This window comes from Pinus tabuliformis, chromosome Q (assembly GCF_031772625.1).
Source record: "Pinus tabuliformis cultivar Carrire ecotype Pingquan chromosome Q, CPIR1, whole genome shotgun sequence".
Classification (NCBI taxonomy): Eukaryota; Viridiplantae; Streptophyta; class Pinopsida; order Pinales; family Pinaceae; genus Pinus; species Pinus tabuliformis.
The window spans coordinates 1,059,419,831-1,059,708,188 of NC_142296.1; the positions used below are offsets into that span (position 1 = coordinate 1,059,419,831).

The following is a 288,358-nucleotide window of genomic DNA, read 5'->3' on the forward strand; positions in this document are numbered from 1 at the left end:
CATCCATGCATGAAACTAGTGTACTCCAGATAACTGAATATTCTCTCATAAATGACTCATGCATGTCAGTTCAGAAAAAGACCCAGTTGAGATTAAAGGCAGGGACAGTGTATTATCAGTTGCAAGAATTTTCCTATAAGAAAATCTCTTACATGCAGAAGGAATTCATTCCTTGAGATTTGCGCAGTTTTACAGTGCATTCGAGCAGTGTGTGAGATCAGTGTCACACAAGGTTACAGCTGGAGCACCCAGGGAAAACTGCGCAAGGAAATAGGAGGCTTGGAGGACAGAGGAGAAGGCATATGAGTTGTCTATTTTGTCTATGAGTAACAGTGAGGGATTGTACTGAGAGCTAGATAGTTGTGAGAGCTAAAGCTTTGTGTAATCTTGAGATATTTCCACTTGTATGATAATACAGATAGCGAGGTTTTTAGCTGAGGCTTTCCCCAGATTATTCTTCTGCTTTTCATGTGTATTGATTCTTCTTCTCTGTTATATGTGTTCTGTTTGATCTTGCTCAAATCGATTAAGCTTCCGCAAGTTTGATTGTAGAAGTAGATTAAGTATTTTTCTTTAGTATATTGCATAATCAGGTTAATCTACAGTGAGAATTTTTACATGGTATCGGAGCAAAGGTGATCAGAGCTGTGAACAGTATACTAGGAAGGGAAAATTTGAAGTTTGAAGTTCTTGATTACAGGTACAAAATAAAATTCTTATCACACCTCAAAGTTCACCAATGGCGTTCAATGGCTTGAGACTCGAGTATGCACTGGATGGAAACTCGAATTACATAGCATGGAAGGATCGCATGGAAGCGGTATTAGAAGACAATGGTTTGAAGGATTTCATTGATCAAGAAATCCCCAAGCCAACTGCAGCTAATGCACAAGAATTAGCAGAATGGAAGAAGTGTGTGGCGAAGGCGAGAAGGATTCTTCTGGAGGGAGTTCGAGACCATATTGTCTCGAGTCTCCATGGGAAGGAGACTTCGTTTTCAATGTGGAAGACATTGAAGGACCTATATCAGAACAGTAGCGACCAGAGGAAACTGGCGCTCAAGGATAAGCTTTGGAAAATCAAGTGTGAGAAGGGCGACACTATTTCTACATATCTGAACAAGCTCACCACCTGCAGAGATGAGCTTGGTAGTGTGGGAATAACGACAACCAATGATGATATGGTGAACCTTGCTCTTCTCGGTCTTCCAAAGAGCTGGAATAGCTACCAGGACTCAGTGAATGGAAGAGAGAAATTGCCAGATTGGGAACGACTGTGGTCGGATCTAATGCAGGAGGAGCACTAGAGATGGTTCTTCATCTAAGCATGATGATGAAAAAAATCTAGCCTTAGCAAGTAAGGCAACGAAAGGGAAAGGGAAGGTTTCCCATTCCAAATCGAATTATTCTCATGGAGGGAAGAAGATTGACAAATCTAAAGTGAGATCCTTAATTGTCACGAGGTGGGCCATTATGCAACTAATTTCCCATTGAAGAAATCCAAGAAGGGATCCTCGAAAGGATCATAAGGTGAAGCATTAGCCTCTCAGTTCGAATTGGATTTTACCTTGATCGCATGCATGGTTTCATCGATGGTGGGTTGTGTTTGGTATCGGGACAGTGGAGCCTCATTCCACATGACCGGTGATAAAAGTTTATTCAGTACCTTGGAGGAGAAAGACCTCAAGATGCACATAAAGATGGGTGATGATGGAAAGTACTGCGTTTTAGGAGAAGGCACGGTTGCTTTTCAGAGGGAGCATGGAGCTCCTCTCACCCTGACTGATGTAAAGTATGTGCCTAGACTGAAGAAGAACTTGGTATCGGTCATGATGTTGGAGGACAAAGGCTATGATGTTGTCTTCAGTAAAGGAAAGGCGTTCCTGAGACACATAGCCATGGGTCAGACCAAGAGGATTGGGATTCGAGTGAAGAATATCTATAAGCTAGAGGTAGATGACTGTGCTGCATTGAGTTCGAAAGCAGAATTGGTGCAAAGCCAAGACATTGGCGAGTTATGGCATAGGCGGTTGGGCCACTTGCATCATGGGGCCTTGAAGATAATGTAGCAGATCTCTATTGGACTTCCCAAAGGTAAACTTGAGCAAGTGGACACATGCAAAGGTTGCACCTTGGGAAAGTATGCCAAGTCTTCCTTTCATGATCGAGATAGTCGAGCTGAAGCAATCATGGAGCAAGTTCATACTGATGTGTGTGGACCATTCTCGACAGCATCCACCGCGAAACAAAGGTATTATGTGATTTTCATTGATGATTTTTCTTGTAAATGCTGGATCTATTTCATGTAGAAGAAGGATCAAACCTTCTCAAAGTTTTGTGAGTTCAAAGCTTTGGTTGAGAAAGAATCAAGGAAGAAGATCAAGGCCTTGAGAAGTGACAATGATGGAGAGTATGTCTCTCAAGAGTTTAAGGACTTCTGTGCAGTGGAAGGAATTAAACGGGAGTTGACGGCACCTCATAACCCACAGCAGAATGGGGTGGTTGAGAGGAAGAACAGAACGATTGTAGGGGCAACTCGGGTGATGCTGCATGACCAAGGCCTACCACTTCATTTGTGGGCTGAGGCATGCAACACAATGGTCTATTTGTAGAATAGAAGTCCACATCGCATTCTTGGGATGAAGACACCAGAGGAAGATTTCTCCGAGAAGAGACCAAATGTGGGTCACTTCAGGATCTTTGGCTCATCGATATATTTCCATGTAACCAAGGATGCCGGGAAGAAACTTGAGTCGACAGCTGAGTTGGGGATACTTGTGGGGTACACTGATACACCCCACAACTATCAGGTGTACTTTCCTAACAGGAGAAGGACAGTGGTTCGCAGAGATATCAAGTTTGATGAGCAGAAGGCCATGTGAGTTTCCCTTGAGATGGAGCTCCAACTACAGGATGTGAAGGAAATTTTGGTTCCTAAGGAGGAGGAGCCTCAGACTGATGTGGAATAGCCGCATGCAGAGGTTCCAGGAGTGGAGACATCCACTCAAGCAGAGTCTTCCAGAGAGGGACGGAAGTGCACAAGAGAAGCTGACAGATTGTTTTCAGATGCAAGAGAGAATGTGGGAGAATCATCTTCTCAACGCAGACAGAGGAGGTCACCTGATAGGTACACTGGATACATGGCCCTTGTTGGGGAATGTGTTGAGACTGAGCCATCTTCCTTTGAGGAAGCAGTGCAGCAACCGATTTGGGTTGATGCTATGGTGGAGGAGTATGACTCCATAGTTCGGAACAATGTTTGGGATGTGGTTCCAAGACCGGGGAACAAGTCAGTTGGTGAGCACCAGTATTGCAGCAAGAATGCTACAACTCCTGGGTTGCCTACTTTACTTTTATCAACTCGGTAGTTGGTAACAAACTTGGAAGCGTCGGTGCTATATGCACAAGTACTAGCTCTCACTGTAGGTTGTCAGTTGGTCAGCTTGCACAAGATCACTGGGAGCTCAAGCCAACTTCTATAGATTTCATAAGAAGCTCTATGTGTGATGAAAGGAAAGAAAGATTACTCTACAGATGCTATTCTAACTGCAGAAAGGAGAAAGACTGGAATGTAAAGCAAAACCTAGTAAACCCTAATTAACAAGCTAATTCTACTTTTGCCAAAACACTATGAAAACCATGAAAGAAATGCCATTACCTACTCAAGGAAGTAAGCAAAATCTAACCATGCTATTTCTGGAATTAAATAAGTAAAAAACATATTTTTGGATTTTTATGTGTCCTTATGTGAATTTAACATGCATCTAATTTATTGTGTGTGAGTGTGGCAGTGAATAAGTGGCGTTAGAAGGCGGTTTTGGAGCTTGGTAGGATGTAGGATGGTGTGGATGGGTCCTAGGAGGTCTTAGGTGGCCTTCTGGAGGCTTTTCCCACACTCGGCCTTCAAAAGAAAGCCTACAGGAAAAACTATAGGAGGACACAAGAAAACTACAGGAGGAAAACAAGGAAACTACAGGAGGCCAAGAGAAATTTTCGCTATTTTGAGGGTGTGAGAGTGGGTGGAAAAGGTGGATGAAGGTTGGAATGAGGTGTTAGGGTGCCTAAGGTCTACCATGAATCACCAGGAGAGAGAAAGATGATTGGGTTTGCTCAAGGAGAGAGGAAGAAGTTCTATGAAAAATGAAGGAAACTAGGGCAGAATTGAGGTGAGGTTTGGGAGACCTATAGGGCATGGATCAGATGGAGGGTGTGATTGCTGGTAAGCTGGCCTACTGCTGGAAGAGATCTGCTGCATAGAAACTGACAGTCAACCAAGAAAATCAAGCAACAATTGAAATGAGTGCATCCTAGGAAAAAACAGAGTTTTGCATTAAAGTGGCCTAAACTATGATGTATAGAAGGAAATGTTGGGAAATGTTGTAAGAAAGGAAAGCATGCAAAAGGACTATTGCAAATCAGGAAGTGAACATGATAAAGAAGATCTAAAGCAAAGCAAAACTTGGACTATCAACCTACTAGAGAGCTGCAAACACTAGAAGTCCTAGGAATAGGGAAATTCTGTGTTTTGGGGGCAGCAAGGGAGTCTTTGCCTCAAATCATGGTCCCAGAGGGAGGAAGAGAGGCCAAGGCACTGTTGCTAGCCTTTTGAATCTTCTCTAATCACTGCTTAACTTGCTACAGAAAGAACAAATGAAAGTAAACTACTAAATCATCAAAAGCAACCTATTCTAAACCATAAGAGAAATACATCTAACAACAAACTAATCTACAAACTGAAGTAAAGCATACAAATACAAGTAAAGAGGAGCTTGGTTGCTTAGATTGGGCCCTAACCCAAGAGCTTCAGCCCTCTGAGGTAACTCAGTGCTGGCTCAAAAAGGATTCCATCTTCATTATCAAAAAATAGCAAGATTACATAAAACAGTCATAAAATAGGATGCTCGAAATTTGAGCAGAGTTTACACAAGCAAAAAATCCGACCCTAGTGAGGCCCTAGGCCTCTCTACTTATACATCTGAATCTACCAATAACTTCCTTAAAATCAGGGAGGCTTGGCTCCCAAAACTCGAGATAACTATCAATCATCTTCCACTTGCTCAACTGCCTTCTAGTGCATGATTCGGTTGCTTGTACTCCGAGCTGAATGAAGGGGAATTCGAAGTAAGGAGCAATAAATGAGGGGGATTCCCTCCTATAAGTCCTCTCGTCTATCCACTTCGAGTTACTGTTGCAGTTTGACCACTAGATCCTTGACTTTGACCTCGAAATCCATCAATAATCTACATTAAATACAAGTTAGACCACATGGAATAATAACTAACTCAACTCACCCTATAAGCATATATATAATCAGAAAATCATACATTAAGCTAAGAGAATGGTTGATTTGACTAGGTTAGGAGATAAAATGAGCCCATATAATTACCCATTTATGAGGCTCATCATCACCCCCCTACTGAAGGTGTTGCTCATCCTCTGAGCAACCTAGTCAATCTCTTCGTCTTTCATGACCCTGGTGGCCTCCCTAGCATTCCAGGCTTTTGATATGGTCTGCTCATGTTCTCCATAAAATCCTGCCTTTCTGTCTATGTCCTTCCACTGCTCCTCCTCTTCTTCTTCTCTTCTGCCTTCCAACATGCCTAATATGAGTGGAGGACTTAGTTTGAGGCCAATCCAGTTGACCTTCAGCCTTTGCATGGAGTGCTTGTACATTGGCACTCTTTTCAATGCCTCCTTCAGCCTGATTAGGGAATGGTATTCTCTGATCTGCAAGCTATGGGGTAGGGTGTTCCATCTTGTTCCTGATTGGCTAGATATTTAGGGGAAATCTGAGGGTCATTGGCAAGCAGGTTGTGTGTGCTGATGAGTGCCATAGGATCTGATGGCTCAGCTCTTATCATCAATGGTTCATTCTGCTCTTTTATTAACAATCTTTTCATTTCTGCTGCCCTCAATTCTTCATGGTTCATCCATGACGCCATGGCCATTAATTGCAGATCCCCTAGCTTGGCATTGGGGTCCCACACATTCAGGTCTGTGAGGGCCATGTTGTGTTGATAGAATTTTGCCATCCTTGCTTTATCCTCGAGGTGCTTTGGTCACACAAATCCATGAATTGCCTGTAGTCTTGGAAAGGCATTTTTCCTCTTTGTGCCAAAGTTTTTGTTTGAAATTGAAGCCATTGATCCTCCAGATAGAGGCCATAATATTTGGCTGGTGTTCTGCATTGTAATGCTTCTATGGATAAGCTGGCAATGTATGCCAAACGAGTCTCTTTCTCCTGCAGCTGCCTCCTTAGTATTTCATTCTCATTTTCAAGGTGGCTTCTTGTAATGGCTTCTCTATCTCTGAGAGCACTCAATTCCCTGCCCATTTCCCTGAGTTTGTCTTCCATGTGGCCAATATCCTCAACTCCTTTGGACTTGGCTATCTGCATCCACCTATGCGTTCTCACTCTCTCTTTTTCCAATTCGAAAAACAGTGGAATTACAAATTTCTGTGGAATTATCTTGCCTCCCTCAAGTAGTCTATAATAGGAGTCAAGATTATGCTGGGGGTGAGGTCCTTGTAGCTCTTGTGCTTCCTCTTTCACCTCTAGCTGTCCTCCTATCTTTGCCTCAAGTTTTTGTGTCTGCTGTAGTTTGGACAATGTCTCCTGTAGGACTATTTTAGCCTCCTGTAGGTCTAGTTTGGGGTCCTGTAGAACTTCCTTTCCCTTCCATGTAGTAGATCTTGTAGTCCCCCTTTCATAGGTTATGGGTGTCTTAGAAGGAGATTCTTTCACCTTGGCAGATGGTGAATCTGCAATGTCAATGGGTGTCTTTGATGAGGGCTGAGGTTTGCCTATTTTAAGTCTGGTACTCTTCCTTTCCCTGAAATACATGGAGTTTTTTCTTTTCCTCTTCAGCTTCTGCTTGACTAGTGTACTGAGGGCAGTGAGGGCAGCTTCTACTTCTCTTTCCAAAGTTTTAGGGGACTCTTCTCCTTGCTGTGCCCTCTCTACCTCATTTTCTCCTTCTTCTGTCTCTTTTTCCTCCTTTGCTCTGTCTCTACAACTCTCCCCTCCTCTATTTCATTTCTTTCCTCCTTCCTCTCTTGCTCTGCTATGTCGCCACTTGCTTCATCTTCTCCTCTTTGCTGTTCTCCCTCCTCACTGACAGCGGGACTGACATCATAGGTTAATGCCTTGATGTCATCCTCAATTGTCATATTTATGAAAACTTCCCATGCTATAGGGAGTGTAAGGGTATGGAGGGCTTCTTCTACTAGGATCTTGATTAGGCCATGGTGAGCTAGCTGCTATGAATTTCCTTCTTGTACTTTGGTGCTGGAGTCAATGAGTGACTGAAGGAGGAAGTAAGGGATACTGAGCTTTTGAGGTGCTGGGGTATCCATGCCATACCTCAATTCTTGGAGGATTTTGAAATGATATCCATAAACAATGTTGTACCTCCCCTCACAAGAAATGTATTTGATCACTTGGTAGCTAACCTCATCCCAGGGATATGGTATACTAGCCCTAATAATTCCATTTTTGTCTTCAACAAGGGTTTCATTATCTTGGAAAATTTTCTTCTTGGCAACCTGGCCAATTGGTTTCTCATCTTTACTCCAAGGCAGCCCAAGAGGAAGGGTAGTGACCCTATTGATCCGGACTTAAATGGGAACGCAACAATTTACAGAGATAACCATAAACACAGATATGCAGCGGAAATAATACTTCATTTCATTAATGTAAAACTCTGAAATATGCTTACAAACAGTAATGGAAATAAACTAGCTAGGGCGATAGTAGCTTATCTCTGAGAAGAGATGTGGTGGCTACATGCCTATGAACTGTGTTACAATGAGGCTCGAAGGCCTATTTATTGTTGAGAAACAATAGAAAACCCTTAACATCACAAAACCTAACCCTAGAAGATGAAACGCTAAATTGTGGGCCCTGTTTGGGTAAATTGGTACATCAATTTCCCGGGGTCGTAACTTTGGCACACGATCTCCGTTTGACGCGTACAATAGCTCGTTAGAAAGATCTATCCGAGAACTACCACTTTGGGAAGGGAAACACCGGTCCATGGAACCATGTTGCCCCCAGATTTCCAAAAAAAAGTCGTTTAGGGCCTCAAAACGGTTCCGGAAGTTCAAGACCCAAAAAACTGCTAAAAATAGTAAATTGTGTTGCAATTACGGAAACTGAAAAATTGAAAGAGACAGTTGTGGGGGTCCAAGTGGGATAGGTGGGTGGCCACCAACATCCACCTGGATCATTCCTCCCCCCTTAGGAAGCAATGGTCCCCATTGCATTGAGTTCCTCCCTAAGATGAGGAAGCGTCTACTGAGCTGGGTCTCTTCTGAGCTATTCTACAATCTCTAATGTGTCCAGAAATGTTGAGAAGCATGGTCGACGACGGTCCACATTGAACACTCAGTGCAAGCGAAGGAATGGAGGAATGTTGTGCTTCAAAGCATTGTTGCCCATAGCCTTGGTACTGGTGTAAGGACCATGTCGGAGTGGTCTGAGTGTCTGATGGGTTCTGGTAAGGCGTTCTCTCTGCAGATGTAACCAAAATTTGTTTCCCACCTGAAACTTGTGTGGTACCCCTATGGGTGACGAAAAGTTGTTCCTGTGTTCTGTCATGACCGTATCCCTTTGCTGTTGCTGCTGCGTGGAGGAACCCTTTGCGAGGGTCATGGATGTAGCAACGATCTTCCCCTTACTTTGGGAGCAAACCAGACAGATGAATTTCCTAGTCTGGGAGATGAGCTTGCTACCTTTCTTAGCAGTGATCAAAGAGGTGGCGGTATGTGGGGCTACCTCCGGTATCCTGTATACTGAATCATCCAAAGAAATAATAATAGCGGGAGGCCTTGACTCATACACAGCATGTCGCCTCCACAAGTATGGCTGGCCTAATAGTACATCACAAACATCCAGAGGTGTAACATCACACAATACCTCGTCTGTGAAGGGCTTGATGCTGTAGGGAAGGCGAAACTGCTGGTGGACTTTGAGATCTCGTCCTTCATGAAGCCACCCGTTGTTGTACGGCTGCAGGTGTGTGGGGTAGTCGATAGGCCAAACCGCTTCATGACCTCTGCTGAAACGAGGTTCTTCTCGCTCCCACTGTCAACAATGAATAGTAGCGGTGAACCCTTCACCCGCATGTGTGAGTGGAAAAGGCGCTCCCCCTCCTCTGGGTCTTCAGGCTCATTCTTCTAGATCTTGGTGGTGGCAACAGTGGCACTGGGCTCCGCATCAATGATCTGCTTCCCTTTGCCATTCCCCTTGTTGGGTTCTGGCTCAGGGTCGAAACATGCATCTGATTCGGAAGCCTTCAACTCGGCCACCAACGACTGCTTGGTCCGACACTCACTTGTGTTATGAGAGGGACTCTTGTGGAACTCACACCACTTTCCTGTGTCCTTCTTCGGCTTCATGGTGTTGTTCTTTTCTTGCGGCTTCGACGAGTTGTCTTGGGTCACCCCGCCTTGGCTTTGTCCTTTGGGCTTCGGATTTGCAGATCCAAAGTCTCGCTTCTTCTGTTTAAACTTCTGCTCGACCTTGACGGCATATCGGTATGTTGTGCCGAGCGAAGAGATGTTCAGGAATTCTATTTCTTCCTGGATGTACTTGTGTAGGCAGTCGCGGTATTTGAGTATCAAATTATGCTCTGAATCCTTGATACCCAACTTTGTGCGAAGGGTATGGAAAAGATTGGTGAACTCCGGCACGTCTTGGTCCCTTCCCTGCCGCAGCGTGGTCCACTTTATGTATTCATCCTCATAGCTTCCGACAGGGTAGTACTGCTCCTTGATGGCATCCCGGAATGAATTCTAGGTGGGTGCGGTTGAAAATAGTGAGCCGGTATTTTCATCCTTCTGCTCGCAGTAGGTTTCCCATCAGTCCTTGACGTGGGGGGCTGCTTTGAGTAAAGCGAAAACAATCTTTTCCCGACTCGAAAATTCATGAACAGAAAAATAACCCTCTAGCAAATTTAATCATTTATCTACGGCATCTGCGGCTATCTGACCCTAAAATATGGGGATTTCAAAATTAACTTGTACCTTAAAGGGCGTGGCGTTTCCAGAGTAGCTGCTGGAAGCCGATGCATCGCTTCTGGGTAGCCGCTGAAGGAGCTGGGCAAAGCCGTCCATCATCGCGCTCCATTGTCGCTCAAGGGCTTCTTCGAGCAAGATTTTGATAGGATCTCTTGCCCCCTTGTCTTTCTTCTCATCCGCCATGGCAGGCCGTCGGGATTTGCGAGGCTGGTCTTGCAAAGGTTCGACCAGTTCAAGCCCTAACTCCTTATATCTCGCCCTCGTTGGGGACATGCAAAGAAAAAGAGAGAAAAAGAAAACCTCTCTGATACCACTGATCCGGACTTAAACAAGAACACAACAACTTACAGAGATAAACATAAACACAGATATGCAGCGGAAATAATACTTCATTTCATTAATGTAAAATATTGAAATATGCTTACAAACAGTAATGGAAATAAACCAGCTAGGGCGATGGTAGCTAATCTCTAAGAAGAGATGTGGTGGCTACATGCCTTTGAACTGTGTTACAATGAGGCTTGAAGGCCTACTTAATGTTGAGAAACAATGGAAAACCCTTAACATACAAAAACCTAACCTAGAAGATGAAACGCCAAATTGTGGGCCCCGTTTGGGTAAATTGGTACATCAATTTCCCGGGGTCGTAACTTTGGTATATGATATCCGTTTGACGCGTACAATAGCTCGTTAGAAAGATCTATCCGAGCACTACCACTTTAGGAAAGGCAACATGGGTCCAACATGGGTCTATAGACCCATGTTTCCCCCAGATTTCCCAAAAAACATCGTTTAGGGCCTCAAAACGGTTCCAGAAGTTCAGGACCCGAAAAACTGCTAAAAACAGTAAATTGTGCTGCAATTACGGAAACTGAAAAACTGAAAGAGATAGTTGTGGGGATCCAAGTGGGATAGGTGGGTGGCCACCAACATCCACCTGGATCATTCCTGTCCCCTTAGGAAGCAATGGTCCCCATTCCGTTGAGTTCCTCCCTGAGATGAGGAAGCGTCTACTGAGTTGGGTCTCTTGTGAGCTGTTTTGCAATCTCTAATGTGTCCAAAAATGGTGGGAAGCATGGTCGACGACAGTCCACATTGAACACTCGGTGCAAGCGAAGGAATGGAGGAATGTTGTGCTTCAAAGCATTGTTGCCCGTAGCCTTGGAACTGGTGTAAGGACCATGTCGGAGTGGTCTGAGTGTCTGATGGGTTCTGGTAAGGCGTTCTCTCTGCAGATGTAACCAAAATTTGTTTCCCACCTGAAACTTGTGTGGTACCCCTGTGGGTGAGGAGAAGTTGTTCCTATGTTTTGTCATGATCGTATCCCTTTGCTGCTGCTGCTGCGTGGAGGAACCCTTTGCGGGGGTCATGGATGTAGCAACGATCTTCCCCTTACTTTGGGAGCGAACCAGACAAATGAATTTCCTAGTCTGGGAGATGAGCTTGCTGCCTTTCTTAGCAGTGATAAAAGAGGTGGCGGTATGTGGGGCTACCTCCGGTATCCTGTATAATGAATCATCCAAAGAAATAATAACAGCGCGAGGCCTTGACTTATACACAGCATGTCGCCTCCACAAGTATGGCTGGCCTAATAGTACATCACAAACATCCAGAGGTGTAACATCACACAATACCTCGTCTCTGAAGGGCTTGATGCTGTCGGGAAGGTGACACTGCTAGCAGACTTTGAGATCTCGTCCTTCATGAAGCCACCCGATACTGTACGGCTGCGGGTGTGGGATAGTCGGTAGGCCCAACCGCTTCACGACCTCTGCTGAAACGAGGTTCTTCTAGCTCCCACTGTCAACAATGAATTGCAACGGTGAACCCTTCACCCACATTTGTGAGTGGAAAAGGTGCTCCCCCTCCTCTAGGTCTTCAGGCTCATTCTTCGGGATCTTGGTGGTGGCAACAGTGGCACTGGGCTTCGCATCAATGATCTGCTTCCCTTTGCCATTCCCCTTGTTGGGTTCTGGCTCAAGGTCGGAACATGCATCTGATTCGAAAGCCTTCAACTCGGCCACCAGCGACTGCTGGTCCGACACTCACTTGTGTTATGAGTGGGACTCTTGTGGAACTCACACCACTTTCCTGTGTCCTTCTTCGGCTTCATGGTGTTGTTCTTTTCTTGCGGCTTCGACGAGTTGTCTTGGGTCACCCCGCCTTGGCTTTGTCCTTTGGGCTTCGGATTTGCAGATCCAAAGTCTCGCTTCTTCTGTTTAAACTTTTGCTCGACCTTGAAGGCATATCAGTATGCTGTGCCGAGCGAAGAGATGTTCAGGAATTCTATTTCTTCCTGGATGTACTTATGCAGGCAGCCACTGTATTTGAGTATCAAATGCTGCTCCGAATCCTTGATACCCAACTTTGTGCGAAGGGTATGGAAAATATTGGTGAACTCCGGCACGTCTTGGTCCCTTCCCTGCCGCAGCGTGGTCCACTTTATGTATTCATCCTCATAACTTTTGACAAGGTAGTATTTCTCCTTGATGGCATCCCGGAATGAATTCCAGGTGGGTGCGGCTGAAAATAGTGAGCCGGTATTTTCATCCTTCTACTCGCAGTAGGTTTCCCACCAGTCCTTGACGTGGGGGGCTGCTTTAAGTAAAGCGAAAACAATCTTTTCCCAACTCGAAAATTCATGAACAGAAAAATAACCCTCTAGCAGATCTAATCATTTATCTACGGCATCTGCGTCTATCTGACCCTCGAATATGGGGATTTCAAAATTAACTTGTACCTTAAAGGGTGTGGCATTTCCAGAGTCGCTGCTGGAAGCCGATGCGTCGCTTCTGGGTAGCCACTAAAGGATCTGGGCAAAGTTGTCCATCATCGCGCTCCGTTGTCGCTCGAGGGCTTCTTCGAGCAAGATTTTGATAGGATCTCCTGCCCCCTCATCTTTCTTCTCATCCACCATGGGAGGATGTCGGGATTTGCAAGGCTGGTCTTGCAAAGGTTCGACCAGTTCAAGCCCTAACTCCTTATATCCCGCCCTCGTTGGGAACATGCAAAGAAAAACAGAGAAAAAGCAGACCTCTCTGATACCACTGATCCAGACTTAAACAGGAACGCAACAATTTACAGAGATAACCATAAACATAGATATGCAGCGGAAATAATACTTCATTTCATTAATGTAAAATACTGAAATATGCTTACAAACAGTAATGGAAATAAACCAGCTAGGGCGATGGTAGCTTATCTTTGAGAAGAGATGTGGTGGCTACATGCCTCTAAACTGTGTTACAATGAGGCTCGAAGGCCTATTTATTGTTGAGAAACAATGGAAAACCCTTAACATCCCAAAACCTAGAAGATGAAACACCAAATTGTGGGCCCCGTTTGGGTAAATTGGTACATCGATTTCCCGGGGTCGTAACTTTGGCATACGATCTCCGTTTGACGCGTACAATAGCTCGTTAGAAAGATCTATCCAAGCACTGCCACTTTGGGAAGGGAAACATCGGTCCATGGACCCATGTTGCCCCTAGATTTCCCAAAAAACGTCGTTTAGGGCCTCAAAACGGTTCCGGAAGTTCAGGACCCGAAAAACTGCTAAAAATAGTAAATTGCGCTGCAATTACAGAAACTGAAAGAGACAGTTGTGGGGGTCTAAGTGGGATAGGTGGGTGGCCACCAACATCCACCTGGATTATTCCTCCCCCCTTAGGAAGCAATGGTCCCCATTGCGTTGAGTTCCTCTCTAAGATGAGGAAGCGTCTACTGAGCTGGGTCTCTTCTGAGTTGTTCTGCAATCTCCAATGTGTCCAGAAATGGTGGGAAGCACGGTCAACGACGGTCCACATTGAACACTCGGTGCAAGTGAAGGAATGGAGGAATGTTATGCTTCAAAGCATTGTTGCCCGTAGCCTTGGTACTGGTGTAAGGACCATGTCGGAGTGGTTTGAGTGTCTGATGGGTTCTGGTAAGGCGTTCTCTCTGCAGATGTAACCAAAATTTGTTGCCCACCTGAAACTTGTGTGGTACCCCTGCGGGTGAGGAGAAGTTGTTCACGTGTTCTGTCATGACCGTATCCCTTTGTTGCTGCTGCTGTGTGGAGGAACCCTTTGCGAGGGTCATGGATGTAGCAACGATCTTCCCCTTACTTTGGGAGCGAACTAGACAGATGAATTTCCTAGTCTGGCAGATGAGCTTTCTGCCTTTCTTAGTAGTGATCAAAGAGGTGGCGGTATGTGGGGCAACCTCTGGTATCCTGTATAATGAATCATCCAAAGAAATAATAACAGCGCGAGGCCTTGACTCATACACAGCATGTCGCCTCCACAAGTATGGCTGGCCTAATAGTACATCACAAACATCCAGAGGTGTAACATCACACAATACCTCATTTGTGAAGGGCTTGATGATGTAGGGAAGGCGACACTGCTCGCGGACTTTGAGATCTCGTCCTTCATGAAGCCACCCGATACTATACGGCTGCGGGTGTGGTGTAGTCGGTAGGCCCAACCGCTTCACAACCTCTGTTGAAACGAGGTTCTTCTGGCTCCCACTGTCAACAATGAATTGCAGCGGTGAACCCTTCACCCACATTTGTGAGTGGAAAAGGCGCTCCCCCTCCTCTGGGTCTTCAGGCTCATTCTTCTGGATCTTGGCGGTGGCAACAGTGGCACTGGGCTCCGCATCAATGATCTGCTTCCCTTTGCCATTCCCCTTGTTGGGTTCTGGCTCAGGGTCGGAACATGCATCTGATTCAGAAGCCTTCAACTCGGCCACCAGCGACTGCTTGGTCCGGCACTCACTTGTGTTATGAGTGGGACTCTTGTGGAACTCACACCACTTTCCTGTGTCCTTCTTCGGCTTCGTGGTGTTGTTCTTTTCTTGCGGCTTCGACGGGTTGTCTTGGGTCACCCCGCCTTGGCTTTGTCCTTTGGGCTTCGGATTTGCAAATCCAAAGTCTCACTTCTTCTGTTTAAACTTCTGCTCGACCTTGACGGCATATCGGTATGCTGTGCCGAGCGAAGAGATGTTCATGAATTCTATTTCTTCCTGGATGTACTTGTGCAGGCAGCCGCGGTATTTGAGTATCAAATGCTGCTCTGAATCCTTGATACCCAACTATGTGTGAAGGGTATGGAAAATATTGGTGAACTCTGGCATGTCTTGGTCCCTTCCCTGCCGCAGCGTAGTCCACTATATGTATTCATCCTCATAGCTTCCGACAGGGTAGTACTGCTCCTTGATGGCATCCCGGAATGAATTCTAGGTGGGTGCGGTTGAAAATAGTGAGCCTGTATTTTCATCCTTCTGCTCACAGTAGGTTTCCCACCAGTCCTTGACGTGGGGGGCTGCTTTGAGAAGAGCGAAAACAATCTTTTCCCGGCTCGAAAATTCATGAACAGAAAAATAACCCTGTAGCAGATTTAACCATTTATATACGGCTTCTGCGTCTATCTGAGCCTCGAATATGGGGATTTCAAAATTAACTTGTACCTTAAAGGGCGCGGCGTTTCTTGAGTAGCTGCTGGAAGCCAATGCGTCGCTTCGATCAGGCTGGTCTTGCAAAGGTTCGACCAGTTCAAGCCCTAACTCCTTATATCCCGCCCTCGTTGGGGACATGCAAAGAAAAACAGAGAAAAAGCAGACCTCTCAGATACCACTGATCCGGACTTAAATAGGAGCACAACAATTTGCAAAGATAACCATAAACACAGATATGCAGGGGAAATAATACTTCATTTCATTAATGTAAAATACTGAAATATGCTTACAAATAGTAATGGAAATAAACTAGCTAGGGCGATGGTAGCTTATCTCTGAGAAGAGATGTGGTGGCTACATGCCTCTGAACTGTGTTACAATGAGGCTCGAAGGCCTATTTATTGTTGAGAAACAATGGAAAACCCTTAACATCCCAAAACCTAACCTTAGAAGATGAAACGCCAAATTGTGGGCCTCGTTTGGGTAAATTGGTACATCAATTTCCCGGGGTCGTAACTTTGGCATACGATCTCTGTTTGACGCGTACAATAGCTCGTTAGAAAGGTCTATCTGAGCACTACCACTTTGGGAAGGGAAACATAGGTCCATGAACCCATGTTGCCCCCAGATTTCCCAAAAAACGTCGTTTAGGGCCTCAAAACGGTTCCGGAAGTTCAGGACCCGAAAAACTGCTAAAAATAGTAAATTGTGCTGCAATTACGGAAACTGAAAGAGACAGTTGTGGGGGTCCAAGTGGGATAGGTGGGTGGCCACCAACATCAACCTAGATCATTCCTCCCCCCTTAGGAAGCAATGGTCCCCATTGTGTTGAGTTCCTCCCTGAGATGAGAAAGCGTCTGTTGAGCTGGGTCTCTTGTGAGCTGTTCTGCAATCTCTAATGTGTCCAGAAATGGTGGGAAGCATGGTCGACGACGGTCCACATTGAACACTCAGTGCAAGCGAAGGAATGGAGGAATGTTGTGCTTCAAAGCATTATTGCCCGTAGCCTTGGTACTGGTGTAAGGACCATGTCGGAGTGGTCTGAGTGTCTGATGGGTTCTGGTAAGGCGTTCTCTCTGCAGATGTAACCAAAATTTGTTGCCCACCTGAAACTTGTGTGGTACCCCTGTGGGTGAGGAGAAGTTGTTCCTGTGCTCTGTCATGACCGTATCCCTTTGCTATTGCTGCTGCGTGGAGGAATCCTTTGCGGGGGTCATGGATGTAGCAACGATCTTCCCCTTACTTTGGGAGTGAACCAGACAGATGAATTTCCTAGTTTGGGAGATGAGCTTGCTGCCTTTCTTAGCAGTGATCAAGGAGGTGGCGGTATGTGGGGCTACCTCCAGTATCATGTATAATGAATCATCCAAAGAAATAATAACAGCGCGAGGCCTTGACTCATACACAACATGTCACCTACACAAGTATGGCTGGCCTAATAGTACGTCACAAACATCCAGAGGTGTAACATCACACAATACCTCGTCTGTGAAGGGCTTGATGCTGTAGGGAAGGTGACACTGCTGGCGGACTTTGAGATCTCGTCCTTCATGAAGCCACCGGATATTGTATGGCTGCGGGTGTGGGGTAGTTGATAGGCCCAACCGCTTCACGACCTCTGCTGAAACGAGGTTCTTCTGGCTCCCACTGTCAACAATGAATTGCAGCGGTGAACCCTTCACCCACATTTGTGAGTGGAAAAGGTGCTCCCCCTCCTCTGGGTCTTCAGGCTCATTCTTCTGGATCTTAGCGGTGGCAACAGTGGCACTGGGCTCCGCATCAATGATCTGCTTCCCTTTGCCATTCCCCTTGTTGGGTTCTGGCTCAGGGTCGGAACATGCATCTGATTCGGAAGCCTTCAACTCAGCCACCAGCGACTGCTTGGTCTGACACTCACTTGTGTTATGAGTGGGACTCTTATGGAACTCACACCACTTTCCTGTGTCCTTCTTCGGCTTCGTGGTGTTGTTCTTTTCTTGCAGCTTCGACGGGTTGTCTTGGGTCACCCCGCCTTGGCTTTGTCCTTTGGGCTTCGGATTTGTAGATCCAAAGTCTTGCTTCTTCTGTTTAAACTTCTGCTCGACCTTAACGGCATATCAGTATGTTGTGCCGAGCGAAGAGATGTTCAGGAATTCTATTTCTTCCTGGATGTACTTATGCAGGCAGCCGCGGTATTTGAGTATCAAATGCTGCTCCGAATCCTTGATACCCAACTTTGTGCGAAGGGTATGGAAAAGATTGGTGAACTCTGGCACGTCTTGGTCCCTTCCCTGCCGCAGCGTGGTCCACTTTATGTATTCATCCTCATAGCTTCCGACATGGTAGTACTGCTCCTTGATGGCATCCCGGAATGAATTCCAGGTGGGTGCGGCTGAAAATAGTGAGCCGGTATTTTCATCCTTCTGCTCGCAGTAGGTTTCCCACCAGTCCTTGACGTGGGGGGCTGCTTTGAGAAGAGTGAAAACAATCTTTTCCCGACTCGAAATTCATGAACAAAAAAAGTAACCCTCTAGCAGATTTAACCATTTATCTACGACATCTGCGTCTATCTGACCCTCGAATATGGGGATTTCAAAATTAACTTGTACCTTAAAGGGCGTGGCATTTCCAGAGTAGCTGCTAGAAGCCGATGCGTCGCTTCTGGGTAGCCGCTAAAGGATCTGGGCAAAGTTGTCCATCATCGCGCTCCATTGTCGCTCGAGGGCTTCTTCGAGCAATATTTTGATAGGATCTCCTGCTCCCTCGTCTTTCTTCTCATCCGCCATGGGAGGCCGTCGGGATTTGCGAGGCTGGTCTTGCAAAGGTTCGACCAGTTCAAGCCCTAACTCCTTATATCCCGCCCTCGTTGGGGACATGCATAGAAAAACAGAGAAAAAGAAGACCTCTCTGATACCACTGATTCGGACTTAAACAGGAACGCAACAATTTACAGAGATAACCATAAACACAGATATGCAGCGGAAATAATACTTCATTTCATTAATGTAAAATACTGAAATATGCTTACAAACAGTAATGGAAATAAACCAGCTAGGGCAATGGTAGCTTATCTCTGAGAAGAGATGTGGTGGCTACATGCCTCTAAACTGTGTTACAATGAGGCTCGAAGGCCTTTTTATTGTTGAGAAACAATGGAAAACCCTCAACATCCCAAAACCTAACACTAGAAGATGAAACGCCAAATTGTGGGCCCCGTTTGCGTAAATTGGTACATCAATTTCCCGGGGTCATAACTTTGGCATACGATCTCTGTTTGACGCGTACAATAGCTCGTTAGAAATATCTATCCGAGCACTACCACTTTGGGAAGGGAAACATCGGTCCATGGACCGATGTTGCCTCCAGATTTCCCAAAAAACGTCGTTTAGGGCCTCAAAACGATTCCGGAAGTTCAGGACCCAAAAAATTGCTAAAAATAGTAAATTGTGCTGCAATTTCGGAAACTGAAAAACTGAAAGAGACAGTTGTGGGGGTCCAAGTGGGATAGGTGGGTGGCCACGAACATCCACCTGGATCACCTACTAATGAATTCAGGGGTTATTTCAATGGAGAGGCCTCTAATGGTTACAGTAGCATGGATTCTTGTGTGAGGGATGAGAGAGAGAGCAAATTCATGGGCAATTTTATCATCAAACCCTCTAAATTTCTCAAAGAAATTCATCCAGTTTGCCCTTGTAAATATTTTCACCACTTGAGGATGTGCATGAAGTCCAGTGGAGTTAGTGGGCTCTTTTCTCATAAACCCCCCTTTCATACTGCCTGTACTCCTTTTGACACCAGATATGGAGGTGGAGACAAAGAATTTTGAGTGAAATAGAAAAACAGAGGGCACTGAGTTTTTTTAAAAAACAGAGTTTTTTTTTTTTTTTTTTAACCCTCTTAAAGACTCGTTTTATCTTCAATTCAAGACCAATTGTTTCACAATTTGATATTCAACAGAGGGCATTCATGAACCCTACCTCTTCAGACTGAAATACGTGCCCAAAATCACATTTCCTCCCTTCAAAATGACTCACTGCCCCTCCTGTAGAAGCCTGTTGTCCCTCCTGTAGATTTCCTGTAGGTGCTCCTGTAGAAAATGCCGACAGAAAAAATATGGAGGAAATCGATGGAGGATGGTGGATACGAGGCTGTGGGGGCATATGAAGACTGCTGTGTGGTGGAGTTACGAGGAGAAGCTGAAGAAAAGGTGGTGAGAATGCGTGGGAGGAGTGCTCATTACCTTTTATGGGTGTTTCCAGTTAGGAGTGCTGAGCTGGCAAGGTGTACGTTGCCTAGATTAGGACCGTTGGTCCCCACCTGCTTGGTCATCATGACCCCACCTCGTAATCATCCTCTCATTAATGCATCAGAGTTAACTCTTCCTCCCACTACCTGTCCTTCACATCTTTTGCTTTGAGTTGATTGTGTGCACGTGTGAGTGACATCTCAGTTAAGTGGAGTCAACTAAATGAAGGTGGCCAAGTTAACTGGCCACCTTTCCCTCTTTCAGTTTCAACCATCTCGTTGCCTTCGTATGATTCCTAATTACATAAATGCATATAGAGAAGTGACTTAGCTACTTACCTGTGATCCAAATGCATTTGCTGCCATCGACTGTGAGGTGTTGTGGCTTTCTCTGTTGCATGCCTTCATTCCCTTCATGCATGTTGTCTCTGCTTGCTGATGGGTTGTTGTGTGTTGTTACAAGTTCTTCTTTTGCTAGAGTTGAGCTGCATGTGCTGTCCCTTGTTGTTGGTGCTGGACTTCTATGGGATCAGCTGCTACAGGAATTCCTACAGGAGCTCTTGTAGCTGCTTCTCCCCTTGAAAATTCAGTTATTTCCCTATGATTGGAGCTCGAGAATAATGCCAGAGGTGGAGATGAATGATGGAGAGATAGAAGGTAAGCTTCAAGTAAAGTTAATGGTGCCTTTTTCTCCTTTTTTTTTTTTCAAAAAAAAAAAAAAAAAAAGTTTTCTATGTTTTTTTCTTGGAAAAAAATAATAATAATGATGCTTGGAGTGTGATGCAGGCTTGGAAATGATGGCAAGAAGGTTTGAATATGGTAAGAGGGATTATAGGTTTCTCATGAAGTTGTTCTTGTCCCTCAAACTGCCTTTTGTAGACACTTTTGGCTCTATGTAATTCCTACAGGAGCCTTCTGTAGAAAACACAGTTTTGGAAGAAGAGGTACAGTGGGGTGAAAGAGATGGCAAAAATGATGGAGGAAGGTGTAGAGAAGATGATATGGATGCTAGTATGAATGTTAGGGTCCCCTTGGCACCTTCTTCTGCTCCCTGTAGTCCTCCTGCAAACCTGCAATGCAATAAAAATTCATTTTTTCTTTCTCCCTTTTTTTTTTGAAAACAACTAGGGCGCCTCAGAGAGGTTTTCACCTTAATTGCCTGCCCTGGGTGCCTCCAAGGGAGGTTTTCACCCAGGTATCTTATTCTTTTCCCCATTTTTCTTGACATCATTAGGTCGCCTCAGAAGAGGTTTTCAACCCAATGATGGGACTCAAGCGCCTCATGGAAGTTTTCACTTGAGTCCTTATTTTTCTTTTTTCTTCAGTGAGTGGGCGAAGTGGAAGCTAAGACATGCTGCACTACCATCACCATTTTATTCAAACCTTCAATAAACTCTCGCTTGGAGAGGGGTTTCTTGTAGACTTTCAACCGATGTCCATTGATAAGCATGGGGATGGTTTCATCATCAATGGTTCTAATCAGAACTGAGCCATTGTCATTGCATTTCTCCACAGTGTAGGGTCCTAGCCATCTTGTCCTAAGCTTGCCTTTGAAATCCTTGTATCTTGAATCATAGAGTAGTGCCTAATCTCCCTCTTGGAATTGCTTCTCCCTAATATTTCTATCATGCCATATCTTTCTCTGAAGCTGAACTACCACTATATGGAGAAGGTCTTGCAATCTGTATTCATCCAATCCATTGAGCTTAAGTAATCTCTCCTTCTGTGCATGGCTGAGGTCTAGGTCCAGCTGAGCTGCCATCCTTAGGGTATTGAATTCAAACTCTATTGACAATCTTCTTCCCATAGACTAGTTCATCACACTCGGTGGTGGTCTTCCATGTTGTGTTGTAGGCCCAAGTGGCCTCAACTAATCTGTCTGCCCAGTCTTTTCTGCTGCTGCTCACTACCTTGATTAGGATCCCTTCCAATGCTCTGTTAGTGACCTCCACTTCCCCATTGGCTTGCGGATGGTAAGGGGTGGAAGTCCTGTGCTAGATATTATGATGTGTGAGCAGGTCTTCAATCAAGTTGGAAGTGAACTGACTGCCTTGGTCTATGACCAACTCTCTCGGATACCCAACTTGTAGAATATGTTTTCCCTCAAAAACTCACTGTCAAAGATGGGATAGATGAATCCTACATCAAGCAATTTCTGCAGTTCTTCCTTAACAATATCTTTAAGTGTTGGGTTCATCCTCCTTTAAGACTCCCTGACTGGCTTGCAATCTTCCTTGATGTATATATGATGAGTACATACTGAAGGGTGCACTCGCTTCATCTCCTTATAACTCCAGGCGAAGGCATCTAGATGTTTTCTTAGTATGCTGCATAGCTCCTTCTCTTGGGAAGTAGATAGGGATGGATTGATTTTGAATGCTCTTTCTGGGCCGAACTCTATATTTTTAACACGGAGAGAAGTGGGGTCAGCCACATAGAGATCAGTTGAGTGGTTGTTTTGGGTTTCTCTTACTATGCCTTCTAATGGTGATACACTAGGAGGTGGATTCTGAATCAAATTTTCAATCATATCATCCTCATCTTGCGGTTTTCCCCCCATGGCGATTTCTAATGTGCAAAGAGGTGCAGAATAAACTTCATCCTCATCCTCCTCCTCCCACCAGAGAGGTAGATCATGTTCTAGCAAGGTTTGGGTAGGAGGATATAGGATTAACTGCTTGGACATGTGCCCGTTCTTTATGGTCATGTTCCCAACTTAGCAGCTGATGTAGGCATCAATTGTAGCCAACCAGGGTCTTCCCAAAATGAGAGGATACCCAGTGAGCTTTGCCTTTGGCTGGAGAACTAAGAAATCAACAAGGTGCTCCCAAGAATCAATGGAAACAATCACATCTTCCACAATCCCCTCAGGGGTCACTGTGGAACGGTCTACTAGTTGTAGCATTGTCGTGGTCTTCCTCAAGGAGCCTTGGAGGTTAAGTTTGAGCATTGTGTCCTTTGTCATCACATTAATGGCAGCTCCCAGATCAATCAAGGTATGTGGGACCATTGTGCCATTGATGTGGACATCAACTACTGGGCTTCCAGGGTCCAGATATTTTGGACAGATTATCTGCCCCAACATCAGGTCGGACAGTTGTCCTATGACATTGATGGTTGGGGCATCTCTCTTGCACCTTCCTAGATGCCTAAAGCACTTCTCTTTGATCAACCTATTGTAGATAGGCACATCTTTTATTCAATTCTCCCAGGAGTTCAGTCTCTTCTGGGGTAGGCTAGATTTTCATGGCTAGTCTCTCAAGAAAGGGTGGATTTTCTTTAGGTTCACTTTCCTCTTTATCTTCTTCAACCTCCCTGGGTGGAGGCTATCTATCTGGGAGAACTTTCCTGGATCACAAGTTAATTTCTTGAATCTCCACAGCATAAGTTGGGCATGATGGTTCCCCACTATACACTTGCTGAACCTGTCCGTTGTTCGGGTTCGGATTTGGCTGGGCAAGCATTTGGGGTTGCTTTGGTGGAGCAGAAGGTAACGGTTGTGGCTGGGCAGGTGGTGGAGGCAGAAGAGCGGGAAGAGAGTTGTATTGGGGCCTCCACCCCTGATGAGATGCATTCCACTGAGGTTGTGGCTAAGCATAGGATTGAAATGAATGGGTGGCTGGTTGGGCATGATATTGAGATGTGAAGGACCAAGGAGGAGGTGTGGACCAGGAAGGATGAGCAGGGGGGCCCCAAGAAGGTATGGAGGTGACTTGGTTGGGGTTGTAGTATGCCTGAGATGTCCCTTGCATCCCCTGCTGGTATGGTCTAGGTCCATGCGGCCTTCTTTGGTTGATGTAATAGATTTGTTCAGTGATTCCTTCGACCCCTTGGAATACAGCTTTAAGTCCGGGCAAGGAAGGGCACTTATCTGTAGAATGATCTTCTTCACAGACTGAACAAACCTCTATAGAGTTCAATGGGCATTCATTCCTAGGATGCCTCCTGGTGCATCTAGGGCAAAAAATGGCTAGAGCCCTCTCTGCTTCCTCTTGTTTTCTTTTGATATGTAAGGTATCCATTTACATGGCAAGAGTCTGCAGCATCTCACTCTTGAAGTCTTCCAACATGTTTCCAATTTCACCTTTAATGGATGAATTGGAAGAAGAGGTACTGGCTATGGGTTGACTCCCCCTACCTTTCTTTCTGGCTGCTCTAGAATGATTTCTAAAAACATTCTTTATGTCCTCATAGGATAGTTGGTAGATGTCTCCCCCAGCCAGTAGATGGAGGGTGTTTAAAAGGTCTTCCCAAATTCCCCTGAGCAGGACCAACTTCAGAGAATCGAGGTCAAGTGTACACCTGGCCCTTTTGTAACTGAGCTGGAACCTCCCTTCATAGTCTTCTAGGGACTCATCATTTCCTATGGTCATTCGTAATATTTCTTCTTTAGTATCTTTTGACCTACAATAGTCTCGATACTTGTTGTTAAAGGCCTGCTGCATTTGAGCCCAAGTTGTGATGTTATTGCCAGGTAATCCCATGAACCAGCACAGTGCTGCATCCTTGAGAGTAGAAGGGAACAGTTTCAACTTTTGCTCGTCTTCTGCATAGTCATAAGTTCGACAGATGACAACAAACTCGAACAAGAAGGTGTCAGGATCTTCTGTAGTTAGACCATGGAAGTGAGGTAGGGCTGAAGGACTTATATTCTTCATTTTGGTGTCCCCATTGGTCTCCCGAATGGGGAAGGTACCCTCTATTCTCTCTCCATTTCCCCTAGCATTTATGTTTTCAGCCATTGGCTCCAGAGGAATGTTTTCTTCTTCTTCTTCCCCTATAGGTTCTTCAAATATGTCTGGATGTTCACCTAAGGGTTCTTCTTGATTGCAGCCACCGAAGAAGAGAGAACGTTGGCTATGCGAAGCAGTGGGGGTGTTGGGAAAAAAATTTCCTAAGTTATCTCTACTCCTACGAGGCATGAAAAGAAATATTTTTGGTTGGTTTTTTTCTTTTTCTCCACACTGAAAGTACCTACAAAAACTGAAATTGTGATTGAACAAAAAAATTGCAACTAGTTGAAATGAACTTGCTGAATGGAAATTTGCAGAATTGAAAAGAAAAGCAAGGAAATGCAGAACTAAAAGAAAAGAAATGACTAGTCTACTTTTGCCAAAATAAACTATTAGCAGAATGTTGCAATAGGAAATAGAAGAAAGCAGTAATCACAGAATACTCTAACGCTTCCCTGGCAATGGTGCCAAAAAGTGGTGAGAACCAATATTGTAGCAAAAATGCTGCAACTCTTGGGCTGCCTACTTTACTTTTATCAACCCGGTAGTTCGTAACAAACTTGGAAGTGTTGGTGCTATATGCACAAGTACTAGCTCTCACTGCAGGTTGTCACTTGGTCAGCCGGCACAAGATCACTAGGAGCTCAAGCCAACTTCTATAGATTTCAGAAGAAGCTCTATGTGTGATGAAAGGAAAGAAAGATTACTCTACAGATGCTATTCTAACTGCAAAAAGGAGAAAGACTGGAATGTAAAGCAAAACCTAGTAAACCCTAATTAACAAGCTAATTCTACTTTTGCCAAAAACACTATGAAAGCCATGAAAGAAATGCCATTACCTACTCAAGGAAGTAAACAACATCTAACCATGCTATTTCTAGAAGTAAACAAGCAAAAAACATATTTTTGGATTTTTATGTGTCCTTATGTGAATTTAACATGCATCTAATTTATTATGTGTGAGTGTGGCAGCGAACAGGTGGCGTTAAAAGGCGGTTTTGGAGCTTGGGAGGATGTAGGATGGTATGGATGGGTCCTAGGAGGTCTTAGGTGGCCTTTTGGAGGCTTTTCCCACACTCGGCCTTCAAAAGAAAGCCTACAGGAAAAACTACAGGAGGACACAGGGAAACTACAGGAGGAAAACAGGGAAACTATAGGAGGCCTACAGGAGGAGGCCGAGAGCAATTTTCGTTGTTTTGAGGGTGTGAGAGTGGGTGGAAAAGGTGGATGAAGGTTAGAATGAGGTGTTAGGTGCCTAAGGTCTACCGTGAATCACCAGGAGAGAGAAAGATGAAGAGGAAGAAGTTCTATGAAAAATGAAGGAAAACTAGGGCAGAATTAAGGTGAGGTTTGAGAGACCTATAGGGCATGGATCAAATGGAGGGTGTGATTGCTGGTAAGCTAGCCTACTACTGGAAGAGATCCGCTGCATAGAAACTGACAGTCAACCAAGAAAATCAAGCAGCAATTGAAATGAGTCACTACAACAAAACCCTATGATTAACATCCATTTTTGCTTCCTTTTTTGCGTCTAGAGACCATTTTTGGTGCTATTTGTGTCCATTTATCAAATATGGTGCAAAACTTGATGCAAGGTTTTCACCGAGTTTTGCACCAAGTCTTGCATCAAGTTTAGCACCAGGTATTGTAATAGGTTTTGCACCAGATTTTACACCAAGTTTTACGCCACGTTTTATGCCAAGTTTTGTGCCATCCTTTGCACCATGTTTTGCATCAAGTTTGGCACCTAATTTTGTTTCACTATCTTTTGCATCCTCTATTGCATCCACTTTTTGCACCTACACTTGCATCAACTTTTGCATGATCTCTTGCATCCTCTTTTGCATCATTTTTTAAATCATTTTTTGCATCCCCTTTATTCCAAGTTTTGCATCGAGGTTTGTATCTAGTTTTTGCATCTAATTTTGTTGCATTGACTTTTACATCTTGTTTTGCATCCATATTTACATCCTCCTTTTCATCTGTTATTATGTCCACTATTGCATCCATTTTTCTTGTTCCATAATTTGCACCTAGTTTGACACCTCCCTTTGCACCCTTTTTTGTTTCTAAATTTACATCCACGATTGCATCCTCATATACATCTAGGTTTTCATAGACTTTTACATCTATTTTTAATCCCTTTTTATATCCACTTTTGCGTCAAGATTTGCATAAGGTTTTGTGTCTCGTATTGCATCTACTTTTGCATAGAATTTTGTTGCATCATATTTTACATCCATTGTTGCACCCATGTTTGCGCCCACTTTTACATCCCTTTTTGCATCCTATTTTTCATCTTCATTTGCTTCTTTTTTTGCATCTATCATTACATCCACTTTTGTTGTGACACAATTTGTGCCATGTTTTGTACTTACTGTTGTACCCACGTTTTCTTTCAATTTTGCATCCTATTTTGCATAAAATATTGCATCTATTTTTGCATCCACTTTTGTGTGGGTTTTGCATCTCCTTTTGTATCTTTTTTTGCATGTACTTCCATTGCATCCATATTTTGCATCCAATTGTGTTTCTCATGTTGCACCTGTGTTTGCATCCACTTTTACATCCTTTATAGCATCTTGTCTTGCATCTAAGTTTGCATCTTTCTTTTTTTGTCTATTATTACATCCACTTTCTTATCCACTTTTTTTTTGCTATGATTTGTGCCATATCTTATGCCTATCGTTGCAACCCACATTTTCTTCCACTATTGCATCCACATTTGCATCCTCTTTTGTGTCCAAGTTTGCATCAAATATTGTTTATGTTTTTTGCATCCCATTTCGAATCTACTTTTACATCTACTTTTGATTCATCCAATTTTGCAACTAATTTTGTGTTCACTATTGCACCCATGTTTGGCCCATGTTTACATCCCTTTTTTCATCCAATTTTTCCTCCTTTTTGCATTCAAGTTTGTGTCTTTTTTTTTTTACATTCATTGTAGTATCCACATTTGTTTCACCACAATTCATGCTAAGTTTTATGCCTACTATTGTGCCCGTGTTTTCTTCCACTTTTTCATCCATGTTTGAATCCTATTCTGTGTTCAAGTTTGCATCAACTATTGCATCTACTTTTTCATCCAGTTTTGTGTCAATTTTTCTGTCTTGTTCTGCATCTACTTATGTTGTGTCCACTCTTCATCAAAATTTATGTCTATTTTTACCCCCCATTTTTTTTTTTCACTTTTGCATCCCTTTTCCAATACACATCATATTTTTTGCATTGATAATATTTCTTATGACATTGAAAATTATGAACAACTAATGACAATGTCAATAATTATAATGACGATGATAATGAAGATGATGACGATGACATGAATTGTGATTGTTATGATAATGATAATGATGATAAAGATGATGGGAGTTACAATGACAATGATGATGATGATGCTAATGATCTTGGCCATTCTTACCAATTTTTAAATGTTGTCATGGTCAAAATCATAATAATTATCTTTGGCATCATCTTCCAAGTCATCATCATCTGATCATCATTATCATTATTTTCATCTTGGTCATCATCAAGAACAATAATGACATGAATGATGATTATGATGTTCATGATGAAGATGACAACTATTATTATAAAAATTATATTAGTTATGATGATGGGGATGAAGACAATTATAATGACGATGATAATGGTAGTAATGATGATGATCATCGATCATCTCTAAAAAATAAAGTTGTTATTTTTCTTGCATATATCATGTGTCCTAACAACCCTTTTCGAGCACTCGTAACATTTTTTAGGTTGATGATATTTCTTATGATGCCTATAATTATGAACAATTGATGACAATATCCATAATTATGATGATGATGATGAAGACATGAATGGTGATTATGATGATAATGAAATGATGACAATAATGATGAAATTGATGGTGGTGATGATGGCGATAATGAAGATGATGACCCTCCCTCTAAACTAGGGAGGTACTCATAATAAGACAAAAAAGTACTCTCAAGTTTAAATATTTATATAATAAGGGATCTGGATTGATAAGAATCAATGATGATTTACATCATCATAGCCAACATTGTCAAAATAGTAAGGCCTTGAATAACAAGTTTATCTCTCCATTAGATCAGAGCACAATGTTGGGAGGCATAAATTTGGACACCACTGCCTCTCTAGGCACTTACCCCACCAGGATGTTCACCAGGTAATCATTTCCTAATCCACTATCATAATATTTGACACCAGGAAATGTCAATCCTCATGAATATTCTTATCTTGGATTAATGTACTTGACTTATGGTGATTAGTCCTAGTCAAAGTCCAAATTCTCAAAGAATATTGGTCCTAGATGTTTATCCAGTCCACCATTCTCCCTACTAGTGTCTTTACTAGGCTTACGATTGTTAGTCCTGGCCATAGTACATGACACATGGACAATATGGTGTCTACCCTCATTCCTTCTCAACCAGAGAGGAGACATCCACAAGCATAAGATTTTCTCAAGAATACCCATCATTTTCATAGAGAATAACATCATTAATTTGTTTTCATCACATGACGCCTTTATGATTAAGCATTCATAGATTTGTGGCAAAATATTTCCCCTTTTGTCATTTGTGATGAAATAAAATCAAAAAGTGAAAGCCAAAATCATTAAAGATACACTATATTGATTTATCTAAGTCTAAACTCTAAGGTTGAAGTGAAAATTCATGTAAATCTTATATCTATGAGTTGTGCCAAACTTATGAAAACCTTATTCCCTAAGTCCTATATTTAAGAAAATGAAAAAGAAAGAAAAATAAGGGCCAATGAATGGTAACTCATATATTCCCTCCGTCTTTGGAAAATATATGCATATATACACTCCTAGTCACACTTGATCACATGTTTGTGATGGTTAAATCATGAATTCCTCTTTTCTCCTTGCATTTTCACTTCATCATTTAAGCACCTAATTGAGGATCTAGGGAATGTTTGTTGCCTATGGCTTTCATGTCTACTCTTGGTTTACTTATGTCACACTATTGTCAATTTATGTGATGGAGTGAAATACATAAGTTTGTGGAGTTATTAGAGCGGTGTATTAAGTTAGTCACCACACACACATGTATTACATCTCATTGATCCACATGTGTGGGTTGGAGACTCATTGCTTGACAACTTTAATGGAGACTACTTTATGGCTTTAATGGTATAGCTTACAAAATATCTTGTTAAACATTGCGATTCATCCTTTCTTTTCCTCGAGACACTTGATAATATTGAAGTCACTCCCAATAATCCATGGAGATGGGGAGTATAAATTGCTTGTGTTAGAAATAGAATTGAGAAATAGAGGTTTTCCATTCACGATATTGGAGTCATAGACATTGGATACATGGTAGTAGTCCTCGATGTCAATTAACTAAAATTGTATTGTCATAATGCGAAAAGAGGTAAACATATTGGTAACCTTGATGTCTTGATCATTTCAAATAATAACCATTCCACCCAAGTATCTCTAAGCATTAATCACTACTACTTGGAAATTCCTCCCCCATTTTCTAATTATATGAGGTAGAACCTCACTTAATATTTTTTCTTCTTATATCAACATTATTGATGGGTGCTTTGCATACCATTTTTGTTTTAGGAGTCTTTGTTTTCCTTTACTATTATGGCCCCTCATGTTCCATGAGACTATTTTCATCGAGAATTCACATAGAAAGGAAGTATAATGTGACTAAAAAAACATGTCTCAAGATTTAAGTGCTTGGACAATTCCACTTCATGACTCCCATATTTCCTTAACCTAGGACCGAATGGTGAACTTGATGGCCTTAAGGGAAATTGACCAATGAAAATCTAAAAAAGAGGTGACTTTTGACTTTATCACATACAATTTAATATAATAAAAAAAATATCCATAACAATTTCATCAATCAATGAATCATTAAAAAAAATATCCAAAACAATTTCATCAAGCAATGAATCATTGCATTATAAAATACAATCTATAAACATTTTGGGAACGTTTTGCTAAAACATGCTCAAAAACCAACATATTTAATATTAATATTTAACAATAATATGGACAATAACACATTTTGATAAATTAAATAACATATTATCAAGCCTAAAAAATGTCACTAACAGAAAACTATAAATCATGCAACTAATGGAAGTAACCACTCAAGGCCACCATAAGACAATTAATCTACTAAGACCAAGATTAATGGGGACAAAGATCTACAAAGGACAAAGGCAAACCTATTTTAACTTTATTGTTTTATTAGCCTGGTTCAAGATGAACATTTCAAGATATCATGAAGAACATAATTAGTTTTATTGCATTAAGAAAACCCAAGCACATTCTATAACTTAGCAGGGAAGAAATGTATAACACCCATCTCAGCGACACAACACATGGCATTGAGTTACTTTTTTATATATAATTTAAACTCCTATCATAAAATCACAAATTTAGCATGAATGGAACGTTTAAAATCTATTTTTATAAAAACAAAATATAAATTTTCTTATAGAAAAAAAATACCAAAAACTAAATATTTTTTTTTAGAAAATAAAAAAATACTAAAACTAAATATATATTAAAAAAAACTAAAACATAAGCAAACTAGAATTTGAATTTGACACTCTTGTTCACTTTCAGAAACTCATATGGTGGAATGTGATCTCTTTATCCTCATCTTTAGCTTTTTCCTAAAAAATAAAAGCATACAAAAGCGGGAAAGAGCCATAAAGCATCGGGAAGATTTTTCCTAAGCACAAAAGCATCTAAAAAGTGGAAAAGGCCATTTTTATATGAGGAAACATTATTCACCCAAAAGATTTTTCCCAAATTGAACTAATGAGGAATTTGGGAAATCTTCATAGCCTTCACTTTCCTATATATTGGAGGCTTGGCCATTGAAAAAATGATGGGAATTCTTGTATTGTCACGCTGTTAAGATCTATCTTGAGAGGGAGAGTTTTGGAGCTACGAGTTGGGGGAGGTGTTGTTGCAACTACATCTGATTGTTGTAACTTTCCTCCAACTCCTTTATTCATATAGATTAGTTTTTCTTCCTTCCATATGTTTCTATTCATTCTTTACTTCTTCTATTTAACTAATGGATGTATGGAATTTTGGTTTGTATTTATTTATTCAATAATATTTATATGTTTCTGATAGTTTCGATTATCAAGATATTATGTTGTGAAGGTTGCTTTATTCTCTCTCTTATGTGTAGGACCAAGCTTTGGAGCTAGCTAGGAGCGCTTCCTAGCTATACTAAAAACTCCAAGAAGATCTGCATGCGAGGAATCACAAGAATTCATTCTCTTTTTCTTAATCTATACTCTACATCTTGATCTACTAAGAATCCTAAGCCTTAGAACAACCTTTCTCTTAATTGGTTTGTCCTAGGTTTCTGGGATAAACTGAGAGGGTTTTATTTTCATCTAACCGTGCATTAAATCCTACAGCAAAATGATATTTAGAAACTTTAATATATTTCACTATGTAAATGAACTTAGTAAAATGAACCCATAGAGGGGGTTATAAATGGAAATAAAAGTAAAACTCTAAACAAGAAGCCAAAAGTGGATTTAACCATGGATGCAAAATTGGGTGTAGAATTGGATGTTAAACTAGCCATCAAAACAAGATGAAAACAATGACACAAAAAGGGTTTTAAAGTAAAATTAAAAAATGGTGCAACACTAGACACAAAGAAGGGAACAAAATAGGGCATATGAAAGGATACCGAATTGGGCGCAAACAAGGATGCAAAAATGGACACCAAAATGAGGATTCAAATAATGGTGTAAAATTAGGATGAAAAAAGGATGTAAGAAAAGACACAAAACAAGATGCAAAATGGGACTAAAAAATGGTGAAACCAAGGATGTCAAAAATGATGCATAACTAGATGAAAATTCAAACTAAAATCTAGGTGCAAAATGAGATGCAAATGTGGACACAAAATGTGGCAGAAAAAAGGATGCAAATTTGGAAGCCAAAAAGGATGAAAAACTAGATACCAAAAAGGATGCAAATTTGGACATAAAAAATGGTGCAAAATTGGACACAAAAGAAGAAAAAATGGTGCAAAAATGGGCATAAAAATGGCTCAAATTTGGATGCAAATTGAGATGCAACATTGGATGTAAAATGAGGTGCAACAAATCATTCAAAACTTGGTGCAAAAACAAATGCAAAAGTAGACGAAAAATGGCTCAAAATTGAACGTAACAATAGACACAAAATGGGATGCAAAGGTGGATGCAACATATGGTTCAACATAGGATGCAAATTTAGATGCTCAAAAGGACGCAAAATTGGATGCAAGAAATGGTGTTAAAAATGATGCTAAATTGGATGCAACAAATGATGCAAAATTAAATACAAAATATGGTGCAAAATAGGATGCAAAAAAGGGAGATAAATAAAACTCAAAAGTGGATGCAAAAAATGGTGCAAAAATGCTTGTAAAATTTGGCACTAAATCAGATTCAACATATGGTGCAAAATTGGATGGAAAAAATGGTGTAAAGAAAGGCAGAAAAACTGGCACAAAAATAGATGTAAAAATAAGTACAAAATTAGAAGCAAAAAATGGCATAAGACCAGATGCAAAAATTGGCACAAACTGAATGTAAAAAAAGGCACTAAATCAGATGCCAAAGATGGTGTAAAAATCGATGCAAATTATGACACAAAACTAGAAGCAAAGAATGCCACAAAATAGGAAGCAAAAAATGATGCAAAAATAGATGCAAAAAATGGCACAAAACTAGAAGCAAAACCTGTTGTAAAACCAAATGAAAATCTTGGTGCAAAATATGATGCAAAAAATGATGGAAAATTTGGCATAAAAAAGATGCAAAATTTGGTGCAAAAAAGGATGCTTTAAAAATTTTACAACAGAGCCAGATTTAGCACCAGGCTGCTCATCCCAATTGAGAAAAAAATGCACTAAAATCTAGTGCTAAATCTGGTGCAAATTCACTGTTTTGTTGTAGTGAGTGCATCTTAGGAGAAAACAGAGTTTTGCATTAAAGTGGCCTAAACTATGATGTATAGAAGGAAATGCTGGGAAATGCTATAAGAAAGGAAAACATGCAAAAGGAATATTTCAAATCAGGAAGTGAACATGATAAAAGATCTAAAGCAAAGCAAAACTTGGACTATCAACTTACTAGAGAGTTGCAAACACTAGAAGTTCTAGGAATGAGGAAAATCTGTGTTTTTGGGGCAGCAAGAGAGTCTTTGCCTCAAATCATGGTCCCAGAGGGAGGAAGAGAGGCCAAGGAACTGTTGCTAGCCTTTTGAATCTTCTCTGATCACTGCTTAACCTACTACAAAAATCACAAATGGAAGCAAATTACTAAATCATCAAAAGCAACCTATTCTCAACCATAAGAGAAATACATCTAATAGCAAACTAATCTACAAACTGATGTAAAGCATACAAATACAAGTAAAGAGGAGCTTGGCTGCTTGGATTGGGCCCTAACCCAAGAGATTCAGCCCTCTGAGGTAACTCAGTGCTGGCTCAAAAAGGATTCCATCTTCATTATCAAAAAATAGCGAGATTACATAAAACTGTCATAAAATAAGAAGCTCGAAATTTGAGCAGAGCTTACACAAGCAAAAAATCCGACCCTAGTGAGGCCCTAGGCCTCTCTACTTATACATCTGAGGCTACCAACAACTTCCTTAAAATCAGGGAGGCTTGGCTCCCAAAACTCGAGATAACTATCAATCATCTTCCACTTGCTCGACTGCCTTCTAATGCATAATTCAACTGCTTGTACTCCGAGCTGAATGAAGGGGAATTCGAAGTGAGGAGCAATAAATGAGGGGGATTCCCTCCTATAAGTCCTCTCCTCTATCCACTTTGAGTTATTGTTGTAGTTTGACCACTAGATCCTTGACTTTAACCTCGAAATCCATCAATAATCTACATTAAATACATGTTAGACCACATGGCATAATAACTAACTCAACTCACCCTATAAGCATAAATATAATCAGAAAATCATACAATAAGCTAAGAGAATGGTTGATTTGACTAGGTTAGGAGGTAAAATAAGCCCATATAATTACCCATTTATGAGGCTCATCATCAGTTGTGAGTTCTCGTTGGCTTTACAAGGTAAAGCAAGTTGCTGATGGTAGTGTGGAGAAACATAAGGCAACATTTGTTGCCCATGGTTTCTCACAGGTCGAGGGGAGCGACTATGATGAGACTTTTGCTGCTATAGCAAGGTACTCATCTATCATATCGATGTTGGCACTATCAACATAGATGGGTTGGAAGATCCATCATATGGATGTGAACACTGCATTCCTCAATGGCAAGATTGAGGAAGAGGCGTATATAGAACAACCGGAAGGTTTTGAGACCTTCAATCGTGAGTCGCATGTGTGCTGACTCAAGAGAGCTTTGTATGGGCTGAAGCAAGCACCTCATGCTTGGTACACCAGGATCGACAACTACTTCACTGGGTTGGGCTTCACAAAGAGTGAAGCAGATGCGAACCTGTACCACATCATGGTAGAAGGTAAGCAGTTGACCATTGTGTAGAAATTCCCAATGTAGATCAACAGATTATGCAATATACTAAAGCAAAATACAAGATCTACTTCTAAAACAACTTTGTTGAAGCTTAATTGAATTGAGCAAGATCAATGAGAACACATATAGCTGAGAATGAGAAATCAATCACACATAACACAAAAGAAATAACCCGGGGAAAGCCTCAGCCTAAAACCCCAATCTCTGTATTATCATACAAGTGGAAATATGTTCAGATTACAAAAAGAATCAGCTCACAAGCTATCCTGCTCTCTCTGCAATCAAACTGCTGCTCATAGACAGCCAAAGGCTTCTCCAAACCTTCTCCTCTGCCCTCCAAGCCTCCTATTTCCTTGCACAGTTTTCCTTGGGGTGCAGTGCTGCCACCTGTGTGAATTGGCCTCTTCACACACTCATTAACCTCTGATCTAACTACGCAATCCTGAAGGAGATAATTCCTTCTGCATGGATGAGTTTCCTTTATAGGAAAAATCCTCCAACTGATAGTACATTGTCCCATCCTCTAATCTCAACCGGGTCTCTGATTGAACTGACATGCATGAGTTATTTATGAGAAGATATTCAGTTATCTGAAGTGCAGCAGTTACATGCATGCAAGCATTAACTAACTGAACTCACAATTAATTCAACAAATTGTTGGAACTAATCTAACTAGACTTAACTCAGTTAATTGAGCTAACTAATTACAACTCATCCTTATCTCTTTAACTAAGGGATAAATTCCTCAATCAATGGGATAACTGTTGCATGTCCTCACATAGACTTCATGTTTGATTTTCTCCAACTAATTAACTCAAGATGAATTAATTAATTATTTTACAAACAACTGCTGAGATCAAATTCCAATTTTACTTCTCAATTTTAGTTCAGGGACTAACTAAAATTGGAATCCACCCTGAAATTCTATTTATAGCAATGTTATTTTTAGCACTTCCATTTTTCATTCCTTGTTGCTAAGTCCAACACTGGTACCCGAACTGCTATTTATAACAATGCTATTTTTATCATTTCTTGTTGCTATTTTCAACACTCCTCTCAACAAGAAAGGCATTCAACTCGAACCCGATCCTGAACCTTTGGAATGTTCTGCATCAACACTTCTCCCAAGTGTTGTTGCTCCAGCAACTCTAGCAACAAAAATTCTCCCAACTGACATCTCTGTTGGGCTAGAAACATCCTCTGATGTTGAAGCTCCCTTTACCACTAACAAGTGCTCCCTCTGTGACCTCTAAGCTGCTGCAACACTCCATGCATCTCGCACTGTTTCACACCTCTCTGTGCCATCCTGCACTGGTGCAACACTCCTGTGCCTCTCGCATTGTTGTAGCCTGCTAGCTCTGCACTATCTTGGGATTTCTGCACTGTAGCTCTCTCTGCCGCTCCATCTACATCTGCCTCTACCCACTCAGCCAGTCCTGCTACTCCTCGTCGGGGCTCCCATAGCAAGGTCTAATTAAAGAGGTTAGGTACCTCAATGATCTTGCCCCTATTCCAGCCTTCTTGGGACTGTTACTCCACATCGCCCCACCTCTGACCTGGAGGTATGGATACATGTGATCCCTTTGCCCACTTGGCTCGAAATTTCACCCTACTAGAGGTCTCTGCATGAGTAGATGTCTCTACTCGATCTCCTCTCGACTTCTCCAGTTGTGGCTGCTCCACAACCTCCTGAAGCTGCTTCACCAATTGTGGCTCCTCCACAATTGTCTGAGACTTCTTCTAGCGCTGCATGTTGAGAGGTAATGTACTCTCCCTCTCAACCACCAAGTCTCCATCAGTTGCCTTGCTCCTCAAGGCTTTGCATGCATCTTGAACCTCAAGAGCATACAGGTTCTTGACTTGTGAACCGATCTGCTTCACCTGTCTAGTGGTGATGTGTCGAAGGAAAACCTTTCCCTTACTGAAGACTACATCATAGCCTTTGTCTTCCAACATTGCGATTGACACCAAATTTTTCCTTAGTCTTGGTACATACTTGACATCGGTCAAGGTAATGCGAGCTCCATGCTCCCTCTGAAAAACAACCGTGCCTACACCTGAGACATTATACTTTTCATCATTACCCATCACTATGAGTATCTAGAGATCTTTCTCCTCCAAGGTACTGAACAAACTCTTGTCGTCGGTCATGTGGAAAGAAGCTCCATTGTCAAGAAACCAAGCACATCCCACCACGGATGAAACCATGCATACGAAGAGGGTGAAATCCAACTTGAACTGTGAGGCCAATGCCTCACCTTCAGATCCTTCGTTGGATCCCATCTTGGATTTCTTCAGTGGATAATTTGTAGCAAAATGGCCCACCCCATGACAATGAAAGCATTGCACTTTCGATTTGTCAAACTTCTTCCCACCATAGGAAGAACTCGATTTGGGATGAGAATCCTTCTCCTTCCCTTTCTTTGCCTTACTCGCTAAGGCGTAGTTTTCTTCATCCTCCTTGGATGAAGAACCATCTCTGGTGCTTCTTCTTATCTCCTCCTGCATCAGATCCGACCAAAGTCATTCCCAATATAGTAGTTTCTCTCTTCCATTAACCAAGTCTTGGTAGCTATGCTAACTCTTAGGAAGACTGAGGAGTGCAAGACTCACCATGTCATCATCGACTGTCGTGATCCCTACACTTCCAAGCTCATCCTTGCAGGTGGTGAGCTTGTTCAGATATGTAGAGATCGTGTCACCCTTTTCACACTTGATTTTCCGAAGCTTGTCTTTCAGCACCAGCTTCCTCTGATCGTTGTTGTTCTGATATAGATCTTTCAATGTTTTCCACATCGAAAATGGTGTCTCCTTCCCATGGAGACTCGAGACTATGTGGTCTCGAACTCCCTCCAGAAGGATTCTCCTTGCTCTAGCCACACATTTCTTCCATTTCGCCAATTGAGTAGCATCAGTCGGCTTGGGGACTTCTTGATCAATGAAGTCCTTTAGACCATTATCCTCTAATACTGCTTCCATGCAATCCTTCTAGGCTATATAATTCGAGCTTCCATCAAGGGCATACTCAAGTCTTAAATCGTTGAACACCATTGGTGAAATTGAGATGTGATAAGAACTCGATTTCTATATTCAGGAACCTCAAACTTCGAACTTCTCCCTTCTTGTATATTGTTCTTCGCCTTGATCACCTTTGCTCCGATACCATGTAGAAATTCCCACTGTAGATCAACAGATTATGCAATATACTAAAGCAAAATACAAGATCTACTTCTACAACAACTTAGCAGAAGCTTAATCAAATTGAGCAAGATCAATGAGAACACATATAACTGAGAATGAGAAATCAATCACACATAACACAAAAGAGATAACCCGGGGAAAGCCTTAGCCTAAAACCCCAATCTCTGTATTATCATACAAGTGGAAATATGTTCAGATTACAAAAAGAATCAGCTCACAAGCTATCCTGCTCTCTCTGCAATCAAACTGCTGCTCATAGACAGTCAAAGGCTTCTCCAAACCTTCTCCTCTGCCCTCCAAGTCTCCTATTTCCTTGCACAATTTTCCTTGGGGTCCAATGCTGCCACTTGTGTGAATTGGCCTCTTCACACACTCATTAACCTCTAATCTAACTGCACAATCCTGAAGAAGATAATTCCATCTGCATGGATGAGTTTCCTTTATAGGAAGAATCCTCCAACTGATAGTACATTGTCCCATCCTCTGATCTCAACTGGGTCTCTGACTGAACTGACATGCATGAGTTATTTATGAGAAAATATTCAGTTACCTGAAGTGCAGCAGTTACATGCATGCAAGCATTAACTAACTGAACTCACAATTAATTCAACTGGACTTAACTCAGTTAACTGAGCTAACTAATTACAACTCATCCTTATCTCTTTAACTAATGGATAAATTCCTCAATCAATGGGATAACTGTTGCATGTCCTCACATAGACTTCATGTTTGATTTTCTCGAACTAATTAACTCAAGATGAATTAATTAATTATTTTACAAACAACTGCTGAGATAAAATTCGAATTTTACTTCTCAATTTTAGTTCAGGGACTATCTAAAATTAGAATCCATCTCGAAATGCTATTTATAGCAATGCTATTTTTAGCACTTCCAATTTTCATTCCTTGTTGCTATGTCCAACACTGGTACCTGAACTGCTATTTATAGCATTTCTGCAACACATTGTCTTTATGTTGATGATCTCATATTGACAAGTGATGATCAGTTGATTATGTCTTGCAAGGAGGACCTTGCAAGAGAATTCGAGATGAAAGACATGGGTCTCATGCACTACTTCCTTGGCATGGAAGTGTGGCAGAAGGATGGGGAGTTGTTTATGTCTCATGGCAAGTATGCCAATGAGATACTCAGGAGATTCCACATGGAGAAGTGCAAGTCCATGCAGACTCCTCTAGTAGGTAACTGGAGGAAGGAGGATGCCACTTCAGGAGAAGTAGTAGAAGCTATTGTGTATCAGTAGCTTGTGGGTTCACTGATGTACTTAGTGAACACACAACCAAATTTGTGCTATGTGGTGAACCAACTGAGTCAAGCTATGGTTCAGCCTACCAAGATGTTTTGGAAGGCAGTGAAGCATGTTTTGAGATACCTCAGAGGCACATCTCAGTATGGATTATGGTACAGACGGACAGAGGGAGTGAAGCTATAGGGCTTCACAGATGCAGATTGGGCAGGGAGTCCATCAGATTGGAAGAGCACATCAGGAGGAATTTTCAACCTTAGGTCAGTTGCAGTTTCTTTGTACAACAAGAAACAAAGGTCGGTTGCACTTAGCTCAACAGAGGCTGAATACATGGTTGCAAGTTAGGCAGCATGTGAGGCCATTTGGATGCGGAAAATTCTAGTTGGTTTGTTTGATCAAAGGATGGATCCAACTGTGATCTATTGTGATAATTAGAGTTGTATCAAACTCTTTGAGAATCTAGTATTTCATGACAGGTCCAAGCACATCTACATTTGGTATCATCATCTCAGAGACTGTGTGGTGAGGAGGATCATGTTGTTGCAGTATATTTCGACCGAGGAGCAAGATGCTGACATTTTGACTAAGGCATTGTCAAAGTGTAAATTCGAGTTCCATAGAGACAGGATCGGGATGACAGATAATCCCTTTCTTATTGAGAGGGAGTGTTGAAATGTGGCAACAAGAATATTCCAATTTTAATTTGTCCTTGAATTAAACTTGAAAATTAAAATTCGAATTTAGTCTCACCAGCTACTTGAAAAATAATTAATTAATTCATCTTGAGTTAATTAGTTGGAGAAACTCAAGCTAGAAGTCTTTGTGAAGTCATGCAACAGTTATCCCTTTGATTGAAGAAGTTATCCCTTAATTAAGGAGATAAGGATGAGTTGTATTTGAGTTATAATTAGTCAGCTCAGTTAACTAAGTTAAGTCCAGTTAAATTAGTTCCAAACAGTTTGAGGAACTAATTGTGAGTTCAGTCAGTTAATGCATGCATGCATGAAACTAGTGTACTCCAGATAACTAAATATTCTCTCATAAATAACTCATGCATGTCAGTTCAGACAAAGACCCAGTTGAGATTAAAGGCAGGGACAGTGTACTATCAGTTGCAAGAATTTTCCTATAAGAAAATCTCTTGCATGCAGAAGGAATTCATTCCTTGAGATTTGCGCAGTTTTACAGTGTGTGAGATCAGTGTCACACAAGGTTACAGCTGGAGCACCCAGGGAAAACTACGCAAGGAAATAGGAGGCTTGGAGGACAGAGGAGAAGGCATATGAGTTGTCTATTCTGTTTATGAGCAACAGTGAGGGATTGTACTGAGAGCTAGATAGCTGTGAGAGCTAAAGCTTTGTGTAATCCTGAGATATTTCCACTTGTATGATAATACAGATGGCAGGGTTTTTAGCTGAGGCTTTCCTTAGAGTATTCTTCTGTGTTTCATGTGTATTGATTCTTATTCTCTGTCATATGTGTTTTGTTTGATCTTGCTCAAATCGATTAAGCTTCCGCAAATTTGATTGTAGAAGTAGATTAAGTATTTTGCTTTAGTATATTGCATAATTAGGTTAATCTACAGTGAGAATTTCTACATTATATTCATTAATTTAAAAATATTTTGGTGAATGAATCTTACTACATGAGACTTCATTCTTCATAGAATCTACGGAGATAGGACAATCACGTCTTAACTAAGGATTTATTCTTTTTGTATGTGAAATTTTTACAACCCGCTCTATAGTTGATGTTTTATTCCTTTTTAGCATGCCTTCCATGGGACATAAATTTCAAATATCAATAAATCAAGCTCCACTTCACAACTAGAAATAACAAATACATTCATTGGCATACCAACGCTCTTTAGCTATTTCTCTCATTTGGTCGCAGAAACAAAGTTTTTATCTTGTAATTCACCCAATAATAAAGAATTTCAATTAGATTCAACCAAGATTAAACTATAGTAGAAAACATCAGTTACCTTACAAGCTCACCATTACCCAAGAGTCGTTGTGAGTGCCATCCCTGCATAGCTCGAGCAACTGCATCTCTTCTAGCTCTTCCTAAGCCTGGAACTTGTGTGGCACATGGCTGGAACAAATACCAAACCCAAACAAGGTTTAAAACTCCACCTAATTATCAACCTCACAAAAAAGTTCAAAACTTCAAATATCATTAAAACTTGTAAGGCAACTTTATCAACTTCCTCAGTCCTCCATTGTTTCTCCATAAACAAAAAAAAAATCTAGACAACATCCAATATAGGGTTATTGAAACATACATTGACAAGTTCATACATGTTCAAAATAACACCAATGTACATTTTCATAACCCATAAAATGTCTTTTCCATTAGTTGATCTTCATTAGGTTTGGATCTGGTTTCAAAACTGGATGCAATGTTCAATTCGTGGAAGATTCCTATCATATCTACTGTTGTTGTGACATGTTACATTGACAACAAAGACACAATACAATACGAGGACACAAACATGGCTTTTAGCACATGTAGGTAGCAAACCATCTGTTTGGACATTAGGCATAACAACCCCACCACCACCACGACCACCACTGCCACTGCCACCACTAAAACCAACACCACCACCATTAACACCATGTAACTTGTGCCTTTCATAGTCAAGAAGAGCACATATGTGACTAGTTGTTGGCACCCGAGTGTGGATTCTTTTTCTAAAAATTATTTAAAGGCACTTTATTAGAAGTTTCATAGAGCTAAATACGGTCACAAAATTTAGCTCTAGAAAGCTAATTACACTCATAACAAGCTAACAAAAAAAATAGCTCTATAATGCTAAACACGCTCAGAAATAATTTGCACTTATTCACAAAGGAAACATACAACTCTGAAGGCATCAACGAAGAAAACATACTAGCAAATGAAATACATACTTGTTGCATGCTAAAAGACACCACCTCTTCGACGCAGAGAGCTGATGCTAACAATCCACCACACTAATTGTTTGGAAGCAGGAATGAGATATTTGACGCAAGAGTCAATAATAACACTGGCGCAACACGTGATCAGTTTCCTATGATTTCAAAAACCCAAAATCGAACAAAATTTTAAATGCAGATCATGGGTTGAATGCCCTATTGAATGTTGGATTTACATAACGTAAATGCAACGCACCTCCAACTAATGGCAATTGTACCATGGCATTGGCTTAGTTAAAGCTAAACTTTATCAGATTTGTAATGATTAGATCTAAGAAACTACACTTTTGAAAGCTCACATTCTTGAAATATATTTTGATTCTATACACACAAGCGTTGTATAACAAATATCCCTCACCAAATTTGTGTGTGTTTTGTGCACTTCAAAATTAACGTTGAAATTATCACGTCTTTTAAAACGTGTAATGGACTGTCAACCACAAAATTTTTGCAGTTATCATGGTATATCTAAATACTCACAACATACAGACAATTGGTTCGATCCCCATATTTTTCTTTATTTTGTTCGTACTTCATTGTTTTAATGAACTTTCTTCGATATTAGAGTCTAAAAACATTAATTTCTTAGTTTTCCACGAACAAGTAACTTTTTTCTTACAACTTTCTACTATCTAGAATTATTGACTTGCACCCCTAGAATCTATAGTCGCAAGTCACCTCTGATAGCGATTTCGACAAAAATAAATTGACGAAATTATTATCTGCAACTACTTCCTTTTGGGACTTTAATATTCCGAAAAACCGATCGGCATACGAGACATGTTTGGTCATTTTTCGTGGGATTGAATTTTGGAATGTACAAGGCACTAAAAGGATGCCATGTGAATTCATAACTTTGTTTATCAATCTGTATTTGTTACAGAGATTAGCTCTGGCTACCATAAATGCAACATTTACCAAGGACAATATGTAATAAATAGAAAAAAAAACCGCTACCACATGGGGATGACGTACACCCTTGAAACCAATAGCCAAGAATGCGGCGATGGATTGATGTCATTGAAAAATTTACCCAAAAAACTCAATGTTAACTATATAAAACATAAAAAAATTTCTATGATATAATCAAATTAATTAAACTCCATTAATCCTAAATATCATTGCACAAACAATAACATAGTAAACAAATAATGAAACATAAACACTTCAAATATTATAAATTAAAATTATAATTAAACATTCAATAATGATATCTTAAATAATTTACATCACAGTAAAAGAAAAATGACAAAAACACCCAATAACATTAACCATTGAATAATGATATTTTAAAAAATTTAAATCCATGAAAAATGACAAGACACTCTATCGTGACTTTCCGGCAACCTCAGATGATCACTTGGAATATAAATCCATAACACAATCCTGAAACCCATAAACTACTATAAATTACAAATGATGAGATTTTCTTCCATCCTTTTTAATTAAAAAAATAAATAAATTTGGATAGCCCCGCAGTGTTAGATCTCTCTCCCTTTATTATGGAGTATCACGCGTTTTGGATATACTTCTTTTATATAAATATTTATTATATCTTTCAATCCATGAGGCGAAGATTAGGTGGCCTGAGTCCGTTAGGGTATGAATGGTGTTCAGTTTTATCAAATTTAAATTTAAATTAGGAAGTGAGGATAAAAGTCATTTAAAAAAAAATTAAACTATTTCAAAAGTTGACATTTAGGCATAATCCTGATAATAACATATTTAGTGAGGATAAAAGTTATTTAAAAAAAAATTAAACATTTTCAAAAAACAGTTAGGCATAATCCTGATAACAACATCTTATCAAATTAAGTTGAAACTCACCTAAGTTCCGCTAATCACATTGTATATATATATATATATCTATATATATATATATATCACCAATAATCAACTGTTTTTTTCTTCCGAAAACCCTTCCCACCCAACTGTTTTTTTCTTCCGAAAACCCTTCCCACCCTTACACGACATCCGTACAACGCGAACTGCCATTTCTACTTTCGCGAATAACATTTTGCAAATTTACTTGAATAATTGATGGAACGAGAGAAAGGGATTTGGTTTGCACCCGAGGTAGAGCCTGAATGACAAAAAATTCTTCATCGTTCTTGCCCTGTTTGTCTGTGTGCATCTACGATGTCTGATGTTCGAATCTTCAAATGTCTAATTGTCGAATGAGTTCTTCTTCATAGGGTTTCTATAACCAGAGCAATTCAGCCTGGAGATGGCCCACGGAAGTGGCATGGAGTGGTCTGGCAGGATCAAATGCTCATATAAAACGGCCACAATGCTTATATGCGCCGGCAATTTGGTAGTGGCTCTTTACGTTTTGCATTCTTTGCTCACTCCTCTATACATTGTAACATCCTCTTCTCTCGCCGGCCCCGCCAATGGCGCTCATAATTTATTTCAAGGTAGCTTCTTTTAACTGGCTAAACCGATAAACACAAGAATCTGTTTTCTGCTTGGATTGGTATTTTCATTTTCGCTGCCCAATGGGCACGATTCCAACATTCCCGGTCTTTTTAAGGAAATCATTTGAATTATATGTGCGTATTCAATTTATGATACGGGCTTATAACTTTGCTGGATCAGCTGCTAAGTATACAGAGGACGAGGTTAAGCGAATGAGAGAAGCTATTAATGTCCGGCAAGCGTCACAGCCTGTAGATCTAATTCGAAGGGTAAATTCCCCAGATACTGAAACGATAGCATATTTTAAAGATTTCCTTTGGTCACAATCAATTTGCTAAATTGATGTAATTCAATATGTTTGGTTATCCTGTCCAAAACCTCAAAATGACAATGTTTGTATTTAGGTAAAGGAAATTGAAGAGGAGTCTTATTTGGAAGATGTGAGGGAGAAGCGATTGCAATCTACCACGGAGAAGTTCGCACAAGAGCTCCTGCAACGTTTGAAAGAGTTTAAGGGTGATGGCGATTCAAATGAACAACAAGGTACTTTTGACCGTGGCTGGGAAATGGGTTTTGTGACCTTTATCATATGTGCTTTTGATATCTGTACTTCCAATTCCATTTGATGTCATGTTCCTTCGCCCCTGGAGTTTGGCAAGCTCCAACTGTAATGTGTTTATCCGATGCGATATTTTAGAATTATCTGATGTATGGGATTTGATGTCTGTATAAATGTCCGAAAAATGATGTACTAGAACACCAAATGCACGTGATGGTTCAGAAATGCCTGTAAAGGAAACTTGAGATTAAGAGGACGCTTTGGGAAGACAATGCCATTTTTCTGAAGCACCTAGGGGACTTGAAGCACATTCGGAGCTTTAACAATTAGAAAAATTGCGTAGAAATGGCTGTTGGCATGGTTTCCAGAGCTGCCCAATATAGTCTTGAAAACTATTGACACCAGGAAGTCTCATCAAATAGTAACATAAATAACAAATTGGAACTTCAATTTGAAGAGTGAACTGAAAGACTGAGATCGCAAATGAGGAGAAATAGAAGAAAGTTAGACGAAAACTCCTGATGATCAACTCAATTGGAGGGCTCGAGACATTGAGACAAGATATATATTCACTGGTTCATATCCAGCATACATACAATGAAAACTGAAAATATGAAGAAACCTTGTATTTATAAATACAAGAAACAAAATGGAATTGAAAGGGGTGACTTATGCTTAATTTACGAAGAAAATGCTAGGTCGAGATGGAAGGCAGAAAAGTCTGAAAAGAACTACTCACTTGCGTAAACAAGGTAAAGGAAGAGATACCTTGTTACCCACCAAAATGGGTAACCCCATAGGAGAAGTGATATCTAGGGCTTTGAAACCTAGGGTTTAATTATTCCCTTACTCCTTGCCATGATTTAGCAATTCTTTCACTCCCATAGATTCCATCACCCAAGGACTAGGCGCTGGCCTTGGTCACCTTGTTGATCATCCATAAAAATCCCACTAAATCCCATTTGCTCCCTCTCAACCTGATTTTTGGTCCCTCACGGATAAGCTACTAGCTAGGGCTAGGGCACAAATTCAACTAGGGTTGAAACTTGAAATTGTTGGCTTGTGAGAGGATTCAATAGTGGAAGGAGAGCTGATTGCCTCAAAATCAACTCCTTCTAGTTGCTAATTCATCCATTCTAAGGTTAAAATCTTATGCCCTAGGTAAAATTTTCCCCAATAAATCCCTAGTTTGCCCTAGGCTTAAACTTGAGGCTTGTTGAAGGCTTCTTGTTCCATATATTGAAGGTATTCATTGGTTGGAAGCCTTTTCCTTGGCCATGTGTATTGAGAAATCTATAGGGCAATGATTATAGAGATTTCTCTTTACTTGATAACTGCTTGTGATGTCTTTTTACTTATTAGCTTTGTTACTTATTATTATATGTGTGTATCATCAAACAATTACCAAAAAGAAGAAGAAGAAGAACACATAATATACGCTGCAAGCCAGGGCCAAACCTCTCCACTTGAGAGGAAAACCCACAAATCTCTTCTCTTCCTTATAGATTCTTCAATTGACGAATTCCAAGACCTTAAGATTGACTTCAAAACCCTCCAAGACCAAGACCAACCTCTCCGGATGATGTGCTAACCTTGATCCAGTCAAACCCAGTGAAATCTCTTCTAGTAGCACTTCTTTGACCTCCAACTGCAGAATTTCGGCCTCCATTGCAGATCTGAAATTTCGCCCCCTTAGCAGTTGCTGCTGCCACACGTGTGAGCTTTGGTTTGCCTTTTGAACCTTCCTTTGACCTTCGCTTGACCTACTTGTCCTCTTTTCTCCAAGATCGAACTTGTAGATAGAAATCCCAGATCTTGTTACAGAAACCTTAGTTCTCCTTAGCACGTGTGAGAGAGAAATAACCCAAACAAAGATCTTCTTCGTCCTCTTCCTTCTTCACTGCCTTCTTCCTTCTTCTTCGCTAGAGTGAGAGATGAGTGAATGCGTCTTAAGGAGGACGAGTTCCCTCTTATATATATGCTCTTCAAGGTGGATGTGACTCTTCCTTTTAGGCTGACTTGCCAGTTGCTAGGCCAACTTGATCTTGGAGGGTATCTGGACACTTTTTAAGACAAAAATAATTTTCTTTACAAGTTACAATGTGCTCGATGGGGTCTTCAACTTATGACAATGACTCTTTTGACTTCTTGACCTAGGACAAACCCTAGAAGCACTCAATGGGTGCTTGACCTATAAAATAAAGACCTTGAGCATGAAACACATGCTCCAAAAATAATAATAATAATTTTTCTTTCATTTTACACTTTACAAGAATCAAAAGTACATTTCATCTATATGAAGACCGAACCTAGTTACACATTTTTCAACACTCCCTCTTAACTAGGGAGGTATTCATATATGGTACATGGACATTCTCAATCTGAAGAGATCTCATAAGAAGAGTTGGATTGGTAACTCATCTATAATAGCATCATACCAACCATCATTGTCACATAGCAAGGCCTTGACTAACAACTCTATCTCTCCACAAGATCAGAGCACAATGCTGGCGAGACCAATGATTTATAGACACCATCATCATTGTCTCTCAAGGTACATACTCCACCCGGGTGTTCACAAAGTATGACCTTCTTTGGACTATTCTTATCTTGGATAGCCAGTCCTCAAAGAATATCGGTCCACGACTACTCTCATCTTGGATGCCCTACCACATCCTCAGAGAGTATCAAATGCCAGATGTTTACCCAATCCTCCATTTTGTCTTCCCAAGTGAAGACAAGAATGATGTATCTATCTCTCCCTCTCAACTAGGGAGGATATATCAATCAAACCAAGCTTGTCTGTCAAATACACAAGCTTCTTATTAGGAAGAGATTTTGTCAATCTGTTAGCTACCTGCTCATCAGTGGAGATATACTGTAGCTGCAATACACTATCTTGTACTAGCTTCCGAATATAGTGATACTTGTTGTTGATATGCTTTGTCTTTCCATGAAATACGTGTCTTCGGACAATCATATACAATTGATGTTATCACAATGTATCACTGTAAGGTCCATAGGTCCTGCAAATAGGTCGGATAACAGCTTCCTTAACCAGATCGCTTCTCTGCTTACTTCACAGGCTGCAATATACTCAGCCTTAGCACTACTCAAAGCAATTGTATCTTGGTTTATGCTCATCCATGAGACCATGGAGGATCCCAAACTGAAACATCCTCATGTAGTGCTCCTTCCATCTTGCTCATTGCCTCCCCAGTCGGAATCTGTATATCCAATTAGTTGGACATCATTCCTTTTATCATACTTCAGGCAGTAGTGGATGGTTCCTCGTAGATATCTCAGAATATGTTTTACTGCTATCCAATGATCATGCTTCGGGTCCACTTGGAATTAACTGAGAACATTTACTGCAAAGCATATGTCTGGTCGAGTATTCACCAAGTACATTAGTGAGCCAATCAGTTGTCTATACTTGGAAGGATCTATTGGGCTCAATTTGGAACTCCTTAGTCTTTTCAAGTTTGTGATCATCGAAGTTGTCATTGGTTTGCAATCCATCGTGTTAAACCTCTTCAACATTTTAATCACATACTTCCCTTGACCCAGATAAATTTCATTGGGTCCTTGCTAGACTTCTAGTCCCAAATAGTAATGCATCAATCCTAGATCCTTCATGTCAAATTTTACTGCTAATTGCTACTTACGTTCTTCAATTCAACCTTCTACACCTGTAAAGAGAAGGTCATCTACATACAAAAGAATGATTATTGGTTCACCCTTCACAACCTTAATATAAAGGTTTGGATCAACATAACTCTTCGCGAAGCCTAACCTCTGAAGGTAATCATCCATTCTAGCATACCATGCCCTTGGTGCTTGTTTGAGGCCATATAATGTCTTCTTCAATCTACAAACATATGCCTTTTTGTCTTTAACTTCAAATCCCAAGGGTTGCTCTATATAGACTTCCTCATCAATTGTGCCATTCATAAATGCAGTCTTGACATCCATTTGGTGGATGTTTTGTCCCATCGATGCTGCAAGAGAGACCAACGAACGTATAGTTGTATACCTTGTTGTCGGAGCAAATGTCTCTTCATAGTCGATGCCTTCAAGTTGAGAGAAACCCCTAGCCACAAATCTTGCCTTATACTTGTCAATACTTCCATTTGCTGCATGTTTGATCTTATAGATCCATTTGGAAGTTACCACAGATTTGTCATCGGGCCTAGGCACGATCTCCCAAACTCCATTCTTCATTATAGATTGATATTCTTCATTCATGGCATCCTTCCATTCTTGATGATTGACAACTTCTTCAAAAGTGGATGGCTCTGCTTCTATTAGTTTGTCATGTAGGTTGCATACCTAGAATATCGTTTGGACTTCTTGCTTTCCTTGAATGAACCCTGAGTTGCTCCATGACCTTCTGCATCAAGTATTGTTGACTTCAACCAATTAGGTCTCTTTCTTGATTCGGGGATGACCACAGGTTGAATAGGCTCATTGGGACCTTCATCTTCATGGTGAGATTCTTCTTCTTCCCTGTCAACTTCCTCTTCAAATACTGGAATTTCTTCATCATCCGAGTCCATGGGAAGTTCATTTGATTTCTTGAATGCAATTATGCAATACTTTCATCAAATGACATCTCGACTGATTTGTATATGGTGTCCTTCCTTTATGTAGATTCTATAGGTCTTAGAGGAGTTGCTGTAGCCAACAAATGTTCCTCTTATGCCTGATGGATCCAACTTCTTTCTTTTGTCCTTTGGTATATGAATATATATAGGACAATAAAAGATTCATAGATGATCTACAGTTGGTTTCTTCCCAGTGAATACTTCTTTGGGAGTTTTGTTATCCAGTGACTTGTGGGGACTTCGATTTTGAATATATACAGTTGTCTTTGTGGCTTCTCCCCACAAAAATTTCTGTAGATCTTGATCATGCAACATTGCTTTTACACTTTCTTCAATGGATCGGTTCTTTCGCTCTGCAACTCCATTTTGTTTCGGATTATATGGGACTATCAACTCCCTCTTAATCCTAGATTCCTTACAGAAAGCTATAATTTCCTTGGATGTATACTCTCCTCCATTATCGGATCTTAGTATCTTGATTTTCCTTTCTGTAAGGTTTTCCACTTCAGCTTTGAATTCTTAAAATTTTGTAAATACTTCGTCCTTGGATTTCATCAAGTAAACCCAAGTTTTCCTCAAATGATCATCTATAAATGTGACATAATATAGATGAACTCTAAGTGATTTTGGGGTCATAGGACCACAGACATCAGAATGAATAAGATCCAAGATTTCTTTTGATCATGAAGCACTGCTTCCAAATGGTCTCTTGGTATTCTCACCCAATGCACATCCTTTGCATACTCCTTCGTGATCTTCTTTCAATTTGGGATTCCTTCTACTATAGAACTTAGAGTTGGAAGGATTTTGAAATGAAGATGGCCAAACCTTCTATGCCATAGTTCACATGGGCTAATTTCAATGTGAACCAAAGCTTGTGCAAGAGGAGATATTAACCTGTAAAGCCTTCCTTCTCGCGCATACCAATTACTCTAGCATTCTCTATGCTTGAGTTTTTACTCCATACTACAACTCTTCCATCAATGAAAACTACTCTATCACCCTTATCTTCTAGACTTGAAATAGAAAGTAAGTTCTTATGCAAACTTGGAACAAATAGGATGTTGTTGAGTCAAGTCTGCCAATTAGTGAAGGGTTGTGTCCCTTGGGTTGTCACACCCCTTTGACATGTATAAATAATATGATGTGACATCTCATTTGAATACTAAGCGAGAACAAGTCTCTCTCTCTTAATCATTCTACTATCCTTATTTTTAGAAGCTGCACATGTAAAGAAGAATATTGAGTTGACTAACCAAGTTGACTGAATTCTTGACCAATTGTGGCAGGCCGCACATGTGAAGTATGATTGTAGTTTGACCATTGATCAGCTGCAGATTAACCACAGGAAGGCCGCATGTGTGGGTTGCGTATTGATTGTAGGGCTGAAGTTGACTAGGTCGAGTTGATTGCAGAGTTTGATTGTTTGACCAGAGTTGATAGAGCTAGTTTGATTGGTTTTGACTAGTGTTATCTTACCGTTGTCTGACTAGGTTTGACTGGTATTTTACTTGGATTATTGGCACAAATCTATAGACAAATTGCTGATTTGTAAACCTCTCTGAAGAATAATTTCTCCTAAAAAAAGTTGCTGGGTTTTCTCCCAAGGTCGGGTTTCCTAGGGTAAAATTGTTGTTTCTTTTGTGCATGGTTGTCTTTCTATGATATTTACTATTTTCGTTGCATTTTTTGTCGAGATTTTCTAAGTATAATTATTCAATAATAATCGTGGCATAAAATATTGTTTGAAAATCATTAGGAAGTAATTATCTGGTAGAAAATTGCATTCTATTGTACTTGTCATAGAATTTCAACAATCTTGAATCAAGAAAACTTCCAGATCCTTCAAGAAAATGTGAATGAATACAAGAAGTTTTGTAGGCAGTTGATTGAGGATTGCCGTGATGTGAATTTCCTATTGAACTTGCGTAGTGAGGGAAGCAAGGGATTTGATGAAACTTTGCTTGAGCACGAAGAAAATCCCATAGATATCCTCCTTCTAGAACTCACTTACAAGTATTATGCAATGAACATTTTATGTGATGCTGTCCGGAAAAAAACATTGTAATCCTTAGTAGGGCAAACAACGGTTTTACTCCATTCTAGGGTTGCAGGGGAGCGCCCCCCCCCTCTCGCTCCCGCTCACAATTCGCGCTCCTGAAAATGCTCCCGAGGAGGGAGCGTTTTCGGGAGCGCGCTCCCTAAAAAAAAACGCTCCCTGCCTTTTCGGGAGCGTTTAGCGTTTTTTGTAGTAATGTTCCAAATGCAATTTTTTTTCAAAGAAACAAATAAGTTTTGAGTGGGGTAGCTTAATGATCAAGCCTATGGCCCTAGTATTGATATGCGATTCATGGTAATGTTAAATTCTTAAAGTAAAAGTGACATTCTCCTTAATCTTCATTTTCATCCTTTTACTTAAATTTTTAACATTACCATGAAATGACTCAGGATATTTGAGAGTGGTTCAGGCCTCATTGGATTCATATGGAGAAAGTAGAATTTTAGATTTCATTCAAAATCCAGTAGACTTATCAGTTTTTCAGGATTTCGGGGTTGGGGGATTGCAATGTTTCCATTGAATTTGGTCATGTATTAGGGTATGGAACTCGTATTTAATCAAGAGCACCAATCCCTCTATGTACCTTGATGTTAGTGACATTGGTTGTCGAACTCCTCTATCATGACCCTCCTAAAAATGTACGCATCACTCAAACAAAATCTTGACTTGACATGCTATGCTTTTTCTATCTTATGTTAATGCTTAGAGGGTGATATTAATGACAAAGATCCCTATACATATACCTCTAGATATTAATGCTTAGAGGGTGATATTAATGACAAAGATCTTGATTTTCCAACAAGACTAAAAAATTAGACATTTCTTGTGGTGGCAAGAGGCCCAAGCATAAGCAATAGATAATAGATTTACTTGTCTTTTCTAGTTTCTAGTAGTTTTTATAACTATTGACTCTTTCATATTTATTATGATATTTTTTTAAACAATATATGACAATTTAAGTTTGAAGTTGGCAATTATAACTCATTAGTAATGAATTATGAATATGATGCTTCATGAAAGTTGAAAGTTGTTTCATTTCATTTCATTTTATAACATTTCATTTCATGTTAGATATTATTTGTTGTAATGGTTACACTTAGCTTACAAGTACAACTTTGGTGATCAATGATGATAAATGTTATATATTGAATTTTGAAAGCTTGAAACTTTAAGATTGATGAATCATGAGACTCAATATGTTGTATGTTACTATGTTACTAACTTGTGGACGTGGTTGATGAACATTATAACTTCTAGATGATTGTTGTTATATGGTTCAATCTATGTGTTTTTATGTTTTTTATATCTAAGTCATCATTCTACATGTTTTTGTTGGCATCTATGTATCAAAATATAAAAAATATATATATTATATAAAAAACGCTCCAGGATTCGCTCCCAAACCGGGAGCTTCTAAAAATGTCGTTCCCGCACCTGTTTTGGCTCCTGCTCCCAAGTAACACTGCTTCATTCCCAAAGGAATTCTAGAGCTTGATCAACTAGAAGAGGCTTGGGGTGATCCCATAGAAGCCACAAATGTGGAAAATCATTGTCCTCTTGACACCCAAGCAAATGTTGAATGTATGGAGGAATTTTGCGATGTAGATTTGGTAATTGAATATGAATATGAGGTTCTCCATGATAACCAAGAGGGAGAAAGTACCATAGAATCCCTGAATAACAATGAGCATGTTGCTAAAGATCAACATGAGACATTCCTATGTGCGCCAAATCATGAATATAATCATGATGAATGGGAAGGTCTTCTACATGTTTCATTATCATGATTTTCAGCCCATCACAGGTGTCTAAAATACCTAGGAAGATTTTGATGCCCATCTAGAAGAGTCTCTTGGCAACCTTGATATAGTAAAAATTGGAGAATAATCTCAACCCCATGATTCCTTTGAAAAGAGGATTTTCTTCATGTTTGACCAAGACATCCCTAGATGTAGCATTGAGGATAGTGGCGGAGAAAAAGAGGCATGTGTTGCTTATGATCAAGAAGACCATTAACCTTATTTGAAGGTAAAGCTGGCTTCCCTGCTTGAAGACAAGGGACTGTGGTTCTTCTCGAGGTATGAAGATTTTTCCATGCCTTGAACTTCTTGTTATGATCAGGAAGATATGATTGTCGATGTGTTAGAGCCATCCCTTGGTCTTCCTTTTGTCATCCCTCAGACATATTCAGGTCGCATAAATTTTGAACATGATGGGCTAGCATTGGTTGACTCCTGAGTTTGATTGTCGTGACGAGCAGCTTGGTTGTCGAAATCTTGTCCCCCAACCATCTATCTCCTCCTTCCATTCACAACATGTCCCTAGGGTCATTAGTGACAATTGTATGCCTAGGACAACTCTTGATCAAAAATTCTTGTGCTTGATCATATATTACTCCATGTTCAGGTTGCAAGAGAGGATTCGATGGTGCAGGCCCGATTACTCTTTTTCCTCTTCATCCGTGACTCTTCATGGTACATGGTTGTTTTATTTTCCCACCTCTCGTCCGTATAATTATGTCAACATTATGATATAGATGATTGTGATGCTTGCTTGTTCTATATTATAGTCTACGCATCACATTTGTATATTACAGTCTAGGCATCACATTCATATATTATTGTCTAGGCATCACATTCAAATATCATGGTCCTGGCATCATATTATATCTTCAGTTCTTGACATTGCATTTATATTACAGTTTTGGCATCGCACAATTATGATTCTGCATTATATTAATGTATGGATGGACTCGAGCATTATGTCTATAGACGTGTCTCTGCTCTGGTGTATTGATTGGTGTCGGCATTGCTGCATATATTGTCCCTGGCACTGGCATACATGTTTCACATCATTGACATCAGATTCATATCTGGCATTGTTGAAGTACTGAGAATTTGTAACCCTAATGTCAAGCATGGCAGTCTATTGATGATAAGTATTTACATTATCGATTAATCTTGTTCACAAATGAAGTTGTGAACAAGATACATATATGTCCCTGGGCTGCCTGTTAAGATCTGTGCTTTGTATCTCAGCTGAACCATTGATGAAATCTAACAGAAGAAGAATAAGTGAATTCCGAGTCTTCCCCCTTGTGGGGTTTTGCCCTGGTCTCCGACCAATCCTGGTGTCTCTTTGCATGTGTGCTTTTCTTCTAATGTTCCTTTTACTGTTCCGCTTCATTTCTGATGAAGTTGTTCTTTCTACATAATTGCACATGATGTAATAATGATACAATGCTGTGGGGTGAATTTAATGTGTTTATGATATAATGCAATTATCAAAGCAAAGAACAATATAGCCTGAAGGAAAATTAACATGGAATCAGAGCCAGGCTGAAGAGAAGCCATGGAGATCACCCCAAGTAGACACCATTGAGTAAGAGCAGATGGCAGAGACCTAAAAGAAGGCTAGGGTTTGAAGGAAACCCTAGGGAAATCTTGATCTTTCAATCTAGGCTAGGTCTTTGAGAGGTGGCCTATATTCTTTTCAGTAAGAAGCCATTAAGCTAGGGTTCGACAAAAACCCTAGGAGTACCCCCTTGAAGTAAGGCCTAACATGAGATGGAATCGGGGAGCAACCCTTGAACTATTTATATTCACCTATTTTCAAATTCAAAGAAACCCTAGCTGAGGGTATAATCTAGATGAGCGCTTTGATGAGTAGGTCTTGGCTACTGGTGAGATCAGAAGTTAAGGTTGGATTCTTTCTAGAAAGTGAAGTTGACATATGTCCCTTGAAGGCAGGAGTGAAAGGGAGCAGATGATTTCCTGCATTCTTCATAAAAGATAAGTACTTTTAAACTATTTATTTGATGACACTGCTCTTGTTTAAGATTTATCATTCTTAAATTATTGTCCTGCATTAAATATTTGATTTGTGCACTAACCTCTTGAATGAGCATGTGATCAAGGAGATTCTGAGAATCATCAGGTTTCAAGAAGAAAGGTGGTACAGGAAAGAGGAATCTAGAACAATATCCGAATGCTACAAATTGATAAAGGTATCTAAATATTATGAGGTATGTATAATATATTGTTTCAGTTTAACTGCAATATTGAATGGCAAGTTAAGCCTTAAGATATGACAAATGCATGCATATATGAGAGTAAGCTTGATCTTTGGTACAAGTGATATGATCTCTCTGATATTTGGCAAGCATCTGACCTGTCTAAGATAAAGCAAGGCCAGAAACATTGATTTTGATAATTCGAGACTATTGACATGTATGGCTCGCACAAGACATTACAGAATGGCTTATGACTTGCACTCCATCATACCTATTGAGTGGATTGAATCAAGTATCAGTGGCTCATTTTGATCAGTCTCTCATATTCATTGGTAGATTTGCATCCCTCATCTGGTTCTCTCTACAGTGAATGGTGGAATGACCCATGGTTTGGTCGCTTAAGCCTATCACAAGCATATTACATCATAACACAGTGTGTCTCAGTCTTGGCATCGCTCATTCATCTGTCTTGGCATCATAGTCTCGGCAAATATGATCTCAATGATTCAGCATATTAGTCTTGACATGCATCTTCTTTTTAGTGGCTTGTAGTCTCAGCACAGTATGATCCCTATATGGTCTCACTTTGATATGGTTTGGTTCCCCAACATTATATATATATGATTCTTCTGCTCTACACATAGTCCCTCAGAACAGTATTGGTATATTTATTGAAGCCTAAAGACAAACTCAGATATATAATCTTATGATAGATGAGTAGATGGGATATGACAACAACCTTTGGTCCATATAAGTCAGTATGTTTTAATAAAAGTATCTAAGGATGGTAGTCTCATAACAGTTAATATGGCAGAGCAACATTGGTATATGTTCAGTGGCAGCATTTATACTAACAGTATGATGAGGTTGTTGATGACAATTGTTGTTTTGTCGATGTAACTTGTTCACAAACGAAGTTGTGAACAAGTCTTGTATAAACTCTAGATAACTTGATATGTATATATGGGAACCTGATATAATTTGACTTTGTGATATGACTGTTTTTACATGACAGGTTGATGTCTTGTTTGATGATGAGTGAAGAAGCTTCCCATTCAGAGGGAGAGATCCTTGATGAGATCCCAACACCTTCTATTTCTTTGTGGTGGATGATTAGAAGTTCCATGATTGTAGAATAAAACAATGAACATCTGTTGTTATTGAGCTAACAGTTCTTTGCTGGCAAGACTGATTTATCCCTTGCAGCACCAGGATCCACCTCTTGTATAAAGCATTTTTAGGGCATGCTAGTTTGCATTGATGAATTATTATTACTGATGGATCGTTGTATGCACTTTGAGTTAGACAGAGTCTGGTCATAGCTGGGACAAAGACATAATGCTGCTATATGAGACAAGCTTAGGCTTGTGATTGTTGCCTCCTTGTATAAGAGGGAGAAAAGGTGAATATGGTATTCTTTTCTTTATGATATATATTTTTGCTCTGACACTTGATGTCTTATATGAACAGGAAAACAAAAAACTTCTGCTCCTGATAGTATGCTTCAGTAAGCTGTGTGAGCGGATACTAGATATGGGCAATTTGATTTGTTTTTCAGAAAGCAGCATGGATTGATGGATATGACCCTTTCAGATAAGGATCTGGGCTGATCGAGAACACTGAGCATTGCTCTTCCCCCTTGGTTGAGCTCCCAGGGTGGGGAATGGAGCTGGTGGGCTCCTGGGGATGAGAGACCTCTGACCGATAGGGTGTGTAGAGATCTGGGATCTCCCCTAGTCAGAGTATGCCCCAATTAGCATCCTGCCCACTTTGTGGGATAACCTTCCCATCTGGCCAATGGGATGAGGGACTTGGGATAGAGTGTGATCCCTACCCCTTGTAGTAGGTGGATCTCGCCCAAGTTGGTGGATGTAGGTGTTCTACCATCTGACTCTCAAGGGTCAAGATGGGAAGATCAGGGACAATAGGGTAGAGTGTGATCCTTACCTCCGATAAGTTGATCTCACCTATTGTCAGGGACTTTGGGATAGAGTGTGATCCCTACGCATTGGGGTAGGTTTGATCTCGCCCATTGTCTTTGGATACAGGGTGGAAGCAGAGGGCTCCCCTGTGGTGATTCTTCTTCTTTGGTTTCAAAAGTGTTCAACGCGAGATGAGCAAAGATGACAACAAGACATTTGTTCAACAAAGAATATAGGATAGGTGTGATCCTTACCTCTCACGGTAAGCGTCATCCCTCCTCATTGTCATTAGATTTCGGTGGTAGCTTTGGCTCCGCGATGTTGAGATTCCTGGGTTGTAGCATTGGCTCCACGTTGGCAGATATTTCGGGTTGAGCTGGGCTCCTTGATGTGGTTCCAGGTTGAGCAGGGCTCCTTGATATTGTTCCAGATTGAGCTAAGCTCTCCGATTTTGTTGTGGGTCGAGCTGGGCTCCCCTACGATGTCACATTCCTCTTTAGATTCAAGATTGTTTATTAGATGAAAATGGGTAGAGATGAGTGAAAATGAGATATGACTTGACTTGATGACGATTTTGTTTTAGCTGACAACATTAATTATTGAATGTAGGATGGAAGCCAGATACTTCCCCATGTTGTTGTCGTGGGTTGAGATGGACTCCCCTATGATGATTCTTCTTCTTCCTCTATTAGATCGAGATTGTTCAGCTGGTGATCAAAGGATGAGATGCAAAAAATGTTTATTATTATAGCTATGGGATACGTCTTCAGGACTGATAGGGTTTGATCCCCCTACCTTTGATTGTGCACTATTCATCTTCTGTGTCAAGATGAGACATGATGGTGATGCAATTGACTATTCTTATATAAAGACATGTCATTTGATGGTCACTTGCACGAGACATTTGTTGCAGATAGAAATTCCTCCCTAGCTGAGAGGGAGTGTTAAAATTGGTAGCCAGGGAGAATTTTTCATAAGAAACTCTCAAGAGGGTTTATGTAGTCATAAGCAAAAAAGAAATTCAATTGGTCCAAATTGATCTAACAAATAAGTATTTAAAGCAAATATATTTGGAGCAAAATTTATAATTCAAATTTATTCAATTTCCCTCCAAAGAGACCATGTCGGCCTGATACCCTTGGTAAAAAGAGATACATATATAAAGCTCTATCCTAAGTCACCTAAAAGAGACAGAGATATGAAATGATTCACATTCTCTTGTGGAACGAAGACCTGTAGTTCGATGACTTATGGTATCTCGACTTTGTTTACTTGATGGTTTCGATCTCTGTAATAAATGTATGAGGGTTTCGATCTCTACAATAGCTGTATAATATTAGGCTTGCATTTGGACAAGACTCCTCACGATCTCTCTCTCATCAACAAGGTTCTCGCTCTTTCTAGTGACAGTGTCAATACAACATTATGGGTCTTGCTATCTATGGTTTTCACTATTCTTTATCTTTGTTATAGGGACGTGGAATGGCTCGTATTCATTCTCAGATCTTCGACGCATCTCTTCAATTCATATGGGTTGTAGTCTGAAAGAATTTGCAAGAATTAAGGTCTGGGGTATCTCACAAAGGTTACGATCTGAGGTTCTTACAAGACTATACTTAAGTTATATGCTCACTCAAGATTCAATCTACTAGTCTATACATTCGCATATGCTACAGGATTACAAAACCGTAACTTCGTATATGTTTCAAGTCAAGCATGTCTATGATGTATCTCACATGACTTTATTCTTTGATGAATCTCGTATATGGTAATGGCATTACAAGACTTAGATTACATCGATAGGTTCTCAACTTGCTGACTGGATGGCCCACACAAGGATCGCTCACAATTTTGTGTTTATAAAGCCCGGTTGGTATGGTCTCTCTTTGAATATGGCATCACATTTGTATATTATAGTCCAAGCATCACATTTGTATATTACAGTCCACGCATCACATTCGTATATTACAGTCCAGGCATCACATTCAAATATTACGATCCTGGCATCATATATATATCCTCTGTTCTTGACATTGCATTTATATTACAGTTTTGGCATCGCACAATTATGATTCTGCATTATATTAATGTTTGGATGGACTCAAGCATTATGTCTATAGACGAGTCTTTGCTCTGGAGTATTGATTGGTGTCGACATTGCTGCATATATTGTCGTTGGCACTGGCATACATGTTTCACATCATTGACATCAGATTCATATTTGGCATTGTTGAAGTACTGAGAAGTTGTAACCGTAATGTCAAGCATGACAAGTTATTGATGATAAGTATTTACATTATCGATTAATCATTAATGTTGTTCACAAACAAAGTTGTGAACAAGATACATATATGTCCCTGGGCTTCCTGTTAATATCTGTACTTTGTATCTCATCTGAACCTGTGATGAAATCTAATAGAAAAAGAAGAATTTGAATTCCAAGTTTTCCCCCTTGTGGGGTTTTTCCTTGCCCTCCAACCAGTCCTGGGGTCTCTTTGCGTGTGTGCTTTTCTTCTAATGTTCCTTTTACTGTTCTGCTCCATTTCTGATGAAGTTGTTCTTTCTACATAATTGCACATGATATAATAATGATATAATGTTGTGGGTGAATTTAATGTGTTTATGATATAATGTTGTGGGTGAATTTAATGTGTTTATGATATAATGCAATTATCAAAGCAAAGAACAATATAGCCTGAAGGAAAATTAACACTAACAACCACCGCCAACCATCATTAACTGATGATATGCCATGTGCCTTTGCCACTTGCATTAGCCATGTGTTTCTCACCCATTTGGCATTAACACTTGGACGAAAGTGGGTTGCAACTCAAAAGGCACTTTGATCATTTTGCAATCAAGTGCTTATAGTTGTTTCTTTTTGGCCATTTAATATGGAATCTAGATAATGGGGCAATTTGGAAGATTGACAAACCTTTGCCACATTCTTTTCTCTCACCTCACCGAGGGGGTTAATCTTTGATCCTAGTTCAGTGGGATCTCTCCCCTAAGGCCCTTTGGGTTATAGGAGGGGTGCTATTTGGGAAGCCATGATTGAGATAGTGTGTTCCATCTTCCCTATGTCATAATTAACACCTTCCATCCTACATTACAAGCCCATATTTCATCTCCATTCTTTGGGTACAACTTGTCATTGGTTCTTAGGAATTTGGCACTCATATGTTCACATACCTTGAGTAGGGCCCAAAAACTTGACCCTGGAAAGTTGATGTAGCTAAATGAAAAGGAAAGAGCATATCATGGCCACAATGAAACAAAAGAAAATTAAAATGCGAAGGATGGTCAAGACATAAGAATTAGCACATGGGCAAAAGCCTAACATGAGCTCTACCTACCTCATATGGCCATCACTTGGTTATTGAGCACATTATTCTTTATTACATCGAAAGAAGGAACCCTTGCATGTCCCAACCTCGATGAGCGATGAACTGACTCATCTTAAAGGGGTAATAAAATTTCTACATCATACAAAGCAAGCTCTAACCCTTGAGCTATAAGTGGTAATACAAGGAATAATCAAGAAGAAGTAAGAGGCGCTCAAGAGGGAGTGGAAAAATCAAGGCCAAGTTGGTAACTCATGCATCCACGAATGCTCCCTCTTCACATCTGTACACTAAGGATGTGGACACCCCCATCATCTTGTCCTTTTAACCATGGCACTTGGCCATGAAGTCTTCTCCCTTCCATTACCACACTGTTATTCACTAACGCCTATCATTTGAAGGGTGGACCAGGGAATTGTTACTTCCCCTTAGGAGCTGGAAGCACCTAATAAGGTTGACCTTTAGCCCCACTTGTACTGAGGGGGAAAACACCTTTGTGAGATCATGGTCATGATTTTGGAAAGGGATCCTTGTTTGAAGTGTTAAATTGCCCTGAACATTCAAGTTTGTTTCACTTAGATGCATTATTGATCTTGGTCCTTGATGATTGGTTGCTTTCACTAGAATCTATGTTGTTCTTGGGATCGAGAGATCGAAAATTCCATAGTCTGCATTTTTAAGTCTACGTTTCGAGTCTAGAACAAGACTCATCTTCAGGACTGAATCTACAAAGAAGAGAAAAGATGGAGGTTATAAATATGAGATGCAATGCAGTTAGGGTTGGGGAGCCGACCAGTCAAAGGAATTTATTTTTAATATTTAATTGGAATCTTAATTTTAATTTATTCTTTGCCATTAGAAGTATATGTTTTGATTTCACACTTAATTAATAAGTTTTATTTTAATTTACTTATAGTTCTTTTTAGATTTTGAGTATAGAATTAATTTTTCATTATAATAATTATTTGAATCTTGATTTTTATAAACTAATGTATTAGATTATGTTATTATATTTTAATATAGATCTTATTGATACCAATATTTTAATATAAATCTTATTAATACCATATTTTAAGTATATGACTTTTTAGTTAGAATAAAAGTATGATTTAATGAACTAATGTATTGATGTATTAGCTTCTGTTAATGTATTTTAATATAAATTTTATTCTTACTAATTTAAGAGATCATGTTATTAGAAGATATAAGTAATATTAATTATGAATATGATATTAATAATTATTGTTATTAATATTACTAGGGGACAAAGGGTTAAAGCCAAAGAAGAGGGGGGGGGGTGGCAAATGAATGGAATCTCAACCAAAGGGGTGAATAAGGGGATAGGTTAATAAATTTGTACTCGGGTGAAGTATGAGAGGGTGATAGTGAAATTGAGAAGAAGAGCGAAAATGTGATAAAACATTCATGGGAGAGATTGGGGGGAGGGGCAAGGGGAGGAGAAGAGGGATTGATAAAGAGTGGTAAGGATGATAAGAAAGGGGACAACATCTTTATTCCTTGGTATCGCGAGAGAGAAGGGAAATCCAATTTCTGCTAATTTCTAAGCCTCCATCCCTATTGAGGTTGTGAGGGTGTTTGATGATTTCAAGGGCTTTCGAACTTTACGTTTAAAATGATGTTTTTCATTGGCAATGACCCTAGTGTCTTCAAGGCAGATGTGGTGGCTGGTCTTACCTGCATGCTCTGCTAAAGCCGAAGATCAGGTTCTTTCATTTCGGATATCAACACCATGCTCTTTAAGCTTGATCTTGAAAGATCTACCTGTTTCCCCAATGTAGTATTCTCCACAAGAACAATTGATCATGTAAACACCTTTTTGCTAGAGGTGATCCGGGTTATCCTTAACAGATTTCATCCTTTGTTTAATAGTCGTCATGGGCTTGAATGAAGTTTTGATATCTTTCTTTCTTAGAACTTTGGCCAGCTTGTCAGTGACTCCATGTATATATGGAAGGTATGCATTAGCAGTTAGGGGATTTTCAGATTTATCCTTTCTGTTTCCGGATCTGGCTTTATGGATGGCTTTGATGATGTCTTTATTATTATACCCTAGGTTTGTAAATACTTTTCTTAAGTATGCAATCTCCTCTTCAGTGTGAATCTCATCCGATATTTTGCAGGCTCTAGTAAAAAGGGTTTGAAGAACACCCATCTTTTGAGCTAGGTGGTGGTGCGAATCTGCATGAAGGTAATTGTCGGTATGTGCCTTCTTTCTAAACACCTTATGCCCCAGAGATCCATCTTTGTTTCTTATGAGCAGGATATCAAGGAATGGAATGCAATAATTCTCTTCGACCTCCATTGTAAACTTGATGTCATCAGATATGCTATTGAGATGGTTCAAGAAATTATTAAGTTCATCATCCCCATGAGGCCAATTGACACTGGTGTCATCCATGAACCTGATCCAAAACTTAGGTTTTAATGGGTAGGTGTTAAGAGCTTTCTTTTCAAAATTTTCCATGAAGAGATTGGCTACGATAGGAGATAGAGGTGATCCCATAGCAACCCCCGATGTTTTCTCAAAGATTTCGCCTTGGAAGGTGAAGAAAGTAGAACGGAGGCAGATTTCAGCTAGCTTTGCAGTTTGGGGGTTTGCCACTTCTTTAACCACTTGGACTGCTTCATCTAAGGGAATCTTGGTGAAGAGCTGGACAACATCAGAACTAACAATTTTGTCACCCGGATCTAGCTTAGCTTGTTTTATGAGTTCAACATAATGGCTAGAGTCTTTAATTCATAAAACAAGCTCCAAGACCAAGCCACAAGACCTCTTAGTTTAACTCCTTTCTGCAATGGTTAAACTACTTGCTTCTCCTTCCTTCTCTGCTATCTTTCAAATTTCAACTTCTTAGATTAGACCTGCTACCTTTAGTAGCCCTAGTTGCAACACGTGTAATGTATGATGTACCTTGTTATCACTTTGCTTGGAGGGGAGACTTCCTTACATACTTCGGTTTGATGTATTCAATGAATCTTCCCTTGATTCGGCTTCCCAAGTGACCCTATTAGCCTTGGCCCTTCTAGAACTCTTCTCAGCTTCTTTTGCAACAAATCTTGTTTGCCTTCTTCGCACAAGTGACAAGAGACAACCCTAAAACAAATCTGGAATAGTTCAGATATCTTCCCTTCTCTTTCGTTGGTGAGGAGGCTTCCTTCTTGAGCTTCTTTCTTATTGCAGACCTTGACCGAAATTCCTTGCTTTCAAATGAGGTCGAGTGGCCAATTTATAGTTGTTTGCCATGATAATAAGCCGACTTGACATGAAGATGAGTTGACATGTCCTTTGGTGAAGATATTATTATTCTTCTTGAAGCCGACTTGAAGGAGAGGTCTTGTGCTTGTCTTGGAGGGCTTGCATACTTATTTAATGACTCATACAAAATGTAACATTCCCAAGAACGGTCCTTCATACATGACATTGACTCAATTTGACTTTTATGACTAGATGACAAAACCTAAAGGCTCACAATGGGAGCCATTACTAAAAATAAAATTCGTTGCTCATGAAATCCATGAGGCAAGTATTATAATAATTATTTTATTTTTCTTCTTTTCATCAATTACATAAAATCACAATTACACATGTCATTATGAAGACCAAACCTAGTTACATTTTTCAACACTCCCTTTTAACTAGGGAGGTATTACTACAAATAAAATTCCTTGCTCATGAAACCCATGAGACAAGTATTACAATACTAATTTTGTTTTTCTTCTTTTCATCAATTACATAAAATCACAATTGCACATGTCATTATGAAGATCGAACCTAGTTACACTTTTCAACACTCCCTCTTAACTAGGGAGGTGTTCATAGATGTCGTCTATTGCTCGATATACGACGTAAGATTTTTGCTCCCCTATGAGATGAATTGGGGTAAGAGTGTCCCATAGGACTTTCCTGACTGTCATAGACATGAGGTGAGAGTGTCCCATAAGACCTTCCTTTTTGTCTCGAGAAGGTGGTAGATTTAACTCCTAGAGGATTCTTCTTCTTTAGATTTGAGAATGCTTCAACAAATAGAGTTGAGAAGAGATAGAACATGATATGATGACGAGATATTTGCGATGGGTATATGATGCAGTTGGAATTTCTGCCTCGCTGAGAGGGAGTGTTAATTTGGCAGCTCAGTGACAAATTCCAATCATGGGACTAGATTTCTCTTTCCAAGAGGACCAATTTTGACCTTTGAAGCACTTGATTCAGACATGGGAAAGTGTATTTTTGAAGTGAAGCCCACAGTTGCACAATTTGTCAAGGTCGGCCAAAGGACAAATTAGCCCTCCTTCAACACATAAATACAAGTGACCTCAAGCTCATTTGGACAGATCACAACAACATCTCTTCTCTCTCTTGTTTGGATTGATTCATACAGGTTTGAAGCAACTCCCTCTCTCCACACGTGCGAGTTTCTCATTGGGCATCTTTGACTTTTGATGATTGGGCATTTGGTTTAGATTGGTTTTCTTGGGTTTTGGATCTGATTAAGGAGGTCGAATTTAGTGAGAAAGGAAGGATGAAATTATGAAATAGCTAGACCACCTTTTGTTGATTTGGGGTAGCATCGGATGTGCTCTAGTCACAAAATTTGGTGGAGAGGTTGGGGCACATGAGATCTCCAATACCTAGAAAGGGTTTGGGAAGATTCTAAACAGATCAGGAGATATTAATATTATTAATATTTTTAATGGAGTCCTTAAGTATAAACTTAGGGAAAATAAAATATTAATGTGTATTAATATGAATCTGTGTTAAAGTGGTCCAAAAGACATGGATCAAGCCAGATCTAGTCTTAGTCGTTGATTAGGGACTTAATCTTGGCCGTTGAGATGCCAACAAGAAAAATATAAGAGGAGGCTTGAGGGTCACTTGGAGAATACACCAGAGTGATTAGTCATTCTATTCTCTAGAGCGGGGTTTGCTGAGAGAGATAGAATCAGTGATTGGAGAGCAGCTGAGGGGCATTGAGTATAGAGAGATAGAGATAGTGCCAGGAAAGCAACAGAGTAGCCAAAGAGAGGGACGCAAGAGCATTCAGTGCTCACGTAGGGCCACGCAGAGGCAACTAAGTGCTGTGCAGAGCACTAGAGAGGCTAGCATAGTTGACGCAGAGGCTCAAAGCGCTGACGCAGGGCCTCCTGGGGCTGACGCAGGGCCAACGCTGGGCTAGGAGAGGCTGACGCAGTCCAGATTGGGCAGACGCTGGGGTTTCTGGGGCAGATTGGTGCTGAGTAGCTGCCGGAAGGATTATCCGGGGTTTCAACCAGTAGATTTGTTAGAAACAAAGAGGTATTACTGCTAAGGAAATTCTTTGTTGGGTAGGCCAGTTTCGGCACCCAGATTGTACTATGATATTGCTTAATAAGAAAACCCTTAGATAGCTGCACCGGTTTTCCCACATTGGGTTTTTCCGGGGACATTAGTCCAAAAATAATGGTGTCATATGGTGTGTTTGTTTCTGTTTCTTTTTAGTTGCTGATCTGTAATATGTTGAGCATGCACTAGTGTTTATTTTCAGTGTTTACATTGTAAATAACTTGTTAAGGAAAATAACAAGTAGGTAGGAATAAATCAGATAAAGTGCATGGAGGGTTTCTAACTAAGTAAACTTAGAAACTTCAACACCGTTGACCATTGTTGACTTTTTCTGCAGTTGAAGTTTGACCAGTGTTGACTAAGGGTCAAAAAGAGCCTTTTGATTTCGATTTTCTTGGAGGAAGTTTGTCTCATTAGGCCGCATTTTTGGGCACTAAGACCAAGGCATTTTGAGGGGTTTGATTGTCGTTGACTGCATAACTGAGTTGTACATTTTTTCTCTCCGTTGACCAAGTTTGACCTAAGTTTTTGGAGCTGTTTTGGCTGATCTTTGACCAACAAAAGAGGCCACATTGATTGGACTTTGACCGAATTGAATTGGAGTAGATTTGACCATGATTTGACCGCTGTTGACTTGATTGGTAAGGGAAGTTAACTGTTGTTTCCTTTTTGGCAGATTTGGACAATTGACCAGATTTGACTCTTCCTCATCATTTTGGCATTGGTATATTGATTTGACATTAGATTGATTGGATATTGGCATTGGATGATAGTCAAAGCTTGACTTTGATTTGGTTGGAAAATTTATTGCTCATTGTACTCTTTGCTAAACATTTGAAGACAATCTAATAGAAGAAGAATTTTGAAAGAGTTTTCCCCCTTGTGGGGTTTTTTCCCTTGGTCTTTGACCAAATTGGTGTCTCTTGGTGATGTGTTGATTGTCTCTTATTTGTCATTGCTTTTACTGTTCTATTGTCATTTACTATTGATCATTGGAAGAAGTAATTATTGTTGAAAATATTGCTTATTGAAGAAGTTAATTGGGCTAAAAGTATTTGACATAGCATAGAGCAATGTAAAATTAACACTTTTGACCATTATTCTATCATTTTGGCTAGCTTTGGATGGCTTATTTTCCACTTATTGAGCTATTTGGTGGGCTTGTCACCAAAAGAGATGTTATCTGCACATTAAAATATTATTAGCGACTTAATTAGGCTAATTTAAACAAATTTGAACTTGAGGAGCCTCATATAAATAGAAGAGGCCTCATTTGTGTTGGACATCATCACTTGGATTTCGATCTCTCTTGAAAAAGAACTCGAACCTGCAATTTTGGACGAATTTTGGATGTTTGGGATGCACTTTGACATTTGAAAATTTCGCTGTCTTTTCTTGGAGCTTCTTTTTGCAATATAGATGGATGGATATATTCGCATTGTCTTGTAAGTACATTTTGATGCTATATTTTGCAATGATTAATGTCTAGTGTATGGAATGCCCTTCCTTTAATGTGCCCTAATTAATGCGAAATTGTGAGAACATTAAAATTACTGAAAGTATTACATGCATTACTCATGGACAATGATGAATGAATGTTCCTAGGGGTTAATCTTGCATATTGTAACCTTGAAACTCCATCAAATATTGACAATGAAGTATACAATTCTTTTGTAGCTACCTCTTCTAGGGTTAGTGAAGCTGCATTAGGTTGCCTTGAAGAGCGAAATCATCAAATCTAAGTAATTTTTGACTCCATTTTTCCCAATAGATAGGCACTGGTCTAGAAATCCTTGGTGATCACCTTCTCATTGACAAATCTCTTTTTCTTCGCTTTCTCTCTCTCTCTTTTCCTCGTCCCTCAAGGCTAAGGGAGCCTCTCTAGGGCTTGGTGTGAAATTTTAGGGAGGAGGAATTTTTGGATTCTGTTCGGACAAGACTCTTCCTTAGTGTCTCCTCTAGGCATCCACAAGTTTTGAACGAATTCCAACAATGCAATCTCATTTTATTTGATGCCCTAGCTATCACACCAAGTGGGAACCCTTGAAGCTTCCCTTCAACTTAGGGATTTCTTGAAGGTTTGTACTTTAGTAGCATATCATTCAAAACCTTTTCTCTTGACTATATTGACCTTGGATGAACTCTTGTCTCGTCAAATACCTCAACCCTAGGTCTCGTATAGTATTTATCTGAAGGGTTTTTTTGTGGAAAGCCATCCTAGCTTCTCCCAAAGCTCACACCTTAATTGAGCCTTTCCATTGAATGAGCCATCCTTGCCTCACTTCGAACCTTAGTATAGACATAATAATCACAAGTGAGGGGTACTGGGACTCCTCCCGTCGGTGAAAATTCAAGAAGAGAAGTGGACATAAGTTGTGGTGATAGTGGGCCTTTGTCCCATATTGTTGTTGTGCCTTCTAGCTTTATCCTCCTAACTAGGCCTGCTAGTTTGTGCAGCAACACACCCTACAGAAAGGCTTTGTTGGGTATAGAGAAATTGTTTGGTGGTATGGGAACTAAATCCTCATTCTCGACCTTCATCCTTATGGCAAAGAATTGATCTCTAAGTTTGGTAATTTTCTTTAAGTAGCTAGCCATCATGTTTGTGTCATTAATGTAGGTATTGGTGAGCATTTGTTGGACACATGACACTGATAAAGAGAGATCAACGTTGACGCTTCATACATTTCTTGCGTTGATTTACCCATGATATATCAAATGGTCCTTGATGGAATCCCAAATGAGTCTCTTTGCCTTGGGAACCTTCTCATATATAAGCAATTAGGGATCAATGGAAATTGTAGCCTTCCCTTTGACAATAATCCACAAATCAACTTCCTTCATTAACATACCAAGGAGCAAAGTGTAACGAACAAGGTTCGTATACCTGTAATGATCTTCATAATACTTCGAAGACAAAGACATCCATTGTAGGACAAGTAATTGTATATTGAATAATGTATATAGAATTGATGAGATGATTACAATTGAGGGTGTTGACCACTCCGTGTCAACTACCCTATAGCAGTACACATTTTCACAAAGGAATTCCATCATGTTCGAACTTCAAATTATCCTAGATTCATTATCATCATCAATGGTTATTTTGTCAAAGTTGTAAATCCATTCTGCATAATTTTAATGTAAATGATGCTAGTAAGACCAGTGTTGCGAAAATCGTGATATTATTGCAATAATATCGGAAAATCGCGATTTTTTGAGTTTGGCGATATTATCGCCCGATTTTTCCCCTTTTTTTTTCCCGCAAAAATCGCGATTTTTGCTCGCAATTTTTTGAGTTTGGCGATATTATTGCCTGAATTTTTCGTTAATTTTTTTTTTTTTTTTTTGCAAAAAATCGCGATAACTTGAAAAAATCTTGATTTTTTTTTTTCGAGGAGGAGGAGCAACAGGAGGAGGAGGTGACACAACCTACCCAGGCTACCCTTGTCACCAGTAGAGGATGTGGTCTACCTCTTGTAGCTCCTAGTTCTTCAGCTTCTAGAACACAACAGAGTCCACTGTCAACACCATCGACATCTACATTTAGAGGGAAAGGGAAAGCTATTGCATTTTCTCGTAAGAGCGGTAGAGGAAATCAGTGGTATTAGACTTTAGTTATTTGGTTCATTTCATTGCATATGACATTATGACTCATGATATGAGATACATTATTATATTTTTTGTTGATATTTTGAGGCTGAGTTGGGACTCAGGAGTCAGGACTTACTATTTAGGACATGATTCACTGTTATGTGTGATGTAGCACATATTACACATCTTATATATTAGGTCTTTTATCATATTTATGTGTCAATGTATTTATTTTATGTTGTAAATGCTTTAGATATTAAAAAAATTGAAAAAAATGAATATTTTTGTATTTTATGATTTTTTCTCGATTATTCCCTATTTTTACAATTTTTTTCCGATTTTTTCCCAATTTTTTCCCTTGCCGATAATATCCCGATAATGATAACTGCAACAGAGTATGTAACAACCTAGGTAAATTTATTATTTTAGTCACGAATTTCATCCTAGGAGGTTTTTTGTCTCATTGATTCATCTGTGTTTCTAAACACGGATGATCGACGGAGTTTTTCCCTCTAGCCTCACCCCAAAGCTAGGATGGAATTTATCGTCAAGGTCTTAGGTGAGTCCTATTGTTTTAGTAGTCTTTTGTAAAAGTGATTTGGGAATCATTTAAGCTAATTGGCTAAATTATTTTATTACAAATCATTTGGTCTACTAGATCATATTAAGTCGCAGAATTGGGTAATAAATTGAGGGTCTACAATGAACAGGTGTTCCCCCTTTAAGGGTTGAAATTGTAATATCTTGATGTAAAAAAGATTTTGGTGCATGGTCCCTCATATTTAGACACCATGGTTGAAATATTAGAGGGTAGAAAAAATTATTAATCTCCTCATATGTTAATTAATTAATTTTTCTAGCAAAAATAAATTAAAATCCTAAGACGTCCACATGGGGTAGCTCAAGCGGCAAGGGCCGTGGAAATGAAGTCTCACCAAACCGGAAGTCTTGGGTTCAAATCTTGGGCTACCCCTTCCCCGTTGAGGGGTACATAATGGACATGTAAATCAGAGAGTCCTGCCCCAGCTTACAAAAAAAAATAAAATTAAAATCCTAAGACAAAAATTTAATTAATTAGAGTTAAAATTAAAGTCCTAGTGTTAAAATTGACAACTAGGGCCAAACTCCATGTGGGTCATCTTATTAATGGAAGCTGATATTTTTCTTGGATCCCTCTCATCGAGAGGTGTAGGATTGATCTAAAGATCATCCGATTCCGATAAGTATTCATGGAGATATGAATTTATTTGTGTTATGGGACAATTTGTCAAGGTCGGCCAACAACCAAATAACCCCCTCTTGTGCTCTACGTTTTAGTATAAATAGAAGAGGACTTTAAGTCATTTGACACACTCACTCTTGTGATCTCTCTTTATCCTATTTTTGGGTTTGATGAAGATGAGATCTAGAGGGAGTGCCCTAGGATATACGCTAGCCTAATGATGCCCTAATGCCCTAAGGAAGATCAAATCACAGCCATGGAAGGAGATACTCTAGAACGTTGTCAAGAAGGTGAAGGATGATCCCATTACGCTTCAAGGAGAGACCTATATGCTAAGCAACCTAACGCTGTCTTGAAGGGGTCATATCCGCAGAGAAAGAAGACTCCTAGGCCGCAGTCAATGAGGGTTTCATTGGCACCAAAAGGAGGCATGTATTCGTTGTAAAGAGAAAGGCTTGACAAGCTCTAACCGCAGTCCAATCAAGTGTCACAATCTGGTGCCCTAAACGCAGTCAAGGGAGAGATGCACACACAGTCAAGGAAGAGAGTTATACGCTGTCCAAGGAAGGGATTTAATCCGCAGTTTTAACGCAGTCAAGAGGCACTATTACGTAGCCCAATCTAGGAGCCCTAATCTGCAGTTTGATGAGGCTCCTATCTACCCTAACAGTAGTCCAAGAAGGAGGTTCAAGCCACTGCTAACAAGGTTCCTAGCAGGTGTCAAATTGTCCATTAAACCGCTGTCCAAACAGAAGTTTAAGATGCATTCCGGTATGCCCTCATCCGTTGTCAAAGGAGGGCCAGTGTTGCCCTTTGTCACAGTCCTAATGGAGGACATCCTGGCTGCAACAAATATAGGAGGAAAACCTTAATTGAAGGAGCCCTTATCTATGTATGAAAGGACCCTTAGACACAACAAGGAAAGTGGATCTAAAACTGCAGCAAGAGTTATTGTATTACAGCAAGATGCTTGGACATGATTTGTTCCTAGGACTGTTTACTTGGTTGGTGAATCAAAGTGCTGACAACAAAGTCAAGTATAGCAAACAACATTGTAACAAGATTATGTCTGGGTATGTATAAAGGGTTCATGAGATCTGTTGGAAGAATCTCTTGCTACAACTAGCTGCTTTGCTAGGCTGCAAGCCATAGCAAGCAGCTAAGGCTGTTCCATGACAGAGCTACAATATTGCCGTATGCAGCATGTAGGTGACAGCAAGACAGTGGTGCAACTGATGATGAAGTGCAGCATAGCAGTCATTGAGTACAGATCAGTGATGGTGCAACATTGAGTGCAGATCAGCGATGAGTACAACATTAGGTGCAGATCCGTGATAAGAGCAGCTCAATGATTGGAGCAGCACAGTGACAGGAGCAACAACATGAAATGCATAGTATGGTCATTAGGTCCAGCACTGTGATGATAAGTGCAGCATGGTGCAGCACGGTGAGGTGCAGCAAGTGGACGAGATGCAACACTATGATAGGTGAAGAAGTCACCTTAGAGAGTCAGTTGAAGCAGCATGTCTTCAACTGATCTCATGTAGATATAGAAAGTCAAAGTGTTGACTTCTGTTGTAAATGTACTATCTCGCTCTCTCTTTGCTGAATTGTTGAAGAACATAAAAGAATAATTGATCAAGGGTTTCTCCACATTGGGGTTTGTCTCTGGCTAGCACCACATCTTGTGTCCTCTTGTCTTGGCTTGTCTTCTGCGATTTATGTTTATGTTCTATCTGCAGTTTACTTTAATGCTGATGTGATTGCTAATCTGGAAAAGATATTGAGCTAACTATGAAAATTGAAATAAATTGGTCTAAGCATAGAACATACCTAAAATTAACACCTAGAGAAATTAAATTCTCCAAGTGGAAAGATTTAGTGGGTCGTAAAGAAATCAATTTTTGCACCAAGGGAACATTGGAAATTTCAAGAAAAAATGGACCATTGGGCCTTAGTGGTTAAGTCAAAGTCAATTTTTTGAGGAAATTAACTCAAAATAATTATTTTTGAGCTAATAAAAAATGGATTAAATGAAAAATTCGAAAATTTCTCAAAAATAAAGATTTTCGACAGTGGAGATTAAAAGATGATAAAATATTTATCAACAACCGAGTTTATTTTGACGGGGATCAAGCCAACTAGCCGTTATTTTCCACTTGGAGGATTTATCTATAAATTAGAAGTCATTTTGCTTCTCAAGAGATATTTTTTTTTGAGAAAGCTCTGAGTCAAGCTTTGCTACTGTAATATTTTTATGGAATTAATAGAAAAGACTTTGGGGTTTATTCATGGTGGTGTTCCTCTTCTGTCTACTGGTAATATTTTTCTGAATCATGTGCCTAAATGCTCTATTGAATTAAATTTTATAATTTTTTTTGTTTCATTAGCCATCAGTTGGATTATCTATTTGCACAGGTATCTTGCATTAGGTATTGGGTTTTAGAAAAATGTTCTAATCTAATAGATCTAGCAAGTATCTCTAGATCTTGAGGGTTTTAACGTGTATCTTTTGAAGCTAAAAATTTAATCTTAAGTGTGCAAAGATCTAATCGAGATTCAGATCTTGGGCATGAGGGGAAGTCTTCGGTTGGACCAGCCAACTCCCAAGTCCAGAGACTTAAGAGCCCACTATGTTAAAATTTTTAAAGTCTATCTGACGATTGTTTTGCAAAGATCTTGATCAAGGCCTAAAATTAAAAATCATTATTTTACTCGTTTATCTCTAATAATATTGTGCTCATTTGATAGATTTGGCTAAGAAGAGTTTGTTTCTACTGATCTGGGAGCGGAGTTGTACTCATACTCCTCAAATCCAGTAGATCTGTATATTATTTGTGTAGATCTGATAATTTTTGTAAATAATTTTCTAACCCTTGTTTGCAGCTGGGGTTTTTGGGGTTTTGGTATCTATTTTAAATTTTTGTACATATTGGGTTTTTGGGCTTTTAAAATTTTATTTTTGTAGGTGAGATCCAAAGCCAGATCTCAAGAATTGTTAAAGGTTCCAATGGTTTCTGTCCTTGATTATTTTTTTGAGGATTTCTATAGGTGGATCTAGGCCTAGGAAGGCAAGATCCATCCTCTATTTTTTCATTCAAGCTCAACGCTCAAGTTCTGGAATAAAACGTCAAGCTTCAGTGGATATTTTTGTGATTGTTTGAAGAAAAAATTCAGATCTGAATTATTTTTCTGAGCTCATTGAGGATTTCAAGAAATTTCAGGGCTTCTAGGCCAAGCGTGGCCATCGCTCTTCTCCGCGGCATCCTTTTTCTGTTCCTCCAAGCCTGCTGTGGCCCTAAGGGCTTATATCCCTGCCTGCCGTTTCCCTTCTCTCTCTACGACAACCCCTAAAACCCTCTCCAAACCCTCCACAGCTCCTTTTTCTCCTCCGCAGTCCCTTTTCCCTCCTTTTTTCCTTGGCCGTAAGGCCTTCCCTGCCCTCCTAACCCTCGGCCTTGTCTTCTGTGGCCTCTAAAGCCTCTCAGCCTTCAATGCTGCCTTCTATCCTCCCTGCTGTAGCCCTCTTCCCCTCACAGCAGCCCTTATTGGGCCTCCTTCTACTATAACGCAAGGATCATTTAACCTTGAAATCCCTCATTTTGAATTCCTTATCCTTCATTTGTCTCTGTGGATATTATTCTGAAGCTAACGTTAAGTGTGTTACAGAGACTTGGAGTTAAATTTCTGTGTTTCCAGGTGGTCTGGGCATTGGAGGAAGCGTGATCAAATTTCTAATCATCTTTAAGGCCTAAGGCCTGTTGGTTTGCACTTTCTTACCCTCACCTTTCTCACTGTTTTGTCACAGTTAGTCATCTTTCATAACAGTGGCAATTTTTTCATGAAATTGGCACAAAGTTAACAAATAAGTTCCTCAACATATAAATCAATCACTTGCATACCTGGGTTATCATTTGTTTAACATTTTTCACAAAATTTTGGTGACTGTTCACTATCCAAAAATGAGCATTTAAGGTCTGATCTGAATCAGAGACATAAGTGTTTTTCTCCTTACATGCTTGCTGCTTTGAATAGCCTCATCTAAAGTGAAAGAAAGAGGAAAGTTCTGGACTTGTTAGGCATTAATTACCTTGCTGTGGTCACAATTTACTCACTGCTGTTATAAAAGTTTTACTTTGCTCATGGTAATTGAAATATAAGTCATATAAAGATTCTTGGCATGAAAACAATCCTCTTTTAGCTCACTGCTGTGTCAAACTCATTTGCTGCTCCTTATCACTGAAACATAGGTAGTTTACTGCTGTCTAAGTTACTAATTTGAAATTTGAATACATAAATGGCTTTAAGTAGCTCAGAAGGAGGTGAAAATTTTAGTTCTGTTTGATACTTTTGGCATTAGCTTGGCATTTTACATCTTGCTGCTATCCTAGAGATAATCTCTGTTCATTAACAGCCATTGAAATATAAGTGAAATCAGAGATTTTTCTCGTTGTGAAGTGAACTGTTTGCATTAATTGCATTAACAAGATTGGTGAAGTATTTCATGTGAAATTATTGATATTAGTAAAGTTGGATAAGAAGATTAACGCTTGTTGTCTTATAAGTTCCATAATTTAAAATTGTGGGCACATAAGCTCATTCCTTAAAGCACATTCATCTCACATCTTTGGTCAAGTAAAATCTAAGGAGTTATTGGTATCTATTGTTCTAATTAGCACATGCTCATTCTTGTTCCATTAACTAATAACCACTTGTGAATGATAATTGTGCTAAAATTTAGTTCTATCTAAACTACTTACTATTAGCATTGAAAGTAATTCACTCTAATTGTGCGTCATTGAATAATTTGCGATTTTAAGTATTTGATTGGTTGTGATCTAATTGCAATATTTTGGCTAATTAAGCATCTCTTGAATAATTAGTTGGAATATCTTTGATTGTTTCAAGTGATTGTCATTGGCATTTTTTTTACATTGAAACTGAATAAGTACTCTATTGTGGATCTGTGGCAAATCTTTGCATCTTGTGGATATCTTTTGGGCATATCTTGTTGACCTGACACATTCCCTTATGGTTAAGATTGTTTTTTGATATTTTTGGCAAGCACTGGTTTCTTTAACTCAAGATTTAATTGTAGCCTAAGTACTTGATCATTAAGCAAATCTTAACTTAAGATTCACTCAACTCATATTGCATTACATTCTAGAATTAATTGTGCATTTAATAACTAACCTCCAAGCATAAGCTTGGTTGATAGAGAGATAGGAACAACCTTTCATCTTTGCTTGAGAAGTCTAGCCTTTTGAGTATTTATAACAGTGACCTTGCAGTCGTCAGAGCCACAGTGTCCGCAGCGCTGGACGCACCAGGTATGTTAGATTTCAAGGAGAGGGATCGTTAATCACACCTTCGTGTGCTTCACCTTGACTTCTCTCTGCCATTTACTACAAAGTTTAGACTCAATATAGATAAAGATCAAGGGACACACTTAGATTAGGCATTTAATTAAAATTAACCAAGATCTTTGCATTTCACATAGGTCTTAGGAATTACATTTCATATAGGATAGTAAAGCATCAAAGCAACAGTTGTCCATCCGATACTTGGTCTCAATTTTATAAAGCAAGAGTATTGACTCCATAAGGCACTGGTCTCAAATATATAAATTCAATCTAATCCTTAAAATCTTGCTAGATTTAACCAAGTGCTAGGCCACTCAATTGTGTCTCTCGGACTAGTTGGTTCCCAACTTGTCCTTCATCATTTCATTTCCATAGGGTCTACCCCCCATAGCCTGTTGTTGGGAGACAACTAAAACGGAGAGGTTGGGGATCCGAGTGACAACCTCTGACTTGATTTGTTGTTGTGGTGCCTGTACATTTTGAGCGACAACAGAGGGTAAGGGCCTGCTTATATACCTAGGCAGATACCTCTTCACCAATAGTCATGTCCTTAGGGACACACTTCTTCATCAACTAATTACTAGTTAAGTTGTCATTAATCATTATTATTGTTATTTACATTTGTATTATTTTATATATATTTTATTCATAACACTGCCTTCCTCCTCAAAAAGCTTTGTTCTCAAAGCCTACTTGATGAAAAGACTTGATCGCTTTTTCTGTTTTGAATGTCTTCTTGTCTCGGAATTGTCATCTTCGTTGATACAAGAGGATATAATCCTCTAAGTGATAAACAAAATTGTTGCACTGAGAAGGGATCAGATCATCCTAAATTAATCTTCTGTGGAGCTTGGCAATTACTGGATAGATGGGATAATTTGTTATTTTCAGTCTACATTGTGTCGACATCATTATTCTTCAGAATACGAGTTTGTTGTTTTTGTTTTGAGAGGTACAGATACGCAGACTGATTGGGATGTTTGCTCTTGTGATTCAGATGTAGATAAGGAATTCTTTTGATTTGTCTTTCCTTTAGCAAGTGTGTCAATACTCCGATTTACTTTAAATTTTGATGTTGTTGAATTGGTTACAAAATCTTCACTTAGATTTTTCATTGTTTGAACTGCAACTTATGAATATGTTTTCCCTTCAACTGGGTTGTCATCTTCTTGAGTTCTGATATTGACTGGCTCAATATTCGTTCCTTTTTTTTCAACTTGGATGGTTACCTGTGAAGACTTCGATACATCTTTTGTGTTGAGTTTTTCTAGTTTGTTTTTCAAGGATTTCTTGTCATTTTTAAGTTTTTTAATTTTTGTATAATTCTCATTGTGGTCCTTGAGGCGAGTAACTTCTTCATTTTTGTTAGTAGCGATTTTGTCAACTTCCTTTTGCATATTTTGTAGTACATTTTTACCTTCTTGAAAAATTACTTTTGAAATATCTTATATGCCTTCTGGTGTTATTGAATTTGGTTTCAATGTAACATCCTGTAGTGTTACTTTTTTCTTTTTGTATGAAAATGTCAAAAACTTCTTTTTTGTATTTAGGATGAAGGACCCTAGAGTTTCCGTCCAGGGTGAGCCCAAAACAATGTCACTATTATCAAAAGTTAAGGTTTTCACGGTGAATTGCGAGATAACAATATAATCCCCAATACTTAGTTGTAGATTGTTTATGTCGTATTGTTTGTCACTTGTGTCAACAAAATTTGTGTCTATTATATTCAATTTAGGAATCACTAATTGGTTAGCACATTTAGTACTAACATAATTACTCTCTTCAGTAGGATTGATAGAGACTATAATATCTCTTCCTTCAAGTGATCTTTTGATTTTAAATAGTGTACTAACACATTTACTAAAGGTTTTGGGAAATCTTTCATTACTGGTATCCATTTTTCTTTTTCAGAATGAGGTTTAGGGTTTTAAAAAATATTCCTCCTTTATACTTTAGAAAATACTCTTTTTTCACATTGATAACAACTCTTCTTTAAAACTTCCTTGATATACCACATAACTTTCTTTAGTAATATTTTATTATAATTGTATTTTTATTTAATATATATTTATATATCTTGAACAAAACCTTGGAAAATAATAAATTATTTTCTTTTTAACCTTTTCAAAAACGCTGTTTATCTCTTTTAAATTATCATTGTTCACAAATTAAAGAATTTTGTGAGGAGGCGTTAATGTTTTGGAATGACACGAATTTTTTGGAGCTCGTATGATGATGGTTATCCTTGAGATGATAAGGTAGAGCTTGCACATCACTAATTGGCCCCAACGCTTGAGTAGAGATGGCCAAATGTTATGAATATAATTCATATAAAAATAATAAATATAAATATAAATATAATAATAATAATAATAATTAATTAACTAATGGTTAGTTAGTTAGTAATGAAGAGGCATGGTTTAGAGACATGATCATCCATGAAAAGGCACCTGCCTAGGGTATATAAGCGGGCCCTCATTCTCATTTGTAATCATCTCATATCTTACATAAATTCAATATACAATATTCAATATACAGTTTCATGTCTTACAATGGATATTTATGTCTTTGAAGTATTTTAAAGATTTCCCCTGCATATACAACTTTTGGTCGTTACATTGGTATTAGAGTCACATTGGCTGATCACCATGCCTTTGGCGATCAACCTCTTGTCAACCTTCTGTTGTGTAATTGAAGTGTTTCGCTTAGAGTTTGGAGATTCTCCATATTGTCAATTAGGCCTTTGGTCCCGAAAAAAACGAAAAAGAAAAAGAAAAAAGGCCTTTGGCCATTGACATTTCAATTATTCTAGTAAAAAAAAATATAGTCTGATGTAAATTTTGAAGGAGAACATTCATATATATATAAAGGTTCTACATTATTGATAAAAAGTGCATGATAAAGTCAAAAGGGAATCTTTCCAAATATCTTTAAAACTATACGTAAGAGAAGGAAGAGTAGATAAGATTATCTTGATTCTTCATTAAGTTGTTTACAAGAAACCAACCCATGGTAATTGCCCATGGTATTTTCAAGGTAAAAGAAGAACAAAAGGAATACAAAATCTCTTTATGTGAATGGTAAGTTTTACTTTTACGTGGAGAAAATTAACTGAGTCAAAGACACATAAGTGGACATATATTTTATATTATACCCCAAAGAGGTGAATAGTCACGTTTCACTAGGGTTGTAACTTTTCAAAAAGAAAAAAAAAGATTATAAATATATATAGAAAAAAATAAAATTAAAAAAAATAAAGTAAAAAAAGAAAAAGAAAGTTAAAAAATGAAGAGAGTTTAAGAGAACGGAAAAAAAACAATTGTTGAGAATAATATATATATATTATAAATAAAAATATAAAAAATAAAATTATTAAAAAGAGCAATATTCATTCAAGTTTAAATATTGTGGTACAAGAAGTGAAGAAGTGAAGTTAGACAAAGATAATAAAGAAGAAAATAATAAGCAATGGAGTTTAATTTGAAAATGAACGAAGAAACTAAGGATTCCATATATAATTCTACATTTTGGACGAGATGGCCATTTTGTTGAATGCAAGATCAATGTTTATCGATTTTTAAAAATCGCATAATACCTTGTCCAAAATGCCGAAGATTATTTACTTTGGAATAATATCAAGGTAGTACCCACACGCAAATAAAAAGATTAAAGGAAGAAATTGCAAAACTTCAACAAAATAACGAAGCATCAGAAAAGAAATATAAAGATCTCGAAGATCGGTTTCATGAAAAATCAATAGAAAACAACGAAGAAATTTGGCGTCTAAGGGACCACAATGAGAAATTACTTTCATAGATATAAAAGTCCAAGGTTAAGAAACAAATACTAAAACAAGAAAATGAAATTTTTGATAAGGAACTAAAGGAGAATCTATCAGAAAAAGAAAAAGAAAATTTGTGCCTAAAAACCCTTAATAAAAAATTATTAGAGCAAATAAAAAATTTAAAAGATAAAGAGAAAGATACTAAGGACAAAGTCAACGATTCAAAAAATGACAAACTTTCACATCTAAGGAATCATAACCAAGCCTTATGCAAATAAAGAAGCTTAAAAGTGACAAGAAATCACTAAATGACAAGTTAGAACAACTTCAAGAAGTAGTATCGAAGTCTCTAGTCGTTTTAGTCCAAGTTGAAGATAAAGAAACAAATACCGATCCAGTCAAAATCGTAACTCAAGTAGAGGATAAACCTACTAAAGTGAAGACACATGCAGAAGTTATAGTTCAAACGATGGACATTCCAAATGATGATTCAGTAGCCAACTCAACAACAACAACGCCAGAAGGAAATTAGGAAACAACCACTAACATGATAAGGGAAAGTCCAACAAGAAGAAACTATTTATCAACATTTGAATCACAAGAGCATACTTTCCAATCAATCTACGTACCAGTATCACTCAGAACATAAACGACAAATTTATGTTCCCAAGAATACTGAAGTTTGCAGAATCCAGTCCTATAATAACTATTCGTCACAAATTTTCAGAGGTCAGATGTTAATTTTATGTATGTTCTATGCTTAGAGCAATTTATTTCAATTTTCATAGTTAGCTCAATATCTTTTCCAGATTAGCAATCACATCAGCATAATAGTAAATTGCAGATAGAACATAAACATAAATTGCATAAGACAAGCCAAGACAAGAGGACACAAGATATGGCGCTAGCTAGGGACAAACCCCAATGTGGGGAGACCCTTGATAAATTCTTCTTATATGTTTTTCAATAGTGTAGCAGAGAGAGAGGGAGAGAGAGAGATAATACATTTACAACAGAAGTCAACACTTTGACTTATCTAAATAAGAGCATAGATCATCTCTAAGAAGATGATACATGAGGTAGCTGAACTCAGTTGAAGACATGCTGCTTCAACTGATTCTCCATCACCTTGCTGCACCTATCATTGTGCTGCTCCTCATCATCATGCTGCACCTCACTGTGCTGCACCATGCTGCACCCATCATCACTATGCTGCATCTCATCATGCTTCACTAGTCATGGCTGTACCCATCACTGTGCTCAATGTATATTGCAAAGTATCATCACGCTGCACCACTGTCATTAAGCTGCTCTTCATCACATGCTCCCATCACTGGGCTGCACTCGATCATTATGCAGCACTATATTGTTGTCTCTAACACCATGCTGCATCCAACTGCTGCATCTAGATATGTAGCTGCATCCATAGGTTGTATCTTAACATGTTGCATCAACTGTTGTAGCCAACCATAATGCTTCATCACCATGTGACCTTGCTGTCCCATGCATCTTTGCAGCACTATGTAGCCCAACTGTCCCATGTATCTTTGCAACACTATGTATCCTAGCTATCCCATGTATCTTGCTGCACTAGTCACCTTGCTGTCCCATGTATCATGGCTCCACCAAGCTCCATTGCCTAGCTGTCCCATTTACTAGCACTGCTGTCCCTTCAACACTGTTGTTCCAAGTCTGCCTTCACTGCTGCTTATATTGTGACTGGTTAGGGCATCTGGCAGCCCTTACACACCCATCTATCAGTCCACAAACAACCCTTAAGGACTGCAACATACCTCCCCTAGCACGCTGTTGTTCTGGGCATATTTGAGCCCTCAATTCACCTTACGCAAGTCCTAACTGTGATGCTATGGCCTACGGCCTAGCACACAGTACTTATGTAGCTTACGGCTTGCACCATACAAGTATTAGTAGGGGTCTTCAACTCGGCCTACCCAGCAAGTAACCTCGGCCTCCTTCCAGCAGCTCGGTGCCTTGTTTTAGCCCTTAAAACACTCCCTGATCTCGTCACTGTCTTGGCCTCTTCTTGCTCTTGCTAGGACTGCGACTAGGGCTTGCTAAGGCCTCCCTCGGCCTCCTTAATCTCCTCCACATCATGCTGTCCAGAATCTCCTTAGCCTTCTCAAATGCGGCTAGGCTTTAGTGTTAGGACAACGTAAGGAATTACCTTGGCCTCTTCTTGCTGCGGTTTATCCTCCTTCAACGAGCTTCCTCCAAGTTATGCGTTGCACTAGGGCATCCTTAGCACTGTGTTAGGGCAACTTTAGGTTAGCGTAGAGGTTCCTTCCATGGCTTCGCTGGCCTATCATCTTTGTTGCGGCTAGGGCAGCCTCCTTTCCTCCAATGTTTAGGGCTTCTTCCTCCTAGATTTCTCTCACACTAAAACCCAAGACAAGTGGAGAGAAATCAAGTGAGAAGTGTGTATGAAATGACTCTCAAGTCATCTCCTGTTACACTAAACGTTGAGCACATGTGGGGTTTATTTGGTTGCTGGCTGACCTTGACGAATTGTCTTACAACACAAATAAATTCATAACTCCATGAATACTTATTGGAATCGGATGATCTTTAGATCAATCCTACACCTCTCGATGAGAGGGATCCAAGAAAAATATTAGCTGCCATAAATAATATGACCCACATGGAGTTTGGCCCTAGTTGCCAATTTTAACACTTCTCAACTAGGGAGAACTTCATACGCTGATCCATCTGCCAGACTGTACTATGTCTGCCATCAGTGCCATGCATTGCTCTGCTCTGCTGAACCATGAAGAAGAAGAATTGATCGAGAGTGTCTCATACCATTCTCTACTGACCCGAAGTCAGTTTTATATGAAGAGAGTGTGTCATACCACTCTTACTGATCTCAGATCAGTTCCAAGAGAGTGAGTCATATCACTCTTACTGACCCGAAGTTAGTTTCATTGATCCCAGATCAATATCACAAGAGAATGTCTCAAACCACTCATACTGATCACATATTAGTTTCATTGATCCTAGATCAATGGAGGTCATCCTAGCATAGGGAGTACGGTAGATACAACGATGCGTCCATCGATAGTACTACTATGGTCCATAACCCCATTTCCCTACTCATTGGCCAGATGAGAGGTACTTCCCATGAGTCCCAGACTGCATGCGTAGGATGCCTTGACAGGAGAACCTCTCATCCTATCCCTAAGTCGCCACGGGGTATCACAGGGGAAGGCTGAGCCATTCACCCTATACACATCGCACCATTAGGGGAGGGTGAGTTGCCCTAAGATCGCTTGTTGCTCCAAGAAGTACCCCAAGCCCCCTGCATCTCCCAGAGCTCAATGCATGCATCATGCAGGACCCTCATAAGAGGGTCTCTTGACTCCAAGTCGTTCGGGTAAGTCACAAATTTGACCTTTCCCTGGGGCTTTGACAGAATGTCTGCGACTTGTACATCAGTTTCAATGCGATGGAGCCTCCTCGCTCATCGACGTACCATATCCCGGATAAGGTAGTATCTGATGTCTATTTGCTGGAGCAGTCATAGAATACATGATTCCTCAACAATCAAATCCCCACTTGGTTGACACAGAAGATCACGGTGGTATCCATCATGTGTACAAACAACTCACTGAAGAGCTTCCACAACCAGGCAGCTTCACACGAGATCATACTCGTAGCTATGTATTCGGTCTTAGCGGTTCTCAAAGCAACCGTCTTCTGCTTCTTGCTCATCCATGATATCGAGCAGAACCAAAGAGAATCAACACTTTGAAGTTCTCTTGAGATCCTCCACACTGTCTGCCCAGTCAACATTCGGATAATCATGCAGCTTCATATTTCCAGCAATGTATCTCAATCCATGAGAGATTGTGTCCCAAAGATATCTGAGAAGACTTTTGGAATCAATCTAGTGAGGCTCAACCAAAAATATGAGCCCAACATGCCAACTGCAAAACATATATCTGGACGGAAGTTCACCAAGAACATCAATGCGAATGAGTTTATGAAACTCAGAGGCATTTCCCAAATCTGGTCCGGCATCACTACCACATAACTTCTGAAAGTTAAGCTCCATCGAGGTAGTCATGGGCTTGCAGTTCACCATTCCAAATCCGGAATCCAACTCCCTCTTACTTTTGCAAATGAGAGGGTCTGCACCTGTTAGAAAGAGCTCGTCCTCATAAGGTGCTAGTATGATAGGTCTATCATCCACAACCTTCAAGCAATGGTTTGGATCGGCTTCACTCCTAGTGAATCTTAACTTCATCAGACAACTATCAATCCTCTCATATTCAGCCCAGGGTGTTAGCTTCAAGCCATAGAGGGCTTTCTTCCATCTGCATACATGAGATTCTTGATCATGAATCTCAAATCCTTTGGGTTGTTCCAAACCTGTGGATTTGCTACATGAGGGGAATGGTCCCCTTGTAAGATTTTCCTTCAGTACATCTCAGACATGTACCTTCATGCTCTTTTTGAATTCAGGCATCCCAGTCACCATCTGACTCACATCAGGTAGGGTCCTATAATAAGTAGACCTCTGGTGCTAGAGATGAGATAAGTCAATTGACATGATCCCCAATGGACCATTCTGCAACTTGATACAAATTGCCAACCCTGAACCCATGAGTAAAAGCATCTTTGAAAATTCTATTTTCAAACACGTACCTTTCCATCGATGAATGTCACCCTGAAACCTTTGACTTCCATTGCCGAAATGGACACCAGGTTCTTCTTGCGATCAGGTACATAAAAGAGATTCTTGTAAATGAATCGAGTTACCTTCATTCAATTGAGGGTTAACATTCCCTACACCCTTTCTGGGATAGGTGGCATTGACTCCAAGTATAATCCCACGATTGTTTCCATCTCTACCAAATTAGAGAGAGCACCCTTCTATCCGATGAAGTGCCTTGAAGCACTACAATCAATAAGCCAGATTCCCAAAGAGTCTGAAGGAGAGGGCCAATACAAGATAACACTTCTTTATCTTATTAGAAACAACATTTGATTCTTCATACCTAGGGTTCCTTGCTTTCTTTGAAGAGTCGGCTATTTCCTTGATGACCTGCATTACCTGTCATTCCTCTGATCATTGAAGATGTCCTTGGAATGATTGTTATCATCATTAAGTGATGTGTCTCTACCATTCGAACACTGCTTCGCATAATGGTTGAACTTATTACAAACAAGGCATTTGCCTTTCCTTCCACCCTTAGATCCGGACTTCCGATTGAAGTGATCTTTAGGTAGGCCATCAGAAGCTTTCGCTGTGCCATTCTGATAATATTCTCTGCTTCAATTTCACCCTTTGTGAATTTGAAGAGGGATGAGGGATCCATTGATCCTATTGTCCGTTCCCAAATGTCTTCGGTGATTGCTCTTTCACTCTTGCTTGGGCTTTGTCTTAACCTGGCTCTGATACCATGTTAATTTTAGGTATGTACTATGCTTAGAGCAATTTATTTCAATTTTCACAGTTAGCTCAATATCTTTTCCAGATTAGCAATCACATCAACATAATAGTAAATTGCAGATATAACATAAACATAAATCGCAGAAGACAAGCCAAGACAAGAGGACACAAGATGTGGCGCTAGCCAGGGACAAATCCCAATGTGGGGAAACCCTTGATCAATTCTTCTTATATGTTCTTCAATAGTTCAGTAGAGAGAGAGGGAGAGAGAGAGAGATAGTATGTTTACAACAGAAGTCAACACTTTGACTTATCTAAATAAGAGCATATATCATCTCTAAGAAGATGATACATGAGGTAGCTGAACTCAGTTGAAGACATACTGCTTCAACCGATTCTCAATCACCTTGTTGCACCTGTCATTGTGCTGCTTCTCATCATCATGTTGCACCTCACTGTGCTGCACCATGCTGCATCCATCATCACTATGCTGCGTCTCATCATGCTTCACTTGTCATACCCATCACTATGCTCAATGTATACTGCAAAGTATCATCAAGCTGCACCACTGTCATTAAGCTGCTCTTTATCACATGCTCCCATCACTGGGCTACACTCGTCATTATGCAACACTATACTGTTGTCTCTAACACCATGCTGCATCCAACTGCTGCATCCAGATATGTAGCTGCATCCATAGGCTATATCTTAACATGTTGCATCAACTACTGTGGCCAACCATAATGCTTCATCACCATGTGACCTTGCTGTTCCATGCATCTTTGCAGCACTATGTAGCCCAACTGTCCCATGTATCTTTGCAGCATTATGTATCCCAGCTGTCCCATGTATCTTGCTGCACTAGTCACCTTGCTGTCCCATGTATCATGGCTCCACCAAGCTCCATTGCCTAGCTGTCCCTTCAACACTGTTGTTCCAAGTCTGCCATCACTGCTACTTATATTGTCATTGGTTAGGGCATCTGGCAGCCCTTACACACCCATCTATCAGTCCACAAACAACGCTTAAGGTCTGCAGCATACCTCCCCTAGCACACTGTTGTTCTGGGCATATTTGAGCCCTCAATTCACCTTACGCAAGTCCTAACTGTGATGCTATGGCCTGCGACCTAGCACACAGTACTTATGTGGCTTATTGCCTGCACCATACAAGTATTAGTAGGGGTCTCCAACTCGGCCTACCCAGCAAGTAACCTCGACCTCCTTCCAGCAGCTTGGTGCCTTGTTTTAGCCCTTAAAACAGTCCCTGATCTCCTCGCTGTCTTGGCCTCTTCTTGCTCTTGCTAGGACTGCGGCTAGGGCTTGCTAAGGCCTCCCTCAGCCTCCTTAATCTCCTCCACATCACGTTGTCCAGAATCTCCTCGGCCTTCTCAATTGTGGCTAGGCTTTAGTGTTAGGACAACGTAAGGAATTACCTTGGCCTCTTCTTGCTGCGACTTATCCTCCTTCAACGAGCTTCATCCAAGGTATGCGTTGCACTAGGGCATCCTTAGGACTGCGGCTAGGGCATCCTTAGGACCGCGTTAGGGCAACTTTAGGTTAGCATAGAGGTTCCTTCCATGGCTTCGCTGGCCTGTCATCTTTGCTGCGGCTAGGGCAGCCTCCTTTCCTCCAACGTCTAGGGCTTCTTCCTCCTAGATTTCTCTCACACTAAATCCCAAGACAAGTGGAGAGAAAACAAGTGAGAAGTGTTTAAGAAATGATTCTCAAGTCATCTCCTTTTACACTAAACGTTGAGCACATGTGGGGTTTATTTGGTTGCTAGCCGACCTTGACGAATTGTCTTATAACACAAATAAACATAACTCCATGAATACTTATTGGAATCAGATGATCTTTAGATCAATCCTACACCTCTCGATGAGAGGGATCCAAGAAAAATATTAGTTGCCATAAATAAGATGACCCATATGGAGGTTGGCCCTAGCTGCCAATTTTAACATCACAAGAATCCACAGAAGATTAATCTAGGATGGTCCGATCCGTTCTCAGGTCGACGGTTTTCTCTATCACTCAAAGCATCATATCATCTCGTATCAACGAAGATGAAAATTCAGAGACGAGAAGATATTCTCAGTAAGCTTTGAGGACAAAGCTTCTTGAAGAGAGATGCAATGTTATGAATATAATTCATATAAAAATAATAAATATAAATATAAAAATAATAATAATAAATAATAATTTATTAACTAATGGTTAGTTAGTTAGTAATGAAGAGGCATGTCTTAGAGACATGATCATTCATGAAAGGGCACTTGCCTAGGGTATATAAGCAAACCCTCATTCTCATTTGTAATCATCTCATATCTTACATCAATTCAATATACAATATTCAATTTACAGTTACATGTCTTACAATGGACATTTACGTCTTTGAAGTATTTTAAAAATTTCTGCTGCGTATACGACTTTTGGTTGTTACACCAATTCACCCTTCTTGCCCTTTAGAGGATGACTTTGGGCACCATGGTGATGACGTTTTGGTTTGGGGGAATTCCCATGGACATGGAGCTACTCCTTAGAGTATGGGGCACTTGTTAGCCCACTTGCCACTTACTTGTGGCATTTAGGGCTCATTTGGAGGATGGCTTCAAAGTGGAGGAGGTATTTTCTATCATACATGTGGGCATTTTGGCATTTTTATTATATTTTTGAGCTATAAGGTAGGCTTGTAACCTCTCCCTTATGGAACACTCTTGTAATTAGGAATTTTAATTTGTATTATTGTAGAAATGAGGGAGATAAGTTTCATATAAATAGAGACTCCCACTCATTTCATTTTCATCATCACATATTCTTCTCTCCTCTCAAAAGGGTGTGTGAATTAGTCTTTTTCACTACAATGGCTAAGTTGTGATCTTCTATGGCGTGAATTTCTTGTGGAGTTGATGTTTTGCATGGAGATGCTTTTTTGTGCTTTATCATTGGTATTTTGCATATTAAATGTATGGAGTAGAGTTTCTATTTTGTGCCATAACTAAATGCTAAATTTATGTTGAAATCTCTACATGATTGCATGCAAAATTGTTCTCTTTAAGGCCTATAGGGAAACTCTAATTGTGCATTCCCTATATTTAATTTCTTCCCTCACAAGAAAAATAGTTAGGGTTTTAAAAGTGCATGCCCTAGCCATCCCCCTTTACTCCATCAAAGTCTTTTTCCATGAAATTTAGCCCTAGAAGATCATTAACCCTTGTAGGATAAGTCACTAGTTTTTGTCGTGTTGATCATCCATAAAACTCTTAAATTTTCTTTCTTTTTCCCATTCCTAGGCGTCAAGGGTTAGCCACTAGGGTTTTTAGGGCAAATTTCTGCATACAAGTAATTTTTTGTTGGATGTTTGTGGCATATAAATTAGGAATTGCATCTAGAAAAAATATAGAGGTAAAAAATAACACAGTGTATGGTTAATCTTCCTTATTTAACGTTGGCGTCATTCCTCTTGTCATTTATGCACTTTTTTCAGCCATAAAATTAGTTTCCTACTCTAACCCTAGTGTCTATGGGAAAGCCTTTGCCCCTTTGTTGTTGATTATCCTTGGAATGCCTTTTCTATGGCTGCTATATCACATTGTACACATTATGATTGCATACCAATCAAACCCTAACTTATAGCAGCCTTATCTTCGGTCTAGACATAGATTATATGAAACTTGGTATAAACCATATAGGTCTTTTTAGGCCTTGCTGATACTCCGAGCCATATCATAGACCTCTTATGCATCACCTTAGGCCATAATGTTAGAATATTCTTTAGGTGATTTAAGGAAGCCTCCTGTTGCCACCTCGCTTACACACCTAGGTTAATGTGGGAAAAATCCTCAACCCCACAAGGTGTGGCCTTGGTGGCAAAGCTTAGAGAAGGGGCTGTCACCTAATCTCAACTCTCTCCGTTAAATCTCTCTCCTAGTTAAGCTAAGGGGGGTGGTCCCCAAGGATGATTAATAAGAGGAAACTTGTTGGAAACAAGTTCTAGGAGACTAAGGTTAATGGAACTACTTCTCAAAGGTAACTTGGTTCAAGATATAAGCAATTATGTAAATGTATGAGCAATATGAAAGATATATTCAATATTGATCCATATGACATTCAAGAATAAAGAATATAAACCATTGCCTTGTAAATAATTGCTCAAATAAAAATAACAAGTACTTGCAAGATAAAAATGAAAGCTCAAGTTACAATGACAACTTACAAGTATCCTTGCAAAACAAATGTTAGTTGAAGATATGAAGTATGAGCAACAAGAAATATAACTTGCAAAAGTGAGTATAACTTGCACTTGTAAAGGAAATGCTGAAATAGAGAGAGACAATGACATCAAATAAGCATGAGAGAAATAAATCTCTAGATGACAAGTCCAAGAGTTAGATAAAAATATTGCAAGTGAAACGAAAATGCTCATAAAACAACTTGATAAGATGATATCATAACTAAACTATGTGAAATGCAATTATTTTGGTTAGTTTTAAGTGCCTAATTTAAGGTGAGAAATTCCCCCTTCAAATTCTTAGCCACAAGGTAAAGATTGGGGTGAGTTGCAAGGAACATGGGCTAAGGAGGAACTAGTCCATCAGCTAAAGCGTTTTCTATCTAGAGAAAATCTCTAAACCCAATGCCAATGTAAGCTATCTCTACATTAAGATAACTTTAGAAGCATAATGGAAATAATATCATAATAAGTAGAAGAATTGAAACAATGATCAAGATATTACCATGCTCAAGAAGAACAACACCTCAAATGTAACTCCAAATTCTTTATTGCATTAAGAAAATAGAAGCGTAGAGCTTTCACAAACACAAGAGCTAGTATCAATAGTACATAATGAGAGCCAAAGGCTCATATAAATAAAAAAATGGGAGATGATCCCAATGTTTTATGGTGGCGATCCCAAGACATCTCAATGCAAATCGAGATCCTCCAATAGAGCTCCACACAGTCCTTGAGGAGAACTCCTTGGGATAAGAGAGGGACATGTGGATGAGTGAAGTGGAGTGGTAGGAGACCACTCTCCACTTCATCTCAAGTAAACTCATTCAAATCTCTGCCAAATACAAAACTCAACTTGGAACTTGAGCTATCCTCCACAATGCGTGGGATTTGTCTCTTGGAACTTGTGGTCCCTCCTCAAGAAATTCAATTTCCCTTTTTGTCACATGTTTCTCCTTGATTCTTGGTCCATGGTGGAGTCCACATCACTTTCTAACTTTACTTTGACTCTTGATGAATTTCCACCTCATTTTGGCATGTGTGGATATTTATTTTTCTCCATTTATTTATTTGTTGGCTAATTTATTGCCACATTTTCCCCTAGACTTAGGAAAAATGGGTTTTGAGGGTTTATAACTTATTTTTTACTCCTCAAAGTGTGTTCTAGTAGAAATTTGAGGAGGAGAGGTGTAATTTGGTGCACTCATACCCCATACAACTTCCTAGACATCACTTATTACAATTTGCATACAAAATTTATTAACATTCCCGTCCCGTGGGAAATTTTTAAAATTTAAAAATTGACACCTAGTCCTAATCAAATTCTATGAAATTGTATGAGTGATATAACATGGTAATATACAATGACTAGACACTAGGACTCACTTAAGGCCTTGCTATCAAGTCACACTCTAGCTTTGGGGTTCTCACTGGGAGAAAAACTCAATTAATTATTAAGTGCTAAAAAGTTACCAATAATTAACCAAGTAAAAAAAACTCCCTAGAGTGAACTCACTTGATAATAAATTCCGAAGCTACCTAGGAGGTATACTTTACATGACTCTATTTCATCATGCTAGCATCACTTTACAACATCCTTGTAGGGCTTGCAGAATCTGAGTATAATAGAGAAGAAGAAGGAGAAGAAAAAGCTTAAAAGCTTTGATGATATCTAAACTTTGCAGGTACAAGAATCCTCTGACATATCCTTGGGCATGGAGTCTTCAAGTCTTCAAATATACTTCATTGGTCAACATTTGGATCCACATGGGGATGCATGCTAGATAAGAAGTGAGAGCATTCAAGGACTTGGAATCTGTATCCACAAAAGGTATATATCAGTGGTGTCCGCTCAAGAAATCATCATATAAAATCAAGTACTCAAAATGAAATACTAATCTAACATGCTGAAATAAAGAACTACTCTAGTAACATGGAAACTAATCTAATAGGATAAAATGAAAGCCAATATAAGAAAATAAATTGACAAGGAGTAGGGTTAGAAACACAATACAAAAATGCCTCATGGCATCAGATGTCTTCAGTGAAATCCATCTTGAGAACTTGCCTACTCACAGGTAGATCCATAGGTTCTTTCTTTGATGTGACCTGTCCAATTCTAACTATCTTGGGACTTTGAATTGCCCCAATATTAACCTGTTTGTGGCCATCAAATACACCAAGCCTTTTCCTTTTTTGGCTATTGATTTGTTGAACCTTGATCCTGCTCAAAATTGGTGATCCATTTTTTATATCTTTTTTCTTTTCTTCTTGGTTAGTTGCGATGGTGATGATGTTGCAACTACTGTCAATCCTTCTGTCTTGTCTTGAGAATGCTCTGATGGAAGATTCAAAATACCCAGGTTTTTTGAGCTATGCCTAAATTCTTCATTTTGAATTTGTTCTGTCAAGGGTGGTAGAAAATTCGACAACACTGTATCACTTCCTGGCTTGTATGACCCATAGATAATTTCATTGTTGGGTTTCCTTCGATCCTCAACATGATATCTTCGCTCTAACTCCCAATCAAGCCTGACAAAATTATTATCTGGCATGGGGATGGTGGGGCATATGATAGGTCCATCTGAGGGCTACCACCTAAATCTGGTGTCCATGTCCTTGATAGGAGCATTCCCAATGCATCGGGCACATCTATCACAACAATATCCATAGTCATCATTCTGTCCAGGTATGCTGCTTGGAAAACCCGTAAATCTTTAATTAACCCACACACTTCAATTCTTTTACAATTGACTGAACATATGTTGTGATAGGGCCTAGATACCCTTAAAGACGATCATTCACTATCAAAGAAACAAAAAACGGTTGATGATCCTCGTTCCCCACATAACAATGCATATTTTTCAATATAATTTCTTCATCTCCTAGTTCATCATTAGGCTTTTCTTCCGTTTGAATAACTTCAATGGCACTTAGTAACTTTTCCCTATGAGATGACATCTTCAAAAGCTTTGTCACTGGGATAGAAACCTTTGCGTTATTCACCCAATCGTCCAAGTCAAAATTTAATTCCGAAGTAGGAGGAGAAAAATTTCTGTAATGATTCCGATTTTGAATATCCCTTCTTTGATTAGTCATCCCTTTATGTTTTTCCATAGCAAGAATCTGTCAAGATGTGGGCTTTTCCCCAAAAATTCTAGTGACATTATCAAAATTTGCAATCATATTATCAACCCCAAGATCATTAGGCCTATGATCAATCTCCTGATTTATTTCATTGGTCTTAACTTGATCTTCCATGGAGAACATATTGATTTGACCACTTGTTCTTGCATGTTCACCTCCTAACATGCCGCTTTCCATGATTCTCCTTACATAGGGGCATATGGCCTCTTCATGCAACTCATCACATGGCCTACAATAAGGGGGAACTTGATCTTCCATGTTGGTGGGCTACAATTGATTTGGAGGCCTAAAGTCTTGTGGGGAGTCCTTATTCTTTTGCCATCTATCATTGGGCCTAGGTTGGAACCTTTGCACTTGTGATCTTTCCATGGCCACCAACCTATTTTGCATGGCTTGCATTTTTTTGCATGATTCGTCTCCATGTTCTTGATTAATTGGGTTAACTTCTTGATGGGATCCTTATCAACCTCCTTTGCTTCAACTTTCCCCTTAGATTCATGAGCCTTCGATGGCCCTCTACTATAACCAAGAATTTTTGACTTTCCTGATTCATTTCTAGCCTTTTCCATCTTTAAGGCTTCTGCTTGAGCTGCATCTAGATTTGCAGGTTCCTTTCTCCTCAGCTCAGAAGATGTGTCAAACACCAAAAGCATCCGGATAAGAGCACAATAGAAACTTTCTAGGAGGTCTAACATCTTGAGGCATACTCTTTACCACATCATTGAATCTTTTGTTACATTCTTCCACGGTTTCATTCTCATTCTTCTTGATATGGCTAACGGCGTTAATCAAAAGCCTATCTTCTTTCTTTTCTCCATACTTGTCCAAAAAGGCAGTGACAATGGCTTGTAAAGAATCATACGAGTTAGCAAGATGCTCAATGAACCAATCAAGAGCATCCTCTTCTAAGGAGAGGACAAAAAGTCTCATCTTTGCGTCCTCATAGTTAGCACCATTACATCACTTAGTGATGCAAACACTAAAATTCTTTAAGTGCGATGCAACACTAATGGCATTGTTACCTTGGAATGAAGGCAACTTCTCAATAGCTTTATCTAGAATATCATGTGGATAACCATTGATGTTAGCACAGTTACAAGGACCAAACAAATCATTCATGATGTCTTGTTCAACTTGTCATTGGAGAAGCAAATGGATATCAGAAATAGCCTCTTGCCCAAGATTAGCAAGAAGTCTACTAGAAGAGAGTCTATTTAATCTCAATCTAAAAATGTTTTCAGGATCAAGAGTGGGGTTAACCAGACCACTTGGATTTCTGCTAGTAGAAATCCTTGCAGAAAATGAACTAAGTGGAGTCCCCACTTGAACAGGAATCTAACTCTAAAAATCCAACATGCAAGAACCAAAAGTTGGTCGTATTCCACGTACAAGAGGACTTGTCCCCGACAACGATGCCAAAAAATGTTGCCACCTCGCTTACACACCTAGGTTAATGTCGAAAATATCCTCAACGCCACAAGGTGTGGCCTTGGTGGCAAAGCTCAGAGAAGGGGTTGTCACCTAATTCCAACTCTCTTCGTTAAAGCTCTCCCTTAGTTAAGCTAAAGGGGGTGGTCCCTAAGGATGATTAATAAGAGGAAATTTGTTGGAAACAAGTTCTAGGAGACTAAGGTTAATGGAACTACTTCTCAAAGGTAACTTGGTTCAAGATATAAGCAAGTATGTAAATGTATGAGCAATATGAAAGATATATTCAATGATGATCCATATGACATTCAAGAATAAAGAGTATAAACCAGTGCCTTGTAAATAATTGCTCAAATAAAAATAACAAGTACTTGCAAGATAGAAATGAAAACTCAAGTTACAATGACAAGTATCCCTGCAAAACAAATGTTAGTTCAAGATATGAAGTATGAGCAACGAGAAATATAACTTGCAAAAGTGAATAGAACTTGCACTTGTAAAGGAAATGCTCAAATAGAGATAGACAATGACATCAAATAACCATGAGCAAAATAAATCTCTAAATGACAAGTGCAAGAGTTAGATAACAATATTGCAAGTGAAATGAAAATGCTCATAAAACAACTTGATAGGATGATATCAAAACTAAACTATGTGAAATGCAATTATCTTGGTTAGTTTTAAATGCCTAATCTAAGGTGAGAAATTCCCCTTTCAAATTCTTGCCACAAGGTAAAGATTGGGGTGAGTAGCAAGGAAGATGGGTTGAGGAGGAACTAGTCCGTCGTTAACAGTCCCCTTCCCATAATCCTTACAATCCACATGCCTTTGTTCTTACAAAGGGGCAAAACCTCTAAGAGAACTACGAGGTCACATGTTGGAACCTTACTCCGTACTAGGTGAAAGAAAAATCAGGAAATTTTTGTCTTAAGATGTCTATACAACCAAGCTTATGCTTGAAGGTAGTTTTTAGATATGCAAGACTAATGCTAGAATGCCTAAGTGTTAATTGCAAATTGTTTCAAGTAAATGATGGTAACAAAATGCTCCAAGATATATATCAATGAACAATGTGATATTCAAGATGGTATGTCAAGCATAAATTGACATATAAAAGGAAATGATGAAGCATGTACCAATAAGCATGTGAAACAATTGCCAAGTAAAAGAAACTAGATCAATGAACAAATCAAAGTTGCCAAGGAAATGTAAAGTGCTTGCTTGTAATGTGTTGTGGCTTAAAGGTAAATAAAAGTGAGTTGCTTCAAAGATTGCAAATGTTGCAACTCAAGCAATTTACGAAAATTAACAATACAAGAGACTAGCAAATGAAATGGCAAGTTTGATTGCAAAGTTAAGAGAATGCGAGTACTATGTGTTAAGTTTATGAATTAACCATGCATGAGGTAGATTAGATCAACAAGTAAATATGTATGCAAGTAAACTAATCATGCAAATTAGAAACTAAGCTAAGAAAGAGTCAATCCACCCAAGAATGGTCCTCCCTCTAAATGAGGAGGTGGGATACCATGGGAAATTTCCCAAGCTCCCTCAAGAGAAAATGAGATCTTTTATTAACTTGTTACAAGAAGAAGAGCCTCTCCAAGGCCTCCAATGAAATCAAGGGGAATATTTACAAAGATTGCTGCTTATGAGAGCTAGATCTCCTCCTTGAAAAAGTCAAATTGATAGCAAATGAAGAGTACAAAGAGCATTTCTCAAATCTGAAAGTGTCAAAGGCCCTCTTGCATCCCAAAAATTCAGCCTCCAAAGTATAAGAGGTTTGTGTAGGAGTAGAGAGGCTAAGCCTCTAGAGCTCTCGACCTAAGCAAAAAATCTACCCCTCTTGGCCTAGTCAATTTGGCCTCAATCCCTCGTAAAGGTCCTATAAGAAATAAGTTAGTGGTTTCAAGTCTCCTTCCTCTCAATCCTGCCTCAAAAAGAGTTAGCACAAGACTCAAAACAGACCTGCAAAATAAAGTCCAAATGTCAATGGAAAACACATAAGAGAAAGGGATAAATATTTACAACTAATCTACAAAGGGCTAGACCAAGGGATGCGAGTGGAACTCTCCTCCTTGTCTAGCCATCCTCATTCCCTCAATAGAAAAATGAAACAATTATAAGAACAATAGTTTGAAGTAAATGGTTTAAATGAATGTGACTTGACTACAAGCCAAGGCTAGGATCTCTGCAAAACAATTTCGAATGATGAGACTTTGAGATTAGACAAATGCGGGAACTTCCATGAGCATTCTCAAGAGTGGGATGGTTTCTCCTAGAACTTCCCCTCACGCTTGAAGTATGATCCAAAAATATGTCTTCTACACAACTTCACACAAACTTATTAGATCCATATGGGTTTAGCAACATACAATGATAAAGATTTTTTTTGAGATTTATAGAAAAACCAGCTTAAGCATTTTCTATCTAGAGCAAATCTCTAAACCTCATGCCAATGTAAGCTAACTCTACATTAACATAACTTTAGAAGCATAATGGAAATAATAACATAACAACATAAGTAGAAGAATTGAAACAATGATCAAGATATTACCATGCTCAAGAAGAACAACACCTCAAATGTAACCCCAAAGTCTTTATTGCATTAAGAAAATAGAAAAGCAGAGCTACCGCAAGCACAAGAGCTCGTACCTTTAGTACATAATGAGAGCCAAAGTCTCATATAAATAAGAAAATGAGAGATGATCCCAAAGTAGAATGGTGGCAATCCCAAGGCATCTCCATGCAAATCAAATTCTCCAATAGAGCTCCACGTAGTCCTTGAGGAGAACTCGTTGGGTTGAGAGAGGGACATTTGGATGAGTGAAGTGGAGTGGTAGGAGACCACTCTCCAGTTCATCTCAAGTAAACTCATTCAAATCTCCACCAAATACAATCCTACCACTCTCCACTTCATCTCAAGTAAACTCATTCAAATCTCCACCAAATACAAAACTCAACTTGGAACTTCAAGAAATTCAATTTCCCTTTTTGTCACATGTTTCTCCTTGATTCTTGGTCCATGGTGGAGTCCACATCACTTTCTAACTTTACTTTGACTCTTGATGAATTTCCACCTCATTTTGGCATGTGTGGAAATTTATTTTTCTCCATTTATTTATTTGTTGGCTAATTTATTGCCACATTTTCCCCTAGACTTGGGGAAAATGGATTTTGAGGGGTTATAACTTATTTTTTACCCTTCAAAGTGCGTTCTAGTAGAAAGTTGAGGAGGAGAGGTGTAATTTTGAGCACTCATACCCCATACAACTTCTCTAGACATCACTTATTACAATTTACATACACAATTTATTAAAATTCCTGTCCCACCGGAAATTTTAAAAATTTAAAAATTGACACCTAAACCTAATCAAATTCTGTGAAATTTTACGAGTGATCTAACATGGTAATATACAATGACTCTAGACATTAGGACTCACTGAAGGCCTTGCTAACAAGCCGCACTCTAGCTTTGGGGTTTTCACTGTGAGAAAAAACAATTAATTATTAAGTGCTAAAAAGTACCAATAATTAACCAAGTAAAAAAACTTCCTAGAGTGAACTCACTTGATAACAAAGTCCTAAGCTACTTAGGCCTGTTACATGACTCTATTTCATCATGCTAGCATCACTTTACAACATCCTCGCAGTGCTTGCGAAATCTAAGTACAATAGAGAAGAAGGAGAAGAAAGAGCTTAAAAGCTCTGATGATATCTGAACTCTGCAGGTACAAGAATTCTCTGACATATACTTGGGCATGGAGTGTTCAAGTCTTCAATTATACTTCAATGGTCAACACCTCCATTGTGGTTCAATACCACTAAAGACAAAGAGAAAGGTTGCTCATGTGATAGTGGAAACCAATTTATCTTGTTGCCATAAGGTCTATGCCTGCCTAGTGAGGCTTTGCACTAGGCTTGCTAGATTTTGCGGCAACAAAGCCAACTATTTACTTTATAAATTTTTCATTAACACAAAGGCAAACTGGTATTATCTTATGAGTATTAATTCAGAGGCTCAAGAAAAGGATCATGATGATAGAGTCAATAGAGTTGTTTGCAAGGAAAGTCTAGGAGAGATATAATAAGTGACATTCATATATGGAATCTCATAAGTGTAATTTCCACAGTGTATGATGTGTGTGGAGGTGGAGTTATGCTCACCAAATTCTAGGATGAACAAGTTACTTGGAATCCTCATAAGATAAAAAAAAAAAATGTGAATGAAATATGATATGTGGGCCACCTGTCAATTGAGTCATCTTGCCATGTCAACACCACATCACCTACTGTACAGTTAACCTGTTATGTGTCACATGTTGAGCGGTCCACCTGTAGTGTGATGTCATTGACCATATTGCCACGTGTCCTCTTGTGGTGCTGACTTTTTTCTTGTTTCTCGAAAACTTTAGAACGTGATAATTTCATACAACGTCGATTTAATCTCGTTCAAGTGATATCTGAAATCTCTCGCTGAGCTCTTCGACACATCACACCTTGCATAAACATTTGGAGACTTTGATTTTAGCAATCATGGGGACACACTTGGATCATTCCTTCCCACTAGAAGCTTTTGGACCACCAAACATTTTTCATTCAGAAAAGAAGTGAGGGTATTGCCTCCCCACTTGTCCTATATTTGCCCATTGCGCCCAGAACAACTGGCTCATCACAATAACAAGGATGAAAATTGAAACAAAATTGTTAATATAATCAGTCATTCTCGTTCTTTCACAACTATATATATTCGTCCTCTCCACTACTAATCATACACGACACATTGATAATAACAATGAACACAGATGCTATAGAAAATGCATTAACAATATCTCTGATATTCTTAGCAAGATCCTTGATATTTGCATGCTATGAATCTTCATGTTGCAGCTCTGGTGAACCCTTAAACACCCCATAGATAGACTCATTTAACTATTTCATTTTTTGGTTCAAGATCACATGCTTTGTTAGCTTTTGCAAACATGAAAGAAAGATTGTTGCTTGCATTTACAATCCTCTTCAACTGACCTATAGGCACTAGAGAGATGTCGATTTTCATGCGATGAACTTCTACAATATATTTAATCCCATCCTTAAAGAGGTGGTACTTTTTCTTCTCTCTGAAGAAATGGCCTTCCTGTCATATAGATACAGGCTTCCCAATACACTTTTGCAAATATCAGGAGGTACTACATCCAATTCTACCTTGTCTATGAAATTGGCAGTTATTGCAAATTTGAACTTACATTGTTTAATTACTTGTAGTTTTGCATTATGACACACCCTTCTGAGAGGGTAACCTTCTGAGAGGGTAAGGTTTCACACGAGGTTTTGTTTCTAGTCCTAACTTCTTGACAATTGCTTCAGAATTCAGGTTTACTTGGAAACCACTATAAAAGAGCGTGTCAATTTTAGTATGCTTTGTTATGACTATGGGTTAGGGAGACCGAATTGTAGAGCTAGAACCAACATGAGAAGATGGTATACCTTATACTCCCACAACTTTGATCTTTGTTTCATCACTTGAGTCGGACCCTTGATCTTGTTGGGCTATTGTAGCCATCTTTTGCTTACCCTTCCATTCTTAGAACCACTTGGGCCTAAGCTCTGGACGTAGTCTCCAACAATGACCTTCGTCACGATTGATGATGCAGGATCCTCCCACCTAAAAGGATGTAAGGCCACAACCACGTCCCATACGGATCCGTGGTCGATACTTCGATGAAACTGCAGATTCAAAAACCGGATCCACGATTCTGCTATTTTGAGGTGATTCCTGGAAATCCAGAACCGCACGAGCCTGATCTGCAGTTCTAGATCCTTGATCTGTGGATCCAGAGAAGGATCCGTTGTAGATTCGTGGAGGTTTGGGCACGGATCCACACGGATCACGAGCAGGTCCGGAGGGAGACAAGCATTTCTATGGGGCCCTAATTTCTAATTTGTTTTTTTCTTTGCCTTACGTTGGGTTGGGGCTTCCCAGACACTCCCTTGATGCTCCTTAGATGCTCTCTCATGGTAATGTTAAATCCTTAAAGTAAAAGGATGGAAATGAAAGATAAAGGAGAATGTCACTCTTAGGATGAAAATGAAAGATAAAGGAGAATGTCATTTTTACTTAAAGTTTTAACATTACCATGAAATGACTCGGGATGTTTGAGAGTGGTTCCAGCCTCATCAAACTTCATATGGAGAAAATAGAATTTCATATCCTATTCAAAATTCAACAAACTTAACAGTTTTCAGGAATTCAGGATCAGTGGGATTATGGAATTTCATTAGATTATATCATGTATGAGGGTATGTGATTTATGAGGGTATGTGATTGGCATTTAATCAAGAGCACCAAGCCTTATATGTGCCCTAGTGTTGGTGGTATTAATTGTTGAACTCCTTTTTCACAGCCTTGGCAAAAATTACCTTTCAATCAAGTCAAAATCATTGATCAAGCATGTTGTGCTTTTTCTACGATATTTTAAGGCTTGGATTAGGCAAGTTTGATCAAAATTGGGCGATGTTGACTAATATCCATAGACAATCGAGGTATAGGCAAAGACTAGACAAGAGGAGAAGAATCTAGATTCTAGATGGTTGATGCTCAAATAATTAATCATTGATGTACAATGGATGCCATGTCTATCTTGATTTATGTACAAATATGCATGTTTTCGTATCTTCTACAACTAATTTGGTATTTTGGATGTTTTTTAAATATAAATGCAAAAAAATATAATAGATATATATAGTAGATGCTTCTAAGACACTTCGCTTCCTAGCTTTTTGGAAAATGACACTTTTGACGCTTCGCTTCCAAAAAACATCCCCGCTTCGTGCAACATTGGTCATGACCTTTCTTACAAAGGGAATATGTGGGTTTTGCATCTTCCTTCTTTACTGTAGCCATCTTTTTTAATTACTTCTTCACTTGTTCTTGGTCTCTGTTGGCTATACGGGTTCTGTGGAGAATCCATCTTTAACGTTCTTCCCTATAGATTCAAGACGGGTAGCTTAAACACAGACTTCATCCAAGTTAGTAGGCTTGAACATATGGATGGTATGCTGAAAATAACTATGCAAACCTTCATTATACTTGAGAAGAGTTTCTTGTGTATATAATGGAATACCCAAAATCAAAGTTTTCTTTCTAAATTCCCGAGTGTAACTCTTAACACTTTGTCCCTTACCTTGTTTGAAAGTTTGCCAGTCCATTATGGCTTGTTTCATGTAACCTAATGGATAGAATTGTCTTCTTAATGCAGTAGTAAATTCAAACCAAGAAGAAATTACTTTACCATATCAAAGGAGGTCCTTATTGGGTTTTGATCTACCACGAAGTGAATTCTGTTCCACTCGATCAGAGAGAAGAAGTTGGATCTTTTCTTTGTCCTTCACAATCTTCTAGACCCTGCAATAAACCTCCAGCTGCCAGATCTAATTGTTTAACTTCTTTGTGTTAAGGCCACTGTCATATGTGTGCAAATCAAACTTAACATCATGTTTTAAGTTTTAACAAAGGTGATTTGGATGGAGTTTTCTTAGAGTGTTTCATTGAAGAAGTTTTTCTTGAACCAAAAGAAGGAGAAGGACAGAAAGATGATGATGGAGATGGAGCTTTTACTGATTGTCCACTCCTATTAGACTTCTTTCTCTCGTGTTGCAATTCCTCCACCACGACCTTCACTGGCATGAATGCCTTACAAAAAATTGCTTCAAAAGTGAAAGGGTTGTCTCCTCTTGGCGATGGTATCTCTTGCATTTGTATTTCTTGCCTTGAACCAATCTTTCAATGATCCTTCTCCTCGTTTAAGCTTTGATTGAGTAAGCATCCACACTCACAAACCTAACTTTGATACCAAACTTGATCTAGAAATGTATGACTTGTTTGCAAATTTAACTTAGTGTGAATGAAATAAAAAAATTAAGAAGCTCACTGGGCAGTCAAAGTTCGAGAATAAAGAATATACAACAGAGAATCCTCTTAGTTCCAGAATTTGCACAAAACTGCTTGAAGGCATTCAAGCTATGCTCACCTCTATTGTCAGATCTAAGCACCTTGATCTCTCTCCTCATCTGGTTCTCAACTAAAGCTTTAAGCTCTTGGAACTGATTGAAGACCTCGTGCTTGGTCTTCATAAAATAGATCCAGGTTTTCCTAGAATGATCATCTATGAAGGTCACATAGTAGTTGAACCCTCCAGTAGACACAGCTGACATGGGCCCACATACATCTGAATGGATCAAGTCCAAGATCCCCTTGGACCTGTTGACATTGCTAGGAAACACAGTCTTGGTGTACATGCCCAGGGCACACCCTTTGCACACGTAATGCTAATTTGTAGTGAAAGTTGGAAGACCCGTGGGCAGTTACAACCTCCCTGAGCACTCTAACTGCTCCATGGTGCAAGTGTGGCATCCTCCTATGCCACAACTCCCCCAAGTCACTACTGCTGCTGTTGTTACTCACCAATGCTTTGTCTGGCTCAAACTGAAGTTTGTACAACATGTTCCTTATTACTCCAAGCACTTTTGCTGTGCTGAGGATGGAACCATTGAGAAAACTATACACATTCCCCTTTTGGAATTTCACCACATAACCCTTATCCTCCAGTGCTAAAACAAAGATCAAATTCTTCTCTAATCCTGAATGTACAACACGTCCATCACCAGTAAAGGCTCCCTCCAACTCCCTCTGAAACTTGACACTTCCACTGCCTACTAGCTTGTACTTGGTGTTATCACCAAGTTCAATGTGGAAATCCAAACTGTGCTCCTTTAGACTAGTAAAGTAGTCTCACACTCCAATCATGTGACATGAAGTGCCATTGTCAACATACCACACACTGGTGGCCATTGAACTAGAGAGACATGCGATGAGTGAAAACTCATCCTCAAATCTGGCTGCAAACTCGTCCATCTCAGCTGTAGCAACGACCTGCTTCTTTTGTTTGTTCTTTTTCTTGTTAGGGCACTAGATGACATAATGTCTCCTTGTTGGTGGCAAGCAAAACATTTTACTTTTCTAATGTTTAACTTCTTTTTCTTGCCCTCTGAGGTAGCTCCTTTAGTGGTGCCTTTCTTGGCCTTTCCCTTTCTCTTGGATGCTAGAGCCAGGTTCTCTTCCTCACCCTTCTTTTGATCTCCATGTTGAGACCCTTCTCAGATCTCTTCTTGTATGAAATCATCCCACAACCTTTCCCATGTGGGAAGATGCTCTCGTCCAATGATGCATTTAACAAACAAAACACACTGCTTTGCAAAGTCATTCAAGGCCATACACACCAGTTTAGTGTTAGGAATTGTCTTCCCTGTGTTGAAAAGTGTAACTAGGTTCGGTCTTCATAATTGTGTTTTTTGTAAATGATGAAAAGAAGGAAAAATAAAATTATTATTGTAATGCTTGCTTCATGGATTTCATGAGCAAGAGATTTTATTTTTAGATGGCTCCCATTGAGAGCCTTTAGGATTTGTCATTAAAATAAAAAAGAGTCAATGTCGGTATTATTACAGTCCAGAAGACACAGTTTCAGTGCCATATTAGTGTGATGACAATTCGTTGATATCACAATCATGGTGTATATCTCAATATGCTCGACTAGAAGAAGGAATCAATGTTATCACGTGGAAATGGACTCAATGACATCACAGAAGTAAGGTTTCAGTAATATGATAGCGAGGAGGTCTCACAGTAAAGGAGATCTCGGTGTGAAGACATTGATAAGATCTCGGTGGTGACAATTGATGCTAAGAAGGTTGAAATAGAAGAGGAGTCAAGAAGGTTGTTTGTCAAGAGAACTTGTGTCTTGGTCTTGGAGTGGCAAACAGGTCAAGGGTTTTGGTCTTGGTATTCGTCAATTGGAATCTCTATAAGAAGAATTTTGTGCGGGTTTTCCTCTCAAAGAGAGAGGTTTTGGCCCTGGCTCATAGCCTACATTCTGTGTCTCTTGTCTATTTATGTTCATGCATTGGTAGCTGTTTGATGAAGAAGAACACTAATAACTTAAGAAAAAGGGAAATCCTAATCTAATGAAGCAGAAGGCACTCACAAGCAATTACTAGTTCAGAGAAATCACCTAACTATCGATGCCCTAGATTTCTTAACACCCCACGACTGCCATCTCATCTCTTACTTGCATGAGCCTAATAAGGTAAGAAGTCACACTTTCTCCCTTGGAAATTTTGGTGTTGTGGAGTTTGTCCCTTAGTACCATCTTCCGATTCTGGTTGTCACTCTGGTACAATTTTGTTAGTGCATTCCACATCTCCTTTGCTATCTTATTTTATGACAAATAGGCAATCAGGTGATCTTTTACCCCATCCAAGATGATCCTCTGTGCCCTAGCTTCTTTCACTCATGGAAGTTTAAGGCAATAGGATTTGATGTAGGCATAACCACTGTGGAGAAGCTCCATAACTTGTTCTCCTTGAGAACAACTACAGTTTAGATTTTCCATTGGAGATAATTTGAGGCTCCTTCTAATCTATCTTGATACCTGGCACTGTCACTGGTTTCCATGGTAGATCAAACCCTTGATTAATTGTTGTTGAAGACCACGAACCCCTTTGAGCTTGAACCTTTGCAATGGTTGAATTTCTTTCAGAAGCTTCGCTTTGACAACATGTTATCTTTTCTTAAACCCAACAAAATGGTTTAATGTGCCAATAACTTTTTATACCCTGATTTTAATGTTAGTAGAAAACTCAATTTTGAATTCATGAAGGGAAAATAACGTTGAGCTTCTTATAGATCTAAACAACGTAAACAAAAATCAAGCACATCAAATTTTGACACAACTTTTTACCTTGAAAACCCAACTTGGGAAAACTAACATTCATATTTGTTTTTATTTCAGCTTGTAGAGGAAAAATAGAAATTTATTATAACTAAAAAGCCTATCCTAGCGCCTTGGAAATTGAGCCAAACAGATCTGTCTAGCCAAGCAGCAATTTGCTTCCTAGATATGTGTGCCAACATTGCCTCTAAGTATGCTCCTCGAGTTTTGTGCATAAATCCCTCTACAACCCTCTCACACTTGTGGCTTGTCTCGGTTTGCATACCTGGATACCTCGATAGATATGTGTGCCAACATTGCCTCTAAGTATGCTCCTCGAGTTTTGTGCATAAATCCCTCTACAACCCTCTCACACTTGTGGCTTGTCTGGGTTTGCATACCTGGATACCTCGATCTCCTTATTGCCTTTTTCCTCTCTTCCTCACTCGTTGCTCCTAGGCATGCATGCCAACTTCCTTGAAGTGCATGTTGCCTTTGGAATGCGTGCCAAGATCTCCTCAAGCAATTACTTTTATAATTTTTCCTTTGCCTCATGATTCACAAAGTTAGCTTCGTGATTAACAAAATCATTGTCGTAATTCACTATCTCCTCGTAATTCACAATCTCAAGATCTTTAGCATTAATTAATTATGTGCTTAGGAAAAATAAAAAGTCATTGTGGTAGGAAATTTTGTCAGACATCTTTTGCATGCTCGACCCTAAGCCTATGCAGAATCACTTGTCCTGGCTACCAAAATTCAACATAAAGTGTTGCTCACCATGACATGAACATCCCCACATCCTCTAATGTAGTAAGTCCAATTATCACCTATAAAAACTAATTCACTACGGCTCTTATCTTCATTGAAATTTACATACCAATCCTTGTGATGTGTAATGGTGAGATGCACTTGAATCGAAATACCAAGTTGTAGATTTTGCTGATTGATATCGTGATGCCATAAATGCAAACTCAGTTGCAACTTCTTTTTCATATCCTTCAACAATGTTTGCATATCTTGATTTCCTTTGACCTCTTGCCAAGTCATGCTATCATTTTTGACACTCTCTTGAAGTGTCTAGGATCATCACTATGATACTGAATATAGGTTTCTTAGCTGCATTGCTGGGTTTTCTCTGTTTCTCTTTGCCTTTATACACCGTGCACTAAATGTGATCTTTGTTGTGGATGAAGATAATTCTTCAATTTGATCTAATCTCTTTTCCTTTTGCAAAAGAAATGATGATAGCTTATTGTTAAAATTGGCAACTAGGGCCAAATTCCATGTGGGTCATCTTATTTATGGCAGCTGCTATTTTTCTTGAATCCATCTCATCGAGAGGTGTAGGATTGATCTAAAGATCATCCGATTCCGATAAGTATTTATGAAGATATGAATTTATTTTGATTATGGACAAATTGTCAAGTCGGCCAACAACTTATGTAGGCTGAGAAGTCCATCAGTCATGTCTATTCAACCTCTACATTTTAGTATAAATAGAAGAGGACTTGAAGTCATTTGACACACACTCTTCATGTGATCTCCTCCTCTCCATGTCTTTGGGTTTTGGTGAAGGAGAGACACTAAGAGTATACGCTGGACTAAGTAAGAATGATGCCCTAGCCACAGTAAGGATGATGCCCTAGCCGCAGCAGTAAGGATGGTGCTCTTGACTGCAGTTAATGATGATCTGAGGTAGCAAAGGGAGACATCTAATCGCAGCTCTAGAGAGGAGACCTAGCTGCTGACGTAATGATGCCTAGCCGCAGTCAAAGGGAGAGCTCAAGCCACAAATTGAAGGGAGATCTATCTGCTGTCTTGAGGAGCTCCAATACGCAGTCTAAAGAAGCCCTAATTCGTTGACTAAAGGAGGCCCTAAATGCAGTTGAGAAGAGGCCTAATCCACAGTAAGGAGGAGAGCCTAATACGCAATCAAGGGAGACATCTAACCGCAGCTCTAGAGAGGAGACCTAGCCGCTGTCATAATGAAGCTGTAGCTGCAGATTATGAAGCCATAGCCGCATCAAGATGAGGAGAGACCTAGCCGCAACAAGAGGTGACCTAGCTGCAGCAGAAGGAGCCCTATAACATCGTGAAGGAGTCTAGAAAATCAGCGTGGGAATTATGTGATAAAGCCACATCACTGTAGGTTACAACATGGTCTATTTTAGGGCTGTTTGGGCATGATAGGGCTGTTCTTGAGCTTGGTTTGCAAGGAAGCTGAGCCGCAATATAAAGAGGTCAGAAAGGACAATGTATAAATTAGGATTGCTGTAGGTGACAGCAAGACAAAAGAAGGATTGTTTAGTTTGGGTCTGCTTGAAGGATTCTGGAACTATAGCCTAACTGCTTTGCTAGGCTGCAAGCCATAGCAAGCAGCTAAGGCTGATATACATATGGCAGTATAATGAAGCAACAGAAGTATAGCAGCAGCATGATGTAGCAACAAGGTGTTGCAGCATGATGAAGCAACTGAAGTATAGCAGCAACATGATGTAGCAACAAGGCATTGCAGCATGATGATGTATTGAGTATGTCTTGTATGATTGGGTGAAAACACTGTGACAAGTGCAACTGATAATCAAGTATAGCATAACAGGGTTTGAGTGCAGATCCGCAATGTGTACAACATTAGATGCAGATCCGTGATAAGAACAACTCAATGAGTGGAGCAGCAAAGTGACAAGAGCATCTATATGAAGTGCAGTGTGGTGCAGCACAGCGAGGTGCAGCATATAGACAAGATGCAACGCTATGATAGGTGAAGGAGTCACCTTGGAGAATCAGTTGAAGCAACATGTCTTCCACTGATCTCATGTAGATATAATAAGTCAAAGTGTTGACTTCCGTTGTAAATGTACTATTTCTATCTCTCTCTATTAGCTGAATTATTGAAGAAGATAAAAGAAGAATTGATCAAGGGTTTCCCCACATTGGGGTTTGTCCTTGGCTAGTGCCACATCTTGTGTCCTCTTGTCTTGGCTTGTCTTCTGCGATTTATGTTTATGTTCTATCTGCAGTTTACTTTAATACTGATGTGATTGCTAATCTGGAAAAGATATTGAGCTAACTGTGAAAATTGAAATAAATTGCTCTAAGCATAGAACATACCTAAACTTAACATGGTATCGGAGCTGAGGTGAAGACAATGACCAAGCAAGAGTGAAAGAGCAATCATCGAAGACAGTTGGGAAAGGACAAAAGGATCAGTGGATTTCTCATCAGTCAAAGTAGAGAATATTATCAGAATGGCGCAGCGGAATATGGCCTACTTAAAGATCACTTCATTGGAAGACCGGATCTCAGGGTGGAAGGAAAGGCCAATAATAAGTTCGGCCATTATGCGTAGGATTGTCTGAATAGCAGAGACACATCTCTTGATGAAGATAATCATCATTCCAGGGACATCTTCAATGATCAAAGGAATGACAGGTAATGCAGTTCATCAAGGAAATTGCCGACTCTTCATAGAAAGCAAGGAACCTAGGTATGAAGAATCAAATAAGATAAAGATCTTGTATTGGCCCTCTCCTTCAAATTCTTTGGGAGTCTAGCTTATAGATTGTAGTGCTTCAAGGCACTTCATCGGATAGATGGGTGCACTCTCTAATTTGGTAGAGATGCAAACAATCATGGGATTATACTACTTGAAGCCGATGCCACCTATCCCAGAAAGGGTGTAAGAAATGTTAACTCTCAATTGAATGAGGGTAACTCGATTCACTTACAGAATCTCTTTTATGTACTTGGTTGCAAGAACCTGGTGTCCATTTCAGCAATGGAAGTCGAAGGTTAGAGGGTGGCACTCATTGATGGAAAGGTACGTGTTTGAAAATAGAATTTTCAAAGATGTTTTTGAGTTTAGGGTTGTATCAAGTTGCAGGAAGTCCACTGGGGACCATGTCCATTGACACATAGCATCAGAGGTCTGTGAGTCAGATGGTGACAGGGATGCCTGAATTCAAACAAAAAAAGCATGAAGGTACATGTTTGAGATGTACTGAAGAAAAATCTTATAAGGGGACCATTTGTAACGACCTATTTATAAAAAAAAAAACAGGAGGAAAAATTGGTACACAGAGTTCATGACAAACAATGGAGCCTTGCTTGTTCTGAGGTTTCTGGGCACGGGGGAAACAATGGAGCCTTGCTTGTTTTGAGGTTTCTGGGCACGGGGGAAGGGAACAGTCTGCTTCAATTGAGAAGCTTATTGGACTGAGTAAGCGAGGCTCTGCTCAATGTGGCTGGGTGGTTTTGGTCTTTTGGTAACCGAAGCAGGAGCAGTTTGATGACAGTTTGAGGCATCATCAACCGCAGGATTACAGGTAAGTACTCTCATTAGTTCTGTTAGTTAAATGGCATCATCAACCGCAGGATTACAGGTAAGTACTCTCATTAGTTCTGTTAGTTAAATTTATAAAATTCAGGAATTTTTTTTTTATCACAGGGGTTTATGATGTTTAATTTTAGAACCCTTTATTGTTTTTGCAATGGCTGTTTAATTATGTTACAGTCTTTACATTTGGCTCTGATTATGTTCAGTCTTTACATTTGGTATCAGACCCAGTTTTCTAACCCTTGGGATCTTACAGGCCTAGAAGTAACTACTGTAGCCCATGCTCAATTAAAACCATTAGTGACTTTAGCTGTCCCTGTTCGACTCGACAACCAGGCCGATGGAAGGATTTGAACGTAAGGCAAATTCTCTTAAGTTTTCATTAAGAGTGAGCTCTAGCTGGACAGAACAGTATGCAAATTCAAGTGATTTTGCAAGATCAATCTCAAGATCTGTCCATGCGAGTTCCTTAAGTCAATTATGGTCTGCTGCAGAGAAGGAAGAAGCTAATCAAGTCGCGGAGTATGGGGCCAAGAACCTTTAGATGGTGCCCAGCGGCTTCAGGAATTTAGAGGGAAATCTATTCATGTTACTTCTTTGAACCAGCTTGCTCTAACATTCTGATTTATCATGCCTTTTAGCCCTCGGATGGTCCTTGAATTTGAGCCCTAGACAGTTACGGTATTGCTTCAAGAGTTTCCCTAATACAAGGGCCGAAACTGTAGTAAATCACTTTAGAACTTCGCTGGTTTGAGTCTTGAACTTGGATGACTGTTTCAAGGAGAATATATGTGAATGTTAACAGCCGATTTTTTTTTTACAAAAGAATGAATTCAAAAATATTTACAAAAGAATGAATTCAATTGTTTAATCTTATCAATGAAATTATAATATATATATATATATATATATAAAATCTAAAATACAAATCGTTCAAACTTCGTCGTCTATTTTCCACAGTTCTCAAACACTCTGGGCTTGCTAGACTGCCACTCAGAGAAACATGGTCCGAAACCTCCTACGCTGTTTGGTTTTCAAACCCTCTTGGCCACTGATTATTTGACTAACGAAAATATTACATAAAGATAGATGTATTTCAGAACACGAAAAACAGTCAGATACGACCAGAATTTAAACGTAAGGAGAACGGCAGGGCAACGGTGTGAAAACACGCGCAGGTAATTTAAAAGGAATCTAAATGCAGGTAATTTAAAAGGAATCTAAATACGGTGACCTGCTCTCTGGTGGATTACGACAAACCACCCAACGTTTGGATCCGTGGCACTATATTACATTTTTTTTTAATAAATTTACAAGTGCCCAGACGACACATGAATAGTCATGTGATCTTCATGCGGTTCGACACATTTCAATTTCAACGTTGCATTACTATTTGTAAACAGTGGCGGCCCAAATTTTATTTCACATGGCTGATCCAGGTGGAAAGACTCCATCGACTTCAATAGCTCTCATAGGAACCAAAATTGACGCGTGGCAAGCTAGGTAAGTAGTATCGGTCCATGACGGTCAATTAAGCCAAATGCGTGCAAAATGAAATGAAATACGCTCGATATGAAATGAAATGCGGCATTGAGAGAGCAGAATAAATAGCAGATTGGAATTGTTATTTTGGTGGGAATGGAATTCTGGTTGGCGAGGTCATGGTTGATATTCGTAAGGGTGGAATTGCGGACCCACCGCATTATAGCGCAGATGTAACTGCCTCAATGCCACTGTCAAATTACACAATTATATATATTTATTAAAAATGTTTTTCCGCGTCAGGATAGAGCAGAGTTTGGGAGGCAACTCGTAATCCAATTTTTATAATATAGTTGTAAGTCAAAGCCCGGAGGTCCGCAGGTTTGACCGCGAGACGTCGACTTCCATTCGAGCCAGAGGTTCGAAGTTTCCGCTTTTATGCCATTAGACTCGAATCCAAGTCAAAGGTTTGGAATATATTTGTGGTTAAGGTTTGGGTCACGCGGAGGGCTTTATCAACGAGGAAGCAATTAACCTAACCTCAGCTTAGTTGACACGAAGCCAGTTTATTCGGTCGGTCTTTGGTTAGGTTGGGCGGATGCTGCCCAGCGGACTCGTATAATATTCAATTGGTTAGTTTCTGTGATAAGTATTATTAAAAATTTATATATGAATAGAATAATAATAAAACGTATTAGGAAAAAAATAATCATATAAATATAATAATAATAAAATGTATTACTGAACAAAAAATAATAATATAATAAGGAAAAGAATAAGATCCTTCGCTAAGGAGAAGAATAAGATCCTTCGCTTACGCATGAAGGTAGACAGCAAAACAAATAAATTAAAATAATTACTTTTATTTAATATTTGCGTTGGATCTCGTCGGACTTTAGATTCTGTTGTAATTATAATATGTTATCAATTTTCCCATTAAAATGTTAAATGCTTTTTAAACTAATATTTTCGAGTTAAATTAAATCTTTAATTAATTTTCTCACGTGTTCTGGTCCAACGTTCTTCTTAAGAATATTTGATATATAAAAAGGATATATAAAATTTAATATATAAAAAGGGTTATATAAATATAATGATAGCTTTTCTGCAGAGGCAGACCCCAGCCGTGTTCGATCCCTATGGCGATATATGTGACGGTTATGCCGTTGGTTTTGGCTGTATTCTGTTGGCTTCGGCCATAAATCAGTTGGCTTCGGCTGTATTCTGTTGACTTCGATGATATTGTAATCTGTAAACTTCGCGCCCATATGATAAAGATTTCTCTCTAAAAAAATATATAGATTAACATAGCCATAGTTCCAATTATATAATCGATGCATTATAGCATTCGGTTGGGACCACTATTTATTTACGCATCATATATACTATTGATAGGTCTAAAATCACTACAATAATATTGATTTTATAATCGTAGCAGGAATGGAATCATAATCCGGAATGAAGCAAATCTGTGACTAAAGGTTTAATATATATATATATATATATATATATATATATATATATATATATAGAGGAAACCGATATTTTAAGTTTCCTTTCCTAACTTTATAAAATCAATAAATAATAATTAATGAAAATTATAAATTTATAATAATAGAGACTAATACATTATATATATAACTAAGTTACCGGAAATTCCTGAAGAATTTCCCAGAAACTCGGATCCCTGTTTCTGATACATAAACGGATACGATTTTTGTCCGAAACACTCTAAAAACGTTTTTGTGCGTTTCAAAAAATTGGAAACTTTAGATTTGGAATTGGATACGTTTCCAAGGGATTTAAATTTTTTTGGATCCGTTTCCAGTAAAACGGATCCACGAAAATTGTGATTAGAATCTACCCTTAAAATGTTAAAAAGCTTGAAAATTTGCATAGCCATAAATAAATAATAAAAATGAAGAAATCAGATTTGCAAATAAACTCACTATAAACAGAGTCTCATAAAATCTTTTCTAAATCTTTAGAAACAAAAACACTCCATATATTTATCAAAAATTCTTACTAAGAAAAAGATAGATGTTCAAAAATGCAAATAAAGGGGTTTGATGAATGTCTTCATAAAGAGATTTATTTGAGTGATTAATTTTCATTTTGGTTAAGGTTTTGTTAATTGTCATTGATTTTGCTTTTGATTTCATAAATCCCTCCAATGTAACAAATCTTCTCTAGCCAATCTTATGCCTGCATATAGTCACAAGACCAAGCTGACATTGAGAAGATTGAAATGTTCAGATAGGTCTTGATGGAATATCCCAATGATCCCATGGGCTTTTTAATTGTCATGCAAGGAAGATAGATATCATCTGCCATGCATGACACGTTCTTTGAAGGAGCTGGACCCGAAAGCACAAAGGTTGTTGCATTTCTGATTACATTATTAATGATGATGATGATTTGTTTATGTTGAATTCATGACGATGACTATGCATTTTTAGATATAGATTCTAGATTCTAAAAGATGAATGGTAATATGAAATATATATATATATATATATGCATGTCGTTTCCTTGCCGTATCGTATCCTCATATTTTGAAAATTTGTTGTATCCGTTTCAAACCCCGTATCCGTATCCGTTCCCGTATCCGTTCCAGTGCAACTTAGATATATAACAGAAGTCCTCCAAACAATCAAACCTCTCCTACAAGGGGACATATATATATGTATCGCTGGTTTGGCTAATCGCAGGTTTCAATTAATAGCTAACCTAAAATAAGATATTACATAAATTATTAATTAGTTTTTTTGAAAAAAAAAATTCCCTTTTCATTTTCTTTGTGCCAAGAGTATTTTCATATGTTCATGTGTATTCAGACAAAATCTGGTGTAGAAACTTTGTCAGACTCAAGGGAATATTATATTTATTAACCCAGTCAGCATCTTTGAATACTATTTTCTTTGTACCAAGAGTATTTTCATATTTTCATGTGCATTCAGACAAAATCTGGTGCAGAAACTTTGTCAGACTCGGGAATATTATATTTATTAACCCAGTCAGCGTCTTTGAATACTATTGGAGCTCAGATGCAAGTAATTCAATTGATATGGGGCAGGTATTGAACCCGTGACCCACAGGAACTTCCAATTCTTAAAATATATGGACCTTCCCCAGATAATGGAATTGTCGGATCAAATCCAACATCAAGTCACCAAGGTTCGGAACCACCGTCAAAGTAGTTCAATGGGAACATAAGGACAAGTGTCTACCGACTTTTTATTTACAAGAATACCATGAATAATGGTAGAGTATTGTGAGTGAAATGCTTCACTTGTTTTCAAGGCATTCTACCAGGAATGTAATTTTCACCAGATATTGTTCAGTACTATAGATGAGATTAAGCAACTGTGCTAATCCTAGTCGCTATATTTTTCTAAGTAGTGTAAAAATTGAAAGTCTGTCATTAGAGTATAATTCATGAATATTCTTTTCGAGGGTTTAGTCGCTATATTTTTCTAAGTAGTATAAAAATTGAAAGTCTGTCATTAGAGTATAATTCATGAATATTCTTTTCGAGGGTTTCTCTGTTTCAACAGCTAGAGTATAAGTTTTGGCTTGTAGATTATTTGTAGATTATTTACACTTAAGATGCGGGCATTGTTCAAATCATCTTCTTATAGAGGCTCATTATACAAAATATATATAAGCTATGGTTGTCATATGGCAGTCTTATTTCATTCTAATTTGTATTGATATTGAGCTTAAATTCATTTAATATTTTCGGGTAAATCATAATTTGTATTGATATTGATCTTAATCTCATTTACCATTTTCCAGTAAAATCATAATTTTAAATGTTGAAGGTTTTGATAAAATTTTCAAAAGTTTTCTTAATCATATAAAGAATAATGTAATACACTAATATAAACAATAATGTAATACACTAAAAGTCCAAAAATTTTGATGAAAATTAAGAATCTTTCAATAATAAAGAAAATGGTTCAGGAGGAAGAAACCAAGCTGAAAAACATTAAACTTTGGGAGGATATAGGATAATGCAGGACAAAGACAGAGGGTAATGAAAATTGTTTGTAAGTTACGAGGTTAGAAAAATTAAAAGTACCCATAACCTGAAAAGGTCAGGGATCTGTACAATCCAGTCTCTTTGAGAGAATCAAACCACACCTATATCCAGGAAATACTTTCAGGTTATTTTCTTATTTTATTTGACCATTTTGGTGTCCAATGAATTCAAAAGGATGGATTTACATGCAGAGCACTTACCTCAACAGATTGAAAGTGAAACCCTGCAAGATGATGCTAGCATACGTACTAATTAGTAAACTCTAGGTCTGCAAGCTTTTTAGTTAGCACATTGACTTTTTCATCTAATTAGTTAGTAAATTATTAGGACATTATTTCAACTATTTACTTTACTATTAAAGCATTTATGTGAAGATATTTTAGTAATTATAACTCTAAAGCATAAGATAATTGTCAACATTAAAGATATAGTTGTAATATAGAGGTGTTATTTGTCGCTTTATGTATTTATATATACTATATCATTATGTTCAACATACCTTTAGAATAATTGATTTGAATGAAGAATCATTCTTGTTCAAATTCATTAGTTTTTATATAGTTTTCTAATATTACATTATAAATGCGTAGCCTAGATTTTATTCTAATTTGACGCCTCAAATATTGTGGTTCCTGCCCTCTTTCAATGTTATTATTCGTTCACTACTTCCTCTAAATCTGGCTCTTGTAGATTATTCACAACTTGGATTTTAATTGTTATAAGACTTGCCAAAACAATATCCTTGGACTCCCACAAGTAACAACTATACCTATGTTTAGCGTTAAACATGTAGGAATGAAAACATATATCACAGATAAAAGATCTGTTTCAAAACTGTGTTATGGATTGTTAAAGCTTATACTAATAGGATTTTGTATTATTTTTCAGCTGCTTTTGATATTTTGCTGATTTAATTTAAAAGAAAGTAATGTGATTGTATTATTATAAACGACCACAGAGACAGTTTGAGTGCATTTACAAATCCTTCACAATAAACACTGAATGAAACACGGAATATAAGTCGAAATGTTCAATTATGTAGAGCACTTTTTAGAGGCGCTATGATATTAGAGCTATTATAACATGGAATGGGATATCAAAAGCTTTAGTGGGAAGCCATCCACAGATATTAGGCAATGTCCTACCGTATCTAAGATTGTGTTCCAACAACATTAGGATACTGAAAAGGTTACTTAAGGTTTAAAAAAAATAGGGTTAAGGTACTATAGAAATTATACGTCAAAAAGTTGTTCAGGACGAGTCTAGCATTGAAATCATGAAAAACAAAAATGCTTGATTTGGACTCTTCTAATGTGAAAGTTAATAGAATTATGTAGAATCTAAAAAAAATGTGCATGAAGGGAGATATTTCTTATATAGAGAGGAAGAAAAGAACAAAGGATGATATTATGCCTCTAAACTCTTTGATATATTTACTTTATTTTAAATCAGAGACTCAGAATCATTTTGGAATGATCACATATAAACGTAAATTTCTTGATGATATGTTATCTGTTTAATCCCATTGGTACGTGGATACCAAAGCGGAATGTGTTATTGATCTTACTAAATTATAATTATCAAAGTAAAATTTAAATATTTGAGTAATTTTGCTTCTGATGAGAATTAAGATATTATAATTTTGTTTCATTTATGCATATCAATATGATTGATGAGATAGAAATCAAAGAATGATTACATTTTAATATGAAGGCTAATGACATGAATAGAATATGGCAAAGTATGCTATACTGTAGTTGACATGTATGAATTATACATATGCTATTTGTTTTGAATATGTTAATGCACATTTTATAAATGCATGGACAAGTGTTTATGATTGCAGATAATATCTGTTATCAAAATGACCACGTGATGACAAAAACTTCAGAACAATTAAGACTCAAAGAGATTCCATGATAGGGTATTAACCCTGATTCTACTGGGAGGGGTGGAGGTGTTGTCCACTGTTTGTCCTCCGAATCCTGGAGTCATGGGAGGACGGTGCGAGTCACGCTCCCCTAGATGTGTGACGATGACTGCCAGATGCCTACTAGGGGTCAGGTCGGTATAGCTGACGCTGTCATCCTTGGAGTTTATAAATGGTTAGGCCAGTATAATTGACTCCATGCCATACTCCAGTATAGGACGGATAGGATGGGAGTGGAAGAGATTAGGAAGGATATGATGATTTTGTAATAGCTGGGGAACCTAATGAAGTAAAACACGATCATTAAAGTTATAAACCTAAAGTATGCAAAACACCAATTTTATAGTACCCTCATGTTAAGTAAGAATTAACCTCACTAAGCGCTATCATAAATATTCATATAAGATAAAAAAAAACTCTAACTTTGGGACGAAGTTTTCTAAAGGGGGAGTGTATGTAATGACCTATTTATAAAAAAAACAGGAGGAAAAATTGGTACACGGAGTTCATGACAAACAATGGAGCCTTGCTTGTTCTAAGGTTTCTGGGCACGGGGGAACAGTCTGCTTCAATTGAGAAGCTTACTGGACTGAGTAAGCGAGGTTCTGCTCAGTTTGGCTGGGTGGTTTCGGTCTTTTGGTAACTGAAGCAGGAGCAGTTTGAGGCGTCATCAACCGCAGGATTACAGGTAAGTACTCTCGTTAGTTTTGTTAGTTAAATTTATAAAATTCAGGATTTTTTTTTTTATTACAGGCTCATGATGTTCAATTTTAGAAGCCTTTATTGTTTCTGCAATGGTTGTTTAATTATGTTCAATCTTTACACCATTCCCCTCATGCAGCAGGTACACAGGTTTGGAACAACCCGAGGAGTTTAAGATTCATAATGAGGAATCTCATGTATATAGGTGGAAGAAGGCCCTCTATGGCTTGAAGCAAAAGACCCCGGGCGTAGTATGAGAGGATTAATAGCTATCTGATGACGCTGAGATTCACTAGGAGTGAAACCGATTCAAACCATTAGCCGAAGGTTGTGGATGATAGACTTCTCATACTGGCACCTTATGAGAAGCTTACTGGATTGAGTAAGCGAGGTTCTGCTCAGTTTGGCTGGGTGGTTTCGGTCTTTTGGTAACTGAAGCAGGAGCAGTTTGAGGCGTCATCAACCGCAGGATTACAGGTAAGTACTCTCGTTAGTTTTGTTAGTTAAATTTATAAAATTCAGGATTTTTTTTTTATTACAGGCTCATGATGTTCAATTTTAGAAGCCTTTATTGTTTCTGCAATGGTTGTTTAATTATGTTCAATCTTTACACCATTCCCCTCATGCAGCAGGTACACAGGTTTGGAACAACCCGAGGAGTTTAAGATTCATAATGAGGAATCTCATGTATATAGGTGGAAGAAGGCCCTCTATGGCTTGAAGCAAAAGACCCCGGGCGTAGTATGAGAGGATTAATAGCTATCTGATGACGCTGAGATTCACTAGGAGTGAAATCGATTCAAACCATTACCTGAAGGTTGTGGATGATAGACCTCTCATACTGGCACCTTATGAGAAGCTTACTGGACTGAGTAAGCGAGGTTCTCCTCAGTTTGGCTGGGTGGTTTCGGTCTTTTGGTAACTGAAGCAGGAGCAGTTTGAGGCGTCATCAACCGCAGGATTACAGGTAAGTACTCTCGTTAGTTTTGTTAGTTAAATTTATAAAATTCAGGATTTTTTTTTTTATTACAGGCTCATGATGTTCAATTTTAGAAGCCTTTATTGTTTCTGCAATGGTTGTTTAATTATGTTCAATCTTTACACCATTCCCCTCATGCAGCAGGTACACAGGTTTGGAACAACCCGAGGAGTTTAAGATTCATAATGAGGAATCTCATGTATATAGGTGGAAGAAGGCCCTCTATGGCTTGAAGCAAAAGACCCCGGGCGTAGTATGAGAGGATTAATAGCTATCTGATGACGCTGAGATTCACTAGGAGTGAAACCGATTCAAACCATTACCCGAAGGTTGTGGATGATAGACCTCTCATACTGGCACCTTATGAGGACGACCTATTTCTGATAGGTGCAGACCCTCTCATTTGCAGAAGTAAGAGGGAGTTGGTTTCCGGATGTGGAATGATAAACTGCAAGCCTGTGACTACCTCGAGGATCTTAACTTTCAAAAGTTATATGGTAGTGATGTCGGACCAGATTTGGGAAATGCCTCTGAGTTTCATTCGCGTTGATGTATTTGGTGAACTTCCGTCTGGACATATGTTTTGCAGTTAGCATGGTGAGCTCATATTTGGTTGAGCCTCACTGGATTGGTCTGTAAAAATTTCTCATTTCCCACCTCGGTTTTCAGTTTCACCTTATTTCTCCCATAATAGTTAAATGCCCTTTCCCATATCCATACATTCAACAACTGAAAAAAATAAATTTTGCTGAAAACACAAATTCTGGAAATATAATAGAATGCTGGAAAATGCAGAAATATAAAAATCAACACATATAAACAGCCATTCAACACATTTAAACACAGTGATTTTTGGTCAAGGTGACCCTGGAAAAACCCCCTACAACTCTTGGGGAAAACCAGTTCGAGAGCTCCTTATTTCTGAAAAATGCTTTTTACAGTGAGAAATATTCAGCAAAAAAATCAGCAAGTAAACTTTTACAACTTATCTCGTTTTCCGTGCCTCACAGCGAACTGGAAAAACTTGCAAACAACAAAATCTGAACAGCAATAAATGTTGTACGACCTCCTCGATTTTTGTGCCCAAATTTCAGCCTTAAATGCTGCTGTACGGACTGCCTAGAAAAGCGTGCAGGCTGCCATAAATGCTGCTGTATGGTTTTCCTCGATTTCTGTGCAGAAAAACAGCAGTACAGCTGTACAGATTTCTGCCTAGAAAAGCGTGCCAAGGTACAACCACTTGTTGTACGACCTCCCTTGAAAAACGTGCCAACAAACTTCAGATTTTCTGCTCCTCGATTTTTGTGCTAACTTGCTGTACGACCTCCTTGGAATCTGAACCAAAACTGCTGTACGACCTTTCTAGAAAATCGTGCCCAAAACCTGCCTTTCACTGTGTGCTAACTCAGCTGTACGGACTTGCTGAAACGCTGCCTTGGAATGTGTGCCAAGCTGCTGCCTCCTTCTCCTCACTGTCCAGAAATCTCCCTTGCTCTCTTGCTCTCCTTCTCTCAATCTGCTCATGAAAGAATGAATGACCTTTTCCTCCTTTAATCTAACCCTAAGTGACTTTTGGGGAATCCCTAAATCTAATGGCTGAAATAGATTGAGATCTAGGGCTGAGATTAAATGCTCATTTAAATCTCACTTTCTATTTTTTAATTCACCCCACTTTAATAAAGACCCACTTAGTCATTTATTTCCAAAGTCACTTTTCCTTTCTAATTTTACATTTACTTTAAGAAAGTCACTTTAAAATTAGACTTTAGTAACTTTATCACTTAAAGTCACTTTTAAATTAGATTTGAATTTATAAAAATTATAAAGTCACTTTAGGAGAAAAATTAAATTCTTTTGGACACTTTTCCCTAGGCCAAAGATCAAAGTCTTAGGGAACCACTTGTCCTCCGGTACCAAATTTCAACACTCCCTCTTACCGAGGAAGGTGTTCCTCACCACACCCATCTTGTCTCTAAAGTAGACATGCTTGCTCCGTGGTAAGGCTTTGGTAAGAATATCTGCAACCTGCTCATCAGTGGGAATATACTCAAGCTTCACAGCTGCCTTCTAAACATAGTCTCTGATTAAATGATATTTGATTCCGATATGCTTTGACCTGTCATGAAATACTGGATTTTCCATGAGTTTAATGCAACTCTGATTATCACAGTAAATCACTGAAGGTCTCAACGGCTGACCAAATAAGCCAAACAACATCTTGCGAAGCCAGATGGCCTCACAACTAGCTAGACTGGCTGCCATATACTCTGCTTCCGCTGAACTCAATGATACTGACCGCTGCTTCTCGCTGAACCGTGACACTACTGTCGAACCCAACCCAAAACAACACCCTGAAGTGCTCTTCCTATCAGAAGCACAACTTGCCCAATCAGAATTAGTATAACCTGCCAATCTCACTCCATCTCCCTGCCTGTAGTCCAGACCATAATCCACTGTCCCCTGCGAGTACCGCAAAATGTGTTTTGCAGTCACCCAGTGAACCTTCCTAGTTTCACACATAAACTGACTCATCGTGTTGACTGCAAAACAAATATCTGGTCTAGTGTTGACCAAATACATCAAGGAACCAATCAGCGGCCTGTACAATGTGGGATCCACCAACTCGGAATCCGAAGCATGAAGCTTCTTCCAGTTGGTGATCATCGGTGTCGACATGGGTTTACAATCCTCCATGTGGAATCTGCCAAGGATGTCCACAATATACTTCGCCTGCCCCAGGAAGAAATGCCCCTCCTCTTGCCACACCTCCAAACCCAAAAAGTAGTCCATCAAGCCGATGTCCTTCATCTCAAACTCCGCCGCAAGATCTCTCTTGCAGTGCTCTATGAGTCTCTCTGCACTTGTAATGACCAAGTCATCCACATATAGCACCAGAATGAGAGGCTCCTCACCTATCACAATATAGTAAAGGTTCGGATCTGCCTCACTCTTTGTGAAACCCATCCCCTGCAAGTATGTATCTATCCTGGAGTACCAAGCTCTGGGAGCTTGCTTCAGGCCATAAAGGGCCTTCTTCAGTCTGCACACATGGGACTCCTTCCCATGCACCTCAAAGTCCTGTGGCTGCTCAATGTATACCTCCTCCTGTATGAAGCCATTGAAAAATGCAGTCTTCATATCCATCTGGTGGATCTTCCAACCCATCTCTGCTGCTATCGATATAATGGAGCGGATCAGAGTATATCGAGCCACGGGAGCGAAGGTATCCTCATAATCAACTCCCTCTACCTAGGAGAACCCTCTAGCCACAAACCTCGCTTTGAATTTCTCAATGCTGCCATCTGCAGCATGCTTTACCTTGTAAAGCCATCTGGAAGTAACCACGGATTTGCCCTCAGGCCTCGACACCACCTCCCAAACATCATTCTTCATGATAGAAGAATACTCCTCCTGCATGGCCTCTCTCCAGACCTGCTGGCTAGCTGCCTCCTCATAGCTAAAAGGCTCAGAGTCAAGGATGCTGGTAACCATTGCCATATAGCTACAAAACCTCTCAGGTGGTCTACTCTCTTTGACCGGCCTGTTAGGCTCAGCAACATATGTGGCATCTCTTAAGGTGTCCTGAAGCCACTTGGGCTTCCTCTTCCCTGAGTGCACTTCTCCCATAGGAGAATGAAACTCCTCCTCCCCATCATCATCAGGAGCCTGAACTCCTGACTGTCTGTCTGCTGTCCTCTTGCCTGCACCTGAACCTGTAGAAGCTGAGGTACCGTGTGAACTGTCCATCAGTGGACTCCCTAGTGAACTGCTCTGTGAACTGCTCTGCATGCTGCCCGGAGCACCACCCCTCTGGCTCGGTGAGCCACTGCTCACTGACGGACCTGACATCCTCATAGATGTACCTCCGGATCCTCCTGATCCCTGCCCACTAGATCCCTGCGACTGACTCAACTGCTGCTGAGGGTCTGGCTGATCCAGATACTCTAACTCCCGTGACCTCCTAAAGGCCCTGTCCTCCTCGAACTTCACATCCCGCCTGACAACAACTTTCCTCTGTGCAGGAATGTAAATCCGAAAGGCCTTTGAGGTCTCACTGTAGCCCACAAAGATACCCTTCTCTGCGGTGGGCTCTAGTTTGGTCCTCTTCTCCTTGGGTATGTAGGAGTATGTAATGCACCCAAAGATACGAAGATGACCAATATCAGGCTTCTTCCCAGAAAAAGCCTCCTCCGGAGTCATGTGCCCCAAGGCATGATGCGGACTCCTGTTCTGCAAATAAACAGCTGTGTTGTAGGCCTCTGCCCACAAGAACAATGGCAACCCCTGATCATGTAACATGGCTTTGACAGCCCCTACGATGGATCTGTTCTTCCTCTCCGCAACCCCGTTCTGCTGGGGGTTGTAAGGAACAGTGAACTCCCTCCTAATGCCTGCCTCCGCACAATAGTCAACAAACTCTCCAAGGGTGTACTCTCCCCCATTGTCCGACCTCAGGGACTTGATCTTCCGACCTGTCTGTGTCTCCACAAGAGCTCTAAACTCCTGAAACCGCTTGAAGACCTCACTCTTGGTCTTCAAGAAATAAATCCAGGTCCTCCTGGAGTGATCATCAATGAATAAAACATAGTACTCATATCCACTCAAGGAAACATGAGACATCCGACCGCTCACATCGGAATGAATCAAATCAAGTATCCCAGTCGCTCTGCTGTCACTGCTGGGAAAAGGGGATTTGGCAAACTTGCCCATCGCACATCCTCTGCAAGTATCAAAGTGATCAGTACTGAAATCTGGCACACCTGTAGTGATCTCCCACAAGGTCCTCAAGGCTCCATGATACATATGCCCCATCCCGCGGTGCCAAATCTCACACAGCTCAAAGCTGCTAGCTCTGCTGTCGGTACTACTGCTCAATACCAAAAGGGGTTGGAATGCAAACTTGTACACCTTTGCATGGCGTACACCTATCACTCTAGCTGAATCAGCTGGAGTGCCCTTGGGATACATCAACACCTGTCCTCCCTTGAACAGTACCTCATATCCTCTATCCTCCAAAGCTGAGACGGATATGAGGTTCTTCCTCATCCCTGGCACATAAAGAACATCTGACACCTTCAAGGGAGGTTTGGACTCCCTCTGAAATGTCAGTGTTCCCACCCCGACTGCTCTAACAACTCTGTCATCACCGAGTACTACCTCTATATTAGTGCCACTCTCTGAAAGCTCTGAGAAGTACTCACAGACTCCTGTCATGTGACGTGAAGCCCCACCGTCCACATACCAGATACCCGAAGATGCTAAGTTAATCGAGGGAAAAGCATGCTCCCTCTGAACCTGTGTGGCAGGTGATCCTGCACTAGAGGACTCATATGCAGTGAACGCAAACTCCCGGTCAAAACGACCTGCAATGTCTTCAACTTTTGCTGAAGCTGCCAAGCTCTGGTTCTTCTCCGGACACACAACTGCATAGTGTCCCATCTTTTGACAATTCCAACACTTCACCTTGGAATAGTCCTTTTGTGTGTTATCCTGTTTACCTTTACCTTTGCCTTTGCCCCCACCATTGCTTGTGGAAGCCTGCTTCTTCCCTTTGCCTTTCTTGCCTCCTGCCAATAGTGCTACATCCTCATCCTGCTCAACTGGCTTGGCTGCCCCAAGTTGACCTTTCCTGATCTCTGTCTGAATGCAATCATCCCAAAACCTCTCCCATGTGGGAAGGGTCTCACGTGCACAAACCCCATCAGCAAAGTTCATCCATGAACGGGGGAGGCCATTCACTACAATCCGCACCAACTCAGTGGGTGGAATGACCTCTCCAACTGCTGCCAACGCATTTCTCACATTAGTAATCTTTGTGAGATATCCAACTGCACTATCATTGCCCATTTTAATGGTCTTCAGCTTCTCCTTCAGGACCATTTTCCGGTTCTCATTGGTACTCTGGTAGAGATTGGACAATGCTGTCCACATCTCATGGGCATTGCTCTTTCCTCTCACATGAGGAATGTAATGGTCTTTGACTCCGTCTAAAATCAGTCTCTTACCCTTGTTGTTCTTTTTATTATAATCAGCCAACTGAGTGGCATCAGTAGGCACAACAATAGGGTTCTGTGTGGTATGCACCATGATGTCTCAGACTTCTGCCTCCTCAAAGATACTCTGCATTCTCTCATTCCAAACGCTGTAATTGGAATGCCCATCCAACCTATCCTCCATCCTCAATCCCAATGACATCCTGCTGTCCTAAAACTGAAAAATAACACTGCTGTAGTAAAGATAAAATTGCTGTTTATGAAAAATCAGCTTGCTGAAATTTTTTGAGTGAAAAATCAGCAGACTGTAATTTTCCTCCTTGCTGTCCCAAACTGCACTTCAGCACTCAAGCTCTGATACCATGTAAAAATTTCTCATTTCCCACCCCGGTTTTCAGTTTCACCTTATTTCTCCCATAATAGTTAAATGCCCTTTCCCATATCCATACATTCAACAACTGAAAAAAATAAATTTCGCTGAAAACTCAAATTCTGGAAATATAACAGAATGCTGGAAAATGCAGAAATATAAAAATCAGCACATATAAACAGCGATTCAACACATTTAAACACAGTAATTTTTGGTTAAGGTGACCCTGGAAAAACCCCCCACAACTCTTGGGGAAAACCAGTTTTAGAGCTCTTTATTTCTGAAAAATGCTTTTTACAGTGAGAAATATTCAGCAAAAAAATCAGCAAGTAAACTTTTACAACTTATCTTGTTTTCCGTGCCTCACAGCCAATTGGAAAAACTTGCAAACAACAAAATCTGAACAGCAATAAATGCTGTACGACCTCCTTGATTTTTGTGCCCAAATTTCAGCCTTAAATGTTGCTGTACGGATTGCTTAGAAAAGCGTGCAGGCTGCCATAAATGCTGCTGTACGGTTTTCCTCTATTTCTGTCCAGAAAAATAGCAGTACATCTATACAGATTTCTGCCTAGAAAAGCGTGCCAAGGTACAGCCACTTGCTGTACGGCCTCCCTTGAAAAACGTGCAAGCAAACTTCAGTTTTTCTGCTCGATTTTTGTGCTAACTTGCTATATGACCTCCTTGGAATCTGAACCAAAACTGCTGTACGACCTTTCTAGAAAATCATGCCCAAAACCTGCCTTTCATTGTGTGCTAACTCAGCTGTACGGACTTGCTGAAACGCTGCCTTGGAATGTGTGCGAAGCTGCTGCCTCCTTCTCCTCACTGTCCAGAAATCTCCCTTGCTCTCTTTCTCTCAATCTGCTCATGAAAGAATGAATGACCTTTTCCTCCTTTAATCTAACCCTAAGTGACTTTTGGGGAATCCCTAAATCCAATGGTTGAAATAGATTGAGATCTAGGGCTGAGATTAAATGCTCATTTAAATCTCACTTTTTATTTTTTAATTCACCCCACTTTAATAAAGACCCACTTAGTCATTTATTTCCAAAGTCACTTTTCCTTTCTAATTTTACATTGACTTTATTAAAGTCACTTTAAAATTAGACTTTAGTAACTTTATCACTTAAAGTCACTTTTAAATTAGATTTGACTTTATAAAAATTATAAAGTCACTTTAGGAGAAAAATTAAATTCTTTTGGACACTTTTCCCTAGGCCAAAGATCAAAGCCTTAGGGAACCACTTGTCCTCCGGTACCAAATTTCAACATGGTCCCAAGAATCTTTTGAGATATCTTTGGGGCACAATCTCTCATGGATTGAGATAAACTGCTGAAAATATGAAACTGCATGATTATTCGAATGCTGACTAAGCAGGCAGTGTGGAGGATCACTAGAGCACTTCTCAGTGCTGGTTCTCTTTGGATTCTGCTTCAATATCATGGATAAGCAGGAAGCAGAAGTCGGTTGCTATAAGCACTGTCGAGACCGAATACATAGCTACGAGTATGATCTCGTGTGAAGCTGCATGGTTACAGAAGCTCTTAAGTGAGTTGTCTAAACACATGATGAATGCCATTGTGATTCTCTGTGACAACCAGAGGTGGGATTCAGTTATTGAGGAATCCCGTATTCGATGATTGCTCCAGCAGATAGACATCAGATACTGCCTTATTTGGGATATGGTAAGTCGATGAGCAAGGAGGCTCCATCGTATTGACACTGATGTACAGGTCACATACATTTTGATAAAGCCCTTGGGAAATGTCAAATTCCTGAATTTCCGAGAACGACTTGGTGTCATTCAGAAACCCTCTTATAAGGGTCAAGTATGATGTATTGAGCTCTGGGAGCTCCAAGGGGGCACTGGGTACTTACTGGAGCAACATACGACCACAGGGCGACTCACCCTCCCCTGGTGGTGCACGATGTGCATGATGGCAAGTTCAACCTTCCCCTGTGATACCCCGTGGCGACTATGGAACATGATGATTAGTTCTCCTGTGGGCAGGATGATTCGTTCTCCATGGCGATTGTGGAACAGGATGATTCGTTCTCCTGTAGGACAGGATGATTAGTTCTCCATGGCATCCACTGGACAGGATGATTCGCTCTCATGTGGACAGGATGATTAGTTTTCCTGTCGAGGCATCCTACCCATGCAGTCTGGGACTCATGGGAAGAACTACTCATCTGATCAATGAGCAGGGAAATGAGGATAGGGACCATAGTAGTTCTATCGATGGACGCATCGTTGTATCTACCATACTCCCTATGCTAGGATGACCTCCATTGATCTGGGATCAATGATACTGGTCTGGGACCAGTGAGAGTGGTACACACTCTAAGACTGACTTCGGATCAGTGGAGGATGGTATGATACATCCTTGATCACTTCTTCTTCTTCATAGTTTGAGCAGAGCAGAGCAGAGCTCAGTAGATCAGAGCAGAACAGATCAGTGCAGGGCACTGATGGCAGAGATAATACAGTGGGACATATGGATCAACAAATGGAGTTCTCCCTAGTTGAGAGGGAGTGTTAAAATTGGCAACTAGGGCCAAACTCCATGTGGGTCATCTTATTTATGGAAGTTGATATTTTTGTTGAATCCCTCTCATCGAGAGGTGTAGGATTGATCTAAAGATCATCCGATTTCGATAAGTATTTATGAAGATATGAATTTATTTTGATTATGGACAAATTGTCAAGTCGGCCAACAACTTATGTAGGCTCCGAAGTCCATCAGTCATGTCTATTCAACCTCTACGTTTTAGTATAAATAGAATAGGACTTGAAGTCATTTGACACACACTCTTCATGTGATCTCCTCCTCTCCACATCTTTGGGTTTTGGTGAAGGAGAGACACTAAGAGTATACGCTAGACTAAGTAAGAATGATGCCCTAGCCGCAGTAAGGATGGTGCTCTTAACCGCAATTAATGATGATCTGAGGCAACAAAGGGAGACATCTAACCACAACTCTAGAGAGGAGGCCTAGCTGCTGACATAATGATGCCTAGCGACAGTCAAAGGGAGAGCTCAAGCCGCAAATTGAAGGGAGATCTATCTGCTGTCTTGAGGAGCTCCAATATGTAGTCTAAAGAAGCCCTAATCCGTTGACTAAAGGAGGCCCTAACTGCAGTTGAGAAGAGGCCTAATCCACAGCAAGGAGGAGGGCCTAATACGCAGTCAAGGGAGACATCTAACCGCAGCTCTAGAGAGGAGACCTAACCGCGTCATAATGAAGCCGTAGCTGTAGATTATGAAGCCATAGCCACATCAAGATGAGGAGAGACCTAGTCGCAACAAGAGGTGACCTAGCTGTAGCAAAAGGAGCCCTATAACATCGTGAAGGAGTCTAGAAAATCAGCGTGGGAATTATGTGATAAAGCCACATCGCTGTAGGTTACAATGTGGTCTATTTCAGGGCTGTTTGGGCATGATAGGGCTGTTATTGAGCTCGGTTTGCAAGGAAGCTGAGCTGCAATATAAAGAGGTCAGAAAGGACAGTGTATAAATTTGGATTGTTGTAGGTGACAGCATGACAAAAGAAGGATTGTTTAGTTTGGGTCTGCTTGAAGGATTCTGAAACTATAGCCTAGCTGCTTTGCTACGTTGCAAGCCATAGCAAGCAGCTAAGGCTGATATACATATGGTAGTATATTGAAGCAACAGAAGTATAGCAGCAACATGGTGTAGCAACAAAGTGTTGCAGCATGATGAAGCAATTGAAGTATAGCAGCAGCGTGATGTAGCAACAAGGCATTGCAGCATGATGATGTATTGAGTATGTCTTGTATGATTGGGTGAAAAGACTGTGACAAGTGCAACTAATAATCAAGTATAGCATAGCAGGCTTTGAGTGCAGATCCGCAATGTGTACAACATTAGATGCAGATCCGTGATAAGAACAACTCAATGAGTGGAGCAGCAAAGTGACAAGAGCATCTATATGAAGTGCAGCATGGTGCAGCACAACGAGGTGCAGCATGTAGACAAGATGCAACGCTATGATAGGTGGAGTCACCTTGGAGAATTAGTTGAAGCAGCATGTCTTCAACTGATCTCATGTAGATATAATAATTCAACAGATAGAGAGAGATAGAGATAGTACATTTACAACGGAAGTGTGTCCTCTTGTCTTGGCTTGTCTTTTGCGATTTATGTTTATGTTCTATCTGCAGTTTACTTTAATACTGATGTGATTGCTAATCTGGAAAAAATATTGAGCTAACTGTGAAAATTGAAATAAATTGCTCTAAGCATAGACATACCTAAACTTAACACTTATCAAACATAAGTGTTTGAGTCTCCCCAAGTAGATGCAATGACTCAACAAATGAATTAAAGGAGGGTGGCAAGCTTCTCATCAACAAAGCAACCATATCCTTATCTTCTATTGGCTTTCGAATAACAGGCAATTGATCACTAAAATCCTTTAACTACAACATATATTCAAAGATTGATCCTCCTTGCAACTTCAATGAAAACAAATGGCTTTCCAATTACACTGCTTACCCAACTTTTGGTGCTAGATACTTATTCTTGATATTCGTCCATAAGACTGATGATCTATTCAAATTTCACACCTCTAGAATTATTGCATCTACAATTGACAATTTTAAGAATCCATAAAGCGTCTTTATGTTCTTCTATCATAGTCCTTATGATCAATTTCTAGCCTCTCTTCTTTTCCTAAGACTATTTGATCAAAATCTCAAAATGTACTAATGGTTAGTGTTACCCACCCATGTGGGTAACCCCTAGGAGAAAATTTTTCTCCTATTGTCATTTACAGATAACTATCCTCATATGCCTCTCATCCATGCTTCAGTTAGTGCTTTATTTCATCTAGCCTACTCATTTGATGAAGATGGGCTATCTATTGCACGATCATTAACCATTTCTGTATTCAAGTGCTTTCATTTAATGTTTCTCTAGTATGGATCATAGGTTGAGTTGGATGATAGATTGCTTTTGGTTGTACTCTATTCCCATCCTTCAACTTGGTGGTTATATCTTGCTTCAAATCTAGTGTGACCCTCCTTGAGGTCTTTCTTTCATTTTTCCCAAGAGCGGCACAAATAGTAGGCTTTGTTTGACGTTGCATGTCCATGGTAATCCATACACAACACTTTTCATCTTGGCCTTATATCCATATCCTATCTTCGGGTTGATTGCTCTATCACTAGTATTGGTTCCTTATTTTTCCTCATTCTTGATTAGGGCCCCATAAACTTTTCCCTAAGATTTTGATGCAATAGAAAAGAAAGAGCATGAGCCATAATGATAAAATGCAAAAGGTTGGCAGGGATATATGAAAGTGCATGGACAAAATCCTAGCCTGAGCTCTACCCCCCTCATTAGCCCTCATTTAATTCTTGGCTAATGCATGAGCTATCAAAATGAAAGGAAATTTGAATATCCCAACCCTAATGAACAATAAAATGCTTCATCTTTATGTTGTCAATGATGAATCAATGAAAGCTTATAACCCAAGCCATGCATCTAAAAGAAAAATCAATGAAGAGAAAGGCGCACAAGAGGTTTGGTAAAAATCTATTTTCCACAAAGCTCTAGGACAGGGGACGCGTGTGTGGGGAGACACACATGGGGGACGAGGGGATGTCGAGATATATAATCTTTTTGTCACACACACACACATATATAATTCAAATTCTTTTTAAATAATGAAAGCATAAATATATTGATCCATACATAATTGAATTAAATAATGAAATACCCTGATCCATATTCATTATTCATATTGATACATACATCATTCATACTCATCATTCATACATACACCATGGGATTCAATAATGAAATACATTGATCCACGTTCGTCATTCATCTTTCTAGAATCTACATTGATTTAAAATTAAATTCATCATTCATCATTCTAGATTCTAAATTGTTTTAAATTTTAAATTCATAATTCATCATTCTAGAATCTAATTAGTACTAAGCAAAATAGATTATAGTAGGTATTCAAGTTTGAAGACTAGAATAGTAAATTGATATAATTCAAACTCAAAAGGGGTGCTTCTTGGAGCCCCCCTTTTGAGGGGCGATACCCAGATGCACCACTTTTGGGGAAATACGTCCCCCACACTATGTAGATGTTCCCCCTATGTGTCCCATCTTCTCTCCAAAAGGGGGACGTGGGAAAACGTTTCCCCAAGCGTTCCCTGTCTCGAGTGTGTGGGAAGCATGAAGTGCGTGCACCCCACCTTGGGGGATGCATCCCCTTGGAACACTACTAAAAATGGGTTGAGGAAAGGGGTAATTGAGGTCCCACAAACTTCCTCTTAGCATGGGTAACTCAGGTCCCACAAGCTTCCTCTTTGCATCGTTATGCTCAAGGATGATGGAATTTCATAACTGGTACCCGTACAATCATTGTGTTACTTTCGTGAAGTAAATCCCTACCATGTCCTTCATCACTTGCACTTGTTGATTGATGGATTGGTCTAGGAACTGTTCGTCCCTTTAGAGTTGTAAGCACCTAATAGGGACTCTTGATAACCCTCCCATATCTAAGCACAATAACTTGTTTACAAATCATAAGTTAGAAAGACATTTGAATATGATGCTTGTGTGAAGTACTTTGATACCTTTTGCATTAAATATGGCTCATTTTGATACTCTTATGGTTCTTGCACCTATGATGCTAATCTCACTTGATTTTGTGAGTATCTTTAAGATGCTTCCTCCTAGGTACAACTACCATCCCTTGAGGGATTGTATGATGCTTGTTCAACACTTTGGAGAGGATGTCTAGTCCCATATGGTGACGACTTTTGGCACCAGAGCTAGGACATTAACCTTGGGATGTATCTGACACTGTTGATGATGCTTTCCTCTTCCTCAAGGACTTGAAACATCGCAGATTTTAGTTATGACATTTGAGTTGATATACCTTAGAGATGACAAGTTGCCCCTAGGTTGGCATTGCACCTTCTTGATGGACATTGCCCTATTTCTGGGATGGTTTGATGATGATTATAACTTGAGGTCCCTTTGGAGGGGATGGTACAACTCTAGATGTTGATATCATGTACTAGATTTATGATGTCCCCTTAATGTGTCTTGGATTAATGACATGGACTTAGTTGATGTTGATGTCTTATTGAGGGAGCATTTGCTTGATTGTTGAACACCTTTTGATGAGATGTGGCTTTTAGAGTGAGGAGTACCTTTGTTTTGAGTTAACCATGGCACTTTTTGATGAGAAAGACACTTTATGGAGGATGATGTCACATTTGGATGCCTTTTTGCTGACATGTGTGGGTTAAAAAAGGCTTGTTTATATGTTTTATCACTGAGATATCTATCTTTGACATTGGGATTCTGCCTACTTAACTTGTAATCACAGATTCTATTATATTTAGGGCTTTTAGTCAAATTTTGGATTAAACTACTTGGTTGCCCTCATATAAATAGAGGGAAGTTGATTTAGGCTTGGATCATTGTCACTCTTACACATTTGAGAGAGTGTGCACTAGTTGTCTCTTTTCTCTTGGTCGCTATGGAGCATTGAATGAGAAAATTTTCTTGGGGAGGATATTGTGATTGGATGGGTTTTTCTCTTGGATGAGAAAAGATGATTCTGTGGTTGATTTTGTACAAATTTATCGCATGTATCTTCTTCCATCTTGTATTTGTTGTAGAATTAGGGTTTCATAGAAATTTTTACCTAAATTTGTTGAATCTTTTATGGCTCTAACATCTTTGCAAGATTATCATCAAGTTTCCATCAAGGAACCTTAATATTGCTTCTTTGCTCTTTATCTCCAGTTTGATTGAAAGTTGTTAGGGTTTGTGGAGTAGAGAAACCCAATGTTCCACCAAGGTTCCGGGACGAGGGAGCGAGGGGGTGCGGGAGCAGCCTATGCAAAAGCTCCCTACCATTTTTTAGGAAACGTGGGGGAGCGTCAGGGTCTTAAAAATTTATAAATATAAAATATAATTTATTAATTGAATCCACTATGACAATTTGGTTTGAATTGAAGAGCTGCAAAGCATGATCATTGATATGAATATCATTTGACATTATCCAAATTTATAATATCATATAAAATAATAAATTTAAAATTCTAATTCAGCTTGGTCAAATTCTAATTTAGATTTTGGTCAGACAGAGGGAGAGCTTCAGCTTGATAAGGTAGCCATTGAATTCTGTGAAAAGGTAAATGAACAGATCAGGAACACTGCATTGGCAGTAGAAGGGGCAACTACAATGGGTTGTCCAGCTGTATTGGTTCCAACAGCTAGAAAGTTTGTGATATTATATATAATATAGACAGTACACCATATGCTGAAAGAAGAGTTTTAGTTCCAGGAGAGATGAGAAGATCACATGAAAGAGTTTCTGACAGTTTACTATCAAATGACATTGACTGCAGGATGACCATCTGCGAACCAACTTGGGTGACCAACGATGGCATGGATAATTTGTCTACCTTATTAGAGTAATGCCATGCATTCAAACTTCAAACTAGCAGTGTATTTCAGGGGTGAAAATAATTTTCAGACCTGAGAATTCAAGCTGAGCAACTGTGCTCTGTGTAAATTTTGCAACTGTATAAATTCATATATAACCACTGTTCCTGAGATTTCTTGCTGCGCATAGTATTTTGTCATGCTTGCAGTAAACGCATGTTAGTCTATAGTCCACCCAATTATTTCCCACATGACATAGGTTCTGCTTCCATAGTTTGTATGTCAAATGTCATGCAAATTAAAAACACAAACTGAATGTCTCATATTCTTTGCCTGTCACTCCAGTTATCTCCCCACTGTAATCCAGCCATCACTTGAGAAAAAAAGGAGAATTTTTAAAAGGGAAAATTCATGTACGTGCTATATGGTCCAGCAAATTTCCATGATACTGACCCTCTAAAATAACTCTTGTTGAAACCAAGAGACATCACAAGACGTTATCCCCATACAGAACATGAGTAGCTTTGTACCACTTTAGGTCTATTAAATCATAAACTATAAGCAAGGCCATTTTTTTGGGAGCGTGGGGAAACGTCCCCTACTCGTCCCCAAGTCCCCGGAGCGCTGGGGAGCGAGGAAACTAGACCCCTAGGGGGGGGGGGCGAGTCCCCATGGAACACTGGAGAAACCTCATTGTAGCTTTTTCTCTCTTTGAAATCTCTTCCATTGGTCCCCTTCCATAGACTTTGCCTTAGACTCCATTAGCCCCTTGATTGAAAAAGGAACTAGTGCACTATTGTGTCAGTCTTTTTAAAATAACAAATTTAAAACCTTAATTTCTTTTGTGTTTTAGGGTAGGGTTAGATTATGGCAAATTCTGCATTTTATAGCATTAATTACCTTAGACTTATAGTCCTAGGGTTAGGCTTTGCATCCACTTAATTGAAAAAGTATAAATATCATTTTTCATCCAATTTTCAGCCATTAATTAGGGTTGATGTGTTGGGTTTTCTTGCTGTTTTATGTGTTTCAAGTTTCAACTTTCAACCATTGAAAATTGCTGTAGTCTATGTCCTAGTTTATTTATTAAATATCTTGTTGTTTCCATTTGTCTATTATTAATTTTAGGCTATTTGTGTTATTGCTGTTATAAATTATGATTCTATGGCGATTTTGTAAAAATTTATCGCAAGTATCTTCTTCCATCTTGTATTTGTTGTAGAATTAGGGTTTCATAGAATTTTTTACCTAAATGTGTTGAATCTTTTATGGCTCTAACATCTTTGCAAGATTATCATCAAGTTTCCATCAAGAAACCTTAATATTGCTTCTTTGCTCTTTATCTCCAGTTTGATTGAAAGTTGTTAGGGTTTGTGGAGTAGAGAAACCTCATTGTAGCTTTTTCTCTCTTTGAAATCTCTTCCATTGGTCTCCTTCCGTAGACTTTGCCTTAGACTCCATTAGCCCCTTGATTGAAAAAGGAACTAGTGCACTGTGTCAGTCGTTTTAAAATAACAAATTTAAAACCTTTATTTTTTTTTTGTGTGTGTGTGTTTTAGGGTAGGGTTTTTTTTTTTTTAATACTACCTAAGCACCCACGGGGGATTTGAACCGGTGACCTATCGCAAGGAGTGCCTTAACAGTGCACCCATTCACCATCAATCCAAAGCCCCGTGGGCGTGTTTTAGGGTAGGGTTAGATTATGGCAAATTCTGCATTTTATAGCATTAATTACCTTAGACTTATAGTCATAGGGTTAGGCTTTGCATCCACTTAATTGAAAAAGTATAAAATATCATTTTTCATCCAATTTTCAGCCATTAATTAGGGTTGATGTGTTGGGTTTTCTTGCTGTTTTATGTGTTTCAATTTTCAACCATTGAAAATTGCTGTAGTCTATGTTCTAGTTTATTTATTAAATATCTTGTTGTTTCCATTTGTCTATTATTAATTTTAGGCTATTTGTGTTATTGCTGTTATAAATTATGAGATGCTGTAATTGTGCTGCAAGAACCCTAGTTTATAACAGCAATTGGTAATTTAAAGATAGCATGTGTTTGAGAATCTATTCAAACCTCTCTAGGAATTATTAAGCCATCTGGAATCTGGATTTAGCCATAGGCTCCTTTGAACTCGTCATCTTGGAATTACATCTAATCTCACCCGGAACCTTAATTATTAAACATCATCCTTGGTGATTTATTTAGTAGAATCCTTAGGGGCTATTTAATTTGTGAGCACTTGGGTTATCTAATCTTCAAGATCTGCTGGGGAAGCCTTCCTTGTGGGGATAATATCCAAACACAAAACAACAAGGATATGGTTCCTAAGGTGACAGTGGTGATTGATCCCATTGTTGCTTTTAATCTAGAGTACTTAGTGAGACTTTGCAAGAACGCGCTAGATTTTGTGGTAATAATTAATATCTTATGGCTCCATAAATTAATAATTCTCAGTAAATTTTCAGACTTTGGAGAAACTAAGTCATGTAAACTGGCCATTTCAAAACAATGTAATAAAATGATAATTCAATGTAGGCTTACCAAAAGTGAGCAGTAGCTTTGAATCTCCACTCAGTGGCAAATCAATACTTCCACCTTGCAAACTGTTGTAGATTATTTTCTCTCACAAACTTGTCGGCAGCTTTCATGCACAATGTACACAGCGTTCAAGAAATGAATGTGCCATCAATTCAACACACACATGCAATGTATCAGCTTTAATTGAAGACCGGTGGAATTATTCTCTTTTCTCTGTGCTTTTCTTTAGATTCCTGTGTCTCTGAGAGCACCGATTCTCAAGAATCGGTCAGCGTGCTGGGTCTCAATCAGGGCAAGAAATTTCATTGCTCGTACTCCATGAGGTATTTGCTGGTGTGAGGCTGTGCAAGGATTCAGATTGGTTGGCGATGGAATGGTATAGTTTCTTGGCAGAATGGATAAAACCCAGTCAGTCTGGGAATTATAGTGTCACTGCACTCTCTCACTCGTTCTCTCGGGGTCTGTCCACCTCTGAAACCTGCCGCGGTCTCTCAAAGCATTGTTGTAATGATGTAATATCAAGCTGAACTATTCAAAATGCTACAAATACTCTGATTTTGAAAGAAATGCCGTGAATTTTGATATAGTCACCATTCAACCAACATCAAATTGGATCATTGCATCCTTTGGCCATGGATTGTTTGTCACCAAAATTGTTGATGATACTCCTCAGCTCTGTAAAACCTTCTTGCTGGCAGGATCTCTGTCACTATCTTTTTATGCGCTGACCTTTGGTGCTCAGCTAGATGTATTTCCGACCATGTAATACAGCACTTCATGAAATGTTCATATGCTATTTATCTCAGAAACCACAATATTGAGGCCCTCACTATCGTGGCACCCATTTAGGCTATTTGTGGGGTATAGGAGCTCCAGACTTTGCAGGAGACTTCTGCTGCAGAAAATCCTTGTGTTCTCTCGCTCTCAAATGTGCTTCCTGATCTGCTTAATACATGCCTGACGAAAGTGCATGTGAGGCTCTGCTGATTTGCGTCACTGATGAAGTTTGGGAGAACGACAAATGAACCTTGAGCTTTGATACCATAAAAGATAGGATCTTACAAATCAATACATCAATTAGTGCACCAACTCTAACATTGCAATTGGATTTAATATATAGCTGGATGTCACCTCAAGCAATTTACTAATCTTGATGTTTGTAGTAGATAAGAGTTCCCACCAAATATCTTGGACACACTAATCTGCAACAAGAATTTGTTATTATTATTATTGAGTATCTTATCTTTATTAATCTAACATGAGTTTGTCTCAAAAGAATCCTTCTAACAATTGGCATGTGGGAGATCATATATTTGCTCATTATATAAAACTCAGGAACTTTTTAGCTCTGGATTCCTCAAAAGTTATAAATTGTTAACCCACTAGTTGAGTAATAATGTAAAATAAAAGTGTTACCCAGTTCAGTAACAATGCACAATATTGACTGTTTTGGAATTTAGCAGTTACATCAATATATTGTTAATGCTTACATTTTTTTAAATGATAGCCCTTGAAGAATGGCGGAGGAAAAAGCTTGAAGAAGCTAAGAAACGTGAAGCAATGAAAGCCAGTGTGAATTCCTCCACACAAGCCGAAGATACTGGTATGCATTTTTTCTATTCAACTTATTGTGACTTCAACTGATAGCTTGTCCGTTAGTTTTGGTGGCATATTATTTTTTTGTGACATCAGGTTCTTTTCCTCCCCACTCCTTTTGGTCCATAGCTCCCAAATTTGGGCATGTGTTTATACATTATGTATTGGAGTTCCCATGAACAGAGATGGTGGCAAAAGTATTGGAGACTGACTGGGGCCCTGTGTTGGAGGAAGCTGGCTTCTCATTACCTCCCGAAGCTTCAAGCAAGGATAATAGTGGAAAGATGCTGGAGGATGGACCTGAGATCGGTAATGAATATATGGGCAGTCTTAGTTTGGTGTTTTCACTTTTGATTTCTTGGGATTTTGACTACTAGGTTAACATCACCAAATTATTTTGTCCTCTTCACTGCATTGTCTTGAATTGAGTGTGTTTTACAAAGTATTCATATGGCAGTCTTATCTATTTTTAAGTGTATGACTTGAGGATTATGGTTTCCTGACAACTTGTCTAGGTTCCTTTTTTCAGCATATTTAAGGTTATTGCTATGTTGCTAAATTTAACAATTTGATTACTTACGTGCTGGAGAATGGAATTTAGCATTTTGCAGTGAAGAACTGTTAAAATTCAAAGTATTTCTTTTTAACATCTGTTTTCTTTTCCACCTTTCCCCAGGTGTGTTATTTTTGAATGAATTATTTTGTTTCTTTGTTACTTCAATTTGTCCAAGGGCAGCAAGGATTCAGAGAATCCTAGCTTAAGATGGTGCAATTAAAGCCTTATGCATAGTTTCATATTGTTTCTGCAGAAGATGGAATCATACCTGGCAGGCCACTTCCTTCTGAATGCCATGCGGAACCACATACAGACTATGATGGAGCTGCAGTTAAATGGGGTTTGATGCACCATAAAGAAAGTGCTGCAGATTGTTGTCAGGCTTGCTTGGACCAAGCAAAAAATGCTAAAGAAGGTGAAAAGAAGTGTAACATTTGGGTTTACTGTCCATTTGAACCTGGTTGCTATTCTCCAGATATATATCAGCACAAGCATCAAGAATGCTGGCTAAAGCAGGTAGAATTCTCATGCTTTCTCTATTGGATATCCTGCATCTTCTGCTATGTGGCTTCATAGAGGAGATTTCCTGCAAAATTTGTTTATAATCTAAAACCACATTTGTGAAATTTCTTGTAATTGTTAAAAAATATCACAACAAACGGTTTTGATTCACCTTTTGTTAAAGGTTTTGAACACTTGGTCATCTCCTTGTTGAGTTGGAGAGGCCAACAAGCGCCTTGTATTACTGACCTCTGACTTCTTTACACATTGGACACACAATATACCTGGAAAACCCAAAATGGGCACAAACCAACAAACTTGTTCTATTAAGAACTTGGGCTCCCATACCAGGGATAATGGCCTAGTAGAGGAAAGATACAAACAATTGAGTAACCTCACTGCTACTCCCTAACTGCCCCTTGCTCCCTTCGTCAGGCCCTGCCCAACTTGGCGCACTGGACTATCACACTCCTCCTGCGGCTAGTGAAGCTGAATGGTGTCTTCACGTCACCTTTAGATCTCCTTTTATATCTTCACCTCACCTTTAGATCTCCTTTTATAACTTGTCAATGATTAAAACCCTAACCCTAGAATTTAATTGCTAGATCTTAATGGCTAACCCATTTTGAGTTGGAGAGGCGAACCATCGCCTTGTATTACCGAACTCTGACGTAAAGAGGCAATGGGATGGAGACTGACAGTGTTGATGGAGTCTAGTTGGAGGAGCCGACTTGAAGGCTTGGTCAACAATGGATGGCATGCTAAATTTCCTCAAATCTAGCACTAGGCAGAAAATCACAGACAAACCCTTACACAATTTATCAATTAATGCTTGGCTAAGTTATTAATGAAAAATGCATAACGAAAACACATAAATCATCTTTACACATTGGACACACGATATACCTTGGAAAACCCACAAAGGGGACAAACCAACAAACTTGTTCTATTAAGAATTTGGGCTCCCGTATCAGGGATAATGGCCCATTAGAGGAAAGATACAAACAGTTGAGCAACCTCGCTGCTACTCCCTAACTGCCCCTTGCTCCCTTCGTCAGACCCTGCCCAACTTGGCACACTGTACTATCACACTCCTCCTGAGGCTAGTGACGTTGTATGGTATCTTCACCTCTCCTTTAGATCTCCTTTTATAGCTTATCAATGACTAAAACCCTAACCCTAGCTCTTAATGGCTAAGTGTTATGCTCTTAACCTGCAAAAAGATACCCAAATACAGAATATGCGAAGAAAGATACCTAGAACATAGAATAGTGAGAGACAACAACAAATATTTTATTATTCAGAAAGCAATGTTCACTGGCCTCTTCGAGGGGCAACCTCCAATAGAGCAGAGCTCGATACAAAAATAAGACACGATGCTCCTCGCAGGGAGTCTCTATCCTTTATATATGACTCATACATGCAATACCATGGATCAATACCATGGGTTTAATTAATACCATCTATCTAATGCCATGGCCCATTTGCAACTAACTGCGGTTCCGTCATTAATTGCGGGTTAACCACTTACAATTATTAATATGGGCTTTATTGACTCTTTACTATGACTCGATCCCACTACATAAATAAGGGGGTTAGGGTGGGACCCTAACATGCCCTCCCCCTTAAGAATAGCCTTGTCCTCAAGGCTGAAGCTGCGGAAACTGCTGAAGAATAGTGGCTGGTTCCCAAGTTGCATCTTCCAGAGAGGTGTCTTTCCACTTGACAAGAACTTCCCTAATCATGCGGCCACGCAGGTGCCTTTCTCGTGTGTCTAGGACCTGTTCAGGTTGGAGCCAGATTGACCCTTCCTCGTCCAATTCAGGTAGACTGGTTTGAATTTTGCAATTGTTCCCAATCACTTTCTTGAGGCATGAGACATGGAAAACTGGATGGATTTTTGCAGTAGGCAGCAAAGCCAGCTTGTAGGCTACTTCTCCAATGCGCTGAAGTACTTGATATGGTCCGTAGAATTTTGGAGATAGTTTCTGACAACCCTTGTCTTTGAGTGATGTTTGCTTATATGGTTGCAGCCTCAAAAAGACCTGATCCCCTTCTTGAAATTGGCGCTCTGAGCGATGCTGGTCTACCTGTTGCTTCATGCGGTTTTGAGCTTGATGAAGATTCTCTCTAAGATGGGCGAGCATAGTTGCGCGGTTTTGTAGGAGTTGATCCACTGCTTATACCTTTGAGCACCCCTTGATATAAAAAGTAGGAGAAGGAGGGAGTTGACCATATACTGCTTCATAGGGAGTCATTTTGGTGGTGGCATGATAGTTGGTGTTATACCACCATTCAGCCAGAGGTAACCACTGTACCCAAAGATGTTGCTTTTCTGAAGTGAAACACCTAAGGTAGGTTTCCAGACATTTGTTGACGGCTTCAGTTTGACCATCTGTTTGTGGATGATAAGAAGTACTAAGTTTTAGTTGGGTGCCTTGTAGCCTGAAGAGTTCCTGCCAAAAATTACTGGTGAAGATCGGGTCGCGATCAGACACAATAGAAGTGGGCATGCCATGCAATTTGAAGATCTGATCCATGAAAGATTGAGCGACCAAAGTCGGTGTAAACGGGTGGGGTAGGGCGTAGAAATGAGCATACTTCGAAAGTCTGTCCACAACCACCATGATGACTGACTTGTTTCCTGACTTTGGAAGACCTGTAATGAAATCCATAGAAACCTCCGTCCATATTGCTGCCGGGATGGGCAACGGTTGTAATGTGCCTGGTGCTTTGACGGTCTCCCCTTTGTGGCGTTGACAGACATCGCATTCTGCTACAAAAGTAAGAATGTCCTTTTTCATGCATGTCCAAAAAAATGGTCTTCTGGTGCGAGCATATGTCTTCTGAAAGCCTGAATGTCCTGCAATGGGGGATGAGTGCAATTCTGCCAAAATGCGACTTTTGAGGGTGGATGTTGGTGATATTACGACTCTGTCCCTGTAGCGAAGAATCTCATCCTGCCACGAGTAGCCCTTGGTGGAATTTGGATCCGCCTGCAATTGAGAAATGAGTTGGGAGAGCCCGGGATGTGAAAACCATTCCCTGCGAGCCTCTTCAATCCATTCTGGAATGGGAAGGGAAATTGCTAACAGGGTACTTCCCTCCTCAAATTGGCGAGATAATGCATCTGCTACACTATTTTCTTGCCCTTTCTTGTAAATGATCTCATAATCATATCCAGCATTTTGGCGAGCCATTTATTTTGTTGTGGGGAGGATAGGCGTTGCTCCAAAAAATATTTAAGACTGTGATGGTCTGTGCGGATTTGGAAATGTCGCCCCAATAAGTAAGGTCGCCAGGTCTCTACTGCATGTAAAATGGCCATCATTTCCTTCTCATAGGTAGATTGGCCCAGATTCTTCCCACTTAGTTGTTGGCTTGTGAAGGCCAAAGGTCGCCCTTCTTGCATTAAGACCGCCCCAATAACCGTACCCGAAGCATCACATTCAATGACAAAAGATTTGGTGAAGTCAGGGAGTGCTAAGACTGGAGTGGAACCCATGGCATTTTTGAGAGCTGTAAATGCCTGTTGTGCGTCCTCATTCCAGAAGAATGAATTTTTCTTCAGGAGTTGACCGAGGGGCTTCGCTATGCGACCATAATTGTGGACAAATTTGTGATAATAGCCTGTGAGACCCAAAAATCCTCTCAGGCTCTTCAAGGTCTTAGGTTGAGGCCAATCCTGCATTGCCTGGATCTTTTTGGGGTCCACCTTGACACCTTCACGCCCCACAATGTGGCCCAAATACTCAACTTCTTCCATTCCAAACGAACACTTGGACATCTTAACAAATAATTTGTGCTTGCGGAGCAGTTGCAAGAGTAGATCTACATGCTAAAGATGTGCGGCCCAAGTGCAACTATAGATGAGGATGTCATCAAAGAAGACAAGGACAAATTTCCTGAGATATGGTTTGAGAAGGTGGTTCATAAGGCTCTGAAAAGTAGATGGGGCATTACAAAGACTGAATGGCATGACCGGGAACTCATAATGGCCTTCATGAGTTTAGAAAGCAGTCTTTGGAATGTCGACTTCCTTCATGCGAATTTGGTGGTAGCTTGAGCGAAGATCCAGCTTAGTGAAGAATTGAGCCCCATTGAGTTCATCTAGCAAATCATCAACCACCGGGATGGGAAATTTATCTTTGACTGTCAACTTATTGAGGGCCCTGAAGTCTGGACACATCCGCCACTCCCCATCTTTCTTGAGCACCATGACCACCGGTGATGAATAAGGACTAATGCTGGGACGAATGACACCTGCTTCCAAAAGTTCCTTGATTATTTTTTCTATTTCATTCTTTTGGGTGAACGGATATCTGTATGGGTGCACATTTGGGGGTTGGGCCCCTGGAACCAAGGTGATGCTATGATCATGTTCCCCTCTCGAGGGTGGAAGCTCATGAGGCTTGTCAAAGACCGACAGATGGTTATTTAAAATCTGTTGCATCTCAGGATGAATCGGCAGAGACTTGGTTTCGACTGCTTGGATGGCATTAAATTGAGCTATAACTCCATGATGGCCCTTTTTTAGCAATTTTTCCATCCTATGCGAGCTGATGATAGAGGGAGCTCCCGCCTGGAGTCCACGGAGGGTATGTGTGGAGTTGTTCTGCTTAAAACTCATATATAACTCCTGGAAATCCATTGTGATTGGCCCAAGGGTGCGAAGCCATTCAGCACCGAGGACAATGTCGCACCCTCCCATGTGTATGGCAAACATGTGGGTCTTCAACTGATAATCCCCCATTTGAAGTTTGACATTTTCATAGCGGCCTTCACATTTCATTGTGCCCCCATCCGCAATTTGGACTTGGAAGTTAGAAACTGCTCGTACAAAACAATGCACTGCTTTCGCGACTTTTTGATGGATGAAATTATGTGTACTTCCACTATCAATCAAGACTACTACTGGGCGATGTTTAATAAAACCTCTGATTTTGAGAGTTTGAGGTGAAGAAATCCCTGCCAAAGCATGCAGCGAAATAACTGGTTCGTCAGGGACATTGTCCTTTTGGTTGTCCTCTTCTACCACCTCATGTTCCTCCAGTGGTGGATCTTCCTCCGATGAGCTGTAATCAGTGGCATCAATTTGAAAAAATTTGGGCTCCTTGCATTTATGACCTGGGGAGTATTTTTCATCACAGTAGTAACATAATCCTTTCTTTCTTCTTTCGGCCATTTCTGCAGGTGACACCTTTTGAACCTTAAGTGTTTGAGTTGTGCTGTGAGCTTGTGGGGGGCGACCCTTAGCGGTGAAATTTGGGTGACTGTACTGGGCTGCTAACGCACGTTCCACGTTACGAGCTACCTTGCAAGCCTCCGTCCATGTGGGAGGGTGGTGCAGTAGGACGTGGGCTTTTATGGCTTCTTTAAGATCGCTGATAAAACATTCCGTGTAGAACACATCTGAGAGACCCCTAGTGTGGAAGGCTAAAGCTTCAAAGGCTGTAACATATTCATCCACTGTGCTAGTTTGTCGGAGCTTAGTAAGACGACCCAAAAAAGAAGATTCCTGGTTAAAGCGTTCTGTAAGAGCTTTTTTGAAGGTGGTCCAAGTCACAAAAGTTCCATTGCAACTTTGATGCCATTCCCACCATTGCCACCTTTCATTGTCCAAGTACATGCTTCCCACCATAAGTTGAGTCTCATTATCTAAGATGTTATTCAGATTGAAATACTGCTCCATTTGTGCTATCCATGCTGCCGGGTGAGAACCATCAAATTTATGCATATCCAACTTGGGAGGTCGCGGACGGGATTGTTGGTGGGGGCCCCAGAGGTGAAGAGAGTGGCTAGACTCACCCTCACTGTGTCCATTGCCAATATACGCCTCCTCGTGGGCTTCCTCCTTGCCCTTCGGGATTATGCTAGTTAGTCTGTCAAGCTGAATTTGGAGGGATTGCAAGGTTTGTTCAAGTTTGTCCATCCTCTCATTGGCCATAGCTTGAGCTCTAGTTTCTACCATGCACCGACCTGATGTTCTTGAAATTTGGGACCGCCCAAAATTTTTTTCACTAAGAATTGAATGGTACCACCGTGCTCAGCTCGTCGTCCTGATTCTGATGGGCTAGATCACCAATAAGCGCCCCGGGAGATCTCAGACTTTTTTTTTTGTCTGAATCCTTCCTTAGGAATACTGCAGTAACTGAATCCTCAAAATGTCAATGCTGCCAAAAGTCCTGCGAAAATCATGCCCCGGTATAGGAACCCCACACAACTACTCAGATTCGGTGGATCTGAGAGATCTGAATGGCGGATCGGATAGCTCTGAGCGGCGGAACAGATTGCTGTTGCGGATCTGATGGATCTAATAGATCGGAATGGCTGGTCGGAACTGCAGGACTGATGTCTGCTGCTGCTGCACCCCTTTGCGCGAGCGGATCTGGCAGAGATGATGCGTGATCCCAAGATAGAAAAGGGAACTATGGTCTCGAGGAGTGTCAGGTGCTACAGATCGCAATATACATAAGGGTCTGACAGTAGTACTCGGCCCAATGTTTCAGGGCTCTAACTAAGGAGGATCAACTGTACCCTTAGCCGTACAACCCGACTACCCTATCGTACGGGCGAGTAATCTCTCCGAGTGCTGTTCTCGGTGTACTGTAGCAGCAAGACGGCCGACGGTTTATCTATGGTGAGGTTGCAGAGGAGCTAAGGGGCTTCTGATATACCCAGAAGGTACTTGGAAGATAGTCCGTACGCGGTTCTGTCTAATGCGCTACTACTCGAAGGGGTACCCACAGGGGTTACAAGGGAGTCCAACAAGCGTGACCACCTCTTGTATTTCCTGCGTGCATGCCTCCCCAAATCCGCAGGTTTATGCGCTCAACGATAGATCCCGTGGTTTAAAGACGCTGGAACACGTCTCTAGCCAAAATTTTTTTTGCTAAGAAATGGAGATCCCACCGGCCCTGGAAAGTGCTCTGGTACCACTTGTTATGCTCTTAACCTGCAAAAAGATACCCAAATACAGAATATGCGAAGAAAGATACCCAGAACATAGATCAGTGAGAGACAACAGCAAATATTTTATTATTCAGAAAGCAATGTTCACTGGCCTCTTCGAGGGGGCAACCTCCAATAGAGCAGAGCTCGATACAAAAATAAGACATGATGCTCCTCGCAGGGAGTCTCTATCCTTTATATATGACTCATACATGCAATACCATGGATCAATACCATGGGTTTAATTAATACCATCTATCTAATACCATGGCCCATTTGCAACTAACTGTGGTTCCGTCATTAATTGCGGGTTAACCACTTACAATTATTAATATGGGCTTTATTGACTCTTTACTATGACTCGATCCCACTACATAAATAAGGGGGTTAGGGTGGGACCCTAACACTAAGATTAAATCTTGCCATCTCAAGATCAACAGTTGTTAGTTAATCTCTCATTGGGATCACTTAAATCACTTGAGTGACTCAAATTTATAATAAATCCACTTTTAATCATTAAATACAAAATGTACTGTTATCATTCCAGGAAACTCTCCTAGGTTGCAGATCGGAGATGTCTGGTAACATATAATCTTTAATATTGTTCTCAGAACTATTGGAATAAATGATGGTTTGGATCAAGCCAGATAACCATTTCAACTATGTTTTTACTTAAGACATGCATGAACACCCTCAACTTACAAGGCTTTAGACCACTAATGCTCAATAGTTTGTAGATTCAATGAATGGATGGAGAATACTGACCATACCGGCAAATGCATACATAAACATAAATGAATGGCTAGCTACAGGCAACAAAAGAGAATACTGACTGTACTGGCAGATGCATATATGACCACATATGAATGGCTAGCTACAGGCAGTAAAAGAAGCTTGCAAATCTAATTTATCAAAGCAGAGATAAGATGACAGTTATCTGGCCTTAGACACAAAAGAAAACATGAACAAACTGTTCAAGTGTAAGCTTAGAAGTTAGAACAGAAGAGAAAATGGAATATTGAACATATAACAACAAAAGAAGCTTCTATTGCTAATGAATGAAGATGAGACGCTTGAGTAGCAAAGTCTCTACAGTCTCCAGAGGTTGAACCCGTATTACATCTTACTTTCAGATATTTATAGCTTTTTACAATGCTCTTGAGCCTTCTGAGGCTGGAGAGGTCTCAATCTATCTGATCTGTCTTGTTAATTGATGATTCCCTCAATAGGCAAACATGGCTCAAAGGTTTTCTTCTTCTGACAGAGGAATAACCACCTTCAGATATTTTGGGTAGTTTGTTGTGCTGTCTGGGAGCTCTCTCGTGCCAGAGATGCTCCATGGTGTTCGTTTTGATGAGCTGTGCTGTCTGCTCCATGATCATTCTGTTTGTTTGGACAAGCTGCGCGTGCTGTGGCTCCATAATCACTTTCCGGCCTTTGCTTTTCCGACAAACTGTCTCCCAGACTATGCTGTGAGGTGGAAAGGGTCCTCAGGCCTCTGTTTTCCCTTTGAAATGCAAACAATGACTGCTTTTTGTTATAAACAGAGAAATGATGCAATACTGAAAAAACCCGCCCATTTCTGTTTCTTTCGGACTTCAACAGTCCTAAAAAATGATTAATTCCTCTATCGGGTCCACCCTTTGGGTCGTTGCATATCGCAGCCGGCCGGGTTCGTTGCTTCCTTTGTATTTTGAATTACGCTTGAAAAACGCTGAAAACCCATGAAAACGGCCCTTGGCGGACTTTAAATAATATATATTTCACTTTTCGGACCGTTTCGGGTCTGGGACTCATCGCAATTGACGCTGCTCTATTTCCTTTTGTATTTCGTTATATAACGAAATACACGAAAAATGCATTAAAAATGGCTTTGGCGCGGACCTGAAATCTTATATATTTTGCTTCCAAAACCCATCGGGTCCCGGTCTTATTGCATCGCGCACATATATGTAAAGGCCCTGCTCCTTAAGGTTTCTGCCGATAGCGATCGGCGATGTAACGTGGGCCGTCGATCTGCACGTGTGATCGACGGTCCACGTTTAATCGCCGATCGCAATAGCTCATTCCCCCTGGTCTGTGCCGATAATCGCTGACTTGCCTTTGGTGATTGCGACCCGCCGATTTGATCATCGACGATCGCTAGTCGGCGGCGTCTTGCGCCGATTGCCACTGCCCGCCTGTGCCGATCAGATCCACTGATGCGATTCGCCGCTTAGATCTGGGCCGTTGATTGGCCAGATCTAACGGCTACTGTGCCTTCTCAGTTTTAAGCCTGCGATAATGGTTTTTTGACTGTTTTAATGCGTTTTTTGCCTCCCAATAGTGCATTTCTGCCCTTCCAAGGGCTCTCCTCCCTCGCTTGTTTCGATCTTTGGATGATCTTAAGCACTTTTGAAGACTTAGGGAGTGCTTTGGAGCATATTTGGATCCATTTGCATGATTTTAAGCAAACTTTGGAGACTTTGGGAGTGTTTTGGATCCATTTTTGGGCCAAACGCCAACAAAGCTAACACTGGCTCCTTCTGGGGATGAAATCCTCCCTGTGAGGTTTCAAGAACTACAGAACAATGCCTTTCCTGTAAAAAACAAGATCAAATCTTCCTCCTAGTGTTGCATTGGGCATGGAGTCTATTTAGCATGAAATAAAAATTTGAAAAAACATATTTACAATACCAAGGCTTGAAAGCCTTAACTGAAATAAAGTTTCAAAAACTGCCCATTGACTGGGCCATCAAAAACATCTCCTCCTTCCTTTGATGCATCCCTTTTGAGAAAATAGTCACCAAACTGAAAATTGACCCTTTTTACCTTTCTATCAAAGGTTTCTTTATCTTGGTCAATGTGCATATCAGCAAAATCATCAAAGACTTGCAAAAGCCTATTGATTTGATCATCTACTTCAAAAACTTTCCAGCGTTTGACATTATCATGCAGAGATGGTCTATATTTCTGATCTGATAATCACCCTATGAGTGACCTCAGTTAAAGATTTATTAAAGGAAGGTATTACAGACTCATATGTTGGTGTGTGTCTATGTTATTTAAGCAACGGATCGATCAGATTGCAAATACACAAACACTTGAAATGGAAAACAACAGAGAAACACATTAAGCAAATACAAGAACACAAGAAATTAATAAGGAGTTCACCCTATCCTCTAGGGCTACATCTCCGGTCTAGCTCTCAGTGGTGGCCTTCTTTTTATTGTGTCTTGAAGTAGAGAATTACAATGAAGGAGCTCAATATGAGTATCTTGAAACAGAGTGGCTTGGCAGGGTGGTTCTTGGATTCCCCAAACCACTGGAGGACACAAACTCTCTTCCTTACCAGCTCTTTGACCTCTCTGGTCTGACAGATCCTCTCAAGGATGGCTTGAGTCTTTCAAGCTCTCTGGTGCTCGACGCTGTCTTTGGTCAGCTCGGCCCTTCTGTCTTCTTTTTGCTTTTTGCTTCACTGGTTCTTCTCTTCTTTGTCTTCTGTCTTCGGTGTTCCAACTTTTGGTTCCCGACTCCTTTCTTTTCTTTCTGTTCTCTGTTTATGGCTTTAAACCATTCGAGCTCATGGCGGTTCGCTTCCTCTTCCACCTCCGTCGATTTGCCTACTTGCAGCTGCGCTTGGAGTTCCCTGTTCTCGGCGTCATCATCAGACTCACAGGGAGTGGCCACTTGTCCTCCTGCAAACTGCTCCAGCGTTTCGTCGGTTCAATTCTTCGGTTACGTCGTGGAATGGGTCTTTCGCCACCTTGGCGGTCAAAGCGGACCTCAGATTCTTCTAAATCGCGGCTTATTCCCTCGTTAAATCCGTCTTCTCCATCGGGCGCGATCTCAGCCGTTAGATCTAGAGCCCCCAAATCCGACGCCGTTCACTCGTCCCGCGCGGTTGACTAGCTCGACCGTTAGCACGCAATGAGCGGCGGTTTCCTCTCTCCTCCGCTTGCCATGCGTCAGGCGCTGAGTGGAATCGCTCCTTTTTCATCAAAACTGCTTACCGCCCATGGATGCCCCCGATCAATACTGCTGGTTTTGGAGCGTGTCCCGCCTTTAGCGCTTAGCCTTTTGTCCTACGGTTTTCCCAGCTCCCACGCGACCGAGTGCTCGGGGCTTCTCCTCCCAGGGGCTAATTTCGCCTCCCGCACAGTCTCCATGGGCCTCGGTCAGCGCGCTTTGACCGAGGTCCTCGTCGTTCCATGCTGGCTGCCACTGCCACTGGTTTAGAGGTGTTTTTGATCGCTGTTTTAAATTCTTTGAAGTTTGTCCCGACCTGGTACAGCCATGGCTCTGTTAATCATTCTTTATGGATCCAATTTGGATCACGACCTTCCCACTGAAAAGCTTTTGGACCACCAAAAGTTGGTTTTCTTTCAAGCATCGACTAAGTGAACGTACTACTGTCTCACTTGTCCATTCTCAATCCACTTCTGAGGTACTCAACATCTCCTCTGCACGTTGTCCTCACCTTCCTGTCCAACACTGTGTCTTCCTGTAATTCATTCAGATGTTCAGGTAGCAGGTCATCAATAGAAGGCAATTGACTCTGCTCTTCAGGATTCTCAATTAGAGAAGGTTCAAACAATCTCAAGCAATTTGCATTTACGACTGAGTATATGTGCATGTAAGCTGGTAGATCAAGGCGAAAATCATTTTCACCAATCTTAAGTATCCTAAAAGGTCCATACCTGATAGGCTTTAGCTTTCTACCTTCACCTTGCATCCTGTCCTTGCTGATATACAACTAGACCTGGTCTCCAACTTGAAAACTATGCTCCATCTGATGCTTGTCATGCCTTGCCTTGTATTTGGCTTGGCTCTTTTCTAGCTGTTCCTGTACCGCCTGGTGGATCTCCTGGATCTGTTCAACGAACCTAGTTGCCTTGTCCACATCACTGTGTCCATCAACTGTGGTATCTTTACCAAAGACAAAATCCAAAGGAGACCTAGGTGTGAAACCAAAACAGGTCTCAAAAGGAGATCCCTGTGTAGAAGAGTGTTTTGCTTTGTTGTAAGCAGGTTGCACATAACACAAATGTTCATCGCAAAGCTTAGGATGTTTGCTGCAATATCCTCTGCGTAACTGGATCACTGTCCTGTTAACTACTTTTGTCTGGCCATCATTTTGTGGATGAAAAGCTGTGCTTTTCTTCAGTTGGGTGTCTATCAGCTCCCACAGAATTGACCAAAACTTCCCCACAAATCGGGTGTCTTGGTCAGATACAATAGAAGTGGGTAATCTAAAATGAACCCATACATGTTCAAAGAACAGTTTTTCCGTTTGTTCAGCTGTAATCTGTTTATTACAAGGTATCAAAATACACATTTTGCTGAACCTATCCACAACCACATACAGATAATCATGACCTTTCCTAGATTTAGGCAGTCCTCCAACAAAATCCATGGAAACACTTTCCCAAGGGTGAGAAGGAACTGGTAATGGAGTGTACAAGCCTAGTTTTCTATTGCTGGGCTTGCTTTTAGCACACATAGTACACCCTCTTACATATCTAGAAACTGTCTCATTCATTTTCGGCCAATAACAAAATCTTTGCAGCTGTGCAACTGTTTTACTTACCCCAAAGTGACCTGATATTAGAGAAGTGTGTGCCTCTCTAATTATCTTTACTCTCTCTGTTTGTGGAATGCAGAGTTTCCCACAATGATACAAGAGTCGGTCCTTCACATGATAATCCAATTCTTCTACCTTTTTGCCTTGACTCAAAGTTGCATATACATCTTTAAAATCTATATCTTGAGCATATTGTTCAATGTAGCTTTCATGTAGTACAAAATTATGCTTAAGTATAGTAGATGCATTTATAATGGGTCTAGATAACATGTCTGCAACCTTGTTATGTATGCCCTTTTTATATTTGATGACTAAATGATACTGTTGTAGAAAACCCATCCACCTGTAATGTCTTGATCGCTGCAACTTAGTTTGGGAGTGTAGATATTGAAGTGGTTGATGATTAGTATGTATTACTGTCTCTTTGCCCATTAAATAATGTTTCCACTTTTTCACACTCTGAACTAATGCATACAATTCTTTATATATGTAGGATAGTTAACTACTACAGGATTAAAAGTCTTAGAATGATAACATATGGGTTTACCGTGCTGTGTCAACACTGCTCCCATGGCATAGTAACTGACATCTGTTTGGATCTCAAATGGTCTTTGTAGATCAAGCAGTGCTAGTACAGGTGCTGTACTAATCTTTTCTTTCAAGGTGTCGAAGGCTTTCTGATGTTTGCTTCCCCACTGAAACACCTTGTTCAATCCTGTCAAAGCATGTAAGGGAGCTGGAATTGAGGAAGAGTTAGAGATGAACTTCCTCCAATATTGTGCTGCTCCTAAGAAGCTTCTCATTTTTGTAGCAGACTTGGGTTTAGGCCAGTTTACAATGACTGCCACTTTAGAGGGATCTATTTTCAATTCACCACCCCCTACTACATGACCCAAATAATTTAGAGATGTTTTTCCAAATTCACATTTTGAGAATTTAACATAAAATTTCTCTTTTCAAAACATCTAATGTCTGCTTAACATGCTTTAAGTGTTTTTCCCATGTTTTACTAAAAATCAGAAAGTCATCCAGATACACAATAACAAAATCATCAAGAAAAGGTCTGAGTACATCATTCATTAATCTCATGAAAGTAGCAGGGGCATTGGTCAAGCCAAAAGGCATAACCAACCACTCATACAATCCCTGCTTTGTTTTGAAAGCAGTCTTCCATGCATCTTGCTCTGCAACTTTGACCTGATGGTATCCATTGTGCAAATCCAGCTTGGTGAAATAAACAACTTCCTTTAATTGATCTAAAAGATCATCTATGCGAGGAAGGGGATAACAATTTTTGATTGTTATTTTATTCAGTGCTTGGTAGTCAATGCACATTCTCCACGAGCCATCTTTCTTCCTCACCAAAACGATTGGTGACCCACATGGTGATGTGCTAGGCTTGATGAACCCCTTCTCGAGCAACTCCTGCACCTGCCTCTTGATTTCAGCATTCTCTAAAGCAGACAACCTATACATTCCGATATTAGGCAATGGAACATCTTGCTACAAAATAATATCATGTACTATTTCCTTTTTGGGTGGCAGACCCTTAGGTTCCTGAAACAGGACATCATACTCTGAAACAATCTTTTCTATATCAGCGTGCTGCTTAGCATTACAGCCCTCAAATACATTGGTTTGATCAGGTTTCTTTTCTTTTACAACCATTAGTAAGAATTGTTTGCATGAATTTATCATTCTTTTCATCTGCCCTGAGTTTATGAGGGTATAATTATTCTTGAGCTTATGAGCTCTTACAAAGTATTCGATTCCATCTTTAACAAGTAGATACTTGTTCTCAGCTCTATAGAAAATAGCCTTTCTATCATACAAGTAAGGACTCCCTAAAACAATTCCACATATATCCAAAGGAATTATGTCTAACTCAGCCTCATCTACAAATGCTGACCTAAAAGAAAACTTGAGTTTGCACTGTCTAGTCACTTGTAGTTGTGCTTTATCATTCAACCATCCTAATGGGTATGGTTTCTTGTGAGGTGTAGTTGCTAATCCCAATTTCTTTACAGTTGCTTCAGAAATCAAATTTACTTGTGAGCCACTATCAAACAAAGTATCAATCTTTTGATGTTTGGAAACAACTCGAATATGGAAAAGCTCATGTCTTTTTCTTTCATGTTCTTCATCAATAACAGTTTGAGTAGAATTACTAGTAGATGCTTCATAATTCTTACCTTTTATACCTGTGGCTGCAATGATTGTTTCATCTCCCGAGTCTGACCCCAAATCTTTCTGAATAGCTGCAACAGTCTTCTTCTTCTTTCCCTTGGACTTCTTAGGTCTCAGCTCTGGATGCAGAATCCAACAATGCTCATCATCATGCCCATCCTTTTTACAGTGAGTGCATGAAGCTTTGCCTTTCTGTGCAGTGTTAGCGTTCCTTTCTTTCCATTTCTACTTTCTTTTCTCCTTGCTCTTGCTTGCAGTGGGTTGGGATGGTCCCCCAACTTCTGGATTTCCATTCTTTCCTCTAGCCTCTAGATGAGTAGCTTGTACAAATACCTCATCTATACTAGTGGGATTAAACATGAGGATGGTATGCCTCATGTAGCTGTGTAGACCACCAATGTACTTCAAAAAAGTCTTTGGTGAGTCTAATGAGATCCCTAGAATCAATGCTCTCTTTCTAAATTCTTGAGTGTACCCTTGCACACTTTGCCTTTTCAACTGCCGAAGAGTTTGCCAACTCATCATGGCTTGTTGCATGTAGGCCAATGGATAGAACTGCTTCTTGATTGCAGAAACAAAGTCACTCCAGACAAAGATAGTCTTACCATGTCTTTTCATGTCAGCTTGGGTTCTGCCTTCCCACCAAACCAAGGCAGTGCCTCCTAGGCGTAGGCTTGCCAGCTGAATTTTTCTCTTGTCTGAGTCGATGTTCTGCACTCTACAATACACATCAATTTGTCTAATCCAATTGTCCAACTTTTCAGCATTTAGCTCTCCATCATATATAGGCAAATCAAATTTAACATCTAGCTTAATCAAAGATGCTTTCTTATTATGCACAGGGTTATTAGGAGGTGTGAGAAATTTTTCCTCTTTCCCTTTCCCTTTTGAGTGGTGATGGGAATGGGACTCATCTTCTTCTTTATCTTGTTTAGAACCTGATGAATCTTCATCCTTATGCTTTCTAAAGTCCCTATACATTTCTTCTACCATAGACTTTATAGCTAGGAAACTCTCTATGAATTGAGGGTCTGGCCCCACAGAACCTTCCTCTGACATTGTCTTCCGAGGATAGACTCTCCCAATTTCAGGATTAGTTTCGACCAACTCTCCTCCTAATTTGAGCTTTGATCTAGTGAGCATTCAACAGCTAAACCAACACAAGCTTGTCTAACCTTACAGCCTAGAGCTCTGATACCACTTGATCTGATAATCACCCTATGAGTGACCTCAGTTAAAGATTTATTAAATGAAGGTATTACAGACTCATATGTTGGTGTGTGTCTATGTTATTTAAGTAACGAATCGATCAGATTGCAAATACACAGACACTTGAAATGGAAAACAATAGAGAAACACAGTGAGCAAATACAAGAACACAAGAAATTAATAAGGAGTTCACCATATCCTCCAGGGCTACATCTCCTGTCCAACTCTCAGTGGTGGCTTTCTTTTTATTGTATCTTGAAGCAGAGAATTACAATGAAGGAGCTCAATATGAGTCTCCTGAAACAGATTGGTTTGGCAGGGTGGTTCTTGGATTCCCCAAACCACTAGAGTACACAGACTCTCTTCCTTACTAGCTCTTTGACCTCTCTGGTCTGACAGTGGTCTGACAGATCCTCTCAAGGATGGCTTGAGTCTCTCAAGCTCTCTGGTGCTCGACGCTACCTTTGGTCAGCTCGGCCCTTTTGTCTTCTTTCTGCTTTTTACTACATTGGTTCTTCTCTTCTCTGTCTTCTGTCTTTAGTATTCCGACTTTCGGTTCCCGACTCCTTTCTTTTCTTTCTGTTCTCTGTTTATGGCTTTAAACCATTCGAGCTCATGGCGGTTCGCTTCCTCTTCCACCTTCGTCGATTTGCTTGCTTGCAGCTGCGCTTGGAGTACCCTGTTCTCGGCGTCATCATCAGAGTCACAAGGAGTGTCCACTTGTCCTCCTGCAAACTGCGCCAGCCTTTCGTCGGTTCAATTCTTCGGTTACGTCGTGGAATGAGTCTTTCGCCACCTTGGCGGTCAAAGTGGACCTCAGATTCTTCTAAATCGCGGCTTATTCCCTCGTTAAATCCATCTTCTCCATCGGGCGTGATCTCAGCCGTTAGATCTGGAGCCCCCAGATCCGACGCCGTTCGCTCGTCCCGCGCGGTTGACTAGCTCGACCGTTAGCGTGCGATGAGCGACGGTTTCCTCTCTCCTCCGCTTGCCACGCGTCGGGCGCTGAGTGGAATCGCTCCTTTTTCATCAAAACTACTTACCGCCCATGGATGCCCCCGATCAATACCGCCGGTTTTGGAGCGGGTCCCGCCTTTAGCGCTTAGCCTTTTGTCCCACGGTTTTCTCGGCTCCCACGCGACCGAGTGCTCGAGGCTTCTCCATTTTGAGGTTTTTCTTAGCGTTAATTGCGCATCAAAACTCCCTCTGTTTCCCGATCCGGGCCTCCCAGGGGCTAATTTCACTTCCCGCGCAGTCTCCATGGGCCTCGGTCAGCGCACTTTGACCGAGGTCCTCGTCATTCCACACTGGCTACCACTGCCACTAGTTTAGAGGTGTTTTTGATCGCTGTTTTAAATTCTTTGAAGTCTGTCCCGACCTGGTACAGCCATGGCTCTGTTAATCATTTTTTATGGATCCAATTCAGATCAATTTCACCTCATCTCTGTATGCTTTCAGCCTTGGATGTTTTGCTTGGAAGGTTTTGTACACCTGCTGAATGATAAGGTCTGCTTCATACTCTGCTGTGTCATTTGTGACCTGAAAAGTTAATATAAAAGATGAATCAATGCATTCTTGTGTGGGGGACACAAGGACTTCACTTGTTCTTGCAGCTTCCTTAGAGAAAGCCCCATCAAAGAACATGTCCCAAATCTGTGGGCCTTCTTCCTCTGTGATCTGGCAAACTAGTTTTTTAAGCTGCGTAGAGGCCAACTGATAAGGCTTGGTAATGTCAAGACCGAGCTTATCCATGACAGCCTTGGGCATTGGATTATGGCTGGCTCCAGTGTCCAGAAGGCAATTATGAAGGATTTTATCATGAATAGTCAGAGAGACATAGAATGATGGGGAGCTGTCTTCACAATTTTCAATCATTGGGCTGAGAATAACAGCTGGTTGGTCATCTTGCAGATTTACATAGTCAGTGGAAGCTTGGATGGCATTAGGCTGAAGAGCCTCAAGGATAGATTTCTTGAAGGACTCATTCTTCACTGGTTTAATCAGAGGCATAGGTATTCTTGGCTTCTGAATTTCTGATGGAAAACTGAAAGAAGAAGGGGACTTGTCAAGGCCTCTTACCTCTATGGCTGGAACTTTGAGGATGATGGGATCAACTACCGGTTGCTTTTGCTTATTAGCTTGCTGTATTGTAGGGACAACAGCTCTTTGAATAGGAGCTTCCTTGGTATTATTCATCTTTGACCTTAGGTTGTATCTTTGCTGATTTTCAGTTTGTAGAACAACTTCACCATCCCATTCTTCGCTGATATGGTTATTGAATAATGACTTTTCATAAGCAGTTGAGGTCAAAAAGGAAGCATTGCCTTTGTCTTCTAGACAATGGATCTCATCATCTTCTTCAAACTGCTCTTCTTCCATGACTGCATTTTGAAAAGGAGCCTTCACCCTTTGGTCTTCATTGGCATCTTTGTTTCTTTGCAAAATCTGCAACTGTTCATTAGTTCTTCTATATGGATTTGGATTTGGATTTCTAGGAGCAAAGGTATTAGGAACTCTTCCTTTCCCAGGGTGCTGCTCAACCTCTAATTTGGAGATTTCAGAGGCTAATGACTCGATCATTTTGGTCATTTTATCTATCTTAGGATCAGAGGATGATGAAGGCTCGCCCCTCTGTCTCCTTCTATCAGCATTACCTTTGAGCTTTTTTGCAGCCATGATGTTTGATTTTACTTCCAGGGCTGCATCTTGCATATTAGCCAAAGAAGCACATCGCCTCTCCCTCAACAGGAAACAGAGGTCAGAATCAAAGGCACTGGCATAGATGAGTCTAGCGGAGGTAGTGGTGGGTTTCACTTCAGATGATATCTTGCTGTACATGCGGTTAAATCTCTTATTAAAATCAAACAACTCACCATTTTCCCTCTTTAAGTTCCCAAACTCAGTGTGGTAGTAAAGGAGATCCTTCTTATCCCCCCAATGCTTTAGGAATGCATCATCTAAGGCCTCAATATCTGCTATAGATCTTGGGGTCAGTTCCCTAAACCATTTTCTAGCCTCTCCATCTAGGCTTTGGACAAAGACTCTCATCCAGACATCATCTTCACTAATGTCCAGGTTATCAGCATAGCTATAGAATGACTCAAGATGTTCTTCAGCTGAAACACCTTCAGTCCCAGTGAACTTAGGCATATACTTCTGATATTCTCCAGTAGGCATGGCATTCAAAGGAGTGGGCAGTATTAGAGGTCCATACCTAGCAGCTATGATTCTTTCCATTTTGGTAGGTGCTTGTGGACCTGCCATAGCTGTGGTGGCTAAAAGAGTACTGGCAGTCTGAATGATAGAGGGCTGAGGAGTGACTGATAAGACTAAAGGAGTATGATGGATAGGAGGTGAGGTTTCCTTTGGGCATACAACAAAAGGAAAACCTAAAGAATAAGGAGCTTTATGAATCTCTAAGAGTTTTTCTTCGTTGCTAGTATTAGAAGCTATACTCTCAACATATATTTGTTCTATTACAGGCCTTTCTTGAAGAGATATAGGAGATTGTTTAGGTTTACCTGAACCTGATGCTCCTTTCTGCAATACCTTTCTTTCTTTGATGATTTTTCAGGGTTAGGTACTGGGTCAGCTTGTGGCTTCTGAGGATTTCTCAAAGTACGCCTCACAAACTAAGCCAAAACTATGAAGTGGAGTCGCCAAGAGGTTCGTCCTTCAGTAGAGTCGCCAGATAGATGATTACAACCGAAAAGTGCCCAGACTTTGTCCATCATCAAAGCTGGATCTGTGTCGTCTCCCAGGGAAGCTGAGCTTCAGTTTCCTCTCCCCGGCAACGACGCCAATTATGTTATCACTCTAGGAAACTCTCCTAGGTTGCAGATCGGAGATGCATGGTAACATATAATCTTCAATATTGTTTTCAGAACTATTGGAATAAATGATGATTTGGATCAAGCCAGATAACCATTTCAACTATGTTTTTACTCAAGACATGCATGAACACCCTCAACTTACAAGGCTTTAGACCACTAATGCTCAATAGTTTGTAGATTCAATGAATGGATGGAGAATACTGACCATACCGGCAGATGCATACATAAACATAAATGAATGGCTAGCTATAGGCAGCAAAAGAGAATATTGACTGTACCGACAGATGCATATATGATCACATATGAATGGCTAGCTACAGGGAGTAAAAGAAGCTTGCAAATCTAATTTATCAAAGCATAGCTAAGATGATAGTTATCTGGCCTTAGACACAAAAGAAAACATGAACAAACTGTTCAAGTGCAAGCTTAGAACATAAGAGAAAATGGAATATTGAACATATAATAGCAAAATAAGCTTATATTGCTAATGAATGAAGATGAGACGCTTGAGTAGCAAAGTCTCTACAGTCTCCAGAGGTTGAACCTGTATTACATCTTACTTTTAGATATTTATAGATTTTTACAATGGCCTCAATCTATCTGATCTGTCTTGTTAATTGATTGATTCCCTCAATAGGCAAACATGGCTCGGAGGTTTTCTTCTTCTGACAGAGGAATAACCACCTTCAGATATTTTGGTTAGTTTGTTGCGCTGTTTGGTAGCTCTCTCGTGCCAGAGATGCCCCATGGTGTTGGTTTTGATGAGCTGTGCTGTCTGCTCCATGACCATTCTGTTTGTTTGGACAAGCTGCACGTGCTGTGGCTCCATGATCACTTTCCGGCCTCTGTTTTCCTGGCAAACTGTCTCCCGGACTATGTTGTGAGGTGGAAAGGGTCCTCAGGCCTCTGTTTTCCCTTTGAAATGCAAACAATGACTGCTTTCTGTTATAAACAGAGAAATGATGCAATACTGAAAAAACCCGCCCATTTCTGTTTCTTTTGGACTTCAACAGTCCTAAAAAATGATTAATTCCTCTATTGAGTCCGCCCTTCGGGTCGCTGTTGCATATCGCAGCCGGCCGGGTCCCTTGCTTCCTTTGTATTTTGAATTATGCTTGAAAAACGCTGAAAACCCATGAAAACGGCCCTCGGCGGACTTTAAATATTATATATTTCACTTTCCGGACCCTTTTGGGTTCGGGACTCATCGCAATTGGCGCTGCCTCGTTTCCCTTTGTATTTCGTTATATAACGAAATACACGAAAAATGCATTAAAAATGGCTTTGGCGCGGACCTAAAATCTTATATATTTTGCTTCCGAAACCCATCGGGTCTGGGTCTTATCGCATCGCGCACATATATGCAAAGGCCCTGCTCCTTAAGGTTTCCGCTGATAGCGATTGGCGATGTAACGTGGGCTGTCGATCTGCGCGCGCGATCGATGGTCCACGTTTAATCGCCGATTGCAATTGCTCATTCCCCCTGGTCTGTGCCGATAACCGCCGACTCGCCTCCGCCGATTGCGACTCGCTGATCCGATCATTGGTGATCGCTAATCGGCGGTGTCTTGCACCGATTGCCACTGCTCGCCTGTGCTGATGCGATCCGCCGCTTAGATCTGGGCCGTTGATCGGCCAGATCTAACGACTACTGTGCCTTCTCAGTTTTAAGCCTGCGATAATGGTTTTTTGACTGTTTTAATGCGTTTTTTGCCTCCCGATAGTGCATTTCTGCCCTTCCAAGGGCTCTCCTCCCTCTCTTGTTTCGATCTTTGGATGATCTTAAGCACTTTTGAAGACTTAGGGAGTGCTTTGGAGCATATTTAGATCCATTTGCATGATTTTAAGCAAACTTTGGAGACTTTGGGAGTGTTTTGGATCCATTTTTGGGCCAAACGCCAACAAAGCTAACACTAGCTCCTTATGGGGATGAAATCCTCCCTGTGAGGTTTCAAGAACTACAGAACAATGCATTTCCTGTAAAAAACAAAATCAAATCCTCCTCCTAGTGTTGCATTGGGCATGGAGTCTATTTAGTATGAAATAAAAACTTGAAAAAACATATTTACAATACCAAGGCTTGAAAGCCTTAACTGAAATAAAGTTTCAAAAACTGCCCATTGATTGGGCTATCAAAAACATCTCCTCCTTCCTTTGATGCATCCCTTTTGAGAAAACATTCACCAAACTGAAAATTGACCTAGTAAAGAAGAGGCTCTATCAAACTGAGAACGTGTGCGACGCTGATCTGTAGGATCACCTACAAGAGCACCTAAAGAAGAGGCTCTATCAAAGTGGGAACGTGTGTGACGCTGATCTATAGGATCACCTGCTGCATCTCGAGTAGCGCGGACCCATTTTGGAAGTTGAGGAGCTGAAGGAGGATCCCGAGAAGGTGGGGGAGGATTGTCATCCTCGTTGTCATCATCTGAAGAAGAAATATTTTCAGAAGTAGAAGGGATAGAGAGAGGTGGCACATCCGCCGAACTAGGCTCGTAGGCCGATATATTTTCAGCAAACTTTACATCTCTTATAATGATAACATTTTTGGATTTAGGTGGAAGAAGTCTATATCCTTTGACATCTTTAGAATATCCAACAAAAATACATTTTTCATTCTTAGGTTCTAAGGCTTTATGTTTCTCATCTGGAATATGGGCTCATGCTTCACTTCCAAAAACACAAAAGTGACTTACATCTGGTTTAATTGAGCTCCATGCTTCTTCTGGAGTGATATTCTTTAAAACCTTAGTAGGAGTGCGATTTACTATGTAATTTGCACAGTTAATTGCTTCTGCCCAAAAATTAAGACTAAGTCCTTTAGATTGAAGCATACAATTAGCCATTTCCTTTAAGGTGCGATTCTTCCTTTCAACTACACCATTTTGTTGTGGAGTATATGGAACAATATGTTGCATTTGAATTCCATGCTCAGTGCAAAAGTTGATGAATTTGTTGTTAACATATTCTCCGCCATTATCAGATTTTAGCTTAAGATTTTGATGTCTAAATTGTTTCTCAACAAAGGCCTTAAAGACCAAGAACATGTTAAATACTTCACTCTTGAGTTTTAAGAAGTATACCCAAGTGCGTCTGGAGAAATCATCAATAAAAGTTACGAAATACTTGTAGCCAGAGAATGAAACAACTGGAAGTGGACCACACAAATCACTATGCACAAGCTGTAAAGGGGTTGAGGCGTGCCAAGAGGCATGTTTTTCAAAACTATCCCGATGATGTTTTCTGAGTACACATCCGGAACAAACACCATCTCTGCAAGATACCATATGAAGACATGTCACCATATTTTCCTTACATAGATTTTGAAGGGAGCGATAGTTTAAGTGACCAAATCGCTCATGCCAAAGTTTGCTCACTTCATCACTATGAGCAACAAATACCGAGGGAAGAATTGATGACCCAAAGTTGTTAAACTTATACAACCTTGTAGAAGCATCAACAATGCCAGTGGCTAAAATCTGTCTATGTTTTCCGAGTACACATCTGGAACAAACACCATCTCTGCAAGATACCATATGAAGACATGTCACCATATTTTCCTTACATAGATTTTGAAGGGAGCGATAGTTTAAGTGACCAAATCGCTCATGCCAAAGTTTGCTCACTTCATCATTATGAGCAACAAATACCGAGGGAAGAATTGATGACCCAAAGTTGTTAAACTTATACAACCTTGTAGAAGCATCAATAATGCCAGTAGCTAAAATTTGTCTATGTTTTCCGAGTACACATCCGGAACAAACACCATCTCTGCAAGATACCATATGAAGACATGTCACCATATTTTCCTTACATAGATTTTGAAGGGAGCGATAGTTTAAGTGACCAAATCGCTCATGCCAAAGTTTGCTCACTTCATCATTATGAGCAACAAATACTGAGGGAAGAATTGATGACCCAAAGTTGTTAAACTTATACAACTTTGTAGAAGCATCAACAATGCCAGTAGTTAAAATTTGTCTAGGATCTCTTAGGTCCTTAATTACAACATCGTGAGGTGAAAATTTAATGGTTTTACCTTCACCTGAATGAGTTATCTGATATACAGATAGAAGGTTGCAGGATAAGGTTGGAACACGTAATACATCATTAAATTGACCATTGTCTAGATGAATATTTCTAGTCCCTACAACACTAAGAGATCTATCGTCACCAACATATATATTTTTGGTGTTACAATCATTTAAAGAAGAAAACATGGCTTTGTTTTTGACCATGTGATAAGAAGCTCCAGAATCAATGAGCCACTCATGAGAATGAGAAGAAGAAGATACGTTTAGTGCATAACCAGACCGAGATGCTTGACAACCACATGCAAAAAGTGTTATTCCTGAAGATGACGTTGAATTTGAAGAGGCTCCAAATGGATTTTATGCTTCTTCATTGCTGCTTCCAAGGCTTCCATCTTCTTAAAGCATTTGGATTCTAAGTGGCCATCTCGATTACAAAAGTTGCAATGTCTATCAGTCTTCTTCCCTTTGTTTTTATTTGCTTTACCATTGTGTTGAATTGATTTTTCATTTTGAGCCTAAAAGTGCTTAGGACCCTTGGTTGGTTTAGGACCATTCTTTTTAGGATGCTGCTTCTTAGGATTTTTTGAACTTGGTTGTTGCTAGGCGGCTAAGGCTTTCTTAGAAGAGTTTCCAAGATTAAGAAGACCAAGATGTAAGAGTTTTTCTTGTTCTCTTATTAAAGAATCACAAAAGGCATCAAAAAAGGGGGACTTGTAGGCTTGTCCTTGAGAAATAAAGGCTTCTCTAGTAGAATGGAAGGTGGAAACAGACATAGAGTAGGCTGGTCCTAACTTAGTAAGAATGTAATAGATAAGGCTATCATCTTCTTTCTTAACCTTAACACCTTCCGAGAGAAGTCTAAGGGTCTAGAACTTGGATAAAAAATCTTCAATGGAAGAAAAATTATTGGGGTCCAACGTAAGCAACTCATTTTCGAGTTGATGGGCTCTAATTTCATTTTTAATTCCAAAAACTTTATTGAGCTGTTTCATTGCTTCATCAGGGGTATCAAGTTCTGCGATATGGAATCTAAGGTCTGGAGAAATAGACATCCCTATCAACCCATGTGCTTGATCTTGCTTATTTTCCCATTTGACTGCCTTATCTTCATCGTTAGGTTTAGGTTTTTGGCCTGAGACTATTCTATAAAGACCTTTACTTCTAAGTAAATCCTCCATGTAGGACACCCATTAGAAGTAGTTGGTGCTGTCAAGAATAACTTGGCATGGAATTTCCATTTTAACAGAAACTGAAGCTGTAGATGCTGAAACTAAGTGTTCCAATGGAAAGATCTCGAAAAATTAGGCCGATTTAAAAAAACGGCTCTGAAAACGACTTTCGGATGAAAAAGTTATGGTTTTTTGAAGAAAAGTTGTTGAAGATGCCGACAAAGTACATGAATGTGCAGAAGTGAATGATAATGTTATATTTTAAAAAAATTCCCCTCTTTCCAAACTTAATCTAATTAGCTCACTTTAAAAAAAAATTATGTGACCCACCTTTATAAATAAGTGAAAGTCACTTTTACAATGGTACTTTATGAGTTACCCACTAAATTGTAACTTAAATGAAAGATAAAAAGACTTTAGAATTATAAATGACTCACTTTTTATAATGGGTGAGAACACTTTTACATAGAGTAACTTTAAAACATAAGTTACATGTGCTTTTTGAAAAAGTAACTCAACGAAAAGAAAGACTTGAACCCAAGACCTCTATTCTCATAAGGTGACTTTGGACCAAGCGAGTTAGTTTAAAAGGTTAGTAATTTTTGGAAAAGAGGAAGGGGTTTTTTTTTAGTCATTGAAGCTTTGGAGTGCGTGCTTACTTGAGAAAGCCTTTTTTGCCTACAGAACAAAAACCACACAACCCAAAATGAACATGCAAAAAAAAAAAAAAAACCTTACGGCTTGATGTTAGATTTTGTCGGAAACTAAATATTTTCCTCAATGTTTTTGATTTTCCGAGATCACACTAAGGCGTGACAGAAAAGAGCATATGCATGAGAAAAATTCTTCCTTTCTGTTTCTGATTTGCCCAGATTGCACAGAGTCGCGAGCAAAGAGCATACGCAGAAATGAAAGGTGTATATCCGGTAATAAAAAACAGAGAGATAAATAAACTGAAATAAGAAAAGAGATAAATAACTAAAACTGCAAATAAAGACTGTACCTTCACCGAGATCATAATCTTGTGACTATGTTTCCATCAAGGTCGAGACCATATCTATACAAAGATCATAATTGATACTATGTTAAGATGAGTCACTGTGAGATCTTCAATATACCGAGACAAAGTATGTTGAGAGTGTGTTACTGTGAGATCATAGTTATGTTGAGATAGAGATCATTATCATTGCAAACATAATGATTGTAATCCTTCCTTGCATCAAGATCTTCATTGTCCGAGACTGTTAGTAAGTCAAGAGTGTGTCTCTCCATCCACGAGTATGTGACTGCATTCCTCTTAGTACCGAGATCATCATCATGTGTATGCTGAGATTGTCATCACTGTAGTGCTGCTTCAAAGTAGGTCGAGACAGTAGTCTCCGAGGATGAGAGGAGGTTGAAACTATGATCACAGGGACTGTGATTACCGAGACAGAGTAGGCCAAGGTTTCTTCTTTATGAAGTTGCAGAGATATCCTTGTAAACAGACTTCCTAAGTGCTATACGAAAGTCTTCCTGTGACAGTCCTCCTGTAATGCGGATCTCAGGGTTGTCTCCATACGAAAATCACACAGAGTCCGAATTTCTGTGTCTCTATTTTGCGCAAAGCCTAGATGGGTATATTTAGTTGTTATGTCTCTATAATAAGCCGACATGATAGTGAAGAGTTGCGTCTCCTAATTTTGAGCCGACATGACTGTTATTAATTCGATTTGCAGGCTGACATGACGAAGAGGATTGTGCTTGTCATTTGGAGGGCTACTTGACATTGTTATAGACTCGAATACATAGAACATAGGCTCAAGAAGAGTTTCTTTACATGACATTGACTCTTTGACTTTCCTATAGCACTTAACTATGTGCTTGACCTATTCAATGAGCAAGAAACTCATTTTTATAAATGACAAAAATAATAATTCTTTTTCTTTACAAGTACAAAGATCAAAATTACATTTGTAAATACCGAACCTAGTTACACTTTCTTCAACATACCTGACTTGACACACTGGAGTATCACACTCCTCCTCTTGAGGCTAGTGCTGATGTGTGGTAGCTTAGCCCCTCCCTCAAATCTCCTTTTATAACTTATTAATGACTAAAACCCTAACCCAAGATCTCAATGGCCAAGATTAAATCTTGCCATCTTAAGATCAACGATTGTGACTTAATCTCTCATTGAGATCAGTTAATCACTTGAGTGACTCAACCTTATAGTAAAGTCACTTTTAATCGTTAAATACAAAAGGTACTTTATAAAATCATTTTACAAAGTTTATCATCTATAGAGCCAATCTTCCACATGCTAAGACACCAACCCATTGTGGAAGTCCTACTGAGCTATACAATCCAACATGGCAGTCTAGGATTCCTGGTGTACTAAAGACTGTGTGAAGATTAGAATGAAGGTCCTAGATATTTTGACCTTCTGCCAATAAGGATATTGTTCTAACAATCCCTTCTATAATTCTTTGAGCATTTCTCTAAATAGAATAATGAAGGACAAGTGTCTGTCATGAACATATTTGTGTGTAATTTGGATGGTATGTTTATGTGTGTAATTTTTCTATTATTGTGTTACTGCGTTAATATGTTTTGCTTCTGCAATTGTATTTGTATGTTGATTTTTCATTGCTCTGTTTTTTTAACAATTGGTATTGTTACCCACCAAAAAGTGGGTAACCCATAGGAGAAATTTTTTTCTTCCTTGGACAACCAACCAACGAGCAATCCTATTGATTAGCACATGACATGATGCCATAAATCCTCCACCTCTTTCTCTGGTTAGATTCCATTCTCCCATGTGGCTTTCCTTCTTGAAGGAAGGCGGGTCATCCATCAGCATGTACTTTAACCATTTTGCAATCATGTGCTTTTACTTAATGTTTTTTGGCATACTAATATGAATTAAGGGGTGATTTGGATGATTGACAAATCTTGATTGTATTCTTGTTCCTCACTTCACTTGGGAGATTAATCTTTGTCTCCAGTCTAGTGGGACCTCCTCTGATGCGTTAGGGTTTTAGGAAGAACACTATTTGGGAGGCTCTAATTGAAGTAGCGTCTCTGTTATAGTCCATGCTTACCACTTTCCATCCTTCCCTTTATTCCATCTCCATTTTTCGGGTTGGTGGTCATTGGTCATGGGGATTGGTACCTTCTCATCCCCATAATTGAGTCTGGGTCGGAAAACGTTGCCCTAGAAGTTGATGCAACTAAAAGAAAGTTAAAAGCAAAAGAAAGCCACAATGAAAGAAGAAAAAGATAAAATGCAAAAGATGGATGGGACATTTTATTATTGTGTGGGAAAAAGCCTAGCATGAGCTCTACCCCCCTCATTAGCCATCACTTGGTTCCTCCACCCAGTTCCTCGAGCACATGATGCTCCATCCATTAAAAGGAACCTTTTTATTGACCCAACCTTGATGAGCGATAAACTACTTCATCAAGGGGTATTAAAAGCTAAATCTCAAAAAGAAAGCTTAAGTTCTTGAGTTATGCACCCAAACCAAAGAATTATGATAAAGAAGTAAAAGGCACACCAGAGGGGTGGAAAAAGTAGGCCGAGGAAAGGGGTAACTCATGTCTCCATGATTGCTTCCTCCTTACATCTATACACTCGAGATGTTGGACCACCATTTGCTGGTCACTTGCATGTGGCACTCTATCCTGCAGACATGCCTACTACGTTGCCACCATCTACACACACACCCTTATGGTTGATGGGCTAACTTGGGACTTGTCACTTTCCCTTGGGGGCTGGAAGCACTTAATAGGGTTATTGATGTAGCTATCCCTAACATAAGGAGGGAAGACTTATATGGGACTTGGTCTAGTTAGATATTTGAAGGTGATCTTTGTGTGAAGTGTTATTGTGCCCCTAGCATTAAGTATGGTCCACTATGATGCATCCATGGTTATTGTTACCTAATGATTGTTGATTTTCACTTGATCTTGAGAGGGTTTTGTCAAGTAGTTCTCATCATAGCAACAAAGGCTTCTGAGGTGATTTCCCCACCTTATCAACAGAGCAATTGGGGTCGTGTAATTTGTTGGAGAGAGAGAGAGAGAGAGAGAGAGAGAGAGAGAGAGAGATTGACCTTGTTGATGTAGCGTTTCCTATCCAGAGTAGAGCGTTGGGCTATTTGATGATCCCATATGATGTGTGATCCCTCAGGGGACCCCTAGATGCTAAGACGCTGAGCCCATGGAGCTTGGTGTCAGAGATATTGATGATGTGTCAAATGGGTCCAGGATGCGTCGGGTTGGTCTTGACACTGTTTGATGGGCATCACTTGTTTTTGAGCACAAATGATAATGGTCATCCTTGAGATGACAAGGGAGGGCTTACACATCACCTTGGATCCCAAACACTTGAGTTAAATAGTGCCATGTCACCACTTTTACTTCCTTGAGGGTGATGTTGGGTACAATGGACATGACATGTTGGTATAAAGTCACTTTGGAGGCTTGCATATGATCCTTGATATGCATCTTGGAGTATGGAGCACTCATTAGTGCATATCACACCTTTCAGTAGCTTCTAGAGCTCATTTGGAGGATGATGCGTCATCCTCGAGGAAGTTTTTCTCCCACATGTGGGCATTTATGGCTTTTTGTTATGTTTTTGAGCTATGAGGTTAGCTTGTAACCTTTTTCTTGGGGAACACTTACACTTGTTAATAGGGCTAAGTCTCAAATAAATAGTGCCTCCCCTCATTTGTATTTCTCATTATCACACATTGTATTCTATTCCTCTCTAAAAGAGTGCAAGCTAGCCTTACTTCGCTACTTTGGGCAAAATGTGATTTTTATTGATGTAACTTGCTAAAGGATGTGATTTTTGCATGGAGACATTGTTCTGGGATTGAAAGAAGTGGCTTTATGGAGGATTGTTGTAAGTTTATTGTCTATTTTTGATATTTTTCATGCTTTAATGTTTAAAGTAGGATTTCAATTGTTCCATGACTAAATGCTTTATCATTGCTGAAATTTTACTTCAATATTGCATACAAAATTGTCCTCTTTAAGGCGTATGAAGAAACTCTTTATGTGCAGATCCTATATCAATAGCTAGGGTTTTAGAAGTGGATGCCCTAAGGCATCCCCCCTTACTCCATCAATATCCTTTGAATTTGTGCCATAAAGACTCCAAGTCATAGTAGGATATGGCACTGGTCAAAGAGTGTGTTAATCACCGTAAAATATGATAAAATATTTTCTCTTTTTTGCTCTTGTAGGTGATTAGGGCAACCACTAGGGTTCTAGGTCTGATTTATGCATAGAAGTGTGATTTGATTGCATGTGGGTGGCTCATATTTTAGGCATAGCTTTTATAAATGGTCTATAAATAAAATCTAGCATAGGGAATAGTCTAATATTTCTTGAAGGGCCCTTCACACCTTTATTTGTTGTTTATGCATATGTAACAACGATAAAACAATTTACCCTAGCCTAACACTAACCTATATTTGAAAGCCTTCACCCATTCTTGTTGAATATCATTTTAAGGCCTTTTATAAGGTTGCTATATGACACTGAATGCCATATTATTGAAGATCATCCAGACCTTAACTTATAGCAGCCCATCTAGTGGTCTAGGTTTAGAGTGCTTGAACCATAACAGAGAAAACCTAGGTCATCTTTGGCCTTTATAGTATTTTGTCCAACTTTAGACATTCAAAAACTTATCACCTTGACCCCTAGTATTAGAGTATCCTTATGGGTGGCTTAGGGAAGCCTTCCTTGTGGTTTAAATCCCACTAAAGCACAAGCGGAAGTTTTCTAAGGTGACACTGGCAAGCCCCCCTTGTTAGTATAATCATAATTCCAACAATTGGTATCAGAGTAGGTTCCTTGAAGAATTAGTCTAACCACTAGAAGGTAGATGACAAGGGATCATGGCCAGTCACACAAGATTTTCGTCAATCAAAGCTCCACTATTTGATGGATCAAATTTGCCTTTTGGAAGATAAGGACGAGTACCTATATCATGTCTCTAAGTATTGATATCTGGTTGTCTGTTGAAAATGGTTAAGGTTCCAACAACTCTTGCAACTGATTCGAATGAAAAAGTGCTCTATTCAAATAAAGCAAAAGAGAAAATTCCATATTATGTGGATTGCCAAATACATAGTTTGTCAAAGTGATGCATTGCAAATTTGCTAAAGTGATTTGGGACAAGATTCAAAACAACTATGAAGGAGATGACAAAGTGAAAAATGCTAAGCTACAAACACATAGAAGACATTTTGAAAGCCTAAGAATGGATGAAGATGAAAATGTTGCAGCATTCTTTCTTCGTGTAGATGAGAGAGTCAATATTATTAGGGGTCTTGGTGAGACAATTAAGGAAACTAAATTTTTTCACAAAATACTGAGATCCCTCCTCTCAAGATTCATTCCAAAAGTTTCAACTATTGAAGAAATGTGATATTTTCATGTTAGTTTTTGTAGCATCAGATGTGTTCTAGCCTTGAAATTTTGTGGAGAGGCTAGAATACATGAGATCTCCAAAACTCTGAAATCATTTTTGGAAATTTCGCCTAGAAATGACCTAATTAGATTATTAGTCAATTTTTAAATATTTCCTAAGTCTAAATTTAGGGAATATGACTAATTAGTTAGAATTAATTAAGTTGAGGTGCGAATGTTCTAGATACTCACACAGATAGACTTCAAGTTAATCCTAGCCATCGATTAAGATTTAATCTAGGCCGTTGGAGTCCCAATAGAGGATTATAAGAAGAAGTGGATGGGCACTTGGAGAACACACTTGAGAAGTTCAATTTCATGAGCAGGTCGATTTCCAGAGTAACAACAGTTAGTTATTGGAGAGAGAGCTAGTGAGATCGAAGCAGTGAGAGAGGGGCAGGGACAATGAAGCTAGAGGAAGGATTCCAGTTCTGGGGAGTGCATTTGTGGTGAGGCAAGTGAGCCACAGTGAGGCTGACACAGAGTAGTAGCGCGGTAGCCTCTAGAGGCAATTTCGAATCTGCTGGGGAAAAGCAAGTTTCAGTGCCAGAAGCTGGGCAGAGGTTTTGGAGGCCAGGAGAGACATTTTCCTAGACAACAACAGACCAAACGGCTTGAGGAGAAGCTGGTTCGAGCTGAGTGCATAAGTGACTGTGCTAGGGTGACATAGTAGCTGCGCAGAGCCAGTTTGGACGACTCAATTTGAGCTGAGGTCAGAGCCCAGATTTTCTTGTGGAGTGAGGAAATTCCTCACTAGATTTTTCTTGCCAGTTTTTCTCTGTAGGATTGCCAGTTTCAACATCCAGTTGTACTCAGATTATTTCACTACTGCATAATAATAAAACCCTCAGCTACTGCACCGGTTTTCCCAAGTTGGGTTTTTCTAGGGACATTGGTCCAAAAATAACTGTTATTTTATGTGTGTGCTACTATTTCTTCCAACGTTTATTTCTTCTACAGTTTTATGTGTTTAGGTTGTAGTGTGAGTTATTCAATATTTGCTGTAGGAAACAATAAATAAATTTTTTAAATTTAATTAACAATTAGGAGAATAATTTCCAGTTGCTGCAATTGGATTCAGGTTTCCGAATTTTAACATGGTATCAGAGTGCAAATGATCAGGCAGAGAGCTTAGCGGCGAAGGAAGAGGGAGTTTCGCTATTCATTGAGGGGCAATAGATCGAAACCCCAGAGGCAACGCAATCACATTGTCCAAGAGGTCGAATTTCTTGAGGAGAATCGATTTTTCTGAGAGGGACAAAAAATTCGATCTCTCTAGATCAAGGGATTCCAGAGGTAGAGGGAGCAACTAGTATTTTTCGCAGAGCAGATCTCTAGCTGGACGTAGTAGTTTTGCAGCAGTTTGCTAGAGTAGAACTAGCGTTGAGTGGAAGAAGAGCACACACTAAGGGAAAATTTTCCTTAGGGAACTTCTAGTCTCAAGAAGTTCGATTTCCCTTGCAGATCAATAGTCGTTGTGAGCAGAGTTTCTCACTCCAGAAGGGAGTGCGAATAGCCTAGCAACAACTGAGCAGAAGGGAAGAGGAGATTTTCGACATTGTTTGAGATGACCACTGCTGGACTTCGAGATCAGGACAGGTTGGATGGTGCTTCCAACTATGTCATCTGGAAGGCAAGGATGTCCTTCCTTCTGGATGAATATGGCTTGAAACCATTCATAGATGCAGTGGTATCTATCCCCACGGATGCAGATCAGCTGAAGGAGTACAGAAAGGAGATGGCGTGGGCAAAGAGGTTGATCCTTGATGGTGTTCGGGATCACATTGTTTCACACATAGCTGGCAAAGGCACTGCCATAGAGATGTGGGAGACTCTCACGACGTTGTACCAGGGCACTTCCGAGCAGTGGAAGATGTACTTAGAGGAGAAGTTGGGATGCACTAAGATGCAGAAGGGGGAAAGCATAAACTCCTTCCTCACCAAGATATAGGAGATCCGGGATCAACTTGTAGCTGTTGGGGCAACGCCTCAACCCATGGGGCTAGTGCGATTGGCACTCAACAGTGTCTCAGAGGAGTGGCAGGTGTTCGTCCAAAGCATCTTGGTTAGAGACACCTTGCCAAGGTGGGACAAGATGTGGGCTGATTTGAAGTGGCAGCAGTAGTGGATCGAAGCAAGTGTAGGAGGAGGAGAATGTGGCCGTCACATCAAAGGGTCCTAGTCAGGGACAGGGGGAGTAGTGAAAGAAGAAGGACCTGTGGAAGGTCAAGTACTTCAGATGTGGTGAGCTTGGTCACTACAGTACCCAGTGCCCTCTCAGGAATAAGGACAAGGAGGAGAAGCAAGACTAACAGGCAGCATCATCAGAGATCGATAGGCTGTCCTCCAGGCTGGAGGAGGACCTCGCCATGTTTGCTGACATACGCCCAAGAGTGAAATGGGGTGATTTGGTTTTGTAGCCCCAGAGCCCTACAGATGGGCAAGATTCTTGAGGAGGTCCACCTCTTGAATTAGTACCTTGCTACAAGAGCCCGTAGTATTCAGTAGCAGGATGGATCAGTGGCAGTAGATGCAGCTAGATGCCAGATGGACAGATGCAGAGTCTAGATGCAGTCAGATGCCAGAGTGACAAATGCAGAGTCTAGTTGCAGTCAGATGCTGGGGAGCGCAGTGCAGAGTTGGCAGCAGTGCAGTTGGCACAATGCAAAGTCAGTAGCAACGCAGATTCCTTAGTGACAACACAGATACTAGCAGTAGTCAAAGACTCGGGTGATAGATGCATCATATTAATCACAACTAATTCAGTGTGTAGGATGCCTTTCAGTTGCAAATGTTGCAATTGCAACAACAACAAATGAGAGGGAGTTGCAGTGCACATGCAGTGTTGGCAGCAGTTCAGCAGTGTCAGCAGCAACACAAATGCAACGTATATCGGAGTTGCGCAGTGGTTGGTGGGCAGCAGTAGCCAAACATCAGCAATGTAACATGAGATGATGCAGAGACATGGTGTTGCTATAGGAGGCAACAACATTAGAACACATTCCTCGCTAAGAGGGAGTGTTAGTTTTTGTAGCATCAGATGTGTTCTAACCTTGAAATTTTGTGGAGGGGCTAGAATACATGAGATATCCAAAGCCCGGAAATCGTTTATGGAAATTCTGCGTAGAAATGACTTAATTAGATTATTAGTAAGTTTTTAAATATTCCTAAGTCTAAACTTAGGGAATATGACTAATTAATTAGAATTAATTAAGTTAAGGTGTGAATGTTCTAGAAACTAACACGGATCAACTTCAAGTTAATCCTAACCATTGATTAAGATTTAATCTTGGCCTTTGGAGTCCCAACAGAGGATTATAAGAAGAAGTGGACGGGCACTTGGAGAACACACTTGAGAAGTTCGATTTCATGAGCAGATCGATTTTCAGAGTAGCAACAGTCAGTTGTTGGAGAGAGAGCTAGTGAGATCGAAGCAGTGAGAGAGGGGCAGGGACAATGAAGCCGGAGGAAGGATTCTACTTCTGGTGAGTGCATTTGCAGAGAGGCAAGAGAGCCACAGTGAGGCTGACGCTCAAAAATGCTGAAGAAGAAGTTGAAAGGGGAGTGAATTTTGAGGTAGAACTTGTGTGTGCCCTAGAATAAATAAGAAGACTAAGGAAAGAGGTCAATCAACTGGAGCTTCACTTATAAGAATGTAAAGATGAAGGATGTGATGAAGATTTGATCATTCTCCTAAAAATTGAACTAGAAGAAACTAAAAGAATAAAGGAGATTTTGACAAATCAGTTAAAAGAAAAAGAGGAACGCTGTGAGAACTTGGAAGCAGAAATTGTCTCCTTGAGAAAGGAACTAGAAAAAGTAACATATTGAATCAAAATTTAAGGCTGATAAAAGGTATTGAAATGTTAGATCACATCCTCAACTATCAGAGGTCTCCATTAATCAAGACAGGTCTTGGTTATGAAGAGAATCCTAAGAACCCCAAGGGGGAGTCAAGCTCAACAACATCAATAAAGGAATGCAAAGAGCCTACTAGCTTTGCTGATGTACTGAAAAACAATATGAAGGATGCAAAATCTTGAATCCTCCTCCATCAAAATAGGGCCAGGTCATCTAGAAAATATAGAAAATGTCAAGGGAGAATCAAAGGAATAAAAAAAGGAAGAAGATGACGGCCGTGTAAATATGCTAAAAGAATCATTCAACAATAGGAAATGCACCAATACAGCTATGCATCAACAAGATCATGACTATGTCAAAGAAAGCAGGCAAAGCAGATTCAACAAAGTTATTCCTTTCAACATACAATATACACCTAGGTACCAAAATTTGTTTTATGGATATTGCTATTCATGTAATAATTTTGGTCATAAAGCAGTTTATTGTAGAGCTTATGCAAGAAAAGAGTATGGAAGGAGAGAATTACTTAGAGCTCCAATCAACAACTACGTAAATAACAAACCTAGAAGTATGTTTGAAAGTGGTATTAGAAGAAGTAATTCTTTTGCTCCCGTATTAGATTACATTGAATGCTACAAATGCAACAACTATGGGCCCAAAGCATGAGATGTAGAAGCAGTTTAAGCAGGCCTCAAAATCAAAGCAAAGAAGAACACACCTTCAGAAATTAACATCCAACCATTTGGAAAAAGAAACAAGAGAGGCAGGAAGAATGCAATTTTATGTTATATGCCCAAAACCCAAAAAACAGATGGTATATTGATAGTGGATGTTCAAGACACATGACAAGAGATCAAAACAAACTCATTAAATTAAAAGAAGAAGATGGAGGCAAAGTAATACTTGGTAACAATGCATTTGCAAGAATAGTTGGAAAAGGCATAGTCAACATAGACAATGAAAGAACTAAAGCTCAAAATGTTTAATATGTGGAAGGACTAAAACATAATCTCCTAAGTGTCTGTGAAACATGTGATCTTGGATATGATCTCACACTCCATTACAAAGAATGTGAAATCAGAATTGTAAATATGGAAAAACTAGTAGCAACGACTAATAGAACTTCAAGCGATGTGTACATTCTTGATGGAGCAAAGGGAGAAAAATGTTGTATGGGAAAGATAGATGAGAGATGGTTATGGCACAAAAGAATGGGACACCTAAGCTTTGACAATCTAATAAAGATCAGCAAAACACAGGCCTTGAAAGACATGCCAAATATATCAAAACCAGATAATGCCCTCTGTAAGGAATGCTGACATGGAAATCAAACAAGGGTCTTCTTCAAAACAAAAGAAAACTCTACATCTAAACCGCTAGAACTCATCGATACAGATCTCTGTGAAGCAACCACGACACAAACACTAAAAGTTGAAAGGTATTTTATGTTGTTCATTAATGATTATACAAGAATGACATGGGTTACTTTCCTTAGAGAAAAAATTGAGGTTTTGAGAGATTCAAAACCTTCAAGGCTTTAGCTGAAAATGAAATTGATCTAAAAATCAAATGACTGAGATCTGATAAAGGAGTTGAGTTACTTCTAATGGATTTAACAGTTTTTGTTAGAATCATGGGATTAAAATACAACTTTCTGTTGCTAGAACACCATAGCAAAACGAAGTTGCTGAAAGAAAGAATAAAACAATGCAAGGAATGGCAGGAACAATGTTTAATGAAGCCCACATCGTTTGGCAGACATCGTTGCCACCCTAGCTAGTACCCATCCAGTTTCAGTGGACACTATTGCCACCCTAGTTGGAATTGCATGATTTGTTCAGATCTATGATTTAATTTTGTTGCAGGTACATTGGAATGTGATATCCATTTGTCAAAGGCTAATTTCCCTCAGCAGGTCGAGTTACTTCAGTTGATTGCATTTTGCCAGAGTAATCCATCTTTGTAACAGGGCTGAATTCATCTATTAGTGAGGGCTGAATTGTTGGCATTATACAGAAGTTATTGAGCCAAGTTTCTTCATTTTCCCAAGAGGATGAGATTAACCCTTGGCAGGTCGAATTGTTCAATCTTTGAGGCTGAGTTTGTATTGGATTTCTTGCAGACTGAGTTCCTTCTACAGAGGCCAAGATCTGTTATCATCAAAGAAGGCTGAATAGCATATTTGAAGGAGCTGAGTTTGTGATATTCTTAAGGGTCGCATTGGGTATCTCTTGAGGCTGAGTACACTAAAATTGGAGGCTGAACTACCCTGATCTCTCAGAGTATTTTTGAGTCTGTCTTTAGCCACTGGAGGCCGAATTGTGCTTTAGGAGTTTGAGGCTATTTGAAGGCCGAATGCCCTTTCCTTGATAGGCCGAATACATCTATTTTCTTAGAGGTCGAGCTGGGTTATTCTTGTACCATTGAGGGAGCTGAGTTCATCTCCATTAGAGGGCTGAGACCATCTTAGAAGGAGGGACGAATTGGATAAATCACTTCAGGGGAACGTGTCTGATATTAAAAGGGTGTATTGGTATTGATTACCAGAGTGGCATTGTTGTTTGAAGCTGATCTCAGAGGGCTGAATCTTATATCTTTGAAGACTGAGTTTCTTGTGATCACTGGAGGTCGAGTAGCAGAGATTGACTCCATTATAATTGCTTCTATCTCCTGTAGTAGAGATCACTACTCTCAGATTGATTTGGAGGAGGTTCGAATCAGACTTGGGAAGGTTCGGAGACATAGTTTCATTTGTTTGTTTATGACCACTAGGAGGCTGAATTGATGCCAAGATTCTGATGGACCGAATTTTCTGAGTAAGAGCAAAATATCAGTCTTGTCAAGTTCAAGATCTTTCCTGTGTGCCAGACCAAGTTTCTAATTGGTGACAATTGCATTTCTGAAGTTTCTATCAATATCTTAGTAAGACTGATTTGGTCCAATCAATTATTAGAGTTGGTCCCAGGTTTTGCATTGTAAATTCTCCTATTTCAGCTAATAGGCATAAATTTGCCTCTCATGTTCTTCGTTGAAGGTTTTCATTATTGTGCTTGCCAAGTGTTTGGCGAACCATTTGTCTATTAACTGTTTGTCAAAAGTTCTCAAAGTTTTTTTTTTTTTTTTTAATTTCTTTCTTCTTCTTCTTTTTTTATTGGGTTTGCATTAGCATTTCTAACTTTGGTGCATTACAGTGGTATCAGAACATGGTCTTGGCCTCAGTGCATATAACCCCTGAAGACAAGCAAAATGTGACATATAGGAGGCCGAGATATAGGAATAAGGAAAGAGAATTGCAGATTGGGCCAGAACAAGAATCTTCCAAGCATAGAGAGGAAGACAATAGTACCAAACACATGGGGGTGCGAGATAGAGGGGAGGCAGAATTCCAGAGCCTCCTTAGGGTTCTAAGTGATTTGAAAAAAGGTCAAAAAGAGATAGTGGAAGAAATGAGGTAGCAGAATTGTAATAGAAGCAGCAATAGAGAATCAAATATTGGTGAAGGGATAGGGACATCCCAGAATGTTGCTATGACAAATCCTCAGAGCCACCCTTGTATCTAAGTGGGGTACCTCGCCTTACTAAGCCCAAGTTTCTGCTTGCTAGTACAGTGGAACCGGTAGAGCAAGAAGACATGCCATTGTGAGATTATTTTCAGGAGTATCAGTCAATGGGGGATGATTTCCAGGCTGCAATAACTTTCAAAGACTTTTGTCATCTAAAGAGTGGCAATGAAAATAAAGGTTCTAGTGGAGCACCCACAAAAGGCCCCAAATTGTAGTGCACTATTGGGAAGTTGACCCTCCCAAATTTTGATGGCTCTACTAGATGCACAACAAGGGTGTCGATCCAAAAACTTGACACTATTTCCAATTAAACTACATGATAGAGGCAATGCTATTAGACTAGCCACTCTACCCCTGGAGGAAGAAGCACATGATTGGTGGTACCATGGATTATCTACCTTGGGGCATGCAAACATTACCTCTTATGAGGACTTCACACATAAGGTGATAGAGCAATTTGACTGGAAAGATCATGAGATATATTTCCGGGAATCAACACAACTTAGGCAGTCAAGCAACCTAGAGAACTATATATCAAAATTCTTGAGGCTGTCCGTGATGGTACCCGATTTGTCAGATGCCAGGCGAATCATATTATTTGTCGAGGGGTTGGCTGAGCCTCTATAGGTGTTGGTGAGATCTTATAGGCTCGCTTCTTTGCAAGATGGAGTTAATAAAACAAAATATTTGCTGGATGCAATCCCTAAGACTAAGGTGCCTACTAAACCAACCTTTCTGCTGAAAGGAAAGACATTAGACCTCCTCAAAGGGAGTAGATCGGGAGGAACCAGTTGGATGAGGAGACCAGGAGAGATCTTAGGAGGAGAAAGTTATGCTTCACCTGTCAAGAACCATGGGCACTAGGCCACCTATGCACAACAGAGGGGAAGGCCCACTATATTGAGGTGTTCTTTGATAGTGAGGACGAGGAGGATGAGCAGGAGCAATCATTGGAGGAGTTTCAAGAGATGGAAGGCGAGCAATCCCAAGAGGGAGATGGGAGTGGCGTCATTGCTACACTCACTGGGATTCCTCAATATCTTACACTTAGGATTTGAGGGACTAGTTGATGGTGGGGCCACCCACAATTTTATAGATGCTGGCTATACAACCACTACAGAGTTCGAGGGGTTTTCGATTGCCTTCTCGGAAAACAAGTTTATGCAGTGCACCAAGATGATCCCCAAGATGAGCTTGATGATGGGGAACTACACCGTTATGGATGACTTCTTTATAACATATGTTCATGACATTAATGTAGTGCTGGGAGTCTAGTGGCCCATCTCTATAGGTCATTACACCACAAACTACAAGCAGATGGAGATGGAGTTTATGCAAGATGGAAAAAAGGTGGTGTTAAGAGGCATGCACACTAATCCCCCCAAAGTAGTGTTGTAAATATGGTATCCATGGTTAGTATTTTCATCATGAAGAAATAGAAAATTTTAATTTTAAAATTTTCCTCCTAAATTGTTCAAGTCAGGCTCATATTATTTTAAGTCGGTTGGGCCCCTTGGAGGCACCCATTTGACCCACTTTGAAATCTATATAAAGGAGACCGCCTCTTCTCATTTGGACATCGATCTATCTTATCATGAACTTTGTTCCAATGAAGAAAGGAAGAGAGAAGGGGGCCAAAAGTGTTAGGAGGAGGGCTTGGCACTTCATCTATTTCTTGGTTACTGGTTTGGCTAGTATCTTGATATGGTTGTTTTTGATGTGTTGATGAATTGAACTCTCTCTCTCTCTCTCTCATAAGGAAAGACTTTTCTGGGTTTTCCCCTTGTGGGTTTTGCCTTGGCCTCAGGCCTAATTTCCGTGTCTCTTACCCCATAGTCTCATGGCTATTTTACTGCTCTTTCGTGTTTATTGGTTGAGTTTTGCTTCTGTATAACTGGTTATTGATATTATAAATGTAATTGATTCTAATAGATCATTAGATGTAGTTATCATAATGAAGAAAAATTATTCTAGCTTGTGGCCTAGAAAATTTAACATGGTATCAGAGCTATGGAAGATCAAAGAGCAGTTTGAAGTCCTTGGCTATAACTCTGAAAGGAAAGCAAAGGTCTGGACAGGTCTGTGATTTAGGCCGAATTATCTTTATTTAAGAAGGAGGGCCGAATCCTTGAAAGCTCCGAGAAGAGCCGAGTTGGAGAAATTTTGAAGCAAGAGAAAGTCTCTAGAAGATGTCTGAATGTTCTGTGCATTTTTGAGCAGATCGAATTGAAGGAAGGGCTGAACGAGGGTCTTTGAGTGACTATTCTATCCATGGATGAGGGGCTGGAGCCCTAACTAAGTTTTGTCTTTGTGAGGGCTAAAGCTCTAATTCATCTACTACAGGCAATTTGAGGCCTCAGGGTGGTTGGTAAAAGGGGCTGGCAACATTGGAGTATAGGTACCTCAGTTGTCCAGTCAAATTTCTCTGTGTAAGGCCAAGCTCTTCAAGAAGCTTGGAAAGAAGGTAAGAAGTGTTATAGAGATCCCTCTGTTCTGCGTTGAACGATTACAAGGAAGAAGGCCTAATGTATAGTGATTTAATGGAGGTTAGATCACGTCTGGCAACCCTTATGCGAGCTTTGTGACTTCTTAATGCGAGTTACCAAAGTGGCATTCAAAACCTACTATGGCATATTATTATCTCTATTATGCATCTAGTTACTGAGGAAATATGCGAGTTTTGTGTCAAAGTTTCTTTGTGAAAATAGGCGAGTTTTGTGGCATCAAGTGAGCCGAATTCTGTGGCATATAAGTCTATGATTAAAGCCCATCTTTGTGATGTTATGAGTCTCTTTGTAATATTCATACTTTGTCATGTCAGCTACCTATATCTATCATGTGGCACTTAGTTTATATTTGCAAATATGAGATCGTACATCTATAGGATCACGCGAAGTTTATTAGACTGAGACGTGACCAAAATTCTAGGCCTAATGATGTCCGAATTATGAATTGTGATTTACCTTTATGAAGCAAAATCTGAGAAGGCACCTGAGCTCCTTGTGGTATCCGACTTTTCGCTATGATCTGAACTTTATGAGGTAAGTGATTCTAACCCTTTGTGATGATATTGTTATATCAATCCAAAAATTATGTCAAGACCAAGCATGGGAGTGAGAGCCTTTGTGGAAGGTCTCGTGAGTCCGAATCTTTTTATCTATGAGGAAATGTAACACGATTAAGGTCTGTTTGAAATCAACGTTTTCTGTCCATAAGCATATGATGACATTTGAAGGCTAACAAGTCTAAGATCATGCCTATACGTCTAGTTACTAAGGAAATATGCGAGTTTTGTGGCATATAAGTCTATGATTAAAGCCCATCTTTGTGATGTTATGAGCCTCTCTGTAATATTCATACTTTGTCATGCGAGCTACCTATATCTGTCATGTGGCACTTAGTTTATATTTGCAAATATGAGATCATACATCTATAGGATCATGCAAAGTTTATTAGACTGAGATATGACCAAAATTCTGGGCCCAATGAAGTCTGAATTATGAATTGTGATTTACCTTTATGAAGCAAAATCTGAGAAGGCACCTGAGCTCCATGTGGTATCTGACTTTCTGCTATGATCTGAACTTTCTGAGGTAAGTGATCCTAACTCTTTGTGATGATATTGTTATATCAATCCAAAAATTATGTCAAGACCAAGCATGGGAGTGAGAGCCTCTGTGGAAGGTGTCGTGAGTCCGAATCTTTTTATCTATGAGGAAATGTAACACGGTTAAGGTCTATTTGAAATCAGCGTTTTCTGTGCATAAGCATATGATGACATCTGAAGGCTAAGAAGTCTAAGATCATGCCTCTGAGCTCTTCTTTGTGCCTCAAGTTAGTGGAGGTGTACCGATACTACTTGAAGAAGATTCTCTTCTATAAAAGAAGGACAAATTACACTGAAGGAAGACCAAGTCTGAGCATCAAGCTACTAAGGAACAATCTCTATGAATATGTGAATGAGATTATCTCTATGAATATGCAAGTTACTGAAGCACTAAACAAGTCCAAATTAATAATGATAGCAATTCAATTTTGAGTCTTTGTTGCTCTGTTCTATACATAGAAGAATGACGACATTCATTACAAAAGAAGACGACCTGACTATTCTGGTATGTATTATTAACTTTTGTTGTTTTTCTAAAGTGAAGCTTGAAATGTGAAACTCTGAGACATATGAAGAATGATTTGAATACCTCAACAATGTTGCGTTACTTTTGGAACCACATATTTGTATTTTGCTAATCAAAAGCTCTTAAAGAATCAAATAGAAGTCATATGAATTGTAATAGCAAATAAGCAAGGCCATTGATTTTGAAGGATTCAAGATTTGAATGTTGCTTTGAATGAAGGATTTCCTAATTGAAAAATCTAGGGTTTGTGAACCCTAGCTAGCATCAAAATTTGAACAAGTATGGACCTAGGGTTTGTGGACAAAACCCTAGGACAATGAAGTTGAGGTTTCAACTCCCGCTAAGCAAATCATATATAATAAAGATGTTAGAGCTCCCGAGAAGTTGCATTGAAATAAAGCTTTTCACAAAAGTTTGAAGGCCTAAAATTAGAGTATGCTGTGAAAGGCCTTGCCATGTACCTTATAAGTCAACAATGATGGGTGACTTTGTAAAAGACGATCAAGTTGCAAGTCTTCAAAATAGCTTCTATTGAGCAAAAGGGTATGCTAAATTTATAGTTGTTGCTTGTTTGTCTTCATGCTTTGGAGACTAGTGTATTTCTTAATATAACGAAGTATTGGCATGGATATTGGAGTATAAGCCCTAGACTTGAATGATGGAATTCATTGCATGAACTAATATCGCTGTTACTATAACATTGTGATAAAATAATTTCTTGATTTGAAGATTATTGCATGCATGTAGCTTTGGACATTGGAATCAAATGCAAGAATGACAAGACATGATAAGAGGATGAAGATCATCTTCAAAATTTGATTGAATTATTGATGACATATCTGAAATTTGTTGAGATTGCAAAAATCTAGGGTTTGAAAGAGTGAAATGTTTTGGATTTGTAAACCCTAGCTAGGGAATCCTAGGGTTTGTGGGCTAAACTCTAAGTTTGATCATTCTTAATGTTGATATTGAAATCAAATAATGAAGTTGGAAAGGAATGCAAGGATGAATGTTTCATATCTAGGGTTTGTAAACCCTAGACTAAAAGAATTATTAGGGTTTGAATTAGATTGCAAACCTTATCAAGACAAAAGGGGTTAGAAATGAAAGCCCAGAGCTTATGGATTGATTGCTTCTCTTTAAAAAGAAGACCCGCCCTTGCTCCTAGAAGCTTTGACATCTTGATGATGAGGTTGTTTGCAGGTCAAATGCAAGAAGGCTAAAGATTAAGAGGGAATTGGCTGTTGGAGAATGCAGTAGGGAAACTGTTAATTCAATTTTTCCTCAACCTTAATAATTGCTTGTGAACTTTATTATCTTGTGTTTCTTTATTAGATCTTTTCATCAAAAAATTATCACGAGCAAAAACAATAAAGACAATGGACACAAGTATTAGGCTCCAAGCCAAGGAAAAACCCCTCCAAGGGGAAACCCAGAAATAATCTCTTCCCTTCTTATAGAATCTGTTTCAAATGAGAAAACCAAGACCCAAAACCCTAGACCAAGTTCTCGTCCAAGCACCAAGTGAGCCCTTCAAGAAGCCCTTCCAATTAGGTAAAAAATTAACCAAGTCAACAAGAGTCAATCTTGCTTCAACCAGCGTCCAGCTTCAACTTCGGCCCCCAACTTCGACCTACAACTTTGACTTGCAATCTTTGGCCCTGTAGTTGCTGTAGAAACCCTAGTTCCTATTGATTTCTGGTAGCATTGGATGTGATCTAAGCCTCAAAATTTGCAGGGAGGTTAGGACACATGTATTCCAAAATACCCAGAAATCGTTTTGGGAAATTCCACCCAGAGACAATTTTATTAAAATAATTAATTTTTTTTAACAGATGCCTAAGTCTAAACTTAGGAAATTAAAATAATTAAAGGGTATTAATTAAATTGGGGGTGAAACTTCCAGAAGAAGACGAGGCTCAAGCCAAAATGATTTGAGCCATTGATTATAATCTAATTTGGGACGCTGATTGATCACCGAGAGGATTTTAAGAAGAGGCTTGATGGGCATTTGGAAGACACATCGAGTGAGAGATCAGAGATCGATTTTCTCAAGAGAGCAGTGCAACAATTGCCAGAGAAGTCATAGAGGATATTTCTTGTAGTGAGGGGTAGGGATAGTTTTTCGGTTGGAGAGTTTCCTGATCTGGGGATACATTGCAGAGAAGGCAAAGAGAGATCCAGAAGAGGCAGCGTAGAGCCATGCTCGACACATAAGCCATGTAGAGGCAGCGCAAAGGCCTTGAGGAGATTCGTGGGTTTGCTAAGGAGCAGATCATATCTAGTCTCAGGATCCAGGGTGTGAGACCGGAGGGCCAAAGGATTGAGCATCCAGCCAACAAATCGATCAGCCAAAAGGAGTGACGCAACACATTGATTGCGTAGAGGCAGCATGGGGCTAGCCATTCAGTGGCTGGGTTAGTTTCGGATGTCCAGTGATAGTGTGAGGTATTTCTCACTCATTCTCTGCCAGTGAGATTCTCTGTATCAGATAGCCAGTCAGGCATCCAAAGATTGTATTAAGAAACTATTGTATAATAATACAAACCCTCAATTACTGCACCGATTTTCCTGCATTGGGTTTTTCCGGGGACATTTGTCCAAAAACAATGATGTCACTTGTGTGTGTGTTATTTCTTCTTGCTCAGTTTTTGTTTCCGCATATTATTTATGTTGTTAAGGCTGCAGCTGTATTAATTTCGATGTTTACTGTGTAATACTATAAATAGCTTGTAAGAGAGTTAGCAAGTAGGAGAAATAACATCAGATTGCTGCAGTAGGGATTTGGGTCACCAGATTTTCACAGTTCCTTCTCACTTATGAGAGAATAAAGCCCAAAAACAAACTTACTTTCTTCTTCTTTGTTTCTCCTTGCTTCCTTGGCCTTCGCTCTAGCTTCCTTGATGTTCCCAGCTTCAGATTGAACTTCTTTCTTGAGACGCTCGAATGGGTGCTAAATTAAGTCGGATATGCTTCTATTATAGGCTTTCCATGAGGTCAAATATACCCTTCTTTAGGCCAACTTCTTGCTGGTAGGAACGACTTGTGCTAGGAGGCTTAAAGGACTTTCTAGAGTCATAATTAACATCTATTTCATGTTACAACTTGCCCATTAGGGTCTTATACAAATGATTTTTACTCAAGAAAACATTCTTTTGACATGACAAACCCTAGAAGCATGAAGAACATGCTTGATCTGTATGACCATCAAAGTGGAGCATGAAACCATGCTAAAAAATAAAATTTTTCTTTGTTCTTTTTCTTATAACATAAGATATACGTATTGACATGAGTCCAATGACAATTATGAAGACTGAAACCAGTTGTATTTTCCAACATTGGCAAGTTCTCAAAAGATAAGTATCTTGACTTTGTTTTATTTTTAAATCATTACTAATGATATGGACTCCTTGTTGAAAGGGGCCAAGAACTTTTCCAAGATTGATATCCGTTTGGGCTACCACCAGATCAGAGTCAGAGAGTAGGACATTCCTAAAATTGCTTTTAGATATCACTACGACCATTATGAGTTTCTAGTTATGTCCTTTGGGCTAACCAACGTCCCTGCTACCTTTTAGTCTTGACTCCTACTTGAATCATGTTTTTAGCAAGCAATTGCGCAAGTTTGTGTTGGTCTTCTTTGATGACATTTTGGTGTACAATAGGACATGGGAGGAACATTTGCAACACTTAGAGGAGGTATTGAGGATCTTGGAGGAGCAACAATTTTATGCGAAGCTGTCCAAGTGCAAGTTTGGATTGACCGAGATGCTTTATTTGGGGCATGTGATTGGGGGAGACGGAGTACAAGTGCATCAGGAGAAGATACGAGCCATCATAAAATGACCAACTTCCAAGAACATGACAATGTTGAGAGGATTCTTGGGAATTTGCACATACTATAGGCAACTTGTCAAGGGGCTCTCTTAGTTGGCAGCACCACTTATAGACTTGACCAAGGAAGAGCCCTTTGCTTAGGGGGACGCAACAAAGAAGGATTTTTATGACTTAACGAGGTAATGAGTACTTGTCCTGTTTTAGCATTAACTAATTTCTCTCAGCCATTTGTTTTGGAGTGTGATGCCTCAGGTGAAGGTATTGGAGCAGTGTTGATGTAGAATAGTCACACTTGCTTTTGGGAGAAGGAAGCTTAGGGACTACAAGCGTCGGTACTCCATATCTGACAAAGTGATGCTCACCATCATGCATTCATTGGGCAAGTTTAGGCCATACTTGGATGGAAATCAGTTTAAAGTAAAAACCGATCATAATAGCCACAAATTCTTCCCAGACTAGAAGGAATTGAATGATTGACAACATAAATGGGTGAGCAAAATTCAAGGTTATGATTTTGACATTGATTATGTCAAGGGGAAGAGTATTGTGGTCGCCGATGCTTTGTCTAGGAGACCTGTGACATTCTCTTTCATGGACATTTCATTGGATTGGAAGTCCCATCTATTACTGGAGTATTCGAAAAATAAGATGGCATGCGAGATTCTGGATGGGAAATTATAGGATAGTAGGTACAGTGTGGTCCATGACTATCTATTATAAGGATCGAATCTAGTTGGTGCCATAATCACAGCTTAAGAAGAGGATCATATAGGATGCGCATGATTCCCCATTAGCAAGGCATCCAGGGTATCTTAAGACTTATAGGGCAATTAGGGAGAGATTCTCTTGGAAGGGTCTCAAGGAGGATGTTCTGAAGTATGTCTGTGAGTGCTGCATATGTCAGCAAAATAAGGAGCATGCACTTCTAGCAGGCTTGCTGTAGCCACTTCCTGTTCCAAAGAAAAAGTGGGAGAGTATTTCTATGGAATTCGTCATGGGGTTGTCATCAGTGCAAGGATTGCATTTATGTGGTGGTGGATTGACTGACCAAGTATGGACATTTCTTTGCGATCCGTTGCATGATCTCAACATCTCAGGTAGATGAGTTATTTTTCCAGGAGGTTTTTACACGGTCTGTCGAAGACTATAGTCAACGACAGGGACAATATATCTATGGGAGCATTTTGGCAGGAGCTGTTAAGATTGGTGGGTATCGAGATTACTCCTAGCACGAGTTATCATCCTTGGACATATGGGTAGATAGAGACAATGAACAAATGGTTAGAAGGGTACTTGAGAAAATATGTAATAGGGCAACAAAGAGCTTTGGTGAAGTGGTTGCATCTAGGAGAGTATTGCTACAACACCATGTGTCATATGTCGATCGGGATGTCACCATTCAAAGTATTATATGGCTATGATGCTCTATCATTTGTAGATATGGTATTTGGAGATGTTAAAATTGGCAACTAGGGCCAAACTCCATGTGGGTCATCCTATTTATGACAGCTGATATTTTTCTTGGATCCCTCTCGTCGAGAGGTGTAGGATTGATCTAAAGATCATCCGATTCCGATAAGTATTCATGGAGATATGAATTTATTTGTGTTATGGGACAATTCATCAAGGTCGGCTAGCAACCAAATAACCCCCACATGTGCTCAACGTTTTAGTATAAAGGGAGATGACTTGAGAGTCATTTCACACACACTTCACTCTTGATTTCTCTCCACTTGTTCTAGGTTTTAGTGGGAGAGAAATCTAAGAGAGGAAGCCGTAAAATGCAGAAGGTAAAGGAGCCCTAGTATGAATCCCTAGATGCAATCTCTACAAGCCCTAACACAGTCCTAAGGAGGATGCCTTAACGCAGTCCTAAGGAGGATCTATGCAGCTATGGAGGAGGTCTTAGCAGCCCTAGCCGCAGTCCTAGCAAGCCCTAGCCTATGACAGTTCTATGCATCCATTTGTGGAGGAAGAGAGCTCGTTGAAGGAGGATAAATCCTTGTAAAAGGAGGACTGTTTTGGGTCTATTTCAGGGGTCCGAAGTGTTGGAGAAGGGGCTGAGTTCCCTTGCTGGAAGAGCCGCAACCATAGGACAGTTTTGAGGGCACTTTGGAGGGGTGCAGATCCATGGAAAGGCAACCACAACCCTACACAGTCTTGCTGTAGGGTGCCGCAGTAAATTACAGGCAGGCCGAAGGGTAGACAAGGGCTAGGGCAACCCAGAATTGAAGCAGCCACCCTCGGCCCCTCAAAGAAGGACAACCGCATCTCTTGGGAGTGTTTTTGGGCACAAAAAGAAGGCTGGTTAAGGACTGTTGTGTGCCCTAACCAGGCCTAGTTTGCTGCAACCAAACAGACCTCAGAACAGTGAGCTGTAGCATGCATCTTAGGTGCTTGGTGTGTGTGCAGCTAAGGTCTGTGGCAGGCCACAGGCCTAGTCACTCCTAAACAGGTCAGCATGGAAGTGTTAGGGGCTGCCATATGCCCAGAACAACAGCATGAGGAGGCAGCCATGTTCAAGGTATGTTTTGGGCATGATTGTTGGGTTGCTGTAGGACAATGGGACAGCAAGCAATCATAGGAGCAGCCATGACTAACAATAGGACAGCAATCAATGACATAGTGCAGCAAGGCTACAAATGAGACAGCAGTATGCCAAACATGGAATGGCAATGTCACTAACAGTGGGACAGCTGTATGCCACATGGGACAGCAATGGCTAGCCTGGTGCAGCTATGGCACATGGGACAGCTGTGGAAACATGTTGCAACAATTGGGACAGCAGCAATGACATGCTAACAAATGGGACAGCAGCATGACATGGTGCAGCAATAGCCAATTGAGACAACAGTACGGTAAGCAATGTACAGCAAGCACATGGTGGCAAGCATGGTGCTGCAAGCACATTCCGCAAGGTGCCGAAAGCACATGATGGCAAGCATGATGCTGCAAGCACATGGGACAGCAGTGTGGCAGCATGGTGCAGCGATGGCACATAGGACAACAATTGTACATGATGCAGTACAGTGAGGTACAATATGAGGCAGCACTGGTGAGTGTAGCAAGATGATAAGGTACAGCAAGAGGTTGCAGTAAGGAAGGTGCAGCAGTATGATGTGTGCAGTAGGGTAATGAGGTCCAGCATAGTGATGATGGGTGCAAAATGTTGCAGCACAGTGAGGTGGAGCGTGATGACGAGGTGCAACACAATGATAGGTGATGGAGTCACCTTGGAGAATCAGTTGAAGCAGCATGTCTTCAACTGAGTTCAGCTACCTCATGTATCATCTACTTAGAGATGATCTATGCTCTTATTTAGATAAGTCAATGTGTTGACTTCTGTTGTATATGTACTCTCTCTCTCTCTCTATGCTGAACTATTGAAGAACATGTAAGAAGAATTGATCAAGGGTTTCCCTACATTGGGGTTTGTCCTTGGCTAGCGCCACATCTTGTGTCCTCTTGTCTTGGCTTGTCTTCTGCGATCTATGTTTATGTTCTATCTGCAATTTACTTTAATGCTGATGTGATTGCTAATCTGGAAAAGGTATTGAGCTAACTATGAAAATTGAAATAAATTGCTCCAAGCATAGAACATACCTAAAATTAACAGGAGACAACCGAGCCCCATTGGCAAAAGATTGGATCCAAGAATGCCAAGATATTCTCAAGGCACTCAAGGAAAATCTTCACACAGTCCAAAATCAACAAAAGTCATATGTTGATCGACACATGATAGAGAGGAGCTTTGAGGTAGGAGATATGGTGCATCTATAATTGCAACCATATAGATAGTCCAACCTTAAACAGAGGCACGGAGAAGTTGAAGCCACAGTTCTACAAACCTTACAGGATCACCAGGAGAGTGGGAAAAGTATCTTATGAATTGGAGCTTCCAGAGGGAAGCAAGATACATAATGTCTTTCATGTGTCTTGCTTGGAGAAGGCAATAAGGCCGCAGGTTGTTCCTTCATCTGAGTTTCCTCCCTTGGATGAGGAAGGGCATCTAGTGTTGATTCCAGAGGATATTTTGGAGGTGAGAGAGAGGAGGTTGAGGAGCAGGACTATCAGGGAGTATCTTGTGCGGTGGAAGGATCTGACTTCTTATGATGCAACATGGGAAGGAGAGAAGATATTGCAGCATCCAGGGCTCAAAGTGTTTGAGGACCAGCAATTTTGGGTGCGGAGGACTGTAACAGTGTAATGTCCCCTCCTTCTTGAGCACAAAGACATCAATTTCCGCTGGCCTAACTGTCTCCCTTAGGCTAGCAAGAGGGGAAATTGCTAAGGGAGCTAAGAAGTTTTTCCCAAACTTGACATTATTATTATTAATAAAAAGGGTCAAATAATTATTAATAAAAAGTGGCAAATAGTCACTTAGAGAAAAAAAAGTGGCTCATCAATTAAATAATAAAAAATGGAGAATTCTAGAAGGATGGAGAAGATTCAACAGTCTTATAGAAAGGGAAGAGGAAGCTATTGCTCATCATTCAAATTTTTCATTGTGAATGGATTGGAGCTCAAGTGAGTTTCAACTAGAGGGTTTCAAGCGAGACCCTGATGCTAGTTTCAGTGGACTGCATTGCCACCCTAGCTAGTACCCATCCAATTTTGGTGGTCACTATTGCAATGCTAGTTGGAATTGCATGAATAGTTCAGATCTATCATTTAATTTTGTTGCAGGTACATTGGAACATGATATCCATTTGTCAAAGGCTAATTTCCCTCAGCAGGTCGAGTTACTTCAGCTGACTGCATTTTCCCAGAGTAATCCATCTTTGTAACAGGGCTAAATTCATCTATCAGTGAGGGCTGAATCATTGGCACTATACAAAAGTTTGGGCCAAGTTTCTTCATTTTCCCAAGAGGATGAGATCAACCCTTGTCAGGCCAAATTGTTCAATCTTTGACGCCGAGTTTGTATTGGATTTCTTGCAGGCCAAGTTCCTTCTACAGAGGCCAAGATCATCATCAAAGAGGGTTGAAATGCATATTTGAAGGAGCCGAGTTTGTGATATTCTTAAGGGCCAACTTGAGTATCTCTTAAGGTTGAGTACACAAATTGGAGGCCGAATTACACTGATCTGTAGTCTGTCTTCAGCCACTGGAGGCCAAATTGTGCTTCAGGAGTTTGAGGCTATTTGGAGGCTGAATCCCCTTTCCTTGATAGGATGAACACATCTATTTTCTTATAGGTGAGCTGGGTTATTCCTGTACCATTGAGGGAGTTGAGTTCATCTCCATTAGAGGGCTGAGACTGTCTTAGAAGGAAGGCTGAATTGGATCAGTCACTTCAGGAGAACGAGTCTGATATTAAAAGGGTGTATTGCTATTTAAATACACCAGAGTTGCACTGTTGTTTGAAGCTGATCTCAGAGGGCCGAATCTTATATCTTTGAAGACCAAGTTTCTTATGATCACTGCAGGCCAAGTGGCAGAGACTGATTCCATTATAATTGCTTCTATTTCCTGTAGCAGAGATCACTCCTCTCAAATTGATTTGGAGGAGGTTCGAATCAGACTCGGGAAGGTTCAGAGACAGAGTTTCATTTGTTTGTTTATGACTACTAGGAGGCCGAATTGATGCCAGGACTCTGATGGACCAAATTTTTTGAGTAACAGCAAAATATCAGTCTTGCCAAGTTCGAGATCTGAGTTTCCTATTGGTGGACGAGTGCATTTCTGAAGTTTCTATCAGTATCTCAAAGGCCGATTTGGTGCAATAAATTATCAGAGTTGGTCCCAGGTTTTGCATTGTAAAATTCTCCTATTTCAGCTAATAAAGTCATTAATTTTCCTCTTATGTTCTTTGCTGAAGGTGTTCATTATTGTGCTTGGCAAGTGTTTGACAAAACATTTGTCTATTAACTGTTTGTCAAAAGTTCTCAAAGGAAGAATTTTTTTATATTTGTTGGTTTGCATTAGCATTTCTAGCTTTGGTACATGACAGTCACTGTCTCATGCTGGGCACTCCAGTTTTAGGTCCTTTTATCCTCATTTAAGGGTTGAGCATGTCAAAAATGCCAAATGGCATCTCCTCATGCACATATATCTCCTCCAAATATCTAGAAAATACCTCCAACAATGTGCCCTCAACCCCAAAAAGCCTTCTCAGTGGTGAAGTATGCCTCAAAATAGGTAGAAGTCCCTCCAAATATATTGAAGTGCCCTGATTTGATATGTCATTGGGGTTAGCACTCCTCTAAATAGGTGAGGCATGCTTCCAAATATGTGAAAACATGTTATTTGGCATCTGACATGGACCAAGGGACCACCTGGAGCCTCCATGAAACTAAGAACGTGGAGCTTCCGCAAAACTATCACTTTTCCTAATGAATGCCTACTATCATAAAATATACTCGTCAAGCGTTTGCAGGTGTCAACAAACATCATACTTGGGTTATGATCAACATGCATATCAGGCAGTATATTATTTTTTCTCTCCTCTCACAAAGGATATTTTTTGGATTGCTGAATTTTCATTATCACATGCAAACTTAGCAAAATTATTAAGGAAAATTAGCAGTTTGAGCTCTATGTTCTTCTGAGCAAGAAGAATGTCACTTGATTATTTCGAACCCAGGAAAATGAGGATAAGACAACACATCTTTGCCAGCATCTAAATCATTCTTACGTATCAATTTTTGCAACATAAATGATTGCTGCAACCTCTGAAAGAATCCACAACTGTTGAATTCTCACGATGACATTCCGTATTACAAGGATTTTTTAGAGATACCAATTGCTCAGGCTGAAAATGTTGATCATGTTCATGAATTCCTTCAAACATATATATGACCTATCTCACCTCATTCATTCTTGAAAGCTTGTTAGAAAACATGCTATCTTGAAACGCCGTCTGTAGGTAACTCTTAAACAATCTCCCGACATCACCTTCTAGTGTTTGCACAAAAAACTTCAGCAATACATATTCATGAATAATGTCATAGTGATTAACAAACTTATAATAAGCAATGAGATGCTCGTCATCTGCAATATCATTAAACCCCTGAAATTTTGGAATAAACTTATGGTATTGATTTCCAATAGGGAATGGATTAGGCTGCCCAGGTATTGCAGTAAAATCAAGTGGGGCATACTCATGAATAACTTCAAAGTCACCAAAAAACTTATACTAGGTAACAAGATGCTCAGCTGAAATATCACTGAAACTCTGAAATTTTGGATTAAACTTACAATATCAGTTTCCAGTAGGGAGTGGATTAGGCTGAGCAGGTGTTGCAGTAACTGTAAAATCAATTGGGGCATACATGTCTTCCAACAAACTTGATTGTGTCATCGGTCCAAGTGATTTAATCCCTCAGGAATTAGTCTCCAGGTGAGAAGTATGATCTTCAAATTTCTCGCTCTCATTTTTTAGCAAAAACTGCTGGTCACAGGGAATTGATTTTTGTCCCTTGATAGTAATGCCAATCAATGTTATCTCCCAGATTTGCCCCCCTAAGAAAAGGTGAACTTCGAAAAGACAGTCTACGATCTGCAGCCTTATCATTGGCAGAGATCCTGTTACTTTTGAATCAGCGCTTTGTTAATTCAAGGGGGTTTCCCGTAAGAATTCTGATATTCTTCAAATCTGCGAATAAATCTTTCAAATTTGCACTAAATGTTTCAAATCTGAGATCAAAGGACCCGTACTTTGTTGATCTGCAACTCAACTCTTCAGATTTGCAGTCGGGTTTTGTAAATCAATGAACAGAGTTTTCAAATCTGCAAGTTCAAACTATGATTGTGTATGTGACGGATGCCTCAATCATTGGGAAAGAATAAACATGATGGAAGAATAAGGGAGGAATACTAACTATCTAATAGGAAGTCCAGGTATGATCTCATATAGTTAACACTGATGAAGTCACTGAAATATTATTCTCGAGATTTGAGTCCAAAACCTAGTGAGAGCAATCCATACATGAAAAAGTTATCACATTGATCACAGATCTCTGAATAACTAATGAAATGGGATAAGTTCCTGTCTTCAATATTCAGAGCTTTTCAAAAGTACACAGTTTGAATATTTCGGATCAAAAGTTCTCCTCATCAATGGTCCCAAGGTGATTTGATCAGAGTTTTGATCCCTACACCTGTACAATCCTAGGAGACAAAGTCTGCAGTAGAATGTTGATTTTTGTAGCTTGGGAGGTACTCCAAGCCTTGGGGATCGAGGGTTTGGAGGAAGGAGCTCCACAAGTGGCCTTGTGGGCTTGAAACCCAAGCTTGGGGTTTTTCACCCATAGATGGTTGGGACGAAACCGTGACGAAATTGTGACATGTGATGGATGAGGATGATAGTAAATGACGAGACAAATCCAATGCATCGAGAATCGTCCAATTTTGAGTTGTCATTGAAGAAATATTAATTTTTGAAGTTAAGTGTGGGCAAATTGTTTAGAGAAGTCAAGTCGGCCTTGAAATGAAGTGATCCTAGAAGAGGGCTAGACATTGCCACAAGAGAGATATAAATAAAGATGAGGAGGAGCCTCATTAGATCATCCAACATAGCATCCCTCTCTCTCATGTAAGGTCTGAAATGGAAGCCGAGTTCCCTGAGGTAGCTGCAGCCAAGAAAATGAGGAGGCTGAGATAGTTTTGGGGTCTGTTTTGGGTCTAGTTTAGGGCTGTGGTGTTTGCAGGTGAATGCAGCATTGGAGATGAGACTTGGCCGTGGAGGTTAAGGGCTGTTCTAGGCAGGATACCCAACAGTTTGTCTCCGTGTAGCAGGCCGTGTACCTTTGTGTGACCGCAGGTGGGAAGGAGGGCCTGTTTAGGGAGGCTGAGTAGTCTATTAGGCTCCCTAAACAAGGCCGCAACTGTCTCCAGCAAGAACACAGCAAGGAGAAGGCTTACAGGTGGGAGGAAGGGTGGCTTTGTGCAGGGATAGGTGCCCTAACCAGGGCCGAGTTCTTCAGGGGCGACAGCTCAGATTTCAAGCTATTGGAAGAGCAGTTTGTGGATGACTTCAAGGAGAAGAGTTGCAGGTTGGAAGTCCTAAGTATAGGACAATTCTGGGCTGATTTATGGTGTGGTTTTGTCTCAGATTTGTGGGCTGCAGAAGTGCAGAGAGGACAGAAGTTGTAGTGGCTGTTTGGAGGAGCCAAAACCACCACAGATTTGTCCCATGTGGCAGCAAAGTAGCAGATTCCAATGACAAGTAAACTGCAGTTGTAGAGGAGGTCTAGAGGCAAGGATCTAGGGCTGATGTGGACTGATATTAGCCCTAACCAGATTGCAGACATTGCAGCAGTGACACATCAGCTCATGAGGTGGATGGCGTCCTCTTTGCTGGAGTCTGTTAGCAGCCAAGAGGAAGGTTCTTCATAGGTGTTGGATGCCTTACCCAGAGGTAGATGCTACAACAAGGCTTGGTCACTTGTGGTCTGTTGGAGGGCAGCGTGAGAGTGGACCAAGTGTGGACATGGATTGGGCATTTATGGTCTGGTGGAGGACAGCGTGATAGTGCCCAAGTTGGAGCCCGGTGTGCACCATCTTCATGGACTTAGATGGTTGCTAGAGTGGCAGTAGTTGAGCTCAAGGTTTGATCAGCTAGAGGAGCAGTTGAGCAGCCCTAGACTTGTGTGTGGAGGACTTCTACAACAGATGATGGGTAGTCCTCCTAGCCCATGTTCATTGTGGGAGATGGACATCTTGCAGTGATAGGTGGTAGCCCTCCATGCCCTATGTTGGTCTTCATTGGAGCAATGCAGGAAGACCATAGTGGGCTGAAGTCCTTGAGTAGTTGAGGAGCAACAGTGGGCAGATTGAGAGTTGTTCACAAACGGAGTTGTGAACAACTTGACAGGAGTCTCGATGTGTTGTGCCCTTGATGGACTAAGGCACAACTAGTGAGCAGATTGGATAGCCGAGGTTCAGTGGCCCGAAGGAGTTGGATCGTGGAAAGAGGCACTGCTGCAGATCGAGAGCTGAAGGACCGGGCAGGTACAGGGTACAACCGAGAGGAGCTGAGAGAGCATGTGACAGCCAGATGGTTAGAGTATCTTGTTGAGGGTAGATTGGTTGTCGATGGATTGACACCAAGCCCCAGTTTTGTAGTCTTGTACTAGTGGATGTATGAGGGCCATTATCCCTGGTACTAGTGGATAAAATTTTTAAAAAGTTGTCTATATTTTGTGTACTTGTAGATTTACTGTTGTTCATATTCTATTGTGCATAGTAGTTTCGTTGTGATTCTTGGTTTGGTAGCGTCATTGATTTAAGATTCTATCCCAGACACCAAGGTTGTGGAAAAAAAAAACATGGTATTAAAGCATATTTGAGCTACTTTATGGGACCGTGAATCAGAATGTGCACAACGAAGCAACTCAGAGGGACTTGTGGGTGTCTAGATCATGGAGCAGAGGGTTCAGCTGAAGACATGGAGATGTGGTCTCTATAGACTACATGGTGAGATGGGTGGGAGTTCTGGTGTAGTAGTGGCGAAGTTGACACACTTCAGTATGTTGTGTGGCGGTTTGCAGATCATGGGCTTCCCATGTCTTTTCATGGATGGTTGGGACAACTCGAGGACTTCTTTGGCATGGATGAGATCAACATGATTGAGATTGCTTCATGTGATGGACTCGATATGGGCAGGGTAGAGTCCTCATCGGATTGCGATGTTGCATATCTGAGATTGGAGGGATTTGTACGAGTGGTGTTTGATCCAGGAGGATGAGTGCTTGTAGGATTGAGCCAGTGGAAATCATATAGGATCAGAGGGAGCAGTTGTATGGAGGTTTGGGATCTTCAGGTTCAAATGTGATGAGGCAAAGACACTACCGAGGTTGTAGGGTTCATTCTATAGAGCATGCTGCAGTGATGGATGCCAGATGGGCTAGTGTCGCCGGATGATGATGGTTACTTCCTAGTCTTGGAAGTACCTCCCTCGCTAAGAGGGAGTGTTGATTTTTGTAGCTTGGGAGGTACTCCAAGCCTTGAGGATCGAGGGTTTGGAGGAAGGAGCTCCATAAGTGGCCTTGTGGGCTTGAAACCCAAGCTTGGGGTTTTGCACCCATCGATGTTTGGGCCAAAACTGTGACGAGATTGCGACATGTGATGGATGAGGATGATAATAGATGACGAGACGAATCCAACGCATTGAGAATCATCCAATTCTGAGTTGTCGTTGAAGAGATATTAATTTTTGAAGTTAAGTGTGGGAAAATTGTTTGAAATGGAAGCTGAGTTCCTTGAGGTAGCCGCAACCAAGAAAAGGAGGTGGCCGAGATAGTTTTGGGGTCTGTTTTGCTTCTAGTTTAGGGCTGCAGTGCTTGCAGGTAAAGTTAGCATTGAAGATGAGACTTGGCCGTGGAGGTTAAGGGCTGTTCTAGGCACGATAACCAACAATTTGTCTCCCTGTAGCAGGTCGTGTACCTTTGTGTGACCGCAGGTGGGAAGGAGGGCTTGTTTAGGGAGGCCGAGTAGTCTACTAGGCTCCCTAAACAAGGCTGCAATTGTCTCTAGCAAGAATGCAACAAGGAGAAGGCTTACAGGTGGGAGGAAGGGTGGTTTTGTGCAGGGATAGGTGCCCTAACCAGGGCCGAGTTCTTCAAAGAAGACAACTCAAATTTCAAGGAATTGGAAGAGTAGTTTGTGGATGTCTTCAAGGAGAAGAGGTGCAGGTTGGAAGTCCTAAGTATAGGACAATTTTGGGCTGATGTATGGTGTGGTTTTGTCTCAGATTTTTGGGTTGCTGAAGTGCAGAGAGGACAAAAGTTGTAGTGGCTGTTTGGAGGAGCCAAAACCACCACAAATTTGTCCCATGTGGCAGCAAAGGGAGCAACTTACAATGAGAAGTAAACTGCAGTTGTAGAGGAGGTCTAGAGGCAAGGATCTAGGGCTAATGTGGACTGATATTAGCAGTAACCAGATTGCAAACATTGCAATAGTGACACATCATCTCATGAGGTGGATGGTGTCCTAGAAGAGGACTGGTTTGATGGAGTCTGTTAGCAACCAAGGGGAAGGGTCTTCATAGGTGTTGGATGCCCTAACCAAAGGCAGATGCTACAACAAGGCTTGGTCACTCATGTTCTATTGGAGGGCAGCGTGAGAGTGGACCAAATGTGGACTTGGATTGGGCATTTATGGTATGGTGGAGGACAACATGATATTGCCCAAGTTGGAGCCCGGTGTGCACCATCTTCATGGACTTAGATGGTTGGTAGAGTGGCAGTAGTTGAGCTCAAGGTTTGATCAGCTAGAGGAGCAGTTGAGCAACCCTAGACTTGTGTGTGGAGAAGGAATTCTATAGCAGATGATGGGTAGTCCTCCTAGCCCATGTTCATTGTGGGAGATGGACATCTTGCAGTGATAGGTGGCAGCCCTCTGTGCTGTATGTTGGTCTTTATTGGAGTAGCGCAGGAAGACGGTAGTGGGCTGAAGTCCCTGAGTAATTGAGGAGCAGTAGTGAGAAGATTGAGAGTTGTTCACAAACGTAGTTGTGAACAACTGGACAAGAGTTTCGATGTGTTGGGCCCTTGATGGACTAAGGCACAAATATTGAGCAGATTGGATAGTCAAGGTTCAGTGGCTTGAAGGACTTGGATTGTTGATACAGGCAGTACTGTAGATCGGGAGCCGAAGGAACGCGCAGGTAGAGGGTACGACTGAGAGGAGTTGAGAGAGCATGCAACAACCAGATGGTCAAAGTATCTTGTTGAGGGTAGATTGGTTGTCGATGGATTGACAAAAAACCCTAGTTTTGTATTCTTGTACTAGTGGATGTATGAGGGCCATTATCCTTGGTACGGGAGCCCTAGACTGTTGTATTATTCAGTTTGATTAATATAACGAAGTTGGGTTGAAATTTGTAAAAAGTTGTCTATATTTTGTGCATTAGTAGATTTACTGTTATGTAAAGTAGTTTTGTTGTGATTCTTGGTTTGGTAGCGTCAATGATTTAAGATTCTATCCTAGCCATCAAGGTCATGGAAAAACAACATGGTATCAGAGCGTATCTGAGCTACTTTGTGGGACAGTGAATCAGAGTGTGCACATCAATGCAACTCAGAGGGATTTGTGGGTGTCTAGATCATGGAGCAGAGGGTTCAACTGAAGACATGGAGATGTGGCCTCGATAGACTACATGGTGAGATGGGCTAGGAGTTTTGGTGGTGAACCTGGCACACTTCAGTATGTTGTGTGGCGGTTTACAGATCATGGACTTCCCATGTCTTGTCATGGATGGATGGGACAACTTGAGGACTTCTTTGGCATGGACGAGATCAACATGATTGAGATTGCTTGATTTGATGGATTGGATATGGGCAAGCTAAAGTCCTCATCGGATCGTGATGTTGCATATCCAAGATTTGAGGGATTTGTACGAATTGTGTTTGATCCAAGAGGATGAGTGCTTACAGGATTGGGCCAGTGGAGATTGTATAGGCTTAGAGCGAGTCTAGCCTCAAAGGGAGCAGCCCTATGGAGGTTTGGGATCTTCAGGTTCAAATGTGATGAGGTAGAGACACTACCGAGATTGCAGGGTTCATTCTACAGAGCATGTTGTAGTGATGGACGCCAGATGGGCTAGTGTCGTTGAATGATGATGGTTACTTCCTAGTCTTGGAAGTACCTCCCTCGCTAAGAGGGAGTGTTGATTTTTGTAGCTTGTGAGGTACTCCAAGCCTTGAGGATCGAGGGTTTGGAGGAAGGAGCTCCACAAGTGGCCTTGTGGGCTTGAAACCCAAGCTTGGGGTTTTGTACCTATCAATGTTTGGGCCAAAACCGTGACGAGATTGCAACATGTGATAGATGAGAATGATAGTATATGATGAGACGAATGCAACGCATCGAGAATTGTCCAATTATGAGTTGTCGTTGAAGAGATATTAATTTTTGAAGTTAAGTGTGGGCAAATTGTCTAGAGAAGTCAAGTCGGCCTTGACATGAGGTGACCCTAGAAGAGGGCTAGACATTGCCACAAGAGAGATATAAATAAAGATGAGGAGGAGCCTCATTAGATCATCCAACATAGCAATCCTCTCTCTCATGTAAGGTTTGAAATGGAAGCCGAGTTCCTTGAGGTAGCCGCAACCAAGAAAAGGAGGAGGCCGAGATAGTTTTGGGGTCTGTTTTGGGTCTAGTTTAGGGTTGTGGTGTTTGCAGGTGAAGGCAACATTGAAGATGAGACTTGGCCGTGGAGGTTAAGGGTTGTTCTAGGCATGATAACCAACAATTTGTCTCCCTATAGCAGGTCGTGTGCCTTTGTGTGACCGTAGGTGGGAAGGAGGGCCTGTTTAGGGAGGTCGAGTAGTCTACTAGGCTCCCTAAACAAGGCTGCAACTGTCTCCAGCAAGAACGTAACAAGGAGAAGGCTTACAATGAATGTTTCAGAAAATTCACTGCAAATCTCCATGCATATGCTAGAGCCAAGTTGCACGAAGCACCAAAACATTTTGGAGTTTCTAAAATGCGTATGTTTAGAAACGTCACCTCCCAAAAATGGAAATGTCAGCTGAAACGTTATATATAAAGAAATTTATAAATAAGTGAATAACACATCATGTTGTAAGAAAAAAGGGAATAAGACACATAGATGACAATTTAGAAGGAAAACCAAATCTATATTAACTCTCGTAGATGATAAATGATGGTCAAGTTTTAGCCAAGTTTAAGAGTTTTGGGTACGGGTACGGATCAAAACAACGGGTTCCTAGAAGTTTTGTGCAACTTAGTGCTAGAGTTAGCTAGATGAACAAACAACATTTGCATGTCTATCCTTACCTGAATGCATGTACTAGAGCTAAGCCTACTAAGTAAACTAAACTTGATATACATATCTTTATTATGCATGTGCTAAATTCTAACCTCTCCCAGGTGTTGGCTGGTCACTAAAATGGGGCTATCCTCTGGCTTACATTTCCCTTTTTCCATCCTGCTCACAGTTGGAAAGTCAACTATGCCAATTGTCTCTAACACTACTTGTTTTGGTTTTTCCCCTGATGTAAATCCTGGTGTTAAGATGGAACAAAGCTAATTGACTTCTTGGAGAACTGTGAAGATGGAGGGAATAGTTGTGTTTCATTACTGGACTCCTATTGTGTGCTCTCAATGCTGGATTAGGGATTGAATAATGTGCAGATTGTGCTGGGTACTTGCGTGAGTCTTCTGCAGGATTTCTCTCTAGTCATACTGTTCTGTGTTCACCCTATTGTGAATGCTCCTTCTTCTGCATTGCCCTCCACTTTTCTCATTCAAAATGACAACATGCAATGAATTGTGCCTTTGACTCACTGTGCTCAATTTTTCCTTTCATCTGATTCTATTGTGTGTAACCATGGGATTGGGTGGAGCAACAAAATTGGGAAAATTTGAAGAATGAGAGGAAATTTTAAGGGGATATCTAGGGATTCTGCTTTAATAGTTTCAAATTGGATACAAGGGAACTAAGAATGTTTGCAAGTGTGTTCAAGTAATGATAAAATGGAAATTGCACTCTATGAAAGGAAACTAAGGAGGTCAAAGAAAAACTGTAAAGGGCACAAAGTCAATTTAATGCAAGGAAACTGCATCTTGGACCAGGGACAATGCTGGAACCCAAGGTGTGAAGCTAAGGTGATGTGAAACAACAGTGAGTTGTTTGATCAGTGAGGACCAAAATACAAGATATAGTGTCATCCTCGGGTTAAAGTGTACATCAGTATTGATTTCTCTATTACACATTTAAGTGTTGTGAAAAGTTTGCAGAGTGGAGTGCCTGGACTTTGAATTTCAAGTTCAATAGATACTGTAGCTAGAGCTTGATGAGGTTTCCGTTGTTGAGAAATCAAGGGGCAGCTAGATCAGGGGATTTCTCTTACTTTGATAACTGCTTGTGATGTAATTGTACTTGACTTAATTAGCTACTTCTTTCACTTAATTATGATTAGTGTTCTTATCATCATACAACTACCAAACAATAAAGAACAATGAGAAAAGAGGACACAATATATAGGCTATCAACCAAGGCCAAAACCTCTCTTCTTGAGAGGAAAACCCACAAGAAATCTTCTCTTCTTATAGAACTTCAAATGACGAATTCCAAGACCTAAGACCCTTGTCAAAGTCCCCTCCAAGACCAAGTCAATCCTTCCTCCTTGATAAGCTTTCCTTCCAACAACTTCGACCCCAACAACTTCTGCAACTTTGACCCCCAACAACTTCTTTTGCAACTTCGACCCCCAACATCTTCTTTTGCAAATTCGACCCCCAACAGTTTCTTCTGCAGAAACCCTAGCTCTTGCATGCGTGGAAAATATGGTGATTTCTTCCTCTTTTCTCCTTCACTTCAATAAATCCTTTCTTATTCGAAACTCGGCTTGCAAAGTATATCAATTGATGCCCTAACTCAACTTTTGCAATTTGGCTTTAGCTGTGGCAATAGGTGCCCAATTATCTCACATGTGTGAAGGATAGTAGCCCAAAGACAATTCAAAATTTCGTTTTTCTTTTCTTCTTCTAGTCCTCCTCTTCTTCACACCTTTTTCTCTTCCTTGATCGAATTCTTGTGTGGTGAGTGAGTGCCCTTCAAGTGAGGTCGAAGTCTCCTATATATAGGCTTCTCTTCTAGGTCGAATTGCTGCTTGGAGGCCGACTTGTCCTCTTATGAAGGCTGACTTGATCTTTGCTTGTTGACAAGGTCTTGGAGGGTCTATTTGACACTTTTGACTTTACATAAATTTTCTTTACAATATATAACATGCCCAAAAGGGTCTTCCATACATGACAATGACTCAATTGACTTGTTGACTTAATGACAAGCCCTAGAAGCACTCAATGGGTAATTGACCTAAAAAAAATGACCTTGAACATGAAACACATGCATCAAGAATGACAATAATAAATTTCTTTTTCTTCTTTACATCAAATACATAAAATAATGATTACATATGTCATTATGAAGACCAAACCTAGTTACCTATTTCAACATCTGTTAACTTCTGCTGCCAAAAATGGTTGAGAAAATTATGTTTGATTCCTAAATATGATAGACGGCGTTGCAAATCCATAAATGACATTACATATCAGTAATATATCACGTAGGACAATATGAAAACTTGAATCTTAATCTCTATTGATTTTGTTAAACTGAAATTTATCAACCTATTTCTGTCGGAAATAGGTTGATAAATAGTACCCTTCTTATTATGTAAAGGCAGCCACTTCCAGTTAATAACATAGCTTACCATTCCTTAACCAGTTCTCCTATATTTTAGATGTATGCTCAATGTTCATTGATAATCTGAAGTTAGAATATAAGTTGTCCTAGACATGGTGAGCAGTGAAGTATGTTTTGTCCAGAGGGTTGGGAGGCAGTACACACTAGTGAACTGACAACAGTGACTGCTTATCCAAGATAAAGTATTTAATCACATGTAGAATGGATGTGTTGGATGGCAGCCAATGTCATTTAAAATGGATGTAGGAGGCAGTACACACTAGTGAACTGACAACAGTGACCACTAATTCAAGATGAAGTCCTTATAGAATGGATGTGTTGGATGGTATTTTGCAGGACTCAACTTACTAGGATTCCCTTTTCAGACTGTTAGATGTATGGAAATCTTTGCAGCAAATATGGAAGCATTTATAGCATGAGAGTGCATGGATTTTAACCTTTGCAGATTGCTTTACTTGCATGTGCTTTATGTGGTCTAATATCCTGTTTGCCTGTTCAGGCTGATCATCCAAAGCTTAACTTCAAGGGAAAATATAGTGACGCATATAGACGGGAACATCCAACTGCACCAGTTGTGGTTCCCTGGGTTTCTGGTGTGACTGGTGGTTGAATGGCATTTGGATGGATTATATTGATTAACTGTCTGGCAAATAGAGAGTTGGAAGTCCGCAGAGAGTTTGGGGATCAGGTTCTCCACTCAGCTTGAACAAAGTTTGGATCTCATTGACAGAGAGTGCATATGCATGTTCTACACAGCAGTGGCTTTATCTCTTTCCTCTCTTCAAGTTTCAAATCTATTGTCGAGAGGATTATCCCAACTTCCAAGTATCATTTATGGTTGAAATGTCTGCATATTTTATTTTTGGCTTAATTTGTTGTTTACAGAAATTTCTTGCAATTGGTCTTTGAGTCACACTTCTGAGAATTGCTTGTAGTATTAGAGGTTGAATGACATTAATTTCAGGGTGGAAGCAAAAAAATTGTATGAATGAACTTGATTTTCTAATGCCCTCATTCAAAATACAGACCTGTATTTGAAAACATATCATCCAACATCTATGTTGCATTCTTCGTTTGTATTCTGGCTCATATTTTGAAAATGCATCTATATTACATTACCGCACAATAAAATAATTATAACGAGGTAGAAATCAATAAGCCAGGTTGCGTGATCATACAGAGCAACCCCCCTCTACATAGGATTACCGGAATCTCTTCCTTAGCTCCAATCTCAAAAGAATCTACTTCCTTACAAAAATTGCCCATTCTGGTTCTGACTTGAAGTGTCAATCCTGCTCTAAGTGCTGTAGTTTTTCTCAAATGAAATGGTAAAACATCTCATTGAAAGGGGCTCAACATCTCTCTTCCCATTAAAAGGCGATTCCTGTAAACGTGATAGTGTTCCATATGCATTATTAGCCCTTTGGAGTCCTAGTAAGTATTTCAATTTCAATTTTTGATGATTGGTATCTTTACATAATTGATAGAAGGCCCATTTGTTCTTGTGTGCTGGTCTATCCTATGTTACTTTGTCTACGGCTGAAACCTATTGGGGTTCAATTATAGATAGCTTCTTTTACATTATGTTTCCTGGTAAGATAGAATCTTTTAGTGGACATTTGATATTTTTTTCCCTTGGCTGCTTATCAAATGAGAGAGATTCTTACTAGGAGTCCGAGGTTCAAATTATATGAACAACTTGCCCCTAATTTTTTAATGTGATGCTAAGTGATAAATAAATACTAAATTTGAGCCAATGTTTGACAGCTGTTTCTATTTGTGGTATTACGATAGTCACATTTCAAAGTTGGAAATGAAGTGAAAATCTTCATGCAATATAGTCGCTTTAGTGTTGCTTCATTCTAAGATAGGAACTCCTTGAGGGCATACGATGAGTTATGCTAACTAATTTGGAATTTTCTGAAGGGAATGTGTCATTTGCAGAGTTACATAGCCTTGTTTAATATATGACATACGAAGATGACAGACATTGTTTTTTTAGATAATAGATTTGGCATACTCTAGCTAGGTGTATGGATGGTTCATATCAATTTTGTCAGAGCAGGAACCAGAACCAAACAAAAATTGGGAGAAAACAGTTTGTCTGAAAATTACATAAAATATTTAAATTTTAATTGTAAAATATATACTCGTGTACATAAATATAAATTTAAGCCATTAGACACCAAATATGCAGAGTTTTCTTATGCACATAGCATTGTGAATGTGGATATAGAAAAATGACATTGAGTGTGCTACATATCTGAACTACTAAAATAAATAAATAGTGAGTCTCTCAATGGTGTCTAGAGTCCATAAATAATTATACTATAGTATATTATTGGATTAAACTGCATAATCGCCTAAATCTAGATCCTCTACATTCTCTGAATGGCTATGCCCGACCTCTTTATTTGATACCTTTGAAGGTCCGATACCAGTGTCCATATCATATGATGGTGGAGGTCACTGTATGTCAAACACCCATGTCCACATCACATGGTTGTGGTGGTCACTTTATGTCATCTAATAGAAGTCCACTCATGATAGAGAGGGGCATGATGAAGTAGATGAAGATTAGATTTTGGGTGGTTTTAGGGTTTTTTGTTTTGTTTTTTGTTTTTTTTGGGGAGGGGGATGCATTGATGCAAGATTGGGGAAATTGGATGCTTTTATCTTGAACTGATTGATTTTGAATGGAAACCCCTAGTGTTTTCAGTTTGGTTGACTAAATTTGATAATGTGGGTTCATCTTTGGGTTTTAACTTAAATAGCTTCTTTGCAAGCTAAAAAAAATCAGTATATGAGTTAAGGCAATCTCCAAGGTTGTGGTTATTTGATACCTATATATTCAGACTTGGTTTCACAAGGAGCAAGGTTAATAATTGCATGTATTTCAAAATAGTAGGTGATAATTTTATTTGTGTGGTCTTGTATGTGGATGACATGATGTTGATTGGAAACTGCATGTAAATCATCAAGGAAGTGAAAACTTAGTTGTCCTCTAGATTTGACATGAAAGATCTCGATGCTGCAAATTTTATTTTCTACATGGAAATTAAAAGGTATCAAGCAAACAAGAAACTATGGTTGAATAAGAGGAAATATGTTGAGAAAATATTGAATAGGTTTAATATGCATGAATATAGATGGGTCAAGGTCACTATTCTTGTAGGTGTAAATTTATCTGCAAAATAGAGTTGCAAGAGATGGGAAGAGGAAGAGGAAGAGGATATGTCCCATGTTCCGTATGCCAATGATGTTAATAGTTTGATGTATGCAATGGTCTATACTAGATCAAACATTGCATATGTAGTTGGGAGTTTTGAGCATGCATATGTCAAAAACCAAGGAATGAGCATGGAATAATTGTAAAGGGGGTTTTTAGGTATTTGCGTGGCACTACATACTATGGAATTTGCTACTAGGGAAGACCTAGAGGAGACAAAGTGTTAAGCATGCATGGCTTTATTGACATTGATTAGATTGGGGATCTAGATTGTTGAGGATATATAAATGGTTATTTGTTTAACCTATTTGTCATTAGGGGAATTTTGAGGTAAAAAATGGGCCTCAAAACAAGAAATGTACTAATAAAATTAACTTTAAAGGAACCAATATGATTCAAGATGATGTCATCCCTAGTGGAAAATATTTTTGAAGGAAAAGAAAAAAACTATTTTTTTTTAAATTGCATTTTCGTTTGATCTCCTTATAGGTTTACTCATATTTCAAGTGTTGAAACTTTCTGGATGCAAAATTAAATTCTACATCCAACGAATATCCACTATGCGTACTTTTGTGAAGACCCACATAAAAAAGAGTTGAAGATACATTAAAAAAAATATTGAACACATTTTTTTAATATATTTTCAAAATTTTTCATTGTGGGGTTTTTCGGAAGTATGCAAAGTGGGCACTTGTTGGATGTGGAATTTAATTCTGCATCCAACGAGTGTCTACACTTGACATTTGAGTAAACTTATAAGTAGATAAACAAAAATACAATAAAATAGTAGTTTCTTTTATTTTTCTTCAAAAAATCTTCTCTTATTTTATTATTTAAACTATTATTTTATTATGTTTCTTAGAAGGCCATTTTAGATTTCAAAATTCCCCCAGCGAGAAGCAATCAATTAGATGTGCGAGAGACAATGTATAGTGACACTCTTTGTTGAAAATTGGTAGCCGAGAGAGCAATTTCCCCATTGGGGAAGCCCAACAAACCCAAAAGAGACCCCTATTCTACTTGCGAAAAATCAAATTTGCACATGGAAAAATATTATTATTAATGTTGGTCCAAGTCGACATGATTTTGACAAGTTTGCCTAGAGAGAGAAATTCAACATCCTAACTCGCATATAAATGCAAGTTCGTTGACCTCACTTGGAAGCCATTCCACACATCACATCATTCATTCATTGGTTCGTACACTTTTGAAATTGTAGGGCTGAGTTCACGTGTGAAGGAGAGAGAAAGTGGTTCTATTGACCAGTGTTGGATTTTTGTTTTAGGCTTTATTTGACCAATGTTGACTTGGGTTACTTTGACTTATTTGACAAAATCCTGATTTGTTTCGGAAGGCCGCGTTGAATGAGGTGTTGACCGAACTGTTTTGGGCACTTTGACCATCTTTAACTGCATATCTGAGCTAGGGTTTGACTGCAAGTTGACTGTGGACTACGACTGAATTGCGGGAATGATTTTAGATTTTTTTCACTGGGTTTGATTGAGGAAATAACGCTGCATTCCTTGCTGGGTTGATCGAAATTTTCTGAGCACTGTTGGCCGTTGACTTTGATTGGTTAGGGCTGTTGTTGACTGCTGAAATTTGTAGGACTACTACTTTGATGTAAAATTCCTGCTAGGAAATTCACCCAAACACCTAAATAGTTTTATGAGTCTCTATTTGTCATTCGTGAATGTTTTCATGAAATTTTTTAAATAGCCTTACTGTAGTTGCAAATTTGCTTTTCATTATATCACCATTCATATACAATGATGGCAAAGATAACAAACATATATTGTATTAGTCATGGTATTGTGTATCAAACTCAGAAATATGCATTAGCCATGGCATATATTATGATAAGGAATGCTGACCAATACATAAAGACCAAAACCATCAAATAACAAACCCAGAAATTGCAAATATGTATCAAACAATTCACCCTTTTAGTCTCAAATAGCTTGGAATTCACAAAACATACAAAGAGATAGAACCTGGAATAATTGCATGAATATATTTGTAGTAATGTATGTTGCTAGCAGAGGTGCTAGGTTCTAGTTAGTTTGTGCTCCACTACAAGAAGATTTTGCTTCCCTTTATTAGCAATTACCCTTGATATCACACTAGCATCAAGTTGCACTTCCCATAGTCAACAAATAGACATAGAAACTAAAATAAAATATCATGACTCCAAAATTTTCAAGCATGAACTTCAGAAAAAATATTATGATTTAAAAAAACATTAAAATCTTGACAATTTTTCAACTATGGAATTAAAACCAAAGATTATGAATACAAAAAAATCCAGAGTTTTCAAAATATTTCAAACATGACATTAGAAAGAAAAAGAAATTATTTTAACGTCCACGAGGTTAAAGATAGCTTATGGGACATATTGCTTCTTCATCTGCTTGATGTATTCGACCCTTTTTCTGTGAAGCTTCAAAATAAATGCTCCGAGTTTTTCGACAAACCCCTCGCTAAATAGATTATCCCAAGCGCTAGCTACCTGCATATCTGCATAACTTTCTGCATAACTTTCCCTCTTTGAAGGCCTCACATTCTAAAATGAAATGCTTTTCTGTTTCCACCTTTTCCAAAAGAACAAAAAATGCACTCTTTCCTCCCACACTTTGTAAAATTTAAAAATTTAAACAAAAAAACAAAAAAAATGGGAAATTAAAAAAGACAACATAATTTATTAAAAAAATAAAAACGGTGAAGTTAAAAAGATAAAATAAAATAAAAGAAAAACAAAATAATTAAAAACAATGAAAAAAATAACAAATAAAAAAATTAAAATTAAAAAAAAAAATTGACAAAAATGCCCTGGACCTGTTGGGACGCATGGGTGGGCGGAGGGAGCGAGTTTAGCTCCCCACCAACAGGCCCTGGGGGTGGGTGGGGGCAGAGCTCCCCACCAACAGGCCCTGGGGGTGGGTGGGGGCAGTGAGCTTCGCTCCCCACCCACCCCTGCTGCTCAATAGACGTGGCAAGGGCCGATTTCTGGAATCTGCCCCTGCCACCCTAGGGCTTTTTTTTCAATTTTTTCTTTTTCTTTTTAAATAAAACATTATAATATAAATTATTAAAAAAATTTGAAATTTTTTCTTTGAAAAAAATCGGTGCCTTGCCACCGCAGGGCTTAGGGGTGGATGGGGAGCAAGTTTCGCTCCCTGCCAACAAGCCTTGGGGGTTGTGCAGGGGGGGGGGAAGCTTTGCTGCCCGCCTACCCCTGTTGCTCAATAGGCCTTGGGGTGGCAGGGGCCGATTGGACCGTGGGGGTGGGCGAGGAGCGAGTTTCGCTCCCTGCCAACAGGGCCTGGGGTGGGTTGCTGCGTAACTTTTTTTTTCAATTTTAATTTTTTTTAAATGATCTATATTATAATGTTTCATTTTAATTTTAATTTTAAATATTTTTTATTTTAATGTTTTTTTTAATATTAATTTAAATTTTGTTATTTTTAAAATTATTTTTATTTAATTTTTTTAACTTCAAAAATATTTGTTTTTTTTGGGTTATTTTTTTTTCTTAAATTATGTTGCCTTTTTGAAATATTTTCCATTTTTTTTAATTTTTTTTTTTACGAGTAAATTTTGTTTTTTTCTTTTACTTTTAATAGTTTTTTTGTATTTTTTTAATATAATTTTTGTATTTGATTTTTTTTGTCATGTATTTTATTTTTTATTTTATGTTTTATTACTACTTATTATTATTATTTTTTTAAATTTTGTGTTTTTTTTTTTCAATATTTGAAAAATTGTTTTATTTTGTATTATTTTTTGTGTTTTTTTAATATTGTTTTTAGGTTTTTTTTTTTTTTTTTGTTTATTTGGACTTTTTGATATTTTTTGTTTTTTACTTTTATAAGTTTTTTTTGTTTTGTTTTGATTTTTTTGTCATGTTTTTATTTTATTTTATTTTTTATGTTTTATTATCAACATGAAAATCACCAACATTTAAAAAAAATATCTACACTCAACACATTATAAAATTTGAAGTGTAAAAAATAATTCCTTTAAACAAAAAGGGTTGATATTGCATCAACACTTTTCAAAATAAAGATGAAAATCACTAACAAAAAAATGTTCATACTTGATACATAAAAAAATTTAAAGTGTAAAAAATAAGCCCTCTAAAAAAATGTGTTGATGCTGCGTCAACACTTTTCAAAATCAACATGAAAATCACTACATTTAAAAAAAATGTTCATACTTGATACATATGAAAATTTAAAGTGTCAAAAATATGCTAAAAAAAGTGTCTTCTAAATCACCACTTTTGAAAATCGAGTGATTTTTTGCTACCTCAAAAAAAGGGGTATTAGGTAATTTTTTCGTTTGATCGGTAACAATGTTTTATTCATTATCTGAAACTATGGTTTCATATTGGACTTGGATCTTTGGCTCCCTTACATTTGTCTTCAACCTGAAAGATATTAAATGAAGAACAATAAATCACAGATTCAAGTAGTAACCTCTTATAGCTCAAATATCTAGAATTTTTTTTTTCTCCTTTGAATTTCGATGATGAAATTTAAATGATTTTACTCCTTGAAACAGTTAGAGTGTCTAATTTCAACACTGAAACTAGCTATGGCAGATAGGGTTTCGAAGCCCTAAACTTCTCCTTTAAAACTCTCTCTAAGAGCTCTTTTCTAAAAAACTCCAATGCAAGAAAGATGTGAGCCTCCTCATTTTCCTTATTTTATAAACCTATGACCACTTTTGCCATCATTTTACCCTTTTAAGGTTCAAACTTGCCAAGATTTTCATCAGTGTTTTTGATATAGCATTTGCTTCAAAAAAATTTGAAATATTTTACCGTAGGAGTCTTACCATACCAGAGCTCATGATGAGTTTGAGTGTTGTTCACCCGGATGTTTGTCTTGTTGAGAATAGTAACTGCAACAAATGCAGCTTCACCCCAGAAAGTTGCGGGAGTTCCAGAGTCATCCATCATAGCACAAGCCATTTTTTGAACCGTTCTGTTCATCCTTTCCACTACTCCATTTTGCTGAGGAGTCCTTGCAGTAGAGAATTTCCTTCTTATTCCATGTTCTTCACAAAAATCGAAAAATTCATTTGAGGTAAACTCCCCACCTCTATCAGACCTGAGGCATTTGATTTTGTGATCTGATTCGTTTTCAACCAAGGCTTTGAAAGATTTGAATTTTTGGAAGGCTTCGTCTTTGTGCTTCATAAGTCCTATCCAACACATCCTGGAGAAGTCGTTAATGAATAAAATAAAGTATTCTTCTCCTCGAGGTGACCTTTTCCTAGATGGACCACATACATCAGTATGGACAAGTTCAAGTGGCCTGCTAGTTGATCCTTCCTTCTCAGGGAAGTTAGTTCAGGTTTGCTTACCAAACTGACATGATTTTCATATTGTATTTTCTGGAATTCTGATGTTTGGAAGATCACAAACTGCCTGGTATTTGCATGCTTTCCTTATCTGTGAGAAGCTTAGATGCCCCAATCTCCGGTGCCATAGCCAGTGTTCATCATTCTTACTCAGATAACATTGTTGTTGTCCTCCCTTTAGAATGTATAGATTATTTGGAGTCCTTATGTCTTTGATCTTTGTGTCTCCTGTATCAAGCTCATGAACAATACATCCATTTGATCGAAATATCACCTCATTTCCTTGATCACACATTTGGCTGACACTCAATTGATTATGCTTTAAGCCATCAACATACATAACATTTCCTGCTTTGACCTTTTCTTTTAAAAGAACATAACCTTTACCTTTTGTGAGTGCAGGGGTGTCATTTCCAAATGAGACCTTCTTCTCCTTCTCTAAGGCACTATATGGCTGAAGTTTTTCTTTATTACCCGTCATATGTTTCGAACATCCACAGTCGATGTACCATTGATTTTCCTGCCCTTCCGCATATAAGGCTATACCACATCTTTCTGGTTGCGGTTCTTTCATTCTCCATGTTTTGGCACTTGAGGCTTGCTCCTTCTAAGTTGTCTGCTGAAACCTGCTCCTGCATTTAGAATCTTCATGACCGAAATTGTTACAAATAGAACATTCTATTTCATTTTCAAGAGCAGAAAAGTTATTGTAGGTCCTTTTCATGATCCCAGTCATACTCCTCTATTTTTGAGCTTCTCTAGTCATGATAGTTTTGTAGGCAACACACTGAGCTGCTTTGTGTCCAAAGTTATGACAAGAGAAACATTGACCATTGAAGAAATTCCTGCGATTATCAACCCTACGGACCGAATGATTGTAGTTTTCATTGACATCCATTCTTGAGGCAAATTGAGAATGATTTACCTCCTGTCTGTTGTAGCTTCTGTTTATCCTTGAAGTAGATTGCCCCCGATTTACTTGGTGATCTCTGTTCATTCTTGAAGTAAAAAATCCCTGATTTACCTGGTGAGCAGCATTGTGCCTTTGTTGTTGATTGTCAACTTGCTCACTTCTCCTTGTTGCATCAAGATAGCTTTTGGAGGTGGATGGCTTCTGTGCTTGAGATGCTTCTTCATTATATCTTAGACCTGTCTTGATTAGTGGAGAACGCTGCACTTTGATAATCTCATCTAAATTTTTAGATCCTTTAACAAATCTAAGATTAAGAGTTTTTGTTTTCTCAATCTCTTTTCTAAGCCCCACAATTTCACATTCTAACTTTTCATGATGTTTTTCCCTTTCAGCAAGTTGGAATTGTAGATTATCTATAATCACATTCTTCTCTTCTAAACAAATTTTGAGTCTAGAAATCTCTTCATAAAGACCACCTTCATCTATAGCATCCAAGAAATCATCATCTTCAAAAGCCATTAAAAGTCTATAATTATTACCTTGTTCATCTTCATCACTATTTGAAAGTCCATCACTGTCTTCATGAGTGTAATATCTTTTCTTATTTACATTCTGTTTTCTGTTCCATCTAACTGGTTCCTTACCTTTGTCAAGCTTATCTTTATGAGGACACTTGGCAGCATAGTGACTGACTCTTCCACAAGCAAAACATTTGAAAGGTAACTTACCTCTGAATCTTCCAGCACCCCGTTGAAGGTTTTTGACAAAATTTGATTCTTCCTCTTCTTCTGACATATGTCCTAAGTCATAGGAATCTCCTTTTCCTAAGGCCTTGAATGTGGCTTCTCTTCTGTCTGATGGTCCCCCTTTCCTCATTTCATAAGCGGTTAGAATTCCGTGTAGCTGCAACATGGTAATGCTCTGTAGATTCTGTTTTTCTTCTATTGTAGAAACTTTTGATTCAAACTTAGAAGACAGAGATCTTAGAAACTTTTCAACCAAAACAACCTCTCTTATTTCTTCACCCAAGTTTTTCATACAATTAACAATCTCATCTATACATAGGAAATAGTTAGCCACACTTTCATCATTGTGCATTCTAAGATTTTCATACTGAATTCTGAGGGTTTGAAGTTTTGCTCGTTTTACATGTTCATCTCCTTCATAGCTCGGAACAATCTTGTCCCATATTTCTTTTGCGGTTTTCGGTTGCATAACCTTGACGAATTCTGTTTGAGATAGACTCCCTAGTAGAGTATTGATAGCCTTTGCAATTGTTTAATACTACTTCTTACCAGCCGGACCTGTAGGAGTTGCTGATGGAAATGTGTACCTTTCATCTATGATATCCCAGACTTCTGTACCAAGAGATTGAAGATAGGTTGTGATTCTTACCTTCCAATAGACGAAGTTGGTCCCGTCAAAAATTGGTGGCCTGATCGATGCTTCTCTCTCGTAGTTTCTCATGATGATAGATCTTCCTTCAAGCGATCAAGCTTCTTCTAAAGGACCTGCTCTGATACCAATTGTTGGAAATAATACTGAGGGAGGGGGGCTGAATCAGTATTATCAAGTCAATTATTTTCTTTTTCACACCCAGATCATATACGCTACTTCAGTTAGTAAAAATCGCGTATATATGCAACTACAGATAAGGAAACCAACGTATACCATGCAGACTTATAATTTAATTTATTCTACAGATGTTGATCATTAATCTGTGTATCAGAATCAAATAAACAGTAACCAGGAACAGTAAAACAGAGCAGAAGACAATCACACACAAGAACACAAGATATAAGGTGGAAACCCAATGTGGGTGAAAACCACCTGCTGCAATTCGTCTCTATCTTCTTTTAATTAGAAACTTTTGTTTGCAATGTTTATGTACTGGTGTAGACTTATACCAGTACGTAGGCTTTTACCTGCAGAAGGCTACAACCTTCTCTCGTTCTCCAGCCTCTCCTGGAAGGGAGCTACAACCCCTTAGCTCTTGTACTAGTTTAGGTGCTAGTACGTAGGTGCTGGCCTACAGAAGGCTACAACCTTTTCTTTCTTCCAGGAACCACGTTTCATAAATTTTCAGACTAGATCCATGAATAACATCAATCAAACATCAAGAATTTCTGCATCAAACAATCTCCTTTTCACCAATCAAAACTGAATCAAATAAACACTTCTCTGACAGTTGTACCCAGAACATAGTAACAGTAACCACACACCAATTCTGACCCCAGAACACTGCAGCAATAAACAGAAGTAGCTAAAACATATTTCAAGAGACGTACGCTACTTCAATGTACACAACCTGCGTCCATACGCTTCTGAAACAAGGCCAACCTGCGTATACGCACTTTTGAGTTACAGAAACAACGTATATACGCGCCTTCGCTTCACTGAACCTGCGTACAGATCTATAAAGGATAATTCACTCTTTCAAACATTCAGACATTAGTTAACCCAGATTATCAGATTTATAGATCAAGCGTGCACCACATATAACAGATCAAAATCATACAAAGATACTATTATTCAAGCTTTAAGATTTTGACCCATCAATAGAACTTATCCTTCTCCTTGCACTCAGGTTCCTCCTTCATTCAGATCCAGATCTGCACCATAACCCAATCACCAGTATTCCAGATCTAGCACTTTATCAGATATTCAATAATTCAGATGATGATCTTGCTAATGTTCTCCTTCCTCTTTTATAGTCTTAGGCCTTTCTCAATATCATGGTCCAAAACCATAACAAATCAATACCATGGACCCAATACTTGGGATCAACACTTTTGACGAAATACCATGGTCCAAAACCATAGGTTCAAATACCAAGGACAAAAATACCACGGACCAAAAATAAGTTCTCCCACATGTATGCACTTTCCTTTGCGTGAAAGTGCGTGTATACGCATACGCGTCTTTGGAATGTCTAACCTGCGTGTATACGCGGCTTCGCCAATGTTAACCTGCGTATATATGTTTTCCTTCATTCTGAGAGCCTGAACTGTGATCTGTCACTAGAGTGAGTTGCCATCAAGGACAACACCTGTGCCATAGTTCCAAACCTGTGTCATAATGCCAACATCTTCGTCCTTCTTCCATTCATACCTTGTTTCGTTTATCCAATCTGGTTGGATAATAGAAATGACGCACAACAATGCTTCCACATCCTCATCCTTTCTTGAGAGTGTATCTGCCACAACATTTTCTTCCATTTTTTCTAGATGATTTCACAGTCATAACCCAACATCTTTGTGACCCATTTTTGTTGCTCTTCAGAGGATAATTTTTGTTCTAAAAAGTATTTAATACTATCATGATATGTTTTTACCTTGAAGTGTCTTCCCATTAGGTAAGGTCACCATTTCTTAAGTGTGTGTAGTATTGCCAACATTTCCTTCTCATAAATAGATTTCTTGAAGGACATTTGTTTGTATGTATGTAACCATAAAAATACCCAATCACCTACATCAAAACTTCTTTCATTGCGATGTTGATATGCCTGTTGTTTCATTCGATTCTGCACCAAAGTGGCATTATCCTTCAAAAGTTGGAGAACTTGTTGTTGATGTTCGATGTGATATTTCACTGCTTGAATCTCTTTCTTCTTGATATTTCCTTCTATATTTAGAGTTTGAGGAGTGGTAATTTCTTCCAGTGCATTACAAGATATGGTTGGATTCATTTCTTGATGCTCTATGTGATCTTTCACTTCTTGAACATTTTTCTTCTTGATATGTACTTCTATCCTGATAGTTTGAGGAGTAATTCCGACCATTGCATCACAAGATATGGTCAGATTCATTTCTTCTTTCTTGATATGGTCTTTCACTTCTTGAACCTTTTTCTTCTTGATATGTCCTTCTATCTTAAGAGTTTGAGGAGTAGTAATTATTTGCAATGCTTTACAAGGTGTGGTCAGATTCATTTCTTCTTTCTCTGGGCTTGGTTCCCGGTGTATATACTCTTCTTTTGATGTTTCTTGATCCTTTTCTTCCTCCTCTCCACAATCAATGTAAAATAATTTCTTCTCAGCACACTTATGACCTTTAATAATTTCTCTTTTTTCTTCCAATTGTTGTGGTGTAACCCTTGCAGTTTGTGGAAGGCTAGGAGAAACAACACTTCCATCTTTATAGTTGTGAGGGGTAGACTTCCTTGTTGCCATAATTTTTCTTTCCACTTTCTAACAAAGCCCTTTTTCTCTTTTTTCTTCCAATTGTTGTGGTGTTGCTCCAAAGGTGTTGCTCTTTGTATCCTCATAATGTGCTATAATTTCCTCCGTGAAAATTGACCATGTAACAAGTGGTTTATGAGAACAAAGCCCTTTATACCATAAAAATTGATCTTGTTCTAAATATGAAGATGCAATACATACCTTTTGTAACAGTGGTACACCATGTAGATCAAAATATTTCTCCATCTGTAGTATCCAATTTACCGGATCCTTGCCATCAAACTTCCTCATCTCAATTTTTCTTGATTTTAGGAGCTCGATCTTGAAAAGAATGTAACTCTGTAATTTCAGATCTCTGAGTTCTTAAATTTATTCCTGTGCTAGCTCTCTAAGTTATCTTTCTAACCCCACAAGTCTGATCAGAATGTGATTATCAGAAAGAGTTATGCCAAATATCCCACGGTGACTGAATTATCGACTAGTTCAGTAGAGTGAACTTGTATGACGTACCACGTCTCACTGTTTTGACCTTAGTACCTGAAACTGATAAACTGAAAACTACAGGAAGTCCTATTTCTGAAACTTGTTATGAAATGTCAATCTGATGCTCAGAACAAAAGTTATGATTATTTTCCCAAGGTGACCTGTTTGGAATGTAATTTGGGGGTATGTAAAAACCCTAACTTCCTCAGATTATATCTACGAAATTATAGTGAGACGGGATCTAAAATTCAGGGCCGAGATTTAGAATGATTTTGTCACAAATGGGTTTTTGTTTAGGTTCTGAAATGTTATAGAAAAATAGTTATAGTGAAAATTCCACGATGTCCTGTTTTAGATGAAATTCTGGAGATTGCAAAAATCCTAACTTCCTCATAACATATCTCATAACACATAGTGAGAAAAAATCTAAGATTTGGACCCGAGGTGCAGTGCGGTATTTTGTCAAATGGGTTTGTTTTTAAGCTTTTGAAACGTCGCAGAAAAAAAAAGTTATAGCGAAAATTCCATGATGACCTGTTTGGAGCAGTGAAACCCTAGAATCCAAAGCTCTGATACCAAATGTTATGAAACTAGCTCACAAAGAGATAGAAAAGAGAGATCAACGCCTTAGAATTCAACCTCTTCGAGGGGGAAACCTCATTTACATTACTTAAATGAACAATTATTGGATGATACAAATGACAAGACCTCCTTTCTATATATAGGAGTCTAAGTGGTCATAATATAATCAGAGCTGACATAACAATAATAATGTAAGGGCACAATAATAACAATAGTGGGCTTCTATGGGGCACAATAATAAAAATATGGGGACTACATGGGCACACCAATATCATAAGGGCGTTGTACTAATAAGAATAAGGAGTTACACTAGTAGTATAGGGACCTAACATTTATATTCTTATTTTGTTCTAAGATGTAGTTTTATAATTCATGTAGATTCATAATATATGTTGTTTATATTAGTTTTCTTACATTATTTTAATTTAGTTTCTTTTGAATATCAGCAGTAGCACTTTGTTTAATGTTGCAATTGTGAGCTTTCAACACTTGATCAAAGATGGTGATTGAGATTAAAAACAATATTTGAACAACCAACTCCTGACGTAGTTTCTGGCCAAAATAAGATGGGCCGTGAAAAAATAAAACATGGGTTTTGTGCATAATGAGGCAATTTAGTCCCATCAAGGAAATTTATTCAAAATAATGCATATTTTTGGTGAGATTTGAGGATCTTTCAAATGTAATTTTTCATATTTTGTGTTGCGAATAGAAAATATATTAATAGACAAAAGAATTTGAACTGTCCATCAAATTAAGAAACGGATTACTCATTTTGAACCTAAATCAATCTAGTTTTTGAATTCATCACAATTCTCTAACTATTCTCTAATCGTTTTAAATAAGAAATAATTTACATTTTAATGATCACTTAGGATTTGATTTCTTTATTTTTTTAGATGCTTTATTTTCAAGTTTGTAATTGTCACTTCATTATTTTCCATACTGCAATCAAGCGCTTGAAAAAAAAAACATACTTAAATTCTAAAACATTCTTATTTGTGATTATAGTTGCTTTCTTTCATAGAAATAGATTTCAAATTCTTTGTAGATTAAATTGACAAGCTTTCATAGATTAAATTACTGACTTTTATAGATTAGAAATTTTCATGCTTTCATAAATTAAGTTTACATGCTTTCCTATATTAATTTTTCAATTCTTTCCTAGATTAATTCTTCAATGCTTTTCTAGATTAATATTTCATTTCATGTCATTTAATTTGTTTTTATAGAGTATAAATTTCTTTCATTGCAACTTATTTCTTTTAGGATTGAAAACTAAACTCCTAGCATATACTATGACGTATAGTTCACAAGTTTACGATCCTAGATTGACAATTTATTGTAAAGTAATTTAAAGTATAATTAAATTACCAAAAACTTATGATCAAGGGAATTTTTATCAAGTGTCATCCATTCCTCATATTTTCTTCACTATTTGTGCCATCCTTCATAGTTGTCAAGTAGCATCATTATCTGTGTTCTATACTCATGCCAATGTGAAAGGTCTCCATTGACCTCTTATTAGTGGGTAATCTCTCGTTGACTCTAACACATTACTCTAAGAGTTTAACCTAGATTGATGGAAACCTAGGCCTATTTTCAACATCGATAGGTTACCTTGTGCATAGATGATAATAAATCAATGGTTACTAATTGAGTGGTTTCCCATGTGTTTAAAAACATGACCCATTTTCAAACACTCAAACTTATGCTCTACCTTGGTTTCCATTTTCATCTTTGGTGGAAGTCCTCATATTTATTAGTGGTTTTCATTAGCGGTTATTGCTCATAGGGTCCCGACTCTCTTTCATGTGTTATCCCATTTAGTGCATGCAAGATGAATACTTGTTGATGTTAAAAGTTAAAACAGAGTAAACAAAAAATATTTGTGGAGAACTACCAAGAGGGAGAATTAAAATAACCAACAACAAACATGAAATCATAAACACATCATGCAAACATTGAAACAATTTTTACCTTGGGGAATCCCTAACTTCATGGAAAAACCCAGCCTAACTAAATTCCATTAACCCTTGGCTAAAACCCTGGCCAAGGTGGAGAAGTGAGCCTTCACCGCTCAAATCCCTGGCCTATATTACAATGAAGTCTTCCCATCCTTTTAAAGGCTCCACTTCATGCAATACCATGGGTAGAAAAACATGGGTACGCTATACCATGTGCCCAAAACCATCATTATTTAACCTGGTCAACTTCGACTTTATCCCCAAGTCAATTTTACCTAACATTCCCCTATAAACATTGAATTTATATTTCCTTGACTAAATCTAGCCAAACCTACCGAGTCAACCCCACTCACTCCAGCCCTTACACCCCTCAAAGGTTATACTCGGGTATCTATTAACTGAACATTCACCTTATCACCTAGGTCTAACACCATAATTTATCGGTAATTACGCATGGGTACATATGCCTTACTAGGTGTTACATGAGAAATATGCCCATTTACATGCAAAATTATTAACTCCATTATAATATTTTTTTCTTAAATTTTGTTGTTGTTTTATCACATCGTTTGGACTATGAATTTTTAACTTCAATCACCTAGAACCAATTCTTGAATCTTCTCTCCCTCAACGTCTTAGGTCATTAACATAAACATTGATCCTTATCAACCTACCTACATTATAGCCACATTTCCTAAACTACTACTACACATTGAGCATGAAGTCTATTGTGGCATAGATGTAACCCATGAGGATGTACGTACATTGTTGTACTTCTCTGTTATCCTTTTTTCTTAACCCTGGACAACTAACAATATGAATGTTATTATTTTCTGCATCATTTACTGTTCTTAATGAATATCTCAACTAGATTAAAAACGTATAAGCTTCCATAAACAAGATCCCATTGTTCTTAATGACCTTGATCTAATCCCACATCGCGTCAAACAAATTTTATCAAATCAAATTAAATGCAATGAGGTTTTGCTTCCTACAAAGATTCAAGCTAGCCCATTGGAAAAACCTTATGGAATCCATGTCAGCCCCGACAAATTGGATTGAAACCCAAGCAACAACTTGTTTGGAGCATTTTCAATGACTATATGAGGTGATCCTCATCTTCATTCAATTAAGGAATTCCAACATTGTTTTCATCTACTTGACCTGCTATTGTCATTGCGACAAACACCCTCCAAAATTTGGCATACACTTGAATTTTTGAGCCTATTGTGGATCTTTTGATCTTTAGTTCTGTAGCCATTTTATGGTTGATCGATATTTTATTAAGTATTCTAGTCTTCTACTAAATTTCTAAGTGTCAAAGTCACCTGCTCAAACATGCTTAGTCCACAACAAGTTCATGAGTGCACTCCCTTATACAAGATTGAATAGGAATAGCACAATTTCATCAAGATAGTGCCTGTGAAATTTTCAACCGAAATCAACAGTCAGTGCAGACTCTCATCGACACTCTCTCACTTTTGGTCATGATTGTTCTTCTATTTTGGTGATTTTTTCCAATTGTCGTTTTTTCACTCCTTCGCTTTCGCAAGTGTTGCTTTCATGTTTACAAATATAAATTTTAATTTTTTCACTTTAATAAGTGTCATTTCCATGGTAACTTCGTTCTGGCATGTGTCTCTTTCAATATCATTCGCATTTTACAAGTGTTGTTTGCACTTTTGTCTTATTGTGGCAAGTGTCATATTTTGGGCATGAAAAGTGTCGCAAATCACACAAATGTAGTTTTGGTTATTTAAAGGGGTAATATTAGGTCTAATGATTCATTATTAGCATCTAGACATGTATTGCACTCATTCCAAAAATTTCAAGCATTGTCGCACAAGTGTCATCACAAAGTGTACCTTTAGTGTCGCACTTGGGGAAAGTTGTCACAATGTCATCGCATTGGGGGAAGTATGTTTTCCATTTATTCTGAGTGATAAATTTTGTGTCATAACCTTTTCTGAGTGTGTGATCATGCTCAAGTTTTATCCTTGTTCACTCTGGCCTTACTGATTCCACACTTAGCCAAATCTAGAAAAGTATGTTCCTAAATAACTTGACTTCACTCAGCCTTCTTGAACTATGCACTACGTAGCCTCAAACCTAAATCTTATACCTTTACTCTTGGAACTATGCAATGTGTAGAGCCTTCCTTCCAGAATGGTGAACTGTGCAGTCATAGTGCTCAACCTCAACCCTTGAGCTCTAGAATTGCGCAGCCCCTACCTTCATTCACCCTCTTCCGTGCACTCTGTAGTCTCAAGCAATAAGCTTCAACCTTGTCCTCTTGAACCACACAATTATGCAATCCCTAGGCCTTTATCCCTCTAGAATAGTGTAGTGATAAACTTCAAGCCTCAAGCCTCTCAAGGCGTAGACTCAAGGCTCAGTCCTAGCCCTTGACCTCCTGAGTTCCACAACTTCGCAATCCCTGATCCTGGCTCCCATCCTATCACCCGGTTCTAGCTCAGTTAATTGTTGTAATGAAGCATGTTATATTAGGTTTTTATCTGAATAATGTCATCTTGTCATGTTTTTAGTTGCATTTATTATATCATGTTATGACACGATGATGATGAAGGAGATGAAGAAGGAGACCCTACTAGAAGACACCTTTATAGTTGCAAAGGCGAGTTGATAAATCAAGAAAGATAAAGGGACATCAAATTGTGACAGTAGTTGTAGATCAAGATCACATTGAAGACTCCCTACCTTCAAGCCTTAAGGAGGAGGAAGAAGAAGAACATGTTCCATCTTTCAAGAAGACACAAAAATAACAACAACAAGAGTGGCTTGACATTGACATATCATGATGCAATCCATGTCATCAATGTCATGTCATGTCTTGTCAATGTTTCATGTCAAGATGTATATGATTCATCATTTTCCACATCATTTGTGGGTTATGTAATTTCAATATGTGATCAATGTAATGTAAAGTGGAATTTCGTGAGTCATTAATAGAATGTGAAAAGTTATGAAAGAGTCAAAAGGCCATAGATAGTTCAAACAATCATGAGAGTAGTCTAATAGTCACAAGGGAGGTGAATGGTCACCCCATTTGTTATATAAACATCATCATAGCTCATGCAAAGCACTTTCACCTAGGCTCCTCCTACCATTAATTAGAGAGGAATATAGTTCTTTTGGAGGAGAAGGTGGTTGCTCTAACACTCCGCTATTAGAGCTACTAGTGTTCATTGTACTAATGTACCTTGGAAATTTTTCTTATTTTCGAAGCTCATTAATCCAACAAAGTTTCATATGCATGTCATAAATATTGTAAGACTGTTCTTTGAATGTTTGTGATGTTTGTTGTTTACATTTGTAATAAGGAAATTGAACTATTTTAGTGGCTTTGGTACTTATCTTGTTGAAGGTGTGTTGTATATGTTTTGATAATCGTTGCTTCTATGCAATCTACTTCGCTATTTGATCAAAAATTCACTCGTATTGTATATGCTCATGTGTATTTACTAGATCAGTACTATTACTTTTCTTTTAAAGTATCACTTTTCTCTCCCTTTCAGTAGAATAACCTTGATACATTCTCTAGTTGAGCATTCCACAAGTCATACTCACTTGTTTATCCAAAAGCACATGCACATTACTCTCTTGTGTTGACCATCGTAGATAAGGAAATTCTCTAATAACATATGGCAATTGGGCCTTATTTCCAAAAGGGATTCCACACCAAAAGGTGTTAAGTCTGATTGGGATTTTTCATCGGTGAGACCCCCTTGGTTGATGGATTTCCATCACCAGCAACAAATGTTGCTAGAATGAGGCTCATATGATAGCTTGTGCCCTTTGATTCTGATTTGAACCCCTTATCTTAAATGGATCATCTCCAAATCATAATCCTGGAATGTTTCTGTAACCTATCCCCTAATAAACGTTTCATCTCCGCCGAACAAATTGATGACTTGTCTCAATTAAATTTAATAGTGAGGGCGATGCATCCATTAATGAGGATGCATCTATTTTTCTTAAGTTCTATGAACACTATGAAATTGACTATGAATATGTGGCTTGTATTCTTTTCTACCTTACACTTGAAGGTTGAGTTAACCAATGGTTTCATACCCTACCACTCGCTTCAATTTTTTATTTTGAACACCTCATCAAGTAGCTTCATTTATAATTTGATAGGTATGATTATCGGGATGTCCTTAAAAGAAATAATCAACTAATAATGAAGCCTAATGAATCAATTGAGGATTTTTCAAATCAATTTCTTTACCTATGTTATGAATTTCCCGAGAAAGACAAAGATTGGGAATTCTTTAAACAAAAGTTTGAGTGTTTGGTTCATATCTCTTCTCATGGTGAATCTGAACCCCTTGAGGTTTCTTCTTTCCAAACTCTTGTTAATCATGAGAGACACCTCTAATTTTAGAGGAGGCATCTACTATTCCTTTTGTTCCCTGTCTTCCTCCTTTTCTAGTTCCAATGTGGGTGTCTCCTTGCGATAATGTAAAAGTTGGGAAATCTGAAAATTGAATGGCTGATCCATCTCTTCAACATTTATCCATTTATTATGATCAATATACGATGGGGGAAACCTTGGAATGGTTCATGGAGCCTAGGATGAAGGATAATTCTTCCACTCCTCAAGATGATACTAGCATTCTTAACCTCAATCTTGAATCTAGTTCCACTAAAAGTACTACTCCTTCAAGGGACATAGGTCATCATATATCATCTACATGCCATGACTCTTTGTGTCATGATTCACTTGATCAATATTCTCCACCAACTATTTCTTCACACTCTCTTGATTTTTAAGTTGTTGGTTCAAATTGTGATTAGGTACAAGACAACCACATTACATAGGTAGAAGAGTTGGAAAGTGAAGAGACATTTGATATCTCTTCCCTTTTTCAAATTCCCCCATGTCAAGATGATGCACTTCCATTGCTTGATCATTTTTAATATACTAATCTCGATATTCAATCGAATGAAGTTAATTTGCTTAATCAATCTATAGTACTGGGAAACAATCCTTCTGATGATGATGACTCTGTTGATGTATGTAATGATGAATGCCCAAGTGCACGAACTAATCTTTCGATTCCTAGAGAAGATTTTGATTTGAAATACTTAGATATGGAATTTGGTTCGGTCAAATAATATGTTCTTATGGAAACTTCCTCTCTATCTCTATATCCCTTTTGTTCTACCATTTATGATGCATCTACCTCTGACGAATATACTCCATGTGCTTCAATTTCTTCATCTGATGTGTTAACTTCTCAATTGGCACAAGGTAGTGAGGTTATCTAGGATGAAAAGGAAAACAATAAAATCATTGAGTATTCTTTCCATCCCTCAACATATCATGTTTTTTAGAGGAAAGCTATTCAAATCATCTTATCATGAAATTTATCTGATTCATACATCTATAGATTTGAGATCATAAAAAACTTTCAACTTGAGTAAACTGGTTGTTGAAGTTTTAAAATCCGATCAAATTGGTGATAGAGATGGTTGCCATCTGGTTAGTAGTGGTATCATTGAAATGAGTGGAAGTAGTTATCCTCACACCATGCATGATCTAATTCAATATTCAAAATATGATTTTAAAATACTTGAAAATTCTAGGAATTTTCAGGAAGTCGAGGCACTTCAACTTCCATTGATGGTTATGTTAGGATCTCACGACTCTCATAAGATCCCCGAACTAAGTCACATATGGTTTTTCTCACAAAATTATTTTATTTGCATGGTTTCACTTGATGTAAATTCCTTCTCAAAAATGTTTGGTATTTCGAATATAGTCTTTCGAACTTTCAAGATTCAGTTTCTGATCAGATTCAAGATTCTATTTCAGTTGATTCATCTCCAGTCAAGGCTCTTGTATATAACTCGAGTTTGGAGTGTGTAACTCTCATTAATGCATGGAACTGTGAAGTTGATCATTTCAAAGATTATCTTTGGCCGAAGGAATCATGTCTGTTAGATACCTTTCAGAATAGTTAGCTCCTGGGTTTTCTTGTGAACGTTATACAGCTAATCTCTTTCTTCATCGCACCCAAAATCTTGTTGAGTTCCAGTGAATGCATGAGTTATTTGGAGAATCAAATTGTTCTTCACTCATTGTATCTTGACTGGTCTGATGTGTTTGCTAGCATTCATTTTCACTCCTTTCAATGACTATGATGCTAGTGTAGTGTGTAACCAGTTACAAGGAAATGGTTTGTTATATTTATCATGTGAGGGGGATGATTATTTTATTCAAGGAATTTGTAAAAACTTTCAAACTGATCTATCTTTGTTGTATTCTAACCAACAATTTCATGCCACAAATGGTCCATCTGATCATAATATTAACTATCTTTGTTTTTATCATTTTCCCACCAGTATATTCGATGATAGTTATTTCACACTGATTAATATTTATGGTTTGTCTCACTATTTAGATACTTGTCAAGTAGATGAGGCACTTCAGCCTTTGTTGATGGTTATGTCAGACCCTCACTATCTTGACAAGCCTTCTAAATATGATTAGATTCATTTTCTCTTACAAGATTCTCATCTTGATCCCACACTTTTAATTGAAATTTAATCTTTTCAAGGATCTCAGGGTTCTTGATGCAGGAGCATTCCAGCCTAGTCAACATTGTGATAACATGATCACATGTTGTGACTAACAAGGGGTTGGAAGATAATAGTTTAATTAATTTTATTTATTTAAATGTATGAGAGTGTCTATTTATTGGAAAATATGAGAAAAAGGGCATAGTGGCTGATTGATCCTGCCTGTGTGGAGATCCGGCCAAACAGTTAGATTTATTTAGCTTAAATAGAACATGATGAATTTTAAAAGCTTGATTTAGCATTGATTTATAGAAGAGTGGGCTTGAAGAGGCTTTTTAGGAGAGGATGAGAGATTTCTGGTTCTAAACCCAAATTGTTTCATGAATCTATTTAAATTTATAAATTCTATCTTTCGTAGAATTATGAGGGGAGATAGGCGAGACAGAGAGGGAGAGGATTGAAAGTATTGTAAGCCTATAGGCAGCGTAGGAGGAAAAGGCCATTAATTAGAAGAATCAGGCCAGAGGAGGACATAGAACTTCAAAGTGCGGTGATGTATTTATAATTGTATATAGAGAATTGATTTTGGAGTGTGAGTCTGTGTATTTATGCGTCTTTGAGCTTTGTTGTATTTATGTAGATAGATAGTTAAAATCTCGCTTGCAGGCATGTCAATCAACCATTGATCACTGTAGGATCGATGGTGATCTATTGGTTAATTGAATGATTGTTATAGATGAATGGCATGTTTAGAAACCTGAGTTGGACAGGGAAATGTGTTTTAATGTGACAATCCATCCATAGCAAATGAAGCGAAGTTAAGAAAGAAGAAACATAAATGATGTACAGGAACTGTCGGATCCCATAGATCGACGGTTCAGATCAAAACCAAGAGCAGAGCAGAGCCTTGATATATTGCATCGGTGGATTGTTTTGATAAAGGAACAATCCTTTAAATATAGCCATAAGTGATATGCGATCAAATCACAACCGTCGGATCAAGTTCAGATCAACGATTGAGATCTAATCGACAATCGCGTATTAGCAAAGAAACTGACAACGGCGAGTCGGAATAGCTAGGTGCCAACGATCAATAAGCAATATCACCGATGGTCAATCAGCGATCGGGGGTTATGGAGATCGGCGGTCGGGCAGTCGGAGTTCGGGACTCGGTGGTTGGATGATTGGAGCGACTTAAGTGCTGACCCGATAATCTTTATAGATGCAGGTTAATGAAATTTGAGGTTCAAACTAAGGGTTTAGAGCGATTTTTTATGATAATTCCTGTATAGCAATAGTTATATGGTCTGCGGGGTATTCGATAAGGAATGGGCCCAACAAGAATTATAAACGGGGTTCGATAAGATTTGGAGTCTGGGTAGGTGTTCAGGAGCGGGGTTTTCAAGGTTTCCCCGTGTATTCTTGTATTATGTGTGGCCGAGGGGTTTAAGGCTTGAATGCATAATTTAAGCTCCCGATAATGTAAGGGAAACCTGATAAATGTGTGGTTCATGGTTTAAAGGCTTAAAGCCTAAAGAAAGCTTCTGGTTGTTGGATATGTGGGGATGATTGACTTAGATGCGGGTTCTCTACGTCATTTGTTGTATCAGACCTAGCTTGATGCTCTGAAAAGATTGTTTTGGGAAACTAAATTTTAATCCCAGCATATGTATAATTGCCCTGAAGTGAATTTGATGTTGATGAGGATCATACTACAACGACACTGAGATCAGAATGGGGAAGCAGTTAATGTCTGAGGAAGATCTGGTAAGAATGTTTAATTTGATAATTTTGCAGAGATGTATTTTGAATGTCTAAACAGGGGATTGAAACTTCAAAAGAGAAGATGTTTTCCTTTCTGGAAAATCAAATTATGTGAAAGTTGATTGCATGATTTATTTGACTGAGGTGAAAGGTTTAGATGTTAAAGTTGAATAGAAGAATGGTTTGCTGTGGCATTGAATTCATTTAAATAATTTGAAGAATTTTGTGAAAACTGAGAATGATTGCAGATTGCTTAAAGTATTGTTGAAGGCAATGATATTGATGATTGAAAGAACGGAGATTGGGTTTAATAGGACTGAAGGAAGCACCACTACAAGAATGAATTTCGGGATTTGTAGAAGCAAAACAGGATATTGGAAGGAATTGGTAGTGTATGTCATGAATTGGTAAATATAATTGAACTTCAGATCTAATCTTAAAAGCTGAAGAGTCTGTTATGAAAAGTAAAATGGGTAAGTAGTTGTTGGCTGTATGGGGTCTTTTGAATGGAAAGTCTAAATGAAATAGTAAACACATGAACCCTTTGACAAAGATTTACTTGATGGAATGGGAATTAGTTGTAAGACATTTTTGAAGGAAATATTGTAGGTTTGGAAGATATTTTGATGTATCTTGAGATAAGATTGTGCAGGTCAGTGGAAGCAGTGGAATTGCTGAAAGGTGGAATGAGTGGTACTAGCATCATAGCATATGAGCTATGTAAAGAAGATAAGACAAGAAGAACTCTCACATGAGTGAAGGTGACAACACCCGACAGTAAATGAATTTACTGAATGAAGAAGGAAGTGAGAAATTGAAGATGTAGAGCCTAAAGCAAGGAGTATTCAAGAGGAGATGAGAACAACTTCCAACTGAGGTTGGGTAGAAGTTGTTTAGGCAGCTCCACAATTGTGATTGTGGATAGGAGATAACAATTCCAGCAAGAGAAGTGCCGAGTAGAATTGTTAGTCAATGAAAGGTTTGAGGAAAGAACCAATAGATGCCAAAAGGCTAAACTCAGGAATGTTTGGTGAGGCATGAAGGAGACTTGTTACAGGGGAATGGAAAAGGTTAATTGCAGCTCACTAGTGAACAAGGAAGGTTCACCAGAGGAAGGAAAGGAATTGACTATTAATAGTTACGATAGGGGTACAAAGGAAAGTGACAGACAGAGGGAAAAGAGTGCTGAAGCAATTGGACTCAAAGGAATGAGTAAAGAAGAAAGGGACATAGAGTTGGCTGGGATGAAGGCAGAACTTAGTCATTTGGAGAAGCTAGTATTGAAAGGAATTAAAGAAAAATGGAAGCAAGGATTTTATGTGGGAAGAAGAGTTAAATGGCCCGTCAAAGAATTGTTTGCTGAGAAAATAATAATTTGAATAGTTGAGAATGAAGAAATAGAATACATCTGATACAAGGGGGTAGAAATGCAAGGTGATAAACTAGGGTTTCAGATAAGTTTCAGAGGTCGATCTCCATGGGGAGCTGCAGAGGAGGAAGCCCCACTCCCTCCTATAAGGAGGAAGTAGCAAGAAGAGGCAAGAAACCCCTTGAGAATGCCAGAGGTACTGATGCAAAAGGGAAAAGGAATGTGGAAGAAGAGACAACAGGAACAAAAAATAAGGAAAAAGTCAATACTAAATACAAGGAGGAAGAAGACAAAAAATAGTGATATCAAGATAAAAAACAAAAGGGACCCTGCAAACCCAAAGCTGAGTTCACTCCTAGAGTAGTCTTAAATGAACCAGCTTTGCAGTCACACAAAGATCACATGAGGACTTATGCTATCATCTGCAAGTTCATGGGAGTATGGCCCACTGAAAAAGCTTTACAGACATGGATCAAATACCACTGGAAACCTAAAGGGAGCGTAGATCTACATCTTGGGTCAAAGGGTTTCTTCACAATGGTGTTTACAAATATTGAAGACAAAGACATAGTGTTTGAAGGAGGGCCCTACTTTTATGTTGTAGCAGGCCTCTATTTGCGGCCTTGGATGATGAATTTTGTCCCAGAACGGGAGACTTTCACTCCAGTATTGGTATGGGTAAGACTCTACTCTCTACCTCTTGATTATTGGGAAAATGAATCGCTAGCTGCCATAGGAAATAAATTAGGAGGTTTTGTCAAAGCTTCCGAAGCTACCAGAAGAGGAAAATATACGTCCTTTGCTAGGATTTGTGTGGAAATGGACCTATTAGGAGCTCTTCCAGATGAGGTGATCCTGGAAGTTTATGATGAAGAATGGATACAAACAATAGACTATGAGCATATTCCGTTCAGATGCCGCAGATGTCATGAACATGGGCATCTAATCAGAGATTGCCCTCTTAGTAAAGCAGTAAACAAAAGCAAAGCTAGCACAATGAAGGATACGGAAAGCTTTCACAAAGTGACTAATGGAGGAAAAAGCGGCATGAGAGGGACAAAGGTACATCAAAATGAAGGGCAACAGGTCAGTCAGAACAAATTCCACGTTCTGGAAGAAGAAGAAGAGACCACAAAAGAAGATCCAGTAATGGAAGAAAGTCTTGAGGAAAAGGAGGTAGAAAAATAGGGCGAACATATGGAGGATATTGAGTTTCAGAAAGCAACCATGATTAGTGATACAGAACTCGAGATGGATCAGGAAATGACCCAGAGTGAAATAGAGTAGGAGGATCGTGATCTTCAGGAGATTCTTGATAAAGAACACCTAGATCTAGAAGGCTTCTTGTTTCAGGGAACCACAGGAAGGGTAGACTCGTTGCCACAAGAAGACCTCAACAGAATATAACGACTGTTCTTATGGAAAAATCAGGCCAAAGGTCTGGAGAAGGGGAAAACATTGACAAGCAGCACAATAAAGGTGTGAAAACGATGAAAACAACTCCTGGTCTAGCTACTAGAAACCCAAGAAAAAAAAGAAGTAGAAAAAAGCAGAATGAACTCTTGATGGAGTGTAGAGAGCTAATGATAGACTTAGGTAAGATGAAAGACCTAGCCAGTTATTCCTTTACAAATCTTTAATTATGAAGTTCACATCTTGGAATATTAGGGGTCTAGGAAGTAAAAGAAAGCAAAGATTGCTTAGTAATAGAATGAAACAAGCAATGTCGGATATTATCTTCATCCAAGAAACAAAGTGTTCCATTCAGAAATTAAGACAACTTCATAGCAAATGGCTCAGTAGATTTGAGTTTTTAGAAGCTAAAGCAAAGCACACAGCGAGGGGAATTCTCACCCTTTGGAATCCCCTTAAAATTGACATAATAGGTGCGGAGGCATCAAGGGATTATTTATCAGTAGTTATTCAACCTGTAGGAGAGAGGAACACATATCTAGTCACGAATGTGTATGACCCTCAAAAAATGGATGACAAACTCAGGTTCCTAGATTCTCTTGTGGACCTCAGGGAGAGACACACAGGAATTCCCTGGATCATGGGAGGGGACTTCAACATGATCCAGTCGCTTTCGGAGAAAAAGGGGGGAACCAGAACTCTTAGCAAAGACTCCTTACAGTTTCAAACCTTTATAAATAATATGAAACTAGTAGATACAGATATGAATAAGGGCCTCTTTACCTAGAACAACAAAAGAGGAGGAGAAGCCCACGTAGCATCCAAGTTAGACAGATTTATTATCTCAGAGGACCTTATGCTAACAGATCAGGAAGTTATAGCGAGAGTTCTTCCATTTGGAGGCTCAGATCACTGGTCGGTTCAATTGGAGATCAAGGGCATTGGTATTCCCAAGAACAGACCTTTCAGATTTGAAAACATCTGGCTAACCCACCCAGATTTCATAAGCAATATTGAAAAATGGTGGTCAGAAGATTTGCAGATCCAGGGGACAAGCATGTTCCTACTTCATAAAATACTTGAGCAAATCAAGCTCCGGCTTAAAGAGTGGAACAAGAAGGATTTTGGTAATATTTTTGAGGAAAAATATCCGTTGAAAACAAAATGCAGGTTCTCAACCAAGCTCTGATCAAGGAAGGTTTTGATAAAGTCAAAAGTGAGCAAGTTGATAAGCATCATCAAGATTTGGAAAATCTATGTAAACAAGAGGAATTTTTTGGGAGACAAAAGTCTAGAGTTTAATGGCTTAAAGAAGGAGAACGTAACACAAAAAAATTTCACAAATCCACCATTACCAATAGAGATTACAACAGAATATCTTCGATAAAGAATGAGGAGCGGAAGCTTTAGAAATCCCATGAGGCCATAGAAGCGGTGTTAGTCTAGCACTTCCAAGGCATAACACAAGAGAACAGTTTAGACAAAGAGCATTTCATCAGGGAGGTAACCTGTCATATACCGAAGCTGGCATCCAGAGAGGATAATTTCAACCTTAACAAGCTAGTAATGGAAGAGGAGATCAATGAAGTCCTCAAAGATATGCATAATGGCAAAGTGCCACGCCCAGATGGCTTCAATGTGGATTTTTTTAAAGCTTGCTGGAGTATAGTTAAACAGGATATTTTGCATGTTGTGGAGGATTCTAGGGCGAACAAAACCATTTTTAGAGTGCTCAATACCTCCTTCATCGCCCTGATACCTAAAGAGGATAACGCTCAAACACCAGAGAAGTATAGACCCATAGCTTTATGCAATGTGGTTTACAAGATAATATCCAAGGTAGTATCCAACAGACTCAAACCTCTGCTCCTTGTTCTGGTTTCAGGGGAACAATCTGGTTATGTGGAAGGCAGACAAATTCTTGACAACATCATTCAAGCTCAAGAGGTGGTTCACTCTTTATCAAGCAAGAAGCAGGCGGGCATGATTATGAAATTGGATATAGCCAAAGCTTATGATAAAGTGAACTGGCTCTATATCAAAAGAATTCTTATTGCTTTTGGATTTGATCATAACTGGGTCAGATGGGTAATGGCTCTGGTGACTTCTCCCAGCTTTTCAATTTTGGTAAATGGCTCTCCCTCTAAGATTTTCAATCCTTCAAGAGGACTCAGACAGGGAGACCCGCTCTCTCCCTTTCTCTTCATCCTCATGATGGAAGGACTAGGACGGTCTATCAAGCATGCCAAAGTTATAGGAAAGATCAAGGGCCTGCAACTAACTGATAATGGTCAGGCCCTGACTCACCAACAATTTGTAGATGACACCATGTTACAGGGAATTCCTACAGTCAAAGAAGCTTCAGCCTACAAAAAAATCTTAAATCTCTTTGCCTTGGCTTCAGGTATGGAAGTTAATCTCTCCAAATCAAAAATATTTTTCTTCAATACCAATATTGCTATTCAGAAAAATATTTCCAGAATTCTAGGTTTTCAAAGGGATTTTCTGCCATCTAAATATTTAGGGTCCCTCTCACTGCTAAACCAATGCTCAAGAGCATTTGGGAACCATTGATCAATAAGTTGCAGGATAAGGTCAGTAAATGGACCAGTAGATCTTTAAATCTTGCTAGTAGGTTGGTGCTTACAAAAGCAGTTCTACAAGCAATCCCTATATTTATGCTATCAGCCCTCCCAGCTCCAAAAGGAGTCTTACAGCAATTCAGAAATATCCAAAGAAACTTTCTTTGGGGAAAGGAGGAGAATAGGAAAAAATGGGCCTTAGTGTCTTGGGAGAAAATTTGTAAACACAAAAACCACGGAGGGCTAGGCTTGGATGATCAGGAAATTCTCAGCAACGTTTTAGGGGCCAAACTTTGGTGGCGTTGGGTTCAAAATCCAAAGGCCCAATGGGAAAATATATGGAAAGAAAAATATGCTAGCTCCTGGCAAAATAGTGATCTCATAAGAATGTCAGGAATTATAAAGGGCTCGCATATCTGGAACAAAGCCTGGGAGAATAGAAGTCTAGTTCAAGAAAATAGTTTTTGGGAAATCAAAGAAGGAGATCTAGCTCTTTTCTGGGAAGACAAGTGGCAACAAGAACCAATTCTGTTAAAAGAGAGCTTCCTTGACCTTAAGTAGGAGACAGATACCCAAGAATTAATTAAGGTAAAGGACTACTGGGATCATACTCATCATACAGAAAAATGGAGAATCTGGAGACACATTGATTGCAGAAATAATAATCCCCTGAAAACAAAAGCAGAGGAACTCATGAAAATGGTGGAACAAAGGAAGATCTTAGTATCAGGGGGGCAAGACCAACTAAGATGGGGCAATAATAAAGAGGGAACCTTCAATCTTAAGGAAGCTAAAGGTATTCTCCAAGCGAGGGACCCCCAGGTTCAAGACAAAAAATGGCAGAATCTATGGAGGCACCAAGGGTGGATGAAAATCAAACTCTTCATGTGGTTGGTGCACCACAAGAAAATCTTAACTTGGGATAATATCAGGAAAAGGGGGGTTCTGGGGCCTTCAAGATGCCAGCTATGTGAAGCTCAAGAGGAAAAAATTGAGCATATACTCAATAGTTGCATGTTTACCTCCTGGTTATGGGACATATTTGCCACTATCTTTCAACAAACCGACAGGGACAGAGGGAGTATCAGTAATACCCTCAATAATTGGAGGAGAAATTTTTCGAATCATGATTTTCTCAATTTAGCTTGGGCCCTAACACCAAGCTTCATCATATGGAATGTTTGGAAAGAAAGGAACAAAAGGATCTTTAAGGATGAAAAGAATCCTCCACAACGACTGTTGGAGCTGATCCTGAAACAGCTGAAGGAGACAGTGAGTTCCTCTGTTCGCAACTACCCTAAAAATCCTCCCTCAGATACAGATATAAAAATTCTCAGGCAGCTGGGTATGCAGGGACTCACTCTTCAAGGCATAGACAAAAAGGTTATCTCAAAGGACAAGGAGAAGGATTTCTGGCATCCTCCCCCGGAAGGATATTTGAAGTACAACATTGATGGGGCTTCAAAAGGAAACCCGGGAACTGCTGGGTATGGAGGAGTTTTAAGGGATGCAGAGGGAAGTATCATCTGCATCTTCCACTGTCACTTAGGTACAACCACCAATAATATGGCAGAGCTAATGGCTTTGGAGCATTGCTTAGAATTGCTGAGTCAAAACAACTGCCAGAATGTAATAATAAAAGCGGACTCTAAATTTACCATCAACTCGGTGAAAAGAATTAGTAGTGGAACAAATATGGAGAAAGTCTCCAAACAATGGAAACTCATCCAAGTTTTACAAATAATTCAGGGTCATCTCCAAGGTCTTCGCACTGTCATTTTCTACCATGTTCAAAGATAGGCCAATAAGCTGGCGGATCTTCTTGCAAATCAAGGTGTCAGCTGCACCGAAGATAGGGTTTCGATGTAGTGGCAAGAGATGAGACAGAGCAGACTAAGAGCACTTTGTTTCAAGCAAGTGAAAGAAGACAGGGTTGTGTTTATAAACAAAGCCACGAACGCGAGCTCGAAGCATTTATACTCTGTATGCGTCTAAGGTTTCAGGCACGCTGTTTTTGGGTGGGGGACAAACCATTGTTCGTCACGGAAAATCCAGGGATAAGTGGAACAAGCATCAATCGTTATGGAATGGTCAATCAAGGGGGTTCTAGGTTTAGGTGAAGGAAAAATGAATCTGGAACATGACTACAAATTTTCCCGCAGCAGGTTTACACAGAACTTTGGGCTCCGGGAAGTAAAACTGCTTCTTGGGCGGTTTTTGGCTGATCGCACCACCCTCAAACGAAAACTGGTTTCTGCGATTTTGGAGCGATCCCATACAGTGTTCAACACGTGGCAAGGAGGTGGTTTCATATACTACCCTCCATCGCACACTATCGTTCGTTCATCTTGGTCGATGCGAAATCATTATCATCTGTTGGATCTCGCAGCGGGGATCAACGGTCATGACCGTTCGAGTTGTTTTGTGGGGCGGGAACGTTATACACCGGTCAACTTTGCTGGACGATCTACTCCTTGGTCATCGGATTGGGTGCAGAGATGGACGACATAGATTCTTGGGGCTTTTTGTGGGGCTGGGGTGCGAAAGATTCCAAGGGTTTTCTTTTCCCTCCAAACTCAGGATAAAAATAGGGTTCGTTGTCCTGGAGTTATGAGGTTTTCCTTGTAAGGCCAGATATTTAACCTTTGGGAGTTAGCTTTTTTATCTATCTCCTATTTCTTCGGCGTCGGATGGACATGTGTAAATATTGTAAACTAATTTTGGCTTAATGAAATAGAAGGACCGACACTTGCTTAAGCAAACAAAAAGAAGAAATAGAATACATCTGTGAACCAGAGAAAGGATCTCTCCATGGGGACGAAGATAGTGAAGACAGTGATGAAGAACTGATCTATGTAGATCAGAATGAGAGGAATGTGTTGATAGCATCCTCACAGACAAGAGGATCTCATATTTTTGGGATTAATTATTTCTGTGAATGTAAAATTGCAGGTATGCAGCCTAAGGAATTTGAACCTGTGTATGAAAAGGTGAAAGGAGCAAAGGCAAGACAAACAAGAAAGGAGATGCATAAGGACTTTCAAGACTTCAATTGGTGGAGGAAATTAAAAGGTATGGCTGAATGGTTGTGTCTTCTCTTAGTGAAAACTTATTGGATCATATTTGAAGGAATTTTAGCATGGATAGAAGACCAATGGGAAATGGAAATAGGAAAGGAAAAAAGTGCATTGCAGATTTTTGAAGTGAAGAGAAGGAAAGCTGACATAGAGAACTTAGTTGAAGGAGTTAAGCCAAAGAAATATTTGAAAGATCAAAGTCCTATCAGAGAAGAGGAGGAGGCATTGTTGTCTTATTTGGACAAACTGAGTGTTGGAAGAAATTGTGTAGAAAAAGAAGGTATTCTATAAATTTATGATGAAGTTTCCAAGCATAGTCAAAAAGTTGCAATCCTAGAAGGTTTCTTTGATGAGGAAGAAATTAGAGATATTGAGGAAAAATTTCTCAATAATTTAGTGAATTATCAAAATAGTTCACAAAAGCATGAGGAGCTAATCATTGAGGCTTCGAATGAAGAGCCTTGTATTTTTGAAACTGACATGTTGTGTATGTTTTCAGGTTTGACAGGTAATGAACAAAAATTTGACAATGTGCTTATGCGTGTTGATGAAGAAGTGAGATTACTAGAAGAGATGGCTAAAACAGAAAGATATTTTGAGCATGCATTTAATAATCTTGAGAATGATGGTATTGACAGGGAATTTGTCATGACTAAAGGAGCTAAAGATAAACAAATGAAAGTTTGTGATGATAACCAGAATGAAGCATTTTAGTAGAAAACCAAAATGAAAATATTATGGAAATTGTGAAGGAATGCATGATGATGTTGATAGATGTATAAGTTCAGGAATTCAGTGATTTAAAGTGAATTATTTTATTGAATCTGTAAACTCTGAAGAAGCTTTAGAAAACTAGAATTTTTTTTCTGATGTAGGAAAAGATGAAACAACATCATTTTGTTGCAATGGTCTAATTATAGAGGATGAAAAGATACTTCATAATTTTATACTCCAAGAAATCGTAGCTATTGAATTGTTGAATGATAATCTTGTATTAGAACAAGAAACACTGTGTAATGCAGAGGAAAGTATGGAAATGGAAATTGATGGCAGTTTCATAACTTACGCAGAAGGACAATATAAAGAATTGATGGTAGAATTACCTATGAAGATGGAAAACCATAGTTATTTTGAATCTGACAATTGTAATGGAAAATCTGTCATATATAGGAAAGAGGAGTTATATACAAATGACATGCTCATTGAATATGAAGGAATTGGCATCTACATGGAAAAGTTATTAGATAAATCTGATAACATAGAAGGAAGGATTATCTTAATGGAAGGGAAGCTTTAGAATACAAACAACAATTTGTAAATGGCGGAGGCAAAGAAGATTTGGACAAAAATTTTATAATTTATATGGTAAAGGAGAATGTACAGCATACAGATGTCAGTGGAGTTTAGCTAAAGACAAATTATAAAGAGGAAATTGAGAAATTGTGGAAGATGAAATCAGATGAGAAGAGGGACAGTAAGGAAAAGAAATTAACCACAGGAATTTGTATCAGCAAGGAAAGAGGACCAAAGCAACATAAAATTTGGAAATCTGGAAGAACAGAATTGACAGTGGCACAAGAATTAAATCAGCAACATAGTGAAAGCGATGACCAGTTACAAAGTAAAATTTGGGATACTGGATGGACAACAGAAGAAACACATGACCAAGGGGTCATGGAAACTTTCAACTTTGGGAGTCTGATGCAGGAGCATTCAGGCCTAGTCAGCAATGTGATAGCATGATCACATGTTGTGACTAACAAGGGGTTGGAATACAATAGTTTAATTAAATTTATTTATTTAAATGTATGAGAGTGTCTATTTATTGGGAAATATGAGAAAAAGGGCATAGTGGTTGATTGATCCTCCCTGTGTGGAGATCAGGCCAAACAGTTAGATTTATTTAGCTTAAATAGAATATGAGGAATTTTAAAAGCTTGATTTAGCGTTGGTTTAGAAAAGAGTGGGTTTGAAGAGGCTTTTTAGGAGAGGATGAGAGATTTCTGGTTCTGAACCAAAATTGGTTCATGAATCCATTTAAATGTATAAATTGTCTTTTGTAGAATTCTGAGGGGAGATAGGCGAGACAGAGAGAGAGAGGATTGAAAGTATTGTAACCCTATGGGCAGCGTAGGAGGAAAAGGCCATTAATTAGAAGAATCAGGCCAGAGGAGGATAGAGAACTTCAAAGTGTCGTGATGTATTTATAATTGTATATAGAGAATTGATTTTGGAGTGTGAGTCTGTGTATTTATGCATCTTTGAGCTTTGTTGTATTTATGTAGATAGATAGCTAAAATCTCACTTGCAGGAATGTCAATCAACCATCAATCACTATAGGATCGGTGGTGATCTATTGATTAATTAAATGACTGTTATAGATGAATGACATGTTTAGAAACCTGAGTTGGATAGGGAAATGCGTTTTAATGCGATAATCCATCCATAGCGGATGAAGCGAAGTTAAGAAAGAAGAAACATAAATGATGTACAGGAACCGTCAGATCCCATAGATCGACGGTTTAGATCAAAACCAAGAGCAGAGCAAAGCCTTGATATATTGCATCAGTGGATTGTTTTGATAAAGGAACAATCCTTTAAATATGGCCATAAGCGATATGCGATCAAATCACAACCGTCGGATCAAGTTCCGATCGACGGTTGGGAACTAATTGGAAATTGCGTATCGGCAAAGCAAATGACAATGGAGAGCTGAAACAATGGGGTACCGACGACCGATAAGCGATATTACCGATAGGTCAATCGGCGGTCGGGGGTTATGGACATCGACGGTTGAGAAGTCGAAGTTCTAGACTATTGGCAGTTGGATGAGTGGAGTGAATAAAGCACGAACTCGATAATCTTTATAGATGCGGGTGTATGAAATTTGAGGTCTGAACTAAGGGTTCGGAGTGGGTTTTTATAATAATTCTTATATAGAAATAGTTTTATGGTTCACAGGGTATTCGATAAGGAATGGGCCTGATGAGCATTACAAATGGGGTTCGATAAGATTTGGAGTCCGGGTAGGTGTTCTAGAGTGGGGTTTTCAAGGTTTCCCCATCTATTCCTATATATATGTGGTCGAGGGGTTTAAGGCTTGAACGCATAATTTAAGCTCCTGATAGTGTAAAGAAAACCCGATAAATGTGTGGTTCATGGTTTAAAGGCTTAAAGCCTAAAGAAACCTTTCGATTGTTGGATATGTGGGGATGATTGCTTTAGATTCAGGTTCTCTGCATCAATTCTCAAGAGGATTGTTTTTAATTTCATGATCTAGTCACTAAATGGTTGGAGAAATCTTACTTGGCAAGGCCTGTCGCAAATAACAAGCTTCGATATTTTCTCATGCTTGAAAAGGAGTATAGTACATATGGAGATACATTCGCAATAATCTTTCGAGGTTTTTTTAATTATGTTTTCATAGAAAAAGGTAAGAATGTGAGCTGGTTAGAAGTAGTGTCTATGACATATCTTTCTACTGACAGGAAAAGCCTTCAATTTGTTGTACAAGTTATTCAAATGCTTATGTTTTGTATTGCACATTGTTTTATATTTGTTTAAATGACATGTACCTTTGTGTATGTAGTTCAGGAGAATTTATGGTGGCTACATTGGAAATTTCATTACACTTGACCCTCACCTTCTAGCTGGTTAGGTTGGGAGTAGGTCTGGCTACATACTAGTCTCCCTTACACATTCATCCTACACTCACTCTCTATACTCTTCCTCATGTTTTCTTACTTTTGTCTTGCATCCTATTTTTGGTTTAACCTTCATTTGCTTTGCCCTTTGTTAGTGTCGGTATCTTCATCCCTCCATCAGAGATCAAATCATCTTGTTGCATTGCATATTAGGTGTCCCACCCAGTCAGCTGCATTCCATTAGGCGCATGGATCATCTGATAGTAGTGGCTTCTCCTATTTACCTGTTGGCTCACGTTTATTCATCAAAAATTGTATACAGTCACCTTTTTTGTCTTAAAAGTTGCAAAAGTCTTTCCTAGGGTTTCATTGTCATTCTGGTCTAGGGTTTTATTAGGGTTTCATCAAAAAGTGTTTCAAAGTGTCCAATAACAACCAGCAGGCACATGAGGATGTTCCAGTCTCAATAAATTTTATAATCAAGTATTCAGAGATGTGTCTTTCCTCAAAACTCTGTTTTGAGGAAAAACAGAGTATTTTTTCTTTTATTGTACAAATTTATGTAATTTTATCCCTTCATCTGTAAATTGCTTCACCTGTAACCCTGGTCACTTTTCCTAGCCTCAGTAGCTCCAACCCCCTATAAAACAAGTAAAATATAGGTCATTCAGTCCATCACAAGTTCTAATAAAGTGAAAAAGTTCAAAATAGAGTTCAAAATAAAGTCATTTTCAAAACATTGTAAAAGTGGGTTGTGTAAACCGAAAATTTAAAGACTCCTTGTATATAAGTCATGTCTCCAATTTGAAAAGCTCATTTGCACTCTTGGAAGCAAAGCAAAGCCATGTCTAGCGTGAGCAAGAGAAAGTGGGAGAAATTTGCCAAAAAACAGAGGCGCGGCGCATTGGGTAACTGGCGTGGTGCACATAGCAGGTGCGGCGCATTGGGCCGCGATATCCAGTTCAGATTTACACGGGTGCGGTGCACATAACTGGCACGGTGCATTGGGTTTGATGCACGGCACATACAGCCAGCAAGCCCGAAATCTTCACCAACTCACTCCAAATCACCCAAAACGTGTGGATCATCATTTGTGCAAGTAGGTTGAGCCTCTATCACTGCTTTTCATCCAATTTTGGTGGTTGTTTTATGGTGGTTGTCTTATGGTGGTTGGCTAAGAAAATCAAACCCTACCTCTCTCTCCAAAGAAAACAGTGCTAGGGTTTGTATCAATTATTTGGCTGCCAAGTCATTCCATCATCTTTCCACTCCCTCACCTCATTTTCCCTGATCTCCCTATTCCCTAAATTCACACATTCCTAAACATCATCTATTCCTACCCCAATTCCCATTTCCCAAAATCCCTAGTCCTAAATTTCCCAAAACCCAAATACAAATTCCCAAACCCTAGTCCCATACCAAAAGCTCCCAAATTATTCCCTAATTCCCTGTTCCCTTAACTAAACCCTACCCCAACAGTCCCTAAATCCCTCACTGTTTCCTCCCTCCACAGTCCCTCATATCATTGTTTCCCTTGGTGATAAAAGTCAAAAAACATCACAATCACTTACTTCTCATCAAGGCAGCTCCAAGACAGTTCACCCACTAGCAGAGATGGCATCTGATCCCTCATATGATTATGAAGAAGAGACACACAGTGACTCACCTACAGAGGTACATGCACCCAGGAGGCCTCATAGAGGTGGAAAACATATTCGAGAAGAACCAACCACTCTTGCTGAGTTACAGGCCTGCCCTCTTGCCATCACTTGTTTTCAGCACCAGTCCTGCTATGAATTTTGTGAGAAGGTTGCTAGCATTTAGTTTCATCATGAGTTGGCCCGTTTGTTTGTGTTGCATTTACATGATGGTCAAGCCACTCTAGCTGGTGTCACTTTCACATTAACACCAAAATCTATTTCACTAGCAACCGATATTCCTAACATTGGAGAGAAATGGAACAAGAGGCAGCAAATTGACCGGCAGCATTATGAACCATACATCAAACCTGGCTATTTGAGACAACTCAGCAGAGTATTTCCTTTCCGGTACCTCAAAGATTCTTATGCTCCTTTGATGAAATTGATCATGAAGTATTTCAGCTGTGAGGGCCGGTTTTCCCATTTATATGCTTATCATATCAGGTTGTTGATGCATTTTACCAGGGTGAGGATGATGAACCTCCCCTACTTCATGTGCTGAAACATTGAGAAGATGACCACCCTAGTACAGCACAAGACTCCTCAGCAGCAGTTCAACAGTATATATCATTTTTCTCTCATTAAAATTGTGGTCATCCATCAGCTTGGCTTGTAGGGTATCACTTGGGAGGACTTCATTTCTCATGAGTTTTTCATAGCTCCTCAGGGACCTTTAGAGGCTTTGCATGAGACAGGTGGACCTTCTTATCAGCATGAGGGTCATGAGACACAAACCGCTAGCATGCCAGTGTTTATCACCTATCAGAAGGGCACTAGACAGTTGTTTGCAACAGCTAAGCGAGTATTATCTCCACCCGGGGTGGAAGGGGTCTCACTTCCGTCATCAGCACAATAGGTTCAGGACAAAGGCAAGAGGCCACTATAGGATGAAGGACCATCAGGTGAGCATGAGACTGATTTCATTCTCATTGAGGGTGATGATACTGATATTGGGCCGCAAAGCACAAATCTCAAAGAAGTCATTCAAGAGCAGCAGGCGGACATCGATGCTTTGTCCATCAACTTGGATAGGGATAAATGGACAATACAGTACCTGGAGCAAAGGAATAAGCAGCTTGAAGACCAGCAAGCGATCATGGAGTTGCAAAACATTCGGGAGAATCGCCAAGATGCCCAAAGGAGAAGGGTGGAGCTCACTTCACTTGAGCAGGAGGTTAATGCCGATCGGGAGTCATGGCTTGAAAGAGCCAATATCCATTTGGAGAGGAGGTTAGAAAAGGCCATCAATGAGAAGAATATGCTGAGAAACATGTCATATCATTATTTGTCGAGGAACATGGTGTGCCAAGCTAGAATCAGGAGCTTGAAGGAAAAACTGAAGAGAGCATCAAGGAGGCAAAAAGAGGATGGAGGACTTCAGATATTGGCTGAGGCTTCCTTGGCCCAAAAAAATGCTTGATGAAGAAGACTTAGCCCAAATTTCAAAAAATTTGGGGCATTTTTTGCATTTTTGAAATTTTTGGCACAAAAAACAGGATTTTCTGCCCTATGCACCGTGCCACAAGGTGCTCGCTTTTGCTAGGAGCCTATAAATCACAAAAAATTAGCATTTTTGGATTTGGCATGGAAAATTATGTTTTCCTACCAATGGCCAAGAAATTTGGACGACTTTTGAGCCCTCAAAAAGGTCAAAAACACTCAAAAAATGACCTCACTGCCCCTATTTTGACACACAGGAAGCAGTGTTGGGAGAACTGAATTTTGGAGGGGCAAATGGAGGCCAAATTGGAAAATTCCACTTTGGTTGGAAAGTAGACAGGCAAACCTTTCTAACAAGAACACTTGGAGTGAATTTGGACACTGGTAAGGCCTTCAAAAGTGGGTCCAAATAGGCGCTATGCATATAGAATCAAGCACGACGCATAGAGGAAATTTGGCCCAGTTTGACCAGGAATGCTCTGTTTTTCGCCTAGCTTTGGCCAGTTTGACTTTTTCACTTTCTTAATGGAAAATTTTTGATGTAATTTAATGTGCATTGATGGATCATGATGTAAATATGTCAAATTTTCACTTATGGAGGTAGATTCATTAGTTTAAAGGTTGTTTGAAACTGAATGAATCAGTTCCCTTGTTTCTAGAGGCATGTTGTTATGTTTCCTGATTTCTAGCTCTTAGTTTAGAATTAGTTGAAACAACTCCTAAACATGTGAGCTGGACCCCTAGAGGCTAGGATGAGCCATGGTTTGTCTATATTATGTTGTTTTTCAGTCATTAACATGGTTGGACTTTTGAGAAAGCCTTGAGCTTCATTGTACACTCATATCAGCATTTTGGCTAAGGAATTGAGAGCGGGATTTGCAGCACTCTTTGGGTTCCATGTGGCAATTTGTGTTGGTAAAGTGCTTTCTTTTGTAATTGTGAATTTATTTATGTGATTGTATGCCATTATCTCTCTTATTTCTTCTCAGCTAAATCAAACAAGAGTGTAAGTAGAATCCATTGAAACTGCAGTTCTCTACTTGAGGTTTGCTTTAGTCTTTGATGTTTTCAGCTGTTTGGAGAGGATCCATGAGTTTTCTTACCCTCTTCAGCTCTTCACCTGTCTAATCCTTCCACCTCATTCAATTTTAAGTGCCAAAAACAATTGCCTACCTTGCCTCATTGAGATCTCTGCAATACTGAGCCTCATTCCCCGCACCCAAAATCTGCCTTTCCATCTAAGCCAACATAAACATCATTTTATTCAATCAAAATTTTTCACACATATACCTAGCCTAAGATCATTATTTATATCAGTCATCTCAAGCCTTCATCAATTATAATTTGCTGAGATTGACCCAGAGAGAGCCCTCCCCCGACCTGGTAGGGCTAGCTACTAGGTTAAGCGTGGTTTGATGTTGGCCCTGGATCCTACCTTCTTGTGACACTGTAACATTTGGCTAACCTTCAATCCTTCTTCTTCATATTGGTTACACCTTTTGGTCAATGATATTCTGATGGAAAATGTGAACCTTGTGTAAGGAAAACTTTGTGTCGAACCATGATATCCATGTATATTCTATAAACCTCATGAATACACTCAGTTATTTATTTTACAGTTTTTTCCAAGCTGATCTAATCAAGTAGAGAAGGACAAGGGGAAATGACTTAACGAGAAAACTCATATTAGAGGTTTTATATATGCTTTTATGAAAAAAAACCTGTTATGGTCTCAATAAGTCAGGATCCCTCTTCCACCCCATGAAATAAATATTTGTCTAAGCATAGTCCTATAAAATAAAATAAATAAAGGGTGAAAGAAGAGAAGCGATTCTTGCACAGGGAGGTGAAGCAAGTAACTTTTCCGAGGTACTGTCTAAGCTCGCTTGAAGTGAAGCAATGCTTGTTTTCCTGAAGTGACTCTATCAGGGTACTGTCTAGGCCTGCTAGTAGAGGAGAAACACCAAATACGAAAAACTATACTCTTAATATCTTAAGCTCTCGAATAGCGTTAGCCTTCTCCTAAATTGAAACATTATGATATGGTTTGCTTTATGATTGTGTTCAACAGAGAAAGAGATAAAGGGGACTATATCTATAATCGGGATAAGTGGGGACGCTAATGTAAGTTTTATGATGAATAAACACTTCCTAAAATACTAGGCCCTGCACAAAATATTAGACCAAGGTAGATAAGTAGGAGTTCTACCTGTGTGTCGCTAAGTGTTGTCACTGCGACAAACACCCTCAATTTTTTCCTACACTTGAATTTTATAGCCTACTTTTTCTATTACAATCATTCGTTCCATAGTCATTTTATGGTTGATCAATGCTTTGTTAAGTATTCTAGTCTTCTTCTTAGTTTCTAAGTATCAAAGTCACCTACTCACACATGCTCAGTCCACAGCAAGTTCATGAGCACACTCTCTTATGAATGTTTGAATAGGCATAAAACAAGTCCATCAAGTTCCTATGCAATTTTTAACCTATGTCGACAGTCAATTCGTACTCTCAACGTTAGTCTCTCACTTTTAGTCCGATTGTTCTTCTATTTCGGTGAGCTTTTCCAACTATCGCTTTTGCACACCTTCTCTTTCGCAAGTATTACTTTCATGTTTACAACTGACTCTTTTTATTTTTCTCACTTTAATAAGTTTCATTTTCATGCTATCTTTGTTCTAGCATGTGTCTCTTTCAATGTCGTTTGCATTTTACAAGTGTCGTTTGCACTTTCCTCTTACTGTTACAAGTGTCATATTTTTGGCATGGAAATCCTTGCACGTCTCACAAATGTAGTTTTTTTTTGTTTAAAGGGGAAATATTGATGCTAATGAGCCGTTCTTATCATATAGACATGTATTTCACTCATTCCCAAAGTTTCAAGCATTGTCACACAAGTGTCGTCACTGTCATTGAAAAGTGTACCTTTGGTGTCGCACTTGGGGAAATTTGTCACAATGTCATCGCATTGAGGGGAGTATGTTGTTCATGTGTTTTGAGTGATAAATGTTGTGTTTTCAAATATTCTAAGTGTGTTATCATTCTCAAGTTGTGTCCTTGTTCACTTTGGCCTTACTGATCCCACACTTAGACATATCCAAAAAAGTGCCTTCCCGAGCAACTTGACTTCACTCAGCCTTCTTGAACTGCACAATGCGTAGTCTCAGCGCTCAAGCTTAGAACTTGAATCTTGGAATTGTACAATGCATAGAGCATTCCTTCTAGAAATTTTCACTTCACAATCTCAGTTCTCAACCCCAACCCTTGAGCTCCATAACTACATAGCCCCTACCTTCAGTCACCCTCTTTTCCTCACTACGCAGTCTCAATGCTTAGACTCAACCCTTGAGCTCTAGAAATACACAGTCCCTACCTTCATTCACCCTCCTCTGCAAACTATGCAATCTCAAGCAACAAGCTTTAGCCTTGACCTCTTGAACTACGCAACTGAACACGCCCTAGGCCTCTATCCCTCCAAAACTGTGTAGTGGGCAACCTCAAGCCTCATGCCTGATCCATTGAGCTCCTCAATTGCACATTTCTCTTGCCCTAGCCTACCTAAAGTGTGCATTTCATAGTCTAAGGGCTCAATCTTGGCCCTTGGCCTCTTGAGTTGTTCAACTATGTAATCTTGAGCCTATCTCCCAGCCTATCACCTAGTTCCATCTCAGTTAATGGTTGTCATGAAGCGTGTTAGACTACATGTTTATCATTTGAAGTCATCTTTTCATGAGTGGATTTGAATTGCTAGTATTATATCCTATTATGATAGGATGATAATGAAGGAGATGAAGAAGGAGACCCTTTTGGAAGATAACTTTGTAGCTGCAAAGGCAATTTTATAAATCAAGAAAGACAAAGGGACACTAGATTGCGACGGTAGTTGGAGATCAAGATCACATTGAATACTCCCTAACTTCAATCCTTATGAAGGAAGAAGAATAACATGTTCCATCTTTCAAGAAGATACAAATGTAGAAACAACAACATTGGCTTGACATTTCCATATCATCATGCAGTCCATGTCATCAATGTCATGTCATGTCTTGTCAAGGTTTCATGTCAAGATGCCTATGAGTCATTATTTTGCACATCATTTGTGGGTTATGTAATTTCAATATGTGAGTAATGTAATGTAAAGTGTAAGTCCAAGATTCATCCATAGAATGTGAAAATTCATGAAGGAGTCAAAAGGTCATAGAGAAGTCAAACAATCATAAGGGTAGTCCAAGAGTCACAAGGGAGGTGAATGGTCATCCCATTTGTTATATATTCACCCTCATAGGTCATGCAAAGAAATTTCACCTTGGCTCCTCTTACCAAGAATTAGAGAGGAATATATTTCTTTCGGAGGAGCAAGTGGTTGCTCTAACACTCCACTATTGGAGCTAGTGGTGTTCATTGTATTGATGTACCTTGGAACTTTTGCTTAAGTTTTAAGCTCATTGAGCCATCAAACTTTCATGCGTATGTCGTAAATTTTGTAAGATTATTCTTTGAACGTTTGTGATGTATGTTTTTTACATTTGTACTAAGGAAATTGAACTATTTTTGTGGCTTTGGTACTTATCTTGTTGAAGGTGTGTTGTATAAGTTTTAACAATCGTTGCTTCTATGTGAACTACTTCTCTAGTTGATCAATGATTCACTCATATATATATGCTCGTGTGCCTTTACTAGACAAGTACTATTACTTTCATTTTAAAGGCTCACTTTTCTCTCCCTTTTTGCAGAATAATCTTGATGCATTCTATAGTTGAACATTCCACAAGGCATACTCTCTTATTCATCAAAAAGCACATGTACATTACTCTCTTGTGATGACCATCATAGCCAAGGAAAATATATAATAACATATGGTAGTTGGGCCTTATTTCTAGAATGGCTTCCACACCAAATGGTGCGAAGTATGAATGGGAATTTTCATTGGGGATACCCCCCTAGTTGATGAATTTCTAGCACTGTCAACACCTACACAATGTACTGAGAAGACAATTTAATTCAACGATGTTCTGGGAGAATCGACCATACTAATTTGTCACCTTGAACATTATCCTTTCCTCCTCAAAATTACTCTTTTTTTGGCTAGGAGCTCTCAGAGCCCAAAGGACCCAATATTTCCCACAAGCAATGGATCACTTCTAGGTTTTTTTTTTCTTCGCAAACATTGTTGGAGCTACCAAAAGTCAATCACGCATATGGTTTATACCATGGAAATATACTTCACTGAAACAATTATTTTCTTGGTGGTTTCCTTCCTCACCGCCACTCGCATATTTCCATGAACTCCAACATAAACTCCTAAAAATTAGTTGTTGTGAGGCTTCAATGATGATATCTTCCCCCCTAACAAGATCACATGAACTTAACTCACAACTGGTCATTATTGTAGTAGTGATCACACAAACAAAGGATGAATTTGTATCCATTCGCTTCTCTTGTACATTTTCAATTCCACCTTCAAATCTAATTTTCACATAGTTTTATTTATGGAAGCTCTCTCCAAAATCGTGTCTTTGCACACAACTTCCAAGACCCTAGTTATAATCCAACTCTTTCTCACCCTTAGAGCATAGTCATGTCCACTGACTGGTTAACTCGAATGATCATAAACACATGAGGATACACTCATGAGTCCCCACACTTACGCAGATTGTCGCATTTTTATGAGGGAACTCACACTCATGCATATCGCTTCATTGTCACAAGGAGTTCTACCATTCCACTCTAGATTCCCATCAATGTTGACACATTCAGCCAAATAAACCCTTGGCAAAAAAGGCATCCATGTATAACCAATATATGGCTCTGATACCACATGTTAAAAATTTAACTAAAGAAAAACAAAATATTTATGGAAAATTATTGAGAAGAAAAGTTAAAACAAATAGGGACAAACATGAAACCATAAACACAACATGCAAACATTAAAACAATTTTTACCCTGGGAAAAACAGAAAATCTATGGAAAAACCAACCTAACGAAATTCCATTAGCCCTTGACCAAAGCCCTGGCTAAGCCAACCAAGTGAGCTTTCACCACTCACCTTCTTAGTCTACTTTACACCAAATCCTTCCCATCCTTTTAAAGGCTTCATTACATGCAATTCCATGGGAAAAAAACCATGGGTATGCTATACCATGTGGCCAAAACCACCATTGTTTAACCCAATCAAATTTGACTCTATCCCCGAGTCAATTTCACCTAATAGTTGACATGTTCTTCTATATTTTGTCCAAGATCTTAAAATCCATATTTTTATGTCCACTCATGCTATATGATGGGATATGTATTACTTCCATCCTTCTAGTGGATCTATTTCCATCCGATTTGGTACATTTTCTCTAGGAATGAGATTTAGATACTTTATAATACCTTGAGGGCTTATCGTCAGTAGTGGTAATATCCTCACAATAAAAAATGGGAATACATCAATGTCCCATGATCTATAGATTGCCCCATGATCTATAGATTCTATAAGTGTTTGATGATATCTCATTTATTCAATTTTTCTTGAATTTAGTTCCTACATTGATGCTCATTACTATTATTGGTGGGTACCCACATCTATTGATGGTATACATTAATGACCAATAACCAAACAATGTCTCACATGTTTGATTATCCTATATGTTCAAATGGAACATAATTTTACCTTTAGTAGGTTTGGATGAAATAACTCTAGACGATAGTAGCATCCCCTCCTTATGTGATCTAGGTGGCTTCAGAAAGGCTCAAAAATAAAATTTCTTGGATTATAATGAAACCAAGGTCATATCAAATATATCATCGCAATATTTCCAATGGTGCAAATGATACTTCAATCTGACATCGTATGTGAAATTTATGGCCAGACAAAGTTTTAGTTAACTAGGCCCATTGGCTAAAGTTAGAAGAGCACCAACTAAACTTGGAGGCTCGTTAAATCTGGAGGTTTGAAAAATTTGGAGGCCACTAATGAGGCGATAAATTGACACTTTGCAATGATGGTTTATGGGAGTTGGAACTGGAAAAATTGTCGCCTACTTAAAATTTCCTATACACCCTAAAAATTGGGTGGATGACCTATTATTTTAATTAAACGGCGAAAGCGTGAACTCTGATATAGCCCACACTGGTTGAACTCCATTATCAAGTTGTTTATTTTCTTTAATTTGATGGTTTACTTTATGTTTCCTCTTCTTTAGAGCATGCACATTTGGTTTTTCATACTCTTTCACATGTAATTCAAAGAAGTAAAAGATCTTGGTTGATTCCAATAGCTGAAAGAATCGAGATCAAGTTTGGTATCAAATCACTCTTCTTGTTAATGTGAATTGCAAGTGTATGATAATGTGGGAAAAGCTCCAAAGAGGTGAATGAAAACTTAAGTCCTTTGATATAGAAGTAGGGTGTGTAGTAGAAGAAGGAAAATGGCAGATGGAGATGCTCGGTTGGAGGAAGAGTGAAATTATTGCAAGGCCTTTTACGCCATGGCAGAAAAAGTGGAAAAAATGTTTGCAGAGTATGAGAAGACAATGAAGAAACTAGAGAAGAAAGAAGGACCAGATGATCATGCCTAGGTGGATCATGAAGGAGGAGGAGAAGAGCCTCCTGAACCTCCCTCTCCATCTTCTAGTGAAATTTCTTCTTCTTCCTCTTCTCATTATTCTAGAGGTATAAAAGCTCATAGAAATCCCTTTTTCAAGTTGGATGTCAAGTTTGATTTGCCTGTGTTTAGTGGAGAATCTAATGTAGGAAAGCTAGATAACTGGATCAGACAAGTTGAAGTATATTTCCGCATACAATGAATCAAAGAGGATGAAGCCAAGATCCATTTAGCATCCCTTCAATTGAGTGGCAATGCTCTCATCTAGTGAGAACACAAGTTGCATAAAGATGGTAATAGTAGTCATAAACTTATTTCATCTTGGTATGAGTTTGTTTCTTCTTTAAGAGAACAATTTTACGCATTGGGTTACAAACTAAAGGCTATGATGGAATGGAAACATTTGAAACAAATTAAAGGTCAAAATGTTCATAAGTTTACAAAGGATTTTAGGAAACATGCATTAGCATTAAATATTCCATTAGACTCTCCTAAAACGTTGATGAAATACATTGGTTCATTGCATGATTATGTGTGTCATTCATTGTTATTATTTGAACCTAAAACTCTTTATTAATTTAGTGTGAAGGTTGTACATCTTGAAATCATAGGGAAGCATGAGCAATATGATGGTCCAAAGAAGGCAGAAATAGCTAATAGGAAAGAAGAAAATGCCTCTTGTACTCATTGTGAGAAAGAAGGGCATGATGAGGAACATTGTTGGAAACTGCATCCATAATTGAGGCCAAAGAGGAATGGAAGGAAGGAGAAGACAGTTGAGACTATGAAACAAGACCAAGAATATGAATCAAATGATGATGAGAAGATAATAACTGCAGGGTTTGCAAATGTTGGACCAATTGGACTGGGATTGAACTCAGATGATGAAATGAACATTGCAACTCTTAGGATTGCAGAAGATGGACCTATCAACTTGGGTTCCAATTCAGGAAATGAGGCAAATATCTAGGTATATGTTGTGCCAAAATTGAGGAGGGCACAAAATACTACATGGATCCAAGAACTCAAAGAGATCAATCAAAGTATTCAAGTGGATAATGTTGAACTAAGGAAACTCCTACAATAAGCAGAGGAGGAGAAACAAAGGTTACAACATTAGATACAATCCAAGGAGGAGGCCTTGGAAAAGTTGCAACATAACAAGCCTGAGGTAAAAAGTGATTCTTTAATTTCATGTTCTTCTTATGATGATGATTTCACTGCTTTTGAGAAACATACTACAAAAATTATATCAAATTTGTTGAAGAGTATGGAGTATAAAGGAAAGGGGTTCAACATTAATCACCATGGCATTGTGAATTCCATCAAAGTGGAGAAATTTTATCGTTATGCAGGACTTGGGTATGTCAAAAAATAGGTTGGAGAATTCTCCAAGACAACTAGTGACCAGCCAACGATGGATAATGGGAGAACCTCATCACATTCCATGGGCACTTATCGAAGGCACATCAGGAATAAGTGTTCCAAGGCGATCTAGAAATTTTGGAGGAGAAAGGATCATTGTAGTTACTATAACAACGATGGACATCAGAGAGCCACATGTCAAATACTCCATAACCAAAAAGCACCTTTAAAGGAACCAACTAGTGAAGATGTTCAACAAGTGAATCAGCTCCCAAATGATGACCCATTCACTTTGATGAGTGAGTGATGGTTTTATTAGATATAGTATCTTGTCATGGCTACATTTTGTAAATCACATGTTGTGAAATGATTGTAAAATTGATGATATGTTTTTCATCACTTATGAAAGGAACATGATGATATTTTTGGCCTTTTTTTTAATATCAGGGTATTGGTTTCTGTTGTGATTTGATGTAAACTTAACCAAAGAGTGTGTTATAAACTCTTGGAAAGTATGGGGTTTTTTATATCATGTTTGGTATTGTAGTAGAACATGCATTTTGCAAAAATGTACTACAGGTTTGCAAAGGACACAAGTGTCGGTTCATCACTTATGGCTCTAAAGTAAAAATCTAAAGGAGAAGGAAGTGTGGTTTGCTAGGGCACTTGTTGTGTAGACAGGGCAGCATAATAGAATGCAGATTGTGTTCATGCTTTTGGAGGACCAAAATCTCCTTAGTGGGGCCAAATGATCTAGGTGGCTTCAAAGAGACTCAGAAATCAAAGTTCTTGTATTCCAATGAAACAAAGATCAAATATAATAGCTTTTCCCAATCTTTCCAATGATGCAAATGATAGTATAATCCGACATTGCTTGTGAAAGTTATGGCTAATCAATTTTTTGGTCAACTAGGCCCATTCGCTAAACTTAGCAAAGCACCAACAAAATTGGAGGCTCGCCAAATCTGGAGGTCCGCCAAATTTGGTGGCCAATAATGAAGTGACAAACTGACACTTTGCAGAGATGGTTTCTAGTAGCCGAAACTGGTGAAATTATCTTCTACTTAAAATTTTCTATATACCTTAAAAGTATGGCAGACGACCTGTTATTTTAATTGAAATGAAAATGTATTAAAAAAAAAAGAGGGCGGGCCCAATGAACCCGCTAAATCATTTAATTGTTATATATATATATATATATATATATATATATATATATATATATATATATATATATATATGATATATATTGTTCGCAGCCGATACAGCCAGCCGAATTTCCAATGACACCAAAAACTTGTGATGGGGCTGGCGGGGATCGAACCCAGTTAGCCGGTTTGGCCACCTCGCCCCATGGGCGGCCTGTTATTAAGTTATGTGTTTTCTTTGATTTGATGGTTTCCTTTATGTTTCCTCTTCTTTAAAGCATGCACATGTGGTTTCTCATACTCTTTCACATGAAATTTCACTAACATCACAGAAGTAAAAGATCTCGGTTAATTCTCGTAACTGAAAGAATCTGGATCATTATGCTACTACCTAAGCTACAAAAAACAATATCAATCACCCATATTGCATTGAAACTTTTTGAGGATGAAATTTTCCATTTCATTATTTTAGTTATAATTCTAATATATATAGAGACATACATCCATTGTGTATTTTTTCATGCTTATGATCTAGTTTGACATGGATCCACCATGTTTCTTTTCATGGATATGATCAATTTTTTTTTCAAAAATATATAATATACTTGATTTTGTGGCTGTGATTTTCCACACCAGAGCATGGGTATATTTGCCTCAAGAAGAGATTCATCTAATACCTTCTTGTATTCTGCAGGTGCTCTCCTAATCCAAAATAAGGTGAACTCCATCTATTCCCACTCAATAGCTTCTTCCATCATACAGTTATGCATTTTGACCATCAGTGTTAGATTTTGGTAGCATCAGACAAGTGTTATATTCTTGAATCATGTCTAAGAGACTAAGGAACATGAGATCTCCAAAATCCAGAAAATGTTTCACAAGATAAGCTTGTGAAACGCCTTAATTAAATTAATTGATCAATATAAAAAATTGCCTAAGTCTAACTTAGGAAAATTAATTAATTAATGGGAATTAATTAAGGAAGATAAATAAGGCTCTAGAGGCTTACATGGATCGAGTATAAGATGATCTTAGTTGATGATGAGGACCTAATCATGGTTTTTTAAGCTCAAACAAGATATTATAAGAGCAAGTCAATGGAATGGATATAGACACAAGAGGGGAGAGAGTTTCCTTTGGAGATCAAGCTATCCAGTGCGTAGAGATTCAGCGAGGGAAGAGCTCAATCCAAAGAGAGAGCATCAATGACTGAGGAGGAAATAGACAGAATTCCAGATATGTTTCCAATCTATTTTCCAGTGCCAGAGAGGTAGGAAAGGGAGGCCAAAATATTTTGTAAAGAGATTTGTCCAGGTAGTGCGAATTAGACAATCCAGTTGAGTGAGTTGTAGGGAAGGGTTTGTTTCTGTGTCCAGAGGTTGAAACGATAATCTGGAAGGAAAAGAAATTTTTCTAGAGGAAGGAGGAGGCTAGATGACCCAATTTGAGGTTAATTCAAGGGTTGTATGACTTTCCCAGACTAGCAATATGAGCAGGAGGCAATGCGATCAGGCCAGAGAGAGGTCGAGTTATTTTGAAAAGGGAGAAATTTTCTCCATATTATTTACTATAGGATTTATAGTTGGGCATCTAGATAATATACTCATATTTTTACTGCTACATAATAATAAATTAAACCCTCATCTTTTGTAGTGGTTTTCCCTTCGAGGTTTCTTCAGTGACTTTTCATTCCAAAAATATTGGTGTCTATTTTATTGTGTGTGTGCATCATTTTCTTGAATTTTAGTTTATTTTTCCACAACGCACTTTATTTTTGGAGAAGATTGCAATTGTGAGTTGATTGATATTTCCATAATAACAAGTAACATGCATAAAAATTAGGAAATGAAATTCCAGGAATTACAATCAAGGAATTTTCACACAGTATCAGAGCATGGAAGATCTAATCAGAGGATCAGAATCAAGAGGAGAAAAATTATGCAGCTTCAGAGGGAGATCCAGGCACAATTTCTCTAAATATGCAGAGGTCAACTAGTGGTGTGAATTGTTGGGCATAAATTGATTTTTAGAGGTAGAGTGCAGGAAAAGTTTGATTTACCCAGAGGATAATTCCAACAAGCAGTGGATTTATCAGGAAGCAGTCTTGCTGAGTAGATTAGTTGATTGGTTGAGAATATATGAGCGCAAAAGTTTTGTAGCAAGGGTTTAAGTTGTATATTTGTGTAGGGATAGGAAGAGACAAGTACACTAAAGAGGAATTTCCAAAATTTATTGGAGGGTTTACAGATCCAAGTTTAAGGAGGAGATTCAAGATTTTGAGTTGTAATAGGCCGTAACAGTTTTTCCAGTCAACCAGTGCAAGCTTTAAGAGCAGCAGTACATGTGCTAGTTTTTCGAGAAGGACTTCTAGAAGGTAGAGTGAGTTTCCCAGTTGAGGTAGTAGGTAGTTCGAGTACTGAAAATAAGACATCTTGGGGTAAGAAGTAGCAGAACTATACATTTCCTAAGGAGGTGTAAGTAGCAGAAGAAGGGCCGCAAGAAAGAGAGGATTTTTTAGTTTATTTCCCAATTTGTTTTTTGAGTTTTCACAGAGATGGCCACAAAAGGTCTCAGAGATCATGATAGACATGATGGAGCCTCAAATTTTGGTGTCTGGAAGGTCGGGATGTAGTTTTTGTTAGATGAGCATGATTTGAATGAGTTCGTGACTAATTTCATGCCAGAGCCAACATATGTGAAACAGTTGGCTAATTTCAATAAATATATGGACAAGATAAAAAGGATGTTCTTGGATGAGATCCGAGATCATATCATTCCACATATTGCAAAGATGGAAACAACAAAGGACATGTGGGATGTTGTTATAACGTTATACCAGGATCCGTCAAAGAATCGTAAAATGATTCTCAAGGAGAATTTGAGGATCAAAAATATGTTGAAGGCATGACTCCCTATCTCACTAGAATTCAGAATGTCCATGATGAGCTTGCAGCTGTAGGTTAGAAGCCTAATGAAAAAGAAATTTTGTGGGTTGTCATAAATGAATTTTCCAAAGAATGGAGGACCTTTGTTTAGGGGATCACTAGATGAGATAAACTACCAGATTGGGAATGCCTTTGGACTGACTTCACGCAAGACGAGCTAAGTCTCAGTCTAGTCGAAGTTAATATGAGCAGAAATAGCAAAGGACTGAAATCATAGAAATAAGAAGAGGAGAATGTAGCCCTTGTGAGTAAAGGGAAAGTGAAGAAGGTTCCCACTCAGTGAAAAAGCTCAAAGGGAGGCGAGAAGAAGAAAAATTACATGTCGAAGGTTAAATGCTTCAGATGTGGTAATTTTTGTCACTACATCACCCAGTGCCTGAAAAATAAAGAAGGACAAAATGGGGCATCAAAAGATAGCAACTTCGGCAAAGATATATGAATTAACCTCTAGATTAGAAGATTTTTCATTGATAATAGTTATACCTCCATATGAAGGAGGAGTGTGAGGCTTCAGAGTTCCAAGATTGGGTAGGATCCATGGGGGACAACAACATACAATTGTTACCTCTTAGATCATTACCTTGGCCATGAGGGTCCATAGTTTTTAGTAGCAGGAGGATCAAGATCTTGAGAGATAGTGCAGAGCTAATTGCAATTAAATGCTATAGGGATGTAGAGACATTTTGGCGTAATTAAATACTCAATATATAGAGCAGGAGATAGTTGCATTCAGAGACTTGAGGGATAGTTGTAAAAGTCAATTGTAGGGACAGTAGATTAGTTCTTAGTTATAGTAGTTGCATAAGCAACAACGACATGAGATCGAATGTTGCATAGGAAGTGTTGGCAACAATATAGGGTGGCACAATACAATGTTAGTAGCAACACCAATGTAGATTGGTTCAACTACAGGGTTAGCAAATGAATCACTGCATGTGTAGTATCTTGGTGGACAATGACAGGTTGTTGCAGATTCCAGACACTAACAACATGGTCCAGCTACAAAAGGGAGATGTTTATGACAAAGCAACTTCCTCTCTAAGAGGGAATGTTAGATTTTGGTAGAATTAGATAGGTGTTCTAGTCTAAAATTTTGTCTAACAGAGGAAGGAACACAAGATATCCAAACCTAGAAAAGGTTTCGTGAGATAAGCTTGTGAAACTCCTTAATTAAATTAATTGATCAATAATTAAAAATTACCTTATTCTACTTAGGAAAATTGATTAATAAATGGGAATTAATTAAGGAACGTTGAGAATTCTCTAGAGACTCGTAGGGATCGAGTCTAAGATAATCTTAGACATTTACGAGGATCTAAGCATGGTCATTGAATCTCCAGGGAGAGATTATAAAGAAAGTAAATGGGATGGAGATAGACACAAAAAGGGAGTGAGTTTCCTTGGCAGATCGACCTACCCAGTGCATAGAGATTAAGTGAGGGAAGAGTTTGAGCTAGAGGGAGAGAATAAATGACTCAGGGGGAAATAGAGAGAATTCTGGAGGAGTTTCCCAATAGTTTTCTAGTGCTGGAGAGGAAGGAAAAGGGAGGCTGAAATATTCTATAGAGATAGTCATCTAGGTAGTGCGAGTTAGCCAGTCCAGTTGAGTGAGTTTCCAGGAAGGGTTTGTTTCAGTTTCCAAATGCCAAAAAGATCATCCAGAAGGTATAGAATTTTTTTTCAAAGATAGGGGGAGGCTAGATGACCCATTTTAAGGTTGATTCAGGGGTCATATGACTTTCCCAGGCCAGTAGTGTGAGCAGGTCAGAGAGAGGCCGAGTTATTTTGCAGAGGGAGAAATTTTCTCCATATTATTTTGGCCAAATTATTTGTCAAAGGATTTCCAGTTGGGAATTCAAATATTATACTCATATTTTTATTCTTGCATATTAATAAAATAAACCCTCATATGTTGCATCAGTTTTCCCTTCGGGGGTTTTTGTCGGGACTTTTCAGTCTAAAAATATCGATGTCTATTTTATTATGCATGTGCATTATTTTCTCAGCTTCCAATTTATTTTTCCGCATCATATTTTATTTTTGGTGAAGATTGTGATTGTGAGTTTATTGATATTAGCCGTAATAAAAAATAAACTACAAAACAATTAGGAGATAAATTTCCAATAATTGCAATTGAGAATTTTCACAATCATCTCCCCTTCTGACCTCACACATTAAGGACAATCTATCATAACATATTTTACAGTTGAGATGCCTTTGTTTGGCCTTCATCCCTTTCATATCTATATTTGTTAGCATCAATACACTCAAAACTCTATTGAAAAATCCTTCTTAGCAATCTACTTGCACTTTATGCTCATTCTATGAGAAAGTACTCACCCTTTTCATTCATCAAAGGTGTGAGTACACTTACAATAATGACAAAAAATATATATAAAAAAATGTGGAAACCATGTGCTCTTGATAGAGGATTATAGGGAAACCACTTTTGTAACTCATGGTATCCCATGGAAAACAATATTAACCATATTTAAATGGTATAATGGAGACCTACTTGAAGGAGAATGTTACAAGCTATGTTGTTACATCAAAGTTTTCTTCTAGCTAAAAGCAATCATAAGCATTAGATCCTATGGTTTTTTTTTTATCCTAATCTCCCTCAAAATCCTTGTTTCTAGAAGTTCTCATCTCATTTTACTTGCGATTGACGGCTAACACATCTCGGTATTCCTCTTTCTTGCATGGAAAATAACAAATGATATGAAGCAATACTAAGTGTCCCGAGGATGGAAGAATCTAGACAATGGTTATAGATAGTGTGGATCGTAAATTTGTGCAAACTTTTGTTATTTTATTATTGATTTTAATAAAAATGGAGATATAATTTTTTCCCTCTCCTAAATTTGGAGTTATTTGTATCTATCTAATATCTTTTTTTAAATTTAGTAGTAGTCCAAATTCTCCTAAGAGAAGTTAGTTAGAGTAGTCATTTCATATTTATTTTATTATTTCATATTTCTTTTATTATGTTTACTTCATTATGTTCAAGTCTACAAGTTTGAGTAGGAGCAAACATAATTTGTGAAGCTTGTCTCCAATAGACTATTCAACCAGATGTTTCATAACCAACTAGTAGTTATTTTGAAGTTCTCATAATACACTCTAGGGAAAGATCAACATTGTTCTTCAAATTTCTAATATGTTATGGTCAATCTTAACTATAAGATACATATGTTTTATCTGCAACATACTTTATAAAATGTTTACTATATTTATTTTATTCCTTTATAAATTTTAAGAATTAGCGACAAATTTTACAATATTGAATGGATAATAAATTAAAGTTTGTATAGCATATAAGAACCCTTACCATGGGAAGCCAAATATCGACCAGAGTCCTTTACTATCAGAAGCAAAATATCTACATGAACATGCAAGAAGGGTTGAAAGGAAAGAAAATTTCTCAAAAACTTCTGCAGTATTGTAAAGGAATAAAAACATTACAATATAATTGAAAATATCAAAATAATTAAAAATTATAATAAATCATAGTTTTATAACATGAATTTTCATACTTTCGCCAAAATTTATAAATAAGAATTGTATATTTAATAATAAAATGTATAGCATATCATTTTAAATTTTATTGGTGGTTTAATAATTATAATTATATATATATATATATATATATATATATATATATATATATATATAATAAGAATTCTATATTTAAATCTGTATTATTTACAACTAAATTTTCAATATTTAAATTTTTGTTGACAATATAAAGAAACTATTTATAATTGAATAAATCTATTCAATTCATTAATGTTGTAAAGAGAATCTCATTAATTTTTTATGATATCATGTTTGATAATAATAAATCATATAAAAATGGAAATCTTCCATTTCATTAATTAAGTGTTGCTAAAGCAGTTAATTCTCATTAATATTAATTATAAATAAATAATAAATATTAATAAAAATTTGTTTGAACAATTAAAAATAATATTCCATCTAAGGCTTTTGTGATCTCTATTGATAAAGAGATTATCTTTCGAATTAATCACATCATTGAATTTTGGTCAACGTTTCTAACCAACTAATGTATCACAAAATTCAATGATGCGATTAATCTGAAAGACAATCTCTTTATAATTAAAAATAATATCAACTAGAAATTGCACCACAAGTTGTAAAGGAAACATTGTAAAGTGGTAGCATAGGAACTAGTATCATAGAAGAAAGAAGATGTGACCAAAGTACTCTATAGGGAGATGGGAGATAGGGGCACTCTACCTACCTAAGTAAATGTATAAACTAAATATGGTGTCATCATCTGCAATGGTGTCTGATTATGTGAGGCGGGGATTTTACAAGGAGGCACTGGCCTTTTATTGTGATATGCAAAAAACAGGTACCCAACCTAACCATTTCACATTCACCAGTGTTCTCTCAGCATGTGCTAATTTGGTAGATCTAGAAAGTGAAAAAGGAGTCCACCATGACATAATTGCCAGTGGATTGCAGTGTAATGTCATTGTGGGGAGTTCTCTTGTAAATATGTATGCTAAATGTGGTTGCATAGAGAATGCACAACAATTGTTTTAGAGAATGCCTGAACGAAATGTATTACCTTGAAATGTTATGATATTAGGGTATGTAAAGGATGGGAACGTAGATGAGGCCATGCAACTTTTTCTTCAAATGCCTGAACGGGACATGGTTTCATGGATTGCAATACTTGTTGGATATGCATGTAAGAGGTATCTTGATAAGGCTATGGAGATCTTTTTTCATATGGTGATGCACATAAAATGTTCAGTAAAATGTGTAAAACGGATGTTGTCTCTTGGACTTCTATTATTGTAGGATGTGTTATTAGCAAATATGTGTCTAATAGTGTGTTTATTTGGTCACCTAGGAGAAAGTTCAAGTGCATGGAGGGAGTGGTTGTGCATGATACACGAGGAGTTCATGCCTGCAGAGTGAATAGTTTATGATTGATTTCTTTATGAAGAGAACTGTTTGGGAATGTCTCCTTTAGGTTGCAGATATTGAAGCTTGAAATTTTTATGATGCCTGTCAATCAAGCCAGGGATTGCACCATCCATAGATGGTTGTTATTCCCACTTTAGTTGTCTGCACCTAATTCAATCATCCCTAGCATCTGTATCTAATTATGGTTTTATTTGCTTATGAGCGAGAAAGTTCAATCACATTGGAGGGAGTGGTGGTGCTTGAAGACATTATAAAAGGGGATGATACACAAGGAGCTCATGCATGTTGAATGAAGAGCCTATGATTGACCTTTTCACTAAGAGCACTCTTTGGAGTTATTTCCTTTAGATTGTACTATGTAGATGTTGGAGTGGTTATGGGATTTCAAATAAAGATGTTAAAAAACTTTGTAATTGTGCAACATTACAAGGTCTAACAAAATCATACTTCCCTAAACATTGCAGACGAAAGTTCCCTTAACAAACATGAATCTTCATTCAACTGTATAGGTGATGAAGGGCCCACTTCACCATTAAATGTAACTTTACCAAGTGAATTGGACTCCTTTAACCAGCAAAAGATAGTTTCATGCTTTTCTTCCATTATTATGTATGCTTCTTTTCTGCTGGGGATCTTTAAATGTGGAAGTTAAATTTAATTCACATATGATATAAATAATTTGAAATTTTCTCTCTCGTTTAATTACTTTTATAAAATGAACTCAATCCTACAAGCTAAAACTGCACCTTGTAGGCCTCAAGCTAGAATTTAGTTATGACAAAAAGAAACATACCAAGCACTTGTTGAGTAGTTAACCAAATCTTAGGATTAGGCTCAAGCACTTACCGGACAAAACTCTTTGCATGCTCATAAAATTTTGGCCATGGATCTCTTTTGAAATCTATCTGACTTCGAAGAATGGCCTGAGCAAATCCCTACTCCATTTGTGTATACAATTTGCACAAAATACTCAATACAAATTCCCTACGCTGTAATATTTTAAGAAGCAGGGGTCATCTACCAACCTACTAAAATTCAATAAGGTATGCCATGAGAAATTTTCAAGATACAACAAATGAATTACGTAATTTCCCTACAAAAAATGATTATCCTACATTATGTTGAGATTCACCTTAATCTAACCTTCTTAGAGAAATAACAACTTGATTTTCAACTCTTAGCACCCTGCCTTCTACTGTTACAATAACAGATAATGGCTTTGATGATGAATCTAGTTTTACTAGGGAGCATATGTAGTCAAACATCTTCCTCGAGACTCTGAAAAATGATTTGAACTTCTCTTCATTATTTGTATGCATTTCTCCTGCATTGGTAATCAACAATCATCTTTTTTCTAGCTCCTATAGACATGATCTACATATACCATACTAAATCCTCCTAGTAAAAAATATAAGTATCAAAGTATGAATAAAGGAAATAACACACCCTTATTTGACATGAGATCATAACACATTAAACTTTAATATATTAGGGAAACATGATACAAACAAGTAGAATTTTTTTTAAACTAACTAAATTGTTCTAGCATTATGCCTCTCTCATTCAGTTATAGCATTTCATCTCTCACTTACCATACGCATGCATGGTAACACAATCAATTCAAAAAGAAGCACATGTAACTAAAAAAACTCAAGGAAAACCACTTAGAACGATGTTTTTTAGAATAGAAAAGCTCAAGGAACATTGATCTTGTTATCTTATTACTCAAAGAGACCATTTAAAGTAGCCTTTGAATTTAGTTAATCAACCATGCCATCCCATGTACCAACTCATCATCTGAAAAGGAGGTCTCACTTGAAAAAACTTCATTATAAATTTTCATTCTATAATGCAAAAAAAGAATCTTTCCTCTAGCACTGCAAAAACAAGCAAGATGCCTATTTACATATTCTAATTGTCATTCCTAGTAACTACTTTCAGTTATATGGGACCAGTAATATTTTTACTTTGTTTTCCATTTCTCGCTTAACAAACCAAACACTTATAAAAGGAACAAACCAAAAATGGATTGCTTCTGAGGATAACCCTAAAGCACTGGTGTCAAGGATTGAAGCAAGAACATATAACTTTAGACAAAATAGTTAAAAGCACAGAAAGGTATTTAATACTTAAGGGTGTCATTTAACACCAACATTGTTGTATTTCAAAATACAACAATCTTCATTCCTATTAACTACTTTTAGTTATATGGGACCGGTAATATTTTTACTTTGTTTTCCATTTCTCACCTAACAAACCAAACACTTATAAAAGGAAAAAACCAAAAATGGATTGTTTCTGTGGATAACCCTAAAGCATTGGTGTCAAGGATTGAAGCAAGAACATATAACTTTAGACAAAAGAGTTAAAATCACAGAAAGGTATTTAATACTTAAGGGTGTCATTTAACACAAACATTGTTGTATTTCAAAATACAAGATTCATTTCCAATCTTGATCTAGGGGGAAAACCAATATACACATAAATACGACAACTCCCTTATGAAAAGTAAGACACATCAGTATTGAAGTCCATGTCTTGAATTAAAGGACTCCCATAACATATTAAAAAATACATTATAATAGATAGGAGTGTTTTATTTTAAACATTAAGAAGAGGCAATAACAATCAGGGTTTATAAGCTATGTTCAAGGCTCGATCATTATTCTAGATCCCAAAAATAGGCTCTTCTAGTAGCATTTGGGCAAGGGGATATCTAAGCATCACAAGTTAGGAGTGAAATCTCACAAAATGAGAGACTATGACATAATGTGAATGTAGTGGTCCAGGTAAGATTAGAATGGAAAGAAAATTCATGTGTTAAAGAATCCAATATGATGTCATTCAAATCATGTCCTCAATTATGTCCATTCCAATTCAAGTAGCCCCTACACTAGTAGAAAATGAGAAATTAGTGACTAGGTGACTAAAAAAGTTAGACACTGCAGCTTTTCCAAGTGAAATACTACCAAAATTTAGCAAACTTAAGTGACCGAACTAAAAATGACTAACATAAATCACTAATTTAGTCGTGGGTTAAAATATGTGACTAGCTAACAAGTAACACAACTAAAAATGACAAATATGAATGACTAATTTAGTCTAAGAACAAAAATACAACTACCTAACAAGTACTACAATAATATGATTATTTTTTTATGTTAGTCATCTTAATTGTGAGCAATCTAAACTTACAAGTGATAGGGGATTGAAAGGTTGTTAAAGATTGGTTGAAAGTTTATCCTTCCTTAACCACTTATTCATCCTCACATGGTGTATATGTGAGCCAACTTTGCATTATTTATCTCCAATAATTTGTAATTTTAAAAACATATATTTTAATAAAAAAATTATTTTATGTATTTTTTTTAAATCTATTCATTGAATCTAATTGGATCTAGTTCCAATTTGAAATTAATTTGAAGAGAAATTTTATTTTTTAATACTATACTATCAAATAAAAACTAATTTAATTTCATATTAACCAACCTACATCCATCTTAACCCAGGATCTATCAAGTGCCGAGAAGGATCCAATCTCTCGAGGTGTAAACTTCTTTTTCTAGTCCAAAACTTGAGGAAATGTTTGCACCTCGAGAGATTGGATCCATCTCGACACTTGATAGTTATAGGGTTAATATGGATCTAAGTTGGTTATATTATACTATATAATATCTATATTTATATTTGTGTCTCTTTTTTATTCCCTCTCTCTCTCTCACCCCCCAAACATACACACGCTCTCTCTCCCTCTCTTCCCCTTCTATGTATATCTCTATCTTCCCCTTCTCTCCCTCTATATCTATATCCTTCTCTCTATTCCCTCAAACTCTCCTCTCTCCCTCACTCCCTCTCCATGACTCCCTTGTCACCCCCTCTCTCCCTCCACCTTTCTCCCTCTATGTTTTTCTTGTTCCCTCCATCTCCTACCTTCTCCAGTTCCATCTCTCTCTCCTTCTCTCTATCTCCCTTCCTCTCTATCCCTTATCTCCCACCTCCCTCTATCTCCCCCCCCGCAAATAACTCTATCTCTCTCTCTTTCTCTCTCTCTTCTGTCCAACTCTATCACTATCTCCCACCCTCCTTATCTTTCTCCATCTCTCTCTCCTCCCCTTCTCACCCTATCTCTATCCTCTCCTCTCTCCCTCACTCTCTCTCCATCTCTCCCTTCTCACTCCTCTCTCTCTCTCCACCTCTATCTCTCTATGTCTTTGTTATTTCCTCCCCCTCTCCCACTCCAACTACATCTCTCTCCCTATCCCCTCTCTCTTCCTTCCTCTCACTCCCTCTCTACCACCTCACTTTCTCTCCCCCATCACTCTCTCTTTCACTCTCTCTCTACCCTCCAACTTTTTCACTATCTCCCTCCCTCTTTTTGTCCTCTCCCCAACTCTCTGTTAAATTTGATCACATTGTATTGTGTTCAAGAAATTATATAAATTAAAAAAAACTTAATTGGTTATAAAATATTAAACCTATATTTTGGATCAATCATGTCAAAGAAAATAAAATAATAAAAATCTTTAAAAAAATCATACACTATATTTAATCTGTTATAATTCTCAATTTGCTTGCTCTCTTCCCTTGGATCCTTACCTAAGATATATATATATAGAACCGGCATAGATCCATCTTAGTTTAATTTTATTAAAACCTTAATTTAATTTCTATGGGAATATTTTTAGTAGTCGTGACGAGAGAGGATTTAGATATATCTCAAATTGTAACATTTTCCCTTTTAGATTCAATTAAAAAAATGTTATAAAATAAAATATTTTTACTATGAACTAAGTTATGTTTTTTTGGCATATGGTATTGATAAGCCAGTTTATTGGCCCATGATATTGTAACAAAGCCAATTTACAAGTTAATATCAATGGTAAAGTGAGGGTGAATATCCATGGTTAACAATCTTGTCATATTGTTAAAAAATATTTTGATTGTGAAATAATTTATGTTTTTTGGGCATGTGGTATTGATAATCCATGGTATAGACCCATGGTATTGTAATAAAGACTATTTTTTACAATTTAATAATATCTACCGTAATGTGGGGGTGAATATCCATGGTTAAGAATCTTGTCATATTGTTATAAAATATTTTTTTGTGAAATAAGTTATGGTTTTTGGACTTGTAGTACTAAGCTATGTTATTGGCCCATAGTATTGTAACAAAGCCTATTCACAAGTTAATAACAAAATCAAAATATAACAAATTGAATTTTATTATTTTTATTAATTTAACTTTTTATTATTAATTGAGGCCATATTTAAATGTTTACACTCATCCCAATATCATTTTAAACTTATTCTTCTACAAATTCTTCTTAAAAATAAATCATTTAACCCAATTTCAATTTATATATTTTATCTCATATTATAAATATTTATTTTATTTTTTCCATTAGAAATATTTATTTTCTTTTTCATTTCCAATTTAGTGTTGGGTTAAAATAAAATATTTACTAATTACAACATCACATTGTAGCACTGCATTTTTCTCTGCCTATTTATATCTGCATGGAAATCCCAGAAGAAGGAAGACCATCAACATGATCTACGGATTTCATGGGATTCGAACCCGAGATGGAGTTTTCATGGGAAACACCTTAGGAGAGCATCAATGATTAGATGGAGGAAGGGCAAGGTCACTCGGCATGGAGATTTTGGCCATTTGAACATGGGTATGAATTTGTACTCTGGAGAGTTCTTCCTTTTTACTAAAGATGAGCCTTTTTACTAAAGATGATTTTTTTTCTTGTGGGTAAAGAATTTCAAGGGTTTATATGATCAAAACATAAATTTCATCTAGAGTAGAGGGTTTAATGTTTATGATAATGCAAATATTGATTGTGGCCAACGACTCATCAAAAGAAAATGCACAAGTAAGAATTTTGCATGTGCTTATTATACAAAGAGTTTAATGATTATGATAATGCAAATCTTGATTGCGGTCAACAATTCATCAAAAGACAATGGACAAGTAAGCATTTTACATTTCCTTATTGTAAAGATTAGTTTGCTCCTCCCTAACTTTTCTAGGGTCAGAATGCATGAATTATTTTTTTTCACCTTTTTTTTTTAGTGGTTGATTTTTTTGTAATGAAATCTACCATGCCCAAATTCAAAGGGCTCGAGTGATGCAAGCAAATTTTCTGGTAGGATACAAATACTAGACCTTCCCCAAACTTTTCTATATGAAATTAAAATTTCTTGTAATCATGAACATAAAATCTTTTTTGTTTCATCCTTAGATTCTGATCTCAATGCCTACAGTTTTAAACCATGTTACTATATTTTAAGTATAATATACTCAGATCCTTTAAACCTTACAACTTTCCAAAGCTTTGGTTAATTTTAGCTGAAAATAAGGAACCTGAATGGCTTTTGTAATTTAGACTCAATGCTTACAAAGAATGATTAAAAATGGAAGAACCCAAATGGTTTAATAACTTTTACCCACCCATCAATTTCCAAGACCTTTGTTATTATTCTGAACCTAAATAGAGAGAGTAGAAGAAGAAGAGGAGCCTAGATGAGGTGGACCCTGACCTGCTTGATACTTTTCAAAACCTAGGCATGCCCTCGACTAAAAGAAGAGATTGACCAACGTTGTTGTAGATGTTGTTTTTTACAGTGTTTTCATTGCTACCATGCATAGGTAGGCTCTATAGCTAGTTGGGGTTATCGTTTGTTCGTTATAAGAGGTAATTCAGGAGTATCTTCATCTAGTTAGGAAGTAGCTTGGCAGGGTTGTTCCTCCTGCTGATAACTATTATGTTGCATTGTATTTTTATTTTTTTAGTGATAACTCTTTCTATTAAATCCCCAAGCACACTTTGTCACCCATGGAAATATCCACTTATTTCAGGATGAATGAGATGGAGACCAGGCAGTTTGAGAGGACTCTTATTGTTGTAGATGAGAGGAATTTTGTGAGGTGAGAGGAGTTCTGTGACATATATTGAAGGATTCATTGCACCATTTTATGACACCAATCATCTCCATGCCATAGTAGTGGATATCTATTGCACCGAGGGAGCAACGATAAAGTATTCCACTGTAAAGAATTGGTATGTTGAGGATGAGGAATGCAAACGTGGGATTTATAATTTTATTATGAAAAGAGGCTTATACGATGGAGACAAATCAAGGATTTCGTGGACCTGAGTAGATATTAGTTCGAAAATCACCTGGAAATACTCAAGCATTATTTTGAAAGGCAATGATGCAATTGGAGAGTTCTATTATGTTGCCTTGAAAAATAATTGTCAATAGGGGGGGACAAAGATGATCCATATAGGGAAGAATTTCAAGAGTATGATTTTTTCTAAAATTATATCTATAGGAAAGTCAAGGAACTACTACAGAGGATTAGTGTAGGTGCAACCAAATTCTCATAATGCAAGGAATTCTTCACAGTGTGGTTCAATGCTCATCGATGACCAGGCAGCTGCAAATACCTATCATTACATTCAGGTACAATTTGAGTTGCATTCTAAAGTCTCTAATTTCATTTATTGATAGTCCTTCTTGTGTCCTTGTCTCTCTTAATTTTATTGTGGTAGGATTGGAATGGGTTAAAAAATCAAGCATATCATTGAGTAAAATAGACACCCACATGTTACTGCATGTCATTGTGCATACTCTCTATTTTTTATACAATTAGAAGTGAGAAATATGATGTGTGCAAAACCAAAAATCCTAGCAGGCATGATGAATCCAGTCTTAAAATGGAAATTGAAACCAAGTATCATAAAATATCAATAAATTTGTGACGCAGTAAAAAAACAATAAAATATTATATGCCAACATTGTCTATTTAGTGCAAGATACTACTAATATTTCATAATTTTCAGAGATGGTGGATGTCATGAAGATGCCCACAAGCAAAGTTAGCGACTTGAAGATAATATGCTCAGTGCAACTATTTACTTTAAATAGGCTAAATTTAGGTAATTAAACAAGTTTGAAAATCACAAGAAACACCACCCTCGTTTATTTTAAATAGGCTAATTTTAGGTAATTAATTTTTTTTTGAAAATCTCTAGAAACACCATCCCCACATCATTTTATTTCCAATTGTACAAGATAATATTGTATAAAATTATGAGAACTTCCATTTAAAGTGACCGTACATAAAATAACAAACAAGGTTGATGATTTTAAAAGCTATATCCATAATTAAATATAAGATATGACAAGGATGGCTCATAATTTTAAAGGCTATACCCATCACCAACTATACGATAAGAGTTAATGCGATGAGAAAAAGTTTGTCTTGATATAACATGTAAACGTCATTGATGAGCCCCAAAAATGTACAATTATTTGGGCTCATTCAACCTCCTAATTTGACTTAGTCCACCATTCTCATTTGTTTATTGCATGTTTTTGATTATTTTTATGTTAATAGAGTGAATTTGGTTAGTCATTATGCCAACAAGTCTAATGGGTGCTTTGTGTAGCCTTGTTGGTCAACTTGGAGACAAATTTGAAGGTCTTAATGAGCACCTGGCAGCCAAATTCGTGGGAGAACAAGCTAGAGGATTTGTAGGAAGGTGTCCCCCTCATTTATGGGCCCTTACCTCGAATTCTCCACCATCAGCTCGGAGTTCAAAGGCCACCAAATCAATGAGCACAAGGGCAGCCAAGCAAGTCAAGTAGGACTGCTGTTAACTACAAGTCTTGGGCAGCCAAGTCCCTAACTTTTAGGAGGACTGTTGGGTCCTCAAATTGTATAAATAAGAAGGCTTGGGGCCTCATTTTGGTTAGCTAGTTGGTAGTCATTTTTTGGTAGCTAGTGGTTAGTCATTTTGTAGCCAGTTAGTCATTTTGTTTTAGCCATTAGTTAGCTAGTTTGTAATTCGATTTGTAGGCAATAGATTAGTTTTGCTTTCAGCTCATGCTCAAGCTCTCCTTGTGGACAGTTTTGATGTAACTTTTCATTTCTTGATTAATAAATATGGATCCAGCTTTGCACCAGCTCTAAATCGTTCTTGGGAGGCTGTAGTTCTTGGGGTTGGGCCCATCTCAAGCGCCCAGTACCTCCCTTGTTTATCTTTATGTGTTTGTTGCGTTCTTGAAATATAATCTGCTCTTTAGACTTAATTCGTGCTTTGTTACTTAGGTTTCTTTTGATTGTTCAAGCAGCTTTTCATGTTTATAATAGATTGGTAGGAGTTTGTTATGCATTTAGATCTTTTGGCATGTTCTTGCTCACATGATGTATATGGTTCTCTTTCCAAACAAAGCTGCTGTTTATTCATTTCATTGACAGTTGGATTGAGTTAGCTAGGACTTGGTTTGTTTGCAAGAATTCCTTGATTCGTTTGAATGAGCATTGTGCAGGGCATCTCTATCACCTTCATCACCTCCTCGTTCATTTGAGCCTCGTTCAGATCGGCTCCTCCATCACCAAGTCTGTTCCCTCATCTCCCATCTTCTCTTTTGCCAAGTAACCTTACCTTCTTCTCCATTGTTGCCTCAACTACCTTAAAGCCAAATCAGCCTTCCACATATCATCTCATCGCTCCATCCATTAGTTCCTAGGTCACTTCAGACCCCCATCCTACCTCCATAACCATCCATGCATCTTCCATCAACCATCCATCCTCAAAAATCCAATTCGTAAACATCCTGTAGAAGAATTACAGAACATCCTGTAGAAGACCTACAGGACTTTCCTGTAGAAACCCCTGTAGACTTCCTGTAGAAGTTCATAAACACGGTTGCATGTCATCCAAACTTTGTGAAACTCTCAGAGAGAATGTCAGGTATCCCTTAGACCCTCTCTGTACCATCCCAACCTTTCCCAACGCAATTCGTCCCTTGATCCATCCCTGCACAGTGGAAACTTAGTTAGAAGCACATGCATGATAATTTCAATAACTTAAACAAAAATACAAAAAGATGTTTTCTTCAGATAGTGATAACTTAGACACATGCATTTTACCTTCCTAGAAGTAATAGCATCTCTTCTCATAGTTTGCATTCTCATTTTTGCATCAGTAGGACTAGTTGGTAGAATTAGGGTTTTCCTAGGGTTTCCATGCTTTGGTTTGCTTTCAGTTCATGTTCGCCAAGTAGATTAGTTTTCTCTGAGTTAGCTTTCATCCATCAATTAAAAAGCTTCTTCTAAGAGCTCATAGAAGTTGGCTTGAGCCCCTAGCAGACTTGTGCCAGCTGACCAAGTGACAGTTGCGGCAAGAGCTAGTACTTGTGCATACAGCACCGTCGCTTCCAAGTTTGTTACGAACTACCGAGTTGATAAAATTAAAGAAGGGAGTTCCAGGAGTTGTAGCATTATTGCTACAATACTGGAGCCCACCATCTTTTTGGCGCCGTTGCCGGGGAAGCGGCAGAGTATTGGTGATTGTTGCTATTCTTCTATTTTCCACTACAACCTTCTTCTAAGTAGTTTATTTCATTTCCGTTATGCAATTTCATTTATGCAAAAGTAGATTAGCATTTCTTGCTTTCCCAGATTAGCATTTCCTGCTTTCATAGATTAGTATTTCCTGCTTTCATGGATTAGCATTTCCTGATTTCATAGATTAGCATTTCCTGCTTTCCTAGAATAGCCTTTCAATTCCGCATTTCAATTCTGCAAGCGTAGATTAGCATTTCAATTCCGCAAGCGTAGACTAGCATTTCATTCTTGCAATTTCATTTGAGCAAAATAGAGTAGTCCTTTTCTGCTTTCATTTCAATTTCGCAAGATAGTTAGTTGCAGTTCAATCTATTTCATGCCTTGTAGGAGTAGAGATAAGTTAGAAAAATGATTGCACAACACCCCCACTGCTTCACACAGCCAACGTTCCTCTTCGATGGCTGTGATGAAAGGACCCCTGGGTGGACATCAAGACACATCTGAAGAACCTCTAGGGGAGAAGAAGAAGAAACATTCCTCTGAAGCAAATGGCTACAAGCAGAAATGTTGAGAGCAACATCTTGTCCAAAGATGAATTTGCAAATCAGCTGGAAGATTTCAAGAGTGATATGAGGCAGTTTCTTTCCATGCAACTGGATACCTTGCGGATCCAAAAGAAGCAAGAAGAAGCCAAGAGGGCTTTGGCCATTTTTTGTCCTAGGTGCACTAGAAGGCATCCTAGGAACGAATGTCCATTGTACTCCATAGAAGTGTGTTTTGTCTGTGAAGAATACCATCCTACAGATCAGTGCCCTTCCTTACCCAGAATCAAAGCTGCATATCAAAGAGCCAAAGAAGCCACTGAATCACTCTACTATATGAACCAAAGGAGGCCATATGGACCTAGATCTTACCAACAAGAACTGCAAGGGACACCCGAGACCTATTATGACCCCTATCAAGCCACTTTCATGCCTTCTTGGGGTCCCCCTGCTCATCCTTCCTGGTCTACACCTCCTCCTTGTTCCTTCACAGATCCATATTATGCCCAACCAGTTGCTCATTCATTTCACTCTTATGCTCAGCCACAGCCTCAGTGGACTGCACCTTATCAGGAGTGGAGGCCCCAGTACAACTCTCATCCCGCTCATTTTCCTCCACCACCTGCTCATCCACAACCATCGCCTCCTCCTCCACCAAGGCAACCCCAAATGCCTACCCAACCACAATGCCATCCATCTCCATCTCAATTACACCCCTCCACTAAACTACCCGTACCATTTCCAAAGCCATACAATGGAGCAGCTCAACCCCATTGCAAATCTGAGGCACAACATGTGCAAATGACTCCTCTTGAGCCCAATGGTCTTCACCAAAGCTCAGGAAGAGTGTTGCAAAGCAGAGATTCTATTGACAACATTGAAGGACCAAAGGCAAAAGAAGATTCAAAAGAGGAAATCAAAGAACCATGGGCTGCACTTAATGAAGAGAAGAGATCAGAATCAGAGATCGAGAAAGATCCTTCATGGTTACCATCAAATCCTCCATGTATTCAAGAGAAAGATCAGCAAAAGGAGGAAGATGAGAAATTCATGATAGAAGGTGACATGAAGAATGATCCAGATCAGAAAAAGGACCAAGGATATCAAAGCTATATTGAGATATGGTTCCAGACAGTCACTAAGTTGCAGCAGTACTCTCTTCCTCAGCTATGTTTTGTACTTTCAAAGTCAGATCATTTTGTCTCTGAAAGTTGGATAGTTGTCAAAGCATGCATTCCGAGCCTTTACATCATCTTGTCTCTAATCGGGATGTGCACATGGCTCCATTGGAAGTATTCTTATACTTGAAAATGATTTTGTTTTTCAAGTAGGGTAGGGTAGAAAAAAGAAAAAAAAAGAGAAAAAAGAAAAAAAAAAAAAATGAAAAAAGAGAAAAATAAAAATCTAAGGTGAAAACCCCCTCGGAGGCGCCTTAGATTGGTTCATTGATTGAAAACCTCCATGAGGCGGTCAATGGGTTGGAAAGAAAAGAAAATAAAAGAGAAAAAGATCTTTGGGTGAAAACCTCCCTTGGAGGCGCCCAAGGCAGGCAATTAGGGTGAAAACCTCCATGAGGCGCCCTAGTTGTTTTTCAAAAAAAAAAGAGAAAAAAGAAAAAGAAAAATAAAGCTAATCATCATTGAATAATTTTATGTTGCAGCAATGACATTTCAGGTTGCAAGAAGGATGTTTCATGGCAGGAGGAGCACTCAAATCAAGGTCAAAGGAGTTTTTGTGCCTTCTACAGGAAGTTTCGTATCTTCTACAGGAAGCTTACAAAAAAGCCAAATTGATCTCCAAAGAGGACCTGAAGGCTTGGAATATGTCCATGAGGCCTACACTCATCTATGTTTCCACTCCTCACCCCTTTTCCATCATTCTTTTCATGTCATTATGCTTCTTTCCTCAAAACTGTGTCTTCTACAGGAAAGCTCTGAATTTCTACAGGAAACATCCTGTAGAACCTTTGGACGAGCCAAATCCAATTTCAAAAGTGAATCTGATGGTGGGAGCCTATTGGTTAGGCCTGCAAGCACTTGTGTGTCCATCCCTTGCCTTCATCCATCATTTTTCCACCTCCTTATGCTTCTCATTGTGCTTCTACAGGATCTTCCTGTAGAAATTGAGGGAAATTAGCCATGGATTTCAAAAAGTGGTTTGGCGAGCATGGTAGCTTCCTCAAAGGTTCAGAAGTCCTCTTGCAATCTTCCAACTCCTCCTCCATCATCTCCATACCTGCATCACAAACAAAATTCATTTTGTCATCCCATGCAAGCACATGCAAAAAGCCTTGAGGCAAAAATCCATTGAACCAAATTTGTTTTTGCCATAACTTGAAAACCATGCATCTATTTGACAAACCGTTTTATGGGGAATTGTACAAGGTTGATGACAACATGCCTGAGCAGTTTCATGCAATTCCGATGCACGGTTTCCAAGAAATCAACCTCCGTCACCATCAGCCATTTTTGCATTTTCTCCATAGCCGTGCATCCGTTTCAAAATCTGTTTCATGGGGATATGCATGTGAGTGATGGTAACCTACCCAAGCAGTTTCAGCCGATTCCGATGCACGGTTTCCGAGAAATCGACCTCTGAATTCTTCAGCCATTTTCCATTTTTCTCGAAATCCGTGCATCCATTGATCACGAATTTGATATGGGAGATGCATAATGATGGTAGAAACATGCTCAACAAGTTTCAGCTCGATCCGCTTTGGCGTTTGGGAGAAATGTCGAAAACAAGTTCTGGTTTGGTGAAGATGCAACAACAGCAGCTTGGACGTGCAGATTTGAACGTGGAAACGATTGTCTGGAGCTTGGATCCGCCCAGAGGACACCTGCACAGAAAAAACAGCCATGAATCATCAATCAAGCCACCATGCAACCACATCAACACATGCATGCAGCAAAGCTTCACAGCAGCCAACTGACTTTCAGGTACGTGACAAAACCGATTCCTCTATTTGCATGAATCTAATCTGAACATTGCATGAATGAATGAGATGGTTAGGATTAAAAAATCGGTGGCCAGCTAACTAGCCACCCACATCTAGTTCAACAGCACTTGGTGGGTGAATGAGACACGTGCGCTCAGCCATGCATGTGAAGAAAAAAAAACGGACAGTGTTGGTTGTTTAAACTCCAGTGCAACGGGTGGATGAAATCACAGGCATGGAACACAGTTAACAATTGCAGTTCATGCACAATTGCATGGGTCAGCACGTCTTTGCCACCTCACTCCTACAGCAGTCCACGCAGACCAGCAAGAGACAATACGCAGTGGTCATTTAAATGAGTATTTATCATAGCAATCAAAACTTTGGTTTGGTGGCAGTTTACGACAACAGATTGATGGGAGTTAAACTCCCCCTTATCTCCACTCAAACTCACACCTGGCAGTAAAAATATGGCACGATAATCTTCAAGAGAAACATGCACAGCAGATCAACCTCTACGCTGGCTGCTATACACAAATTTGATCGGTTGCATTGGCATTTGGTTGCAGACGTGTCAAATCACAGGTTGTAGTTGAGGATTTGGGTGGGAGTTTGTCTCCCATTTACGTTAGTTACACATATGCACTTGACAGCCATAAAGAATATACACAAACAGGTTCATGAACGCTGATTTTCAAGGGAGAAATACACAGCAACAGTGACCTCCAGCTATTTCCAAAACATGTCTCGGGATGGCAATATCAGAGTTTGGTCAAAGATATCAGTCCTTCTAACAGCTGAAGGAAGTTTGCAGGGCCCTGAAAGTGGATCTGATCAAGAAATTGATTAATCATATGTGATTGAAGGCTCAGACCTTAAAATTATGTGCAAAGATCGGTCAAGATATTCACCAAGTAACTTGACTAGAAACTCTTGTGTAAAGTTGGAAGCTTCCGAGTCAAATGGAAATGAGTAAAGAGGTAGAAGGTCCAGCTGCATATCATGAGAATACCAACGAATCTAGGATACAAATCTAATATACATCATATTTCTTTATGATGGGCAGTTTAAAATGCCTCTGTTCTTAGAAGATTTATGCATGTTTTTCTGAAGCCTAGATTGTTTGGCTGTATTTGTCTTGGTTAATATTGCAGGTATTTTTCACCAACAGGGGATTTGCATTTGTGACTTCCAAGACTGTGGAGGCTACTAAGGGAGCCCGTAAGGAACCAAACAAAGCCATTGATGGAAGGATTGTTACTGTGAACCTTGCAGTTGATGGACAAAACTGTTTCTACAGGAAAGGCAGAAAACAGCCCTGCAGAAAGAAAACATGAGGAGCTTCTGTGGGTTGATGCTTCTGTTGGCTGACCACGGGATTTCTAGAAAAGTTCAAGCTCAAAACGAGGAGAAAGGAGGAATATGTTGAAGGCCACATTCTCGTTTCCATGCATTTTCTTTTGCACTGCTATGAAAAAAATCAGTTGGTATAGTTCCTTTCGAGACTATGTTTGCCTCAGTCCTTTTATGGTTTGGAATTGTATCCATTGGATTGTTCTTCAGATTAACTTCAATATGGCTGCATCAGTCCTACTGTATATTTGGGTTCATGTTCATTATCTTTGTGATCCTCATGGTTACATGTGCAGAAATCACTGTTATCTTGTGCTACGTTGAAATGTGCAGTGAAGATTACAACTGGTGGTGGAGATCTTATTTGGCTGCAGGCTCCTCCGCATTCTACTTGTTTCTCTATGCCACATTCTATTTATTCACCAAGCTGGAGATGACAAAACTTGTTTCTAGAATTTCATATTTTGGCTACATGCCCATCATGTCATACTCACTTGTTGTTCTGACCGGTACAATAGATTCCTATGCATGCCTTTGGTTTGTGCGGACAATGTACTTATCAGTGAAGATTGACTGAGGCTCTGCATGCAGCTACCATTTTTCAGAGGGGCCGTTTAAATTTCAAGATTTGGACATAATCTGATCATGGTTCAGCCTTCTACAAGAATATACTTGCACACTCATACCAAGGCTGAGGGCACTAAGAAAAGCAGCAGAAATGGAGGATGTTTTGGCAAATGATTCTGCATATCTAAAGGAGACTGAAAATTTTGAAGCTTCTGAGACAAAGGATGTATTAACGAACAGCATTGCAGAGCAAGTAGATTTTCATAGAAGAGGAAAAAGCAGTTTCAAATTTGAATGATGTAGTGTCTGAGTCCAATCCATCTGGTGAAACTATCAGTGTCCATGTGAATGTAAGCCTTCAACAAGCCACTAAAACAGGACAAGTTGAGACAATACCGCAGGAAAAATCAGTGAAATTGGTTCTACACGAAGCTAGCAGACTGTTTCTACAGGAAGCTAGCAGACTGTTTCTACAGGAAGCCAGCGAACAGTTGCTACAGGAAAGTTTGGAAAGCGGGAAGCCAAAGGAGAAGTCGGACGAGATGCTAGCCAAGGAAGTCACCAAGGCCATCAAAGACAAGGGGAGAGATTTGGTTGCTCAGAAGATGAGCAACACTTTCAGTAGGGGGGTGATGATGAGCCCCAAAAATGTACAATTATTTGGGCTCATTCAACCTCCTAATTTGACTTAGTCCACCATTCTCATTTGTTTATTGCATGTTTTTGATTATTTTTATGTTAATAGAGTGAATTTGGTTAGTCATTATGCCAACAAGTCTAATGGGTGCTTTGTGTAGCCTTGTTGGTCAACTTGGAGACAAATTTGAAGGTCTTAATGAGCACCTGGCAGCCAAATTCGTGGGAGAACAAGCTAGAGGATTTGTAGGAAGGTGTCCCCCTCATTTATGGGCCCTTACCTCGAATTCTCCACCATCAGCTCGGAGTTCAAAGGCCACCAAATCAATGAGCACAAGGGCAGCCAAGCAAGTCAAGTAGGACTGTTGTTAACTACAAGTCTTGGGCAACCAAGTCCCTAACTTTTAGGAGGACTGTTGGGTCCTCAAATTGTATAAATAAGAAGGCTTGGGGCCTCATTTTGGTTAGCTAGTTGGTAGTCATTTTTTGGTAGCTAGTGGTTAGTCATTTTGTAGCCAGTTAGTCATTTTGTTTTAGCCATTAGTTAGCTAGTTTGTAATTCGATTTGTAGGCAATAGATTAGTTTTGCTTTCAGCTCATGCTCAAGCTCTCCTTGTGGACAGTTTTGATGTAACTTTTCATTTCTTGATTAATAAAGATGGATCCAGCTTTGCACCAGCTCTAAATCGTTCTTGGGAGGCTGTAGTTCTTGGGGTTGGGCCCATCTCAAGCGCCCAGTACCTCCCTTGTTTATCTTTATGTGTTTGCTGCGTTCTTGAAATAAAATCTGCTCTTTAGACTTAATTCGTGCTTTGTTACTTAGGTTTCTTTTGATGGTTCAAGTAGCTTTTCATGTTTATAATAGATTGGTAGGAGTTTGTTATGCATTTAGATCTTTTGGCATGTTCTTGCTCACGTGATGTATATGGTTCTCTTTCCAAACAAAGCTGTTGTTTATTCATTTCATTGACAGTTGGATTGAGTTAGCTAGGACTTGGTTTGTTTGCAAGAATTCCTTGATTTGTTTGAATGAGCATTGTGCAGGGCATCTCTATCACCTTCATCACCTCCTCGTTCATTTGAGCCTCGTTCAGATCAGCTCCTCCATCACCAAGTCTGTTCCCTCATCTCCCATCTTCTCTTTTTCCAAGTAACCTTACCTTCTTCTCCATTGTTGCCTCAACTACCTTAAAGCCAAATCAGCCTTCCACATATCATCTCATCGCTCCATCCATCAGTTCCTAGGTCACTTCAGACCCCCATCCTACCTCCATAACCATCCATGCATCTTCCATCAACCATCCATCCTCAAAAATCCAATTCGTAAACATCCTGTAGAAGAATTACAGAACATCCTGTAGAAGACCTACATGACTTTCCTGTAGAAACCCCTGCAGACTTCCTGTAGAAGTTCATAAACACGGTTGCATGTCATCCAAACTTTGTGAAACTCTCAGAGAGAATGTCAGGTATCCCTTAGACCCTCTCTATACCATCCCAACCTTTCCCAATGCAATTCGTCCCTTGATCCATCCCTGCACAGTGGAAACTTAGTTAGAAGCACATGCATGATAATTTCAATAACTTAAACAAAAATACAAAAAGATGTTTTCTTCAGATAGTGATAACTTAGACACATGCATTTTACCTTCCTAGAAGTAATAGCATCTCTTCTCATAGTTTGCATTCTCATTTTTGCATCAGTAGGACTAGTTGGTAGAATTAGGGTTTTCCTAGGGTTTCCATGCTTTGGTTTGCTTTCAGTTCATGTTCGCCAAGTAGATTAGTTTTCTCTGAGTTAGCTTTCATCCATCAATTAAAAAGCTTCTTCTAAGAGCTCATAGAAGTTGGCTTGAGCCCATAGCGGACTTGTGCCAGCTGACCAAGTGACAGCTGCGGCAAGAGCTAGTACTTGTGCATACAACACCGTCGCTTCCAAGTTTGTTACGAACTACCGGGTTGATAAAGTTAAAGAAGGGAGTTCCAGGAGTTTTAGCATTATTGCTACAATACTGGAGCCCACCAGTCATATTACTTATAACTCATGCATATTGCATCTTGTTGTGCATATGTTAATTGTATAACTTCAATCTGTGTAAATTTTTACATTTAAATTGTCAAATATATAGAAGTTACACTACACTAGCTTAAATCCACACACAAATAAAATATTAGAAATATCACAGGGCAATGAGTAAGCATTTTCACACTGGTTTAAAATTTCCCCTTGGTTGGTGAAGAACCAATTCAATGTTATTTTTTGTGGAGTATTAAGTTATTAACCGAAGATAAAAAAAATTAGTCTCTTAAATGACTGAAAAAGGATATTTAGAATGTTATATAGAAGTTACATTTCACGTAGCTATATCTACCCTAACGTAACTATAATATTCCAACTCCATTTTTTTATATATAAGTTACATTTCATGTAAGTATAGAAGTTACATTTACGTGTTTTATATAGAAGTTACATTTTACATATCTATATCTACCCTAGCATAACTATAATATTCCAACTCCATTTTCTTCACACTTTTCAACATTTTAAAGATTTATCTATTTTATTGTGATTATGCAATTAAATAGTTGGTATTGTTTAAGATATCTCCTATTTGAAACATTTTGAATTCTTAAGTGGGATCTTTGGTAGGTTTTTGTTATCACCATATATCATGTTTTAAGTAGATGGTGTTTTATAATTCACCCAAGAGACTGTAGGAGAAACCTTGAATTGCATGCTTGTTTCCAGTATACATCTAATATTTGCAACATTTTCCACATGAAGGACCCAATAGCCCATGTTGAAAATGAAGCAAGTACCTCAAAAATTCAGGAATATCAGTTATTCTTTTTCTAGATGGGGATAGATCCAGAGAAGGCAATGACATCTACCATAAATGGCTTTTGTAGGGTTGTATTTAATGAAATTCCACTAGAATTTGCTACTAAAGTAAATCAAATGATGAATTTGAAGCTTGAAGGTAGTGTTTAATAGGTGTTGCAAGGTATATCTATAACACTATCTAACTACATGATTCTAATGCCATGAGATGGTGTCTCAATAACACTATTTTCCAGTGATGGGCACTAGATGTAGATAGCTTTCTAATGTCCTACAGGTAAACCATATCATTATATTTCGATGAAATCTTAGAATGTGTTCAAAGTTTGTCTCAGATAAGGAAATATGTATGTACCCTTGAATTTATCTATGTTGTAGTAAGATCAAGAATAAAGTTGTCATTCCAAATAATTGGTATCTACCATGTAAATTTACTTTACTACATGAAATTCTTGATTTGTTAGATCCCAACTGGTTAGGGTTGAATTTATTTTTGTTGTAATGAGATTAAGAATAAAGTTGTAATTTTAATCACTGAAATCTACCATGTAAGGTTTACTCACTACATGAATTATTTTATTTGTTAGAGCACAAATTATCAGGATTATGAAGAGTCTTCTTTCATGAAAATATTATGAATGCTCTATTATTGCTCAAATAATTACATATTACAGAAAGGTGGAAAATATATGAGATGCAGCTGAATGGTTTCTGTTTTAAAATGTGTGGAGGGAGTATAAAATCATTGTCAGTTGCATTCAAATATTTTGTAGCACCCACTAAAGTGCTTTATTTTCCTCCTAGTTAATCCTATTTCTACTATCCCAATGCTTCTAGAAGTCCTTCTCCAAAGTTATCTCTTAACTATCTTGGAGGGAAGTTCATTACTTGATTGGAACCCACAAATTACAATTTGACTAGGAGAAAGGGATGAGAAAGCTTCATATTCTTCAATATATTTCGCAAGTTAAAATCATATCAAATGATTACCTTTCTATTTAATTGATACGACAATCACTTGAGCATTTATTAGGATTTTGAAACCTTTTTCAATGATTTTTTTCTTTTGAAAGTTATGTTCTCAATTAAAGAAATTAAAGAAAAGGTGAAAATGATGCAATGGAAGGATTTTTTGTTTTAGTGCCTAAGAATGCCTTGCTAATGTGAAGGGCTTGGTATTTTATTGACTCAAGATTAGTCGCATTTGACTTCCTAACATTTCTTTTAATTTAATTTTTGTTCTATTTATATTTTTATCCTTGAATTTGGTGATCTACTATGTGTGTAATAGGAAGTATTAACTACTAAGCACTCTCAAAGGTGATATTGATGGATGACTAACTTTAAATATCCCTACTTGACACTTTAGTATTACATGATCATGCAAAGAAATTATTAATCAATATTAAATGGAAGATAATTAACGTGCAGTGTTTCTTGGCTTGTCATATAAATACTGCATTTTGGCCCCCAGTAATATATTTGAGGCTAATTTTTGGTTGTTACTTGTGGTGATTCCCTCTGGCTTAGAAAAACATCAAGGATAAATGTCCATTGCATTGGCATTGGACATCATCAAAGAGGAATTCACCAAAAGCAGTAGAGGACATGGGAGCAATTGGTACAATGAGCAGATAACCGCTAGAGAAACACCAAGGCACCATAATTTCTTGTGTATTTAGATTCATTCAAAATTAACTAGTCACAAAAGGTACCTTTTTTTATAATATTTTCATGTATACAAAAATACTAAAAACGCAATTAATAATACCAAAAACTAGATTTTGCTCTGTAACAAACCCTAATGGCTAGGCAACCATGAGATAGACAGCGGGGAGAAACCAAGACAGACAATGGTGTAGAAACCTGAGAGTAACAGCAAAAGACAAGCGTGGAAACCAAGAGTAACAGTAATGACAGAAGAGGTCAGGAGGGGAGAGATCCCCTCCTACTGAGACGCAACGGCAGGCGAAGGACAAAAGAGTCAGCCAACAATAGGAAAGCAGAATGCAGGCCCTATCCTAGGGGTGACTTTGCAGGCAAGCAGAAGGGGCAAATGTCTACCATGTGCGGAGGAGAAACCATGGTTTGTAATCCCGCCAAATAAACTGGAAGGTACACAAGCTACATGAAAGATCACGCCATGATCTGCACGTTCGTTGGAGTTTGGCCGTAATAAACTGGAAGGTACACAAGCTACATGAAAGATCACGCCATGATCTGCACGTTCGTTGGAGTTTGGCCGTCTGAAAAAGACCTCACTGACAGATTCAACAAAAATGGCAGCCCCTAAGACACATCGAGTTGAAGCTAGGAGAAAAAGGCTTCTTTACGGTATTCTTCTCTAACCTGCAAGACAAAGAAAGAGTGTTTGAGAATGGCCTATATTTTTATTATAATGCCAATCTATTCATGAGATATTGGGAAGAATGCTATAACCCCGATAAGGAAAATTTTTGAGCAGCACCAGTATGGGTTATATTATTTGGCTTACCAATGGACTTCTGGGACCCGGAAATTCTGGAAGGGATAGGAAATACGATAGGGAGTTTTGTGAAAATAGCGGTAACTATGAAGAAAGGAAGGTATACTTCATATGCTAGGATATGTGTATACATGAACATTGCTAACTCGATCCCAGATACAGTAGAGTTAGAGTACCATGAAGAAGTTTGGCAACAAACCCTGGACTATGAACATATACCCTTTAGATGCTGTAGATGTCATGAATATGGACACCTGTTCAAAGAGTGCCCCCTAACATTGGAAGAAGAAGAGAGAAAAAGTAAGCAGCAGAAAAAAAAAAAAAAAAACAAAACAAAACAAACGGACCAGGAGGGATTCCAAGAGGTGAAGAGTAGAACAAGACCAACAAAAGAAAACTCAAACGAAGTTAAAAAGGAATAGAAAACACACCTAGGCAAATCAAATAGCTTCAAAATCCTCTAAGAAGAAGGGGAAGATGAGGATCAAACCATGGAATACTAGGAAGACAAAGAGAAAGAAAGCAACTCAAGTAGCGAAAGGACCCACACCAAGAGAAAAGCACAGAGTGATATCCCAGAAAAAGAAAAAGAACAGGAAGAACAAATAGAAAATATGGTGACAAAAATGGAGATAAACAGGGGGGAAGACCTAAGCATAGAAGAAGAAGTCCTGAGAAAGTTATTAAATGAATGGAGAAACCTGGATGAGCGATTTATCCCCGAGGATCAAAAAAGACTCTATGCAGAAACATTCCAACAATATCAAGCCAAATAGGGAAAAGGAAAAACAGAGATGGAAGAGCATCAAGAGAGTCAAAAGGACAGTCGACCAGACCAGCAAGGAAAATTAAAAGGAGGAAAAAAATGAGGCCAAAAAAACATTAAGGATTCCATCCAGCTCATGGGGGAAATGTTAGTAAACACAGGGAGAGTTGTTCCACTTTCGGCAGTGTTCCAAAACCTCAATCAAACCCCCCAATGATTATTACATCCTAGAATATAAGAGGTCTGAATAGTAAAGGGAAGCAGAGACACGTTGCAGAACGGTTGAGAAAAGACAAACCATAGATAATGTTGATCTAGGAAACCAAAATCTCAGGCCAGAAGATGGAGGAAATCCTAAATAAAATTAAACCTAAATATGAGCAAGTAACCCTAGATGCTAAAGGAAGTGTGGGAGGGATCGTAGTCATCTGGAACCCAGCAGAAGTCATAAGAGACTGGTGGATAGGACTACCTGGAATCCTTATAGGAAATTTTAGACTCATAGGGCAAAGTGAATGGTTTCTAGTTTCAGCAGTCTATGGACCCCACACTCCAGTAGATCAAGGTAGCTTCCTCACTCATATGCAAAAGCTTGGGAATATGCATCAGGAACAGATATGGATCATTGCAGGAGATTTCCATATGACAACTTCCAAAGATGAGAAGAAAGGAGGAATACAGAGAGAGGACCCGAAGATGGAGAGATTCAAAGATTTTCAAATGGAATTAAGGTTGGTGGACATTCCAACCATAAATGGAAAATTTACCTGGAACAACGGAAGAGGCGGGAACAGGCGAATAGCGTCAAAGCTGAACAGATTTCTAGCCTGTGAACAATTAATAGGAAAGGATATCTTCTATGAAGCTTCCATTCTTCCGTCTATAGGGTCAGACCACTAGCCTATTAAACTGGAGATTGCAATGAATCCTCAGAATAAAAACAGGCCATTCCGGTTCGAGGCCTTTTGGCTAAGAGATCCAACTTTCCTAGACAAAATGAAAACTTGGTGGCAGGAGAGTAAAAACGGCATGGAAGGTAGAAACAAAATGCATACGTTCCAAATTAGACTAAAAGACCTAAAAGGAAAAATAAAGAAATGGAACAGAGAGGAATTTGGTAACATTCAAAAAGAGAAAGAAATACTACAAGAAAGAATGGAGAGAATCCAACAACAAATCATAGAGGGAGGAAGAAGTGCGGAGTTGGTAGAGGAGGAAGGGAGGGTGATTACCCAAATCGAGGAAAGAAGAAAGCAAGAAGAAATTCTATGGAAACAAAAATCAAGAGTCCAATGGTTGAAAGAAGGGGAGAAAAATACAAAATTCTTTCATAAAGCAATGTTGAACCACAGACAGCATAATAGAATCTTCTCACTCAAAGACAGTCAAGGGAACAAGATACTTCAACAAAAAGAAATGGAGAAGTTACTGGTAGACTACTTCAAAGGGATCCTGACTGAACCTAATATACGAAGGGAGGAGGAAATAACTAATGTTTGCCAATATATCCCCAAAAAAGTGACCAGAGATCAAAATCTGGCCCTACTTAGGGTGATCACGAAAGAAGAAGTGGAGGAAGTGGTAAAAAAATGGTGAAGAACAAGGCCCCGGGGCCTGATGGATTTACTATATAATTTTACCAAGCCTCTTGGAGCTTCATGAGCCAGGACCTCGTGGAACTAGTGGAAGAATCAAGATGCACGAAGCGCATGCACCCGGCCCTAAATGCCACCTTCCTTGCTCTGATTCCGAAAACGGAGAACTCAGAAGAACCCCAGGGCTTCAGACCAATAGCTCTATGTAATGTAGTATACAAAATACTGGCTACAATAATGGTAAATAGACTCAAACCAATCTTGCCTGACCTCATAGCTCAGGAGCAAACTGGATTTGTTAAAGGAAGACAGATAACGAATGGTATAGTAATTGCTCAAGAGGTAATACACTCACTGAAAAACTCCAAAAACAAAGGCATGCTAATAAAATTGGATCTAGCGAAGGCTTATGATCGTCTTAGTTGGGAATACCTGGGGGGTATCCTAAAGGCTCATGGCTTTGACGAGAGATGGGTGAAATGGATAATGTCAATGGTAAATACCCTGGTGATGTCGGTTCTGCTAAATGGATCCCCTTCGAGAGGGCTTAGACAGGGAGATCCCTCTCCTCGTTCCTATTCATTCTAGTAGCAGAAGGTCTGGGTCGGCTGGTGAAAGCGCGTCTGGCCAATGAACAGATAAAGGGATTATGAATTTGGGGTAACGAAATTCCTATAACACATCAGCAATTCGTAGATGATGTCATGATCTACGGACAAGCTACTCTCAAGGAAGCCCAACAGATTCTAAAAATTCTCTCAGAGTTTACGAAAGCCTCAGGGACAGAGATTAATAATGAGAAATCAGAAATCTTCTTCTTTAACACCCAGGTAGCATCCCAAAGATTCTTGGCAAGAACAATGGGATTCCGATTAGGAAGTTTCCCAGCAAAGTATCTTGGCATCATGCTTAATGAGTATCAGTACAGAGTAGCAAATTGGGGACCTCTTATAGGCAAGATAAGAAAGAAGATAGATAATTGGACATTCTGGGCTCTGAATACCCCTAGCCGGATAATCCTACTAAAAGCAGTCTTGCAATCAATCCCAATATACCAGATGTCTAGCCAAGCTGTCCCTAAATCTATCTGTCAAAAATTAGTAGCCATGTTTAAGAAATTTTTATGGCAAGGAACAAGTAAAACACGAAAATGGGCATTGCTCTCCTGGGAATGGCTCAACAAACCAATCAAAGATGGAGGCTTAGGTCTGCGTGACCCTTACACCCTCAACCAAGTGATGGGAGCAAAACTGTGGTGGAGGTGGACACAGGGAGGGCAAGACCTATGGAAGAAAATTTGGGAGAAGAAATACGAGGCGGCAGAGAAGCCAGAAGACAGGATGAGAAGCCAAATAGAGAAAAAAGGATCAGCAATATGGAATTTGGCTAGGAACAATAAAGATCTGATAAGAGATTACAGCTTTTGGGAAGTAAGAGAGGGGGACACAACCAAGTTCTGGGAGGAATCCTGGCAACAGCGAGAAAAGCTTCTCCATAAAGAAGCCCTCCAAGAAATCCATGAATTTACCTCCCGAATAGAGGGGGAATTGGTTGAAAACTTTTGGAAGCCAAGCATAGGGGAATACTGGTGAAATTGGAAGCAAAAGGATGACTGGGTAGCAGCCCCAGAGATAGCAAGCTGGGGAACTTACAACAAAGAAATGGCATCCAGGAAAGTTGCGGTTAAAATAGGGAAGGACATACTCCGATGGGGAACTCGAATAAAAGGCACGTTCTCTATAGTAGAAGGCTATCATTTAAAGGCAGGGCACAATCGACCGACAGAATCAAAAAAATGGAAAAACATCTGGAAAATTAAGACTTGGCCTAAAGTAGCTTTCTTTCTATGGATTTTACATCATGGACGGGCACTAACCTGGGATCAAATATGGAAAAAAGGCATGTAGGGACCCTCATGATGTGCACTATGCCAAGAATAGGAGGAGACGATGGAGCACCTAACCAACAACTACATCATCAGCTGTAACTTGTGGAGAAATCACCAGCAAATGTTTGAAAACAGTCATAGAAACTACCATAATATAAAAAATACTTTGGAAAATTGGCCAAGAAAACCTTACCAGAACCAGATCTTAAACCGCGCGTGGACGTTGTCCATAGGTCTCATGCTTTGGAACATCTGGAAGGAAAGAAACAGCGTGATATTCAACGAAGAAAGGAGAACCTCGGCCGAAATATGGAAGCAAACAATACAAAATATCAGAGAAACTATTTTAACAGAACGGTGGAATGATGAAGACTGGAAGATCAACCAAATAGAGGAGAGAATCTTGCAACGCTTACAATTAAAATAGAGCATGATAGACAGAACACAAAGTAAACCTCAAACCAGAGAGGTCGAGGAGATTAGTACTTACAGGCATCCACCCCAAGGCTTTGTCAAGCTAAACTTTGACGGGGTAGCAAAAGGTAATCCGGGAGAAGCAGGAATAGGGGGGTTACTCAGGAATGATGGAGGAACCACTCTGAGAATTTATGCGATGGATTGCAGAGAAGCAACGAACAATGAAGCGGAGTTACACGTGCTAAAACGTGGACTCGAAATTGCCATCCGGGAAAAGTACCAGAATCTTCAGATTGAAGGTGATTCGAAACTGGTAGTCGACATGGTAAAACAACTGCAAAACAATACACCGGCGGAAAATATTAGCAGGAGCTGGAGAACAACATGGTTGACCAGTGAAATAGGGAAATTGATAAACAGAGTAGACTATATTATCCCCACACATGTAAGGCAAAAAGGAAACAGACCGGTAGACTGGCTGGCTAATTGGGGGAGTCGAAACAGTGGAAGGTCGATGGATCTCGGAGGAACAGAGCTCCCTCACCCGGAGGAGAAGGCGCAGCTGCAGAAACTCCTAGAAGTCGATAACGATGGCAATAGAGATCCAGAAAGGAATGTTCAGGAA

General features: G+C 39.1%; 1 protein-coding gene across 2 annotated transcripts; it reads left to right on the forward strand.

Annotated features, from left to right (window-relative positions):
* Positions 1 to 44,282: 44,282 nt before the first annotated feature.
* On the forward strand, positions 44,283 to 204,110 carry LOC149223158 (uncharacterized). 2 transcript variants are annotated; one of them, XM_089385777.1, is made up of 7 exons: positions 44,283 to 44,802; positions 44,984 to 45,072; positions 45,208 to 45,346; positions 137,935 to 138,030; positions 138,207 to 138,332; positions 138,833 to 139,095; positions 203,567 to 204,110. In XM_089385777.1, the coding sequence occupies exons 1-7, from the start codon at positions 44,613 to 44,615 to the stop codon at positions 203,675 to 203,677; spliced, it is 1,014 nt and encodes a 337-aa protein (XP_089241903.1). In that variant the 5' UTR covers positions 44,283 to 44,612; the 3' UTR covers positions 203,678 to 204,110. The 2 variants fall into 2 exon arrangements, with proteins under 2 accessions (XP_089241903.1, XP_089241904.1); XM_089385778.1 differs by having other exon boundaries at positions 44,283 to 44,699.
* The last annotated feature ends 84,248 nt before the right edge of the window (positions 204,111 to 288,358 follow it).

Coding starts and splice junctions, on each gene's coding strand:
- LOC149223158 (XM_089385777.1), top strand. CDS start 44,613: ATGGCCCACGGAAGTGGCATGGAGTGGTCTGGCAGGATCAAATGCTCA. Junction 44,803..44,983: donor CGCTCATAATTTATTTCAAG/GTAGCTTCTTTT, acceptor TTGCTGGATCAG/CTGCTAAGTATACAGAGGAC. Junction 138,031..138,206: donor CACACAAGCCGAAGATACTG/GTATGCATTTTT, acceptor TCCCATGAACAG/AGATGGTGGCAAAAGTATTG.